We start from the raw sequence: 288,358 nt of genomic DNA on the forward strand, positions 1-288,358 counted from the left end.
AGACTTCATAATGCCATGCACACGGTCAAGCAGTCCAGTGCCATAGGCAGCAAAGCAACCCGAAAACATAAGGGAACCTCCACCATGTTTGACTGTAGGGACCGTGTTCTTTTCTTTGAATGCCTCTTTTTTTTTTTCCGGTCAATTCTATGTTGATGGCTTTTCCCAAAAGCTCTACTTTTGTCTCATCTGAGCAGAGAACATTCTTCCAAAACGTTTTATGCTTTCTCAGGTAAGTTTTGGCAAACTCCAGCCTGGATTTTTTATGTCTTGGGGTAAGAAGTGGGGTCTTCCTAAGTATCCTACCATACAGTCCCTTTTCATTCAGACGTCGACGGATAGTACGGGTTGACACTGTTGTACCCTCAAACTGCAGGGCAGCTTGAACTTGTTTGGATGTTAGTCAAGGTTCTTTATCCACCATCCGCATAATCTTGCGTTGAAATCTCTTGTCAATTTTTCTTTTCCTTCCACATCTAGGGAAGTTTGCCACAGTGCCATGGGCTTTAAACTTCTTGATGACACTACGCTCCGTAGACACAGGAACTTTCCAGTCTTTGGACATGGACTTGTAGCCTTGAGATTGCTCATGCTTCCTCACAAATTGGATTCTCAAGTCCTCAGACAGTTCTTTGGTCTTCTTTCTTTTCTCCATGCTCAATGTGGTACACACAAGGACACAGGACAGAGGTTGAGTCAACTTTAATCCATGTCAACTGGCTGGAAGTGTGATTTACTTATTGGCAACACCTGTTAGGTGCCACTGGTAAGTGCTGTTAATCACACAAATTAGAGAAGCATCACATGATTTTTCAAACAGTGCCAATACTTTTGTCCACCCCCTTTTTTATGTTTGGTGTGGAATTATATCCAATTTGGCTTTATGACATTTTTTTTCATTGAAGACAAATTAAATGAAGATAATAATACCAAAGAATTTGTGATTGCAATCATTTTCAAGAAGAAACTGAGTATTATCTGACAAAATTGCAGGGGTGCAAATACTTTTGGCCAGCACTGTATATACACCTCAATAGCATCATACCCAAATCATGGAGGCAAAAATCCAATAAGAGGGGGTCAAATGATATTCAATGGTGCCACATAATCTAATGCAGAGGAATAGGGGTATAAAAGTTTACAGTTGCAGAGGCAGCATAGTATTGTCCATGTGAAAAAGACAGAGCAAAGGTGTGATGGTGGAATATGGTGGGTTGTTTATCATTTTGTGTAGGTTTGTATTTTAAGCGTGGTGCTCTTTCCATTCTATGTATTATTTGTCCTGTCTGCAGGGTTATAATCCCCTGCAGTGCTTCTGTCCCTAGGTCTGGGTGAGGGGCCCTGGAATCCACCCAAACTCTCTGTTTACCAGGGAGATTGTTCAGTCTGTCTGAGAACTTCAAGAGAGAAGTAGGAAGATTTATCCTCTGTGGGAGAAGCTGAGGCTCCCCAGAGAGATCTGGACATTTATTGCTTACTGGACTATATCCGTGTTTCTAGACTATTTTACCTTCTGTATGGTGGATTATTTTATGGACCATCTGACTTTGTTTGGAATAGATATTCTTTGGATTGTTCATCCATCTCTCGATCTGTTGATTGTGTGATATGGCAGAAGGACCCCGTGATAACTGGTGGCAGCGGTGGGCGCAACAGAGCAAAGCCCAATGGAGATCCACCCACAGAGTGAGTACAGAAACTGGACCGTATCCAGTCTACAGGAGAGAGACAGAGATCTGGGCCTCAACTACCAGGGACTGACTAAAGAGGCCTTAATTGATCTACTGGTGAGTACAAGCCAGTCCACCTCCTCCCAGATGTCTGACAGACAAGCACTGGGGATAGGGATCCCTGCCCCAAAAAGCCAGTGGTTAGTGTGGTACAAAGAAGAGATGGCGGTTCTGGGCCCAGGTGTATATCTATGGAGTATAAGGAGTAGGCTTCTCAATGATCATAGAGGAGACAAGAAGCAATGGAGTCCGGCAGAGGGAGTAATATGAGTTGAAGTGTAAACCCAGCGATTCGGGAGCCTGTACGGATTACCCGGATGGACTTCAAGCCATTTGATGAGGCTTCCGGAGATGTGGAGGTGTTCTTCAAGGACTTTGAGCAGCAGTGTGCTGTGATGGAGGTGCCCCACTCTGGCTGGATGCGTTTGTTAGTGGGACTCCTGAACGGAAGCCTGGCAGATGCTTATCGCACCAGCAGAACAGGGATTACAACATTGTAAAATGGACTAACTTAGAATACCAGACTCCCATAGTGCACAGTTCCAAAACCTCCCATGCACCACAGGGGGATCCTTTAGGATGTATGCCCATAAGATGTCCCAGGCATGTCGGAGATGTCTGGAAGTGGAAAATGCCTTCACTGTGGAAGGTATTTCTTATAGAGCAAATTCTTTCCAAGTGCCCCTCAGAAATATGGGAATGGGTCAGAGAGTGCACTCCATGCACCTTGGATAGAGCTGCAGTCTGGGCTGATGAGGCTCTTACTATCTGACCACAATGGAGGAGGCTTCTGGCTAATAAGCCACAGCCTGCTCCTGCGCCCCAGCCCTCTCCATTTATATCTGACCCTCCATGCAGCTGCATGTCGATGACAACCACAGCTCGCAATCCTGGGCCACAACAGTTCCGACCACAGCCTGTGGGAATCACAGAGAGGAGATGTTATGGGTGCAGGCAACTTGGGCACCTGCAATCCAGTTGTCCCGCAAGGACTCGGAGGAACCCCCACGCACCTCTACATCGTCAGGTTCATTTTGTGCATTATCCTGCCTGAGGAAGAGCTACAACAACCTCCAATGGAGTGTACCACTGACCCCTGCACTATAGATGCCCCTGTTGGAGTATATGGGCTCCGGCTTTTGTCACCAGGTTCTCCTCCTGCCTTCTCCAGAATGCACATTGGAAGGAGAACGACACAGAGGAGATGTTATCGATGTGGGCAGCCTAGGCATTTGCAAAACACTTGCCCTGCTGGTTGACTGAGGAATGACCTTGCACCAAATCAACCTGTTCATTCTCTACAGCCAAATACAATGGGGGAAGAGTTCTCACCCCTTCAAGTTGACTTGCCTAATGGCTCAGACACTCATGGTTGACCACTAGGGGTTTATGGGGTGCACAGCCCCGAGTTCCTCTTACCATCAAAGTAAGCACTTACAGGAGGTTGTGCTGAATGGACAGAGTCATTGGATTTTGTGACTCTGGGGCATTTCTTACAATAGCTGATCCCTGGGTAGTTCGGCCAGAGGCGATACATCATGGACCAAGGATTGGTATTGAATTGGCAGGAGGACAGTAGGTCTGGACTTTGGCTTTGGGGTCAAGCAATGTGTGGTTGGGGTGATGAGCGGCCTGCCTGCAAATATTCTCCTAGGAAATGATGTGGGAGATCTACAATGCCGATTTATGGGTGCAGGAAACACAGTTTGAGTGAAGGAGGACACAAAGGGAAACTTGTCATTCCAACCCTACCGCTGTATAAGGGACTATCCACAGCTGAGCAACATGGACTTAAATGAGGTGGCTAGAGGTCTGTGTAGACCTCATGGCATACTCAATTATTAAGAAAGCGGGAGAAGTTGTGATGGTGGAATATGGTGGTTTGTGTATCATTTTGTGTAGGTTTGTATTTTAGGCATGGTGCTCTGTCCATTCTATGTATTATTTTTCCTGTCTGCAGGGTTATAACCCCCTGCATTGCTTCTGTCCCTAGGTCTGGGGGAGTGGGCCTGAAATCCACCCAAACTCTCTTTTTACCTGGGAAATTATTCAGTCTGTCTGAGAACTTCAAGAGAGAAGCAGGAAGATTCATGCTCTGTGGGAGAAGCTGAGGCTCCCCAGAGAGACCTGGACATTTATTGCTTACTGGATTATATCCGTGTTTCTGGACAATTTTACCCTCTGCATGGTGGATTATTTTATGGGCAGTCTGATTTTGTTTGGAATAAATGTTCTTTGCATTGTTCATCCATCTCTCGCTCTGTTGATTGTGGGCTATGGGAGAATGACCCTTACAGACAATGTGCAAATATAGTCACCTGGGCAAACAAGCAGGAGAGAGAAGGGTAACAGCTAACAGCCCGACGGCCGTTTTGGTATGAAGACATCCAACTTTAGCATTTCAGAGTGAAAACTGTCTTTTTTTTTGTATTTTATGTCCTGTTCAGTTATGCAACTATTCACACTTCAGTTTGGTGAGTGCCGTAAGTCTTTTTGTCTATATTCAAGAGGGTTATACCTTCTGACCATGCACCCCTCCCCCACTTGCCACAACTGATTTTATCCTATATAGCAGGTTCCTACTTGCCCATACACAGGAGGTTTTTTAACCCAGATAGAGGCTTCAACATAGATTAGGTACCAGTTACGAGATATACCGTGACGTGGCAACTGGGCAGATATACAAATGGCCCTTTCTATATGCTAAATATCTCATTTTTCTTAGATTTCCCTTAGCACTGATGCAGGTCTATATTCACATATCCATAGTTTTCAAACTTTAGCATTTCAGAGTGCAAACTGTCCTTTATTTATATATTTGCACATTGTCTCTGAGACCTTTGGTCTGTCTCTTTCACATGGACAATACTATGCTGCCTTTGCAACTGTAAACTTTTATACCCCTTTTTCTCTGCATCAGTTTGTGGCCCCATTGAATATCACTTGATCCCCCTTTTATGGACTTTTGCTTCATGATTTGGGTATGGTGCTGTTGATGTGTGTGTGTAATATATATATATATATATATATATATATATATATATATATATACCGTATATACTGGCGTATAAGACGACTTTTTACCCCCTTAAAATAATGGCTACAGTGGGGGGTCATTTTATACGCCGGGTATACGGTAAACTGCATATTAGGCCCATTGTTTCAGTACCAGTATGTACCCACAATCCTGCAGTGAGAGGTACACTATAGCGAGGGAAAATGATGTACGGTATAAATATAACAATCACCCTCCTGGGTGCTGTAGTGCGCCGCTCCACTCCGTTCCACGCTTGGATTCTGCCTCCATAGCGACGAGGGAGGAACTTCCTGTCACCGCTGCTGAATGGCAGAGCGCTGGCCAATTAGAGGCAAGCAGCTCTGCCTTGACGTCAGCGCTCTAGCAGGGAAGTTCCTGCCTCGTCGTTATGGAAACGCGATACACAGCCCGGCCCCGTACTGGTATATCATACAGCATATACAGCGGATATATAGCGGATATATAGCAGGGGGCCGCACTGTGTGAGGAGGTGTTTTTTTTTTCACTGTCCAGTATAACCAATAGGATTAGTGCAGTAACGCCAGATTCCCCTCGCATCCATGCAGGGACATCCCCTGCACTAATCCTATTGGTTATACTGGACAGTAAAAAAAACACCTCCTCACACAGTGCGGCCCCCTGCTCTTAGCATACTTAAGCATACTGAAGGGGGGTAGTCTTATACAGTGAGTATATCCCAAATTCTATATTTTTAGGGCAGAAGTTGGGGGTCGTCTTATACGCCCAGTCGTCTTATACGCCGGCATATACGGTATATATATATATATATATTGTCAGGGCCAGGTGGACGGGCAGACCCAGGAGGTGGATCCACTGGGCCGAACTCCTAGATGGTGGTAAGGGGTCCGGTAGCTGGAGCACTATAGGCAGCAGAACAGTCCGTGCACAGGAGTATAACAGAGAAGTCCCTGGGACTACGGAGTCACTGGTGGTAGTCCGGGTGACGCAGCTCAGGTTCGGAAGCCGAGAAGATGTCAGGCGGGGTCCGGAACCTTTGGAGCGAGATGACAGGTCACCGCAGGGATCCGAGATGGTACGGACTGTCAGGATGGCAGATGGACTGCGTTCGGGGTTCGGGATTCGGTCTGGACCGGATGGCGAGGCAGGCACGGCTCTACAAGAGAGATAGGTGAGTATATACACATATACACCAGGAGACCTGACTCCTAGCTTAAGAAACACGAAGATCAGGCCCCGCCCCCTTGGACATAAACCCCCTTTATACCCTGTACCTGTTTTGCATCATTTCCTGTTAATGGACGCTGGCCCTTTAAGAAAGGGTCAATGACCGCGCGCGCCCTAATGCGCATGCGCGCGGCCCGAGTGCCAGAAGCCAGAGCAGGAAGCTGCGAGGAGGAAGCAGCAGGGCCAGGATGGGGCTGTGAAGCCGACGGACGCCGGGTGCGGGGACCAGGACGCTGGGGACGCGCTGGCAAGGGGTGCTGGAGAGCGGGGAGCGGCGGTGACCGGACCAAGGAACCGGGAAGCGAGACGGGGGACCCGGGGAGCGTGACAGGTGAGCCGGAGGGCAGCACAGGGGACCCGGGGAGCGTGACAGTACCCCCCCCCCCACGCCCCCCTCCCCGCAACCGGGACAGGAAGGCACGGATCAGCGGAGTACCCACATTCTCCCGGGGCTCCCAGGACCTATCCTCAGGACCATACCCTGCCCAGTCCACCAGGAAGAACTGTCGACCCCGTACGGTCTTCACGGCCACGATATCCCTTACCGCATAGATGTGTCAGGTTTCCAGGTTTTCCAGTTCTCTTTTGACTGCCCTTGCCCTCGGTTAACATGGAGGTTACCGTTCTGTTGCCCTACTTCCTGTCCAGCAGCTTAAAAGGCCGCCTCCCAGCCCAGTCCAGTGCCTGAGTATACTGCCTGCTGTGTGCTCCTGCTGTGTGCTCCTGCTGTGTGCTCCTGCTGTGTGCTCCTGCTGTGTTTGCTGCTTATTCCGGATTGCCTCGGGATTCCCCTAAAGGACTACCTACCGATTGTCTCAGGACTGTACCCGGCTCTTAAGGCTGTGCCCGGATTCCGTTTACCATCTTCGGTCAGCACTCCGCCTGGTTCTCTTTTGGTTCGTAACCATCCTGGATAAACATTTCCGTACGGACACTCATTGACTTTACCGCTTGCTCCTTATCCCGGCCGCTGCGCATTTAGGCCTTCCGGGGTAGATTGCCGGACAGTCCCTGTATAGGGGTTCGCTCCGGTGGTCTCCCTGGGGGAGTCCGGTGCGTGGTCCCGGGAATCCCCTGCGCGTCTATTCCGGAAAGTATTGTATGTGTTATTGTATTGTTGTGTTTGTTCTGTTTCTACCGTGGTGACATACTATAAAACATCTTGTACCCGGAACTCGTCTCTGATTGTCATTGCCCTACGCTATCGAAATCCTCAGAATATAGAATAAGTATTACATTATACTCAGGCCATTAGAGGATTTCGCTGGGGCAATGACTGAGACACGAGTAGATCAGCTGTTCTCCATGATTAACTCCCTGCAGCAGGAGATGGAGGTGGTGCAGACTAAGCTTAGAGATGTGGAAACGCAGCTGGGCCATGATCACCAGGTACTGGGTCCGGCTATACAGGATTTGCAAGTCAGAGTGGAGGCTCAGGAAGCCGTCCCCACTACGTCCGTACCAGCTGCCGGTATGCCTAGGTTACCCCCATTCCGTTTTAATGGTGATCGTAGTCAGTTCCGTGGATTTATTAACCAATGTATACTGTTTTTCGATGTACATGCTGAATATTACCGTTCTGACCGGTCAAAGGTGTTATGTATAATCATGTTATTAACCTCACGAGCACTGGCTTGGGCTAATCCGATGATAGAAAACTGGGACATCCGTTTAAATCACCTAGATGACTTTCTGAACGCAATGGCGCAGATGTTTGATGATCCGAATCGCCGTGCTACCGCTGAATCTGCTCTCCTTTCCTTACGTCAGGGAAAGCGCTCTGTCATTGAATACGCCACTGAGTTCAGGAGGTTAGTGGTAGACACCGACTGGGGAAACAATGCATTATTGTCCGTTTTCAGAAAGGGTTTGTCCGGTACCATCAAGGACGAGTTAGCCCGTTCCGAATCCCCAGGGGATTTTGACCTGTTTCTCCAGCACTGTGTGCGCATAGATACCCGTTTAACGGAACGTAGACAGGAAAAATGGGCAGCTATAAACCGTATAAATAATAATACATTTCCTTCCAGAGAACCGGCTTTCAGGACGCCACGGGAGGCTGAGGACGTTCCTATGCAAGTGGACTCTCTACAAAAGCGAGAGACCAACGAACGTCGTGAACACCGGCTCCGTGAGCGTTTGTGTTTCTACTGCGGTCAATCGGACCATTTTTTAATCGACTGCCCGAAACGTCCGAATCGCCCAAATAAGGTATTGGCAGCCATGGCAGAGTGTGATAACACGGACGCAGAGTCTGATATCTCTGAGGCAAGTGGACACTTGGATGCGGTATTTCCCTTGACGGTAATGTCTACCTCACCGAAGGACTCAGAAGGGAAATATACCCATTGTTCACTCCCCATTCAGATCCGGTGGGAGGGACAGCTAATTCCTACCTCTGCAATGATAGACTCTGGGGCAGGGGGAAATTTCATGGACTTTTCTTTTGCTAGTAAACACGGTATCCGGACTCAGCAAAGATCCTTACCGGTTACCATGGAGACGGTAGACGGATCTCCGTTAACATCTGGACCAGTGGATCGGGAAACAGTACCGCTAGAATGCGTGATGAAACCAGGTCAGCAGGAGACTCTTGTTTTCATGATGATCTCTTCTCCACATTTTCCGATTATTCTAGGTATTCCGTGGCTACGGTCTACAAATCCGGTCATCAATTGGGAAACTAAGGAGATATCCTTCCCACCGCAGAGTGATCCGGCCATTTGTCCAACTGTTCCGGTTCCGGTAACACCACATGCAGAAGGCACGGTACAGGTACCCGTTTTACCCTCGGTTTATCGTGACTTCGCTGACATATGCGACAAAAGAAAGGCCGATCGGCTTCCTCCGCATAGACCGTATGATTGCCCCATAGACTTACTCCCAGGGGCAGAAATCCCGTTTGGTCATGTTTACCCGTTGGCGGCACCTGAGCTAGAAGCCCTAAAGGAGTATATTGATGAAAGCCTGGCCAAGGGATTTATTCGCCCGTCTACCTCGCCCGCAGGGGCACCCATCTTTTTTGTGAAAAAGAAGGAGGGCACTCTGAGACCCTGTATTGACTACCGGGAACTGAATAAAATAACCATCCGGAACCGGTATCCGTTACCGTTGATTCCGGAGCTATTGGAGAGAGTCCAACAGGCAAAGATATTCACCAAATTGGACCTCCGTGGGGCATATAATCTGCTTCGTATACGTCCCGGAGACGAGTGGAAGACCGCGTTCCGATGTCGGTACGGACATTTTGAGTATTTAGTGATGCCTTTTGGACTTTGTAACGCTCCTGCGGCATTTCAACATCTAGTTAATGATATTTTCAGGGATATCATGGACCAATTCATGGTGATCTATCTGGATGATATTCTAATCTTTTCTGATTCTCTCCAGGAACACCAGGAGCACGTCAAGACCGTACTTACCCGGCTGAGGGACAACCACCTGTACATTAAACTGGAGAAATGTGAGTTCCACTGCTCACAAATACAATTCTTAGGTTATGTCATCTCTCCTCAGGGACTGAACATGGAATCTAGCAAGATACAAGCCATTCTCGACTGGCCGGAACCGGGAAACATCAAAGAGGTACAACGCTTTGTCGGTTTTGCCAACTTTTACCGACGCTTTATCCGTAACTTTTCAGAGATTGTTCGTCCCATCACCCTGTTGACTAAGAAAGGACAGAAGTTTGTATGGTCCGCCCAGGCTCAGGAAGCGTTCCATCGTCTCAAGGGATGTTTTACCTCAGCACCCATACTAGTGCATCCGAATCCCGCACTTCCCTTCATCGTGGAGGTCGACGCTTCCGACTACGCATTAGGGGCCATTCTTTCTCAAAGGACCGGGGACAAGAGTCTCCTGCATCCGTGTGCCTTCTTCTCCCGCAGGTTGTCCCCTGCGGAAAGGAACTACGACATTGCGGATAAGGAATTATTGGCGATTATTGCCGCCTTCAAGGAATGGAGACACCACTTACAGGGAGCCGCGCAGCAAGTGATAGTACTCACAGATCACCGTAATCTGGAATTTCTCAAGTCTGCCAGGTGCCTGTCTCCACGACAAGCCCGTTGGAGCCTATTTCTTAACCAATTCAATTTTGTTGTTACATACCGTCCAGGTTCACGTAATGGGAAAGCCGATGCCTTGTCCCGAATCCCTGCCGTGGACTCCGTGCCTGGAACCCCGTCGCAGACCGTGTTAACAGATGCCAATTTCGTTGGAGTAATCCAGGACCAGGACTTGTGGAAGGACATCAAGCTGGCCTATGATGGTGATGTATTTCTTGCTGCCCCCCCGAATGATGTAACTCTTGTTCTTCGGAATGGTGTGTGGTTAAGAGAACGACGCATTTATGTCCCGGAGGCCGTAAGACTTCGGGTTCTCAAGTTGGTTCATGACTCCGTGTTGGCCGGTCATAGGGGGGTACAGAAGACGCAGGAATTTCTGAGCCGGTTTTTCTGGTGGCCTACCTGTTTAAAGGACGTGAAGGACTATGTCCACTCTTGTGTGGTTTGTGCCCGGTGCAAGGTCCCTCGTGTGGCTCCTACGGGACTCCTCCAACCGTTACCCGTGCCATCTCGCCCTTGGGGGTCTATCTCCATGGATTTTATTGTGGAGTTGCCGGTCTCAGGCGGGCATAATACCATTTTAGTGGTGGTGGATCGATTGACTAAAGCTGCTCACTTCATTCCGTGTACCGGTCTTCCCTCAGCCGCAGAGACAGTGGATTTGGTTGTCCAGAACGTATTCCGATTGCATGGGGTACCGGATGAGATCATCTCCGATCGGGGCGTGCAGTTCACGTCGAGATTCTGGAAGGGGTTTTGTACGGCACTCCAGATTGATGTCTGTTTGTCTTCTGCATACCATCCTCAGACAAATGGACAAACCGAACGGACGAATCAAACCCTGGAACAATATCTTCGCTGTTATGTCAGCCATCTCCAAGACGATTGGTTGAAGATGCTTCCGTTGGCGGAGTTCTCCTACAACAACACTCAGAGCAGCTCCACTAAGGTAACGCCCTTTTTCGCTAACCTGGGTTACCATCCGACTATTTTGCCTAGGTCACCGGTTGCGGTTTCGGTACCAGCGGTGGAGGACAGAGTGACAGAACTACGACAAAATCTGGAGGTTCTAAGGAACACCGTAGCTGCGGCCCAGGAGCGTTACAAGAGGTCGGCGGACACTCACCGGAAACCGGCACCCATGTACAAGGTAGGGGACTCTGTATGGTTATCCACCAAAAACCTGAGATTGGGTGTTCCTTCGCAGAAACTGGGACAAAAATTCATCGGTCCGTTCAAAATCACCGGGATCGTGAGCCCTGTGGCCTGTCGGCTACGGTTACCGCACCATCTAAAGGTACACCCGGTCTTTCATGTGTCTCTCCTCAAACCCGTTTCCCCTAATACTTTTCATGGTCGTATTGTGCCTCCTCCTCCGCCTGTGATGGTCGACGGCGAGGAGCAGTTCGTGGTTGAGGACATTATTGACTCCCGGCTCCATCGTCGTCGGCTTCAGTATCTGGTACGTTGGCAGGGGTACGCCCCCGAGGACGATTCCTGGGAACCGGTGGGTAACATTCGGGCACCCCGGAAGATTGCTCAGTTTCATCGCCGGTACCCGGACAAACCTGGCCCTGATCCGTCCTGAGGCCGTCTCTGGGGGGGGGAGTAATGTCAGGTTTCCAGGTTTTCCAGTTCTCTTTTGACTGCCCTTGCCCTCGGTTAACATGGAGGTTACCGTTCTGTTGCCCTACTTCCTGTCCAGCAGCTTAAAAGGCCGCCTCCCAGCCCAGTCCAGTGCCTGAGTATACTGCCTGCTGTGTGCTCCTGCTGTGTGCTCCTGCTGTGTGCTCCTGCTGTGTTTGCTGCTTATTCCGGATTGCCTCGGGATTCCCCTAAAGGACTACCTACCGATTGTCTCAGGACTGTACCCGGCTCTTAAGGCTGTGCCCGGATTCCGTTTACCATCTTCGGTCAGCACTCCGCCTGGTTCTCTTTTGGTTCGTAACCATCCTGGATAAACATTTCCGTACGGACACTCATTGACTTTACCGCTTGCTCCTTATCCCGGCCGCTGCGCATTTAGGCCTTCCGGGGTAGATTGCCGGACAGTCCCTGTATAGGGGTTCGCTCCGGTGGTCTCCCTGGGGGAGTCCGGTGCGTGGTCCCGGGAATCCCCTGCGCGTCTATTCCGGAAAGTATTGTATGTGTTATTGTATTGTTGTGTTTGTTCTGTTTCTACCGTGGTGACATACTATAAAACATCTTGTACCCGGAACTCGTCTCTGATTGTCATTGCCCTACGCTATCGAAATCCTCAGAATATAGAATAAGTATTACAAGATGTCGTCATCGGCTATAGGAGGAGGAGCCGAACTGGCAGCAGCGGAGAAGGGACCCAGGACAACCGGCTTGAGCAGGGAGACGTGGAATGAGTTGGGTATCCTCATCGTGGCCGGGAGCTGTAGCTTGTAGGAGACCTCATTGATCTTGTTGAGGACTTTAAACGGCCCGATGTAGCGAGGACCCAGCTTGTAGGATGGTATCTTCAATCGGACGTACTTCGATGCAAGCCAGACTAGATCTCCAGGAGAGAAACACGGAGGATCCAGACGTCTCTTGTCTGCGTGTCTTTTCATCCGCAGGGAAGCACGCCCAAGGGACGCCTTGACAGAGTCCCAAATGGTTGCAAAGTCACGGGCTACAGTATCAGCAGCAGGGACATCCGAAGAAGGGGATACAGGCAATGGGACGGAGGGCTGAAATCTGTAAACGACATGGAAGGGAGAGCTGGAGGAGGACTCACTGACGTGGTGGTTATGGGAGAATTCAGCCCAAGGAAGAAGCGTGGACCAGTCGTCGTGATGGGCGTTGACATAGTGACGTAAGAAAGAGGTCAATATTTGATTGACCCTCTCCACTTGGCCATTAGACTGAGGATGGTATGCAGATGAAAAGTCCAGAGTCACTCCCAGATGGTTGCAGAGAGCCCTCCAGAAGCGGGAGGTGAACTGAGTTCCTCTATCGGATACGATGTGAGATGGAAAGCCATGCAAGCGGAAGATGTGATGTATGTAGGCGTCCGCGAGTTCCTGAGCAGAGGGCAATCCAGCCATAGGGACGAAATGAGCCATTTTAGAGAATCGATCCACCACGACCCATATGACTGTGTGTCCGGAGGACAATGGCAAGTCTGTAATAAAGTCCATCGCTATGTGTTGCCACGGAACTGAAGGTATCGGCAGAGGCAGAAGACGGCCATATGGCAGGTGTTTGGGCGTCTTGTTCCTGGCACAAGAGGAGCAGGCAGAGACAAAAGCAGCGACGTCCGTGCGAAGGGATGGCCACCAGTAATGGCGTACAATCGCACCCCATGTTCTCTTCTGACCAGCATGACCGGCTGTTTTCGAGGCATGACCCCAGTGTAACACTTTTTGCCTGTCTGTCTCAGAGACATAGGTCTTCCCGGGCGGTATCTGGGCCAGGGTGACAGGGGCCACCGGAATGATTTTGCTAGGACAGATGATGGGTTGGATAGTCTCCTCCTCCTGCTCCATGGGCATGAAAGACCTGGACAAGGCATCAGCGCGTACATTCTTGTCCGCGGGTCGGAAATGGAGCTGGAAATCAAACCTGGCAAAGAATAAGGACCACCTGGCTTGCCGTGGGTTCAGTCGCTGAGCAGACCGCAGGTATTCCAGGTTCTTGTGGTCCGTGTAAATGATAACGGGGTACACTGCTCCTTCCAGAAAGTAGCGCCATTCCTCCAGAGCCAGTTTGACTGCCAAGAGCTCTCGGTCACCGATGGTGTAGTTGCGTTCAGGCGCTGAGAAGCTCTTGGAGAAGAATCCGCAAGTCACCATCTTCCCGGAGGAGGATTTCTGCATGAGCACTGCTCCGGCTCCTGAGGAGGAGGCATCCACCTCCAAGGTGAACTGGCGGTTTAACTCCGGACGGTGAAGTACAGGAGAGGAGGCAAATGCCCGCTTCAGCGAGCCAAACGCGGCGTCGGCCGCAGGTGACCAGTCCTTTGGATTAGCCTCCTTCTTGGTCAAAGCGGAGAGAGGAGCAGTCAGAGCAGAGAAGTGAGGGATGAACTGGCGGTAGTAGTTGGCGAATCCCAGGAAGCGTTGGATTGCCTTCAGTCCAGAAGGAGGAGGCCAGTTGAGAATGGAGGAGACCTTCTTTGGATCCATCTGCAGTCCGGTATCAGAGATGATGTACCCCAGGAAGGGGAGAGAAGACTGCTCAAAGACACACTTCTCATACTTCGCGTACAGACGATTCTCTCTCAGTCTTTGTAGAACCAGCTGCACGTTCTCTCTGTGGGTCTGGAGGTCCGGAGAGAAGACAAGGATGTCATCCAGATATACTACCACACAGAGGTAAAGAAGGTCCCGGAAGACGTCGTTCACCAGTTCTTGAAAGACGGCTGGGGCGTTACACAGGCCGAAGGGCATCACGCAGTATTCATAGTGCCCATCGCGAGTGTTGAACGCGGTCTTCCATTCGTCCCCAGAGCGGATGCGGACCAGATTGTAAGCACCCCGAAGATCCAGCTTGGTGAACACACGAGCTCCTCTAAGCCGGTCAAACAATTCAGGGATGAGCGGCAGAGGGTACTTGTTTTTTACGGTGATTTGATTCAAACCCCGGTAGTCTATGCATGGGCGTAAGTCGCCCTCTTTCTTCTTGACAAAGAAGAAACCTGCTCCAGCAGGAGAGGAGGATCTCCGGATGAATCCCCTTGCCAGGCTCTCTGTGATGTAAGTAGACATGGCCCTTGTTTCGGCTGGAGACAATGGATATATCCGTCCTCGAGGTGGTGTAGTTCCAGGGAGCAGGTCGATGGCACAATCGTAGGGACGATGTGGCGGAAGTACCTCGGATTCCTTTTTATCAAAGACGTCTGCAAAGGACCAATAGGCCGAGGGCAGCCCCGGTAGGTTCTCTGGAACCGGAGGTCGGCGGATGGGTTGTATGGTCTTCAGGCACTTCTCATGGCACGAAGAGCCCCATCGGGTGATTTCGCCAGTGCCTCAGCTGACTGATGGTTCGTGTGTCCGCAACCAGGGAAGTCCCAGCAGGATTTGATGGGACATGTGTGGGAGGACGTAGAGAGCGATGTTCTCGGTGTGCAGGGCACCGATACGCAGTTCCACCGGCTTGGTGATCCAGGAGATGGTGTCAGAGAGGGGTCTCCCATCCACAGAGGCAATCACGAGGGGCTTGTCAAGTGGAGTAACAGGCACCTGGTACTTGTCCACCGTGGCCTGCTGGATGAAATTGCCTGCTGCCCCGGAATCGAGGTATGCCTCAGCCGTGAACCGCGTCTCTCCCGTTGTCACTTGCACAGTCCATGTAACCGGGTCTGAGAGAGTCCCAGCACCTAGGGTGGCCTCTCCTACCAACCCTAGGCTTTGGAGTTTCCCGGCCTCTCAGGACAGGAGCGTAGCAGGTGTGTGTCCTCTCCGCAGTAAAAGCAGAGGCCCTTGGCGAGCCGCTCAGCTCTACGTTGTTCAGACTGCCGCACTCTGTCGATCTGCATGGGCTCGTGGACGGGGACCCCAGCTGTCGAAGACTGAAGTACGGCGGGCTTCTGCGGAGGAGAGGAATGCCGTACCGGTCATCTCTCACGGGACACTTCCTTGGATCGCTCCTGAAAGCGGATGTCCACTCGAGTCGCTAGGGTAATCAGGGCATCCAGGGTGGTCGGTACGTCACGACCCGCCAGCTCATCTTTAATTCGCCCCGAGAGTCCTTCCCAGAAGGCGGCGGTTAGGGCCTCGTTGTTCCACCCGAGTTCCGAAGCCAAGGTACGAAACCGGATTGCGTATTGGCCCACCGTCAGAGTCCCCTGACGCAGCCGGAGAAGAGACGAAGCAGACGCGGAGGCGCGTCCGGGCTCATCAAAGGTGCCACGGAATGCCTGCAGGAAGTCCTGGATGTTCGTGGTCACAGGATCCCCCTTCTCCCACAAGGGGTTCATCCACGCCAGTGCCTCACCCTCTAGATGGGACATGATGAAGGCGACCTTGGCTTGATCAGAGGCAAACAAATGCGGCAGCTGCGTGAAATGGAGGGAGCATTGGTTTAAGAATCCCCTGCAGGTCTTGGGGTCTCCGGCGTACCGGGGTGGTGAGGCCAAACGAAGTCTAGAAGTATCTGAAGAAGTCGCCACGGGAGCTGGAGCCGTGGCTTGACTAGTGGAGGCCCGGGATGCTGAAGACGTGACTGCCGCTTGTAGCGTGTTCAGGCGGGCGTCCACAGAAGACATAAATTGCAGCATGCGGGTCTGAGTCTCACGCTGGCGTTGGAGTTCCTCCTGTACGGCTGCTAGTGCTGCAGCGGGATCCATGGCCTGATCTTACTGTCAGGGCCAGGTGGACGGGCAGACCCAGGAGGTGGATCCACTGGGCCGAACTCCTAGATGGTGGTAAGGGGTCCGGTAGCTGGAGCACTATAGGCAGCAGAACAGTCCGTGCACAGGAGTATAACGGAGAAGTCCCTGGGACTACGGAGTCACTGGTGGTAGTCCGGGTGACGCAGCTCAGGTTCGGAAGCCGAGAAGATGTCAGGCGGGGTCCGGAACCTTTGGAGCGAGATGACAGGTCACCGCAGGGATCCGAGATGGTACGGACTGTCAGGATGGCAGATGGACTGCGTTCGGGGTTCGGGATTCGGTCTGGACCGGATGGCGAGGCAGGCACGGCTCTACAAGAGAGATAGGTGAGTATATACACCAGGAGACCTGACTCCTAGCTTAAGAAACACGAAGATCAGGCCCCGCCCCCTTGGACATAAACCCCCTTTATACCCTGTACCTGTTTTGCATCATTTCCTGTTAATGGACGCTGGCCCTTTAAGAAAGGGTCAATGACCGCGCGCGCGCCCTAATGCGCATGCGCGCGGCCCGAGTGCCAGAAGCCAGAGCAGGAAGCTGCGAGGAGGAAGCAGCAGGGCCAGGATGGGGCTGTGAAGCCGACGGACGCCGGGTGCGGGGACCAGGACGCTGGGGACGCGCTGGCAAGGGGTGCTGGAGAGCGGGGAGCGGCGGTGACCGGACCAAGGAACCGGGAAGCGAGACGGGGGACCCGGGGAGCGTGACAGGTGAGCCGGAGGGCAGCACAGGGGACCCGGGGAGCGTGACATATATATATATACATACAGTTTGGGCATATGTGCAATATTTTGTTATACTTTTTGTCCCTGGTATTTTTTTTTTTTATGCCTTTATGTATTTTTCTCCATCATTAGTCCCTGTTAACAAGCAAGAGATATATATTATAAATGTCATGCTCTGTATACATAGTGCCTTGATGTCAAGATATTGTACAGTTATATATTTATAAATTATATATTTTTTTCTATTTACAAGTGTGTGTAACTGTATATACATAGATATAATATTTATATCTTTGCAGGTTAACAGCTATTTCTTTTCCACCACTGACTGTATTGTATTTCACCATTTTTCACTGGTTTCTTCTTAATAAATATTATATCTATATGGACGTTTAATCACATCTTCCTTTTGTTCTCCTTATCTATCACAACAGCATGACTTCACAGAAGAGTGCATGTAATGAGCTGGCCCCTTGCAGTCTAGAGCTTTCATCAGCCAAGAATGGGACAACATTCCTCTTCTCAAAGTCGAGCACCTAGTCTCCTCACTTCCCAGACATTTAGAAACGGTTGTAAAAAGAAGAGGGGATGCTACACAATGCTAGACATGGTCTTGTCTCAACTTTTTTGAGATGTCTTGCTGCCATCAATTTCTAAATGAGTTAATTATTTCAAATGAAATGAAAAAATATCAACTTCTAATATGTATTCTATATTCCATTGTAAATAAAATATGGCTATAAGAGATTTACTATAACATTCTTGTTTTCTTTACATTACACAGTGTCAAAACCTTTTGGAATTGTGGTTGTATCTCCATCCTCCTCTAGCTTTTGTAAAGCTGAAGTTGTCGATCAAGGAAGAGAGGAGTTGAGATACATGCAAATCAAGTGGATGGAAAAAGGATATTGAACTGTTTGGCCATACTTAAGGCCCCGTCACACTAAGCAACATCGCTAGCAACATCGCTGGTAACGAACAACTTTTGTGACGTTGCTAGCGATGTTGCTGTGTGTGACATCCAGCAACAACCTGGCCCCTGCTGTGAGGTCGTTGGTTGTTGCTGAATGTCCTGGGCCATTTTTTAGTTGTTGCTGTCCTGCTGTGAAGCACAGATCGCTGTGTGTGACAGCGAGACAGCAACAACTAATGTGCAGTGAGCAGGGAGCCGGCTTCTGCTGAGGCTGGTAACTAATGTAAACATCGGGTAACCAAGAAGCCCTGTCCTTGGTTACCCGATATTTACCTTTGATACCAGCCTCCTCCGCTCTCACTGCCTGTGCTGCCGGCTCCTGCTCTGTGCACAGATAGCTGCAGCACACATCAGGCAATTAACCCGATGTGTGCTGTAACTAGGAGAGCAAGGAGCCAGCGCTCAGTGTGCGCTGCTCCCTGCTCTGTGCACATTTAGCTGCAGCACACATCGGGTTAATTAACCTGATGTGTGCTGTAACTAGGAGACTGGGGGCTGGTCACTGGTTGCTGGTGAGCTCACCAGCAACTCCTGTAGCCACGCTCCAGCGATCCCTGCCAGGTCAGGTTGCTGGTGGGATCGCTGGAGCGTCGCAGTGTGACAGCTCACCAGCAACCTCCTAGCAACTTACCAGCGATCCCTATCGTTGTTGGGATCGCTGGTAAGTTGCTTAGTGTGACTGGACCTTTAGGGTTTAACTATACATCATTAGCATATTTAAATATAAACAGATATCTAGCTAACAGCCATGTATTTAGACACTAAAGGAATGATTTTTATTAGGACTATGTATCGATAAGGTTCTGTGCTTGATTTGACTAGTCATTTTGTCCTTTCCCCAAATTCAACCCCATAGATGCAGTTAGATACTGTTGCCTGATGTATAAGGCTGTGTTCCCACGATCAGTATTACCAGTGTTCTGGAGGTAGCGTATTGGTAATAAAAGGACAATATGTGCATTGGCTTTGATTTTTACCATACACACTAGGTGGTCTCCTTTTCTGCTGACCCAGTGGCGTACCGCCAATAGAGGCAGGCCACGCCACTGCCATGGGGCCCGTGAGCTGGGAGGGCCCGGCGGTGGCTGCCCATGGTGTTAGCTCCAGCACTGGGCCCCCCGCCCAGGAGTGCACTTTCAAATGTATCAGCATTACAAATGCTGATACAGTTGAAAGCAATGATGAGACAGAGCGCAACACTTCTTCTCATCATTGTTCCGCTGTGTATGTGCTCTCTGCTTTGGCAGCTCAGCACAGTGGTGACATCACTACTGTGAGCCACTGTATTGAGATATGTAGAGAAGACACAGCGGGCGAACAAGGAGCATCGGCGGGGGACTGAGGAGAGGTATGTATTTATTCAGTACACAGTGGGGGCGCATAAAGCTATGTGGGGGTGTATAGTGCTATGTGGGACCGCATAATGCTATGTGGGGGTGTACAATCCTATGTAGGAAAATATAATGCTATTGGAGGTGTATAACGCTATGTGGGGGCTGCATAATTCTATGTGGGCGTGTATAATACTATATGGGGTGTATAAATACTATGTGGGGCTGCATAATACTATGTGAAGTGCATAATGCTATCTGGAGGTGCATAATGCTATATGGAGGTGTAAATTGATATGTGGGGCTGCATAATGGTATGTAGGGATGTATAATACTATGTGGGGGTGTATAATCCTATATGGGGCAACATAATACTATGTGGGGGTGTATAATACTATGCGGGGTGTATAATACTATGTGGGGCTGCATAATACTATGTGATGGGTACATAATGCTATGTGGGGGTGTATAATACTATGTGGGGGTGTATAATGTTATGTGGGGCAGCATAATGCTATGTCGGGCAGCATAATGCTATCTGGGGGTGTATAATGCTACGTGGGGGTGTATAATAGTATGTGAGGACACATAATGCTATTTGGGGACGCATAATTCTATGTGGGAGTGCACAATACTATGTGGAGGTGTATAATGCTATGTGTGGCTGCATAATGCTATATGGGGCTGCATAATACTATGTGGGAGTGTATAATGCTATATGGGGGTGTATAATATTATGTGGGGCAGCATAATGCTATGTAGGGTTGTATAATACTACGTGGTGGTGTATAATGCTACGTGGGGGTGTATAATACTATGTGGGGATGCATAATGCTATGTGGGGACCCATAATGCTATGTGGGGATGCATAATGCTATGTGGGAGTGCACAATACTATGTGGGGGTGTATAATACTATATGAGGCTGCATAATACTATGTGTGGGTGTATAATACTATGTGGGGGTGTATAATGCTATGTGGGGCAGCATAATGCTATGTGGGGGGTGTATTATATTATGTTGGGGTGTATAATGCTATGTGGGGGTGAATAACACTGTGGGGGTGTATAATACTGTTGGGATGTATAATTCTATGTGGGGCAGCATAATGCTATAGTCTGTGCTCTCTGCTTTGGCAGCTCAGCACAGTGGTGACATCACTACTGTGAGCCATTGTATTGAGATATGTAGAGCAGACACAGCGGGCGAACAAGGAGCATCAGTGGGGGACTGAGGAGAGGTATGTACTTATTCAGTACACAGTGGGGGGCGCATAAAGGTATGTGGGGGTGTATAGTGCTATGTGGGACCGCACAATGCTATGTGGGGGTGTACAATCCTATGTAGGGAAATATAATGCTATTGGAGGTGTATAACGCTATGTGGGGGCTGCATAATTCTATGTGGGCGTGTATAATACTATATGTGGTGTATAAATACTATGTGGGGTTGCATAATACTATGTGAAGTGCATAATGCTATCTGGAGGTGCATAATGCTATGTGGAGGTGTAAATTGATATGTGGGGCTACATAATGCTATGTAGGGATGTATAATACCATGTGGGCGTGTATAATGCTATATGGGACAGCATAATTCTATGTGGGGGTGTATAATACTATGTGGTGTATAATGCTATGTGGGGGTGTATAATACTATGTGGGGGCGAATAATACTATGTGGAGGTGTATAATACTATGTGGGTGCGCATAATACTATGTGGGGACCCATAATGCTATGTGGGGACGCATAATACTATGTGGGTGTGCACAATACTATGTGGTGGTGTATAATACTATATGGGGCTGCATAATACTATCTGGGGGTGTATAATGCAATGTAGGGCTGCATAATGCTATGTGGGGGTTGTATAATATTATGTTGAGGTGTATAATGCTATGTAGGTGTGAATAATGCTGTGGGGGTGTATAATACTGCGGTGGTGTATAATTCTATGTGGGGCTGCATAATACTATGCGATGGTGTATAATGCTATGTAGGGCAGCATAATACTATGTTGGGGTGTATAATGTTATATGGGAGTGTATAATACTATGTGGGGGTGTATAATGCTATGTTGGGGTGAATAATACTATGTGGGGCTGTATATTGCTATGTGGGGCTGCATAATACTATGTGGGGGTGCATAATGGTATCTAGGGGTGTATAATACTATGTGGGGGTGTATAATACTATGTGTGGGTGTATAACGCAAACCAAAACTCGCACAACCAACAGGCAACCTTGGCACATGAGCCAGACTAAAGATATGAGGCGGGCTTCCAGAATTGCAGAGCGCAGATGGAAGAGGTCTATAAAGAGTGCCTCACCACTTTCAAGGCCACACTCACTGCTGCAAAAAAACTCCTACTTTTCATCACTCATATCGTCTCTATCTCACAACCCTAAACAGCTATTCAACACTTTCAACTCTCTCCTCCGTCCCCCAGCACCTCTCATCTCAGCTGAAAACTTTGCCTCTTTCTTCAAGCAGTAGATTGGTAAAATCAGAGCAAGCTTTGGCCCACAATGCCCACAGCCCCTCATCATAGCTACTCAGCCCTCTTCCACCAAATCCAGCTTCTACACCATGGCAGAAGATCATCTTTCCACTCTACTCTCAAGATCACATCTCACCACCTGTCCGCTTGACCCACTCCCATCCCACCTCATCCCCAATCTCACCACAGTCTTCACCCCAGCCCTAACCCATCTCTTCAACTTATCATTAGCTGGTGTATTCCCTTCATGCTTTAAACATGCTTTGATCGCACCCATCCTCAAAAAAAGCCCTCCCTTGACCCATCTCTGTGTCAAACTATCGCCCCATATCACTTATCCCCTATGCCTGAAAGCTACTGGAACAGCATATCCATCTTGAACTGTCCTCATACCTCTCCTGCTGCTCCCTCTTTGAACAGCTACAATGTGGCTTCCGACCGCATCACTCTACTGAAACTGCCCTAATAAAAAGTCACCAATGACTTACTAACTGCCAAAGCCAAGTGACACTACTCTGTCCTCCTCCTCCTGGACCTGACCTCTGCCTTCGCTACAGCAGACCATTCCCTCGTACTACAGATTCTCTCATCTCTGGGCATCACAGATTTGGCCCTATCTTGGATCTCTTCATACCTAACCAACCGAACGTACAGTGTCTCCCATTCTCACAAGAAGGTAGAAAGAAAAAAAAGATGTAAAGCAAGTTACCAGTCTCCGGTAGATGCTAGAGTGTATGGGCTCCTTCCAGGTATGACGTCATTCAACAGGTCCCTATCACATGGGTGGCAGGGGGGCGAAGCATGATTGCAGTGGAAGGGAGAAAATATTGCCAAGATCACTAACCCAGTATGGTCACGCCCACTAACCCAGTTGGTCACGCCCACTAACCTGGAAGGAGCCCATACATTCGAGGATCATCCATACCTGCTCTTGCGGCCCCTCCTACTTCCGGTGCCGCTCATTAGCCTCATGCATATTCACTGCTTCCCCCCCCCACCACTGGAGTCTGTGGGTCTATAGTACAGTAAAAAATAAATAAATAAATAAAAAAAGACGTAAGGTCCCTCCATATTTTGATACCCAGCACAGATAAAGCCTACAACCACAGGCTGCAGCCCCCAGCTGTGGGCTTCGTCTTGGCTGAGTATCAAAATAAAAGGGACCCCATGCTGTTTTTTGTTTTTTTTTTAATTATTTAAATAAATAAATAATTAAAAAAAAAAACAAAACAGCATGCGGTCCCCCCAATATTGATACCCAGCCAAGATAAAGCTCACAGCCGGGGGCTAGTATTCTCAGCCTAAAAATATCAGCCTGCAGCCGCCCAGGATTGTTGCATCCATTAGATGCGAAAATCCCAGCACTTTACTCGGCTCTTCCCGAATAGCCCTGGTGCGGTGGCAATTGGGGTAATAAGACGTTAATCGCAGCACATAGCTGCTACTAAGCCCTAGATTGGTAATGACAGGCGTCTATGAGACACCCCCATTACCAATCTGTAAGTGACAAGAAATAAACCCAAACACCGAAAAAATCCTTCATTAGAAATAAAATATAAAAACCCCCTTCTTGCACCACTTTATTAACCCCATAATCACCCCTGCAGGTCCAATGTAATCTACACAAGGTCCCACAGCGATTCAGCTCTGCTACACCTGAAGATCACAGTGAGCGGCCATAGAACATGACTGCCTGCTGTGGGCTCCAGAGAATGAATCAGCCGCACGATCAACGGTGACTTCACTCAGATGCTTTCCGGTCACAGTTGGTGATACCTGTGACCGTAAATAGCTTGAGTGATGTCACCACTGAATGAGCGACTCCCTCATTCTCTATGCTAGACCCGCAGACTGGGTCTGTGATTGGTTGCAGTCAGATGCTGGGGACTCGTCTGACTGCAACCAATCACAGATGAAAGCAGTGAATATGGAATGAATGGGTAAGTGGAGGAGCCGTGGGAGTGTACAGCCGCGCCAGGGATTCGGTAAATATACCCTGCCTTCTCCAATCCCCCTATCCTCACCACCATTTAAGTGCCAGCCAGATACCCTGGATCAATTCTGGGCCTAACCAATTTTTTTATTAACCCGGTTAGACCCGTCGCTCCAGGGTTTCTGCGAGTCAACCTGTCACCATGGTGAAAACCGTAGCAAAAGTGCTGAAAAGAATTGACATGTACATTCTTTTCAGAACGCAGCAAAACCGGAGGTATTTCACAAAACCGTCAGGAAAAATCCTGACGTGTTTGTGTGTGTGTGCATGAGATTTCAGAAATCTCATAGACTTTGCAGGGACTGTAAAAAGCAGCGTTTTATTAGCATGGATTTGCATAAAACAAAGGCAAAGCTGCAGCTGAAAAACGCTACAAAAATGCCCAGTGTGAACATAGCTTTATACTTACCCTGACCTCTAGCTAATTTTTGCTAATGTTGTACAGTACAAACACAGTAGATAGGATTAGTAGAAATTAGTGATGGGCGATCCTGATCTGTAAAGATTCGGGATCGTACCAATCACATAGTGATCATGTACACGATCCTGATCACAAGCTTTCCTGGGAAACTCGTGTTAGGCCTCTTTCATAATCTGTTTTGTGACTGATGTCGACGGATCCATGGCGGACTAAGGATTGTTTTTATAATAAAGATGGAGTCTCTAATTTTTTTTTTGTTTTATTTCTAATAAAAAATTTTTTTTCTCTGTGTTTTTTTTTTTATGTTCACTACAAATTCATAGTGGCTATGTCTAATTTGGCGTGACACCTTGAATTTCGGGCTTAATACCATTTGAGAATACAAAGCTGGTATTAACCCCTTTATTACCCAGCAAGCCAGCGCCACCAGGGCCACTGGATGAGGCGAGTAAAGCACATGGAAATGGCACTAAGAAACAATGCGCCATTTCAGGGGCAGCTGCGGAGAATCCCAGCCCCCAGCTGCCTGGCTTTACCTGACTGGTGATCAAAATATGGCGGGATCCCACCCATTTTTTTTTTATTGTTTTTTTAAATAATTAAAAAAAAATGAATGGGCCTCCCTGTATTTTGATCGCCAGACAGGTAAAGCCAGGCAGCTGGGGGTGGGAGCCCGTAGCCGTCCACTTTATCTGCGCTGAAAATCAAAAATACCGCGGAGCGCTACATCATTATTTTAAATTATTTCTTTTTATACAACTCTATATTGTGTACATTATATATAATACAACATTTATTGCTTGGAAATTTGGAGACATGTTGTCAGTAGTTTATAGAATAAAAGAACAATTTACATTGTACTCAAAAATATACCTATAAAGAGAAAAATCTGAAAAACTGAAAATTTTGCAGTGGTCTTTCAATTTTTGACAGAATTGTATGTATGTATATATATACACACCATATAGTTGTATAAAAATAAAAAAATAATTAAAAAAAATGACGTAGCACTCTGTGGTATTTTTGATTCTCCCCCATCTGCCTGGCTTTATCTTGGATGGCAATCAAAATGCAGGGAAGCCCATTTTTTTTTAGTTATTTAAAAAAAATAATTAAAAAAAATTTGAGGGTGGCTGCTGCATTTTCTATTGCTAGCTAAGGGTAATCCAGCTACCCCCACTGCTTGCTGTTACCTTTACTGACAATGGAAAATCCACGGAAGCCCCTTTTTTTTTCTTTCATTTTTTTGCCAAAAAAACTAAAAAAAAAAAAAAAAAAAGACTTGGGCTTCACCATATTTTTGTATGCTAGCCAAGTACAGCAGACAGGTACGGACTGCCCCCAACCCCCAGCTGCCTATTTGTACCCAGCTGGGGCCCAATTTTTGTCTCCAGCCAGGTACAACTAGGCAGCTGGGGATTGGAATCCGCAGTGCATGGTGGCCCAATCTTTCTGGGACCCCCCCACCCGCTGCGAATTGCAATTTGCAGCCGTCTCAGAAAATGGCACTTTCATAAAAGCGCCATCTTCTGGCTCTGTATCCAACTCTTCCAGCGGCCCTGGTGCCGGGTGGCACATTGGGTAATAAGGGGTTCATACCAGTTTTGTTTTACCAGCTGGTATTAAGCCCGAGATTCTTAATGTCAGGCCAAGTTTGACATGGCCATTAAAAATCTCCAATAAAGGGTTAAAAAAAAGACACCATACAGAGAAAAATACTTTATTAGAAATAAATATAGACACACTTAGGGATTCCATCTTTATTACTCCCTCTCATCCCACGATCCTGGTCTTCTGTCACTGATCTAGGTCTACTATATTAGAAAGAACAGGGGGAGGAAGAACGTTTTTTTTCTCCATGCTGTCTAATCACTCAATGTGTGAGCAGAGACTGCGAGTTGGTAAGAGGTGATGTCACCGCTGCCATAGTATCCTAACAAACAGGTTACTATAGCAACGGCGATTTCTGATCACCTGATTCCTGGCGCCGCTATTCACCAGCTGTGGCATTAGTGTGTGGCAGCCAATCCTTGCATGTGGGCTGATTCTGTAAAGAGAGCCAACATGCAGGGAGGGGGAGCTGAGCATGTGCTCGAGCATCTCACCAGTAGTCGGCGCTCGCCGAGTATCTCGAGTACTGAGATGCTCAGGCGAACACCGAGTACTGACGAGCATGCTCGCCCATCCCTATCCACTGACACAACAGGGCCTCGCATGACGTCATAGCCATGTGACCAGTCTGTAAACAACGAGGTAATACAAATTTCACACCTGACTGGTCAAATGGCTATGACGTCATGGAAGGTCCTTTAGTCCGTGGTGGTTACCGGGAGGGCACAGCGATGATCGGACTCAGAAGCAGAAATGGCGGGAGACAGAGTCTGCAGGACATGACAATGTTTATTATTAACTATATTCTTTATTTTACATCCCTCACCCTCCCCATCCCATAACTGTAAAGTCCAAGATCGGTGATCGGACGCAAGATCGTGTTATCTCGATCTAGATCTTTAGAAAACGATCGGGCAAGTCTCCACGATCCTGCCCATCGGGGGGGATTGGCCATCACTAGTAGAAATCCCATACCCACTGTGTTTCTTGTTTACGCTGTGTAAACTTACATATCAATTTCTCTTGCAGAGAGGTTGAGTCTTCTGTGTGCATTTTCCCCATAGATTTGCTAGATGTGGTAAATATGTATTTTAGAAAAAACACATGCGTTATAAATGTGTTTACGCTGCATAAACGCACCTAAAAAATGCATCTACACAAACATTTGTGGTATCAATAAAGTTGGTTGACAAACAAGATGTAGAACAAATAGGAAGCAATGTCCCACCCCACTACTTGTTATACACTTACACCCTTTAGTGTCTTTCATGTGGCACTAAAGGGTGTTTTTATCCTTGTTTACTCTAATAATTTAAAAAACCGAACTATTTTTGATAACTAGTAAACATAAAGCAGACAACTCCAGGGTGATATTATCAGGCTGGGAAGATCTATGGTTATTGGGCCCTGCTCAGTCAAAAAAAAATACCTGCCCGCAGCCACCTCATAAGTGGCGCATCACAGATGCGCCAATTCTGGTGCTTTGTCTCAGTTCTTCCCGATTGCCCTGGTGCATTGGCAGTTGGGGTAATAGTAATTGGTGTTGATGTCAGCTGTTTAGTGTCAGCTGGTATCAAGCCCTGGTGTAAGTAATGGAGAGGTGTCTATCAGACACCCCCATTACTAACACAGTACGTGCAAAGAAAAAAAAGCACACAAATATTTTATTTGAAAAAAATACTTTCCAACTCTTGCCTCCTGGTTCACCAATTTAAAAAAAAAAAAAACAACAAAAAACAAAAGAAAAGCCATGCATATCCAAAGTAGTACACCAAATCCGATGTAGTCCACAAAGACATAAAAAAAGAGTTATAAAGAAATAAAAACAAGATACAGTCCTTTGTTCACCAATTTATTATGAAAAAACCCTGCAGCTTCGATGTAGTCCGTGTCATTCCCACGACGTCCCCCAAATCTGTGACCAGCGATGATGACTTCAGTAATCAATGTCAATGGCTGCTAACTTTCCCCAGTGCCACGTGCTCACTGCCTGGGAGTAATCTCTCTGATCTCTTTTTCAAGCCACACATCCAAGCCCTCTTTACCTCCTGCCACCTCCAACCGTACATTCCTTTCCCAAGAAGCTGCAAAAACCCTAGTACATGCCCTTATTATCTCCTGCCTGGATTATTGCAACCTCCTGCTCTGTGGCCTCCCTTCTAACAGTCTTGCATCCCTACAATCTATTCTAAACTATGCTGCCCGGCTAATCCACCTGTCCCTCCGTACTCCCTGACCTCTCCTCTCTGCCAATCCCTTCACTGGCTTCCCATTGCCCAACGACTCCAGTTCAAAACCCTAACCATGACCTACAAAGCCATCCACAACCTATCTCCTCCCTACATCTCTGACCTACTCTCTCGGTACTTACCTGCACGTAACTTTCGACCCTCATAAGATCTCCTTCTCTACTCCCCTCTCATCTCCTCTTCCCACCATCGCATCCAAGATTTCTCCCATTGCCTGCCCCATACTCTGGAATGCTCTGCCTCAACACATCAGACTCTCGCCTACCTCTACACAAGCTTCAAAAGGAACCTGAAGACCCACCTCTTCCGACAAGCCTACAACCTGTCGTAACCCTCAGTTTGATACAGCGCCGCACAATCAGCTCCACCCTAACCTACTGTATCCTCACCTATCCCTTGTAGACTGTGAACCTTCGTGGGTAGGGACCTCTATCCTCCTGTACCTGTCTGTGTCTTGTATTGTTTATGATTATTGTACTTGTCCCTATTATGTATACCCCTTTCGCCATGGAATTGATGGCGCTATAATAATAAATAATAATAATGTTACTGCTGATCACTGCTCCTGCAGGGTGACAGAGGGCAGCGCAAGACTTGGAATGTCTCACGAGCGGTGCCATCAGTAATGTCACTGAATAACTATGTAGGAGTTGAGAGGTTTTTTTTCCCTTAATAATTTAGTGAATGAGGGACTGTCTCATTTTTATGTCTAATGTGATGAGCCATTTCTCGGGGCGACTGCAGGCTGGTATTTTAGGCTGGGAAGGGACCAATAACTATGGACCGTCTCAGCCTGATAATACCAGCCTGCAGCTGTCTGCTTTAACTTGGCTGTCAAAAATAGGGGGGACCTCACATTGTTTTTTTTTTCCTTCAAATTATTTATTAGGTTAAACAAAACTAAACACCCTTTAGAGCCACATAAAAGGCAAGTGAAAGGCATGTACCATATTTTTCGGACTATAAGACGCACCGGACCATAAGACGCACCATGGTTTTAGAGAAGACAAGTAAGAAAATAAAATTTTAAGCAAAAAATGTGGTCATGACACACTGTTATGAGGCGAGGATCTGCTGCTGACACTGTTATGGGGGTAATGTCCCCAAATTCTCTACTAAGGTACCCATGATCCTCCTGCCTTGTATATGATCCTCATCCTTGTATACATATGTCCTTCATCCTGGTATAGCCCCCATCCTGCAATATACTGCCATCCTGGTATGTGCTCCCATCCTGCTATATATCCCTTCCTGGCATATGGCCGCATCCTGCTATATACCCCCATCCTGGTATATGGCCGCATCCTACTATATACCTTCATCCTGGCATATGGCCGCATCCTGCTATTTACCCCATCCTGGCATATGGCCGCATCCTGCTATATACCCCATCCTGCTATATGCCCTCATCCTGCTCATAATATACCCCATCCTGGTGTATGGCTGCATCCTGCTATATACCCCAATCCTGCTATATACCCCATCCTGCTATATACCCCTATCCTGCTATATACCCCCATCCTGCTATATACCCTCATCCTGATATATACCCCCATCCTGATAAATACCCCCATCCTGCTATATGGCCGCATCCTGTGGCACACAAAAAAATAAACGTTTATACTCACCTTTCCTCACTCCCTGCAGCATCGCTCCTCCTCTCGTCTGTAGCAGCAGCAGCGCCGCTGAGTGGAGCTTGCCACGATCCCTGCAGCATCGCGATGTCCTCCTGTCTGTGCCGGCCGCGGCTGTGTGTGGACACGTGAGCACAGCAATGACGTCATCGCTGTGCGCACCGCTAGTCTCCACACACAGCCGCGGCTGACAGACAGGACAGGGCGATGCTTCAGGGATCGTGGCTGGTGAGTATACTGATTCACTGCACCCCACGCTGATAATGATGCGAGGGGGACAGTGAATATAGCCGCACATGATCACTCCAAGCTTTAGTTGCCAGGGGTGATCATGCGGGCAGGCTGTTTAATATGCGCACATTCCCCGCCCATCACCCCGCCCACCTGTCAGTGCCGGCTTCAGCGCTGAGAGATGATGGGCGGGATGATGGGCGTGCATATGAAATGAGCGGTCTGCAGCCTGCTCGTGCTCCCGATGACCCGCTCAACCGCAGCACCCTCAATCCCCGCAGCCACATTCAGACTATAAGATGCACCCCCCACATTTGGGGGAAAAGAAGTGCGTCTTATTGTCCGAAAAATACGGTAAGTTTATAATATGTAGGGGGATAGGACATTACTTTGATTTGGTCAACTTCCTGTTTTTCCTGCTTTTTGTCTTTCAATCAACTTTGAGAAAAACTCACATGCGGCAAAAACGCATACAAAAACACTGATCATGGGAACGTACACTAAGACAGTCAGTACTTGTAGTCTGTGGAGGGTGGGTTATCTTCCGAACCCACTACAGATTGAGCAAAAGGAACAGTTTGATTTACAGTACTGTTAATAAGTTTTAGACATGTAGAAAAACTGCAGATGTACCTAGAAGAATTGATGCTGATTTAATAGCAAAAGGGTGGTTACACCAAATATGATTTGACTTAGATTTCTCTTTTGTTGAAGGGATGCCAAATACTCTGACAACCCCTTCTCAATCCGAATATTTCCTTTTTTTTTTTAAATAAAAAATTTATACTCACCTGCCAAGGTTAGTCCAGCATTATCAGCACTTGATCTTACTCGCTTACGGAGGTAGGGAGAGAGATGCAACTCCGATTTCCTCCAAATGTAACCATTTTGTCCGAAAGCAGGGATAGTGAAGCGGTCGCTGATTAGACGCCGAAATCGCGTGACATCACATTGGTATGCTACTCGCTACACGGTGTTTCGGGGTGCTTGCCCCTCGTCAGTGCAAAGTATGGGGTGTCTCCATAAGGAGAATAGTGTTCCCCCGTGATCCCCACATAGCTTTCTCATGAGCCAGATCAGAAATCCCCTACTTTGCACTGATGAGGGGCAAGCACCCCGAAACACCGTGTCTGCAAATTGGGATTCTGATCTGGCATATATATCCTAAGTTATATGTAAAGGGTTGTTAAAAATCCACATTTAACGTTTAGGATCGCTACTTCCAATAGGTGGCGCTGCGCTAGAGTTTGTCTCTAGTCCTGGAGAGACAATTTGAATATTTTGCAGAGGGGCGTGGCAGCTATAAGTCCCCTTACTTGAAAGCAGCCAAACTGGCTTGCAAAGTCTCCATAAGGAGAATAGTGTTCCCCCGTGATCCCCACATAGCTTTCTCATGAGGCAGATCAGACACCCCATACTTTGCACTGACGAGGGGCAAGCACCCCGAAACACCATGTTTGCAAATTGGGATTCTGATCTGGCATATATATCCTAAGTTATATGTAAAGGGTTGTTAAAAATCCACATTTAACTTTTAGGATCGCTACTTCCAATAGGTGGCGCTGCGCTAGAGTTTATCTCCAGTCCTGGAGAGACAATTTGAATATTTTGCAGAGGGGCGTGGCAGCTATAAGTCCCCTTACTTGAAAGCAGCCAGACTGGCTTGCAAAGTCTCCATAAGGAGAATAGTGTTCCCCCCGTGATCCCCACATAGCTTTCTCATGAGGCAGATCAGACACCCCATACTTTGCACTGACGAGGGGCAAGTACCCCAAAAAACTGTGTCTGCAAATTGGGATTCTGATCTGGCATATATATCCTAAGTTATATGTAAAGGGTTGTTAAAAATCCACATTTAATAGGATCGCTACTTCCAATAGGTGGCGCTGCGCTAGAGTTTGTCTCCAGTCCTGGAGAGACAATTTGAATATTTTGCAGAGGGGCGTGGCAGCTATAAGTCCCCTTAGTTGAAAGCAGCCAGACTGGCTTGCAAAGTCTCCATAAGGAGAATAGTTTTCCACAGATTTTGTAATGGGCCATAAATCGTTCTGACAGGTTGAATCCTGTGTCCACAGAGTTAAACATTTTAATGAATGTCTTCCCAGACCCTTCGATGGCTCTGTGATCTGAAGTTGCCTTTTAATATGACAAGTTTCATGTGGTTTATGTTGTGTCTTGGAGCACAGAACTGTTTGGCCACAGGTAAATGGATTTTTTTTGTCTGTAATTGTGTGGCGGTGAGATCTCATCCTTGCTCTCAGTCTCTGTCCTGTTTCTCCAACATAGAGGCCCCCAATAGGACATATAGAGCACAGGATTAAGTACACCACGTTGGAAGAGGAACATGTGAATGTCCCAGGAATTGTATAGTCCTTCTGTGTATTAAAATCAAAGCTAATTAAAGATTCACTTTCTAAGCTCAGTGTTTATTTAAATGTCTTTTATTATGCCATCCCTCTGTTCTGTTTGTGCATATATTTGTTTCTTCAGATAATTTGTCATACCATGCCTGATGAAGGGACCTGAGATGTCTCGAAAGCTTGCTTTGTAACATCCCTTTATTTTATTTTAGTTAGCCATTAAAAGGTATCACAAGATTATAATTTTGTTCCTCTCACTGAGAACATTCAATAATTACCCAACAATGAGCGCTGTAAAAATGTAAAAAGGAAACCTAACTAACAATGAAAGAACTGTGGTATTTTCTTCATTTTCAGTACAAAAAAATTGAAATACAAAAAATGTGTGTGGCAGAAAAGGTTTAAAGCCTGGAATTAGGGGGGCGTGGCTTGAGCTTGATGGCAGGCGGACGCTTTCTCTAAGAGCTCCGCAGGCTGAGGCGGCAGATTACAAATTACAACTCATCAGGCACCTCCAAACATGCCTGGAAAGAAAGGCACAGACACACCAAGCAGACCACCAGCGCTGAGGATCGGCAGCACAGCGGTGGATCACTTTTTCAGAAGTGGGAAGCTGTCCCCGGGTCCCAGGCCTGCTCCTGTCATGGCACCCGCGACCACGAGGCAGACGCTGGCAGCAGGAGGAATTAGCAGAGGACACGGTGTGGAAGCGGCGGGGGAGACTCACATCACAGAGGTACAGAGCGGTGTCAGTGCAGCGCTGACAGGATCAAGGTCTCCACGTGTTTTCCAGACACCAGCGGTGCAGGGGAATACAGGAGGAGAGCCCGCTGTGAGACATATACAGGAGGAGGGAGGAGGGGGAATTCCAACCTCACAGCAAAGATCAGGAGGTCAGGCTGATGCAGAGAACAGGAGCGTGGGTGCTGAGGGAATTAACCCTGTAAGCACAGACAGCATGAACTCTCAAGGGATATCAGGTTCCCAGGAAAACTCATCCCCAAACAATCAGGGGAAGCAAACTGGAGGCCAAATCACACATATAGTTAACCCTGGCTGTCTCGCTGCAGAAACAGATCGCATATTGCAATTACTGTCAGCTCTCCCTACCAAAAATGATCTAGACATACTAGTGACCAAAATGGAGGCGGCACATGAAAGGGCCCTGTCTATTGTGAAAGGGGACATTGACGCTCTGGATACACGCACAACAGCAGTGGAAAAAGACGTATTTACATTATTTGAAAGAGTTAACACACTGGAGCAAGATCTCTCCAATTCCAGAACACACCTGCAAAATGTCGCCATTCTATTAGATGACCAAGAGAATAGAGGAAGGCGGAATAATATCCGATTGAAAGGAATTCCAGAAGTGATAACAGCCAATGCCCTGCTCAAGTCTGTAACTCTAATATTCAACAAGGTGATGGGGGCTGCTGAGGATACCACCTATGTGATTGATAGGGTCCACAGAGTGTTCCGCCAAGGCCCGGGGGATACTGCCTAACCAAGAGATGTTCTGTGCAGACTACATTACTACACCGATAAAGAAGCCATACTGAGAAATGCATGGACCTATGGAACTGTCTCATATGAAGGGTCTGAAGTCAAGCTCTTTCCTGACATATCATCCAGAACCCTGTACATGAGACGCCAACTTATGCCAATTTTGCAAAAGATCAAAGATAAAGGAGCATCCTACAGATGGGGACATCCATTTCACCTAATAGTTCGCCACAAAGGGGACCAATTCCTGCTGAAGCGTCCGGAGGAAGTGGAAAGTCTCTTCCAATTTCTTGATACGCCTGCGGTGGAAATTCCTAACTGGCTACTGATGGACAGACCTACCGGGTTACCCCAAAGAAAAAGAGGAAGTAGACGTCTGCCTGCGAGATATCAGAAAAGTTCCAGGGACTTCGTGCCGATCGGTTATTGTTCCCAGGAGGAGCCAGATTGATGACTCGGGTTTGATTATGGTTTTTTGTCTCATGGTGGGAGGAGTGGGAGATAGGCCATATTTTTAGGCCTGGTGTGGTCATCATAATATTGTATTAAGGTCTTGCGAAATGTCCTGAAGTATTCATGCTTTTTGCTCTCTTTTTTTTTTCTCTTCCCCCCCCCCTTCTCTCTCCCCCCCTCCTCTCCATGTGGGATATAAGGACCCTTGAATTGTTAAGTTTTGAGGATAGTCTGGAAATTTTGGTAGTCATCTAAGTTCTGTGCCTCTCACCGCCCTGTCCCAGTATGGGGGGGTGAGATGTGGGTTTGTAGTTTAAAATAGCAATGTCATTTTTGCCTAGAGCCTGTTCAGCTTCTGCCCTTGGTCTTCCACGCACCCCAAGGGTGGTTCTCCCGTTAGGAGGGCACCAGGTCTCCGAAAGTTTCAGTGAGACTGTATAGTTTTAGAGTGTATAATTGTACTGGTCGTTCTTTTAGGCCAGCTGGTACGGTCTATAATTATATTTTGTCTAACTCTTAACGTACTCTTTCTCTAACTCATTATCCTTTTCTCCTTCTTGGTTTCTTTCTTTCTTCTGCGTTTTTTTCTCTCTGTAGGGTCTGAACCCTTCTCTCTCCTTCCTGACTTTTCTGACCCCCTCTTCCCTTCCATCCCCTATCCCACTCTCTCATATCCCGTCCTCTCCTGTAGGGGGTACACCACAGTTCTTGACATAACTATGCACAGATCAGGGGTCTCGGAAGTGAAATATGGGACACTAAATGTAAAAGGACTACATAGCCCGGGTAAGAGGTCTATCCTGGCAAACTCGTTAAAAAAAAATGGGGTCCAAGTTGCCTTTCTGCAGGAAACGCATTTATGCAAACATAAACCATTCAAACTAACATCACGCTGGTTCCCTGAGGCATACCATAGCTTCTCACCAGACCCGAAGTCCCGAGGAACTAGCATCCTCATCGCTCGCGCAATTCCCTGGGAGTTCATGGACTCTCGCAGTGATGACATGGGCAGACTATTAATGGTGAAGGGCAGGATCGCCAGGCATATTTACACTCTGGTATCCATATACCTTCCCAATATAGGGCAGATTGACACCCTGGCGGGATTTCTGGAGTCGATGGAGGACTTCGTGGAGGGGACACTCATACTAGGGGGGGATCTCAATATTGCTCTAAACCCAGCGCAGGACACTTCGACAGGCACTTCGGCACATCCTACATCAGCTCTCCGCAGGCTGCGGTGCATGTTACATGAACAGCAGCTTGTGGATACATGGAGACTTCTGCACCCGTCCGATAAAGACTACTCTTTCTATTCAAATGCACATGGAGTGTACTCCAGACTGGATTACTTTTTTGTGAAACACAAAGACCTTGAAAGGATCTCTAAAGCCCAGATAGACAACATAACCTTCTCTGACCACGCACTCTGCACAGTGTCGGTCTTGTTGCAGTCCCCGATTCCACAGCAGTGGCAGTGGAAGCTGAACACTTCCTTGCTGGAGGACCCGAGAAGCCTGCAGATGGTACAGAATTCTTTGACAGAATACTTTACAATGAATGCGGGTGGGGACACTTCACCAACAACGGTTTGGGAGGCTCACAAGTGCGTCATTAGGGGGGTGCTCATACAGCAAGGGGCAAGGAGAAAGAGGGAAAGGGAATTGGAGGTTAACAGGTTGCTCACACAGCTGAGAGATCTGGAGACACAACATAAGCAGATGCCCTCAGCAGAGTTGGGGGGATCCTTATTTAAAGTTCGGGATGAATTGCGGAAATTACTTAACAACAAGGCAAAGGGGGTCCTTAATAGATGCCGTAGACACTTCTATGAATACGGGAACAAGTGCAGCAGGACTTTAGCGAGAGCACTCAGACAACAACAGGCGACAACCTTTATATCAAAAATATCCCCATCACATCCCCAGGGTTCAATATTACACTCTTCGGTAGAAATAGCGGAGGCGTTCCAAAAATTCTATGAGTCCTTATATAATCTAGAGACAAATGACCCTGCGAAGTCAAAATCATCTTTTGAAAGAAAAATTTCAGAGTACCTCAGAGAAGCAAAAATGCCGAGGTTGGAAGATTCTGACATAGCTATGTTGGAAACTCCAATCTCAAAGCAAGAACTGGTGGACGCAATTACGTCATCAAAACCGGGAAAAGCCCCAGGGCCGGATGGCCTTCCCCTGATTTACTATAAAAAATTTACAGAGATGATATCTCCACACCTCCTGTCAGCATTTAATTCCAGGGCCTCGGAGGGCTCAACCCCTAATGCAGATTCGTTGAGAGCACATATTACGGTATTACCAAAAATAGGGAAAGATCCAACACAATGCGCCAGTTATCGCCCGATATCCCTGCTGAATGTGGACACAAAATTATTTGCCAAGATCTTAGCGAACAGGTTGGCTCCTTTTCTTTCTTCAATAATTCATCCAGATCAGGCGGGCTTCATGGCGGGCCGTGAGGCACGGGATAATACTGTTAAGGCCATTAATCTGATACATAAAGCTAAAATGGGGGGTCTACCGTCTATGCTTCTGTCAACAGATGCCGAAAAGGCTTTCGACAGAGTAGACTGGACCTTTATGGAAGCCACGCTCGGTTGTCTTGGGTTGGGACGCGGCATGATGAATTGGATCATGTCTTTATACTCGGTACCCTCGGCAAGAGTCCGGGTAAATGGGATTCTGTCCGACCCATTTAAAATATCTAACGGCACCCGGCAAGGATGCCCATTGTCTCCGCTAATCTTCATCCTGACGCTAGAACCCTTCCTCAGACATGTACGAGCCAATTCTGATATTACAGGGATTGGGGTTGGCCAGGCAACACATAAAGTAGCTGCATATGCGGATGATCTTCTGTTTTTCGTTTCGGCACCAAGGATTTCGCTCCCAAACTTAATGAGGGAGTTTCTGAAATTCTCCAGCCTATCAAACTTTAAGATAAATTTCACAAAATCTGAGGCGCTCAACATAAATCTTACTTTTAAAGAAGTGGAAGAGTTGAAAACATCGTTTAGTTTTCGATGGGCAGCCCAATCCCTAAATTACCTGGGGGTACGTCTGACCAGTGACTTGGGTCTACTTTACTCACAGAACTTCCCATCTCTGTTATCTAGTATCAGGAAAGACTGTGACAGATGGGGGAAATTATTATTCTCCTGGTTTGGCAGATGCCAGATATATAAAATGAATGTCCTACCCAGAATTCTTTACCTGTTACAGGCGCTCCCAATCAAAATACCGTCTGGATTCTTCAAATCTCTGGAATCCATTCAGTCTTCGTTCATTTGGTCAGGTAAATCGGCACGCATAAAAAGAGCTATCTTACACGGGACCAAGGGGGGTGGGGGGATTGGGTTGCCAGATATAAGAAGATATCACTTAGCTGGGCATCTTACTAGAATGATTGACTGGTGCAGGAACGGGTCTCAGAAGGCGTGGATACAGATAGAGCAGTCCTTTTCACCAATACCCCTCAACAAATTACCGTGGGTACTCTCTGAGGTCCCTGCAAGATTGAAATCACATCCAACTATCGGACCAACCGTGACATACTGCAATACTGGGAAGGTGCAATCGGAGTTGATACCCAGACACTCGAGCCTGACACCGATCTTGAGCCATCCTGCTTTTGAACCAGGTAGAACAGACCCGGTATTTCAGGCATGGGTTCGGGGCGGGGTGGACCGGGTGGAAGACTTTGGGATTCGGGACAACTGGCCGCAGGTGGAGGGTTTGGGGGTTAGACAGGATCCCATCCCACTGGGTCTATGGAGATGCTTACAATTGACGCATTTTTTCAGTAGTCTCCCAGCTAGGACCCACTTTCAACGTCCTAAGACACAGTTTGAAAAATTGTGTATGGGTTCAGGCACAATACGACATTCGCTTTCAGTGGTTTATTCACTTTTGTCTTCGTCCCCTGACCAGCAACTTCCCCCGTTTGCTTCACAATGGGAATGTGATTTGGGTATCCAGCTGACACCAATACAGTGGGAACGGATCTTCAGATTGGCACACACATCTTCCATCAGCTCCAGGTTCCAGGAGGCTAGCTATAAACTGTTATCCAGATGGTACAGAGTACCCTCCAGGTTACATGTCATGTTTCCAACAGTAGACCCCACATGTTGGAGATGTGGCACAGCAGAGGGTAACATTTTACATGTGTTTTGGGGGTGTGAGGCGATCCGGCCCTTCTGGAAGGGAGTGTCCGACACCATTCGCCAGGTTACTGGCAATGACGAGGAGCTGGGACCTGCTGCTGCCCTATTGCATCACTGTGGGGTCCCTGAAAAAACCTACAAGAATTCTTTGAGGAAATTCCTTATTATGGCTGCAAGAGTATGCATACCTGAAAGATGGAGGAGCACGACCCCTCCCACGTTGGTCCAATGGATCAATAAGGTCAATGACCTCATGTACATGGAGGATTTAACCTCCTCGCTGCATGATACATATGAGAAATTCTGGTCCACTTGGCGAGAATGGTTGGACTTCCAACATTCAGAGGAATATAGCGTCCTGGTGGGGGGCGATGTGGCTGCCGATGGAACCGCAGTCCGCAACACTTAGCTGAACTCCCCTCCCTACCCCCCCCCCCCCGCTTCCCTCCCTCTCTTCCCCCCCTCTCTTCCCCTCCCCCTCCCATCTTTCTTCCTACTTTTCTATTCTTCTCACACTGATTGCCTAATAACTTTTCTTTCTTCTCTAGCCTTTCTATCTTTCTTGTTTCACATGTATTTGTGAGTCACCTTCGTTATCTGTTTTAATGTGAATCTGTATTAAAGCAAAAATGTGGTGGAACCTAGACTTATCAGGAACCCGGGAGGAGATATATGAAGGAACGTGATTCAGCAAGATACAAATATATATTTCCCGTTTGGCATCTTGTTAATGATATATGTATTGTAGTGCAAATTGGCCTGATTGGTCATAAGAACTGTATTATGTTATGTTGAAGGTTTTCACTTAAAAATAAAGAATTTAAAAAAAAAAAAGCCTGGAATTAATTTATAAAAAAAAAGGTGAAATTTCTATCAAAACAAGGGTCATTTTTTGTTTCAATGATCTGTATAGTTTGTGTTGTGTCTTACCTAAAGAATTTTCTTTGAAAGGTGTTCATTTATTTCTTTGGTGAGAAAATGAACACATACAGACCATGGTGCTATTCTGTGGTATCCATGTATTATGTTGTCTTAATATAGATGAGTTTCTTTTATGAGTGAAAAAGAAAAAGTAATACTAAAAGGGGTTGTTTGGCCTTAGGTACAAGCTTGCAGTTACTTTAAGTGACTGAAGACTTGTAAAGCTTCACAGGGCGCAGTGCATATACTGTCAGGATTCTCCGACGTCGGTGATCATGAGTATGTGATCTGCATTCTTACAGCCACATTCTGACTTTGGCATATTCGCCTCACTCATTTCACTTGTTTATTAAAGGGGTTATCCAGCTTATTTTGACTTTTTTTTATTATTACCCTATTGGGCTACATTGGGGCAGGTAAGTAGATAGTGAGCACTTACCTGCCCTGCTGTCAGCCCCTCTCCCCCGGCTCAGAGCAGTCATATGACCGCTCCTGCTGCGATTTTGCTGCTTCCGGTCATTTCATGTCAACATGGGCAGGACCATGTTGACATGCAAAACTGTAACAGCTTGTTGCCGCCCTGCTGGGCGGGTACAGTGCGTGAGTCCCGGCCCCTTCCCTGCACCCTCCCACACATTCCCCCGCACCCCGTACTCTCCCCGCCCGCGGTGTCACCGCCAGCACCATGCCCCCCCCTCCTCAGGATAGCAGGAGTGCCCGTGCAGTCTGTGTCCCGCTCCAGCCCCACGGCTGCCTTCATTGCAGGCTCAGCAGCTTCTCACCCTGCAGTGCTGGCAGCCGCGGGGATGCCGAGCGCTGCCATCAGGATGTTAACTGAAATCATTACCTGCGGTGACGATCTTTGCTTCACTCCTGTCAGCGCTGTCACTGCCTTCTATGCCCGCCACATTCTCACGTCACTAGCGGTGACGTCACGGGCGATACTGCTGAGAACGTGGCGGGCATAGAAGGCAGTGACAGCGCTGACAGGAGTGAAGAGAAGATCGTCACAGCAGGTAATGATCTCATCTAACCTCCTGAAGCAGCGCTCGTCATCCCCTGCAGTGACCTGGGCTATTGATGTTAGCTTAGGTCACTGCATTACTCTCCCAGCCAATGGGGAACATTCTGTTCTTCATTGACTGGGACATTGACTATGGTATGGATTGTCATGGGACCCCTACATTGGATTACGCCGGACCTGGATTTGTTTTTCTTTTCAATAAATTGGTGAAAGAGGGAATGTTTTGGGGAGTGGTTTTTCACATAAAAAAGTATCTGATAGACACGTGACATCACTAACCCCAGGGCTTGATGCCAGATGACATTACACATCTGGCATCAACCCCATATATTACCCCGTTTGCCACTGCACCAGAGCACGTGATGAGTTGGGGCGAAGCACCAGGATTGGCACATCTAATGGATGCGCCACTTCTGGGGCGGCTGTGGCCTGCTATTTTTAGGCTGGGGAGTGTCCAATAACAGTCGACCTCCCTAGTCTGAGAATACCAGACCACAGCTGTCCACTTTACCTTGGCTGGTGAACCAATTTCGGAGGGAACCCCATGTTTTTTGTTTTAAATTATTTTTTTTTATTTAAATATTTATTCTTTGGATAAATACAAGGCTAAGCACCCTTTAGTGCCACATGAAAGTCACTAAAGAGTGCCAGCTTAGAATATGCAGGGGGTAGGACATTATATGTCTTTCTCATCTATCTATGATTCTATCTGTCTATCTATCTATCTATCTATCTATCCCTCTATTCATTCATTCATGCCTCTATCTCTCTGTCTCTATATCTATCTATTCATCTCTATATCTACTCATCTATTTATCTTTCTTGCTGCTTCCGTTTTTCGCGGTCCGCAAAAAAAGGAAGGCACACGGATGACACACGGATGTATCCGTGAAAAAATGGACCGTTTTTTGCGGACTGCAAAAACGGAATGGTCAAAGGAATGTAGCCTACATGTGTTCCCTATGGGGGTAGGGGTCCGTACAGAACGATGGTGAGGTGGGGGTCGGTACAGAGCGCCGTGTGTGTGTTTGTGTGTGTGTGGGGGTGAGGGTTGCAGAGCCTGATGTGGTGTGGGGTGCAGAGCCCAATGTGTGTGTGTGGCGCAGAGCCCGATGTGTGCGTTCGTGTGTTGTGTGTGTGGAGGGTTGCAGAGCCTGATGTGGTGTGGGGTGCAGAGCCCGATGTGTGTGTGTGTGTGTGTGGCGCAGAGCCCGATGTGTGCGTGCGTGTGTTGTGTGTGTGGCGCAGAGCCTGATGTGTGCGTGCGTGTGTTGTGTGTGTGGTGCACAGCCCGATGTGTGTGTGAGTGTGTTGTGTGTGTGTGTGTGGCGCAGAGCCCATTATGTGTGTGTGTGTGTGTGTGTGTGTATGGCGCAGAGCCCGATGTGGGGCTGTTATTTCCATTGCTAGAGTGATAACAGGTCGGGTGCTGGGGAAGAATACTGACAGGGAATGTGTGTGCAGGGGGCGGGCAGAGGGCGGGGCTGGCAGGGGGCGGGGCTGGACAGTGAGGCCGGGCAGTGCGAGCTCTGACTGAGGTTTTGCACAGGAAGTGGTCAGTTTGCTGGAGCAAAATGTAAACAAAAAACTGCAGAGAATAAAGGGATAATTCAAGAGGAACAAAAGTTAGAAAGCAAAAGATAACAATGTAGGGGTGTTTTATATGACAATACAGCACAGATTAGCTTACCAAAAAATTTTGAGTTTATGTCAGACAACTCCTTTAAGCGAGGCCACTGACGTCTACTTGGCAGATGACTGCATGTATAGTGGCAGCAGCAAAAAAATCCTAACAGCATGATTACTACGTGCCATGAGGATTCACAAGTCTGCAGTCACTCTATGTGACTGCAGACTTGTACACCAATGCTTAACAACCCCTTTAAGAATATAAAAGTAACTGGACAAAATCAGGATTTCAAGATGTTTTCTCGCAGCTAAATTTATACCGGTTGCTATTTGTAATTGCCTATTTTTATACAGCTTTTGTATAGATTTACTTTAGTTTTCCTCTACTGTTACGTTCCAAATAACACATCAAGATTTAAAAGGGTTGTCCACCTTTGGAGTCCTTTCTTTTACTTGAATGCATGTATAGAAGCTAAAAAAAATAATTTTTTCAATTAGGTGTAATTGCAAATGTAAATACTAGTTGGCTTCTACAGGCTATTTGTTCCTCTGCACATTCAGCTATGATGTCATTTGGGGTCATAAATTCATTAAGAGGAGGTCAGAAAGATGGATAAAACAATTACAAACTCTCTGACAACAGACTGTCATATTGACTGACTGATTCACGATGGTTAATTGATTCTGCGGCGAGGCATAGACTATGCAACACAAAGGCTACAGAAGACAAATGGTGCAAAAACTTTAATGAAATCCAATTGCAATAAATGATTTATAGCCCCAATTACATGCACTTACGTAAAAAAACATCTTAAAAGAACATTTTTTTTTAAATGTCCCCATATGTGGACAACCCCTTCAAAAATAACTAGGTAATGACACAATGTATCTAAGTATACCTAATGTATACTAATGTATTTTGTGGTTGTTTTTTTTCATAAACCAAAATTGCAAGTGCGTAGGAACCCAAAATATGAAGGATACACAAAATATTTCTATCTGCACTTATTCTACTGCACAGAAGTGAAACCTATTTATTCTTTATAAAAAGCTGTATCAGTATTTACATGTTTGATTTCAATTAAATAATGTTTTGACCGCAATAGAAATGAAGAGTCTTGGAGACAAAATTATTTTTATTTAAAAGAAAATTTTATTGAAAGCAACCTTAATTTTATTATCAAGATGACATTTTTTTTGGTATATACACTAATTCAAAAGACCTACCAAACATTAATTGGCACACTTTCTTTTTATACATATGAATTTGTTCCTTCTTTTTATTTCTCCGAACCTAATATGTATAAGTCATTAAAAATGCAGTATCTTTATGATTTACAAAAAAAAAAGTTAAGACTGCCGTGGTAAACATATTAGAGACACCCGCACCCCTGCAAGGTTGGTTTAGCCATAACATTTTGTTAGGACCATAAATGAACTAGAACATAGACAACTGTTATTTTCTTTCTCAAATGTCAAATTTCTACCGTATAATATGGTCAAATTATAAGCATTACAAGAAATATTCTAAAGTTTTTAGTTACAAAAATAGAAATCTTTTATTTGCGTGGCCTTTCTATAGGACTTACTGTGAAAATGTATCTAATCAATTTTCATTATTCATTATTGGCAAAAAGAAATATACCGTATACTTTTAAATTACCATCATGTGCTGTCTTTTCATGATAGTAGCAAATCAGATTGATTTATTTCCTGTAGAGAATAATAGTACTGGCATGCAAAAGAGATTTTAGTACATGTTGCATGCGAATTTAAGTTGCAGTGTACCGCTGCTTAGCTGTTCCGCTAAAATTCTCAGTCCTGCATACTAATATTTAAGATAGTTAACCCCTGCTTTATTTGATAAAACAAGAACAAAATCTAAATACTAGTTAAATGTGCCAGTCATCAACTCCATAGTGATATAAAATATCCATTATATATTGAGGGGATGGTAAAATACAAGATATATCATTAACCTCTGTTTGTGATAGCATCACTATTCAACGAGTATGACAATATAATTTACAGGCTATTGAAACAGTACAAACTTTACCTCTTTGTTATAAACTATTTACATTACTACCTTAAGTATCTAAGAACACAGAACGTCACCATATACAATCAAGGCTCCTTAAGTAAGAGTTCAACAAATGTTAGATTTTGGATAATTAAATGAGCCATTTCTCTTAGTGTCTGTAAAGTGTCTAAAAATTATAATTGCTGTTACACAATATATATCATTTCAAAAATGTTTATTTCAATGATACAGTTACAAAAGGAAGATGTGTGGATATATAGCACTGTGCAACATTTTTTAGGCAGGTGTGCACATGTATCATATATATATATATATACAGATATACTGTGTGTATATATACTGTGTGTGTGTATATGTATATATATATATATATATATATATATATATACACACATATATATATATAATATATATATATACACACATATATATATATATATATATATATATATATATATATATATATATATAGCCATAACCAAAAGTGTTGGCAGCCTTAAAATTGTTCCAAAAAATGAAGTATTTCTCCTAGAATTATTAAAATTACATCTTTTGTTATACATGTTTATTGTCTTTTATCTCCCTGGACATGGATGGAAGAGAACAATTGATGAAAGGTTGCAACGCAGGATAGTCCAGTTGGTGAATAAAGAGCCCCAATCAAGTTCCAAATAAATTCATTCAAGCTGTCCTGCAGACTCAAGGTGCATCAGCGTCAGTGTGAATTATTCGTCAATATTTGAATGAAATGAAACACTGTGGCTGGACATACAAGGAGGACCTTGCTGCTGACACAGAGACTTAAAAAAAGCTAGACTGAAGATTGCCAAAAAGTGTGTAAGCCAAAATCCTTCTTGGAAAGCGTCTACTGGACAGATTAGACCAAGAAAGCTTTTTGGTAAAGTTTACCAAAAAGTGAATGAAGACTACAAATAAAAGAACACAGTACCTACAGTCAAATATGGTGGAGGTTCAAAGATGTTTTGGGGTTGTTTTGCTTTCTCTGGCACTGGCTGCTTTGACTGTGCGCAAGGCATCATGAAATCTGAAGATTACTCAACGATTCTGGGTCAGAATGTAGTGCAGAATGTCAGAAAGTTGGGTTTACATCCTAGGTCATGGGTCTTCCAGCAGGACAATGACCCCAAAGAGACTTCAAGAAGCACCCAGAAATGGATGGAAAAGTGCTGGAGTGTTCTGAAGTGGCCAACAATGAGTCTGGACCTAAATCACATTGAACACCTGTGCAGAGATCTTAAAATTGCTGTTGGGAGAAGGCAGTCTTTAAATATGAGATACCCAGAGCAATTTTCAAAAGAAGAATGGTCCACAATTTCAGTTGACAGGTGTAAGAAGCTTGATGATGGGTATAGGAAGCAATCAATTGCATTTATTTATTTCAAAAGGTGTGCAACTAAATATTAAGTTAATATTAAGTTGAGAGAGCCAACTATTTTGTCCCACCTATTTTTGGAGTTTTGTGTGAAATTTGTCCAATTTGCCATTTTTCTCTGTGTTTTTTTCCCCTCTTGTTTCAATACACTCAAAGGAAATAAATATGTATAACAAAACATTTGTAATTGCAATAATTTTCTGGGAGAAATACTTCATTTTCTGGAACAATTTCAAGGACGCCAACACTTTTGGCCATGACTGTATATATTCTTTATTTTTGGACTCCTAAACAGTAAACCAGTCAAAATTTAAAAAGGGGGAATTTAGAAAAATGGAAATATGTAGACGAGATGGAAAGTGAAAGGTTAAAGCGAGGAAGTCCTGACGATAAAATGCAAAGTGAAATTTGTTGTGACCACCCTTAGCCTTTAAAACAGCATTGATTCTTCTAGGTACACTTTAACAACGTTAGGGAATTTGTAGTATTATCGTTAGGTGTAAAAGTAACCAATTATACCAAATTAAGTTATAATGATCATCATTTTCATATGTAGGTTGAAACACAGTCAACTAAGACAGAAACAGCTGTGAAGAAGGCTTAAAACTGGGTGAGGAAAAGCCAAACTCTCATACAAAGGTTAGGTTGTTTAACCCCTTCACCCCCGGCCACTAAAACACCCTAATGACCGGGCCATTTTTTGCAATTCTGACCAGTGTCACTTTGACAGGTTATAACTCTGGAGCGCTTCAACGGATCCTGGTGATTCTGAGAAAGTTTTTTCGTAACATATTGTACTTCATGTCAGTGGTAAATTTAAACCGATAATTTTTGCGTTTATTTGTGAAAATTTAGGAAATTTTGAAAAAATTTTGAAAATTTCGCAATTTTCAAACTTTGAAAATGTATGCCCATAAATCTGAGAGATATGTCACACAAAATAGTTACTAAATAAACTTTCCCACTTGTCTACTTTACATCAGCGCAATTTTCGAAACAAATTTTTTTTCGTTAGGAAGTTAGAAGGGGTCAAAGGTCATCAGCGATTTCTCATTTTTCCAACAAAATTTAGAAAATAATTTTTTTTAGGGACCACATCACATTTGAAGTGCCTTTGAGAGGCCGAGGTGACAGAAAATACCCAAAAGTGACCCCATTCTAAAAACTGCACCCCTCACTCTGCTCAAAACCACATCCAAAAAGGTTATTAACCCTTTAGGTGCTTCACAAGAACCAAAGCAATGTGGAAGGAAAAAATTAAAATTTTACTTTTTAACACAAAAATGTTACTTTAGCCATAAAATTTTCATTTTCACAAGGGAGAAAAGAGAAAGGGCACCCTACAATTTATTGTGCATTTTCTCCTGAGTACGCTGATACCCCATATGTGGTAAAAATCAATTGTTTGGGCGCACAGCGGAGCTCGGAAGGGAAGGCGCGCCATTTGAATTTTTGAACGCAAAATTAGCTGCACTCATTAGCGGACGCCATGTCGGGTTTGAAGACCCCCTGAGGTGCCTAAACAATGGAGCTCCCCCACAAGTGACCCCATTTTGGAAACTAGAGCTCTCAAATATTTTTTCTAGATGTTTGGTGAGCACTTTGAACACCTGGGGGCTTCACAGAAGTTTAGAACGTTGAGCTGTGAAAAGAAAAAAAATTTTTTTTACCACAAAACTGTTGCTTCAACTAGGTAGCTTTTTTTTCACAAGAGTATCAGCAAAAAATTCACCATAAAATTTATAGTGCATTTTTTCCTGAGTACGCAGATACCTCATATGTGGTGGAAAGTAATTGTTTGGGCGCATGGCAGGGCTCAGAAGAGAAGGAGCGCCATTTCACAGCAAAATTGGTTGGAATCATTAGCGGACGCCATGTCACGTTTTGGAGACCCCCTATGGTGCCTAAACAGTGGAGCTCCCCCACAAGTGACCCCATTTTGGAAACTAGACCCCTAAAGGAGTTTATCTAGATGTTTAGCGAGCCCCAAGGGGCACCACAGAAGTTGATAATGTTGAGCCATGAATACAATTTTTTTTTTTTTCATTACAAAACTGTTACTTGAACCAGGTAGCTTTTTTTTCACAAGGGTATCAGGAAAAAATGCACCATAAAACGTATTGTGCAATTTCTCCTGAGTATGCAGATACCTCATATGTGGTGGAAAGTAATTGTTTGGGCGCATGGCGGGGCTCAGAAGAGAAGGAGCGCCATTTGACAGCAAAATTGGTTGGAATCATTAGCGGACGCCATGTCACGTTTGGAGACCCCCTATGGTGCCTAAACAGTGGAGCTCCCCCACAAATTACCCCATTTCAGAACTAGACCCCTCAAGGAATTTATCTAGATGTTTGGTGAGCCCCTTGTACCCTCAGGGGCTCCACAGAAGTTGATAACGTTGAACCGTGACAATTATTTTTTTTTAACCACAAAATTTTTGTATCAACCAGGTAGCTTTTTTTTTTTACAACGGTACCAGGAAAAAATGTACCATAAAACATATTGTGCAATTTTTCCTGAGTACGCAGATACCTCATATGTGGTGGAAAGTAATTGTTTGGGCGCACGGCGGGGCTCAGAAGAGAAGGAACGCCATTTAACTTTTCAAACGCACAGACGCGGTGCACTGATCGGCCGCTGCAGGACGCACGGTCGGATGAGATACAAAAAGCGTTGGGGATACGGAAAAAAAAGGTCACGCCAAAAATTGAGCAGGGATGCAGATCCGTTATGTGCATCCCTGATCAGCGCTTGGCGGGACGCATGGACGGATGCGATACAAAAAGCGTCAGGGATATGGAAAAAAAGTCACGCCAAAAATTGAGCAGGGATGCAGATCCGTTATGTGCATCCCTGATCAGCGCTCGGCGGGACGCACGGACGGATGCGATACAAAAAGCGTCGCAAATACGGAAAAAAGTCACGCCAAAAATTGAGCAGGGATGCCGATCCGTTATCTGCATCCCTGATCAGCGCTCGGCGGGAGGCACGGACGGACGCGATACAAAAAGCGTCGCGAATACGGAAAAAAGTCACGCCAAAAATTGAGCAGGGATGCCGATCCGTTATGTGCATCCCTGATCAGCGCTCGGCGGGACGCACAGACGGATGCCATACAAAAAGCGTTGCGAATACGGAAAAAAGTCACGCCAAAAATTGAGCAGGGATGCCGATCCGTTATGTGCATCCCTGATCAGCGCTTGGCGGGACGCACGGATGGATGCGATACAAAAAGCGTCGCGAATACGGAAAAAAGTCACGCCAAAAACTGACCACGGATGGAGATCCGTTATCTGTATCCTTGATCAGCGCTTGGCGGGACGCAAGAACGGATGAGGTGTAAAAATGGACAGGATACAAGAAAAAAAAAAAAAAAAAAAAAAGTTATACTCACAGTACCAAGAGGATCACTGACCAGAAGAGCTGCAGAGGAACAAGAAGGCAGTGAGATAGACAGCTTTACACCAGCAGCAGGCAGGACGTTGGACAGATCAGCAGAAGGACCCAGCGATGGAGGCAGATGTGATCGGGCCAGTGAAGACCTCGGACGACCCGTGAAGGCAGGTAAGAGGACGTCGGGGGGGGCAGAGGGGGATGGGGGGGATGGGGAGAGGGGGGGGCAGATGGGGGGGCAGAGGGAGAGCAGAGGTGGCGGAGAAGCAAAGGCAGAAGGAAGGAACCTTGGAAGCAGAATAGAGATGACAGAGGAGGCAGGCAGATCGCGTGGGGAGCAGATTGGGATGCCGGGGGGCAGATCGGGGCGTAGGGGGGCAGATCGGGAGGGCACGGGCAGGGGCCTTCACGGGAGCGCGCAGGGGCCTTCACGGGAGCGCGCAGGGGCCATCGCCGGAGCGCAATACTTACCATTGGAGCAGGCGCGGTGACAGCAGAGGCGGCGTCTGCGGCGGCAGCAGCAGTGGCGTGGTACCAAAAGTACCAGCCACTCCACGCTGCAGACATGTTGGGGGAGGGTCCGCAGACCAGGACAGGCCTGGGGAGGGCGGCCACCCGCAGATCAGACCGCCCCTCTGCACACTGATTGGAGCGATTGCGCGTCATAGCACGATCGCTCCAATCAGTGCTGCAGGGGCTGGGGGTGACATGTTTGAGATCCACCTATGATCTGCTGTAGCTGCTACGGCATCTCATAGCTGGATCTCACAGTCTCGCACTAATTCGGGCATTATTTTTGCCGAAATTAGTGCGAACGATGTGGTTGGCGGTTCAGATTTGAACAGCCAATCACATCGATCGCCTATGGGGGGTGGCGATGCCAACCCCCCCTGGGGTCAAGCAAAGGTCCCCTGCTGTAAGAAACAGCAGGGGACATCATTTGAAAGCCGTTGCTATGGCCACGGCAATCAAATGAAGTTTAGGCCGTAAAATTACGTCCCTGGTCGTTAAGTCACGTTAAAATAGGACGTAATTTTACTGCCCGCGGTCGTGAAGGGGTTAAGACAACTTTTTGTCACAAGTCATACACCACTGCAAGACTGAGCACAGCAACAAGACACAAATACAGCATCATCAAGATCCCTCCCAGGAATAGATCTGAAAGCAGACTGGGGTTTCAAGATGTGCTGATCATCTTTTGAGGAAGCACTGAGAAATGGGCAATGTAGAGCACTGTAAGGCTATGTGCACACAGTGCGTTTTTCGAGGCGTTTTTGTGCGTTTTTCGGCTGCGTTTTTGGCCTCAAAACTGCATGACTTTGCTTCCCCAGCAAAGTATATGAGTTTTCATTTTTGCTGTCCGCACACAACTTTTTTTTTAAGCTGCGTTTTTTAGCTTAAAAAAAAAATGGACATGTCAATTCTTTCCTGTGTTTTCCCCCTATGCAATGCATTGGAAAAACGCAGCAAAACGCAGAGATCAAAAATGCAGCAAAACGCAGCAAATCGCGGCAAAAACGCATGCGTTTTTTGCCGCTGTTGCTTTTTTCTGCGTTTTTAGCGGCCAAAAACGCACAAAAACGCAGCGTCATAAAAACGCAGCATGTGCACATAGCCTAATAGCAGTTTTAGACCAAGCAAACAGTGCAGCAGATGAAAGACAAATCATGCTTACTACCCTACTTTGTCAGAAGATGTCCAGCAGTGCCATCAGAACAGAACTGGCAGCAACCTGTGGGATTCAGATATACCCATCTACTATTTAGAAAAGTCCAGCCAGAAGTGGTCTGCTTAAATGATTTGTGGCCATAAGCCATAACTCAGACACAGAAAATAGGCCAAGCGACTCAACTATGCACATAGCTATAGGAACTGTGATGGATAAATATGGCAGCAGGTGCTCTGGGCTGATGAGTCAAAATTTTAAATATTTGTCTACTCATATAACATAAAGCAGTTTTTTTTTTGCCAAAGGCCTGGAGAGCAGTGCAATAATGTCTAAAGGAAGCAATTAGGCATGGTGGCGGCTTCTTGCAAATTTGGCACTGCATTTCAGCAAATTGAGTTGGGAATTTGGTCAGGATTAATGGTGACCTCAATGGTGAGAAATACAGGAAGATAATTTTGTATCATACACTACCATCAGGAAGGTGTCTCATTGGCTAAAAATGTAGTCTGGATGTGATGACATAGCCCCCACTGAGCTCTCATCTCAACATCATCAAGTTTGAGTGGAATTACATAACGAGGCAGAAGGATTTGCACAAGCCTACTTCCACATAAGATCTATAGTTAGTTCTGCAAGATGTTTGGAAAAAAATGCCTACTGAGTTCCCCTAAAAATTGTGTGCAAGTGTATCTTGAATAATTGATTATGTATTTAAGGCAAAGAGTGGTAACACCAAATATTGATTTAATTTAGATTTCTTTTGTTCAGTTATGTTCATTTTGTGGATTGAAAAACCCCCCCCCAAACTATTAACACTTTTATTTTTTAAAGCATCCTTGCTTTGAAGTCTTCTTACCACACCCGCCTAAAGCTTTAGCACATTGCTTTATATATCATATTACATATGCAAACACACGCATGAGAAAATAATGACCACAACCAAGAAACTTTTCAGAGTTTGATGGTTAATACTTACATGTAACAATTGTAGAGGCTGTGATTTAATATATGTTCCTCTTAGTTAATCTTGTAAATCCATGTCTTCACATTTAGACTAGAGTTACATTCAAATAACCCAACAACTAATGCTCTAACACATATACTGCAAGTTGTTCATTGGTTGAGAACAAGGCAAGTTTCCTTATGAACAGAAACATTCAGTCAATTGCCAATGACAAGGTAACAATTAAGGATGCAGGATTCATAAGTGAAGAGCTACTCACTTGGTCAAATACATTTTCTACATGTTCCACTTCTGTTGGATAACCAAAATGATTTTTGGCTCAAGCACTAAATTTCCTTTATGTTCACATGGCTCAAACGCTCAGGTACAAATTAAATTCATATGTGCAGAGGGATACAGTGCGTCCCTGGATATGACACTTGTTGTATGATATGATAAATGATCTTTTAAGAATGTAGAACATTTGGGGAGCTACATTGTTCTATACAGTAATATTTGGCAGTAGAAAGTGATACTTATATGTCCTTTATGTCCACAGTTCGTACATCAGTAATGAGGCTAACTGGTTGCAGCTAATATAATCCTTTTTAAAATTCTGGCACATAACTCATGTATTTTTGCAGATGATGTGATATATTGAGTGCAAACATGTTTTAATTGGCACATAATGTATTTTACCTAATGAGTCATAAAATATCTGCCAACAACTACTTGTGTTTCAGTCACGACATCCTTAACAGTTTTTACCTGTATATAAAATATTCACTACTATTAGATGTAGTAATTGATAGTTTCTGGCCAAGATGTGCCTCAGATGTTTTTAGTAGGAAGGCTATAATCTGGGGCCTAAAAATGTATGCTTTTTGAGCAAAGTTTTATAGGGCTCACTACCTATGTATGTTGCACACTGCCTACGCACTGTCATGTAGTCACAGGTATAGATCAGTAATTTTAGGAGAGTTATTCGAAAACGGAGAGATGACAATGATATATAGAGAAGAATATTCTTCAACTGCTGTTATGGAAAAGTAACTTCTGAAACATCCTTGTACACTGAACGTTCTTCTTAAACAATGATGGCATACAGAATCATTTTCTCTGGTTTTCACTTGTGCTTGTCAGTGAACATATTAACTCAGGAGACCTGCAGAAAAAAAAAGAAATGTAAACATAAATGAATACTCAGATATTAGCCATGGAGGTAAAATATGTTAAAAATTAATGGATAATATAGAAGGAAAGAATGCATGTTTTGTTTATGTCTTATGTTAGTCATTCAATTCGGGACTATGATTCATATTTGAGGTCTAAAGGGAATCTGTCACTAGGTTTTTTCTAACTAATCTGAGAGCAGCATACTGTAGGAGCATACTATGATACCCAGCACAGATAAAGCATACGGTAACAAGCTGCAGCCCCAAGCCAAGCGTTTATCTTGGCTGTGTATCAAAATAAGAGGGACTGCATGCAGCTTTTTAAAAAAAAATAAAAAAATTACTATTTAACAAAATAATTAAAAAAATACTGGTGTGCGATCCCACCAAATTTTGATATGGCATTCTATGGCTTGGAGGACCCATGCTTATTGGGCTCCCCCAGCTGCCACTAAGCCCTGGATTATTAATGGCAGACATCTATGAGACCCCTATTACTAATCTGTAAATAAAAAGAAATAAACACAAACACCGAAAAAATACTTCTATTTGAAATAAAATACAAAAAAATACATCCTCTTTCACCATTTATTAACCCCAAACACTCAAGTGATCACAGGTGGAGGGTTGTGGGGACCTTCAGCTGTGACCGCAAATAAACTGAGTGACATCGCTCATCGCGCGGCTCAGTATCTGCCTGAAGCTCACAGCGGGCTGTGATATTCTATGCATGCGCACTGTCATTTCAGATGTAGCAGAGCCGGTATTGTCATGGGACCTCGTGTGGATTACGTCAGACCTGGGTGTTTGGGGTTAATAAAGGGGTGAAAGAGGATGTGTTCTTTTTGTATTTTATTTCAAATAAAATATTTTTTTCCGTGTTTGTGTTTCCTTGTTTTTACTTACAGATTAGTAATGGGAATCTAAGGCTTAGTGGCAGCTATGAGCTTTTATTAACCCTATTATTCCGATTGCCACCGCATCAGGGCAATTGGGATGAGCCGGATAAAGTTTAGGGATTTTCGTATCTAATGGATGCGACAATCCTGGGCAGCTATAGGCTGCTATTTTTAGGCTGGGGGGCGCAATAACCATGGGCCTCCCCAGCCTGAGAATACCAGCTACCAGCTGTCGGCTTCATCATGGCTGGGTATCAAAATTGGGGGGACTGCACAGCGTTTTTTAAAAAATTATTTATTTAAATAATTTTTAAAAAAGCTGCATGTGTTTTTTTAAAATTTGATACCCAGCCAAGATAACGTGCACGGCTGGGGACTGAAGTCTGTAACCGTATGCTTTATTGTGGCTGGGTATCACAATATGGGGGACCTTATGCCAATTTATTTATTTATTTTTACACCAATCTAGATGCAGACAGTGCCTCTGATTGAAAGCGGACAGACATGCTGTCACACAGGGTGGTGGCGTTGTCTGACTGCAACCAATCAGAGACATGGGGATTGCCAGTGGGCAGGGGAAGAAGTGCATATGCATGAACATAATGAGCAGCTCCAGAAGCAGTGTACAGCTGCACGGAGATCAGTAAGTATGAAGCGCTTGCTTCTTTATTTTCTTTTTTTATTACCCAGGTGGCTGGATACGGATTGCCACCTGGAGTTCCCGAAGAACTCCAGGGACGGGGTCGACATTCACGGTCTTCTGAACCCGCATGGATCTAAATTTTTACAGTTTGGGTCCACCCATCATTATACGTGATACATTGCTGGAATCAAGGTCTCTGCTCCTACATTATGTTGCTCTCAGATGCAGGAGCAGAAATCTGGTGAAGGATTCCTTTAACATTGAAATTAGCCTTAGTATATCATTAGAGTTTATTGCATCCTTGACTTAAAAACAAAATACTTTCACTATGGGTAGCATGATTCAGTTCAGTTCAGATGGTCATAGAGATTTTTGCTTCTATGGAGAGGAATCAGGATAAAAATGAGAAGACTGAAGAAAACTGAAAGGTTGCAATTCTCTGTTATAGTCATATCAAAAAGGTCAGTGGAGCCTCTGTTAGGAGTCTCAACACAGAAACCAGCCAGATATCCCTCCCAGGGGGCAATGTACCTAGGATTTCACTGTCTTGAGCGCCCTCGCTGGCTGCTGGCAGTGTTTTCTCTGGCTGGTCTCCCCGAGATCAGTGATTGTTTTGTTTTGTTGGTCTACTAGGCATTGCTCCCACCCGGCCAGAATCCTACTCCACACTGATGAGGGGCAATACCCCGAAACGGCTGTCTGTGGATGGATACCTGGCCTTGGTATTTCCCTTGTCATATCTTTAAACTTGTCAAAAAGTTGGATATTGACTAAAAGGGCTACTTAATATGGTGGTCTCCTAAAAAGAGTCACCCCTTGGCTGGGCCCTTCCCGGAGGGATATCTGGCTGGTTTCTGTGTTGAGACTCCTAACAGAGGCTCCACGGACCTTTTTGATTTGCATATTTCCCAGGGGGCAATGTACCTAGGATTTCACTGTCTTGAGCGCCCTCACTGGCTGCTGGCAGTGTTTTCTCTGGCTGGTCTCCCCGAGATCAGTGATTTGTTTTGTTTTGTTGGTCTACTAGGCATTGCTCCCACCCGGCCAGAATCCTACTCCACACTGATGAGGGGCAATACCCCAAAACGGCTGTCTGTGGATGGATACCTGGCCTTGGTATTTCCCTTGTCATATCTTTAAACTTGTCAAAAAGTTGGATATTGACTGAAAGGGCTACTTAATATGGTGGTTATGGTGGTCTCCTAAAAAGAGTCACCCCTTGGCTGGGCCCTTCCCGGAGGGATATCTGGCTGGTTTCTGTGTTGAGACTCCTAACAGAGGCTCCACAGACCTTTTTGATTTGCATATTTCCCAGGGGGCAATGTACCTAGGATTTCACTGTCTTGAGTGCCCTCGCTGGCTGCTGGCAGTGTTTTCTCTGGCTGGTCTCCCCGAGATCAGTGATTGTTTTGTTTTGTTATAGTCATATGACATACTATTACAACATGTATTGGATCCCTGTCTTTGAAGCAAGCTCAGTAACTGGGCTTGCATGTTATGATCCAGAACCATGGAAGACCACCACAAATCATTGGTAAAAGGTGACAAGAGCATTGGCAACTAATCTGGCCACCATCCCTTTACTAATAACCATCAACACTAGAAGTAGCCGAGGGGTGAACTAACATCCTGTGCACCTTGGACCCAGCCGGAGAACTAACTATCCTAAAGGAAGGAAAGATGAATAACTCTCTGCCTCAGAAAATAGACAAGAATAGCAAGCCCCCCACATTCAAAGACTGCGGTGATATAGGAAAAACACAATACACAGATAGATGACAGGATTAGCAAAAGGTGAGGCCCCCACTGATTAAAATAGGAAAGGACAGGAAAGGGGCTGATGGTAGCCAGAGAAAAACCCTACAAAATTCCAAATTCCTGATAGTACAAAAAGGTCCTCAGATCACACGATCTGAACTCCGTCCTATACCAGGTGCTCTTGTCATACCAATGAACAGAAAACAAGAATCATAACAAATTCAACAAGCCACAAACACATGGATTTAAAGGAGCTATACTCCAAACAGAACTGCAGGGAGTTCTCCAGCCAAGCAACTGAGGGGGAAAATCCCTGCATGCAAAGAAACTGAAAACAACCACAGCAAAAGACAAACCCAGATAAGAACAAAAGAACCAAACAATAAATAAAGAGCAAGCACTTATCTGGGGTAGATGTGGTGTGGAGCAGAATGAAGCAGGCTGGTGATACAAAGAACAACTGACATCCGGCATAGCCTGCTATCAGACCAGGATTTAAATAAGCAGAGAGTTAGAAAAGGAAACGCCCATTGCACAACACACCTGGTCCAAGTCCAAACCATTCCTGGCCACCAGAGGGAGCCTCCCGGCAGCCAAAACATAACTAACATTCACAAAACTTGCAACTTTCCCAGCAGATAATGGCTGTTACACCAACATCATCTGAATCTAACTGAGCTCTGCTCACTGATGTTAATCATTTAAATAGGGATCAATCTCTGACAACAGCATTTAAGGCTGTGTGCACATAGTGAGTCTTTATCATGTTTTTAGTGCAGTTTTGTCACAAAACTGCAAGCAAATGCTTATGTTGGTGCAGAAAATTATCTGCAGCATATCAATTCTTTCAGCGTTTTTCACTATTGAAAGCAATGAAAAACGCATTAAAAAACCCATGCAAAAAAGGGCACTTTTGCACTGTGCTTTTCCTGCCAAGAGATTGCAGAAATGGTTCAGAAATTTCTGCAACCAAATACTCAAAGTGTGCACATACTCTAAGGCAGGGGTGGGGAACCTCGAGCCCATGGGCCGTATGCGGCCTGTGATGACTTTTTCTGCGGCCCCTGGGCTGATTTCCGGGGACCACAGTGCAAGGGCGGCAGCTGCATCTTGCTGGCTGCTGGCCCTTTAAAACCCCACACGGTGCGTTCAATGCTGAACGCTGCAATTCCTATACCTGAAGGACTACATCCCCACACTGGCACTGGCTAACGTGATGACGTACTTTGTAGGCGGGGTAGGCGGTGGGCGCGAGGTGTGCTACAATCCAGCAGAAGAGGAGCAACTGCCCCATCATCCCCCAGGTCCTAGTGTGCCAGGCGGGCAGCGCTTTCTGTACCCGGCGGCGGCAGTTCTCGCTGTGCCCGGCGGTAGCGCTCTCCGTGCTCGCAGCCTCCCCACAATGCACTCTGTGTTTCCAGCCTCCCCCAGCGCTCTGTGATCCCAACCTCCTCCAGTTCTCTAACTGCCTCCAAGCTCCCCCAGGTCTGCCCGTGCCTCCAGCCTCCCCAATATCTGTCTGTTCCCCCAGCGCTCTCTGTGCCCCTCTTTCTCCCCAGTGATCTGTGCCCCCCCAGTGATCTCTGTGCCCCGAGCTTCCCCCAGGTCTGTCTTTGCCTCCAGCCTCTCCTATCGCTCTCTGTGGCTCCAGCGTTCCCCAGGTTTGTCTGTGCCTCCAGCCTCTCTCTCGTGCCCTCAGGGCTGTCTGTGCCCCTCCGGCATCCCCCAGGGCTGTCTGAGCCCCCAGCTATGTATATACCCCCAGCAATGTTTGTGCGCCCAGCTATGTCAGTGCAACCCAGTGATGTATATACCCCCAGTGATGTCTGTGCTGCCCAGTGATGTATGTACCCCCAGTGATGTCTATACCCCACTGCTTCCCTAGTGATGTATATTCCTCCCAGCCCTCTCCAGCAATGTTTATGCCCCCCAGCTATGTCTGTGCTCCCCATCAATTATGCACCCCTACTGATGTCTATGCCCACAGCCATGTCTATGTCACGCAGCTTTTCTACTGATATATACTCCTCCCAAGTGATGTATTTGCCCTCAGCATCTTCTTTGATTTCTATGCCCGTAGCCTCCCTAGTCATGTCTATGCCCCCCAGCCTCCCCAGTGATCTATATATCTCCCAACCCTCCCCTGTGATGTATATACAGCAGTCCCAGCCAACTCAAACCTGGAAAAGCAGTTGTGAAAAGCCACAAGATCAATATCGCCTAATATTACAGCTGCACCAAACAGTAGAAGCTCCAGCCGCCACAGTGAGTTAATTGTTTGACCAAATATAGCAGGGTCATTTTCATGTTGATAGTTTTGTGTGCTCCTCAAGGTTGGTAGAAATTTCCAAATGGCACCCAGCAGAAAAAAGGTTCCCCACACCTGCTCTAAGGTATGTGAACTGGGAAGCGCATGGTTACATGTGGCCATACCCACCTCCCATAATGAGATAGCTGAGTGTCAATGAGTTGCTATGACAGTTGGGGGTCTGATGAAGGCTCAGGGACCTGCCATGATGGTGCTTCAATGATGACAAGCCTGTGACTGGCGCTCATAGGAAACTAATTTTTACTATACACATCCATACTGTCATATTGTAATGAATAGTACAATCGTAGGTTCAAGTGCCCTAATGGGATTTCAAAATAAATTAAAAAGTAGAGAAAAAGTTTTAAATATAGAAAAAGTAAAAAAAAAAAAAAAAAAAAAAATATATATATATATATATATATATATATATATATATATATATATATATATATATATATATACACACAGTACAGACCAAAAGTTTGGACACACCTTCTCATCTCTAGAACAACTGATAAGAGGAGACTTTGTGCAGCAGGCCTTCATGGTAAAATAGCTGCTAGGAAACCACTGCTAAGGACAGGCAACAAGCAGAAGTGACTTGTTTGGGCTAAAGAACACAAGGAATGGACATTAGACCAGTGGAAAACCGTGCTTTGGTCTGATGAGTCCAAATTTGAGATCTTTGGATGCAACCACCGTGTCTTTGTAGAAAAGGTGAACGGATGGACTCTACATGGCTGGTTCCCACCGTGAAGCATGGAGGAGGAGGTGTGATGGTGTGGGGGTGTTTGCTGGTGACACTGTTGGGGATTTATTCAAAATTGAAGGCATACTGAACCAGCATGCCTACTACAGCATCTTGCAGCAGCGTGCTATCCCATCCGGTTTGGACCATCATTTATTTTTCAACAGGACAATGACCCCAAACACACCTCCAGGCTGTGTAAGGGCTATTTGACTAAGAAGGAGAGTGATGGGGTACTAAACCAAATGACCTGGTCTCCACAGTCACCAGACCTGAACCCAATCGAGATGGTTTGGGGTGAGCTGGACCGCAGAGTGAAGGCAAAAGGGCCAACAAGTGCTAAGCATCTCTGGGAACTCCTTCAAGACTGTTGGAAAACCATTTCCGGTGACTACCTCTTGAAACTCATCAAGAGAATGCCAAGAGTGTGCAAAGTAGTAATCAAAGCAAAAGGTGGCTACTTTGAAGAACCTAGACTATAAGACATATTTTCATTTGTTCCACACTTTTTTAAGTATTTCATTCCACATGCTTTAATTCATAGTTTTCATGCCTTCAATGTGAATCTACAATTTTCAGAGTCCTGAAAATAAAGAAACCTCTTTGAATGAGAAGGTGTGTCCAAACTTTTGGTCTGTACTGTATACAGTATATATGTATATACAGTACATTATATATATATATATATATATATATATATATATATATATGTGTCACTATGTATATCACTGCGTCCGTAGAAGGCCAATCAAAATATAAAATTTAACTAGATTGAAAATTGCTGTGAGTAACAAAAAAGAACTGTGTATTTTTGGTCGCCAGAAGCCTGCATAAAAATGCAATGAAAAAAAACCAAAATTCCATATTTCCCCCAAAATATGAATAAAAACGTTAGCATGCCACATAGAAAAACAAACCTCACATTTTTATTATAAAATTAACACTAAAGACAAATCTACCCCCCCAGTTGCGGAATTGTGGGGGGTTTGTGTTTTGCATTTTCACATCATTTGTAATTTTATTCCAGTTTTCTAGTTCACTGAATAATAAAAATGAAAGGTGGATCATACAGGTCTGGGGGCCCATACTGCTCTTGGGATAGCTCATACAGGTCTGGGGCCCATACTACTCTGGGGTAGCTCATACAGGTCTGGGGGCCCATACTGCTCTGGGGGCCCACACTGCTCTGGGGATAGCTCATAGAGGTCTGGGGCCCATACTGCTCTGGGGGAAACCTCATACAGGTCTGGGGTCCATACTGCCCTGAGGGGTGGCTCATACAGGTCTGGGGCTCATACTGCTCTGGGGGCCCACACTGCTCTGGGGATAGCTCATACAGGTCTGGGGCCCATACTGTTCTGGGGGAAACCTCATACAGGTCTGGGGTCCATACTGCCCTGAGGGGTGGCTCATACAGGTCTGGGACCCATACTGCTCTGGGGGCCCATAATGCTCTGAGAGGTGACGCATACAGGTCTGGGGCTCATACTGCTCTGGGGGGTGACTCATATAGGTATAGGGGCCTCTTAAAGATCTAGGGGATTATACAGCTAGGGGAAGCTGGAGGAAGGAGGGAGTCACATACAGCTCTGGTCCTGCATCCTCTCTCTTCATCTGTGGGACATGAGTACGCTGTGTGCTAGCTCTACCCACAGATGAATTTCTATGCACAGGGACACAACGCTGTGGGAGCAACTGCAGGGCTGACAGGCAGGATCGTGCGGCTGTGCAGCCTGAGAACTGCGGTCCCCGGAACTCGGCCCCGGGACCTCAGAACTGATCAGCGAGTGGGCCCCTGCGATGGTTGGGGGCCCCTACATTTGCCTGTGAGCTGACACCCACAAATTTTCAGGCCCTCAGGGCCCTCTCCTGCTTGGAGACCTCTACCGCTCGGCGTCCCTGTGCAGTTGCACCGGCTGAACCGGCGGTATGTCTGCCAGTTCATTGGCCAGGTCAGTAACCTGTGACCGCTGGACAGGAGACTTGAGAATCTCCTTACCTCCCGGCATTCACGGCTCTTCTTTTGATTACCTGAGCTGGTACAACATTTTGTAATGATTATGTCCCATCAGCCCAGGAAATCAAATAAAGAGGCAGCTGCCATCCAGTGGTCATACATTACGAACCTGGCCGATGGATCTGAGTCCTGTGAATCTTTTCTCCCATCTCTAAAAGCAAATATAACTATGCTGATACTGATCCAACTGATGAGTATGTGTGTTGTATTATACTACTATCAAACATTTTCAGCTATAGATTTTACTGCAAATCTGCATTCAATTTTGCATGTGTTCTATGAAAATTTTGTTGTAGAAGTTTAAAACATAAGTAAATGCACTTATAAGTCATGGTATAAATGTTGTAAAACCCTCACATGCAATGTACTGTAATGTTTCTTTAATAAAAAAATTGCAACAGATCTTTCTATACAGTGCCTTGCGAAAGTATTCGGCCCCTTTGCATTTTTCAACCTTTTCCCACATTTCAGGCTTCAAACATAAAGATAAAAAAAAATTAATTTTATGGTGAAGAATCAACAACAAGTGGGACACAATTGTGAAGTTGAATGAAATGTATTGCTTAATTTAAACTTTTTAAAAAAATGAATAACTGAAAAGTGGGGTGTGCAATATTATTCGGCCCCTTTAAGTTAATACTTTGTAGCGCCACCTTTTGCTGCGATTACAACTGCAAGTCTCTTGGGGTACGTCTCTATCAGTTTTGCACATCAAGAGACTGAAATTCTTGCCCATTCTTCCTTTATAAACAGCTGGAGCTGAGTGAGGTTGTATGGAGAGCGTTTGTGAACAGCAGTTTTTAGCTCTTTCCACAGATTCTCGATTGGATTCAGGTCTGAACTTTGACTTGGCCATTCTAACACTTGGATACGTTTATTTGTGAACCATTCCATTGTAGATTTTGCTCTATGTTTGGGATCATTGTCTTGTTGAAAGACAAATCTCCATCCCAGTCTCAGGTCTTTTCCAGACTCCAACAGGTTTTCTTCAAGAATGGTCCTGTATTTGGCTTCCATCCATCTTCTCATCATCTTCTAACCAGCTTCCCTGTTCCTGCTGAAGCAAAGCAGGTCCAAATCATGATGCTGCCACCACCATGTTTGACAGTGGGGATGGTGTGTTCAGGCTGATGAGCTGTGTTGCTTTTACGCCAAACATATCTTTTGGGATTGTGCCCAATAAGTTCGATTTTGGTTTCATCTGACCAGAGCATCTTCTTCCACATGTTTGGTGTGTCTCTCAGGTGGCTTGTGGCAAACTTTAAACAACACTTTTTATGGATATCTTTGAGAAATGGTTTCTTCTTGCCACTCTTCCATAAAGGCCAGATTTGTGCAGTGTACGACTGATTGTTGTCCTATGGACAGACTCTCCCACCTCAACTGTAGATCTCTGCAGTTCATCCAGAGTGATCATGGGCCTCTGGGCTGCATCTCTGATCAGTATTCTACTTGTTTAACCTGAAATTTTTAAGGGACGCCGAGTCTTGGTAGATTTGCAGTGGTATGATGCTCCTTCCATTTCAATATGATCACTTGCACAGTGCTTCTTGGGATGTTTAAAGTTTTGGAAATCTTTTTGGAACCAAATCCGGCTTTAAACGTCTCCACAACAGTATCACGGACCTGCCTGTTGTGTTACTTGGTCTTCATGATGCTCTCTGGGCTTTAAACAGAACACTGAGACTATCACAGAGCAGGGGCATTTATACGGAGACTAGATTACACACAGGTGGATTAAATTTATCATCATCAGTCATTTAGGACAACATTGGATCATTCAGAGATCCTCAATGAACGTCTGGAGTGGGTTAGCTGCACTGAAAGTAAAGGGGCCGAATAATACTGCATGCCCCAATTTTCAGTTTTTTATTTTTTACAAAAATTTTAAATAAGCAATAAATTTCATTCACCTTCTCAATTGTGTCCCACTTGTTGTTGATTCTTCACCATAAAATTTACATTTTTTATCTTTAAGTTTGAAGCCTGAAATGTGGGAAAAGGTTGAAACATTCAAGGGGCCGAATACTTTCGCAAGGCACTGTATGTGGCCTTAAATTTAATACTCTGAGTCCATAATTTAATAATAAAAACAAGCTTGCATTTGATTCTGAGTCACGTAAATTTGGCACTTACTGCCTAATTGTTTACAGAATAGGGTACATCTTGTTCTTAATTTCCTGCTTTTGATTTTCAATGGTGTTCTCATATTTAATAAATGTAAACCTAAATGAATATGTCTGATGAATACTGACATGAAGTTAGCCATCAAGGCACAATATACTAAAAATCAATACGCAGTACAACATAATGGAAAGAATCCATACTTTGTGAAGTTTTCTATTAAGCATCCAAATGAGGTCTATGATGTATAATTGATATTTAAGAAACAATTTAATACCGGTAAACTGACAGATGAACATTAATACAATAGTCTCCTGACTTACACTAAACAGTCACCACCATAGGCATTGAGACACTCCTATAGCATGACTTCTTGTGTTCTGTAGCTCAATTAGGGAAAAATATGCAACTTGAGTTGAACATCAAATGTTTTTATTTGCTCTGGCCTAGAGGAGAAAACATCTTTGTAGTGTATGCAACTTTGCAAATTATCAGAAGATTTCTGTGTGGATTCTATACAAACCTGTCTTCATGGTTACAAACAATCCCTGTACAGTCATGGCCAAAAGTTTTGAGAATGCTACAAATAATTTTTACAAAGTCTACTGCTTACGTTTTTCTAATGGCAATTTGCATATACTCCAGAATGTCATAAAGAGTGATCAGCTTAACAGCAATTACTTGCAAAGTTAATATTGGCTAAGAAAATGAACTTTAACCCCCAAAACACATTTCAACATCATTGCATTCCTACCTTAAAAGGAGCAGCTAACATTGTTTTAGTGATTGTTCCATTAACACAGGTATGGGTGTTGAAGAGGACAGGGCTGGCGATCAATCAGTCATGATTAAGTAAGAATGACACCACTGGACACTTTAAAAGGAGGCTGGTGCTTGGTATCATTGTTTCTCTTCAGTTAACCATGGTTATCTCTAAAGAAACATGTGCAGCCATCATTGCTCTGCACAAAAATGGCCTAACAGGGAAGAGTATCGCAGCTACAAAGATTACACCTCAGTCAACAATCTATCGCATCATCAAGAACTTCAAAGAGAGAGCTTCCATTGTTGCCAAAAAGACTCCAGGGAATCCAAGAAGGACCAGCAAACGCCAGGACCATATCTTAAAACTGTTTCAGCTGCGGGATCGGACTACCAGCAGTGCCGAGCTAGCTCAGCAATAGCAGCAGGCTGGTGTGAGTGCTTCTGCACGCACTGTGAGGCGGAGACTGCTTGAGCAAGGCCTGGTTTCGAGGAGAGCAGCAAAGAAGCCACTTCTCTCCAGAAAAAAAATCAGGGACCGACTGATATTCTGCAAAAGGTACAGGGAATGGACTGCTGAGGACTGGGGTAAAGTCATTTTCTCAGATGAATCCCCTTTTTGATTGTTTTGGACATTTGGAAAACAGCTTATTAGGAGAAGAAGAGGTGAGCGCTACCACCAGTCTTGTCTCATGCCAACTGTTAAGCATCCTGAAACGATTCATGTGTGGGGTTGCTTCTCAGCCAAGGAAATCGGCTCACTCACAGTCTTGCCTAAAAACACAGCCATGAATAAAGAATGGTACCAGAATGACCGCAACTTCTCCCAACTGTCCAAGAACAGTTTGGCGCCCAACAATTCCTTTTCCAGCATGATGGAGCAGCTTGCCATAAAGCAAAGGTGATCACTAAATGGCTCATGGAACAAAACATAGAGATTTTGGGTCCATGGCCTGGAAACTCCCCAGATCTTAATCCCATTGAGAACTTGTGGGCAATCATCAAGAGACAGGTGGACAAACAAAAACCAACAAATTCTGGCAAAATGCAAGCATTGCTTATGCAAGAATGGACAGCTATCAGTCAGGATTTGGTCCAGAAGTTGATTGAGAGCATGCCAGGGAGAATTGCAGAGGTCCTGAAGAAGAAGGGTCAACACTGCAAAGATTGACTTGCTGCATTAACTCATTCTAACTGTCAATATAACCTTTTGGTACTCATAATATGATTGCAATTATATTTCTGTATGTGATGTAAACATCAGACAAACACAATTAAAAACCAGAGGGCAACAGATCATGTGAAAATATAATTTTGGTGTCATTCTCAAAACTTTTGGCCATGACTATATATAGACTGATCCTGCTTTTATGCTCAATTCCATCTGTCTACTACCAAATGTATGATCTGATAGTTAGGGTAGCTATATGTTGTGCAAATTTTGTCCTAACCCAGCCAACATCTACTGTGTACCGATGTGTCCTGACTTTCCCCTGGATAGCAGATGTCTGGGAAAAACAGGATAGAGTATGTTGGATTTCAATAAGAGTAATCCTTTGTTATCTAGGGAGATAAGCCGCTGCAGCTACCATGTACAATACATATAACTTTCCTCTTTATTAATCAGCATAAATGTTCACACAAAATGAAAAAGACAACATCTGCATAAACGATGTTGATATAAGCTGGGCATGGTTTTCAACTTGAAATTTACTAGCAACTTTTGACAACCAGTCATAAGAGGGAAATGCCGTACTTAAAAGTTATTGCATTTATACAGAGCTGCTTGTTGGGCTCTTTCCATAACTCATAAGCATTAACATTGATATCCATGCCAAAATGTTAGAATTTCTCCAGTGGTTGATCTAAATTGAAGTACCCATCATTAACTCTGATGACAGCTTTGCACTGCATGCTCTCAAGCAGATTCTTCAGGTTTTCACCTGAAATGTCTGCCACGGAATAGATCTGCATGTCAATTTGTTTGCAGAGGCAGTGTTGGTGTACAGTTTGATACAGTGCTGAGCCCTATTCCATAATTGTTGTAAGCCAGAATATGGAAAGAATTATTCAACGATTAACGAAAAACAACAGTAAATCATTACTTGAAGGTCAGTCAATCAGGAAAATTGCTAGAATCTTAAAGGTATCCCCAAGTCCAGTAATAAAAACCATCAATTGCTATGAAGGAAGACCAAGAATCAATGTGTCATGGCCTCCATAATCATCCGAACTCAACCCAATTGAGATAATTTGAGATGTGTTGGAAATAGAGGGATGGTAAAGCAGCCAAAAAAGTGCTCAGTACTTCTAAGAACTTCTTTAAGACAATTAGTTTGAAATTCCTGAAACTACCTGATCAAGTTGGTTGAGAGAATGCCAAGGGTGTGCAGATTTTTCATCATAATATGAAGGGCGGACTTTGAGGAAACTAAGTTTTAACACAAGATATCAGCTAAGTTATTTAAGGAGAACTGAATTCTACTTGAACATACAAAACAAATCTGCATTTTTGAGAATAAGCATATTTGCATATATGCTTAGTAGAGATTCAGCAAAATGGCAAAAAAACCTTATACTCCCCTTACTACTAATCTTTCCCCTGACCCTCACCACCGGCCATCCAGTCCTCAGAGCCACCTCTTCTTTCCCTTGGCGTGAGCTGCATAGTCCGGCCTGTTCACTATCAGGCAGGCTTCCAGATGTGACTAAGCCTAGTAGGTTGCTGTACGTCACACACTACGAAGACATGGACGTGCAACCCGTAGAGACTTCTGAGGCCTGATTGTGGCTGTAAGTTTTTGGCTAAAGTGAAACAATCAAAAACTCAACAACAGAAAAAAAAGAAGAGGGTAGGACAGAAGGCCTCTTCTTTTTGCCATCATAGTTTTGACCCATTATAGCTAGACCAGGATTTGTTTCATGATCAGGCATTACATTCCCTGCACGTCCGTGATGTCACTACATGCACCACACAGGGACTAGTAAGGCTTGTTCACAGTATGAAGCCCTGGCCTAGAAAGAAATAGGCCTGGAGCTGCTGCTCGCATCGTCAGAAGGACTGGATGGTGCACAGCGAGAAGCGTAAAGGCTGGAGAGGTGAGTTGAGTTAAAGTTGTTGATTTTTTTTTTACATCTTTCATTAAGACCCCAGCATGCAATAAGGGATATTCAATTTTGTGGAGAATAACTTCACTGCAAATTGAGTTTCATTAAGAATTTGGTTTAGCAAATCCAACTTTTAGCAGATTCGTTCTTCTCTATTTAACTGATATTATGGTTTATTCCACACGTTTTTCTTTACGTCTTATTTCCACATGTGTTCCTTTGTGGTTTGGATACCTTCAGTTTGAATCTACAATAAGCAAATTTTAATAAGAACAAGGAAAACTACTGCATGAACAGGTGTGTGCAAAATTTTGAATGGTACTGTAGCTATCCAGCATTTATGGCATATCTTGTGGATTTGCAATAATTGTGATGAGAATAGCCCTTTATGTTGTCTATCTACATTAATAGATCATCCCTCATTAATATGTAAATAAGGCCAGGCTAATCATACCTGTTATTTTAATGAAAAACTAAACACTAGAACAATTAAAGAAAAATACAATTTCTCAATTAAAATTGTGCTCTGCGACCAGCAGATCTCCTGACTTTATTTGATTGTGTGATTGGACACAACATCATGCATCACAGATAGGGTCAGCAAAAACTGATCTCTATGTTCTTTTTACCTCTTAGATCATGTGCACATATTGAATATTTGGCTTTCAACTCCTAGGGTAAAAGAAATTTCACCAGAACCAGGAGTGGAACAATCAGAGGAAAAGTATAATAGAAACATGGGCACCACTTCTGCATTTTTTACCCACTCCTGATTTTGGCCTACAAATACTGAGGTAAAAAACTCACTAAATACTCAACGTGTGCACATAGCCTTAAAAACCACAAAAGCCCTCAAACACATTAGATAGTTGTCAGCTGATTTATGGTTTAGGTGACAGCTATCTTTTGTGAAACCGGAACGTTTGGTTTGCAGAGTGCTGATGGGTTGCCATGGCAGCTGGAGGCTTGCTGAATGCACGCTCCTCCCCCACGTCACTGCCATCTTGGTTCTCCTTTGAAGCTCAGCCACAGGCGAGGCTTCACAGGATACAGTGACTTTTACTATGTACTGAAATACTGATCGCAGGTTCAAGTCCCCTATGGAGAATAAAAAATAAAACCTAAATAAAAAATGTTTGAAAAACATTTCTAAAATAAAAAAAATTAAAAAATCACCTCACTTTACACCAGTTACAAATAAAGAAATTACAGTAAGAGGAAAAAAAAGAAGCACATTAGGTACTGCTGTGCCCTTCTTAGTTAGATCTATGAAATATAAACATTTAAACTACATGATAAATATAAGGATAAGAAAATGGAAATGCAAAAATTGCTGATATTTGGTCACTGCACCTCCTCCAAAAATGCAATAAAAAATAGAAATAAATCAAAACTGCGTATGTACGCCAATATGGTATCATTAACAACTACAGCTTGGCACGCAAAAAACAAGTTTTCATACAGTAAACAGTCAATACTCAAAGTTAATACTGGTGTGTCAATGGAAAAATGAGAAAGTTATGGAAAATACTAACAAACAATTTTTTGTTTTTGCAAATGTCAGACATTTTCTAAACCACAAAAATAGCAAAAGATAAAAACAAAATAACATACATATTTGGTATTGCTGTAATTATACTTACATTAAGAAATATGTTGCTAGGTTATTTTTAAGGCAACATGAAAGTTGTGAAAATAAAATCCTAAAACAATGGCAGAATTGCTGTGTTCTTTCTCTTCACCATTTCACCTTAATTAGAATTGTTCTCCCAATGTTCAGAGCATTATATGATAATATGAATGGTGTAATTCAAAAGTACAACTAGTTGTGCAAAAAACAAACCCTCATATGACTAAGTTGATGGAAAAAGTTCTGACTCTTGGAAGATAAGTGTCATGGATATGTCATGGTTGACAGGCAGTCATGTATTGTCCAGCAAAAGAAGGTCACAGTGTTTGGCTGTGCAAACTGCTCCCTGACCTTCTATCATTCCTGCTTGATGTATTTGGTATCCTTTGTATCTCTTCTGCTTTGTTTTCATCTCTTTACCTTTAGGAGCCTCTTGAGTTCCTCACCCTTTCAGCTGCTTTCCATCAGCACTTCCTCTGTGTCCTTATATACCCTCCTTTCCTCATACTCTGTGTTGGTGATAAGTCCACTCCCCTTAACACTAGAAGTCCCAGAGAGGGGTCATTTAACATTTCTACCTTTGGAACCCAGAGACGGGTCGAATGACATGAAGGAATTTAGCTAACATCCTATAATCACCGTCTTTTGTTCTGTAATTAAGGCCATTACTGTCGCACCACAGGAGGTTGTTGTTTTCCATTGAGTTTAGACATTTAGTTTCTAGTTAGTTCTATTCAGTTAAGACTAAGGGTCATTTGACCCTCTTTCGGGACTTCAGGGGGGAGCTTGAAATTTCTGGGACTTCTAGTGTTAACAAGTCTTCAGTGCAAGGAGTCGGCTTGAATTCTTCTGGTATAACCTGGTTGATTGCAGTTCCTCTTCCTGAGACATCTGGAGATAAGTTGTTGTTTCCTTCCCTTGTTTGTTATCCCTGTGTCTTTTAGCGCTCAGTGGGGTTGACGAAATGATCATCCTATCCGCTCCCTACGTAGGGTCCAGAAACAGGGTCAGACCAGGGTCAGGTATCCTGCTTGCTGCATAGGTGCAGAACCTATCTAGGGCGTAGAGGGAACCCACTGCCCAGCGGCAGGTTTAGTCAGGGGGCACCATCTCCCCCTTCCCTAGACACAGGGTTTCGCTTCCCTTTCGCTGTATGCTGGGTACTTCCCTGTACCTTGCATGACATTATCACCAGCCATACGAAAACGCCCCCAACAAACTGCAGATTTTTTTTCTTTTGGATGTTGTGGTTTTTTTTAATTGGGTGTTGTTTGTTTTCCCATGGATCCTGTCACTGTTGTGGCTCAGAGGTTTCAGGGAGGTAGCAGCCCATAAATTATCTGATCATCAGCAGCGCTCGCAGACTCCCACTTTTAAAGATTCTGCAGGTAGGCATGCCCTCCCATAACCCATGATTGCTCTGCTCGACAGGTTTGCAGGGGGTAGAGAAAATTTTTTGTGTTTAAAGAGGCCTGTAAATTGTACTAGTAGGCTTTGGCCTTATTTCTCTGGATAAGGAGCAGCGGGTAAGGATTGTGATCTCAATGTTACAAGGTTATCCACAATCCTGGGTTTTCTCTTTGCCACATGGCTCTGATTGCCTCCGGTTGGTGGATGGATTTTTGGAGGCCTTGGGTCTCATTTATGATGATCCTGACCGACTCTCTTTGGTGGAGTCCAAACTGCATTGCCTCCAGCAGGGGAGTCGGCAGCGGAGACTTATTGCTCCGAGTTTCATAGGTGGGCAACTGACACAAAGTGGAATGACCCGGTGCTTAGAAGCCAGTTTTGCCAGAGATTTTCAGAAAGGTTGAAGGATACTCTGGTGATTTATGAAACCCCTGAGACCTTGGAGGCCGCCATTTCCTTGGCTATACGTGTAAATAGGCACCCCTGAGATAGAATGGTTAGACCACCTTCCCCAGAGATCCTACCTCAGGGCAGCACTCAATTGTCGGGGGGTCAATCTGTGTGAGAACCATCACTCATGGGTATGGAGGAGCCCATGTAGTTAAGGGGAGCCACAACTTTCCATGTTTCCACTGAGATTCGCCATAAAAAAGGGGTTTGTTTCTATAGTGGTAAAAAGGGTCATATTATTGGAGCCTGCCCCATGATTCTTAAGCAAAAAGGAACATCTGAGACTCGGCTAACCCTTGGTGGTGTGGGGATGGACAATCAGAGTATGTGTTTGTCTTCTACATGTACAGTTAGGTCCAGAAATATTTGGACAGTGACACAATTTTCGCGAGTTGGGCTCTGCATGCCACCACATTGGATTTGAAATGAAACCTCTACAACAGAATTCAAGTGCAGATTGTAACGTTTAATTTGAAGGTTTGAACAAAAATATCTGATAGAAATTGTAGGAATTGTACACATTTCTTTACAAACACTCCACATTTTAGGAGGTCAAAAGTAATTGGACAAATAAACCAAACCCAAACAAAATATTTTTATTTTCAATATTTTGTTGCGAATCCTTTGGAGGCAATCACTGCCTTAAGTCTAGAACCCATGGACATCACCAAACGCTGGGTTTCCTCCTTCTTAATGCTTTGCCAGGCCTTTACAGCCGCAGCCTTCAGGTCTTGCTTGTTTGTGGGTCTTTCCGTCTTAAGTCTGGATTTGAGCAAGTGAAATGCATGCTCAATTGGGTTAAGATCAGGTGATTGACTTGGCCATTGCAGAATGTTCCACTTTTTTGCACTCATGAACTCCTGGGTAGCTTTGGCTGTATGCTTGGGGTCATTGTCCATCTGTACTATGAAGCGCCGTCCGATCAACTTTGCGGCATTTGGCTGAATCTGGGCTGAAAGTATATCCCGGTACACTTCAGAATTCATCCGGCTACTCTTGTCTGCTGTTATGTCATCAATAAACACAAGTGACCCAGTGCCATTGAAAGCCATGCATGCCCATGCCATCACGTTGCCTCCACCATGTTTTACAGAGGATGTGGTGTGCCTTGGATCATGTGCCGTTCCCTTTCTTCTCCAAACTTTTTTCTTCCCATCATTCTGGTACAGGTTGATCTTTGTCTCATCTGTCCATAGAATACTTTTCCAGAACTGAGCTGGCTTCATGAGGTGTTTTTCAGCAAATTTAACTCTGGCCTGTCTATTTTTGGAATTGATGAATGGTTTGCATCTAGATGTGAACCCTTTGTATTTACTTTCATGGAGTCTTCTCTTTACTGTTGACTTAGAGACAGATACACCTACTTCACTGAGAGTGTTCTGGACTTCAGTTGATGTTGTGAACGGGTTCTTCTTCACCAAAGAAAGTATGCGGCGATCATCCACCACTGTTGTCATCCGTGGACGCCCAGGCCTTTTTGAGTTCCCAAGCTCACCAGTCAATTTCTTTTTTCTCAGAATGTACCCGACTGTTGATTTTGCTACTCCAAGCATGTCTGCTATCTCTCTGATGGATTTTTTCTTTTTTTTCAGCCTCAGGATGTTCTGCTTCACCTCAATTGAGAGTTCCTTAGACCGCATGTTGTCTGGTCACAGCAACAGCTTCCAAATGCAAAACCACACACCTGTAATCAACCCCAGACCTTTTAACTACTTCATTGATTACAGGTTAACGAAGGAGACACCTTCAGAGTTAATTGCAGCCCTTAGAGTCCCTTGTCCAATTACTTTTGGTCCCTTGAAAAAGAGGAGGTTATGCATTACAGAGCTATGATTCCTAAACCCTTTCTCCGATTTGGATGTGAAAACTCTCATATTGCAGCTGGGAGTGTGCACTTTCAGCCCATATTATATATATAATTGTATTTCTGAACATGTTTTTGTAAACAGCTAAAATAACAAAACTTGTGTCACTGTCCAAATATTTCTGAACCTAACTGTATCTCTGTTTGTCCTGACAACAGAGATGGCGCTAGAGAGCAGGACTGAGAAAATGTTCATGTATGTGGACAATGGAGCAGGAGTCAGCATGGTAGATGCTCTGTTTGCAAAAACTCATGGGCTTACCTGACGTATGCTGGCCAACCCCATCTCCATCTATGCCATCGACTCAGTGCCACATGCTCAGGGATACCTGACACAGATTGCACATGATATAAGCCTGAGGGTTGGACACCTACATTACGAAGTAATTTCCTGTTATATCCTGGAAGGCTTTCCCACTCCTATTATATTCGGTCTACCCTGGTTGGTCAAACATAATCCTGTAATGGATTGACAATCCAGTCATATTGTAAACTGGGGAGAATACTGTCTTGATAATTGCCTGAAGACTTCTCTCTCTACGGAGACCTTACCTGGATTTTTGTCGGGTTTTACGGATGTTTATTTGGAGAGGGGGTGTCAGCATTTGCCTCCACATTGTGTATATGACTGCCCCATTAATCTGCTTCCTGGAGCAAAACTACCCAAATCCAGACAGTATAATATTTCTGGTCCAGAGAGACGAGCTGTAAAAGATTACATTGCTGATAGTCTGGAAAATTGACATATCAGACCCTCCTCTTCACTTGTAGTGGCAGGGTTTTTTTTGTTAAGAAGAAAGACAGGATCTCTGCCCTTGCTTGGATTTTTGGGAATTGAATCAGATTAGTGTCCGAGACCCAAATCCTCTATCTCTGATTCCAGACTTATTCAACCTCATTGTGGGAGCTAAATGGTTCTCCAAGTTGGACTTAAGGGGGGCTTACAATATGGAATATGGTAAATCAGAGAAAGGTATGAATGGAAAACTGCTTTCAATACATCTGAGGGGCATTTTGAAAATCTGGTCATGCTGTTTGGTTTCACTAATGCCCCTGTCTTTTTCCAACATTTTGTTAATGATATTTTTCACCACTTGGTGGGCAGGTTTGTGGTGGTTTATTTGGATGATATCTTGATCTACTAACCTGATATGGCGACACATCAGATACATGGAAAACAGGTATTAAAGATCTTGAGAGAAAAACTGTATGCCAACCCGGAGAAGTGTGTTTTTGCTGTTCAAGAGGTGCAATTTTGGGGGTACCTGTTGTTATCTTCAGGGTTTGAGCTGGATTCTGATAAGGTCTGAGCGGTTCTTGACTGGGATTATCCAGAAAACCTAAAAGCATTGCAGCGCTTTCTAGGGTTTACCAACTTTTACCTGAGATTTATTCAGAATTATTCGGTAATTGTGAAACCTCTCACAGACATGACTAAAAAGGGGTAGGATTTCTCTAAATAGTCGGACTCCGTCCAGCAGGATTTTTTCTCTTTAAAGAGATGTTTTTCCAAAGCACATATACTTATCCAGTCTGATGTTTCACACCCTTTATCATACAGGTGGATGATTCATAGGTGGGGGTTGGGCCTGTGTTGTGTCACGCTCCCCGGGTCCTCGGCTCCCCTCCCCGGGTCCTCAGCTCCGCTCCCCGGCTCACCTGCCACGCTCCCCTCGTCCCAGCCTCCGGTGCCCGTCCTCCATAGGTCCTCTGGTCGCCGATCCCGGCGTCCGACATCTTCCCAGGCCCTGGCCGGCTCTCCTGCGTCCTCCTCGCAGCCTCCTTCCCTGGCTTCTGGCACCCGGGCCGCGCGCATGCGCATTAGGGCACGCGCGCGGTCACTGACCCTTTCTTAAAGGGCCAGCGTCCAGTAACAGGAAATGAGGTTAGTCAGGTTCAGGGTATAAAGGGGGTTCTTGTCCAAGGGGGCGGGGCCTGATCTTCGTGTTCCCTGAGCTAGGAGTCAGGTCTCCTGGTGTTTATGTGCCTGTACTCACCTATCTCTCTTTGTAGAGCCGTACCTGCCTCGCCATCCAGTCTGCCGTATCCCGAACCCCGCACGCTGTCCGTCTGCCATCCGACAGCACCTGCCATCTCGGATCCCTGCGGTGACCCGTCATCTTGCTCCAGAGGTTCCGGACTCCGCCTGATATCATCTCGGCCTCCGAACCTGAGCTACGTCACCAAGACTACCTTCTGTGACTCCGTGGTCCCAGGGACTCCTCCGCTGTCTTCACTTGCACGGACTATCCTGCTGCCCTTCAGTGCTTCAGCTGCCGGACTCCCTACCTCCATCTTAGAGTTCGGTCCAGTGGATCCACCTCCTGGGTCTGCCCGACCGCCCGGCCGTGACAGTAAGATCAGGCCATGGATCCCGCTGCTGCACTAATGGCCCTGCAAGAGGAACTCCAACGCCAGCGTGAAGTCCAGACCCGCATGCTGCAATTCATGACCTCCGTGGACACCCGCCTGTACACATTACAAGCATCAATGACGCCTGCGGCACCCAGGTCCCCCGCCAGGCAAGCCATGGCTCCCGTACCAGTGGCAGCCTCTTCAGATGCTTCCCGACTCCGTTTGGCGTCACCTCCTCGGTATGCTGGAGATCCCAAGACCTGCAGGGGCTTCATTAACCAATGTTCCCTTCACTTCACGCAGCTGCCACATCTGTTCGCCTCCGACCAAGCCAAGGTCGCCTTTATAATGTCCCACCTAGAGGGCGAGGCGCTGGCGTGGATGAACCCCTTGTGGGAGAAGGAGGACCCCATGACCAAGGATCTTCAACAGTTCCTACAGGCCTTCCGCACTACCTTTGACGAGCCAGGACGCGCCTCTGCCTCTGCTTCATCACTCCTCCGCCTACGTCAAGGGACACTGACGGTGGGTCAATACGCCATCCGTTTCCGCACTTTGGCTTCAGAACTCGGGTGGAATAATGAGGCCCTAACAGCCGCCTTCTGGGAAGGACTCTCGAGTCGCATCAAGGATGAGTTGGCGGGTCGGGACGTGCCCTCCACCCTAGATGCACTGATCGCCCTAGCAACTCGTGTGGACATACGTTTTCAGGAGCGCTCCAAAGAGCTATCTCGGGAGAGACGCCCGGTACGGCATTCTCCTCCTCCGCAGAAGTCCTCCGTTCCTCAGTCATCAACAGCTGGGATTCCCGTCCACGAGCCCATGCAGATCGACCGAGTGCGGCAGTCTGAACGACGTCGAGCAGAGCGGCTCGCCCAGGGCCTCTGCTTTTACTGTGGTGAGGACACCCACCTGCTACGCTCCTGTCCAGAGAGGCCGGGAAACTCCAAAGCCTAGGGTTGGTAGGAGAGGCCACCCTAGGTGCTGGGACCCTCTCTGACCCAGTTACATGGACAGTGCAAGTGACCACGGGAGAGACGCGGTTCACGGCTGATGCCTACCTCGATTCCGGGGCAGCAGGCAATTTCATCCAGCAGGCCACGGTGGACAAGTACCGGGTGCCTGTCATGCCACTCGACAAACCCCTAGTGATTGCCTCGGTGGATGGGAGGCCTCTCTCTGATACCATCTCCTTGATCACCAGGCCTGTCGAACTACGCATCGGTGCTCTTCACACCGAGAACATCGCTCTCTATGTTCTTCCACACATGTCCCACCAGATCCTGTTGGGACTCCCATGGTTGCGGACACATGAACCATCGGTTAGCTGGGGTACTGGTGAAGTCACCCGTTGGGGCTCCTCGTGTCATGAGAGGTGCCTAAAGTCCATACCACCCCTCCGACGACCTCCGGTTCCTGAGACCCTAACGGGGCTGCCTTCGGCCTATTGGTCCTTTGCCGATGTCTTTGACAAAAAGGAATCCGAGGTACTGCCGCCACATCGTCCATACGATTGTGCCATTGACCTGCTTCCAGGGACAACCCCACCTAGAGGACGGATATATCCTTTATCTCCAGCCGAAACCAGGGCCATGTCAGATTACATCTCAGAGAGCCTAGCAAGAGGGTTCATTCGGAGATCCTCCTCTCCTGCTGGAGCAGGTTTCTTCTTTGTCAAGAAGAAAGAGGGAGACTTACGCCCATGCATAGACTACCGGGGTCTCAATCAAATCACCGTGAAAAACAAATACCCCCTGCCGCTCATTCCCGAATTATTTGACCGGCTTAGAGGAGCTCGTGTGTTCACCAAGCTGGATCTTCGGGGTGCTTACAATCTGGTACGCATCCGCTCTGGTGACGAATGGAAAACCGCGTTTAATACGCGCGATGGACATTATGAGTACTGCGTGATGCCCTTCGGTCTGTGTAACGCTCCTGCCGTCTTCCAAGAACTGGTGAACGACGTGTTTCGGGACCTTCTCTACATCTGTGTGGTTGTTTATCTAGATGACATCCTTGTCTTCTCTCCGGACCTCCAAACCCACAGAGAAAACGTACAGCTGGTCTTACAAAGACTGAGAGAGAATCGCCTGTACGCAAAGTATGAGAAGTGTGTCTTTGAGCAGTCTTCCCTCCCCTTTCTGGGGTACATCATCTCTGATACTGGACTGCAGATGGACCCCAAGAAGGTCTCCGCCATCATCAACTGGCCTCCGCCTTCTGGACTGAAGGCAATCCAACGCTTCCTGGGATTCGCCAACTACTACCGCCAGTTTATCCCGCACTTCTCTGCCTTGACCGCTCCTCTCTCCGCTTTGACCAAAAAGGAGGCTAATCCTAAGGACTGGTCACCTGCGGCAGACGCCGCATTTTGTTCTTTGAAGCGAGCATTCGCCTCCGCCCCTGTACTCCACCGACCGGAGTTAAACCGCCAGTTCACCTTGGAGGTGGATGCCTCCTCCTCAGGAGCCGGAGCAGTGCTCATGCAAAAATCCTCCTCCGGGAAGATGGTGACCTGCGGTTTCTTCTCTAAGAGCTTCTCAGCACCCGAACGTAATTACACCATCGGTGACCGAGAACTACTGGCGGTCAAACTGGCTCTGGAGGAGTGGCGCTACCTCCTGGAAGGAGCAGTGTACCCCGTGATTATCTACACGGACCACAAAAACCTGGAATACCTGCGGTCCGCTCAGCGACTGAACCCACGGCAAGCCAGGTGGTCCTTATTCTTTGCCAGGTTTGACTTCCAGCTCCACTTCCGACCAGCGGACAAGAATGTACGCGCTGATGCCTTGTCTAGGTCTCTCATGCCCATGGAACAGGAGGAAGAGACTATCCAGCCTATCATCTCTCCTAGCAAGATTGTTCCGGTGGCTCCTGTCACTCTGGCCCAGATACCACCGGGGAAGACCTATGTCTCGGAGACCGACAGGCTAACGGTCTTACACTGGGGTCATACCTCAAAAACAGCCGGCCATGCAGGCCAGAAGAGAACATGGGGTGCGATTGTACGCCATTACTGGTGGCCATCTCTTCGCACGGACGTCGCCGCCTTTGTCTCTGCCTGCTCCTCTTGTGCCAGAAACAAGACGCCCAAACACCTCCCACATGGCCGCCTTCTGCCTCTGCCGATACCTTCGATTCCGTGGCAACACATAGCAATGGACTTTATTACGGACTTGCCATTGTCATCCGGGCACACAGTCATATGGGTCGTGGTGGACCGGTTCTCAAAAATGGCCCATTTCGTTCCTATGGCTGGACTGCCCTCTGCTCAGGAACTCGCGGACGCTTTTATACAACACATCTTCCGCTTGCATGGCTTTCCATTACACATCGTATCAGACAGAGGAACTCAGTTCACCTCCCGCTTCTGGAGGGCTCTCTGTAACCATCTGGGAGTGACTCTGGACTTTTCATCTGCATACCATCCTCAGTCTAATGGCCAAGTAGAGAGGGTCAATCAAATCTTGACCTCATTTCTACGTCACTATGTTAACGCCCATCACGACGACTGGTCCGCTCTTCTACCTTGGGCTGAATTCTCCCACAACCACCACATCAGTGAGTCGTCCTCCAGCTCTCCCTTCCATGTTGTTTACGGACTTCAGCCTTCCATCCCATTGCCTGTATCCCCCTCTTCGGATGTCCCTGCTGCAGATACAGTAGCCCGTGACTTTGCCACCATTTGGGACTCCGTCAAGGTGTCTCTAGGACGTGCTTCCCTGCGGATGAAGAGACACGCAGACAAGAAACGCCTGGATCCTCCGTGTTTCTCTCCTGGAGACCTCGTCTGGCTTTCTTCCCAGTACGTCCGCCTGAAGATACCTTCATACAAGCTGGGTCCTCGCTACATTGGGCCGTTTAAAGTCCTCACCAGGATCAATGAGGTCTCCTACAAGCTGCAGCTCCCGGCCACGATGAGGATACCCAACTCGTTCCACGTCTCCCTGCTCAAGCCGGTGGTCCTTGGTCCCTTCTCCGCTGCTGCCAGTCCAGCTCCTCCACCTATTGCCGATGATGACATCTATGCGGTAAGGGATATCGTGGCCATGAAGACCGTACGAGGTCGGCAGTTCTTCCTGGTGGACTGGGCAGGGTATGGTCCTGAGGATAGGTCCTGGGAGCCCAGGGAGAACGTAGGCACTCCTCTTATCCGTGCCTTCATGTCCCGGTTGCGGGGAGGGGGGCGTGGGGGGGGGGGGTACTGTCACGCTCCCCGGGTCCTCGGCTCCCCTCCCCGGGTCCTCAGCTCCGCTCCCCGGCTCACCTGCCACGCTCCCCTCGTCCCAGCCTCCGGTGCCCGTCCTCCATAGGTCCTCTGGTCGCCGATCCCGGCGTCCGACATCTTCCCAGGCCCTGGCCGGCTCTCCTGCGTCCTCCTCGCAGCCTCCTTCCCTGGCTTCTGGCACCCGGGCCGCGCGCATGCGCATTAGGGCACGCGCGCGGTCACTGACCCTTTCTTAAAGGGCCAGCGTCCAGTAACAGGAAATGAGGTTAGTCAGGTTCAGGGTATAAAGGGGGTTCTTGTCCAAGGGGGCGGGGCCTGATCTTCGTGTTCCCTGAGCTAGGAGTCAGGTCTCCTGGTGTTTATGTGCCTGTACTCACCTATCTCTCTTTGTAGAGCCGTACCTGCCTCGCCATCCAGTCTGCCGTATCCCGAACCCCGCACGCTGTCCGTCTGCCATCCGACAGCACCTGCCATCTCGGATCCCTGCGGTGACCCGTCATCTTGCTCCAGAGGTTCCGGACTCCGCCTGATATCATCTCGGCCTCCGAACCTGAGCTACGTCACCAAGACTACCTTCTGTGACTCCGTGGTCCCAGGGACTCCTCCGCTGTCTTCACTTGCACGGACTATCCTGCTGCCCTTCAGTGCTTCAGCTGCCGGACTCCCTACCTCCATCTTAGAGTTCGGTCCAGTGGATCCACCTCCTGGGTCTGCCCGACCGCCCGGCCGTGACATGTTGTCACAGGGTCTGTCTCCTAGTAAGTGGCATCCATGTGCGTTTTTTCCAAGAAATTGTCTTCGGCCAACAGAAAGTATGATGTTGGCAATAGAGAACTCTTTGTGATAAAATTGTCTTTCGAGGAATGGCGTTATTGGTTGGAGGGGGCAGTCTATCCCATTATCGTAATCACAGACCATAAAAACCTGTCATCCCTCGAGTCTGCCAAACGTCTCAATCTTAGGCAGGCTAGATGGTCTTTGTTTTTTACTAGGTTCAATTTTACTGTCCCTTACCGTCCAGGGGTTAAAAACGTCAAGGCAGATGCTTTATCCCGAAGCTTCCCTGGTGGTAGTGATCATGTGAACCCTATCCCCATTTTGAAGGAGGGGGTGGTTGTCTCGGCTTTGTGCCGAGACGTGGAAGGTGAGGTGTTGGAGACTCAGGGGGATGCCCTGGCCTCTTTCCCACCAAGGATGTTGTTTGTAGCACCTAATTTGCGCAGAAAAATAATTGGAGAACATCACAATAATATACTTGCGGGTCATCCGGGTAGTAAAGCAACCTTGGACCTCCTTTCCCATTGCTTTTGGTGGCTGGAGATGTATCAGGATGTGGATAACTATGAGTGGTTATCTACCATGAATATTAAGTTGAAGATTACTTCTTGGAAGCTAGGACCTAGGTTTACTGGTCTCTGTAAGGAAATCACCATCATCAAACCAGTAGCATTTTGTCTGTAGTTACCTCAGGCTCTTAGGATCTACAATTTGTTCCACAGGTCTCTGCTCAAGAAGTATGTGGTACCCTTGGAGCCATCTCCCTTGCTGCTGGTCCCAATCATGGTTGATGGCAATTTAGTGTTTCAAATGGCTAAGATTGTCGATATTTGTTTTGTACGTCGTTCCTTTCAATACTTGGTGCACTGGAGTGGTAACGGACTGAAGGAGATGATGTGGGTCCCAGTATCGGATGTGAATGTCACAAGATTGGTTTGTTCATTTCATGCTGCCCATCTGGAAAAGCCTGGTCCTGAGTGTCCAGAGACCACTCGTGGAAGGAGGGGGTACTATCACAGGTGGGATACAGGTGACAGACAGACATGTGGTGTCCGGCAAAAAAAGGTCACAGCATTTAGCTGCGCAAACTGCTCCCTGAACTTCTATCATTCCTGCTTGATGTATTTGGTATCCTATGTATCTCCTCTGCTTTCTTTTCATCTGTTTTCCTTTAGAACCCTGCGGAGTTCCTCATCCTTTCAGCTGCTTTTCATCAGCACTTCCTTGGTGTCTATATATACCTTCATGTCCCCATACTCGGTGCAGGTGATAAGTCTTCTCACCTTAACAAGTCTTCAATGCATGCAGTCGCCTTGCGTTCTTCTGGTGTAACCTGGTTGTTGTTTGCAGTTCTTCTTCCTGAGGCATCTGGAGATAAGTTGTTGTTTCCTTCCCTTGTTTGTTATTCCTGTGTGTTATTTAGCGCTCATTGGGGTTGACAAAGAGCTCATCCCATCCCTGCCTAGGGTCAGGTATCCTGCTTGGCGCATAGGTGCGGAGCCTATCTAGGGCGTTAAGGGAACCCAGGACCTAGCAGTAGGTTTAGTCAGGGGTCAACATCTCCCCCTTCCTTAGACAAAGGGTTTCTCTTCTCTTCTGCCGTATGCTGGGTACTTACCTGTACCTACAGTGACAATAAGGAGGCAAAAATGAAAATTGTCTGCGATCTTCAGGGGTTAGCTTTACATGTCACTAATAAATGAAAATAAATAGCATGTAGCATCATTTAAGAGTTATGTACATACCAAATATATGTCATTTCATGTTTTGTGATGTTCACTAGTTGAAGTATATTTTAATAAAGTATAATTTTGGCAGTGCAATTTATTTTAACAAAATTTAAAGGGGTATTTACATCTTAAAGATCAGTTTTCAATCGCTAATACACTATTTAGGCAAAAGTACATAGACCCCAAAGTTGAGCAGAAAGATTCACAGGAACCTAGTGAAGTTCTCAAATCAATAGTTTATGACTGCATGATCACCTGCACCGTGGACCACTTCCTATGTGCCAGCATCTCCACATTTCATCTGATTAATTGGGCCAGGATGCTATCATGCATGCATAATGTTACATTGATGACGTTATGACAGGCCTATTAATCAGAAGCATGAGAGATTCCAACAAGTAGGAGAAGGTTCAAAAGTTTTTGGTCCTGCAGCTAAAGACTACTGATGCAGCCCCTGGACCAGGGTCCTGAACATCTTGGACTTCTAAATAATAGAGATCTACTGCTGGACGGTCCCTTTGGAATGCCTATCAACTGATGGGAGCCAAGTGCAGAGACAATGATAGCCGGAGGTAACCTCCAGCTATCATTGCATCCAAGACAAAAGTGTGACTCATTGCTGAAGACTATAGCCCTCCATTCCAGCCTCCATTGAGGAGCTTTCCAGCATGATAGCCTTTTAGAAAGGTGGTGTAAAGTCAAAATAACACCTGTAGCTGGATATCTGGCTCATAGACCAATGTTGTGCAAACGCCTTCTGATAGTTTCTATATACATTGTTTGACATCTTATTTTGGATATGTGACGTTTAACTTTAATTGGATCACTATGTGACATTCATTGAACCTTATGAGACCATATGAGCAATTCTATGAAAAGGTCCTTATAAGGGAATGAAGTAACAGTGGTCTATCTTCCAGAATTATGGTGTAAGGTGGCATAATGCATAATAGCTGGACTAGTTGGACTTGCCTGTGCTACCCTCAGCAACCTGCATGGCCTAACTAAACTACCACGGCCTGCAGCATCTTCAGACTTGTTTCCCATTGAGCACATCTGGGACGTCATTGGTAGGCAATTGCAAAGGGAGCTGCCAGCAGCGGATCTTGAGGATTTGCGTGCCCACGTAATTGAATGTGGCAGAACATTCTTCAAACAACCATTAATAACTTCATTGATAGCAGCTAAGGCATTTCAATGTCTCTAATTCTACATGTGGCGCTCACACTAGATGCTTAAAAAACTGTGATTTTTTTGAAAATATTCTTTCCATTTTTTCATCATCTGATTATCATTAACATGTCTATCCATCCTGTAATTTCCATACATCCACAACTTTTCTTCTTGGTGTTGCAATTTCAATGTTGAGGAGTGTAGTTAAATCCTACGCTTTATATCAACTTTCTACTGTGGCTTATCGGAGAGGGATGGAGTTCCTAGCCTTCAACCTCATACTATTATAAAGCATATTGAAAGGGGTTGATCATTTGACTTTAAAGAAGTTTGTTTTACAACAGTTGACGAATACTTTCCTCTAGTCAGGAGTTTATAAAAGCTGCGACACGTAAAATGTACAAATTGCCTAACACTGTCAAACCACAGGATATCAACAATAAGCCATGCAAATATAAAAGCAGAAGCACATATAAACATTTTGCACCGATATGCCATGCTTGGACATTAAATATCCATATGAATACATACCTCAGAAATTTTAGGCATTTCCATCATCTGTGAAGAAGGGAAAATATGCTTGTTAGGGAGTAACTCTGTTTGCAAATCAAATGGTTGGAAATTTGTGTAAGTAGTGATTTTTTACATATAGTTGCAGTGGATTGATGTACTTGATTACACAGAACATGAATAAGTAACAAAGATATCTAGATATAAAAATGAGATATTATCTATTGTATAAAGAACACCTATCAACATTTTAAGATTCTCATGGTTAAGAAACTGAATTTCCCAAGTGAATTCACAGCTAAAATTATTTTTCAACAGCTCTATTGTATTGCTGGAAGCCTAGATAAAGCAGAATGTCAACCTTCTACATAGATAAGGCCCTGCATGCATCTCCCCTGTCACTTCCTAGGATCTAGTGGAGATGGCTATGCTGTTACTTCTTGGAGATTGAAATAATATATTACAGTTATTTGACTTCTATACATTTGAGCTGCCATTAAATGTACTGTCTACACACACAAAAAGTGTTTATCTCCAATATGACTGTCCTCAGAAAAGTATAAAATAGTTACAGCATAAAATATACTTAAAATATTATTTGTATTCTACAATTTTACTTCTAATTACTAAAATTAAAAATTAAATTACACATTCCCTTTAAATTGCAACTGCAGTTACAAACAGGATACATGCTACTTATCCTGCAGTTTGTTTCACTTAATGGGACAATGATAACCTTTTATATAGCGGAACATACTCTATAACACTTAATAATTCAAAGGCTACATGTACAGATAAAACACGAGAGTTAATAGCTTTTGATATGTACAAAACACAGATAAGCACATAAAGGGTATGAGAGATATTGCTGGATTAAAGGATCACATCTGAAGAATAATGTATATATTGGTTTTAAAGAATAGTTGGGCAGTAGTAATTGAAGTTAAATTAAAGGAAATCTGTCACCCTCTTGGACCGTTTTAAACTATTACTATGGTCATACAGGTAATAGGATGATGAAAGTAGTCTTACATGAAGGATAATGAAGCAGAGAGGTGGGGATTTCTGCCGGACAGCAAACGCCCAAGGAGCCTGGAAGGACTAATTTGAATATAGCGATCTAAGGTAATATTTCTGGAACAAGGCATCTACTATGAGGCATACAGGTAAGACTACTTTCACCATCCAATCACCTGTATGCCCATAGAAATAGTTTAAAATGGTCAAAGGGGTGCAAGAATCCCTTTAAGGAGTGTGATAGGCCTCCCTAAAAAGATCGCAAGTACCAGAATGTGCGAAACGGGAAATCACTATGCATGAGAAAAGGAGAGAGTAGTTTTCCTTGCATAATGACATAAGATGCCTTGCAAAAGTATTTGGCCCCCTTGAATTTTTCAACCTTTTCCCACATTTCAGGCTTTAAACATAAAGATAAAAAATTTTAATGTCATGGTGAAGAATCAATAACAAGTGGGACACAATTGTGAAATTGAACGAAATTTATTGCTTATTTTAAACTTTTATAAAAAATAATAAACTGAAAAGTGAGGCGTGCAATATTATTCGGCCTTATTTAAGTTAATACTTTGTAGCGCCACCTTTTGCTGCGATTACAGCTGCAAGTCGCTTGGGGTATGTCTGTATCAGTTTTGCACATCGAGAGACTGAAATTCTTGCCCATTCTTCCTTTTCAAAAAGCTCCAGCTGAGTGAGGTTGGATGGAGATCGTTTGTGAACAGCAGTTTTCAGCTCTTCCACAGATTCTCGATTGGATTCAGGTCTGGACTTTGACTTGGCCATTCTAACACGTGGATACGTTTATTTGTGAACCATTCCATTGTAGATTTTGTTTTATATTTGGAATCATTGTCTTGTTGAAAGACAAATCTCCATCCCAGTCTCAGGTCTTTTGCAGACTCCAACAGGTTTTCTTCAAGAATGGTCCTGTATTTGGCTTCCATCCATCTTCTCATCAATTTTAACCAGCTTCCCTGCCCCTGCTGAAAAAAAGCAGGCCCAAACCATGATTCTGCCACACCATGTTTGATAGTGGGGATGGTGTGTTCAGGGTGATGAGCTGTGTTGCTTTTACGGCAAACATATAATTTGGGATTGTGCCCAAAAAGTTCGATTTTGGTTTCATCTGATTAGAGCACCTTCTTCCACATGTTTGGTGTGTCTCCCAGGTGGCTTGTGGCAAACTTTAAACAACACTTTTTATGGATATCTTTGAGAAATGGTTTCTTCTTGCCACTCTTTCATAAATGCCAGATTTGTGCAGTGTACGACTGATTGTTGTGCTATGGACAGACTCTCCCACCTCAACTGTAGATCTCTGCAGTTCATCTAGAGTGATCATGGGCCTCTTGGCTGCATCTCTGATCAGTATTCTCCTTGTTTGAGATGACATTTTTGAGGGACAGCCGGGTCTTGGTAGATTTACAGTGGTTTGATACTCCTTCCATTTCAATATGATCACTTGCACAGTGCTTCTTGGGATGGTTAAAGTTTTGGAAATCTTTTTGTAACCAAATCCGGCTTTAAACTTCTCCACAACAGTATCACGGGCTTGGCTGTTGTGTTCCTTGGTCTTCATGATGCTTTCTGTGCTTTAAACAGAACACTGAGACTATCACAGAGCAGGTGCATTTATACGGAGACTAGATTACACACAGGTGGATTATATTTATCATAATCAGTCATTTAGGACAACATTGGATCATTCACAGATCTTCAATAAACTTCTGGAGTGAGTTTGCTGCACTGAAAGTAAAAGGGGCCGAATAATATTGCACGCCCCAATTTTCAGTTTATTACAGCATTCTATGCTGTATTGTTCACGGAGAATAAAAAAAAAACACCATCCACCCACCTCCGGAATTGTTTTCCTTTTAGCCCATAGCAAAACACTTCCAGAGGTGGGTGGACGGTGTTTGTTTTTTCTTATTCTCTGTAAACAATACAGCTTAGAAAGCTGACTGTAAGTAAAATTTATGATGAACAAACACATGCCGCAGCATGGACAAAACGGGGCATCAGACAGACAGAAGCACAGTGCAATACTCAGCACAAGACTTTTCACATCAGTTTCCGAGCCCGAACCCCGAGCCTAAGGGTCACTCATCTCTAATTAAAATCAACAGTTCTGACCTGTTGATTGGAAGAAAAGAGCAGCATAAAAGCACCACTCTAGCTTTTTTTCAGCACTGGATCGGTGCTTTTTACTTGGACTTATTCTCACAATTGGACGGCTTAACCTTTTTCAGTGTTGCTTCAGTCCCATGGCGCCATCTTGGCCTGAAGTTAAATGTTTTGTCACCAGCAGCCAATTGAAGTCTATGAATGCGAGAACAAGGCTCTCATACTGTAGAGTTCTATTGCTTTGTGACCTGAAACTTGTTCTATGAAACACTGGAGCTGTCGGCAGGTCACAAATCAGCTGAGACAAACAGGAGCATCGATGATAGAAAGAGGGCGATTATGAGACAGGGAGCAAGGGATCTTGATTTAAAGTACCACTCCAGTGGTTAAAAAAACCTGCTGCAATTGTGCTTTAAAAGGAATCTGTCACCAGGGTTCTGCTATGTAATCTCAAAGCCCCATAATATAGGAACAAAAAACCTGATGCCAGTGATGTGTAATTTACTAGGATGTTTATCTGTTTCAATACAAACAGTATTTTATCAAATGGAGATTGTCACCACAGGACAATTGGCCTCCTGCATCCTTGTCCTTCCATGCACCCAGCACTGAATATCAGCTCACTGCTACTATACAATGTACACAGAAATATGTGATGGCGGCGGACTAATACACAGTTCAACAACTGAGATCTGCAGCACAGAAAACTGTGAGGGTGAGTGCACAGAATCAGTGTTATCAGTGTTTTGGACACAGCAAATTGTTTCTGCGTCCAAAACGCTGCATTGTAAAGTACAAGCACAGTGGATGAGATTAATAGAAATCCAATACCCACTCTGTTTATTTTAGAAGCTCTGTAAACTGATGTGTGGCATGGTTTTCCGAGCCGTAGCATGTCAATTTATTCTTGCAGAGACGCTAGTGTTCTCAGCGGGAGAACACACCGAACATACGCTGTGCTAATAATCCTGATCATGGGCTGTTACGAGGGGGACGGGGAAGCGTGCCAAGATGGTGAAGAGGCAGCTTCCGCCGGTCAAGGTCTACTGTGCGGTGTAGGGGACTGCTGCTATGGTCGTTAGAGAGTGAGCGGGTTGTTGTAGACGATCGTCTGTTACGTAACAGATGATCTGCGTACACCGGCTCGCCCTAACCCGTGAGGGTTGTATGGGATGGGGCTTGCAGCTCGGTGCACTTGTTGCACGAAGAAGCACAGTGGCGCCCACGCACGTGTGCCCAAACGGAAGTCACGGAAACGTGGCACGAGGGTAGCACAGCAGTGAACGCGCACTTGTGCTTCAATAACAAGGTGAGTCCGAGGAGGTCCCGAGGAGCTCACCGAAGGCAGGGACACGACCTGCAAAACAAGGCGCTGCCGGAGCAGCAAGGGCAAAGCCCACAAAAAGACAATAATGCCTGTACAGAGGCGTAGCAGCACCCTGCCAGTCATCCAACAAAAGAGGACGGTCGCGCGCCGCCATATTGGAAAGCGGAGCTTTTAACCCCTTCAGCCCCCGGGCACTTTCAGTTTTTGTTTTTTGCTCCCCTTCTTCCGAGAGGCGTAACTTTTTTATTTTTCCATCAATCTTGCCATATGAGGGCTTGTTTTTTGCGGGACGAGTTGTACTTTTAAATGAAACCATAAGTTTATCATATAGTGTACTGGAAAACGGCAAAAAAATTCCAAGTGCGGAAAAATTGCAAAAAAAGTGTGATCGTACAATAGTTTTTGGGATATTTTATTCACTGTGTTCACTATATGGTAAAACTGAGATATCTATGTGATGCCTCAGGTAAGTGCGAGTTTGTAGACACCAAACATGTATAGGTTTACTTGTATCTAAGGGGTTAAAATAAAAAAAATTCACAAGCTTGTCCAAAAAACGTGGCACACGTTTTGCGCCATTTTCCAAAACCCGTAGCGTTCTCATTTTTCAGGATCTGAGGCTCAGTGATGGCTTATTTTTTGCGTCTCGACCTGACGTTTTTAACGGTACCATTTTTGCGCAGATGCTACGTTTTAATCGCCTGTTATTGCATTTTGCGCAAAATTTACGGCGACCAAAAAACGTAATTTTGGCGTTTGGAATTTTTTTGCCGCTACGCTGTTTACTGATCAGATTCATTGATTTTATATTTTGATAGATCGTTCATTTCTGAACGTGGCGATACCAAATATGTGTGTATTTTTTTAACCCTTTAATTTTCAATGGGGTGAAAGGGGGATGATTTGAACTTAGGGTTTTTTTTATTTTTTAAAACTTTTTTTTTAACTTTTTTTTTTACTTTACTAGTCCCCCTAGGGGGCTATAGCGATCAGCAATCCGTTCGCTCTGCACTATCTGCAGATCTCAGCTACAGAGCTGAGAACTGCAGATTTGCTGCTTTACTTTCAATGCCGGCTGTATTCCGGCATTGAGAGGAAGTGAGTCATGTTAGGTACAGGCGTCATCACATGACCCTGTGCTACCATGGCAACCACCGAAAGTCACGTGATAATGTCACGTGACTTCTGGTGGGGGTGGGGTAAGTGACTGTCATGGCGGCGCCCATATACATATCGCTGCCAGATTTTGGCAGCGAAATGTAAGGGGTTAATGGCCGCGGGTGAAAGCGATTCCACCCGCGGCTAGCAGGCACACATGTCAGCTGTTGATAACAGCTGATATGTGCGCGGATCGCGGCCGCCTGCCGGCGGCAGGAGGCGGGGCTTACCGGCACACGATCCATGACGTACCCAGTACGTCATGGGTCGTTAAGGGGTTAAGGAGGCGCAGCTCCACCCAAAGGCGGGCGCGAGGCGGAGTCGACGGATTTGACCCAATCGGGATCCACGACGTCCCAGCCCGGCCAATCAGGGTTCACCACATCACCAGCCTCGTCATCAAGCTGTGTGATGTCAGTGGGCAAATCAAAACCTGCCACGTGGTGCACATGCTCATTCTCCTGCCTCTGAGACATAGAGGCGGGATCTGTAGCTTCACAAGATGCAGGGATAACGAGAATCTTGCTGCCTCCTTGAGTAGCTATCCTCTGCACATTGTGTAATCTCCTGGACCTTTGGTGCTGCTGAGCAGGAGGGCTTGTGGCAGGCAAGGAATGGGAGACCACATCATTCCTTTTAACAGGGGAGCCACGAGGTGTAAAAATGGGCAGTGAGTTCTCCTGCACAGGACACTAGCATCTTTGGAAGAGAAAACACGCTATGTCTAGAATGCTGGCACATGTGCATGTACTCTTACTCTATCACAAATTCTGCACCCAGTAAACTAACTGATGCATTGCTGAAATCAGGTCTCTGATTCTACATCATGCGACTATCAGATTATAAAGAAAACCTGCTCATGTACCTATACATTTTTTAGAAGTAGATACCTGGCACATTGTCAAAATGCCATTAACCCCTTCACTGTCCAACCTTTCACCTCCATGACCAGACCAATTTTTGCAATCATGACCTATGTCACTTTATGAGTTCCTATGTCACTTTATGAGTTCCTATGTCACTTTATGAGTTAATAACTCTGTAGCGCTTAACCGGATCCTACTGATTCTGAGATTTTTGTTTGAGACATTTTGGACTGCATCTTAGTGGTAAATTTATGATGATTTTTTTTGCATTTATTTGTGAAAATATTGGAAACTTGGTAAAAATTAGAAATTTTCAAAATTTGAATTTTTATCACTTTAAACTAGAGATACCATATTTTTCACTTTATAAGATACACCAGATTATAAGGTGCACCCCAAATTTAGAGAAAAAAAAGGGTCTGTCTTATACTCCGGTAGTGTCTTACCAGAAGGGGGCGCCTGTGGTGGTGGAGCGGGGTCACCGGAGGCAGGGACGATGCTGGAGTAGGGTGATGCTGCAGTGGGGGCCAAGCTGGCTGCTGGGGATCTTCCTGCTGTGGGGTCTGTCCTGGCTGCGGTGTCTGTCCTGGCTGCGCGGTCTATTTTGGATGCAGGGTCTGTTCTGGCTGTGGGGTCTGTGGTGGCTGTGGGGTCTGTGCGGAACAGGACGGTGTGGTGGGTCCCACTCTCAGATGCTCTGTCGGTGGTGCGGGCTTCAAAGAAATGGCGCTGTAGGTGGCGCGTGCGCAGATTGATGTCTTGGCTCAATGACAAGCCGAGATGTCCTCTGCGGACGCGCCACCTCTGGGAGCCAATTTCCTTACGTCACTGCTGGGAGATCAATTGGCCGGAGGCGGGGAGTGCACCGATGAGATCTTGAGCAGAGAGCTCCATCTGTGCCGACTCTGGGCGCCATTTCTTTGAAGCCCGCACCGCCTACAGAGCATCTGGAACACCCGCCGCACTGCTATGCTCCACACAGCCAGCAGGGCCCCGCCGCCGGCAAGTGCCCCAGCTGACAGCACAGGCACCAGTTGCTAGTACACTGCCAATTCTCCACCTCCCGGTAAGCTACATTTAGATTGTAAGGCACACCCCTTATTTTCCTCCCAAATTTTTGTGTCTTACAATCTGTAAAATATGGTATGTCATACAAAATAGTTAATCATTTACAAAATCATTTATTTTAGGGACCACATTACATTTGAAATAACTTTGACAAGTCTATATGATAGAAAATACCCATTCTAAAAACTGCACCCCTCAAACTGCTTAAAACTACATTCAAGAAGTTTATTAACCCTTCAGTTGCTTCACAAGAAATAAAGCAATATGGAAGGATAAAATGAAAATTTTACTTTTTCCCCACATAAATGTTACATTAGCCCTAAATTTTGTATTTTCACTAGGATATCAGGATAAAATGCACCATACAATTTGTTGTGCTATTTCTCCTAATTACGCTGATACTGCATATTTAGTGGAAAACTACTTTTTAGGAGCACAGAAGGGGTCAAAAGGGAAGGAGCGCCATTTGAATTTTTACAGCCGAAAAATGGCTGGAATCTATAGCGGACGCCATATTGCGTTTGCACAGTCTAAACAGTAGAAACACTTTGGAACCTAGACCACTCAAGGAATTTATCAAGATGTGTCGTGAGCACCTTGAACCACCAGGTGCTTCATAGATATCTATAACGCTGAGCTGTGAAAATGAAAAAAAAAATATTTTTAAAACACAAAGATGTTGCTTTAACCTCAAATATTTCATTTTCACAAGGGCAACAGGAGAAAATGCACTGTACAATTTGTTGTGCAATTTATACTGAGTATGTTTGGATGCATGGCAGGGCTCGGAAGGGAGGGAGCACCCTTTGACATTTCGGTTGCAAAATTGTATGGAATCAGTAGAGGATGACATGTTTGGAGAGCCCCTGATGTGACTACACAGTGGAAACCCCCAAAAAGTAACCCCATTTTGGAAACTAGACCCCTCGCGGAATTTATCTACATGTATGATTAGGACTTTGAAGCCCCCGGTGATTCCCAGACTTTTATAACAGTGAGCGATGAAAATATAAAAATACATTTTAACCACAAAAATGTTGCTTTAACTCCCAAATCTTTAATGTTCACAGAGGCAACAAAAGAAAAAGCACCATACAATTTGTTGTGCAATTTTTTCTGCATACGCCCATACCCAATGTGTGGTTTAAAACAACTGTTTGGATGCACGGCAGAGGTCGGAAGGGGAAAAGCACCATTTGAAATTTAGGGACCAAAATTGTCTGGAGTCGATAGCGGACACCATATTGCGTTTGCACCGCCTAATCAGTAGAAATGTGATACCATTTTTGAAACTAGACCCCTCAAGGAATTTATCTAGATGTGGCATGAGCACCTTGAACCCTCAGGTGCTTCATAGAAATCTATAGTGTTGAGCTATGAAAGTGAAAAATATATTTTTACCACAACAATGTTGCTTTAACCTTAAATGGTTCATTTTCACAAGGGTAACAGGAGAAAATGCACTGTACAATTTGTTGTGCAATTTCTCCTGAGTATGCCAATACGCCATTACTGGTAGAAAAGTACTGTGTGGGCGCACGGTAGGGCTTGGAAGAGAGGGAGCGCCATTTAAAATTTTGAATGCAAAATTGACTGGAATCGGTAAAGGATACCATGTCACATCTGGATCGCACCTGACGTGCCGAAAAAGTGGAAACGTCCCACAACGGACGCCATTTTGAAAACTAGACTCCTTAAGGAATGTATGTAAATGTGTGGTGATTACCTTGAGCCCCTAGGTAATTCACAGACTTTTATAACTTTAAGCCATGAAAATGAACAAATACATTTTAACCATAAAAATGTTTCTTTAACCCCAAATCTTTCATTTTCACAGACAACAGGAGAAAAAGCACAAAACAATTTGTTGTACAATTTCTCCTGCATACGTTTATACCTCATGTGTGGTGGAAAACTAATGTTTTGGCGCACAGCAGGTGTCGGAAGGGAAGGAGCGCCATTTGAAGTTTAGAGCCCAAAATTGTCTGGAGTAAGATTGTGTCATTATCACTGTGGATAATGACACGATCTTACCAGCTTCCGCTAGCATCTTCACAAGGTCTTTTTCTTTTCTTCTTGGGTTGATATGCACATGTCTGACAAAAGCACGTTCATCTCTGGAACACAGAACCCCTCTCCTTCCTGAGTGGTATGATGGATGGACATTCCCATCTTGTTTGTACTTGAGTATAATTGTTTGTACAGATGAACGAGGTAACTTCACGTATCTGGAAATTGCACCCAAGAATGAATCAGACTTGTGCAAGTCCACAATTTTCTTCCTGAGATCTTGGCTGATTTCTTCTGACTTTCCCATGATGCTACACAAAGAAGCAGCGTGTTTCAGGTGTGCATTAAAATACATCCATAGGTGTGTCTCTAACTCAGATGTTGCCAATAAACCTATCAGAAGCTTCCAAAGGCATGACATCATCAGATGGGCTGTCCATATTGTTTAAAGGCATAGTAGCTTTAGTGTATGTAAACTTTTGTCTTTGCAGAAAGTAATAAAAATGCCTTAAAACATTATCTCTCTCATTATTCTGGCATTTGGCAAATTACATAATTTTGGTAATCTTAATTGACCTAAAAGGGGAAAGGTTTATTCTGATTTCATGCCAGATAGTGAGAAAAATATGCATATGTGTCTTCTTAGTTTATGTAAACTTCTGGTTTCAACTGTAGGTCTTTTTACAAACTAAGTAACTACCATAAGTAACTATGAAATAATCATGTGCTCTCGGCCTCAATGGGAAAAATCCAGGCACCATTATTTCTTGAAAAAAGTTGTTCCAGGTATGGGTGCAAAATGTGAACATTTAAAAAAAACAAACAAGAAAAAAACCATAAATGAGTGTGTTCCGTGTATGAAATCTTCACTATGTCTCAGCTACTTTATAATTTTTTGTGGAAAAATTTTTTTTTTTTGGGACTCCATCTGGGGTGACTTTCCCTGGTAGCACCCAGTGCAGGACTGGGCGTCTGTACAGGTTGGGCCTTAAAATGCAAAAATGTTTTCAAAACAAAATTTATTCTATTCCAGTTATCAAATTTCCTGAACATCTCAGTTTCTTTATAACTTTATGTAAAATTTAATTTTTCGCATGTGTATTTGTGGTTAATTTCAAAGGGGATGACCATGCACAGAATTGGGATCCTGTGCAGGTCTGTACCGAAAGGGCAAAGGTGACTTCCTCCAGTAGGACTATGTACAGGATTGAGTCCTTGTGCAGGGCAGGGCACAAAGCTCAAAATGGTTGTTACTTAGCAAACAAAAAGTTAATTTCTGTCTAAATTTTTATTGATTTTTGGTTCAGTTGAAGTTCCCCAGTAGAACACTGCCACAGGATTGGGCCCCTGCTCAATGAGAAAAGGTCCATTTTCCATGCAGCAGTATGCGGTGGAGGAGCAGCAGTAAGCAGATGTGAAAAGGTACATTGAGTTGTCACACGTAGAGGCATAATGACCAATCTTTGAAGCGTTGTGTAGGAACTGAACCGCCTGTACCCAAGGTAATGCTGGCAAGCTGTATGCTGGAATGCTTGTGGGATGACATGCGTTTTGTTACCATCAAGCAAAGGGTATACTATTAGATAGCCATGCTTTTATACCCTCCCTATAAAAGAAACATTGGGGGATTTTTTTTCCTGCTTCCAAAAGGAAAACCAAATTGGTATATTTCCAGGATAAGCTGTGTTCCCTGCTCATTGAAACTTTTTGCAAAGCGGACCCTTTCCGACTGCAAGTCTGACCGGGAGACCTCTTTCCACTTCCTGCAGAATCAATGTTCCTTACGAGAACTACAGCTACAACAAATAGCCAAGCCAGCAGCAGAGAATAGAGTACACCGTGTGCAGAATTATTAGGCAAGTTGTATTTTAGAGGATTTTTTTATTATTGATCAACAACTATGTTCTCAATCAACCCAAAAGACCCATAACTATCAAAGCTTAATATTTTTGGAAGTTGTAGTGGGTTTTTTTTTAGATTTTAGGTAAATATTACTGTGCAGAATTATTAGGCAACTTAATAAAAAACAAATATATTCCCACCTCACTTGTTTATTTTCACTAGGTAAACCAATATAACTGCACAAAATTTAGAAACCAATATTTCTGGTATGCAAAAACAAAACCTCAAAAAATTAGTGACCAATATAGCCACCTTTCTTTATGATGACACGCAACAGCCTACCATCCATAGGTTCTGTCAGTTGCTTGATCTGTTTATGATGAACATTGCATGCAGCAGGCACCACAGCCTCCCAGACACTGTTCCGAGAGGTGTACTGTTTCTCCTCCCTGTAAATTTTACATTTTATGAGGAACCACAGGCTCTCTATGGGGTTCCGATCAGGTAAACAAGGGGGCCATGTCATTATTTTTTCATCTTTTAGACCTTTACTGGCCAGCCATGCTGTGGAGTAGTTGGATGCATGTGATGGAGCATTGTCCTGCATGAAAATCATGTTTTTCTTGAACGATACCGACTTCTTCCTGTACCACTGCTTGAAGAAGTTGTCTTCCAGAAACTGATAGTAGGTCTGTGAGTTGAGCTTCACTCCATCCTCAACCCAAAAAGGTCCCAAAAGTTCATCTTTGATGATACCAGCACATACCAGTACCCCACCTCCACCTTGCTGGCGTCTGAGTCGGAGTGGAGCTCTCTGCCCATTACTGATCCATCCTCTGGTCCATCCATCTAGCCCATCAAGAGTCACTCTCATTTCATCAGTCCATAAAACCTTTGAAAATTCAGTCTTAAGATATTTCTTGGCCCAGTCTTGACGTTTTATCTTATGTTTCTTGTTCAAAGGTGGTCGTTTTTCAGCCTTCCTTACGTTGCAGCTCTGAAATATGGCCAAACTATTGGCAAATGGCATCTTGGCAGCTTCACGCTTGATTTTCCTCAATTTATGGGCAGTTATTTGGCGCCTTTTTTGCCCAACACGCTTCTTGCGACCCTGTTGGCTATTTTCCATGGAACGCTTGATTCTTCGGTGATCACGCTTCAAATGTTTGGCAGTTTCAAGACTGATGCATCCCTCTGCAATACATCTCACAATTTTGGACTTTTCAGAGCCCGTCAAATCTCTCTTCTGACCCATTTTGCCAAATATAATAATAATATCATAATATTTATTCATTTATATAGCGCTATTAATTCCACAGCGCTTTACATACATTGTCAACACTGACCCGATTGGGGCTCACAATCTAGAGTCCCTATCTGTATGTCTTTGGAGTGTGGGAGGAAGCCAGAGTACCAGGAGGAAACCCACGCAAACACGGGGAGAACATACAAACTCCTTGCAGATAGTGTCCTTGGTGGGATTTGAACCCAGGATCCGAGCGCTGCAAGACTTCAGTGCTAACCACTGAGCCAACGTGCCGCCCATAGCCAAAGGAAAGGAAGTTGCCTAATAATTAAGCACACCTTATATAAAGTGTTGATGTCATTACAGCACACCCCTCCTCATTACAGAGATGCACATCACCTGATTTACTTACTTGGCAGTTGGCTCTCAAGCCTATACAGCATGGAGTAGGACAACATGTATAAAAAGTATCATGTGATCAAAATACTCATTTGCCTAATAATTCTGCACACAGTGTATATATGATATGATGAACCAAATGTTTTGGGTTTTTTTAACATCTTTTTACTAATTTTAAAAGAATTACTATTACAATCTGCTCTTATACAAAGAGCATTACATTTATAACATTATAATCAAAACAGTCTCAACCATTCCGCTTCCACCCCCTCCCCGCTCTGCATGCGATCAGAAGCAAATTAAAATAGCTAACTTATGCAATTGGAATCTGCCATTGAGCAGTTCGATGAACCAAATGTTTTATCTGCTGCTGCATCAACCAGATGTACATCAGTACACAGGGTTACACTTGGTGAACAGTCAGGTTCAGTCATACCTGCATTGTTTTCCTTTCTCCAGTAGATACCCTCAGCCTCATTCCCATGGTCTTCTGGCTGTCATGTGTTGGGGTTCGAAACCTTGAGTCCATGCTTTGTGGCCAATTTATCTGTCCACTGAGCCACAGCAGATATACCTTTTCTCTCGGTGTTTATCATCTGTTATCCTTGCTTTTGTCTTCTAGGTTAACAATTGTTTTCATTTACTCCTTTCTCTGTTCAGTCACCTTTCGGGTGCGGCTATAAATACCTTTTCCCTGCTGGTATTTCTTGCTGGTGATATTCTCATTCGGATGTCCAGCCATACTGGCGTTGCTTTGCAGATAGTGAAATTCCAGCTAGTGTTTTATCTCTCTGCTATTTATGTATTTCACCCTGCTGCTATCTTCAGTTTCCAGTTAGCAGGTGGCATACTCTCTCGCAGTACATACTTTATCCTTTCATTTTGTGGTTTGTTTTTACTCATTCTGGGAATCCTTTCAATCTCAGCACTACTTCCTTTCTGTAGGTATATTGCACTCTGCTCTGCTATCTGGTTCCTTAGAAAGAATGTGAAGCGCACAAAGGCAATTCAGGCAGCATAGGTCTGAGCTGCCATTGTTTAGTCTGGGGTTAGGGCTATTACATCCCGCACTGGGACCACTAGGGACTGCAGGGTCCAAATCTCTACTTTGTACAGGAAACACCTGGATCAGATGCAGTATTTTTAGTGTTTTAGCTATTCTTCCCATGTGAGTTGATTATACAATAATAACACTGGCTCAGCACATTTGACAAGTAGCAAGAAATGGCACAGTTTCCTATCAGTTTATTGTCATGTCATCCCTTCAGTGTACTGTTATAAAGGGTATCTGGCACAATTGGTGGCTTTGTCACACCCAAACAGATCAGGTTATCCTCTGCAAGTGTGGAAATTGTTTTCCCCCCCCCCCCAATCTCAAGCCATGGGGACTTGATGTATAAACACTCAGTAGGAAGATCGATCTTGTGCAAGCCTAGATAGCTCCACTAGTGTCTTCACAATTTTCTTGATAGCATCAAGCCATTGATTTTCTGGTCTTCCTCTTCTCCTTGTTCCTTCCAACCATGATGTCTTTCTCCAGTGATTGCTCTCTTTGTATGATGTGTCAAAAGTAGAGAAGTGGTAGCTTGGTGATCCTTGCTTTGGCTGACCTGTCTGGCTAAATTTGTTACAAAATTAATTTGTTTGTTCTTTAGCTATCTATGGTATTGATAACATCCTTCCCCAGCACCACATTTCAAAGGCGTTGAGTCTTTCTCTGTCTTGTTCCTTTATCATCCAGGTTTCGTATTAATGTAATGCAGAAAAGACCAGACTATGTATGAGCCATGTCTTCATCACCAGTGAAGAGTTCCTCTATTTGAAGACCAGTGAATTCATTGTTGGTTTGCCCATAGCTATTTTTCTATTGACTTGTGGTTTTGGTGTTGCATCTTGAAAAATCATTGATCCGAGTAGGTTTAATTCCAGTTCATTGCCATGCATCTCAAATGTGTACCAGTCGTACATGGCAGTAGTCAATATATTTGTCTTCTTTGTATTGAGTAGGATTCCCATGTCTGAGCTTTCCATCTTGACACTCCGTAATAAGTCCTTCACTTTATCTATGCTGGTTCCTATTAAGGTTGTATAGCTGCATATTTAAGATTGATGAAACGTCTAGTAATTTTGAATCCTTCTTTTTTGGCAAGTCAAGTCTTCCTGAAAATTGCTTCTGCTTAAAAATTGAAGAGAAATGTTGACAAAATGCAGCCTTGTCTGAAACTTTGCTCTACTTTGAACCACACCATGTCACCGTGTTCTGTTTAGGCTGTTGCTTCTTGGTTGATGTAAAGGTTCCAAATGAAGCTGATCAGAAGCTTTGGCAGACCCATATTCTTCATGCCTTCATGGTATTCCAAATTTTTTGCTGATCAAAACAGTCAAAGGTTTTGCTGTAGTTGATGAAGCAAAAATAGAGCTCCTTGTTATATTATTTGGCTTTTTCCATTATTCATCTAATGTTTGCAATTACATTTCTTGTTCCTCAGTCTTTTGTGAATCATGCTTGTTCCTCTGGCAGCTCTTTGTCAATATAAGGTTGTAGCCATCTTTGTAGAACCTTCAGTAGTATTTTACTGGTATAATTTATGAGCGCAATAGTTCAATAGTTTCCACAGTCAGTCCCATCTCTCTTTTTCATAATAGGAATAAACGCTGATCTTGTCCATTCCTTGGGTCATTTACCAGTTGTCCATACCTGTTGACACAGGAATGTGATTACATCGACTGCTGCTTCAAAAGAATATTAGCTCTATTGGAATATTGTTACATTCAGGTGCTTTGTTTTTTGACAGAAGCTTTATCACAGAAATGACTTTGTTTTTCAAAATGTTCTGTTCGTTATCATTTCGAGTCTCCGTTTCTTCCCGTATTACTGAGTCATTCTTTCCATCCTTCCTTGATCTCTTAGAGCTCAGTTACTTTGTTTACGTTGGCGTCTTTCAACTTTCCCACTCTTGGTTGAAACATTCGTTGTCTTTGTTCTTTTGCTATGCCTTCCTGGTCTTTCCCATCAGATGTTCATTTTCTATCTCTGTATATATCTTTTTGTTATTGTGGCTCTCTTTAGTCTTTTACTCATGTTGTCTGCATCATGATTTTTACCTTGATCTTTAGGGTCTCTTCTGTTATCCACTGTGGGGGGCTCTTCTACCTCTTGTTTATTGTCTTTCTGGCTTTTTCAGTAATAATATTCTTGATGTGTCCATAATTGCTCAGGCTTTCTTTTATCTGTGTCCAGCGATATAAATCAGTTGTGCAGATCTTTCCAAAAAAATTAAAATCTATGTTGGAAATGACCTGTTGTTGTCATGCTAGGTACAGGGAAGTACCAAATGCATGGCAAAAGGTAAGGGAAACCCTGTGTCTAGGGAGAGTGACCGAACCTACTGCTGATCCCTGGGGTCCCTCACCACCCTAGATAGGTTTCACAACTATGCGCCGAGTGGAACGGATGCGATGAGCTCTTTGTCAACCCCACTAAACAACTATAGAAGACATAAGGGAGACACACAGGGGGAAAAGCATGAACTACTTATCATAAGATGACTCGGGTAAGAGTTCAGCAGAGCTTTCAGCAACGGTACCACAGAGGAGTACAAACCACTTGCTTACAACATCGGCTTGAAGGAACTGAAAATATCATCAGCACAGTCTAAAGGAAGGAAGGGGTTTTTAAACACCATGGGAATACTGACAATCAACAGCTGGGTGGAAGTTGAGCTGCTGCTGGGTCCAAAAGGGAGAGAAATTAAAATCAGCAGGAAAGCTACCTACCCCAATGAATACTGACAGCAAGAGCAATGGAAAGTCAGGGAACATTTTTAACAAGGTAACCAAGGGCAAGGTGCTTTCCAAACACAACCTTATTAGAATTGTCTATTTGTTAAAAAACAAAGCTAAAGTCATTAGAGCAGTGTTTTAGAATGGAAGAGGCATGGAGTCATGGCTATTACCACTGCCCTTATACTTTGAGGGAAACCTCCTACGCTTTTGCTCCAAAATCCTGCACATGCTCTGATTTAATTGCCTACACAGTGAATCGAGATGATACTAGTGGAAGAAAAAGAAAAGAATATTCATAGGATTTTGGCAAAGCAAGTCTCGGGGCAAGTCAATTAAACAGAAAGGATGATATTAAAGATTAAAAGATATGACCTTAGAAATGTAATATATAGGCAGCATGTATCAATATAAGGCCCGTTTCACACGTCAGTGAAAAACAGTGACGTTTTTCACTGGTGTGTAAAACACGTACATGTCCCTGCGTGTGCCGTGAATCACGGCACACGTGGGTTGTCTAAGTGCAATCCGGGCTCCGTTATCCGTGGCACTTAGAAATCAACTCACCTGCGCCCGCTCCCGCTGTCCATGGTGCTGATCGCTCCCGTGACGCAGCATCCGGCTGGCGGTGACCCCCGCAGCAGCTGCTTCCAGGTCGGCTGTGTCGCGCATAATGAATATGCGCGACAGTAATCAGCCGGCTTAGAAGGAGCAGGATGCATGGGCTGCAGAGGACATCGCTGGACGCCGGGTGAGTTAAAATGTTTATTATTTTAAATGCACGTTTTTTTTCTGGGACGTGTTTCACGGACCACACCACTGCGTGGTCCGTGGAACATCAGTGATGCCAGAAAAAAATGGACATGTCTCCGTGCAGCAATCACGCACACGCGGGTACGCCGCACGGAGACACGTGCAGTGAAAAATCACTGACGTGTGAGCAGACCCATTGATTATAATGGGTCTGCGTATGTCAGTGATTCTGGTACGTTTAAAAAAAAGCACAAACGTACCAGAATCACTGACGTGTGAAAGGGGCCTAAGAGATATTTTTTTCTGACTGACAAATGAAAAACTAATGAGGGCTTTCAAAATTCCCCAGTCATCTAGCAGGCCTCTCCTGAAGCCTAGACCACCTGCTCCGGAGTGTCAGTGTGCCAAGGAACCTTCACAGATGATAATGAACAGAGAGTAATGTAATAGCGCTAGTTATGGAGCTAACAAAGTATAACTGGGGGTGGGCATGCCGCATGACTCATAAGCTACATTTTTCTGTGCTCAACTGTAGCTTCACTATAAAAAGATAAAAAAATAAAACTTGACTTCTTGTCACCAAATACACCCCCCACTCCAGGTATTTTTGGTCTAGTGAAGCGTCTTTTCTGACAACGGAGCGCATAGAATGGTCACACCAGTGTGTTATCAACAATCAAAGTGAGCCAAACAAAATTTCTACCCACCGAGTCTGACTATGGACTATCAGCCATTGGCCCCGTGCAGAACCAAGGTCTGTAATTCAGTAAATCACAGCAGGTTATGCTTCTTTATACAGTAATAGACATTTTAGACCGACATACAAGATAGCAGTCTGCTTATACATAACCATTACTCTCTCGCCCAGTCATGGCACAGATTAAACTTTGCGAAGGACATATGAATCAAGCCCAACAAGATCATCCTGGAAAAACAGTTGCTTCCTTCTGCTCAGGCAATGTTCCCCAACTCTGAAGACTGTTTTTTCCCAGCAGGACAATGCGCTTGCCACACAGCTAGGTCAATCAATGTGTGGATGAAGGACCACCACATCAAAACCCTGTCATGGCCAGCCCAATCTCCAGACCTGAACCCCACTGAAAACCTCTGGAATGTAATCAAGAGGAAGATGTATAGACAAAAGCCATCAAACAAAGAAGAACTGCTTACATTTTTGCACTAGGAGTGGCATAAGGTCACCCAAAACCAGTGTGAAAGACTGGTGGAAAGTATGTCAAGACGCATGAAAGCTGTGATTTTAAATCATGGTTATTCCACAAAATATTGATTTCTGAACTCTTCCTGAGGTAAAACATTATTAGTATTGTTGTTTCTAAATGATTATGAACTTGTTTTCTTTGCATTATTTGAGGTCTGAAAGCAATGCATTGTTTTGTTATTTTGACTATTTCTCATTTTCAGAAATTAAATACAAAATTTATTGCTTGGAAATTCGGAGACATGTTGTCAGTCATTTATAGGATAAAATAACAATTTACATTTTACTCAAAAATATACCTATAAAGAGAAAAATCAGAAAAACTGTCAATTTTGCAGTGGTCTCTTCATTTTTGCCGCAGCTATATGTATGTATGTATGCATGTATATATTATATATATATATATATATATATATATATATATATATATATATATACACATACACACACACATACATATACATTATATATATATACACAGTACAGACCAAAAACACACCTCATCTCTAGAACAACTATTAAGAGGAGAGTTTGTGCAGCAGGCCTTCATGGTAAAATAGCTGCTAGGAAACCACTGCTAAGGACAGGCAACAAGCAGAAGAGACTTGATTGGGCTAAAGAACACAAGGAATGGACATTAGACCAGTGGAAATCTGTGCTTTGGTCTGATGAGTCCAAATTTGAGATCTTTGGATCTAACCACCGTGTCTTTGTAGAAAAGGTGAACGGATGGACTCTACATGGCTGACTCCCACCGTGAAGCATGGAGGAGGAGGTGTGATGGTGTGGGTGTGCATTGCTGGTGACACTGTTGGGGATTTATTCAAAATTGAAAGCATATTAATCCAGCATGGCTGCCACAGCATCTTCCAGCGGCGTGCTATTCCATCCGGTTTGCGTTTAGTTGGACCATCATTTATTTTTCAACAGGACAATGACCCCAAACACACCTCCAGGCTGTGTAAGGGCTATTTGACTAAGAAGGAGAGTGATGGGGTGCTACGCCAGGTGACCTGGCCTCCACAGTCACCAGACCTGAACCCAATCGAGATGGTTTGGATGAGTTGGACCACAGAGTGAAGGCAAAAGGGCCAACAAGTGCTAAGCATCTCTGGGAACTCCTTCAAGACTGTTGGAAAACCATTTCCGGTGACTACCTCTTGAAGCTCATCAAGAGAATGCCAGGAGTGTGCAAAGCAGTAATCAAAGCTAAAGGTGGCTACTTTGAAGAACCTAAGACATATTTTCAGTTGTTTCACACTTTTCTAAGTATTTCATTCCACATGTTTTCATTCATAGTTATGAGGTCTTCAATGTGAATCTACAATTTTTCATGAAAATAAAGAAAACTCTTTCAATGAGAATGTGTGTCCAAACTTTTGGCAAGGTCCTCCTCTACCTCATCACTCAGAAGAAGGATCCCGCCAAAAATGTATTGAACTGTTAGTCTTAGGAGCAGTGGATGCACTGAGCATAAGCCTGGGTCATTATAATATTCGGATCTCCACAGGAATAAAGATTTCTATACAAATGTGACCCATGCTCATAACTAGTGATGAGCGAGCACTATCATGCTCGGTACTTGTTAGTAGCAGTTGGATCCTCGGATGGGCGCTTCTCGAGCATCCGAGTATAATGGAAATCAATTGGGGAATCGAGCATTCCATGACTTCCATTATGTTTGGGTACTCGAGTTGTGTACATCCGAGCATCCAACTGCTACTAACAAGTACCGAGCACCCGGGCATGCATCACTACTTATAACTAGTTGGCACTACTTATGTTTTTGTCTTGATATCTTATAAATCATTGCGACCTTTCTATTACTTATGCACTTGTATCTTTTGATACTCATTCATGTTTTTTTGTGTGTTTTACACTACACTAAATTGTGGTCAGCACGAAGGTCAATATCTGGAAAGCCAAAGAATACATCAAAATAGTATTTTAGAGGGATTGTTTTAAGCTTTCCCTTAAAACGAAACCTACATCACCTCTAAAGCCTGCTTTACACGTTGCAATTTCACATACAATATCGTATGTGATTTGCAACGCCCCCATCGTATGTGTGGCACGTTCAATTTGTTGAACGTGCCGCACAAACGATTAACCCCCGTCACATGTTCTTACCTTCCATACGACCTCGATGTGGGCGGCGAACGTCCACTTCCTGGAGTGGGAGGGATGTTCGGCGTCACATCGACGTCCCACGGCAGCCGGCCAATAGAAGCGGAGGGGCGGAGCTGAGCGGGACGTAAACATCCCGCCCACCTCCTTCCTTCTGCATTGTGGGCCGGGAGCCGCAGGACGTAGGTAAGATCTGTTCATCGTTCCCAGGGAGTCACACACTGCAATGTGTGCTACCCCGGGTACGATGAACAATCTGACGTGCAATTCTAGAGAAAGGTACATTGTGTATGCGATGAACATTTTAACGTTCAATCGCACGTACCTGTCACACACTGCAATGTAACTTACAATATGTCGGCGGGGTCACGTCGTAAGTGACGCACATCCGGCATTGTAAGTTACATTGCAGCGTGTAAAGCAGGCTTAAAGGGGTGGTTCACCCATTTTTTTTATTTTCTGTAGGAGTTATACTTACCTTTCTAGGCGTCTTCTGCATTGGCTTCTGTTTCCATTTCTGGCACTGAGCGGCGCTATCCTGCACGCTCAGTGCCTGTCACATGACCCCCTGGAGCTGTGGCCGCCGGCATCCTCTGACGTACCGGCATTTCCGGGCTCTCAAACAAGACGGGTACGTCACAGGATGCCGGCGCCACTCAGATTGAGTGACAGGGCTGTGGGCGGTGACTACCGCACGTCACAGCTCAGCATCGAGGGGAGGATCCGGAGGAAGTCAGTGTGGAGCCGGAAGCGTCCTGCAGATGGAGAGGAACGGGGCGCCAGTGTGCAGTACAGGAAGGGGTTCTTCAGCTGAATCCCCCCCTGCACGTAAGTATGTGATCACACTGTCCACCCGCCCGCTCTGCTGCGATGTCAGGAGAGCGGCCGGTGTCGGGCAGTGTGATCTTCTGCTCCTCCCAGCAGCAAAACACTGGCAGGCCTGTCACCGCTGTGCTCTGCCATCTGTCCTGCTGCATGGGACCAACTGTCTGCACTCTGTCACCTGCACCACAAGTCACAGAGTGGAGACAGTTGGTGACAGAGCACCTCTGCCCCCCCCCTCTTCTTTCCCCACTCTTTCTCCCCCCTCTCTCTCTTCTCTCCCCCCTCTCTCTCTTCTCCCCCCCTCTCTCTTCTCCCCCCTCTCTCTTCTCCCCCCTCTCTCTCTTCTCCCCCCTCTCTCTCTCCTCCCCCCTCTCTCTCTCTTCTCCCCCCTCTCTCTCTTCTCCCCCCCTCTCTCTCTTCTCCCCCCCTCGCTCTCTTCTCCCCCCTCTCTCTCTTCTCCCCCCCTCGCTCTCTTCTCCCCCCCTCGCTCTCTTCTCCCCCCTCGCTCTCTTCTCCCCCCTCTCTCTATCTTCTCCCCCCTCTCTCTCTCTTCTCCCCCCTCTCTCTCTCTTCTCCCCCCTCTCTCTCTTCTCCCCCTCTCTCTCTTCTCCCCCCCGCTCTCTTCCCCCTTCCTCGCTCTCTTCTCCCCCCCCTCGCTCTCTTCTCCTCCCCCCTCTCTCCTCCCCCCTCTCTCTCCTCCCCCCTCTCTCTCTTCCCCCCTCTCTCTCTTCTCCCCCCTCTCTCTCTTCTCCCCCCTCACTCTCTTCTCCCCCCCCTCGCTCTCTTCTCCCCCCCTCGCTCTCTTCTCCCCCCCTCTCTCTCTTCTCCCCCCCTCTCTCTCTTCTCCCCCCCCTCTCTCTCTTCTCCCCCCCCTCGCTCTCTTCTCCCCCCTCGCTCTCTTCTCCCCCCCTCGCTCTCTTCTCCCCCCCTCGCTCTCTTCTCACACCCCTCGCTCTCTTCTCCCCCCCCTCGCTCTCTTCTCCCCCCCTCGCTCTCTTCTCCCCCCCTCGCTCTCTTCTCCCCCCCCTCGCTCTCTTCTCCCCCCCTCGCTCTCTTCTGCCCCCTCTCTCTCTCTTCTCCCCCCTCTCTCTCTCTTCTCCCCCCTCTCTCTCTTCTCCCCCCTCTCTCTCTTCTCCCCCCTCTCTCTCTCTTCTCCCCCTCTCTCTCTCTTCTCCCCCTCTCTCTCTCTTCTCCCCCTCTCTCTCTTCTCCCCCTCTCTCTCTCTTCTCCCCCCTCTCTCTCTTCTCCCCCCTCTCTCTCTTCTCCCCCTCTCTCTCTCTTCTCCCCCCCGCTCGCTCTCTTCTCCCCCCCGCCTCGCTCTCTTCTCCCCCCCCTCGCTCTCTTCTCCCCCCCGCTCGCTCTCTTCTCCCCCCCCGCTCGCTCTCTTCTCCCCCCGCTCGCTCTCTTCTCCCCCCCCGCTCGCTCTCTTTTCCTCGCTCTCTCCTGGCATGGTCAGTACAGAAATCTCTCCATCGTGGAGGGGTGAGAGGGAGTAATAAACATGGAGTCCCTACTGTGTCTGTGTATTTATTTCTAATAAAGTATTTTTCTCTGTGTGATGTCTTTTTTTTTTTTTTAAAACTCTTTGTTGGAGATTCTTAATGGCCAGGTTAAACTTGGCCTGACATTAAGAATCTCGGGCTTTATACCAGCTGGTAAAACATAGCTGGTATTAACCCCTTATTACCCAGCGTGCCACCTGCCACCAGGGCCACTGGAAGAGTTGGATACAGCGCCTGAAGATGGCGCTTCTATGAAAGCGCCATTTTCTGGGGTGGCTGCGGACTGCAATTCGCAGTGGGGGTGCCCAGAAAGCTTGGGCACCCTTCACTGTGGATTCCAATCCCCAGCTGCCTAGTTGTACCCGGCTGGACACTAAAATTAGGCGAAGCTCACGTCATTTTTTTTTTAAATTATTTCATGAAATAATTAAAAAAAAGGGCTTCTCTATATTTTTGTTTCCCAGCCGGGTACAACTAGGCAGCTGGGGGTTGGGGGCAGCCCGTAGCTGCCTGCTGTACCTGGCTAGCATGCAAAAATATGGCGTTTTTTTCTTAAAAACGTTTTCAGGGAAAAACCTTTATAAAAAAAAATGCTTCCCTGCATTTCTATTGCCAGTGAAAGTAACACCAAGCAGCGGGGGCTAGCAGCCAGTAGCTCCTTTGGTTACCCTTAGCAATAGAAAATGCAGCGGGAGCCCACAAACAATGTGATTTTTTTGTTTTTTTATTTTTAATGAATTTTTTTTTAAAAAAATCGTCATGGGCTTCGCCCATCGAGCACCAGAGCATTTTACTTCTCATTCATCCCAAGTAATCAGATGACTCCAGTGTCGGCCGATTACTTGTTCTGTGTCCCCCTGCATCCATCGCAGCGTGTACGGGCTGTGAGGTCAGCGGAGTGGAGACAGTGACATGCTCTGCTCTGACACGTAGTGTGCTGCATGTCACTATCTTTCTCCACTCTGGTACTTGTTGTGCAGGTGACCGGATGCTACATGTCACTAACTGTTTCCACTATGGGACTTGTTGTGCAGGTGAGAGTGTATACAGTTGGTACTATGCAGCAGAAATCACAGAGTGGGGCAGTTAGTGACATGTATCATCCGGTCACCTGCACAACAAGTCCCAGAGTGGATACAGTGACATGCAGCACACTATGTGTCAGAGCAGCGCATGTCACCAACTTGCTCTGCTCTGTCACCTGCGGTGCTGCATGTCACGTTTTTGCCGCGATTTGGTGCCTTTTTTGCTGCGTTTTTGCTCACTGCGTTTTTAATCAGTGCACAATGCCATTAAAGATTGTTGATGAAAAAAAAAAAAGTTCTGATGTCATTTCCTTATTCAAAATGTTCATTGTATGCAGGAGAGCAGACAGCAGCTGCAGAACTACAAGGCTCAGCATCCTGCATCCAGGACTGTATGCAGTTTTTTACCCAAAAAGAAAAAAAAAATGACATGGGCTTCGCCATATTTTTGTATGCTAGCCGGGTACAGCAGGCAGGTACGGGCTGCCCCCAACCCCCAGCTGCCTATTTGTACCCGGCTGGGAACCAAAAATATAGAGAAGCCCTTTTTTTTAATTATTTCATGAATTTCATGAAATAATTTTAAAAAAAAATGACGTGAGCTTCGCCTAATTTTAGTGTCCAGCCGGGTACAACTAGGCAGCTGGGGATTGGAATCCACAGTGAAGAGTGCCCAAGCTTTCTGGGCACCCCCACTGCGAATTGCAGTCCGCAGCCACCCCAGAAAATGGCGCTTTCATAGAAGCGCCATCTTCTGGAGCTGTATCCAACTCTTCCAGCTGCCCTGATGCCGGGTGGCTAGCTAGGTAATAATGGAGTTAGGGCTAGCTGTATATTATCAGCTAGCCCTAAGCCCGAAGTTCATGGTGTCACGCCAATATTAGACATGGCCACCATGAATTTCTAGTAATGATAAAAAAAAACAACACACAGAAAAATATTTTTATTAGAAATAAAACACAACAGAATTAGTGACTCCATCTTTATTGAAATAAACCCCCCTCCGCAGTAATCCTGGGTCAGGGTCCCGCGCCGTCCAATCAGGATCCAATATCATCTGATCGGTTTGCTGGAAGGCAAAGCGATCAGATGATGTGTCAGGTTAAACTACGTGAATCACATGACACATCAGCTGATTGTATAAAAGCCGATTATACAATCAGCTGATGCATCAGTGCAAAAAAAAAATAATAAATAAATACTCACGTCTGTGCTGATTACCGGTAGCTCCTGCAGCGGAGTCTGATCCTGGCCCATCGCTGCAGGAGCTGCCGGTAATCAGCTGATGAAGTCCCCTGACGGCAGGATCAGCTGATAGCCGGCCGAGCGCGAAGAAGCCGGCGACACTACGATCAGCTGATGCGTCAGGTGACTGCATCAGGTGATCCACGGCCAGGTCCTGCAAGCTTCGTGCGTGCCCCGGGGAGACTGCACACAGCCAGAGCGACGGGACCGGGAAAGGGGCTGGAAGCAGGCATGGCACCCGGACCCTGCAGACAGGTGAGTATGACATACACACACACATACACACTCACACACACACTGTATATATACACACATACACTGTATATACGCACACACACTGTATATACACATACACTGTATATACGCGCACACACACACTTTCTTCCCCTGGCTGTGTAGAGATGCTGCTGTCTGTATGATTGATCTCAGTGCATCCACAGGGAAGAGGCAGGGAGGAGGGTTTGGGTGGGAGCAGAGTGGGTGTATTAGACACAATGGGTGTGTTAGATAAGCCAGACACCGCCCTAGAGCCACAAAGAATTCTGGGACTTGTAGGAACTGAACACAGGAAGTCAGAGGAGAGATTAACCCCATCAGAGCTGGAGCCAGCAATGACCGTGTGCTGCTAGTGCACAATAAAAGCTAATTTTGCTGAAAAAACATAATAGATGTGTTGAGGGGCACATATTAGCAAGATTTATCAGAAAAAAAAAAAATCGGTTTTGGTAACTGGACAACTTCTTTAAGGTCATCAAGTTTCATGTTAACCTGTGACACTGTGAGCTGGTTCTCGACAACAGCTGGTATTTTCAGGGCACAATCCCACGGCGGTATAACTTGTCTGATGATGGCATTGCAATGCTCTGACTGGCCGTTGGCTCTCCTGAACCAAGTGTGACAACTGCACAGAAATACATTATGTGACACAGGTCAGGAGAGCAGCCAGTCAGAGCATTGTGATGCTATCATCGGATGAGTTATACAGCCATGTGACTGCGCCCTTAAGCTGAGAATCTCTTATTTTAAAACTATACGCACATAAAGAAAAATCCATCAGTCAACTTGAGTGGAATAGGAAGAAGTCGACCAGAGAACGCCTTAGATAAGTCAGCTGAGAAACATAGGGCCTGATTTATCATTTCTGATTTATTGAAGCCTTATCTTTTTTTTTGTCTTTTCTTTACATTGGTGTACAAGGTACATGAATTTGGCACAAAATAAAAAATGTTTTTTCTATTTTACTAGTTTTTTCAAATTTTTAGCATGATTTACTAAGGAAAAGTAAACAACCACAATGACAAATCGGAGACATAGCCCCTGGGCATCTTTTGAAGTTTGGGCAGCATGAATCTGATGATAGGTATCCTTCAAGTCCTTTATTATTGAAAGAAAAAAAAGAAAAAAATGCACAAAGCTGTTATCTATAAAGACCAGAACTATAAAACTAGCTCAATATTTAACTTTACAGTGCATGCCATTAAAAAAAAGCCAAAATTGCTAATTATCTGGACACGTCACCTTGAAAAAATTAAAAACTATTAAAACATCCTAAAATTATACCAAAAGAAATTACAGTTTGTCCCAGAAAAAAAAGCCACATACACCCCCATAGTCAAAATAATAAAGTTATTTAATAAACTATAAATCTTCAATACATATTTGGTATCACCGTGTTTATAACATCCAATTTTTAAAGTGAGCACGTGACTTATCCGACCCAGTGAGCACTATAAAAAACAGATTTCTGTTTTATGATGATGTATTTTGTAAGTTTTATGACTAAATTGCGGGGGGGGGGGGGAATGGCGTTAACATTTTTTCTTTTTTAAATGTTTAAAAAGTCTCAAAAGCCCCAAAATGTAAACAATAAAAACTACAGTTCATCATGCAAAAAATAAGCTGTTGAACTAAAAACAGGAAAGTCAAGACTCTTTCAATAACACAACACACCGAGATATTGGATTTTATTGTAAAAAGTGATATAATTTGAATAGACTATACATGTTCTATATAATCTTGTCCATATTAACCCACATTGTAACTTGATAATCTTATTTACCACTTTCCTCCAATAAACCACAGAAGAAAAAAAGTCAAACTGATGTTTTTATTTCACGTTGTTTCTGAAAAGGATAAAGTAATCAAAAACTATATCCCAAAACGCAACTATTAAAAACTGCAACTCAACTTTCAAAAATCAGCCCTCATACAGCTCCAACAGAAAAATAAAAATGTTTGTCTTCGGAATCTAGGAACGTAAAAATCAATTTGTTTTTTTATAAATTATTTTTATTGAGCAGGGTAAAATATAAATAAAACATTATAAATTTTGACTCACGGAAATAGGTAATGTTTCCCTTATGCTGCACAGGAAATGTAAAAATAAAATGAATCATACATGGGGGCAAAAAAAATCTAAAAATTGTAATTTTCACTTTTTGTGATCTGCTGCACAATTATATTTTGAAGACACCTTTTGGGTCAAATTGGAAATTTGATAAATGCCTTGAGGTGTATAATTTCCAGAATGGGGTTCCTTTGGGGCGAGTTTCTGCTGCACAAATACTAATGGGACTTTGCAAAAGCAATATGGCCACAGGAAACTATTCCAGCAAAATGTATTCTCCAGATGGTTTTCCTCCCCTTCACAGCCTCACAGTGTGCCCAAACAGGAGTGTACAACCAGATATAGGGTAGTTGCCATACTCCGGAGAAATTCAACAATAAATTCTAAAAGGTATTTTATTTTTATTTCTTTTTGTAGAAATGAAACATTTTGAGCTAAATCACCATAATATTGTAATAAACATCATTTTTAATTTTCACATGAGAATGGCAAAAAAAAAATAAATTGTAAAACGACTGTGGGGTAACAATATTCTAATTTTTGCTTTGGGTCACGCTTTTAGCTATTAATATACATTTTTATGATTTTTTTTTTACTTTCATAAAAAAAATCTCATTTTGCTGCCAAATGAAAATGCCTGGTTCCAAAAAGTGCTGAGGAGCATTTTGACAATGTGCCAGGTGTTTACTTTCAGAAAAGATATGGTCATTGTACCTATTATTTTTACTTTGTAATTTTAGATTTTATTTTTACATGTCAAAAGTGTGAAAATTGTCTTTGCTACCAGAAACACAAAGGCGCTGATTGATCAAAGCAATTTTCCCCATTTTTTGCCATAAATCATTCTGAAAAATGTTGTGACTTTTAAAGGGGGCTTTACACGCTACGATATCGTTAATGTTTTATCGTCGGGGTCACGTTGTTAGTGATGCAAATCCGGCGTCATTAACGATATCGCAGCGTGTGATACTTACCAGCGACCTTAAGCGACCTCAAAAATGGTGAAAATCATTCACCATGGAGAGGTCGTCCCAAAACCAAAAATCGGTAATGGTTGATTATCGATGTGGTCCGTTGCCCCTGCGGTAGCACACATCGCTGTGTGTGACACTGCAGGAGCGAGGAACGTCTCCTACCTGCCGCCGGCCGCAATGCGAAAGGAAAGAGGTAGGCGGGATGTTACGTCCCGGTCATCTCCGCCCCTCTGCTTTGATTTGCCGGCCGCTTAGTGACGTCGCGGTGACTTCGCTGTGATGCCGAACGTCCCTCCCCCTTGAGGGAGGGATTGTTCGGCAGTGACAGCAACGCCGCCGACCAGGTAAGTGCGTGTGACGCTGCCATAGCAATAATGTTCGCTGCGGCAGAGATCACACGAAATCGCATGCACAACGGGGGCGGGTGCTTACACGCTCGATATCGCTAGCAATTGCGCTCGATATCGCTAGCAATTGCTAGCGATGTCGTAGCGTGTAAAGCCCGCTTTAGAGTTTGTACACCAGCTCTGCAAAAATAGGCGAAGCTGGGGTGGGATGGGGGCATGTCTGACACCACAGCTCATCTAATTCATGATGAGCTGTGGAATTAGTTTTACCAGAAATCTGTCACAAAGAAGGTTTTGCAGGCATTGCCAACTGTCATGGCGTCAACAGAATCTGGGGAAGTTTCCCTGATGTCTGATCAGCACAGGGTGACTCGGGCTTCAATGTACAGACCTGTGGTTCATGGGCAGGCTAGCAAGAGTTAATCTACTGAGTTGCTTGTTAGTCTCCTTGATCACATGCTATGAGTGAGCCAGTCATGTTCGCTCTCCTCCTATATATGCTGGCAGCACTGTTCTTATGATGCCAGCTATAGCTTGACTATACCTGGACTGGAGAGGTAGATTTATCCAGGCTTACTGGTGGATGTGATATTATTGTTGTGTGCGGTTGTTGTTTATTATTGTTGTCCTTTTGTTGCTGCATTACTTCTCTTGTTTCTCCCTTTAGTTTCTTAATGTTTATTCCTGAAAGTGTGAATTGTGACTGAGTTACTGTTCCCCCTGTCGATCTCATCTGTGTTTCCATCACACTCCTGCCCCTTCCTTCTCTGGGGAATGGGGTAACAGATCGGCTTTACTCAGGGGTATAGTAAGGCACTGGTCTCCAGCATCTGCACTATTAGGGGTAATCTTGAGACTAGGGATAGCCGAGGGTCCCCAAGCATGAGGTACAGCATAAAAGTCTCTTGTCCTTCGCTATTCCATAGTCACATAACGACAAAATCTTACTCCAATCTGGAACTGGTGTAAGATTTGTGGCAAGGTGTACGCCACTTGTGTAGCTCTTAATAAATCAGGAGCGTCTGACTCCACCACATTCCCTTATCAACACAGGCATGAAAATCAACGGTCTTGATGAATCAGGGACAAAATATAAAAAACACCCTAGCAACACTTTAGAATCCATTATTAAGGACAGATATAGTCTTGGTTAATAATAATCACATAACCGCAAAGTATCATATGAACTTGGGAGAGTCTTTTGCCCAGAGAGGAACCATTTGCCTATATTAATAATTAACCAAACTGTTATAGAGGTGCAAATTGGATTCATGGTTTTGGAGATTTGTTAATGTTTACACATTCTTTTTTTAAATCAGATACATTTTTATTGCATTCTAAAACTTTCATAAAAATAACAACAAATTGTGAGGGTAGTCCTCACACATACTCCCCCATCCCCCCTCTTCCGGTCGACAGTCTCACCCCGCCACTCTCTACATCCCTCTTTATTCACCTAATGACCTGCCCTCCTTATTTCTCAGCCACTGCGATCTTTCCTTTCCTACCTATGGTCTAAATATCCTATCTTTCAGTAGATCAAATGACGCTAATCCTGGAAAGTCCGGCCACTTGCTCCAGATCTTCTCATATTGAGTTCTCCTTCCCCTTTTAATATAAACATTTTTCTCCATATAAATAATATAATTCACTTTTTCAACAAATTCCTTACGTGTCGGTGCTTTTTCAGATAGCCAATACAAGGCAATGAGTTTCCTTGCTGCATACAACAATCGTGCCACTGCAAGTTTCTCTCGTTCATCCACCCCCACATAGCCCAGCACACACACCAGCGGGTTTCTGGGTAGGTCCACTTGCATCACTGATTGAATTAAATTTAACACTGTGATCCAGAACCCTTGTAAACACGGGCATTCCCACAACATGTGAATGATCCCTGCTTCTTCCACAGTACATTTTGGGCACTTGGAATCTGTTCCCCCTCCCACTTTCTTCATCCACACGGGGGTCCTATATACTCTGTATATAACATATAATTGCCGTTTCGCTTCGCTCAGAGATATTTTGATGACATATTGCAAAATAGATTCCCATTTCTCCTCCCCAATTTCTCCCAAATCTTCCACCCACCTTGCATATGCCCCAATTTGTTGCCTCCCAACAGACATGGACAGAAGTCCCCCATAGACCATCGATATACATCCTGCTGTCCCTCTCTGCGTCCCTAATATATTAATTACACTATCTGATTGTATAACAATTGGTGTTATTCTGTTCTGCGATTCAAATGCGTGACGTAGCTGCAGGTATTTATAAAACACTAGAAGGTGGCCCGATTCTACGCATCGGGTATTCTAGAATTTACGTATTGTGTAGTTCATGTATGATTTTTGTTATATATATAGATGTTGTTGTGTGTACTTACCAAGTGTTTGTGTAGGGCGCTGTACATGTTCTGGGTGTTGTCTGGGTGTGGCGGGGGGTGAAAGCGGTGTTGTATGTGTGTTGCGTGTGTTGCGTTGTTTGTGGAGCGCTGTGTGTTTGTAGCGTTGTGTGTGTGTGTGTGTTGCGCAGTTTGTGTGTGTGTGGTGTGTTTTGGGGGGAGGTATATTTTGTGCAATGTGTGTGTTGTGCGGTATCTGCATATATTTGTGTGTGCCGCGTTGTTTGTGTGTTGGGTGTTGTGTGTGTGCAGCGTTGTCTGTGTGTGTGGGTGTCTGTGTAGGGCAGTTGTTTGTGGTTCCCAGTGTGTGTGTGTAGTGTGTTGTGCAGTGCGCGCGCGTGTGTGTGTGTTGGGGGGAGGTGTGCACTTCCCATCGTGTTCCATCCCCCATGCAGCGCACTCCCCATCGTACTCCATCCACCATGCAGCGCACTCCCCATCGTGCTCCATCCCCTATGCTACGCACCCCCCATCGTGCTCCATCTCCCATGCTGCGCACTCCCAAACGTGCTCCATCCGCCATGCTGAGGACTCCCAAACGTGCTCCATCCACCATGCTGCGCACTCCCAAACGTACTCCATCCGCCATGCTGCGCACTCCCAAACGTGCTCCATCCGTCATACTCCGCACTCCCCATCGTGCTCCATCCGCCATGCTGCGCACTCCCCATCGTGCTCCATCCGCCATGCTGCGCACTCCCAAACGTGCTCCACCCGCCATGCTGCGCACTCCCAAACGTGCTCCATCCGCCATGTTGCGCACTCCCAAACGTGCTCCATCCGCCATGCTGCGCACTCCCAAACGTGGTCCATCCGCCATGCTGCGCACTCCCAAATGTGCTCCATCCGCCATACTCCGCACTCCCAAACGTGCTCCATCCGCCATGCTGCGCACTCCCAAACGTGCTCCATCCGCCATGCTGCGCACTCCCAAACGTGCTCCATCCGCCATGCTGCACACTCCCAAACGTGGTCCATCCGCCATGCTGCGCACTCCCAAACGTGCTCCATCCGCCATGCTGCGCACTCCCAAACGTGCTCCATCCGCCATGCTGCGCACTCCCAAACGTGCTCCATCCGCCATGCTGCGTACTCCCAAACGTGCTCCATCCCCCATGCTGCGCACCCCCATCGTGCTCCATCCCCCATGCTGCACCAGCATCAGCCTCTCTACCCGCAGCATCAGCTTCCCTGCCCGCAGCATCAGCCTCTCTCCTCCCAGCATCAGCCTCTCTACCCGCAGCATCAGCCTCTCTCCTCCCAGCATCAGCCTCTCTGTCCCCAGCATCAGCCTCTCTGTCCCCAGCATCAGCCTCTCTCCTCCCAGCATCAGCCTCTCTCCTCCCAGCATCAGCCTTTTCTGTCCCCAGCATCAGCCTCTCTCCTCCCAGCATCAGCCTTTTCTGTCCCTAGCATCAGCCTCTCTCCTCCCAGCATCACCCTCTCTCCTCCCAGCCTACCCCAGCCTCAGCCTCCCCCAGCATCAGCCTCTCTCCTCCCAGCATCAGTCTCTCTCCTCCCAGCATCAGCCTCTCTCCTCACAGCATCAGCCTTTTCGGTGCCCAGCATCAGCCTCTCTCCTCCCAGCCTACCCCAGCCTCAGCCTCCCCCAGCATCAGCCTCTCTTCTCTCAGCCTCCCCATCCCAGCCTTCCCCAGGATCAGCCTCTCTCCTCCCAGCCTCCTCCAGCACGCCGTGCTCCTCTGCCGATACTCACAGATCCGATCGCATACACTCACACACACCCGATCGCATACACTCACGCACACACACATTGACGATATTGCACATAAGCGCTCACACTCACAACATCCGGAGATACCACATGCTTCTGGCCATGTGATCATCCGGCAGGTCCTGGAAGCTCACAGCACAGTATCGCCGCCGAGAAGCAAGCGATATCCCAGGATGTTGTGAGTGTGTGGATGCGATGTGATGTGTGTGTGAGGTGTGTGTGAGAGTGAGTGTGATCTGATGTGTGTGTGTGTATGTGTGTGCTGTTATGTGTGTGCGTGTGTGTGTGTATGTTCCGCCGCTGCAGGACCTTGATGCGCTGGTAACTATGCTACCATGGTTACCAGCGTATCTCGTCCCCCGCTCGCATGGGAGCCCACACCAGCATACGCCGGCCAGCCCCAGCAATGCGAGGGTATGTGTCGGCTGGTTTGGCGGCGTACGCTGATGTGGGCTCCCGGGGGTACAGTACTCACCTGGGAGTCGTGGCTCCGTGACCGTGTCGGTTCGGGGAATGCGTGGGGGGGGGCGGGGCCAGAGCTAGCGTGCATTGCGTGAGGGGGGCGGGGCGTGGCCCAGTTGCCAATGCCTGCAGGGTGCCGGGGCGAGAGGCCAATCTGTGGGGGGGCGGAGCCTGGGCGAGCGGCTGGCCAATCCGTGTGGGGGCGCAGCCTGGGCGAGCGGCCAATCCGTGCGGGGGGGCGGGGCCATGGCGAGCCCAGCGGCCAATCAGCTTTGTGTCACCGTAAGGACACAATTTTGGAGCAAGACAGACAGACAGACAGACAGACAGAATAAGGCAATTATATATATAGATACTATTTCCCAGTGGGAAGTCTTTTAGCAGTACTTCAAAAGTCTTAAATATGTTTCCATCCATTACTTGGGAGAGGTACCAGATACCAATTCTCTTCCATTACCCAAATTCTTTAAGGGATAAAAATTCCGGAATGTTGGGGTTGTCCCACATGGGGGTATATCTAGTGAACCCGGTTACCTGGGTTCACTAGATAGGATATGATGCAGAGTGTGGACGAAACTTTCCCGCCTCCAGACTTGCCAGCAGAGGACCTTTTCCGGTCACATACTGTAGTATTTTCCCCGCCGACGTCTCCAAACCTGTCACACCCCATCCCACCATGTGTTGACTCTGGGCAGCTAAGTAATAGCACCAAGGATTAGGTAGAGCCAGTCCCCCTTCGTCTTTCGGTCTCTGTAAATCTTCTAACCTCATCCGTGGGCGCTTCCTTCCCCAGATTAAGTCTCGGAAAATAGAATTTATTTTATAAAACCTATTTTGTGGTAGCCACACCGGGGCGTTATGGACCACATAGAGCAGTTGGGGCATTAGTATCATTTTAGCTAAGTTGACTCTCCCCACCACTGTAAGGTACAGTTTGGACCAGGCCAGAATCCTTTGTTTGAACTTAAGTAAAAGGAGGGCGAGATTAAGACGTTCATACTCAGTCAGTTTATTGGATATCATAATTCCCAGATACTTAAACTCTGACACCACTTGAACCGGAGGACAAGTCACCACCAGTTTGGAGGGCATTTCATCTAAAGGCATCAAAACAGATTTGTCCCAATTGATCGTGAGCCCTGATATTCTTCCAAAGTTAGATATGACCCTCATTACCGCCTCCAAGGAACTCCCTGCATCTCCCAGAAACAATAATAAATCGTCCGCATATAAGGCCACTTTCTCCTCCACACTCCCATATCTGTAACCCACTACACCAGGATCCCGGTGCATCACCGCCGCCAGTGGTTCGATAGCGATAGCAAACAACAGGGGTGACAGTGGGAACTCCTGCTTGTGCCCCTATAGAGAGAAAAATCTATCTGACATGCTGCCATTCGAGCTAATTCTTACCGTAGGAGCAGAGTACTACAGCTGCACCCACCTAACATATACCTCCCCAAACCCCATTGATCGCATCGTAGCCCATAGGTACCCCCACTCTACGCTGTCAAAAGCTTTGGCCACATCTAAGGAGAGAATAACCCACCGCCCCTTATTTTACACCAGTATCTGCATATTCAGGTACAGTCTCCTAAGGTTAGTTGCCGTGGATTAATTAGCTTAATGCGTCCCGCCATATGATTAGCTGAAAAATTCTCGCTCTCCCAGAGCTCCTTAGTAGGCCAAATGAGACTGTCAACCGGCCCACCCTCCCCCTACCCCCCCAATATAAACACCCCCCCAACAATAAATATAGTAACACATCGTTGCCACCAGTCCCCTTTGTATCAGGGACGGAGGGCATATGTTTGCCTTGGAAAGTCTGCCAGATACCGTGTCCATCTTTTGTCGCGTTTCCTCATTTACGACGGACAGAGCCCAATCAACTATCAATAACACCAGAACCAGGACCTCCAGAAGGAGGGGCGGTACCCGCCTGTTTGTCGTGCACAGTATCCTGCTGTCCATCTGATCAGTATTGCAGTCCTGCCATATTCTCGCAATGCCCCCTTTTTTGTCTTTTAATATTAAGGGGGGAAGAACAAAAGCAAGTTATGGGAAAGAAGAAAAAAAAAAAAAAGGGGGGGGGAGGGGAAGTGGGTAAACAAAGAAGAGAAGAAGAGAAAAGTAGTATAAGAAGAAGAAATAGGGTAGAATAAGAGGAGAGAGGGGAGAAAAATGAAAACAACAAAAAAAAAAAAAAGGGGGGGGGGGGAAATAATAATTAATTCAGTATTTATGCATTGCAAGTCCAGTATGAGTTGGAAAGTCCCTCTCCATAGCCAGGATGACATTTCATCCCATCCTCAGTGGTGTTTGCAGACCCCTTTCCTCTAGAGTCCATTAAATGTAGATTTAAATTTAAATTGCCAGGGAAAACAAAAAAAAAATATTTTCTTTTTCCTTTTTTTTTATAAATTTTCAAACAGGAACTCCTCCCCGGCAACAAAAACATATTATTCTTCCTCTACACCACTGCATGCGATGAGAGGTAGGGTGTCCCCAAAAGTCAGTCTCCAGCTTCCCCTTCACGACCTTCCCGCCGCAAGCGTTGTTCATTGCCATCCAGCCATCTTAGCACTTCCTTAGGATCCAGGAAAAACTGTTCCTCCCGCTACCACTCTGAGTTTCGCCGGGTACATCATGGAGTATACCAGATTTAGTTGTCTCAGCCTTCTCTTGATGTCAATGAACTTGGCTCTTTGCTTTTGCACTTCTATGGAGTAGACTGGAAAAATGGATATCTTGGAGCCATTGATGATCAAGTCCGGGTGTCCTTTGGCATGCTTCAGGATATTATCCCTGGGTCTGTAGTGCAGTATTTTGGCCAGGACAGGTCGCGGTGGGTGTCCAGGAGGCAGGGGGCGGGTGGGAACCCTATGGGCTCTTTCCACCGCATATATAGGGGTGAGATGCTCAGATCCAATTTTACTTTTCAGCCATTCCTCAAAAAATTCAGTTGGGGATGTACCTTCCACTTTCTCTGGGACGCCAATTAATCTCAGGTTGTTACGCCTTGATCTATTTTCAAGGTCATCTGTTTTTGCTAGGAGTGCTGCTATTTGCTGTGCTGCACGCTGCCCGTATCTGTCAGATCCTGCCATGCGGTCCTCCATGATACTGACTCTCTGCTCAACTTCTCCTGTTCTCTCTTTCACTTCATGAAGCTTGTGCCGCATGGATGCCATGACTTCCTTGAGGCTCCCCAGCTGTTGGGTCACCTCAGTAATAGATGCTCTGCATAGCATTACTGCTGTGAGGATGTCTCTCAGTGTGGGCTCTTCAGGGATATTCTCTGTGCCTGTCAACTCCCCTAGCTGTGCTGCCTGAGATCTGGGATCTGTCTCTCCCATGCAGCAGGCCTGAACTCCATCAACTCCCTCGCTTTTCTCCCCCCTCCCCCTTCCTTCACTCAGCACCATGCTGTCTGCAAAATCCCGGATTAATCTGCAGCTCACCTCTCACTGTCTCTCTGTGATGGCCACTGTTCTCCTGCCTGGCAAAACGCTCCAGCCGTGTTGCAGCCTGTCTTCTGATCTCCTCAGCGCCTGCACCATTATCTTTTCTCTGCTCGATGCTGCCCACGGCACCATCTTGATTCTGCTTCTCCACTTCTCCCACCGGCATTTTCGGCCCCCTCCTTGTCATATCTGTGCCAGTAAGCACTGCAATCAAGTCAGGGGGGTCAGAGGGTCGTTCAGCTGCAGCCTGTGTCTTCTGAGAGAGTGTTTTCGGGCTTCTTCCCTAGGTATTTCCTAGATGCTTGGCAGGAGCTACATGATCTGGTTCCACTCACATACTGAGCTAGGCCACGCCCCCAATGTTTACACATTCTTAATGTACTGTATAATATTGGCTATACATCTATGACAGTGATCTGAGATACCCTTAAAGGCCTTAATAGAGGATGGATAGAGGCCTACAGTTGAAGGCAGAAACAAGCACAAAAGAAAGTATTTAGTCAGGATAAATCTCTGGTAAAGAGAATTGGTTGAGTCTTGAAGACTGGATGACAAGTGGGGAATATTATAATAAGGAATGTTTCTCTCCTCCAATGTAAAACACTAAATTAACTCAGCATCTATAAATTAGAAACTGTCCTAGTTGCACAGATATATATATATTATATCAATTTAGAATTTATAACATTCAATAATACAAAATATAGACCATACAGTATGAGGAGCAATGTGACTTGGATAATAAATAATAATCTTTTTTCATTTTGTGCCAACATATTATATAAAAAAAATGCAGCCACTGGTATGGTATATATAATTAGAAGGACCAGAAATTACAGCAATAATACCTAAAATGTAACTTTTATTAATAATTCCTCTAAAAATAGGGAAGGGTTCACCTTGCCTATGCATAAAATTCAGAATATTGCGAAAACCTCTACAGAACCTGAGGAACTGGCAAATCCTATAACCACACAAATACACCTACAGTATGATTGGTGCTGGCAAAAATAAGCAGATTTAACCGAAATGGTCAAAATAGTTGTTCAACTAGATCCCATTGAAATTAGGATAATGGCGCTATTTCACTATAGTGACTACACACCCACAGGTATGTGACTAGGATGCTGCACATTCGGTTAAACAATACAACATAAACCAGGGATTCAAAAAAGCCAAGTTGTTGACATCATTCATCAGGGGAGTCAAATGAGGAGATAACCTCTACTGGGTAAATCAAGCGGTGACAGCAACAATTCTTATAAGCTGTGACAGCTTATAAGAATTGTTGCTGTCACCGCTTGATTTACCCAGTAGAGGTTATCTCCTCATTTGACTCCCCTGATGAATGATGTATAGGAAACGCGTCGGGAGAAGGAGATTCTGGGAGAGGACAGCTAGTCCGTTCATAAGGGGTCCAGGACCTGTTTGATGAGGGTCTGCTGTGGATGCGCCGAATATGAGGACTTACTGACCATTTATGGGAGACAAGACACCAGCAATTGGGTGAGATTGTTCCCTATCAGATACAACCAGGTCAACAACTTGGCTTTTTTGAATCCCTAGTTTATGTTGTATTGTTTAACCGAATGTGCAGCATCCTAGTCACATACCTGTGGGTGTGTAGTCACTATAGTGAAATAGCGCCATTATCCTAATTTCAATGGGATCTAGTTGAACAACTATTTTGACCATTTCGGTTAAATCTGCTTATTTTTGCCAGCACCAATCATACTGTAGGTGTATTTGTGTGGTTATAGGATTTGCCAGTTCCTCAGGTTCTGTAGAGGTTCTCGCAATATTCTGAATTTTATGCATAGGCAAGGTGAACCCTTCCCTATTTTTAGAGGAATTATTAATAAAAGTTACATTTTAGGTATTATTGCTGTAATTTCTGGTCCAACATATTATATAGCAGTTTACAAATCAGAGGATACATGTACAAATAATATTAAACATTACAGATAACCAGAAAGAATATTATTAGATTGGTTTGAGTTTTATATTATACCCCACAGCCCTACTTAATATGAATGACATATAGCTAACTCCTTTATACGGTACCTCTAGCAAGTAATAGAAATAAGAGGAAAAATATATTTTTTTCTTCAAGAAATATGGAATTAAAGGATGACTACTGAGGCTAGAGATTGGCTGGAGCGATCACGAGTTGTGGAAACCACCATCAGCGGGAAGACAGGGCTGAGGAGAGGAATCGCTTACCTCTCCGTGGCGATCGGGTCCCTGTAATGCGATCACAGGGACCTGATCACTGCCATGGCAACCCTGGGTCGTCACCATGATGACCCCGGGTTACTGAGCTACCGATTGCCTCATAGACCATGTCGGATGCATGGTGTGTGAGGCGAAGTGTCAGAGCTGCGAGTGCAGACCCGACAGATATAATCCACTGCCGTGATCGAACACTGCAGTGGATTATATCAGTAATCAGATGCAGAAAGAAATGCAGAAAGAATTGACATGCTGCCACTTTTTTTTGCACCAAAATCTGCAAGGAAAAAATCTGCAACATGCGCACAGCACATCAGGATTCTCCTATACTTTGCTGGGATGTGTTTTTCCTTGCAGTATTGATCAATCTGCAAGAAAATCAAAGCAAAAACACAGCGTGGGCACACAGCCTAACAATTTCTAATTTATTTATCAGACTTTAATTTGTTTCTGCAGTATGTGCACAAAATGGAATTTTGTGAACAATTATGTAAATAAATAGCTATATAAAACACACGTGCTGGAATAGTCAACAGACTGCAATTAATAAGAAAAACAAGTTTGCACTTTGCCATTCACATTCTTCCAAATAAATCAAAATGTTAATAATAATGGTAAATGGTCAGAAAAAAATAAATAAATGTAAATATATAATAATTGATGAAATGAAGATGTGGGAGATATCACTGAGGATATTTGGACAAGTGTTTCAGAATTAATAACACATCTCTTCACTGATCCTTCACAAATAGTACTACTTGCCAGTAATGACAGAAGATATATTTTGCTTTTTCTCCCTTTTGCACCGAAATGCTGCAGATTACAGCAAAGAAAATGAGATTTCTGAAATCCGTAGCAGATTTGAAGCAGTTTCAAGTCTGCAGTATGTCAATTACCATTTTTTACCCCTTGAAATGAAGATGTTAAGAAAAAAACCCAAAACATTAAAACCCATGCAAAGAATTATCAAAAATGGGCATATTTTTTGCGGTCTTTTCTGCCAAGAGATGCATTTTTGGTGCAGAAATTTTTGCTGCAAATACTTAATGTGTGCATATACCCACAAGCAGGATTTAGGAGTCTAATAGTTAATTTATCATAATGTAACAATACAATTCCACGTGATATAATGTAAAATAAAATATTGTATATATATATATATATATATATACACACAGTATATCAAAACAACATCTTTATTTTAAGAAACGTCCACTGTAAGTTTTATAGAATAAATCTACCGTATTTTTCGGATTATAAGACGCACTTTTCCTCCTACAAATTTGGGAGGAAAATGAGGGGTGCGTCTTATAAGCCAAATGTAGCTTACTGGTAGGTGGTGGAGAGGGGTCGTAGGAAGCAGGGGCTATGTGCTGGGGAGGCTGCTGCTGGAGATGTAAGTGGTGAGACAGGGGCCATCCTTAGGTCGGCGGTGAGGGCTTCAAATAATGGCGCACGGAGTCGGCACGTGTGCAAATGGATCAATCTGCGCACACGCCAACTCCTGGCGCCATTTCATTGAAGCCCGCACCGCCGCCCTAAGGATGGCCACTGCCTTACCGCTCACAGCACAGCGGCCCCCAGCACAGCGCCAGCAGCGGCACCCCAGCACAGTAGCAGCAGCCCCAGCACATCAGCTAGCAGCAGTTTCTGGATCTTCCCTGCCTCAAACCGCCCACAGCGAGCATCTGACACACCTGCAGCACTCTCCTGCTCCATCACCCTGCTCCTACACTCTGCCTACTGTGACCTCGCTCCACCACCTCTGCCGCCCATCCTCCAGTAAGACACCACCGGATTATAAGAAGGACGCAATTTTTTTTTCCCCTCTAAATTTGGGGTGCGTCTTATAATCCAGTGAGTCTTATAAACCGCAAAATATGGTATTTCTTTTTGTTTCCTAGAGCATAAAATCACTCTAGGGAGCAACTCTGAATTTTAATGGGTAGCGCCAATGCCCATCTTACTCTTCTTACTAATAATGAGTTATGACTAGAGATGAGTGAACCTGAGGTTCGGTGTTCGTACCAAACACAGACTTTACAAATAAATTAAAGTTTGTGTTCAGGTGCACGTGCTTTACGTAGGAAAACCACTTGTGAGAGCATCGCTGTGCTCGGGTACGCTCGGTGCTGAGCCCAGTGCGAGCTGCTTGCATTGTTTGAATGGTTCGCACTGGGGGTAACAACAGCATGATCAGATGTAGTGTGCACCAAACAAAAAAATAAAGGAAATGCCCCGTCCGGCTGCTCCTGGAAGTGATCTGTATTTAATGGCTGGCTGCATGTGGGCGGAGACCCAATCTGCCAATCAGTGATTCCAATTGGAGTTCAGGTTAAGTACGAATCCCAAAACGAACTTTATATGAACCCACCGAACCGAACTTCCACAGGTTCGCTCATCTATACTTATGATTAAGAAACTAGGAGATAGGGTTGGAAACAGCCTCCAAACATTTCTTGTTCTTTTTGTTTTTAATACCATGGATTAAATGTTATCACACTAAGTGTTCCTTTTTTTTTTTTATAACTTTTACATCTGTGCTAATCATCCTCTTTATAAATACCATAACATTAGAGCAAAATAAAAAGGCCCATATCTCTGAAGCCATGTGATGGATTTAAAACAAACAAATAAAATAAACCAAACAAAACATGGTATACATGAATAACACCAATATAACACCGGCCCACGTCGTTTGTGCGTCACGGACAAATCGCTGCCCGTGGCGGACAAAATTGCTAGTACCCGTCACACATACTTACCTTCCTAACAACGTCGCTGTGGCCGGCGAACAGCCTCTTTTCTAAGGGGGCGGTTCGTGCGGCGTCACAGCGACGTCACACAGCATGCATCCAATAGAAGTGGAAGGGCGGAGAGCAGCCGCATGAAAGTCACGCCCAACTCGTTACAGGAGGACGCAGGTACGGTGTTGTTCGTCGTTCCTGGGGTGTCACACGTAGCGATGTGTGCTGCCTCAGGAACAACGAACAACCTGCGTCCAAAATCAGCAGCGATATTTGGGAAATGGACGACGTGTCAACAATCAACGATTTGGTGAGTATTTTGCATCGTTAGCGGTCACTCGTACGTGTCGCACGCAACGACATCGCTAACGAGGCCGGATGTGCGTCACGAATTCCGTGACCCCAACGACATCTCGTTAGCGATGTCATTGCGTGTAAAGCGGCCTTTAGGAGTGGAATAAATTAAGAGCTAAAACTGGCCATTTTTTACCTGGAGACAGGCCTTATTTAAGATTTTTACATTTTATTTAAAGCAAACAAGCCTATTTATTATAGCAGAAATCCTTTTCTTGCCCTTTTACATTATACTCTATTGCATTATAAATGCATTATTGCTGTAAAAATACATCACTTATGCAATTCAGTTCAACTCAGCTGTACTTGGTGAAATAACTGCAGGGCTAATATATAACTTCAACTAATAAATAAACAGGGGCACTCTGAAATGCTATGGAATGCAAACAATGAATATAGGAATAAAGGGATATGAACATGCATTACTGCTAAGGTAAAGCTGTAAAAACATAAAAAAAATTGAGATATTTGGCATAGAAAAAAAAACAGTTTTATTTGAGCCCAGTAGCCACGTCACGGCGTATCTCTTTACTAGGTTCCTACCTAAGTAAATGTCTCTCTAGTATACACGTTATGTTTAGTATGCATCTGTTCAGACTTGCAGGTTAGGAAGTGCCATCAGTTTTGTTATTTAGATTATAGGGCCATGGCTTCTGACATGTTTTTTCTTAGCAGTAATGCATGTTTATATTCCTATATTCATTGTTTGCATCCATTAGCATTTCAGAGTGCCATTGCTATTAGTATACTGTATGTTATGTTCAGTATGCATCTGTTCAGACTTGCAGGTTAAGGCTGCAGCCACATGGGCATTAATGCAAGTCAATCGCATGACACTCGGCTCCCGCTCTGCTTGAGCGTAAGCCGAGTGTCATGCGACTGTCATGCCACTGTGCTACGATCATGCGATCACAGCACATCATCCGCGGAGGAGGGGGTATGCGCTGCGGAGGAGAGGGAGTAAGCAATCTCCCCATTGTTAGCTGATTACACTGGTGTGATGTGAGTGCAATGCGATATTTCTCTTGCACCCATGGACTTGTATGGGTGAGAGTGAAAACGAATTGGATTCCACCCGCAGTATACTGCAATTGTTATCTTGCTCTGATTAGGGCTGAGAAAATAATCGCTCATGGGAGCGGCCCCATAGAGTAACATGGGTGTGGGTGTTTTCCTCGCAGTGTGTGCCTACCCTAAGAAGTGCCATAATTTCTGTTATTTAACTTTTAACTTCATTAATGATTAAAAAAAAAAGATATTCTGGTGTGGAAAATAACAGTGCCCTTTGTTAGATTGTCCCTTAGTACATGTTGAATACTCCTATTTTATAATGAAATGACACTTACCTTTTGTTTCAAGTTTGAGCTGCTCAGCCATTAAGGTGTCCAATCTGTTACCTAGCACAAAGGCCAGAAAAGATAAGATGAGAGCGTCCAAAATTCCAATGATTGCCAAAATGTATGCCCAACGCACTGAACAGGCACCAAGGGAATACTTGTCGGTCTTTTCACCACACATACGCTTGACTTCATCTGCATCCCAACCATCAGGAAATATCATACAACCAAGTACAAGGCAGGCAGCTAGGGAAAAAGAAATAATCACGTTACTAAGGCATGTAACAAGTGAAAAACACACAAATTATTATAATACTACAATTTTGACATTTAAAGGGTTATTGCCAGCCTTCTATTATTGGATCATAAAAACAAGCACATTTGTAATTTACTGTTTAGTAAAATTTGTATCCATCTTTAAGATAATAATACTACTTTTCTTTTTAACTTGTTGCCTTGGAAACCGAGTGAGACTGAACATGCAAAGTGCTTACAAGCTCTTTTCTAGTGAGCTTTGAAGCTGGCAAGAATAGTGGAAGCTCCTGAAACACCACTCCAGTGTTTTGTTTTTTCATCACTGAATGGTGCTTTAAAGCTAAGTCCCCTGTCGCTGGTCTTAAGGGCACTTTACACGCTGCGATATCGCTATCGATATTGCTATCGAAAATACCCGCCCCCGTCGGTTGTGCGTCACGGGCAAATCGCTGCCCGTGGCGCACAACATCGCTTACACCCGTCACACGGATTTACCTTCCCTGCGACATCACTGTGACCAGCGAACTGCCTCATTTCTAAGGGGGCGGTTCGTGCGGTGTCACAGCGACGTCACATGGCAATCGTCCAATAGAAGCGGAGGGGCGGAGATGAGCGGGTGGAATATCCCGCCCATCTTCTTCCTTCCTTATTGCCGGTGGAGCAGGTAAGGAGATGTTCGTCGTTCCTGCGGTGTCACACATAGCGATATGTGCTGCCGCAGGAACGTCGAACAACCAGCGGCATGCATCATCAACGATATTATGAAAAGGAGCGACGTGTCAACGATCAACGATTTTAGCCGTTTTTGCGATCGTTGATCGTCGCTCCTAGCTGTCATACGCTGCGATGTCGCTAATGACGCTGGATGTGCGTCACAAACACCGTGACCCCGACGATATATCGTTAGCGATGTAAAGCACCCTTTAGGCTATGTGCACACGTTGCTTTTTTCATGCATTCAAGCAATGTCTATGAGAATCCTGACTTGCTGTGCACATGTTGTTTCTTCTTTCCTTGCAGATTTTCTTGCAGAAAAATGAAGCGGCATGTCAATTGTTTCTCCTTTTTTACCTACGTTTATATAACACTGTGCTTGATCACTACAATGGATTATATCAGTCTGTGCTGCACTCACAGCACTGATTCTTCGTCTAACTCACCATGCATATGGCATGGTGTATGAAGCTCTCTGTAGCTCAGTAACCCAGGGTCGTCATGGTGATGGAACAGGGTTGCCATGGCAGCAATCAGGTCCCTGTGATCGCATTACAGGGACCCGATTTCCAGGGAGAGGTAAGCGATTCCTTTTCCTGCCTCCTGAAAGCTGCGATTGCATTTATCGCAGCATTCAGGGGGTTAAACTGCTGGGAGCAGCGCAGGAACCGTTCTGGCAGTGAGAGCCGGCAAGTGACAAAATTCATGGGAACTACTGGAGTGATGCTGAAAACAGGTGAGAGTGAGTATAAGGCTGGACTCACTAGAACGTATGAAAAAACGGTCCCATTCTCATGCAGGAGAGTGGGACAGTTTTGTCTCACTTGTCATCCGTGTGCACTCAGCGTGCACTCTGTTTTTTCTCAGCAGCTATTAGTCATTTACAGTCATTTATAGGACCATTTACAATGTTCTGTGCTACATGATAGAAATGTATGCATAAAAACGGATGTCACTAGGATGGTCCGTGTGCTGGCCGTTTTTTTCTCGCACCCATTGACTTGTATTGGCGAGTTTCGGACAATTTCGTCAGCAAATCGCAGCATGTTGTAACTTTTCTCTCATCCAGAATCTGGATTAGCCTCATTGACTAACATTGGTCCAAGTGCAATGAGAGATTTTCTCACATTGCACTTGTCCGATTCATACGCTCGTATGAGCATACCCTTAAAGCACCACTCCAGCGGTGTAATAAAATAAACGCTGGTACTTTAATCTTGGCCAGGTTCAGTGCAGCGTTTACAAGAGACAGAGCAGTAACGGTAGAGCTTTAACGCAACCAGCTTGAAAGGGGTTGTCCAGGCTTGGGGTTTACATCTGCAGTCATTATATGTCTCAAATTGTGCACTGTCAGGCTTTTCTGGTGCTGGCACGTGACTGCAAGTAAGTAATTTGCATACATTTGGTCACGTGCCAACAAGACCGGTGTGGCCACTCTAAAGCGGGCTTTACACGCTACGAGATCGCTACAGCGATCTCGTTGGGGTCACGGATTTTGTGACGCACATCCGGCCGCTGTAGCGATGCCGTTGCGTGTGACACCTATGAGCGATTTTGCATAATTGCAAAAATGTGCAAAATCGCTCATCGGTGACATGGGGGTCCATTCTCAAATATTGTTACTGCAGCAGTAACGAAGTTGTTCCTCGTTCCTACTGCAGCACACATCGTTCCATGTCACACCGCAGGAACGAGGAAGCTCTCCTTACCTGCCTCCCGGCCACAATGCGGAAGGAAGGAGGTGGGTGGGATGTTCGTCCCGCTCATCTACGCCCCTCCGCTTCTATTGGGCGGCGGTTCAGTGACGCTGCTGTGACGTCGCTGTGACGCTGAACGAACTGCCCCCTTAGAAAGGAGGCGGTTCGCCGGTCACAGCGACGTCGCAGGGAAGGTAAGTCCGTGTGATGGGGCCGGGCGATGTTGTGCGACACGGGCAGAGATTTGCCCGTGTCGCACAACCGATGGGGGCGGGTACGCACGCTGGCGATATCGGTACCGATATCGCAGTGTGTAAAGCGGCCTTAAATACAAGTGAATTCACAGTCACACACTTGGTCAGAATGAGACTGAAAGTATGCAAATCGCATACCATGCCTGGTGATGCAGAATCCTGACAGTGTGCAGTAACTGGATGTTTTCAGCTATCTATGTAGCTGCAGAGCATAGTTGACAGTCAGAGTGTCGGGGCGTGCTTACAGCTGTCATTGACAGTGCTGTGAGCGGTGACTGTAGATGCACTGGCACACATGTATGACTTGGAGCCAGCTGTAGCAGGGAGAAATAAAAGTTCATTTTTTTCCTGGGAGCTGCACTTTCAGTATGGCAACCGAGTGTCACCTTTTTATTGCTATTAACCTGATGATTAACCCTATATCTGCAAGTTGTCTTTAAAAGACATCAAAAAAACCCAAAGAATTAGAGGTCGGTAGAAAATGTTAAAATACTGAGCAGTTTAAGGATATGTGCGCACACTGCAGAAATTATTTGCACCAAAAAAATGCACATTATGGCAGAAAAACACACTAAAAACTCATGCGTTTTTGAAGCATTTTTTGTTAAATTAATGCTTGGAAAGGCTAAAAAAACGCAGGAAAAAAGGCACCAACAATCGACATACTACAGATTTTTTCTGCTACTGAAACTGCAAGGAAAAAAAAAAAAAAAGAAGCAACGTGTGCACAGCACTTCAGGATTCTCATAGACGTTGCTGTCATAAGGATAAACATGCAGACTTTGGCAACAAACTGCACCAGATCTGCAACAAAAAACTCAGCGTGCCCACAAGGCCTAAGGGCTCATGCGCACGTTACGTAATTGCATGCATTTATGCTGCGTATTGCACTGCAGCGTAAATGCATGCATCCTGCGTCCCCTGCACAATCTATGTAGATTGTGCATGACACGTGCGCACGTTGCTTTTATGAATGCAGCGATTTGGGTGCTAAAATGTGACCCAAATCCGTGCGTTCATAAAATGAGCATGTCAATTATTCCGTGCGCTATAGATGCAGCTCCCACTCTGTCTATGGTGGGGGCAGCAGCCATAGTGCATGAAATCGGCTTTTTTGTACAGAAAAACTGCATCCATTATGCAGTGTTTGGGCTCATGCGACGTTACGCACTGACATGCATTTACGCTGAGTCCTGCATCCCCTGCACAATCTATGTAGATTGTGCATGAGACGTGTGCACGTTGCTTTTTTGAATGCAGCAATTTTGACCCAAATCCATGCGTTCATAAAAGCAGCATGTCAATTATTTGTGCGTTCTGGATGCTGCTCCCACTCTGTCTATGGTGGGGGCAGCATCCCGAGTGCATGAAATCGGCTTTTTTTTTAACAAAAATACTGCATCCGTTACGCAGTGTTTCTGCAGCAATTTGAAGCGCACATGTGCTGTCAAATCGCTGCAGAAATTTCAGCAGGTACGTGAGAACATAGCCTAAAAGGCTACTTTTAATCATTCCCTATTTTCAGGAAAACGTCTATTATAGACAAACCCTTAACACCAGGGTATTTAAACAAAACATGAAAAATTGGTTTACAATAATAATATAAAACTGGTTTACAATAATAAAAGAGCCTAGTATACTAAATGCACTTTATACATTTCGATCACTAAATGTTGTTTTGGTTTTTTTGCGCAGAGTTTCACTCAAGGGCTCATGCGCACGTAACTGCTGAATATTCTGCAGCGATTTGACAGCACATGTGCGCTTCAAATCGCTGCAGAAACAGTCCGTAATGAATGCAGTATTTTTGTTAAAAAAAGGCCGATTTCATGCGCTCTGGATGTTGCCCCCACCATAGACAGAGTGGGAGCTGCATCCATAGCGCACGGAATAAATGACATGCTGCTTTTATGAACGCACGGATTTGGGTCAAAATTTTAGCACCCAAATCGATGCGTTCAAAAAAGCAACGTGCGCACGTCTCATACACAATCTACATAGATTGTGTAGGGGACGCAGGACGCATGCATTTACGCTGCAGTGCAATACGCAGCGTAAATGTATGACAGTACGCAACGTGCACACGAGCCCTAAGGCCTCATTCAGACGGTTGTTATTCATGTTTTTCACATTACAAGTACTAATTATAATTATTAGTTCTGGCTAGGGTTGAGTGAGTACCTAACTATTTGTACTCGCTATACTCATAACGAGTTCTGTCTAATACTCACGTATTCATTCCAAATAGTGTGTGCAATGCAAGTCAATAGGGAAAAACTCGCAATGTAACGAGTAACCTGAATGCCGTACTATTTGCTACTCGCACGAAAAGTAAGGCATTCGGGTTACTCGTTACTTTGCAAGCTTTCCCCCATTGACTTGCATTGCACATGCTATTCGGAACGAATACGCGAGTATTAGGCCGAGGTCACACGGGGATGTGCGATCCTCGCATGACACTCGACTCACGCTGGCAGCACAGCGGGAGCAGAGTGTCATGCGACTGTGGTCCGATCATGCGATCAGACCACAGTTGAGGAGGGGCGGGCCGGCACTGAGGAGGAGAGGGAGGGATTTATCTCCCTATCTCCTCCGTTGCCGGCTGATGCGAGAATCACACTGCTCTCACAATACACCGGTGTAATGCGAGAGCAGTGTGATGTTTCTCTCGCCCCATACACTTGCATGGGTGCGAGTCAAACATAATCGCGTTCCACTCGCAGCATGCTGCGACAGTTTTCTCGGTCCGATTAGGGCTGAGAAAATAATCGCTCACGGGAGCGGGCCCATAGAGTAATATTGGTCTGAGTGGAATGCGATTTTTTTTATCGCATTCCACTCGCACCAATTTTCTTGCTGTGTATCCTAGGCCTTAGACAGTACTCGTTATGAGTATAGCGAGTACGAATGGTTAGGTACTCGCTCAACACTAGTTCTGGCATTTTCACTGGTAGAAAAAAACCCACAATTTTTTCTGTAAATTATACAGACCCCATTATAGTCAATGAAGTCCTTGCAGAGCCACTTTTTTACGTTATGGCACAGATATGTTTTTGTTCAATAGATCTGTTTTTTCTGTTCTAATAATAGAACAGAAATATGGAACTCCAAACGCTAGTGTGAATTTAGCCTTACTTGTGTAGTAAGAGTTAAGCGGGCTTTACTCGCTACTACATCGCTAGCAATTGCTAGCGATATCGAGAATGTAAGCACCCGCCCCCGTCGTGTGTGCGATATCGTGTGATCGCTGCCGCAGCAAACATTATCGCTACGGCAGCGTCACACGCACTTACCTGGTCGGCGGCGGCGCTGTGACTGCCGAACAATCTCTCCCTAAAGGAGGAGGGACGTTCGGCATCACAGCGACGTCACCGCGACGTCACAAAGTGGCCGGCCAATCAAAGCGGAGGGGCGGAGATGAGCGAGACGTAACATCCCGCCCACCTTCTTCCTTCTGCATTGCGGCCGGCGGCAGGTAAAGAGATGTTCCTCGCTCCTGCGGTGTCACACACAGCGATGTGTGCTGTCGCAGGAACGAGGAACAACATCGATAATCAACCATTACCGATTTTTGTTTTGGGACGACCTCTCCATGGTGAACGATTTTCACCATTTTTGAGGTCACTTAAGGTCGCTGGTAAGTGTTACACGCTGCGATATCGTTAATGACGCCGGATGTGCGTCACTAACAATGTGACCCTGACGATAAAATATTAACGATATCGTAGCGTGTAAAGCCCCCTTTACCCTGTTCTGGATTGGAAAGTAATATGATCATGAAGGCCTATGATCTAGATGCGGTTAAAAATTTATTGGACTATTTTTCAACAGCCCTCATCTAACAAAGTCCTTGCTCTCAAATTATCATTCATGGTTTGGATTTGATTGCATTTTCAACCAACAGCTTAACTTTAAAAAGGTAATTGGATTCATTCTGCAAGCCAGTGAAAGATTGAGATTTACCGCCTCATGGAATGTGTGTATTATCAGCATTTTACAGCAAACTCGATTGGAATGATAAACAGGAGAAATGAGGACCGAGCAAAAGGGACAAATCTGCCGTTTGTGAAAATGCCTCAGAATAAGCTCATGAGTGCTGATTAAACCTCCCGTTATACTGCATTAATGTACAAATAGAAGACATTTAGAATTTCTTTCATCAGCTCAAAGACACAGAACAAACAGCGTAACAAAAAAAGTCTACATCCAGAGAGGGAAATAAATAAATCTGTTCAAGGTATACGTATGAGGATGTATAAACAGCTACATTTGATGGCCTCTTTTCCCACAGTTAAAACCCAGCCCAACAGCATTTCTATGTATAACCAAGGAGGATGTACTTACTTCCACAGATCTATCAACAATGTCTTGTGTCTAATGTCTGTCCAATAGGCTATGTGCCCACGAGAGATTAAACCTGCGGATTTATCTGCGGAAAATCCGCAGATTTTCTGGATTTCCCAGATAAATCTGCAGGTTTCAGCATGCACAGACACTCCCCATGTTACCCTATGAGACATGAGGAGTGCTGTGCCCATGCTGCGGATACATGCGGCTACGGAACATGCTGCGGATGTCCCGCAACCGCACGTAATTGCATGTCAATTCTTTCTGTGAAATTACCTGCGGAAATCCTAGCCCTCCACTATGGCGATAGGGCGGGGACCTCCGCAGGTAATCCGCAGGTTTTCCACAGCTATTTTGCTGTACTACCGTAGCTAAAAATAGCTGCAGATTCCGGCGAGCAGCTGCGGGAAACCTGCGGACGTAACAGTGGAGGTTATGGAAAACAGATCGTTTAATAAGCTTTTATTTCTTTCATTTGTAAATGATCCGTTTTTTGCATACTGGATCAGTTTCAACTGGAATATCAATAGCAATCCATTAATTAATGGATCTGTTTTCCATAGACACCAATGAAAAAAAAACAAAAACCAGATTAAGCTGATATCAGTTATTTAAAATCAGGAAAAAAAGTTGTGCCTCCCAACGTATTACTGCGATCTGTTCTAACGGATGATTACTGGACATGTGAACTTAGCCTAAAGGCCGCTTTACACACTGCGATATCGGTACCGATATCGCCAGCGTGCGTACCCGCCCCCATCTGTTGTGCGACACTGGCAAATGGCTGCCCGTGCCGCACAACATCGCCCAGACCCGTCACACATACTTACCTGCCCGGCGACGTCGCTGTGACCGGCAAACCGCCTCCTTTCTAAGGGGGCAGTTCGTTCAGCGTCACAGCGACGTCACAGCAGCGTCACTGAACCGCCGCCCAATAGAAGCGGAGGGGCGGAGATGAGCGGGACAAACATCCTGCCCACCTCCTTCATTCCGCATTGTGGCCAGGAGGCAAGTAACGAGAGCTTCCTCGTTCCTGCGGCGTCACACGGAGCGATGTGTGCTGCCGCAGGAACGAGGAACAACTTCGTTACTGCTGCAGTAACGATATTTGAGAATGGACCCCCATGTCACCGATGAGCGATTTTGCACGTTTTTGCGACAATGCAAAATCGCTCATAGGAGTCACACGCAACGGCTTCGCTAATGCGGCCGCATGTGCGTCACAAATTCCGTGACCCCAACGACTTTGCATTAGCGATATCGTAGCGTGTAAAGCCCTTTTAACTTATCTGCATCCTCTCATCCCTTATCTCTACTAATACATACATTAGGATGGAAAAGTAAGCATGACTGACAATGGTAAAAGGCACCACTGTCAATGAGCTTGCACTCGCAGGTACTATACAGCTGGATTCCTGCTCCATTCCAGCCAATTTAGCCTTTTAGATGCTGGGCCACTAAGATATTTTACACAGGAAGAGGGCTGCCTGTCAGTGCAATGGGGCATCATAACAATTTGTGGCTTGGCCTTAGAAAAGCCCCTAGACCTGTCACCAGTATCTGTCTGTTAAGCCTCCTTCACACGTCCGTGTCTCCGGTACGTGTTTGGTCCATTTCCTCATGTGCCGGAGACACGGGCACGCGTACACCCATTAAAATCAATGGGTCTCCGTTCACGTGCGTGTTTTGCCATGGACCGTGTTTCCGTGTGGAGCATACGTGTGTCCGTGTGCTCCACACGTAGACATGTCCGTTTTTCTCCGGCATCTTGGGTGTCACACGGACCGCACGTATGTGATTCGTGTGACATGCAGCGGAGGAAACACACGTGTCTGTGAATTAAAGGAATTTCTATACTCCACTTCTCCAGCACTGCTGTCTCTGCCGCTGCTGTCACTTGCTTCAGACCCCCGCTCATTATGCTCATTGCATATTCACTCCACTGCAGCCGGAAGCAGCAGCAGCGGGAAGTCGGCAGGACCGGAGACCTTAGATCACTACCACGGACAGCAACGCCAGGGACAGGCAAGCAGCAAGTTCGGCTCTAGTTCTCCGTGTGTTATTACGTATATGTATTGCAAATATAAAAATGGCTATTTTTGAGCACATACATTATGTTATACTATAACATATTGTTTAATCAGACAGACAAAGGGTACATGGTTACAAAATCTTGTGTATCCTTAAAGGGGTTATCCGGCTTCTTTTGACTTTTTTTTTTATTACCCTATTGGGCTACATTGGGGCAGGTAAGTAGATAGTGAGCACTTACCTGCCCTGCTGTCAGCCCCTCTCCCCCGGCTCAGAGTTGTCATGTGACCGCTCCTGCCGCGATTTTGCTGCTTCCGGTCATTTCATGTCAACATGGGCAGGACCATGTTGACATGCAAATCTGGAACAGCATGTCGCCTCCCTGCTGGGCGGCTTCAGTGAGATGAGCCCCGCCCCCCTCCCCTGCACCCTCCCACACATTCCCCCGCACCCCTTACTCTCCCCGCAACCTCCCCCTGCACTGCTGTTGGGTCCGTGACCTGGCGGCGGCTGCCGTGGTGTCAGCGCCAGCATCGGGCCCCTGCTCAGGATCGCACATTCAAATATACCGGCATCACAGATCACAAATGCCGGTACATTTGAAAGCGCTGATGAGAGGGAGCTAAGTGCTGCTGCTCATCACTGCTCCCGCTGTCTGTGTCTGACAGATCAGGACAGCGGTGAGGTCACTACTGTGCTGATATGTCAAGACCAGACAGCGGACGAACGTGCAGGAGTGGCGGGGACCGAGGACGGGTGAGTATGTATTCCCTACATGTGTTCCCTATGGGGGTAGGGGGTCGGTACAGAGCGCTGTGTGTGTGTGTATGTGCGTGTGTGTGGTGCAGAGCCCGATGTGCATGTGTGCGGTGCAGAGCCATATGTGTGCGGTGCAGAGCCATATGTGCGCGTGTGCGGTGCAGAGCCATATGTGTGTGTGTGTGGTGCAGAGCCATATGTGTGCGTGTGCGGTGCAGAGCCATATGTGTGCGTGTGCGGTGCAGAGCCATATGTGCACGTGTGCGGTCAGAGCCATATGTGCGCGTGTGTGGTGCAGAGCCATATGTGTGCGGTGCAGAGCCATATGTGTGCGTGTGCGGTGCAGAGTCCGATGTGCGTGTGCCGTGCAGAGTCCGATGTGCGTGTGCGGTGCAGAGCCACATGTGCGTGTGCGGTGCAGAGTCCGATGTGCGTGTGCGGTGCAGAGTCCGATGTGCGTGTGCAGTGCAGAGTCTGATGTGCGTGTGTGGTGCAGAGTCCGATGTGCGTGTGCGGTGCAGAGTCCGATGTGTGTGTGTGTGGTGCAGAACCATATGTGCGTGTGTGTGGTGCAGAGCCATATGTGCGTGTGTGTGGTGCAGAGCCATATGTGCGTGTGCGGTGCAGAGTCCAATGTGCGGTGCAGAGTCCAATGTGCGTGTGCGGTGCAGAGCCATATGTGCATGTGTGGTGCAGAGCCATATGTGCGTGTGCGGTGCAGAGCCATATGTGCGTGTGCGGTGCAGAGTCCAATGTGGTGTGGGGTGCAGAGCCCGATGTGGTGTGGGGTGCAGAGCCCGATGTGGTGTGGGGTGCAGAGCCCGATGTGGTGTGGGGTGCAGAGCCCGATGTGGTGTGGGGTGCAGAGCCCGATGTGGTGTGGGGTGCAGAGCCCGATGTTGTGTGGGGCTGTTATTTGCAATGCTGTAGTGATACCAGGTCAGGTGCTGGGGAAGAATACTGACAGGGAATGGGTGTGCAGGGGGCGAGGCTGGACACTGGGGAGGGGCTGGACAGTGAGACCGAGCAGTGCCAGCTCTGACTGAGGTTTTGCACAGGAAGTGGTCAGTTTGCTAGAGCTGAATGTAAACAGAGTGCTGCAGAGAATAAAGGGTGAATTCAAGAGGAACAAAAGTTAGAAAACAAAAAATAACAATGTAGGGGTGTTTTATATGACAATACAGCACAGATTAGCTTACCAAAAATTTTTGCGTTTATGTCGGACAACCCCTTTAAGGATTTTTTGTGTTTGTCTTGAATATACAGGCAGACAATATACCATTGTAAGAGAATCCTTATGATTTACCTTAGTTCAACAATCTGATGTTTTATGTGTTTGCTATATACACAGACAGACAATATATCCATTTACCTAGCTCAAATACCTAATGTGTATTCTTGGGAGATTTGAATGCTGTGGGTTTATTACCCCATTATCTGATGTGTGGTGTATCTCTGATTCATCTATGCCCAATGACTGGCCATCAAAGGGCATGGATCAGTGAGAAATACAACACATGACGTTAAGGCTTGTAATATTGTTCAAGCCTCTATAAGATCAGCTGAAGTATAGCACAGACAGAAGCTCGTGTTTGCTGCTCCGTGAGACGTCCGGGCAGTGATGTCCAGGAGTTCTCTGTCTATGTCATGCTTCTCTGACATTAGTTCCAGACAGATGATGTTCCAAAACTCCTTGGTGATGTAAGTATTTAACAGTACTTAACCTTTGTATGTTCAATATACAAAAGTGTACGCAATATTATACTTTTCCTTTAAGTTTGTATTTCATATTAACCTTTATAATAAAATTACTTAATTGCCTTCTTTAAAGCCGTATCTGAACCTTAGTTATAAAAATATAGCAAAACATTTGGCGTAGTCGGCAGGATACGCAGAAGGCTCTGATGTTATTTTTGTTAGTGTGATATTGCGTAAAATATGCCTCTTTTTAAGAAAAAAGTGGATGTGAGTGAATGCATTGAGATTCCAGGTTGGGAACAGAGTCCCTATGATATTTTAGCAACCAAGTGGTCGCATAGTGTTGGTTTGAGTGAATCATGGGACAAATGTTTGAAAAATGCTGAACCTGTTGATGTGGTTGAATGCTTGCAGAAAGTGAAAGTGGAAAAAGGTAAAGAATTGGGTGCTGTTGGTAGGCGTGGATGGATCCTGTTGTCTGCATATAGAAAACAGCATGAGGAAAAGATACGTATGGTAACAAAAGTTCAGGAATTAGAGAGACAGTTGTGTGATGCCCAGACTGCATTGGTCACAGCACAGTGTCAGAATAAGTTGTCAGTGGACAAATATGATGGATATCAGCATGATGCAGACAAGTCTGCTGTATGTATAGAGCAGTATAAATACAGAAAGAAGAGAGGAAAGGAGAATAGAAAGGAAGTAGCTTTGGCCATAGCCAGAGCAGGGACAGAAGGGGAACTCAGATAAGTGGAGTGGTGAGGTACAGAACTCATCTGATTCTGAAAACCTCACCGATCCAGAACAGGAGGATGAACATTTCAGTGGGGAGAAGGAAATTGAACCTCCTCTTAACCAAATAAGAGTTCATTCTATATACCATAGACAAGTCTTAGAAACAGCTACAGGTAAATAGAACAGGAATATGGTACAGGATTGCAGTCAGCTTCTTGATCGTTTTTCACAAAGGCCAAATGAACCTTTGATAACTTGGATAGTCAGATTATGGGAGAAGGGAGCTCATGGAGTACAGCTGGATGCTGTGGAAGGCCCAAAGTTTGTTCAACTCAGCCATGAGCCTGTAGTGAAGGAGGCATTTTGTTCCTTGATGGTTCAGCGACCACATGTGGTGTGTAGTATGTTGGATTTTGTGGCGTGTAGTATGTTGGATGTTGTGGCTATGGCATTGAAGCATAAATACCCATCTGAGGCGGACTGGCCGTCCAATGAAAAACCATGGTTTACATTGAAAGATTGTACACGGAGATTGAAGGAGGAGGCTATGAAAAATGCTATTTCAGCAAGTACATATGATGATTACATGCAAGTTGTTGTAAGTGTTTCTATTAGAAATTGTATCATTAGAAATGCCCCTCCAGCTTATAAACATGTCATGATGGCATTAATGGTAAATCAGACAGGGAAACCCATCTCCAATATATTGGAGGCGATCCGACAATTGGGGGATCTGGGAGAATGGGGTCCCAAGAGAGGTCAGCTTAATTTTGAAGAACAGTGTAACAACGTCAAAAGTAGTAAAAATCATAGATCCCGTGTTACCAGGAGAGATATGTTTATGGCCCTGATAAAGGATGGTGTTCCCTGGGATAAAATAGACGGGATTAGTACTGACGAGATGTGGAAATTGTATCAAAAGAGAAAATTGTATCAAACGAGAAGACTCCATAAAAAGTCAGGGGTTTCACATAATAAAAAGGTTGCAGCAAAAGATGCTGAATCTCCACAGCAGGGGCACAGCAGGACACGGGGAGAAAGAGGGCCCACTTTCTCATCGTCACCAGCACAGCCCACAGCACCGGGGTTTGAGGATCATTATGCTGAAGTCAGATGTTTGGTGCAGGAAATCAAAGCCCAGCAGAACAGGTTATCATCATCTTCCACCAAGATGTCTTCATCTGAATGGAAGATAGATGGGGGGGGGGGGAGGATAAGGGTAATATTGAGACTACAGAGGAGATTGCCACCAATACAGAACGTACAGAGATATGTAAAGAGATAAGTTATATAAAAGCCATTCCTGCTCATAAACAATACAGAGCCATCCAAATGTTCACAAATGAGAGACTGGAAACCAGCAGGATCCCTGTGTTCAGTCTATTGGAAGGGCAATTATTTTTGCTATTGTTTGGTTGGTCATATATTTACATACCCATGGTGATAATTAATACAGCACAATATACCAATATGGTTGGGTAAATAGTGAGCTTTTTTGGCTGCCATGTTAGGGGTGCTTCACACACAGCGAGCTCACTGCCGAGATCGCTGCTGAGTCACGCTTTTTGTGACGCAGCAGTGACCTCATTAGCGATCTCGCTGTGTGTGACAATGAGCAGCGATCTGGCCCCTGCTGCGAGATGGCTGCTCGTTACACACAGCCCTGGTTCGTTTTCTTCAAAGCCGCTCTCCCGCTGTGACACACAGATCGCTGTGTGTGACAGCGAGAGAGCGACAAATGAAGCGAGCAGGGAGCAGGAGCCGGCGTCTGACAGCTGAGGTAAGCTTGTAACCAAGACAAACATCGGGTAACCAAGGTGGTTACCCGATATTTACCTTAGTTACCAGCCTCTGCAGCTCTCACGCTGCCTGTGCTGCCGGCTCCGGCTCTCTGCACATGTAGCTGCTGTACACATCGGGTTAATTAACCCGATGTGTACAGCAGCTAGGAGAGCAAGGAGCCAGCGCTAAGCAGTGTGCACGGCTCCCTGCTCTCTGCACATATAGCTGCATTACACATCGGGTTAATTAACCCGATGTGTACTGTAGCTAGGAGAGCAAGGAGCCAGCGCTCAGTGTGCGCGGCTCCCTGCTCCCTGCTCACACAGCTAAGCGGTGTGCGCTGGTAACTAATGTAAACATCGGGTAACCATACCCGATGTTTACCTTAGTTACCAGTCTCCGCAGCTTCCAGACGGCGGCTCCGTGCAAGCGCAGCATCGCTTGCACGTCGCTGCTGGCTGGGGGCTGTTCACTGGTCGCTGGTGAGATCTGCCTGTTTGACAGCTCACCAGCGACCATGTAGCGATGCAGCAGCGATCCTGACCAGGTCAGATCGCTGGTCGGATCGCTGCTGCATCGCTAAGTGTGAAGGTACCCTTAGATGTGAATCTTTTAGCATATGGATAATGGACTGGATAAAATTGTGTTTTGTGTATTATTTGAGCTCGTATTCTAATCATGTTTGTGCTTTCTTTTTAGACTGGAGACCAGAGTTTTACATGTTATTAGAGCAATCAGGCTAAAACAATGAAACAAGTAATCATCCCATTGTGATGAATGGGTATTGTATTTACCTAATGGTTGTTTGTTTTATGTGTATGTTCAATCAGGACCACAATAGGTTTGTAAATGCCATCTCAGTATGATGGTCTCATAGTCCAAAGGTCAGATTTGGCCTTAAACTGAACTCAGGTAATGAGAGAAGGGATAGATCAGGATTATTAATTAAGGTAATTCTAATGAATAGTGGAGACAGTGACATGTTAATACAGAAGTGAGATAGAATAGCTCAGTTGATGGTACTGTCTATTTCTAAAATGTAGATAGTCAGAGGGAGGGCTCTTTTAGTTCTGCAGAGAAGATAAATGATTTGGATCTTCACATCCTATCAATGATTGTGCAAACATTTGGGTGAAACAATTGAGTGACAAAGGTATTCCAGAACCTGCTGAAGTCATCGCTCAAGGAGTAGGCAATGTGCTGACAGTTATGAAACAAGAAAAGTGGGAATACATCCCAACTGACAGATGAGTAATATGTGTATTTTTGTCCCTTTAGATCAAAATCTGGAAATGTTGCATCATTGGCGCCACCATGTGCATGGTTCTACTTCTGTCAGAAGCCAAGCAATCTTCAGACCGAAAACAGAGACCAACCATGGAAAATGTGGCCTTATTGAAAACCAAATAGAATAAGACCTAGAAGAAGAAGATGTGACCCAAAACTTCACCTCCAATCTGTATTGTGCCTATATGAACTGCACTGGGGAACATTCTCTAACAGAAGAGATGATTGCCCTAAGGACTCAAAGTGTTACACCAGCTGATTTATCAGAGGACTTATCAAAGCAAAATAGGCAGATGTCAACAATTAAAAATACAGAATCAGACAGGGCATTGGAAGATTGCTATTATTTGTGGCTCTCATACAAATAAAAAATGCTAACGTATGAGGGCAGGAAATAATATGAGATTAACAATATAATGACCTTTTCATCATATACACAAGATGTAAAATTGTTAACAAAATCATAGATACAAGGATTATCTATAATAATTGTAGGAACACTCACTGTAGCGGCATATGCTGCTAAAGCAATAGGCTGATTCTCTTGTTTGGTGGTTGCATTTATAAATACCACAAGTAGAGATAGATATACTAGATTAATTACATTACACAAGATAATGGTAGATGGTGGGAATGGGTATTTTCTTAGTTACCTGATTTTTAGATATATGCATTATATATTAGGAGTAATTTTTGCTATTGTGCATGCATTGCTTTGTGTTGTTGTATCATCCGCTAAAACTATGCCGTTAGGGTATGGTACCTGGTATAAATAATGTTTGGCTCAAAATAGCCAAGGGTGGAATGTATTGCAAATATAAAAATGGCTATTTTTGAGCAAATACATTGTTATACTATAACATATTGTTTAATCAGACAGACAAAGGGTACATGGTTACAAAATCTTCTGTTTCCTTAAGGATTTCTGTGTGTTTGTCTTGAATATACAGGCAGACAATATACCATTGTAGGAGAATCCTTATGATTTACCTTAGTTCAACAATCTGATGTTTTATGTGTTTGCTATATACACAGACAGACAATATATCCATTTACCTAGCTCAAATACCTGATGTGTATTCTTGGGAGATTTGAATGCTGTGGGTTTATTACCCCATTGTCTGATGTGTGGTGTATCTCTGATTCATCTATGCCCAATGACTGGCCATCAAAGGGCATGGATCAGTGAGAAATACAACACATTGACGTTAAGGCTTGTAATATTGTTCAAGCCTCTATAAGATTAGCTGAAGTATAGCACAGACAGAAGCTCGTGTTTGCTGCTCCGTGAGACGTCCGGGCAGAGATGTCCAGGAGTTCTCTGTCTATGTCATGCTTCTCTAACATTAGTTCCAGACAGATGATGTTCCAAAACTCCTTGGTGATGTAAGTATTTAACAGTACTTAACCTTTGTATGTTCAATATACAAAAGTGTACGCAATATTATACTTTTCCTTTAAGTTTGTATTTCATACTAACCTTTATAATAAAATTACTTAATTGCCTTCTTTAAAGCCGTATCTGAACCTTAGTTATAAAAATATAGCAAAACAGTATAGCATACAAAGAACACACGTGTGCCATAAACACGGCACACGTAGGTCAATACGCAGCTTTAACACGTCCGTGAAAAACGTGCGTGATTTTGAAAGAGGCCTTAGGGTGCGCTCACACGAGCTGTATGTCTCGCACGTGTATTAGATCGCATGACCTGGCACGGCCGCACACTCTCCAACAGAAGCGGGTCGGCTGCATGTATTTTTATGCAGCTGAGACGCTCCTCTCTGGAGAGTGTGCGGCCGTGCCGGGTGATGCGATCCTATACTTGTGCGAGTCATATGGATCGTGTGAGTGCACTCTTAGGCGGGCTTTGCACGTTGCGACATCGCAAGCCGATGCTGCGATGTCGCACGCGATAGTCCCCGCCCCTGTCGCAGCAGCGATATCTTGTGAATCCTGGCGTAGCGAACATTATTGCTTCGCCAGCTTCACATGCACTCACCTGTCCTGCGACTTTGCTCTGGCCGGCGTCCCGCCTCCTTCCTAAGGGGGCGGGTCGTACAACGTCAGAGCGACGTCACACGGCAGGCAGCCAATCAAAGCGGAGGGGCGGAGATGAGCAGGATGTAAACATCCCGCCCACCTTCTTCCTTCCGTATAGCCGCCGGCGGCAGGTAAGGTGATGTTCCTCGCTCCTGCGGCGGCTTCATACACAGCGATGTGTGCTGCCGCAGGAACGAGGAACAACATTGTACGTGTCGCGGCAGCGTAATTTTGAAAAAGTTGGAACCTACACCGATGATACGATAACGACGCTTTTGCGCTCGTTAATCGTATCATCTAGGATTTACACACTACGATGTCGAAAGTGACGCCGGATGTGCGTCAGTTTCGATTTGACCCCACCGACATCGCACGTGCAATGTTGCAACGTGCAAAGCCGCCCTTAGGGGTACTTTGCACGCTGCGACATTGCAAGCCGATGCTGCGATGCCGAGCGCGATAGTCCCCGCCCCCGTTGCAGCTGTGATATCCTTGTGATAGCTGCCGTAGCGAACATTATCGCTACGGCAGCTTCACATGGACTCACCTGTCCTGGGACATCACTCTGGCCGGCCACCCACCTCCTAATTAAGGGGGCGGGTCGTACGGCATCACTGCGACGTCACACGGCAGGCGGCCAATAGGTGCGGAGGGGCGGAGATGAGCGGGATGTAAACATCCCGCCCACCTCCTTCCTTCCGCATATCCTACGGAAGCCACGGTGACGCCGGTAGGAGATGTTCCTCGCTCCTGCGGCTTCACACACAGCGATGTGTGCTGCCGCAGTAGCGAGGAACAACATCGGACCGTCGCGTCAGTGTAATTATGGATTACGCCGACGCTGCACCGATGATACGATTACGACGCTTTTGCACTCGTTAATCGTATCATCGAACCTTTACACACTACAATGTCGCATGCGATGCCGGAAGTACGTCATTTTCAATTTGACCCCACCGACATCGCACCTGCGATGTCGTAGTGTGCAAAGCCCGCCTTAGGCTCTAAGCCCCTTAGAGAGGCAATGATGGGTAAAATTTGCTTGGTCCAGTTTTATTAAGAGGTTTTTTTGAGATGAGAAAATGGATGACCTATCACCACTTTTTTTCTGACACACCATGCCACAACTGTTCAGTAAAAATGTGGGGTAAGCCTAGTCTAATTGTTAAATTGGCATAATCACCCATGGCAATCAATCAGAGTTCATCGTTAATTTCCTATACTTTACCATTTTACATTTGCTTTCTGTGTACTTGAAATTTCTTCTTTATCATAAAGGGGATCAGGAGAAAAGCGTATGTGTGCAGTTGAAGAAAAAGGGTTTTGAATGGTTTCTGTTACCATAAACATACTGTATGTTAAAGTTGATGGTGTAATTCAAAATTTCAATTTGAACAGCAAAAATAAGGCATCCATGTGGCTATATTGACAAAAAAAAAAAAAGAAACAACTCCTGGATGAAGGGGAGTACAAGATGAAAAATCACTTGGTCCTGAAGGGGTTAAAATATACCTATGATTTAAGTTAGAATATGAAATACTAATAAAAAAAAAATCTGCTTGTAGGTTTCATGATATCAATTCTGGTCACATTCTTTTGGGCCGCACATACATTTGTTTCCACTTTAGAGTGTCCAGAACTTGTTGCTCTACTTAGAGCAATCTACTTGCCTTTTGCGGTCATGAACACAGCCTGTAACGTGTGCCAGTACAATATGTGTTTCCAATTCCATGGAGTATGCCCTCTCATTCTTACGTCCCCTGCACCATCTCCTTGCTTACATTAACCCATCCTGTTGTCTAAAAAGTATTGTTCCCCATTCCTGCTGGTCTTATGTTGCCCATGGGAAACACTGTCCATGCACAAGCTAGGTATAAGTATGCTATTTGTAGCATAGCGTCAGTCAGTTACTGCTACTGTCGGCTCTCCAAATTACTGTGCACGGTTATTATGGAAGATACTCAGACATGTTACTACATAAAGGAATTGGGACAACTATAGTGATCAGTAAATGCTGCCAAGAGCTTGACAAAAAACATATGTTGGCGAGGATCTGCTGAGCATAGCTAGATGCCGGACAGTTCACAGCTGTATACCAGTGGAGAAATATTTAGGGGAAGTCCACACGTATGGGTAGAAGAGGGAATAATTACTTAACTACTAGGAGCTCTGCGAGGGCATTACATAAAAGAGAAGCACAAGATCTATATGCTCACTTAAGTACAGGGGTCCCCGACTTGTGGCTTGGGAGATGTGTGGCTGGCAGCTGTCTTCCAGCTTGGTGCATTAGTACCAGGTCTAGCAAGCAGCTATCGTGAGCAGGTCTCCAGATGGTTAGAGGGATGCTTGAATCTGGATGCCATACTATAGTGGAACTGCTTGATTTGAGAATATCAAATGCGAATAAGGTGGGAAAAACCACATATCTGTATGCGGTCTATAAAGGCCGCTTTACACGCTGCGATATCGGTACCGATATTGCTAGCGTGCGTTCCCGCCCCCATCGGTTGTGCAACACGGGCAAATCGCTGCCCATGTCGCACAGCATCGGCCGGACCCGTCACACATACTTACCTTCCCTGCGACGTCGCTGTGACCGGCGAACCGCCTCCTTTCTAAGGGGGCGGTCCGTGCGGCGTCACAGCGACGTCACTGAGCGGCCGCCCAATAGAAGCGGAGGGGCGGAGATGAGCAGGACGTAACATCCCGCCCACCTCCTTCCTTCCTCATTGGGGCCGGCGGCAGGTAAGGAGAGCTTCCTCGTTCCTGTGGCGTCACACGGAGCGATGTGTGCTGCCACAGGAGCAACGAACTACTTTGTACCTGCAGCTCCAACGATATTCGAGAATGGCCCCCCATGTCACCGATGAGCGTTTTTGCGACGATGCAAAATCGCTCATAGGTGTCACACGCAAAGGCATCGCTAATGCGGCCGGATGTGCGTCACAAATTCCATGACCCCAACGGCTTCGCATTAGCGATGTCGTAGCGTGTAAAGCCTGCTTAAGGAAAAATGGCACAAAATATCGGTGTGATTTTTTTGGGGGAAACTTTCATTATCATTATCCCGATAATGTGGGTGCAACTAATGGGGATCGTGGGGGAACTTAGCGTAGGGACCACTGCTCTTATACATGGGAACATAGGTTACCAGAGACCAGTCACCGATTCCTGTAATCTGCTCAGGCTTTTTTTGCTGACAGAGAAGGATTTAACCTAACAACAGGCAAGTAAGTAAACAGCGAGGCACAGATTGGTAGGTAGTTCTGAGGATTTTTATTTTTAAGATAGAAAAACAGTGTTTTAACAAATTTACAATTTACTACCTTATATCTTACACAGAGAAACATTTATTGGAACGACAGTGGCCACTTAACAGCATATTCACAGTGGCAGGATTGGACAATGTACAAAATAGTTATGCATACTGTGCTATTTTGTGCTGTAAAGTTATGGACACGCTGATAGGAAGCCAAAAGACAATATTATTGTCAATGGACCGAGTCATCAATAATTTTACACCCCAAGAATGGCACAAGAGATTTGAAAAGTCGCAACATTTTTGCACAATGTGGAGTTGAGCAAGAGTTTAGGGACTTTTGGCATGTTCACCCCATTTGGATTAGATGTGCTGAAATCGATGGGGTTAGGGCAGGACAGGACGTGGCTACAATCTACCCTCCAATTAATCAAATCTGCCTTCTCTTACGCCAGTCTATGCTCACTATGTCAAGGTCTGTGGTGCAGTGAACTCTGCAGCTCATCATGAATTCAAGGAGTGGCGGTTGCTGGACCCCATCCCGCTCCAGCTATGCCCACTTTGGTGGCATTGGGCAAAAATGGTGTGAGAACGACAAAATTTGCATACTTTAAGCGCAGCTTCCAGTTGTGTCAAAAAGTTTGCAACTTTTCAAAGTTTTACATGCGTAATTCTGTTGTAAAAACTTTGATGAATCCGCCAGCACTTTGGCTCTCTGCTCATGTTCTCCTGCCTACTATCAAACTGTGCAGCAATTGCAGAATGAAATAAAATTCATAAAAAAGACTGAATGATACGTTACAAAGCATGTGAACTGAAGCCTTCCTGCCCGTCATTGCACCCATTTAATAAGCTTCTAAGACACTGATGATAAATTACTGTTTCGTAATCACAAACAATTAAAAACACAGTGGAAATTTTTACATTTGATGTATGGGTCTTCCCCTTGTTTTCTAGATTATATACATTTAGACATACTTTTTGGGGGAGAATAATACTTTCCGTATTATCTCAGTCAAAACCTCTTGTGTAAAGCACAGCCCACTAATAAAGGCTAGCATCCATGAATCTGGGAAAAACATTCCGAATGATGACAATCTGTTCACAAAGATGATGGCCAAGAGAAAACATAAAACTATTAAAAATGAATAGATCTCAAATGTTCAGGCTTGTAAAGTAGGCTGCTAGCTCCCTTGTAACAGATGTCGTGCTTCTTTAACATGTTGATCAATTTCAGAATAACTAATTTAAAGGTTAACCCCTCCCAATGAAATCAATAACTTATAAATACAATATAAAACAATAAATAAAACAGATATTGCAAATTTGAAACATTCCATATCTCAGTATGTTCGTTATTAGAGTGGATCCCATTTTAAGACACATTGAATCACAAGCAAATGGTACTTCATCGTTAATGCTACTTTTATACCTTATAGGCTACCTCTAGTTAGGAGTACTCAAGCTCATAGAGTAGGTAACAACACAATATACAATTGCTAATATACTTACACTGGCTAAATGTACAGAATCCAATTCCCAGTGGCTTCACTGAAGCCTATCAGTAAGCTACAAAGTTATCCGTGACATGCCATAGGCTTCACTACATAGAAACATTATAGGCCTGTGTAAATATGCAAATAGTCAATGCCGGCATAATAGGAAATTGCAATAAATGTTAAGTTTTGCACCTTCAAACCAGATGTACACGTAGTACACTGCATTAGAGTTTCCACCTCCAGTAGATGTATACACCCGAAAATGGTGTAAGAGATATGTTGACTCCGTCTGCACCATTATAGTCAATAGCCCCATTGGCGCATACGTCAGAATCCCATTTTGAGGGGGGTTTGGATGTAAGCCCCGAAGGAGCTACTGAGCATGGAGAAGAATGCAGTGTGAAAGGGTATTTGGAGCACTTTAATAAGCAAAGACCAAGAGAAAGAAAGTGATCAACTTACCCTCTCCATGTAATAAACAAAAGCGGTTCCGCATTGAACCATGCAATATCATACACCGAATATCTTGGAACAGCCTCAGTCCTCCTTTTAGAAGAAATGGTAATGGGTACACGTGGACGAAGAGAAGAGATATCCAGAGCAAGAGTCCATGAAGTAAAAAACCACGGCATACACCATCCAAGATCCAAAAAGGGTTTTTATTCCATACAATGTGCAGGTAAAATAGCGGGGAAGAGAGAGTCGGGTGCAGGCCCCCCAAGGACGACGGCCGTTTGGACCCGTAGAAGCATACAAGGTGCGAAACGGCCGTCGTCCTTGGGGGGCCTACACCCGGCTCTCTCCTCCCCGCTATTTTACCTGCACATTATATGGAATAAAAGCCCTTTTTGGATCTTGGATGGTGTATGCCGTGGTTTTCTACTTCATGGACTCTTACCCTCTCCATGTGTCCAGCATGAGTCCTGCTGTATGGCAAACTCCAGAGTATATGAACGCATAGAAACAAAACCAGCGCTGTATTTGTTTTTATACATTCACTTTAAGGAGCCTCCTAAAACTCTTTTTATCCCCTTGCTGACTGGGCAATTTTCAGTTTTGCGTTTTCATGTTTTCCTCCACTTCTTCCTAGAGCCATAACTTTTTTATCATTCTGTCCATAGAGCTTATGTGGGCTGTTTTCTTGCAGGATAAATTGAAGTTTTGAATGACTCAATTCATTGTATTTGAAAACGGGAAAAAAATTCCAAGTGCGGTGAAACTGCACAAAAAAATCCAAAATGTAATTCCGCTATTGTTTTTACATTGTTCATTGTGCACTAAAAACTACTTAGCGCTGGCAATATGATTCTCCAGGTCAGTACGATTATTTAGTGACAAAAAAAATTCTAATATAAAATATAAATAAAATAAAAATGTTGCTTATGTCATTATTTTCCAAGGCCATAATGTTTTTGTTTTCATGAAGTTTGTGAGGGCTTGTTTCTCGTGGTGTGAGCTAATTATAGATAATATTTTACAATAGATGCATTTTGATAGCTTCTTGCATTTTTTACGGTGTTATGGTGACCCCCCAAAAAATGCAATTCTGATGTTTCCACCTCTTTGTCCCGTTAAACGGTTTACCTATTAGGTTAACACTTACCGACATTTGACATACCGGTATGTCCTATTTTGCAGTGTATTCCCGCATATGGAATTACAGGTACGTCATGGCGATCGTGCAGACACAGCTTTTGTGCCCAAATGATCACTGCCAGCGTCTTGGCTTAAGTGATAACTGAGCTCGGCCCCTGGCTGTTTACTCCCCTACATGCCGCGATCAAGTATTCACCCCTTTCGCTTTTTAACTATTTTGTTACATCACATGCAGTGTTTAAATATATTGTAATGTGACTTGTGTGTGATGCATCAGCACTAAATCGTCTAAGTTGGGGAAGTGAAGTGAGAAAAATAGAGGCAAAACGTTTTGGCCGCAAAGGTAAATTCTATATATGGCGCCAAACCAACACAGCTTATCACCCCAAGAACACCATACCCTTAGTGAAACAAGCTGGCAGCAGCATCATGGTGTGTGGATGTTTCTTGAGAAGATGGATGGTGCAAAATACAAGGATATTCTTGAGCAAAATCTGTTTCACTTTGTCAGTGATTTGAGACTGGGACGGAGGTTCGCTTCAACAAGAAAATGTCCCAAAGCATACTGCTAAAGCAACACTCGAGTTATATAAGGGGAAACATGTAAATGTACTGTTGTGAAGTAGCAAAACACGAAAAAATGCCAAGGTGATGAATACTTTTGCTAGGGATTGTAGGTTGCTTGAAGAGGGAGTGAATTCCCTCTCCCACCCGATTGAGACCCCCGCGATGTGATGACGCGGCTTGATTCATACGTCCTTCGCAAAGTTTAATCTGCCCAATCCCAGCCTTACTGAAGCATCCCCAGATCATCACCGATCCTTCACCACATTTCACAGTGGGTGCAAGACACTGTTGCTTGCACGCCTCTCCAGGTCTCAGTCTAACCATTAGACGACCAGGTGTTGGGCAAAGCTGAAAATTAGACTCATCAGAGAAGATTACCTTACTCTAGAAATTGGGCAGATTGCTTTGAGAAGGACATATGAATCAAGCTGCATACAAGTTTACCCTGGAAAAACAGTTGCTTCCTTCTGCTCAGGCAATGTTCCCCAACTCTGAGGACTGTTTTTTTTTTCAGCAGGACAATGCGCCATGCCACACAGCTAGGTCAAATCAATGTGTGGATGATGGACCACCACATCAAAACTCTGTCATGGCCAGCCCAATCTCCAGACCTGAACTCAATTGAAAACCTCTGGAATGTAATCAAGAGGATGATCGATAGTCACAAGCCATCAAACAAAGAAGAACTGCTTACATTTTTGCATTAGAAGTGGCATAAGGTCAACCAAAAGCAGTGTGAAAGACTGGTGAAAAGCATGCCAAGACGCATGAAAGCTGTGATTAAAAATCATGGTTATTCCACAAAATATTGATTTCTGAACTCTTCCTGAGTTAAAACATTATTAGTATTGTTGTTTCTAAATGATTATGATCTTGTTTTCTTTACATTATTTGAGGTCTGAAAGCAATGCATTTTTTGTTATTTTGACGATTTTTTATTTTCAGAAAATAAATACAACATTTTTTGCTTGGAAATTAACAGACATGTTGTCAGTAGTTTATAGAATAAAAGAACAATTTACATTTCCCTCAAAAATATACCTATAAAGAGAAAAATCAGAAAAACTGACAATTTGGAAGTGGTCTCTTAATTTTTGCCAGAGCTATATATATACCGTATATAAATTCAATAGTAGAAAATATACCAATAAAATAATTTATGTAAAAGCAAAAATAAACAAAACAGTGCACTTATTTGGTATAGCTGTGTCATGATCTATAAATCTTTCACACTAGTTAACCCCTTCAGTGATCACAGTAGAAAAAAAAATAACATAAAAAACATGTCAAACTTTAGTTATTTTCATCAAACCACACTGTATGCTGAGCTCTTACACAGGGGTATACATGTAAATCTCTGAAATATGTAATTCAGATGGAAGCCCCAAAGTAAGATTCCTTAGAATGGGGCAGAGGGAGTCACTGTGGACTCTCTCTGGCCTATAATCCAGTGGTATCCAGCTTTTTAAGGCCTTGTGCGCACGCTGCGTTTTTCCCATGTTTTTTAGGGTGCAGTTTTGGTCCCAAAATTGCATGCATTTCCTTCTCTAGCAAAGTCTCTGAGATTTCATTCTTGCTATGCGCACATTGCAGTTTTTTTGGCTGCATCTATGTGGTGACCACAAAGATGCAGCATGTCAATTATTTTTGCATTTTGTTCCTGTGTTTCAGAAGACTGGCAGATCAATCCCCCGTTGACTCGGAGTCGGTGGGGGATTGATCCCTGATATCTGCCCAGATGCCGGGGACCAGAATCCGGCGCAAAGGGGTAGGAGCAAGCGCTTCATACTCACCGATCACCGGGGCAGCTGTCACATTGCTCTCGCTGCCTCTCATTTTTCTTCCCGGGCTACTCATTAGGCTCATACATATTCACTGCCTCTCCCACCCACGGGCAGCTGAGTGACGGCGTGTCTAAGGCTTACAATCACAGACGCCAGTGGGCGGGTCTATATCGTACAGTAAAATAAATAAATAAATAAATAGGCGTAGGATCCACCCATATTATGATACCAGCACAGGTAAGGCCCGACATCTGGGGGCTGGTATTCTCAGGCTGGGGATACTTATGGTTATTGGATGCCCCTCAGCCAGCAGCCGCCCGGAATTGCTGCATCCATTAGATGCGACATTCCCGGCACTTTACGCTCTTTCCGAATGCCCTGGTGCGGTGGCAATCAGGGCAATGAGGGAGTTAATGGCAGCCCACAGCAGCCACTAAGCCGTAGATTAGTGATGGCAGGAGTCTATGAGACACCCCTCCATCAGTAATCTGTAAGTGAAAGTAAATAAACACAAACTTTCAAAAAAAAACCTTTATTTGAAATAAAAGACAAAAAAGCACCCTTTTTCACCACTTTATTAAACCCCCCAAACACCCCTGCAGGTCCAACATAATCCGCGCGAGGTCCCACAATGCTTACACCTATGCTACATCTGAAGCTCACAGTGAGCACCACAGAACATGATTGCCCGCTGTGAGCTCCACATCTTAAATGAGCTGTTCGGTCAGCGGTGACGTCACTTTGGGTTACCCGCAGCCACAACTGGAGTCCTCCACCTGTGACAGCAAATCACCCAAGTGACTGAAGTGAGCTTCGCGATCAGCGGTGACATCACTCGGGTATATGCGGTCACAGCTGCAGTCCTCCACCTGTGACAGCAAAGCACCCGGGTGACATCACCGCTGTTTGCTCCAGCTGTGGGTGCGGGTAACCTGAGTGACGAAACCACTGACTGCGCGGCTCACTTCAGTTGTTTTGTGGCACGTTCTACGGTGCTCGCTGTGAGTTTCAGATGTAGTATTTTTGCCGCGGGTGCAGTTTTTTGGGGGCAAAAAATGTGCATTTTTGTGGTCACCATGCGCACACAGCCTAAGAGTTCACAAAAGCCCACTCGGTCAAAGTTTTGTGCATTTCTGAAAAGATGGACGCCACTGAACATAGGTCAGACAGAATCAATATAGTGAGTGTATCCATCGGGGTGTCATATGAATTACATAATTCAGAGATATAGATGTAAACCCTAAAGTAAGTGCTCAGCGTAGAGCACAAGATGTGATCCAAAATGTCATGTAAAATGTTCCCAATAAAAGCTTCACCTCATTCCACACAAAAAAATAAGCCTCCACTCAGGTCAGTCATCTGTCAATGGAAATATAGGGGCCTTCCATGCTACTGGTCTGGTAACACAAAATTTCTGGAAAAACACGATGGTTTCCCTCAACAAAAAAAAAAAAATCCAACAATATCTGCACACCCAAATCCAAATACCCTCCTCCCTTCTGAGCACTATAATGTGCCTAAACCATATCTAGTTTCCACATTTAGCATTATCTGTAGTGAAGAAGCCTGCTTAATTTACCAGGTGTGTGTTTCCAGAAGCACAAGCTGGGCAAATCTATGGTCACTAAAATCTATGGGCACTACAATGGCAGATTTACAACTTTCACTCAGAAAGATCCATTTCTACTTGTTTCTGGAAAACACTCATGGAGTAAAAATAGTCACTACACTGGGGAAAAATTTACAAAATAGGGACACTTGGGGGGGAGGTATTTGGCTCTACTGGCAGTTAGAGGCTGTGTATATGGAGTCCACAAAGTATTCTAGGAAAATCTGTGCTGTAAGGGTCAAATTGCATTACTTCCCTCCCTCGCAAGACTTGGCTTATGGCTAAGAAGTAGTGTACATTAACATATGGTATATTGCAATGCTCTGCAGAAATTGTGTGACACATTTTGATGCCATTGTTACCCATTTTCCCAAGTGAAAATGTAAATTTGTAGCTTAAACAACATTTTTGTGGTATAAAATTCGATGACACACTTCTGGTGTCAATATTATCAATGCACCACTAAATTAATTCATTGAAAGGTGTATTTTGTAATATGAGGTCACTAATGGGGTGTGAAGTTCTGCTGTTCTGGCACAACAGGGGCTCTGCTCATGTGATATGGCACCCGCAAACCATAACAGCAAAATCTGCACTATAATATGGCGCTCCTTCCCTTCTGAGCGCTTTGCACTTTGCCTCAAAAGTAGTTTTCATCCACACATGGTGTATTGTCAAATTTAAGAGATATTGTTTAACAAACTGTACTATTCATTTTCTTCTATACCCTTTTGAAATTAAAAAGCTGTGGATAAAGCAACATTGTATTGGAAAAAATGGGAAATCTTGTGAAATCTTCATTTACTCAACTCAATGTTATACAATTCTGTGAATCGCCTAAGGGTGAAAAATGCTCACTACACCCCTAGATGAATTCCTCAAGGGGTCTAGTGTCTGAAATAGGGTCACTTGTGGGGGTTTCTGTTGTTTTGCCATGTCAGTGGCTCTTCAAATGTGACATAGCACCTGCATCTATTCCAGCCAAAATGGAACCCCAAAATTCAAATAGTGCTTCTTCCCTTCTGAACATTGCTGTGCACCTAAACAGTAGTTTTCTACCACATATGGGGTATCGTTTTACGCAGGAGAAATTGTACAACAAATTGTATGGTCCAGTTTCTACTGTTATCCTTGTGAAAATTAAAAACTTGGGGCAAAATAAAAATGTTTTTGAAAAAAATGCATTTTTTCATTTTCATAGCTTGCCATTATAAAATTCTGTGAAGCACCTGTGGGTTCAAGGTGCTCACCACTCCTCTAAATACATTTCTTGAGGGGTGTAGTTTCCAAAATGTGGTTACTTATGATGAGTTTCTACTGTTTAGGAACATCAGGGGCTCTTCAAACAAACATAGTGTCTGCTCTCTATTTCAGCCAATTTTTGCGCAACAACAGTCAAATGGTGCTTCTTCCATTTGAGCTCTGCTGTGTGCCCGAACAGTAGTTTTCCACCACATATGGGGTATTGGCATACTCAAGAGAAGTTGCATAACAAATGCTATGGTCCATTTTTTTCCTGTTACTCTTATGAAAATGCACAATTTGAGGCTAAAGCAGTATTTTTGTGAGAAAATGTATCATTTTCATTTTTTTCTTCCACATTGCTTTAAATCCTGCGACGCACATTAAGGGTTAATAAATGTCATAATTGTGGTTCTGAGCAGTGTGAGGGATGCAAATTTTAAAATTGTGTCACTTTTGGGTGTTTTCTGTCACCTAGGCCTCTCACTTCAAATGTGATGTGGTCCCTTAAAAAATAGTTTTGTAAATTTTGATTGAAAAATGAGAAATTGCTGATAATCTTTTAACCCTTCTAACGTCCTAACAAAAAAAAGTTTAAAAAATGGCACTGATGTAAAGTAAACATATGGGAAATGTTATTTATTACCTACTTTGAGTGACAAAACTATTTGGTTTAAGGGCATACAAATTAAAATTTAAAAATTGCTAATTTTTCACCAAACATAAAAAAATTTCAACCTAAATTTACCACTAACATGAAGTACAATGTGTCCTGAAAAAAAAACAATCTCAGAATCACTGGGATCCGTTACAGCGTTCCAGAGTTATTACATCATAAAGTGACACTGGTCAGAATTATAAAATTTGGCTTGGTCATGAAGGTGAGAACAGGCTTCGGCAGCAAGGGGTTAAGTTGATATATTGATAGATTAGACTTTTATGGATGAAGCAATTCCAAATATTTAATTTTTTTACTTCGTAATGTGGAAAAAATGAGGTGGATCAAACATTTAAATATATATATTTTATTTTTAAAAACCTTTCTTTGTTTTAGTTTTTATTGTCCCCTTTGGGAACTTGAACTCGTCTGATCACTTATACTATACACTGAAATAACATAGAATTGCAATAAACAGCAAAATTCACATTCTCACATATATCAGCCACAGGCAGCTTTTCATAGGGGCATCAAAAAGAAAGACCTGGAGTCTTCGGCAGACGCCAGGCTGTCATACCAACTTGAAACAATGTGATGCCACACAATGGAGTTATTTTATGCTTACTTTATTGAAAAGGATATAAAACAATCACCAACACAAACAGTGTGGACATACTGATAATACAAAGGCTAAAAGAAGTAATCCTGCTGTGTAATGATCCGGATACAACAATAGTACAACCCGCATTTAATTTGGTTAGGGATGGTATACTTATAATCACACTATCAGTTTTAATGATTAAAGGCTATATCCATGTAATGCAGGGGATCTAAGGTAAACCCCCCCCCAGGGGTCTGAACGTAAGGTACAGCGTAACAGATAGCGCAGTGAAAATAAACATAAACCGCTATCAATGATTAATCATATAATCAAGGTAAAGAGCAGCCTTACAGCAGACAAATGTGTCAAAACATACCAGGTTAGTCAGACGAATGGGGGTGTATCCAGGATCACAAGCCCGAAGCGCTTTTCGGCAACCTTTCTCAAGGGCCGTTACACATCATACGTCATACCAACCCATCGACACTGCATCACGTTGCAGGGGGGGGCGCTATGGGTGCGGGCTGTTAATGTCCGGTCAGAGACTGACAGTGGCACTTAACAGGTTAACAGCAATGGTGTAATGCAGTATTCTGCTCCTCACTCAATAGGTGTCATGGCGCCTTCAGACTCTGGCTGAGCAACTAAGAAGAATCAGGTTGCCTGCCAGAGTCGGGCGTCAACTGTTTAGTGCTCACTGGTCATCAGAGTTAATTTCTGCTGGCTGGTGAATTGCTGCTGGGGTCACAGGTTGCTGATGTTCTATTATAGCCAACTCAGCCAAATAAAAGATGGGGTTTTGCTCCAGCAATAAAGGTCCTTCAGTGTGGTGATCCAGTTTGGTGAACAGTGGTATGCTATTGATTGGGCGGTGGAAATATCCTTGTCATTTGTTTATTTCCTCCCTGTAGTTTGTTTCTTCCTGAAAATTATTGTCTTCTCCTCTGTGTGTGCATTCAGTGAGTTTGAGGTTTGGTTTTCTCTTGTCTTTTGGTTTTTGGGTTTTTTTTTTCTCCTGTCCAAGCCCTCCCCTGGGGGGTGGAGAGGCGGATATTAGACCAAGACTACATAGGAGTCAGGGCTACGTTGGCAGTCCAGACCTCGCCACCATCAGGTGTACCTCTAGGTTGATGGACAGCGTAGTATCCCTAGTCTGAGGGCCAGTCTAGACACCCCAACTCCTGGTTTTTGTGTCATACATCAGCTCCAACCAAGCTTTGATGCTATAGGCATATGATCGCTGAATAACACAACCATTACCTGTTAGCAATAGAGCAGGCTCAATTCCTGAGCCTGTTTCAAACAATGGGACCTGAAATAGGAAGCAAATGTATGTAAGTTGGAAAGGGGTTAATGCAGGGCTGTGGAGTCAGTAAGCCAAACCTTCGACTCCGACTCCACAATTTCCCTTGCACCAACTCCGACTCCACGACTCCGACTCCTACATATATTGCTTATAGTTAAGTGAAAAATTTATTGTAGTACATGAACATGTGTATGTGAACATCAGACATTAATAATTTTTATGATACAATAATCAAGATATTTAGATAGAACATAAATATATTTATTGGAATACAACTTTAGAACACAAAAAACTGTAATAAATTGTAAATATGTAATACACTATGTAATATACAGTAGATTACATATATATCTTGTGTATATCTATATATATATATATATATATATATATATATTACATATTGTATTACATATCTACAATTTATTAGTTTTTTGTGTTCTAAAGTTGTATTCCAATAAATATATTTATGTTCTATCTAAATATCTTGATTATTGTATCATAAAAATGATTAAATGTCTGATATTCACATTGTACTCATAGGCGGATTATAATGAGGGCAATCTGGGCTACTGCCTGGGGCCCAAGGCTCCAGGGGGCCCATTCAGGGCAGTTAGTAATGATGGCAATCTCGCCAGTTGGTCAGAGCCTCAGGCTCCGGGGGGGCCCATGCCCAGATTGCCCTCATCTGTTATCAGCGGTGCGCCGCGCAGGGAGCAATCCTTCTGCAGAGTAGAAGCAGCGGAGCCGGAGGAATCCCCTTGTTGCTAGAATGTATTTGCTCCTGTGAGGTGATGATGTAAGCGGAGGGGGCGGGGCTTCCTCCTCCAGCGCGGGAGCTATGATCACTGTGTGCACTGTGGCTGCTGGAGACTGGAGAGGCTGCACCATGGAGCAAGGGTCTTCATACACAGGAGTAAGGGTGAGTAATGTGAGGAGGTGTTTGTTTTTTGGGGGGGTCACAGTATAGCTGGATTTTCCAACATGGGTCTGCATATAAAAGGGAACCTGTCAGGGCAAAAAAGCGTTCTGACCTACAAGCAGCAGCCTGTGTGAGTTATTAACCCCTTCCTACCCATCCCTGTGTTATATTGTGTAATATGAATATAATAAAATAACGTTTTATTACTTACATTCTCCCTATGTAAATGAACAGGGTCTCTAGCCCCATGAGTCTCACATCGTCCTGTGGGCGTGATACCATGGATTTACATGAGCGACGTCACGTCAGCTCCTTCAGAATCTCGTGCGTGCGCGTGCTTACCATTCTCGCCACCTCATCCTGGTGTTTGCATGTCGGCTTCTGACGTGCACTGCACATGCTCAGGAGACTCCTGCGGTTCCTGTCATGCGCAATGCGCGTCAGAAACCGATCAGCAAACACCCGGCTGAGGCGGCAGTGAGAATGGTAAGCTCGCGCACGCGAGATTCTGAAAGTGCAGACATGACGTCGCTCATGTAAATCCATGATATCACGCCCACAGGAGCGTGATATGGAAAGCATGTAGACGCCCACAGGGTGATGCAACGCCCATGGGGCTAGAGACCTATGCTATTTACATAGGGAGTATGTAAGTAATAAAACATATTTTATTACTTTCATAATGTACAATATTAAAAGAAAGGGATGGGTAGGAAGGGGTTAATAGCTCACTCAGGCTCCTGCTTGTAGGTTATAACGCTTTTGTGACCTAAGAGGTTTCCTTTAAGGCTTGTACAGTATGGGCCTGCATAATGGGGGGATTGTACAGTATGAGCCTGCATATTGGGAATTGTACAATATGAGCCTGCATATTGAGGGATTGCACAGTATGGGTCTGCACAATGGGGGATTGTACAGTGAAAGTGCTGCATATTGGGAATTGTGCATGGAAAGGGTGATTTTATTTATATATATATATATATATATATATATATATATATATATATATATATATATATATATATACACACACACACACACACACACACACACACACACACACACACACACACACACATATATATATATATATATATATGGGACTGGATGGGAAAAGGGGTGATCTTGTATGTGTGGGGCTGCATACTGGGATGCTGTGCAGGAAAGGGGGTGATGTTACACTCTTGGGGAAGGAGGGGGTGATGTTACAGTTGTTAGGGGGCTGCGTACTCTGGGGCTTCACGCTGGGGTACTACCTGCTAACGGACTGAGTGGGGAAGGGTTAGGCGGCCTCTCACTTGCGAGTTTCTCGCAGTAGTGCAATGCGAGAAATTCTCGCATTGCACTCGGACACATGTTATTCAATGAATCAGCTCTCATCTGCGATTTTTTTCTCACTCCAAATCGGACTGAGAAAAAAATTGCTGCAAGCTGCTTTTTGGCGAGTTTCACGCACAAGTCTCTCCAATGCAACTCTATAGGAGCGTTAAAAATAAGCATGTCACACACACCTAGTGACATTCGTTTTTCTAAATACATTAATCGCATGTTTCTCAAAACACTGGAAATGAGTGAGGTCTCACAATGTCGGTCAATTATAGAGATTGACCGACATTGTGAGACTTCACTCATTTCCAGTGTTTTGAGAAACATGCGATTAATGTCAGTCGGTGTCTCCCTCTCGGTCTCTATTCTCTCTCTGTCGGTCGGTCTCTCTCTCTCTGTCCATGTCGGTCTATCCCTCTCCCCCCCTCTCTCATACTCACCTATCCCCGATCACCGGCGCGGCGCTGCACGGCGTTCACACTGCTCCGGCGGCTTCTCCTCTTTTGAAAAAGCCAGCCGCTCATTATTCAATCTCGTATTCCCTGCTTTCCCCGCCCACCGGCGCCTATGATTGGTTGCAGTCAGACACGCCCCCACGATGAGTGACAGCTGCCTCACTGCAACCAATCACAGCTGCCGGTGGGCAGGTCTATATCATGCAGTTAAAAAAATAAATAAATAATTAAAAATAAACGGCGTGCGGTTCCCCCCAATTTTAATACCAGCCAGGGTAAAGCCACACGGCTGCTGGCTGGTATTCTCAGGATGGGGAGCCCCACGTTATGGGGAGCCCCCCACCCTAACAATGTCAGCCAGCAGCCGCCCGGAATAGCTGCATTCATTAGATGCAACTGTCCCGGGACTGTACCCGGCCATCCCGAATTGCCCTGGTGCGGTGGCAATTGAGGTAATACTTAGTACCACTAAGTCCTAGATTAATCATGGCAGGCGTCTTCCCGAGATACCTTCCATGATTAACCTGTAAGATAAAGAAAATAAAGACATACACCAAAAAATCCTTTATTTGAAATAAATGACAAAAAAAACAACCTCTTTCACCACTTTATTAAACCCCCAAATACCCCTCCAGGTCCGACGTAATCCACAGAGGTCCCTAGACGCTGTCAGCTCTGCTACATCGGAAGCTGACAGAGAGCAGTCACAGACCACGACCGCTCTCTGTGAGCTCCCCACAGCGACTGAAGTGAGTCGCGCTATCAGCGATGACGTCACTCAGGTTACCCGCGGCCACAGATCTCAGCGGGAGGACTTCTGCTGTGGCCGCGGGTAACCTCAGTGACGGCACCGCTGATAGCGCAGATCACTGCGGTCACTCAGGGGATTTGCGGCCACCGGTAAGACCTTCACCGGTGACCGAAAATCAGGCCATGCCACACAGACAGAGCCGCAGGATGAAAATGAAGTCGAGTGACGTTCATCCGACTTCATTTTGATTGTGCGGCTCTGTATGTGTCTGCTGTCAGCGGCCATTCAGCTCTGCTACATGGCTCTGTCTATGGCTGCTGTCAGCGGCCATGTAGCAGAGCTGAATGGCAGATGACAGCTGCTGAGAAAAAAAGATCACACACAGATCACACACGCATTCATTACACACGCTCTGCTACCCTGGAAACAATTAAATAAAAGCATCGCACTTGCATTGCACACTGACCTAACGTGAACTAAAATCGGCCGAGTTTTTTTCAGGCAAGTCGTACCGATTTTACACGCATGAGTGTGTTTCAAGCCTTAGGGTTAGATTTACTTGCTTGGGGCTGCAAGCTAGGGGGGCTGCATGGAGAAGAGGGTGATGCTGCTTGCTGGGGGCTGTGTGGTGAAGGGAGTAATGTTATATGCATGGGGCTGTATAGGGAAGGGGATTATATTATACGTGGGGGACTCCGTGCTGGTGGGGCTGAATGGTGAAGGATTATGGTTACCTATGTGGGGAAGTGGGTAGTGTTTCATATGTGGAGAAGGGGGTGATGTTACGTATGTGGGGAAGTCCTCCCTACCCCACAATTCATTATATAGTTCTCAGTGTCCTCCCCATCCCACAATTCATAATATGGCCCTGATCCTGTTCTCCCCACCCCACAATTCATTATGGGGTCTCAAGTGTCCTCCCTAACCCACAATTCATTATATAGTCCTCAGTGTCCTCCCCACTCCACAACTCATTATATGTAATGTATGCTAATGTACATAAGAGAGGGAACTATGTAATATATTGTATCTATATCTGTATTTGTAGCTTTGTCGCCATAAACTGAGGGGAGGAGGCAGGCACAATTTCTTACACAGGAGCCCCAAACTGTCAGTGTCCGCCCCTGTGAAGATGGAGCATTGAGTGGTGACTTGTTCTGTGGTGGTGCCTGCCGACCTGTTCACTAGGGGCAACCAACGGCGGCACACTATGTGAAAGGGGGGGAATGTAATTTTCTGTAAGGTGGGGGGGCGAGGGTGCCTTCTATCAAAGTGTTCTGGGGCATCTGATCTATGTAGTTTCAATCCTCCATTCCCTATATATATATATATATATATAGGGAATGGAGGATTGAAACTGCATGGGTGACTCACCCCAGCACACTGTGCCCCACTGGCCCTCCCTCCATGTTGGATATTTCCAATGTCTGCCTCCACACACTGTGTGCCCCTCCATCAGGATATTCTGCATGTATCATGATGTATGTAGTGGATATAATGGAGGGGCACACACAGTGTACAGGCCGGGGACATCTGTCCACACCAATCCCATACCCCATATATATTTTCACTACTACAATAAGGACATTTGCACACATTGAGTATTTCAGTTTTTTTACCCCAGTATTTTTTACAAATACAGAGGTAGAAAACTCACTGAACATGTGCACGTGACCTTACAAATAATGATGTAAATAACTCACCAAATACTCAATGTGTGCATATGCCCCAAGGCCTTGTGCACACGTTCAGTATTAGAGGTTTTGTTACCTTAGTATTTGTTAAGCTATCTTCACATAGGGCGATTTTGCAGTTTTTTTCTTTTTTTTTTTTCATTGGATTAGTGTAAATACATGCTAATAACAAGCTGCAGCTTTTGCTCAAATTTTGCTGCAGAAAAATACACCCAGTGTGAACATAGCCTAGGGTCATGTGCCCTGTTCAGTATTGGTGAGGTTTTTTTTACCTCAGTATGTGTAAGGCCTCGTGCACACACTGAGAATTTGATGAGTGTTTTACTTCAGTATTTGTTAAACTATGTTCACACAGGGAGTTTTTGCTCAGTTTTTCATTTTTTTTTTTTTTGCAATAGTCTTGTTTACAGATTAAAGTTGGACTGTTCAATACTAGGCCTGAAGGCCGTTTTACACACTGCGACTGCACCTGCCCCCGTCGTACGTGCGACATGTGGTGATCGCTGCCGTAGTGAACATTATCGCTATGGTAGCTTCACACGCACATACCTGTTCATCGACGTCGCTGTGACTGCCAAACAATCCCTCCTTCAAGGAGGAGGTGCGTTCGGCATCACAGCGACATCACAAAGCGGCTGCCCAATAGCAGAGGAGGGGCGGAGATGAGCGGGACGTAACATCCCGCCCACCTCCTTCCTTCCTCATTGCCGGTGGACGCAGGTAAGGAGATGTTCGTCGTTCCTGCGGTGTCACACACAGCGATGTGTGATGCCGCAGGAGCGACGAACAATCAGCGGCATGCACCACCACCGATATTTCGTAAAGGAGCGATGTGTCAACGATCAACAATTTGACGTTTCTGCGATCATTGAACGTCGATCCTTGGTGTCACACGCTGCGATGCAAATGGTGCCGGATGCGCGTCACAACCACCGTGACCCCGACGATATATCGTTAGCGATGTGCAGCGTGTAAAGCCCCCTTTAGTGTTTGTGTTTTTTTTAAACTGAAGGGAATATTTATTAGCTAAGTCGATGTTTTTTAGGTTATAATTTCGCCAACTATTTTGTAGACATTATCTGTTTCAGGTGTAAGATGATGGACCCGTCACATGACCTGTCACATGACCCGTGTATAGGGATGGGGGGGGCCCATAGATCCAGAACAGCCCGGGGCCCTGGTTACCCTTAATCCGCCCCTGATTGTACTACAATACATTTTTCACTTAAATATAAGCATTATACTAAATGTTATTATTTAGTATGTTTTTGTTGAAAACTGTTTTTTTGCCACTTACATAGTGTTATATATAACACTATATAATAAACTATGTAATACACTATGTAAGTGGCAAAAAACAGTTTTCAACAAAAACATACTAAATAACATTTGTGCAGCCTATGAATTTGTTCTAAGAAATAGAATTGCTTCCATCAGATCCTCCGCAGATGACCTCAAATCTGACCTAATAATTATAAGGCTAGAGAACAACCTCTCTACAGTAACGTGGGTTGGAGGCAAAGCCGTAACCACATGGGCAACATCTCTAACAATCTCCGGGTATAAAGGAATTGCCTCATGCACAGTCAGTTTTGATGAACGGTTGAATTTTTCTATTTCTTTAAGAGCAAGTGAAAACATTTGCTGAAATCTGGTCAATCTGATTGCTATAGGAGATGGAGTGAAATATTTTTCCTTGCAGCAACGCTTTGCCTGCTCCATGTCATCCAAATACTTGTCAATGTTAAACTCCTCATCTGATGAGGATGAAGATATGGCAGCAGTAGCACTGTCAGGCCCCAAGTCCTGTTCCGCCTGGCAGTCCTGTAGCCGCTCATCCTAACTGCTACCTCACTCAAAGCTTCTTTTCCTTTAGTAAGCTGTTGATCATCAAGCAGTATACGATGACTTGGGTCCACATAAACAGCTGCCAGAAGAATTTTATTTTCCAATAGCTGTGTCTCTCTCCGTTTCATTGAAGCAGAAATGCCATCTGCGATTAAACCTCCTCTTTGGGACAGACAAAATAGCAAGTTCTTCCACTCCCTTATGAAAATGCCAGGAGTTAAATCCTCAGCTTGTAATTTTTTAGTCACGGTAAATGGGTGATTAAGCAATTCCTTCAATTCAGCCACCTGTGTCCATTGACCTTCATTTAACGTTATTTGAGGGTTCACCATATCTATAAGAAACGATTTTAGTTCAAGCAATCGCTCAGTAATTAAATAAGTGCTGCCTCACCGAGTGGCTTGATCAACAATTGCCCCTTTCCCAGCACATCTCTTCAAGATGGAATCAATTTTAGGGGTTCTGGCAGCAATAACCAACTGCCTCACTTTTCCAATTAGATTTCCAGCATGTTCGCTCAGTTTCACACATCCGGCTTTTCGATGGTTTGGCGGATGCGGCGCACGCCAGTACAGTAAGATATAGTTCAGTGGCAGCGCCTCAACTTCTGGGTCACATGCTCCGGTCACATGACAGCATGTGACTGGCGTTTGTCGCGCTCCCACTGTACTGTATACACTGTACTGGAGTGCGCCGCATCCGCCAAACCGGCGAAAAGCCGGATGTGTGAAACCAGGGTCCCTCTTTGCAGACTCTCTCTTATTGCCAGCTGCAGCGTGTGCACAACACAGCGTATGAGATGAATATGAAAGTGTTTTGAAGCAGCTTCAGCAAGATCATCTAATCCTAAAGTATCATTTTGCTGTTCTTCTGTTGTAATATCTGTTTGTTCCTCAGTTACATGAACAGCACTGTGGCTCCATCTCAAACATACTAAATCCTAAATTTTCTTCTAGCTGTTGTTCATTACTCTCATTCATCAGTTTAAGGCTAGAGCCCCACTTTGCGTTTCCACCTGCGTTTTTGGTGCTTTTTAGGTCCGTTTTGAGAAGCATCTTTTTCATGCCAAAAGGCATGCGTTTTGATTTCACAGCAAAGTCTATGGAAAATGGGGATTTCTAGACCCCACTTTGCGTTTTAAAACGCTGCTTTTAATTTGCATATTTTGTGGCAAAAACCATACGTTCAAAGAAGCAACATGTCAATTGTTTTTGCCATTTTGGGTGCGTTTTGCTAACATTGAAGTCTATGAGAAATGGCAAAAACCAAGATTCCTTCAAATTCCTGCGTTTTACCTGCTTTTCCAGTGCAGAAAACATGTGTTTTGGACTTCAAAATAATGATTTCATATGTCCCTTTATACACACACATAGTCCGACAATTAATAAGAATTTTAATAAATTATTGCTATTTTTCCATTAAATATCATAATACCGCTATAATTTCATTAATCTATTTTCATTATTTTTCACAAAAATATAGATTTGTTTCTTTTTTTCCATTATTTTCTTTGAGTTTGACTATTTAAACTTTATTTTGCAGTGTCATGATGTTCAAAACGCATCTATCAAAACACAGGTGGAAAAGCATATAAAAAGCGCTGAAAACGCATCTAAAATGCGGTAAATACGCATGCGTTTTCAGAGCTAAATTTCTGAAAAAGGCAACTTTGGTCAAATCAATTAAGCCCAAAACGTGCGTTTAGAACTGCAAGTAGATGAACGCAAAGTGGGGCCCTAGCCTAATTGTACTTATGTTTGAAGCATTGTTCGTTACACCTGTTCTTTTTTGCGTTCCTAATATTGCAGAACTTTTTCCACTAAGGCCTGGAGAAACTGGCTGATGTGATGAGCTTTACTATCTTTTACTGACAGTGTCTTGCTAACAATTTCTTTCTTGTTACAAACATGTCGAACATTGATGGCAAAATAATTCAGTGAAATGCAGTGACTCTGGCATCCAGCAAAGGGAATGGGTTTCAAGACATGACATTCAGACACATCGTTTTGTGAGGATCCTCACAAAGAATGAGGATCCTGGAGGATCCTCACAAAGAATGAGCAGTCAGTTTGTGTGGCCTTTTTCTAATCTGCTTTTGCTATTGAAAGCATTATTTATGAGCTCAAAAACCTTTCAGGTGATGCGGTTTTTTGAAAAGCTGATCTGCTTTTGCAGCTGACAAACGTATCCTCAAAAAACGAAGCAAAAACGCTGTGTGTGAATGTAGCCTTAGATCAGGAATAGAACAGACATTTATAGGACATTTCATGACTCCCAAATTCCTATGAAACAATTTTCAGCACATTCTGCATTGTGCTACTGTCCCCAATTTATTATAGATTTTAGGAGTCGGAGTCGGTGCATTTTATACCGACTCCGACTCCAGCAAAATGAGCTCCTACTCCGACTCCACAGCCCTGGTTTGATGTTTAGAACTACTGTATATGAATTCTCCTGCAAGTGGTGAATTGATCCAAGAGCGCTGTCAATCAGTGTCAGTGTGCTGGGATCACACCCACAGCAATATAACTCATTGTAACCAGTAATTACCATTGTAATGTAACCAGTGTGTGCAGGGAGGAGATCATCTGCTTCTATTTGTACATGCTGGGATGTAAGGCTACTTTCACACTTGTGTTGAACGGCATCCGTAGCATTGCATTGTGTGACGCATGCAACGGATGCGGTGCATATAGTGGCACAACGGATGCTACGGATCGTACATAATAACGCAATCCGTTATACGTTTTTTTTCTTGACTTTACACATCTGGGCATGCGCAGTTGTGTAAAGACGGATGCGTTAACGCAATCCGTCAAATGATGCATTCTAACGGAATCCGCCACCATAGGCGTCCATTATAAAAACATCGGACGCCAACGGATTCCTGCAGGTTGCCTTTTTTTGACACTTCGCCAAGTGCAGAAAAACGCTACATGCAGCGTTCCATCCGCCCAACGGTCACTGACGGTCAACGTCAAAAGAACTGATGCGCCGCGGGGAGGACGCAATGCAAGGCCATCCGTTGCTATCCGTAGCTAATAGAAGTCTATGAGGAATCAAACGGTTTCCTGCAATGGTTACCGTAATTCCTCAAGGCTGCGGATAGCAATGGAAGCCATCCAACGCAAGTGTGAAAGTAGCCTAAGTCACACTGCAGACAGTGTTCCTGGACGAGCTTGCTACTTGCAGGCATGGAGAGCAGGGAAGATTTACATCATTTTAATACACACACGTGTAGCATTTAGATATAACACAGCGATCATTAAAAACAGTATTGGAGGTTGATATTCTGCTGCATATTTGTCAGCATATTGCATGAGATATAACCAACCAGGGGTGGACACAGACTGCAGGGGGCACCTGTGCAAGAAGGGCCCTCCCTTCCTCCTTCATACCACAACAAAACGATGTAAACATATAGGTTCTACTGTTTTTTCCTAGTTTACGACACAACTATCAAATCTAAACAATAAATAAGCTCCATATTTACCATCTGAATATAACACAGCACAGTCCTGCCGTCCTATCTGCTGAAGCTTCAGCGCTGTCTCAAATGCTTCTATTTACATTGGAGATGGCACAAACTGGATACCCTGCGTGTTTTGCAGCTTGTCAGTGGTATACGGCACAAGAGTCTGAAACCAGTGATTGTCTGCAGCGGTCACATGAGGCACCTGGGCTGTGATGTTTGCAGCCACTGTAAACAGAAGCATCAGGGAATGCACCACTAGAGCGGTCAGGTGCAAGAAATATGAGGATTATGGTTTATTAAAGGGATTGTCCAGACAAAAGGTCATTACCTGGAGGCCAGATTCTGTAAAAATAACAAAATAAATTGTACTCACCTGCCGTCGCCTCATGGATCCAGCGCCTGTCGCCCTGTGCTCTGTGCAAGCATTAATTATGTCACCGTTCTATGGGACACAGGACCGCTGCAGCTTGTGATACCGGCAGTTTAAAGGGGGCTTAACACGGTAGTGATATCGCTAGCAATTTCTAGCGATAGCGACCGTGTAAGTACCCGCCCCGTCGCGCATGCGATTGTTTGTGATCGCTGCCGTAGCGAACATTATCACTACGCAGCGTCACATATACTTACCTGGTCAGCGGCGTCACTGTGACTGCCGACCAATCCCTCCTTCAAGGGGGAGGGACGTTCGGCATCACAGCGACGTCACCGCAACGTCACTAAGCGGCCGGCCAATCAAAGCAGAGGGGCGGAGATGAGCAGGACATAACATCCCGCCCACCTCCTTCCTTCCTCATTGCGGCCGGCGACAGGTAAGGAGATGTTCCTCGCTCATGCGATGTCACACATAGCGATGTGTGCTGCCGCATGAGCGATGAACCACAACGCTAAACAACCCTTACCGATTTTTGACTTTGGGACAACCTCTCCATGGTGAACGATTTTCACCATTTTTGAGGTCGCCGGTAAGTATTACACGCTGCGATATCGTTAATGACGCCGGATGTGCGTCATTAACAACTTGACCCCGGCGACCAAACATTAACGATATCGTAGCGTGTAAAGCTTCCTTTAGTCTCCTGACTGCTGAAGCTGATCACAAACTGCAGCGGTCCTGTGTCTGGTAGAACGGTGACATAATTAATGCTGCACAGACCACAGCACAGCCGATGCAGGATCCAGGAGGTGACAGCAGGAGTGAATAATTTATTTTGTAAGTTTTACAAAATGTGACCCCCATTAAATCTTTTTGCCAGACAGTTTCTTTACAGTGCATGTATTATTTCACACAACTCCTTTAAAGGGAACCTGACAGCTCATACCCATGAGCCGAGGACAGCGTATGCCAGGGAGTGGCTGTATGATCATAGCCAGGCATGTGTGATCCTGACAGCTAATACCCATGAGCCGTGGGCAACCTGTACCAGGCAGTGGCTGTAAGTAGTGGCAGACAAACACTGGTTTCAGACTCTTGTGCCATATACAAACTGCAAAACACAAAGGGTATCCAGTTTGTGCCATCTCCAATGTAAATAGAAGCATTGGAGACAGCGCTGAAGCTGCAGCAGATAGAAGGTGGCAGGACTGTGCTGTGTTATAGTCAGATGGTAAATATGGATATTATTTATTGTTTAGATTTGATAGTTGTGTCGTAAACTAGGAAAAAAACAGTAGAACCTATATGTTTACATCATTTTGTTGTGGTATGAAGGAGGAAGGGGGGGGAGGGGGGCAAAAAGATTTCTTGCACAGGTGCTCCCTGCAGTCTGTGTCCGCCCCTGGATAGATAGATTGATAAATAGATGTTCGCACATTACAAATGGACTCACCCTTTCTGTACTTGGGGCCCAGTTCTTCTTTGGAGCCGACTCTTCCATCTTCTCTGTGGTGCAGGCTCTTCTCCTCCTCCTGAGGCCCGACTGCTGTTATTGAAATATTTCCAGTGCAGGAGGGGGAAAGCAGCTCAGGGATGAGGGGGGCAGGGAGCCATGTTTGTATAAAGAGGCCCCTGCTGTGCTGGAGACGGAGCTGGTGGGCGGAGCCTCCTCTCTGTCTCTGAGAAATTACGTCATCCTCTGCGCGGCTGGCAGCTTCTGCAGAGGTGATGAATCATCGCTCCTCCAGGCCCTAACAGGTGAGTGGAGGGCCCGTGTCAGCTCAGCATAACGATATGCGTTCAGCTGATTGGGCCCCTGCTTCTCCTGTTAGGACTGAAGTTGCTGCCGGCAAAGTAAAGCAACACGTTGTTCAGACCTGGAGGCCCCCTACCACTCGGGGCCCCTGTGCGACTGCACGTGCTGCACATGCGGCATGTCCGCCAGTGTATAGATGAGAGGAGCCATGTACTGCAGGGTGAGGCTGTATATTGATGAGAGGAGCCATGTACTGCAGGAAGGGGCTGTATATAGATGAGAGGAGCCATGTACTGCAGGATGAGGCTGTATATAGATGAGAGGAGCCATATACTGCAGGATGAGGCTGTATATTGATGAGAGGAGCCATGTACTGCAGGAAGGGGCTATATATAGATGAGAGGAGCCATGTACTGCAGGATGAGGCTGTATATAGATGAGAGGAGCCATGTATTGCAGGATGGGGCTGTATATATATATATATATGAGAGGAGCCATGTACTGCAGGATGGAGCTGTATATAGATGAGAGAAGCCATGTACTGCAGGATAAGGGGTATATAGATGAGAGGAGCCATTTACTGCAGGATGGGGCTGTGAATAGATGAGATGAGCCATGTACTGCAGGATAAGGCTGTATATAGATGAGAGGAGCCATGTACTGCAGGATGAGGCTGTATATAGATGAGAGGAGCCATGTACTGTAGGATGGGGCTGTATGAGAGGGGCCATGTACTGCAGGATGAGGGTATATATAGATGAGAGGAGCCATGTACTGCAGGATGAGGCTGTATATTAATGAGAGGAGCCATGTACTGCAGGATGGGGCTGTATATAGATGAGAGGAGCCATGAACTGCAGATGAGGCTGTATATAGATGATAAGAGCCATGTACTGCAGGAGGCTGTATATAGATGAGAGGAGCCATGAACTGCAGATGAGGCTGTATATAGATGATAAGAGCCATGTACTGCAGGATAAGGCTGTATATAGATGAGAGGAGCCATGTACTGTAGGATGGGGCTGTGTATAGATGAGATGAGCCATGTATTGCAGGATGGGGCTGTATATAGATGAGAGGAGCCATGTACTGCAGGATGGAGCTGTATATAGATGAGAGGAGCCATGTACTGCAGGATGAGGCTGTATATAAATGAGAGGAGCCATGTACTGCAGGATGAGGGTGTAGGATGAGGGTGTATATAGATGAGAGGAGCCATGTACTGCAGGATGAGGTTGTTTATAGATGAGAGGAGCCATGTACTGCAGGATGGAGCTGTATATAGATGAGAGGAGTCATGTACCGCAGGATGGGGCTGTATATGGATAAGAGGAGCCATGTACTGCAGGATGGGGCTGTATTTAGATGAGAGGAGCCATGTACTGCAGGATGGGGCTGTATTTAGATGAGAGGAGCCATGAACTGCAGGATGAGGCTGTATATAGATGATAAGAGCCATGTACTGCAGGATGAGGCTGTATATAGATGAGAGGAGCCATGTACTGTAGGATGGGGCTGTGTATAGATGAGATGAGCCATGTATTGCAGGATGGGGCTGTATATAGATGAGAGGAGCCATGTACTGCAGGATGTTGCTGTATATAGATGAGAGGAGCCATGTACTGCAGGATGAGGCTGTATATAAATAAGAGGAGCCATGTACTTCAGGATGAGGGTGTAGGATGAGGGTGTATATAGATGAGAGGAGCCATGTACTGCAGGATGAGGTTGTTTATAGATGAGAGGAGCCATGTACTGCAGGATGGAGCTGTATATAGATGAGAGGAGTCATGTACCGCAGGATAGGGCTGTATATGGATAAGAGGAGCCATGCACTGCAGGATGGGGCTGTATATAGATGAGAGGAGTCATGTACCGCAGGATAGGGCTGTATATGGATAAGAGGAGCCATGTACTGCAGGATGGGGCTGTATTTAGATGAGAGGAGCCATGTACTGCAGGATGGGGCTGTATATAGATGAGAGGAGCCATATACTGCAGGATGGGGCTGTATATAGATGAGAGGAGCCATGTATTGCAGGATGGGGCTGTATATAGATGAGAGGAGCCATGTATTGCAGGATGAGGCTGTATATAGATGAGAGTAGCCATGTACTGCAGGATGGGGCTGTATATAGATGAGAGGAGCCATATACTGCAGGATGGGGCTGTATATAGATGAGAGGAGCCATGTATTGCAGGATGGGGCTGTATATAGATGAGAGGAGCCATATATTGCAGGATGAGGTTGTATATAGATGAGAGGAGCCATGTATTGCAGGATGGGGCTGTACATAGATGAGAGGAGCCATGTACTGCAGGATGATGCTGTATATAGATGAGAGGAGCCATGTACTGCAGGATGAGGGTATATATAGATGAGAGGAGCCATATACTGCAGGATGAGGCTGTATATAGATGAGAGGAGCCATGTATTGCAGGATGAGGCTGTATATAGATGAGAAGAGCCATGTATTGCAGGATAAGGCTATATATAGATGAGAGGAGCCATGTACTGCAGGATGAGGCTGTGTATAGATGAGAGGAGCCATGTACTAGAGTAAGAGGCTGTATATAGATGAGAGGAGTGATGTACTGTACTAAGTGGCTGTAAAAATCACCAAAAGGAGACTTGTTGTGAGACACGACACCCATAATATAGTTTATTGGTGTGTGCCATTTATAGATATATATATATATATGTTTATTGTACAAGGCTGTATAACACAAGACACTGCCTCCATTACATCTCCAGGGGTCTCTCTCGGATTTCTAAAAATTTTTATTTAGTTCAACATCTGTCACTGAATTTTCCCAGAATCCTTAGTGGCTGATCCTCCGCCTCTAGAGCTGTGAATTCAGGGGAACCGTTGATCGAACATTTACTTTTTATAGCACTAAGTCCTCTGCTTTGTAACTAGACAAGAAAACTGAGCACTGACATCTGTGCGCCGCAGTCATGAATGGTTCAGATGATGACGGCCCCGAATGGAATGTTCATGTCTGTTCTCATTGTGGTGACATCAGAGGTTTATGGCATCATGAAATATGCAGATTCCATCCAACTTTATAGAATATGCAAATTGCATCTGTCCACACTCGATAAGTAAATATAGGTGACCCCCCTGCCTATGTCATCACGACCACACCCGATAAGTAAATACGCTTAACTATGTCATCACTTTGTGATGTCACAGTGATCAAAGGCTCTAAACAAACCGCTCCTGGGAGCTTTACAGCCATTTCTCACTTTTTTCTATAGAGACAGGACGATAGAGCTGAACTATGGCAGCCAGATAGACGTAAGTGAAGCTCTGGGAATATAAACCTGGAGCCCTGCAACAATATTACTTTCTTATATAGGTCAAAGGAAAAGAACGAACCTTTGGATTATAAACTGTGAAGCCCTGCAGCCTTACTGCCTTTTTGGAGAGAAACGGGATAAGAACGCTACATTTTCATCAGAATGGAAAAAGAGCCGATGGAGGACGACCTAGGACCACGAGCATCAGGTGACCCTGGTTACGTATACCACCCACCTCCTCTGTATCTGCTCATGTCATGTAGCCCTTTAGTGGTGTTTAATCAAGGCTGGTGTTTTTCTATACCAACCTTCATGAAGCGCCCATTGGAGTAAGATGTACCAAATTCATTTCCTCTTAATGAATTTGACTCATCTTTTAAAGTGAATCTGTCAGGAGGTTTTTGCCACCTAATCTAATATACTGATTTCAATGATGTGTCACTTACTGTGCTGCTTAGTGTAGGTTTGATAAAATCACTGTGTAATCAGCAGGAGATTATCACTACAGGACTACTTGGCATGATGAAGGTAGTCCAGCATATTCATGAGCTTTGTATAACCGCTACATCTGCACCAGAGAAAACATTGACAGCAAACAGGCTCAGTAAGTGACACATCGCTGGAACCAGGGTCTCTTGTGACTTCTCCCTGTATATTCAGCTCCTTGGGAGACTCATATACAGGGTGCAGTCTAAAATATGCAAAACAATTAGCGATTTTTTTATGAGATTTCTGGTCATAAGTCCTGTGAAAAACTGTATGTGTAAATATTTTTTTTCAGAATTTTAATTCAGGTTTGTTTGTTAAAGGAGTTTTCCAGGCTTGAGGTAACAGTCTGCAGTTGCCCTAGGTGTCAGCACCTGAACGCATGTATGCAAGTCACATACATGTGGTCACGACTGCCCGATGCTGGCACAGGCGAATCCTCACAGCGCACAGTGAGTTCCTGTTAGGATTCAAAAGTCTGTTGTTAACATCAAGCCTTGACATCCCCTTTAAGACAAAAGTTACATTTTATTATATATTAAATATATTAAAATGATTGTTCCCTACTGGAAATCCATTTTATTTTATTAAAGTTTATTAAATAGTTACCCTTGTAAAATTTTCTGGTGCAAACTGCTTGAGGAGTGAACTCCTTAGGCTGCGTGCCCACGATCAGTGTTGGCAGCGTTTTGGATGCAGCATGCTTCAGCTTTGTCCAAAACGCTGCATTGTACAGTACAAGCACAGTGGATAGGATTTGTAGAAATCCCATGCCTACTGTGCGTGTGCAGCAAAAACTGACCTGTGGTGCGGCTTTCTTGAGCCGCAGCATGTTGATTGTTTGCTGCGGAGTCGCAAATGTCCTCCATTGGGAGAACAGAAGCGAGAGACCGCAGCACCCTGAACCCTGATTGTGAGCACGGGCCGCTGCGATCTCCTGCATTCTCTTACAGAGGACACTCTCTGGTCCACAAGTCCGCAGGTCCTGACCCGCTTACTCCAGTTCCTCATCGTGGGTATATACTCTTATGTTATTACAGTACAACAGATGTATATATTATATAATCTGCAGACTAAAAATGGGTGATGTCACCTATGTAACCCAAGAAAACATAATACTAATTGAGGAGCCCAAAATAAGATGAATTTTTATATATTTTATTCTGGTACCTTGTTGGATTTTGTCTCCTGGTAATAGTATATTATATACCTAAATAGGTATTGTTATATGTGAATTTCTATTAGTAACACTGAGTGACTGAAATCTCCACGTTTAAAAAGTGGACGCGGGGTCACAACTGCGGTGGTCGAGTGGGACCTGCACGCACTGTCACACCTGCGGCGGTCGAGTGGGACCTTGTCACGATCACTGTGGAGTTAGTAGAGTCCGCGCCGGTGGCGCTCTGAATAGCTGATTTTAGGAACAGGTATTGTTGTATGTGAATTTCTATTAGTAACACTGAGTGACTGAAACCTCCGTGTTTCAAAAGTGGACGCGGGGTCACAACTGCGGTGGTCGAGTGGGACCTGGATGCACTGTCACACCTTCGGTGGTCGAGTGGGACCTTGTCACGATCACTGTGGAGTTAGTAGAGTCCGCGCCGGTGGTGCCTGAATAGCTGATTTTAGGAACTAGGACGTCTCTGGATATAAAGAGGCGGTGTCGTTGGACTTTATCTCAGCACTTCAGGTCTAGGAGTGCGAGGGAACTTTTAGTTCATCTTGTCTTGTATATTGTCCTTGTCTGTTACTGGAGACATTGTCTTAAGTACTGAAGGGAATTAGTGTTATTATCAACAGATATGGTATACCTTATACTAAATTGCAAGGTACCAGATTAAAATATTTCACAAGTTCTAATATTATATTGGCTAAGTGTCTGCATGTCAGTTATAACATATTGTGTTATGATTGAAGATGAGCGAACCTGAACTGTAAAGTTCGGGGATCATACCAGACACTGGGTATTCAGAGCTCGAACTCCAACACAGACTTTTAAAAAAAAGTCTCTGTCCGAATTTGAATGCTGTTCCTTTGCTAATAAAGTTTGTTGAAAGGCTGCAGTGCAACCAATTAAACTTTATTGCATGGAAGATTGCTGTGAACAAAATTAATATATTTAAAAAAAAATGAAGAGGGCTCCCCCTATGTTTATAACTAGCCAAGGCAAAGCAGACAGCTTGGTATTATCAGGCTGGGAAGGCCCATGGTTATTTGGCTCTTCCCAGCCTAAAATAGCAGCCCCCAGCCACCTCAAAAGTGGCACATGTATTAGATGCAGCCATTCTGGTGATTTGCCCGGCTTTTCCTGATTGCCCTTGTGTGGTGGCAATTGGTTTAATACTTTTGCAAATGATGTCAGCTGTGAATTGACAGCTAGCATCAACCCAGGGGGTTAGTAATGAAGAGGTGTCTATCAGACATCTCCATTACAACCCCGGCTGAAAGAAAAAAGTTCATGGATAGCATATGTGCTTTTTATGAATAATAGAATATTGCAGGATATTGTTACTAGATTTTGTTATATGGGACGTTGATCCAGGGAACTAGTCTGATTGCCGTATGTGGAGTTGGGAAGGAATTTTTCCCCTAATATGGGGCAATTAGCATCTGCCTCATGGGGTTTTTGCCTTCCTCTGGATCAACACATTAGCTTTTAGGCTGAACTTGATGAACTTAAGTCTTTCAACCTTAAGGCTATGAAACTGTCTTTGTATTGAGGCTCAAGGGTGTAGGTCGGGGTTTCTTTGGGACCAGCATTAATGGAGTGTTTTGCTCCAAGTCTTTCCCAGGAAGCCTTTTTGAGCTGACGTCCTTAGACAGATCCCAACATTTATGGGGGAAAAAAAGCTTTAGTTAGTTAAACGTGTTTTCCCATGAGCAAACTTAATTTTAACATAAATTTTAATCAAATCTTGGAATAATAATTTCCAGAATTGGATATAATAAAAAAAAAATGTTCCTGTGCGGAGATAATCTTATATATGCGCCCCTGCTACTGTAATGCCCGTGTCTGACCGTACAGGGACATGGCCTGATCATACTCCTAGGCAGGGGAGGACTTGATCGCAAATTATTCTTTCTTTGAGGTAAAACATTTTTTAAAAGCAAGTAGGGAAATGTTTTACCTCACAAAAAGAATCAGCTGGGATCTTGTTCAATTGATTAAGTTTAACTTTATTCTTGGGGAAACCCCTTTAAGGGTGCATTAAAAGCAAAGCCACAGAAAGATTTAGGTTTTTTTCTTGCTATATTGAACTTATGAGCTTTCAGGGAATTTTAATTCCTTTTTCTGTGGCTTTGCATTTAATTTTAGGTAGGGACTCGCAAGATAATGAGGACCCTTGATGTGGGTTGCGAGCTTGTATATTTTGGCCAAAATATTGACCCATGCCACATAAATGTATTACGATATATATTTTTGCACGTTATATCTCTTTATGCAGGATGCAGCCAAGCCCATCTATGTTGGCCTTGTAAACTAGGGTGTCTGTGATGGTGGGGTGCACTGATAGAGTGCTGGGCAGCCCGCCTAATCCAATACTATGGGCGTCCCTAATAGGTTGTAAGCCAGGCACTGTGCACTTCATCTGTGTGACCAGCACCCTATACAGGCCTTATCTGTGTGCAATGTTAATACTGAGCAACCACCCCTCCATTATTTGGCAGGTTGTGAGTGGTTGTCGCATCAGCATTAGATTCTGTAACCTGGGCAGATGAATACCGTTGCCCATTTTTGCTATATTGAACTTATGAAATTTTGGGAAATTTTAATTTTTCTGTGGCTTTGCTCATAATTTTAGTATAGGGACTCAAAAAATAATGAGGATCCTTGACGTTGGGTTGTGAGCTTGCGTATTTTGGCCAAAATATTAACCAATACCTCATTTATTTATCATATTTTAATGTACATGATTCTTGATTTCAGCCAATCCCATCTATGTTGGTCTTGTAAACTAGGGTGTCTGTCCCGGTGGAGTGCAAAGATAGAGCATACCTCCCAACTTTTGAAGAAAGGAAAGAGGGACAAAGTGAGATGCGCGTTACATGCGCCGTGGTAAATTCTGGCCACACCCATTTGGCAGTAAGGGTCATTCAGCAGATACCCTGGACTGTTCATTCATAGTCATAGCAGCCAAAATTTTCTTACAGTATATTTATATGTGTCACTATATGACATATTGCTTATTTCTGTCTATAAGGCCGTGTTCACACGTTGCATAAATTCTGTTTTTCTTTCTGCCGCTGTCCGCACCAAACTACACAATCCATTTTTGATGCATTTTGTATGCCTTTTCTCCATTATATAATAATAATAATAATAATAATAATAACACCTGCAGAAAAAACACAGCATTTATGCTACATGTGAACACGGCCTCAACAATACATTTTTATTACATTTTTTTATGGGTTTTAATAAAGGAAAATAATAAATTGCGCCATTTGTTTTACGCCATTTACCGATCCCAATAAATAATCTGATCGCTGTCTTGTTCAGGTCATTACAATTGCAGAGACACCAAATATGTCCATGTTATTTACTGATTTGTGATGTTTATTATTTTACTAGAAGGTGGCCCGATTCTACGCATCGGGTATTCTAGAATTTACGTATTGTGTAGTTCATGTATGATTTTTGTTATATATATATATATATATATATATATATATATATAGATGTTGTTGTCTGTAGTTACCAAGTGTTTGTGTAGGCGCTGTACATGTTCTGGGTGTTGTCTGGGTGTGACGGGGGGTGAGAGCGGTGTTGTATGTGTGTTGCGTGTGTTGTGTTGTTTGTGGAGCGCTGTGTGTCTGTAGCGTTGTGTGTGTGTTGCGCGGTTTGTGTGTGTGTGGTGTGTTTTGGGGGGAGGTATGTTTTGTGCAATGTGTGTGTTGTGCGGTATGTGCGTATATTTGTGTGTGCCGCGGTGTTTGTGTGTTGGGTGTTGTGTGTGTGCAGCGTTGTCTGTGTGTGTGGGTGTCTGTGTAGGGCAGTTGTTTGTGGTTCCCAGTGTGTGTGTGTGTGTGTGTGTGGTGTGTTGTGCAGTGCGCGCGCGTGTGTGTGTGTGTGTGTGTGTGCGCATCAGCCTCTCTTCTCTCAGCCTACCTCTCCCAGCCTCCCTCCTCCCAGCCTCCCTCAGCATCAGCCTCCCTCTCCCAGCCTGCCCAGCATCAGCCTCCGCCAGCATCAGCCTCTCTCCTTCCAGCCTCCTCCAGCATCAGCCTCCCTCTCCCAGCCTTCCCCAGGATCAGCCTCTCTCCTCCCAGCCTCCGTCCTCCCAGCCTTCCCCAGCATCAGCTTTCCCCTCCCAGCCTCCCTCAGCATCAGCCTTCCCCAGCATCAGCCTCTCTCCTCCCAGCCTCAGCCTCTCTCCTTCCAGCCTCCCCCAGCATCAGCCTCTCTCCTTCCAGCTTCCCTCAGCATCAGCCTCCCCTTCCCAGCCTTCCCCAGGATCAGCCTCTCTCCTCCCAGCCTCCTTCCTCCCAGCCTCCTTCCTCCCAGCCTCCCTCAGCATCAGCCTTCTGCTCCCAGTCTCCCCCAGCATCAGCCTCCCCATGCATCAGCCTCCACCAGCATCAGCCTCTCTCCTTCCAGCCTCTCTCCTTCCAGCCTCCCCCAGCATCAGCCTCCCCTTCCCAGCCTTCCCCAGGATCAGCCTCTCTCCTCCCAGCCTCCTTCCTCCCAGCCTCCCTCTCCCAGCCTCCCTCAGCATCAGCCTTCCGCTCCCAGTCTCCCCCAGCATCAGCCTCCCCAAGCATCAGCCTCCACCAGCATCAGCCTCTCTCCTTCCAGCCTCCCCCAGCATCAGCCTCTCTCCTTCCAGCCTCCCTCAGCATCAGCCTCCCGTTCCCAGCCTTCCCCAGGATCAGCCTCTCTCCTCCCAGCCTCCTTCCTCCCAGCCTCCCTCAGCATCAGCCTTCCCCTCCCAGTCTCCCCCAGCATCAGCCTCCCCAAGCATCAGCCTCCACCAGCATTAGCCTCTCTCCTTCCAGCCTCCCCCAGCATCAGCCTCCCCAAGCATCAGCCTCCACCAGCATCAGCCTCTCTCCTTCCAGCCACCCCCAGCATCAGCCTCCCCAAGCATCAGCCTCCCTCGTCCCAGCCTCCCCCTCCCAGCCTCCCCCAGCATCAGCCTCTCTCCTCCCAGCCTTCCCCATGATCAGCCTCTCTGCTCCCAGCCTCCTCCAGCACGCCGTGCTCCTCTGCCGACACTCACACACCCGATCGCATCCACTCACACACACCCGATCGCATCCACTCACACACACCCGATCGCATCCACTCACACACACCCGATCGCATCCACTCACACACACCCGATCGCATCCACTCACACACACCCGATCGCATCCACTCACACACACAGACACTGACGATATCGCACATACGCGCTTATACTCACAACATCCGGGGATATCACATGCTTCTGGCCATGTGATCCTCCGGCAGGTCCTGGAAGATCACAACAGCACAGTATCGAGGCCGAGAAGCAAGCGATATCCCAGGATGTTGTGAGTATGTGGATGCGATGTGATGTGTGTGTGTGAGTGAGTGTGATCTGATATGTGTGTGTATGTGTGTGCTGTTATGTGTCTGTATTTTCCGCCGCTGCAGGACCTTGATGTGTGGATGCGATGTGATGTGTGTGTGAGGTGTGTGTGAGAGTGAGTGTGAGCCGGTGTACACTGGTAACTATGATACACATCGGGTAACTAAGGGACCTTAGTTACCCGATGTGTATAATGGTTACCAGCTTTCACGGCCTCCGTGAAGATCCCAGCATCGCAAGGTTATGTGTGGCGCTGCTGGGATCCTGACGGAGCCGGTGTAGAAGCAAGAGATATCCCAGCATGTTGTGATGTGTGAGGTGTGTGTGAGAGTGAGTGTGAGAGTGAGTGTGATCTGATGTGTGTGTGTACTCACCTGGGAATCGGGGCTCCGTGTCAGTTGGGCCAGAGCGAGCGTGCATTGCGTGAGGGGGGCGGGGCCTGCAGAGAGCCGGGGCGAGAGGCCAATCCGTGTGGGGGGGGCGGGGCCATGGCGAGCCCAGCGGCCAATCAGCTTTGTGTCACCGTAAGGACACAATTTCGGAGCATGACAGACAGACAGATAGACAGACAGACAGACAGACAGACAGACAGACAGAATAAGGCAATTATATATATAGATAAAAAAGTGTAATAAAATGATATTATTCTATTTTTTTTAATTATTTTAGTAATTTTATTAGAAGAAAAGAAAAATGTATTTTCTAATCCCTCTAGAATACAGAACACAGAGATGCTGTTCTGTACAATGGAGCTCTGTATACTGTGTGATCAGCTGTGTAATCAGAGGCTGCACTGTAAGTTCATCTATATAAAATCCTCCCTCTTACATCATTGTTCCTTGTGGTTCACCAGCTAAGGGCTGCTGGACACATGTTTGAAAGTTACTAGTTTGAGTCCAAGGTGGTGAAAATAAATTCTTTATAGTAGTTTTATGGGAACAAATGAATCTGACTCTTTCCTTCACCTACAAAAAGATGCAATATCTATGTATCCATCTATCTATTATCCATGTATCCATCTATCTATCTATCCATGTATTCATCTATCTCTCTCTCTATCACATGGATCCATGTATCCATCTATCTCTCTATCCATGTATCCATGTAGCCATCTATCCATCCATCCATCCATCCATCTATCCCTCTATCTCTCTATCTATCTATCCATCCATCTATCCATGTAGCTATCTATCCATGTTTCCATCTATCTATCTATCTATCCATGTATCCATCTATCTATCTATCTATCTATCTATCTATCCATGTATCCATCTATCTATCCATGTATCCATCTATCTATCCATCCATGTATTCATCTATCTATCTATCTATCTATTCATGTATCCATCTATCTATCTATCTATCTATCTATCTATCTTTCCATCTATCTATCCATCTATCTTTCCATCTATTTATCCATCTATCTTTCCATCTATCTTTCAATCTATTTTTCCATCTATCATCTCTCCATGAATCTATCTACCCATGTATCCATCTATCTATCTATGTATCTATCCATCCATGTATCTATCTATCAAATCAAATAGGCTTTATTGGCAGGACCAAAATACAATCAGTATTGCCAAAGCAAGAAAAGAAGTGTGACAGGGGACTGGGTTAGGGTTGTGGGGATGGGGTGTTGGGGCCACAATTTGGGGAATGATGGTCCATTTGGAGGTCTTTAGTACCCCTCAGATTATGACAAGTGGTGACATATTGGGCTGCGATCTCCACCATTGATTCCTCTTCCCCCAGTAGGATGCAGAGTTTCCTCTCCTCGTCCATGGATGGAAAGTCAGGGGTATGAGTGGTAAAGGTGGTGTCACACACAGCGACAACGACGTCGCTGCTATGTCACCATTTTCTGTGACGTTGCAGCGACATCCCGTCGCTGTCGCTGTGTGTGACATCCAGCAACGAGCTGGCCCCTGCTGTGAGGTCGCCGCTCGTTGCTGAATGTCCAGCTTCATTTTTTAGTCGTCGCTCTCCCGCTGTGACGCACAGATCGCTGTGTGTGACAGCGAGAGAGCGACGAAATGAAGCGAGCAGGGAGCAGGAGCCGGCATCTGGCAGCTGTGGTAAGCTGTAACCAAGGTAAACATCGGGTAACCAAGGTGGTTACCCGATATTTACCTTCGTTACCAGCCTCCGCCGCTCTCACGCTGCCAGCACCGGCTCCTGCTCTCTGCACATGTAGCTGCAGTACACATCGTGTAATTAACCCAATGTGTACTGTAGCTAGGAGTGCAGGAAGCCAGCGCTAAGCAGTGTGCGCTGCTCTCTGCACATGTAGCTGCAGTACACATCGTGTAATTAACCCGATGTGTACTGTAGCTAGGAGAGCAGGGAGCCAGCGCTAAGCAGTGTGCGCGGCTCCCTGCTCTCTGCACATGTAGCTGCAGTACACATCGTGTAATTAACCCGATGTGTACTGTAGCTAGGAGAGCAGGGAGCCAGCGCTCAGTGTGCGCGGCTCCCTGCTCTCTGCACATGTTGCAGCACAGCGACGCGTGTCATTATGATCGCTGCTTCGGATGCTGTGTTTGACAGCTAAGCAGCGATCATAACAGCGACTTACAAGGTCGCTGCTACGTCACAGAAAATGGTGGCGTAAGAGCGACGTCGTTGTCGCTGTCGTTTAGTGTGACCCCAGCTTAAGTTTCTGGAAGTGGGAGGCCCTCACTGCTGAGTATTTGTTACAGTGCAGCAGGAAATGCGCCTTGTCTTCCAGAGCCCCCTGTTGGCAGTGCTGGCACAGTCTGTTCTCCCGCGGCTTGTATGTCTGTCGGTGCCGCCCTGTTTCCACCTCTAGACTGTGGGCACTCAGTCTGTACAGGCTCAGGGTCTGCCTGTCTTTGGCTTTGGGGTGGCGTACCCTTTCCAGATATGGGGCCAGAGTGTAGTCCCTGCGCAGAGACCGGTAGATGATGAGTTTCTGGGAGTTCTCTAATTCACTCTTTTAGTTCTCTCTGTATTGCATCTTGCAGCTCTCTGAGATCTCTTTTATTTGGGCTTTTGTCAGGGTGTGTTGCTGCCTTTGGCTGTACTGGCTGCCGGGGTTCCTGGCTTCCTTCCATCCATCCATCCTTCCTTCCATCCTTCCTTCCTTCCTTCCATCCATCCATCCATCCATCCATCCATCCATCCATCCATCCATCCTTGTAGCTGAATAATCTGCTTCTGTTCCTCTACTGCACTACAGAGGTCAAGATTACCAAAACTTCCTATGTATTTCAATTGAGGCAGTAGCTCAGTGGTAGAGCTGCTGCCTATGGACAATGAGTTCACGAGTTTGAGTCCCAGTTGTCCTGAAAACCCAGAGCAGATACAAATTTAATTTAATTTATTCACTGCCCTGAGGGGAGGAGCAGGGACATCATCTGTGAGCCTTGGGACTGCGGGAAAGAGCCCTCAAATTGGGACAGTCCTGCAGAATACGGGACGGTTAGGAGGTATGATAGAGTGCTGGATATGGTGTTTGTCCCGGTGGAGTGCAATGATAGAGTGCTGGCTGGCGTGTCTGTCCCGGTGGAGTGCAATGATAGAGTGCTGGGTAGTCTGTTTGATGTAATAGTAGGGGCTTCAGTAATAGGTTGTAAGCCAGGTGCACTGTGCACTAAATTACCAGCCCCGTATACAAGCATAATGCCTGTGCAATTTTAATACTGAGCAATCACCCCCTCCATGTATTGGTAGGTTGTGAGTGGTTGTCTAATCAGTATTTTGCCCCTGTGCTGCCTTCATCTATATCAAGGAGAGCTACTGTATCCTGTTAGTGCATCAGTTTCTGTGAACTGGGCAGATAAATACTGTTGCTTTTTCGTTTGCTATATTTAACTTATTGTTGAATCAACTACTAGCCTCAAGCTCGCTCCTCCGGCCAGCAGCTACTCTGTAGATGCAACCCATTGCCTGTGTTAAGTCTCTATCTATGTACAGGGGTGTTAAAGTAAAGGCCAGGGTTCCTTTGGAACCTCTAGGATAGAGTGGATAGTGTCAAGTCTGTTCTAGGAAGCTTTTTTGAGCCGATGGCCTCAGACAGGTCCTAACAAAAGAGTTGCAATAGACAGTTTTTTCATTTAGGCCCTGTGCGCACTAGAAAATGGAATTTTCTTGAGAAACTTACGCAGGCTCTGAAAGATTTCCGCACCTGCGGAAAAAAAACGCAAAAAAATGCACCGAAATTCGCATGCGTTTAGTTGCATTTTGGTGTGGATTTGGTGCATTTTTTCTGCGGGTTGGTACATGTGCTTTAATGCATTCAATGCAATAAAGCACATTGAAAAAAAAAAAAAAAGAAAAAAAAAAAAGGTAATTTTCCTTCTGATATAGATAGAGAGATAGACAGATAGTTAGATAAATAAATAAATAAATAGATAGATAGAGGGATAGATAAATAAATAGATAGATAGATAGATAGATAGAGGGATAGACAGTTAGATAAATAAATAAATAGAGGGATAGATAGAGGGATAGATAAATAAATAGATAGATAGATAGATAGATAGATAGATAGATAGAGGGATAGACAGTTAGATAAATAAATAAATAGAGGGATAGATAGAGGGATAGATAGAAGGATAGATAGATAGAAGGATAGATAGATAGATAGATAGATAGAGGGATATATAGATAATGGATAGATAGATAATTGATAGATAGATAATAGATAGAAGAATAGATAGATAATAGATAGAAGAATAGATAGATAATAGATAGAAAGATAGATAATAGATAGAAGGATAGATAGATAGAGGGATAGATAGATAGATAGAGGGATAGATAGATAGATAGAAGGATAGATAGATAGATAGATAATCAATAGATAGAGGACAGATCAATCAATAGATAGAGTCCCTGTGAGGACACACTGCAGTTCTCGCGAGCAGTAATGTGTTCACATTACCGACCGTGAGAAATGACCTGTAAATACCTCTGCAGTCTCGTTACGAGGCTGCATTGAGTATGTGTTAGACGCGGCTGGATGCAAGCATCATGGGACCTGTGTGGATTACGCCGGAGCTGTGTGTTTGGAGGGGTTAATAAAGTGGTGAAAGAGGGGGCTTTTTTGTGTTTTATTTAAAATAAAGGATTTTGCGGTGTGTGTGTTTATTCACTTGACTTCCGGGTTAATCATGTAAGCTGTCTCTAACGCTGCCATGATTAAGCTTGGACTTAGTGGCAGCGATGCGCTGCTATTAACTCATTATCACCTTGATTGCCACCGCATCATGGCAATCTGGAAGAGTCGGGAACACTCCGGGACTGTCGCATAATGGATGTGACAGTCCCGGGGCAGCTGCGGGCTGATATTCTTGGCTGCAGGAGTGGGGGGGCATTAACTCTGGCCCTTGCCCTCCCCAGTCTGAGAATATTGGCCACCGCTGTGTGTTTACCTCGGCTGGATGGTAAAAATACAGCGAGGCCCACAGGTTTTTTTTTTGTTTTTATATATATATATATATATATATATATATATAAAATTGCCTTATTCTGTCTGTCTGTCTTGCTCCAAAATGACGTCATTACAGTGACAACCGTCGTCACACCGCGCGCGCTAAAAAGCCCGCGACCAACGGCTCAGCTAACTGAACAGCCAGAACTACGGGCCAACAGGACGACGTCCGACACTTTTCCCCGCACCCACACGGAGCCCTGACTCCCCGGTGAGTGCTGCACCCCCGGGAGCCCACACCGGCAACCCAGCCGACACATACCCACCGCTCGCCTCCGCCCCCAGCACACATTACCCCACTCGGCTCCACCCCCCGCCCTCCGCATTTATACACTGAACACACACACACACGAATAGTCACCTGTCCCCAGCCATGCAGTCCCTAGCACTGACGTCCTCAGTGCCATGGCCCTGCTCGGCTCCGCCCCCCCGCACTCTGTCCCCCGCACAAATTACCCTGTACGGCTCCGCCCCCCCGCACTCCGCATGTATACACTGAACACACACACACACACCTGGATAGTCACCTGTCCCCAGCCATGCAGTCCCCAGCACTGACGTCCTCAGCGCCATGGCCACGCTTGGCTCCACACCCCCCCACTCCGCCCCCATTACCCCGCAGGATGGGGACACATGTCAGGATGGTGGCTGCACCACGATGGGGGCACATACCAGCATTGGGCCACATCACAGCATCAGCATATTTTTACTTAACTTTACACTGTTCATGGCCTTCTTTCATTACAAGCCATGGACATCATTAAAAATTAGACTCATCTATTAAAACTGTTCCTTCTGTTATTTGTCATTTTAAAACCAATAAACAATTATAAGAATACTAAATTAAACCTAACCCATCCAGTCCATTCATTACCTTATTATTCAATCTGCTAACCTACATACACATTCTAGACTACCCAATACGTTAGAACCGGGCCACCTTCTAGTTTTTAATATGTACGTTTGATTTCTAGGTGTATTCTATATGTCTGTGTGTGAGTGTGATATGTGTGTGTTTACGCTCTACTAAGTTTCCTCTTCCTGTCATAATGACATCACGTCCCTGCAAACCGCAGGCAGTGATGAACATTATGTCCCGAAACTGCGAAATACCGGAGGGAATAACGCAGGAAAACGCAATGAAACGTACATTATTTGCTACCTGCGTTATTCCCTGTGGGATTTCATGATTACATTACAGTCAATGGAGTGAAATGCCGCAGCTACCTGCGGAAAAGAAGTGTCATGCAATTCTTTTTGCTGCGGGAATCCCACAGCAAAACCTGTAGCTGACAAAATCCGCCTAGTGTGCACATCATTTTTTTCCCCATAGGTTTTGCTGGTGAATCACTGCAGAAAGGTTATGAACATTTTCTGCAGCGAAACATGCAGGAAATCTGCGGCAAAATCCGCCTAGTGCGCACAGAGCCTTAGGGTTTATTCAGCCACTCTAGTCTCAAGCTCGCTCGGGCGGCTTTGCACGTTGCGACATTGCACGTGCGATGTCGATGGGGTCAAATCGAAAGTGACGCACATCCGGCGTCGCAGTCGATATCGCAACGTGCAAATCCTTTTTGATACGATGAACGAGCGCAAAAAGTCGTTATCGTATCATCGCTGCAGCCTCCGACATTTCCATAATGCCGGTGCAGCGACAGGTGCGATGTTGTTCCTCGTTCCTGCGGCAGCACACATCGCTGTGTGTAAAGTCGCAGGAGCGAGGAACTTCACCTTACCTGCCGCCGGCTGCAATGAGAAGGACGGAGGTGGGCGGGATGTTTACATCCTGCTCATCTCCGCCCCTCCACTTCAATTGGCCGCCTGCCGTGTGACGTCGCTGTGACGCCGCACGACCCGCCCCCTTAGGAAGGAGGCGGGTCGCCGGCCAGAGGGACGTCGCACGGCAGGTATGTGCGTGTGAAACTGCCGTAGCGATAATAATCGCTACGGCAGCTTTCACTAGTTATTGCACGTGCGACGGGGGCGGGACTATTGCTGCAGCATCGGTAACACATTGTTACCGATGTCGCAGCGTGCAAAGCCCGCCTTACAGTCAGTCTGTAGATGCAGCTCTGGACGTGTGGTATGTCGCAGTAGCAGAGGGGTGTGGGCAGGGGCGGACACAGACTGCAGGGAGCCCCTGTGCAAGAATTCCCTCCCCCTCTTCCTCCTTCATACCACAACAAAATGATGTAAACATATAGGTTCTACTGTTTTTTCCTAGTTTACGACACAACTATCAAATCTAAACAATAAATAAGCTCCATATTTACCATCTGAATATAACACAGCACAGTCCTGCCACCTTCTATCTGCTGCAGCTTCAGCGCTGTCTCAAATGCTTCAATTTACATTGGAGATGGCACAAACTGGATACCCTGTGTGTTTTGCAGCTTGTCAGTGGTATACGGCACAAGAGTCTGAAACCAGTAATTGTCTGCAGCGGTCACATGAGGCACCTGGACTGTGATGTCTGTAGCCACTGTAAACAGAAGCATCAGGGAATGCACCACTAGAGCGGTCAGGTGCAAGAAAGATGAGGATTATGGTTTATTAAAGGGATTGTCCAGACAAAAGGTCATTGCCTGGAGGCCAATTAAAAATAACAAAATAAATTGTACTCACCTGCTGTCACCTCCTGGATCCAGCGCAGGCCACCCTGTGCCAGCATTAATGTCACCGTTCTATGGGACACAGGACCGCTGCAGCTTGTGATACCTGCAGTTTAAGGGCGGCTTTGCACACTACGACATCGCAGGTGCGATGTCGGTGGCGTCAAATCGAAAGTGACGCACATCTGGCGTCACTTGCGATGTCGTAGTGTGTAAATCCTAGATGATACGATGAACAAGCGCAAAAGTGTCGTTATCGTATCATCAGTGCAGGCTCCGACATTTCCATAATGCCAGTGCCGCGACAGGTACGATGTAGTTCCTCGTTCCTGCAGCAGCACACATCGCTGTGTGTGAAGCCGCAGAAACGAGGAACATCTCCATACCTGCCGCCAGCGGCTATGCGGAAGGAAGGAGGTGGGCGGGATGTTTACATCCTGCTCATCTCCGCCCCTCCGCCGCCATTGGCCGCCTGCCGTGTGACGCCGCTGTGACGCCGCACGACCCGCCCCCTTAGGAAGGAGGCGGGTCGACGGCCAGAGCCACGGTCGCAGGGCAGGTGAGTGCATGTGAAGCTAGCGTAGCGATAATTATCGCTACACCAGCTATCACAAGATATCGTACCTGCGACAGGGGCGGGGACTATCGCGTGCGACATCACAGCATCGGCTTGCGATGTCGCAACGTGCAAAGCCCGCCTAAGTCTCCTGACCGCTGAAGCTGATCACAAACTGCAGCGGTCCTGTGTCTGGTAGAGCGGGGACATAATTAATGCTGCACAGACCACAGCACAGATCTTTTTGCAAGACATTTTCTTTACAGTTCATGTATTATTTCACACAACTCCTTTAAAGGGAACCTGACAGCTGACATCCATGAGCCGTGGGTAGCCTGTACCAGGCAGTGGCTGTGTGATCATAGCCAGGCATGTGTGATCATGACAGCTGACACCCATGAGCCGTGGGTAGCCTCTACTAGGCAGTGGCTGTATGATCACAGCCAGGCATGTGTGATCCTGACAGCTGATACCCATGAGCCGTGGGCAACCTGTGCCAGGCAGTGGCTGTATGATCACAGCCAGGCATGTGTGATCCTGAAAGCTGACACCCATGAGCCGTGGGTAGCCTCTACTAGGCAGTGGCTGTATGATCACAGCCAGGCATGTGTGATCCTGACAGCTGATACCCATGAGCCGTGGGCAACCTGTGCCAGGCAGTGGCTGTATGATCACAGCCAGGCATGTGTGATCCTGAAAGCTGATACCCATGAGCCGTGGGCAGCCTGTACCAGGCAGTGGCTGTATGATCACAGCCAGGCATGTGTGATCCTGAAAGCTGATACCCATGAGCCGTGGGCAGCCTGTACCAGGCAGTGGCTGTATGATCACAGCCAGGCATGTGTGATCCTGACAGCTGATACTCATGAGCCGTGGGCAACCTGTGCCAGGCAGTGGCTGTATGATCACAGCCAGGCATGTGTGATCCTGAAAGCTGATACCCATGAGCCGTGGGCAGCCTGTACCAGGCAGTGGCTGTATGATCACAGCCAGGCATGTGTGATCCTGACAGCTGATACCCATGAGCCGTGGGCAACCTGTGCCAGGCAGTGGCTGTATGATCACAGCCAGGCATGTGTGATCCTGACAGCTGATACCCATGAGCCGTGGGCAACCTGTACCAGGCAGTGGCTGTATGATCACAGCCAGGCATGTGTGATCCTGACAGCTGATACCCATGAGCCTTAGGCAACCTGTACCAGGCAGTGGCTGTATGATCATAGCCAGGTCTGTGTGACCCTAAAACGCTGCGGAGATTCAGAGAAAAACATTAATAGTTGTCAGGGACTGAGCCACATGAAATACTAGTCGCACAGATGTGATGTCTGATACAGGCTGCTGGATCAATGGGTGACATGCATCTGCTGTCAGGTTCTTTGTAAGCAGCGCTCTATACCACAGGAGGGTACAGAAGAGAAACAGAGGAAATACAACAAAAAACAGATGCACCATAAACACCATTAAAGATGGTCTCACTAATTTGTTTACTGATGGAATATGTGTATATGCATGTAGTGTCATAATATACTCACCTACCGCCGCTCTCTCTGGTGTCCAGCGCTGTTCTGCTCCTTTTCTCAGTGATGTCACAGCTCTCCAGTATCTCCAGTGTCCAGAGCTGTTCTGCTTCTCTTCTCACTGATGTTACCGCTCTCCTGTATTTCCAGTATCCAGCGCTGTTCTGCTCCTCTTCTCAGTGATGTCACCGCTCTCCAGTGTCCAGCGCTGTTCTGCTCATCTTCTCACTGATGTTACCGCTCTCCAGTATTTCCAGTATCCAGCACTGTTCTGCTCCTCTTCTCAGTGACGTCCCCGCCCTCCAGTATCTGGGGGTTAAACTGCTCTGCAGGACCTGAAATACAATGTAAGTCTATGGAGCATCAGAAAGAGGCTCTATAGGCTTTAATTGTAAAAGACTTCCGGCTCAGAGTGTTGTGTGACCCGAGATACCGGAGAGTGGTGACTACACTCAGGAAAGTAGAAGAGCGGCATTAGGTGAGTATATAAATACTGACACACTACATTACATGCACATACACACTCCATCAATAAAAAAAGTGAGTAGGAGACTTCTATATATGAATGTATTCACCTATATTGTCACATGCGACTTCACCACATCCGGCCTTTCTTACACTTGTAATGGAGCTGAAATAATACGAGCATATAGGTGAATACAAGGATGTATACAGATAAATACACGTACAACATATACACATATGTGCAGAAATACATAGACATGACACATATACAAACATATTAGACAGATAGATGAATTTATAGATAGATGATAGATAGATAGATACAGTGCTGGCCAAAAGTATTGGCACCCCTGTAATTCTGTCAGATAATACTCAGTTTATTCTTGAAAATGATTGCAATCACAAATTCTTTGGTATTATTATCTTCATTTAATTTGTCTTCAATGAAAAAAAAAATGTTTGTCATAAAGCCAAATTGGATATAATTCCACACCAAACATAAAAAAGTGACTGGACAAAAGTATTGGCACTGTTTGAAAAATCATGTGATGCTTCTCTAATCTGTGTAATTAACAGCACCTGTAACTTACCTGTGGCACCTAACAGGTGTTGGCAATAACTAAATCACACTTGCAGCCAGTTGACATGGATTAAAGTTGACTCAACCTCTGTCCTGTGTCCTTGTGTGTACCACATTGAGCATGGAGAAAAGAAAGAAGACCAAAGAACTTTCTGAGGACTTGAGAATCCAAATTGTGAGGAAGCATGAACAATCTCAAGGCTACAAGTCCATCTCCAAAGACCTGAAAGTTCCTGTGTCAATGGTGCGCAGTGTCATCAAGAAGTTTAAAGCCCATGGCACTGTGGCTAACCTCCATAGATGTGGAAGGAATAGAAAAATTGACGAGGGATTTCAACGCAAGATTGTGCGGATGGTGGATAAAGAACCTCGACTAACATCCAAACAAGTTCAAGCTGCCCTGCAGTCCGAGGGTACAACAGTGTCAACCCGTACTATCCGTCGGTGTCTGAATGAAAAGGGACTGTATGGTAGGATACCCAGGAAGACCCCACTTCTTATCCCGAGACATAAAAAAGCCAGGCTGGAGTTTGCCAAAACTTACCTGAGAAAGCCTAAAACGTTTTGGAAGAATGTTCTCTGGTCAGATGAGAAAAGTAGAGCTTTTTGGGAAAAGCCATCAACATAAAGTTTACAGGAAAAAAAAAAGAGGCATTCAAAGAAAAGAACACGGTCCCTACAGTCAAACATGGTGGAGGTTCCCTGATGTTTTGGGGTTGCTTTGCTGCCTCTGGCACTGGACTGCTTGACCGTGTGCATGGCATTATGAAGTCTGAAGACTACCAACAAATTTTGCAGCATAATGTAGGGCCCAGTGTGAGAAAGATGGGTCTTCCTCAGAGGTCATGGGTCTTCCAGCAGGACAATGACCCAAAACACACTTCAAAAAGCACTAGAAAATGGTTTGATAGAAAGCACTGGAGACTACTAAAGTGGCCAACAATGAGTCCAGACCTGAATCCCATAGAACACCTGTGGAGAGATCTCAAAATGGAAGTTTGGAGAAGGCGCCCTTCAAATCTCAGGGACCTGGAGCAGTTTGCCAAAGAAGAATGGTCTAAAATTCCAGCAGGGCATTGTAAGAAACTCATTGATGGTTATCAGAAGCGGTTGTTCGCAGTTATATTGGCTAAAGGTTGTGCAACCAAGTATTAGGCTAAGGGTGCCAATATTTTTGTCTGGCCCATTTTTGGAGTTTTGTGTGAAATGATCAATGACTTGATTTTTGTTTCATTCTCTTTTGTGTTTTTTCATTGCAAGCAAAACAAATGAAGATAATACCAAAGAATTTGTGATTGCAATCATTTTCAAGAAGAAACTGAGTATTATCTGACAGAATTGCAGGGGTGCCAATACTTTTGGCCAGCACTGTAGATAGATAGATATTAGATAGATAGAGGGATAATCAACATCATGATGTTCCAGAAGAGAAAAAGGAGATTTGACCAGCATCCTTCATTTGTCCTAAACAGCTGCACTCTAACAGGAACAGACAAATACACCTACTTGTGCCTGGAAATTCACCAGTCAGGGAGGTTCAAACAAGCCATAGAGACCCTGAAAAACAAGGCCTGCAAAACCTTTTATGCCATCTGAAGGAAACTGTATCATCTGAAGTTACCAGTGAGGGTCTGGCTAAAAATCTTCGATTCCATCATCGCTCCAAAACTCCTGTACCTGTACAGCAGTGAAGTCGGGGGCCCTCACACTTACCCAGATTGGTCAAAGTGGGATTCCAGTCCAACAGAAATATTTCACCTGGAATTTTAAAAGCACCTTCTCCAGGTCCATCGAAGCACTACCAACAGTGCCTGTCGGGCCAAGGTGGGCAGATTCCCTCTACACCTAGCAGCTCTGAACAGGTCACTATCATTTCGGGCTCACCTACAGAGTAGCAATCAAAGCCATCACCACAAAGCTCTGATATACAGTATATATGTGGTCCAGATGAACCAGGACCCCTGGCACAGCTCTCCCAAACCCAACTGGACAAAATGACCAATCACAGCAGCCTGACAAAAAACAGAATCAGGAAGATGGTAGACGAGGGCCAGGAGAGGTATGTCAGTGACTGGAGGACCGACATCAACACCTCATAGAAACTGACCACGTACCAGAGACTACAGAGAGACTTCAGACTGGCCCCATATCTGGAAAAATCTCCCAGACCCCAGAGACCGCAGAACCCTGAGCCGATATGGACTCAGTGCCAACAGTCTAGCCATCAAATCCGGCCGACACAAGCAGAGCTACAAGCCCAGGGAGGACAGACTGTGCCAACACTGTCAAATAGGAATAACGTTTGGAACACCATTCTAAGTCCGAACTGGGTGCAAAAACCTAAAAAAAACATCACTATGGGGAGATAAGGTATGCACACCAGTGACTATGTAAGGGGAATACATGAAATAGCAGAAACTGCTGTGTGAATACTGACTTGAAAAATCCAATAGCTTCTGCTATTCCATGTATTCCCCTTACATAGTCACTGGTGTGCATACCTTATCTCCCCATAGTGATGTTTTTTTAGGTTTTTGCACCCAGTTCGGACTTAGAATGGTGTTCCAAACGTTATTCCTATTTGTTAGTATTTTTTCGTTTGTGAACCCTCCCCAACCACACCTATTGCCAATACATATCATTCGCATAAATAGCCTGGGTCTCAGCTTCCCATACACGGTAAGTTTTTTAACTGCATGAGAGGACACACACAAGCTAGGGACCCCAACGTAGAGAAATACTTTGGCGTAGTGTTGGGGCTCTATTGCATTGATCAATTCAGTAGCTAAATTTCTCTTGATTCATATGTTCATGGCAGTAATGCAGATTCCATTTTTCACATTTTCACTCTTACATATAGCTATTGGATTTTTCAAGTCAGTATTCACACAGCAGTTTCTGCTATTTCATGTATTCCCCTTACATAGTCACTGGTGTGCATACCTTATCTCCCCATTGTGCCAACACTGTGACCTGGAGGATGAAACCCACTTCCTGCTACACTGCACCAAGTACTCAGCAGTGAGGGACACTCACTTCAGGAGACTCTCTGATCTCTTCCTGGATTTCAGCTCCATGAAGGAGGAAGAGAAAACATATATCCTGCTGGGGGAAGAAGAGAGCGCAGTGGAGAAAGCAGCGCGGTATGTGACCGAATGTCATAGACTTCGAGAAAGCGAACTATGATAAGCCATGTACTTCCATAGCCCCCATCCCATATGTGGCCCCACAGTCCCCACCCTGGATGTGCCCCATCCATCCTTACTACAGCCCCACCCTGGATATGCCCCATCATAAGCCATGGACCTCCATAGCCCCATAAAGCTTAAATAAATAAAGCTTATTTGATTTTAGATAAATAAATAGGGGGATAGAAAGATAGACAGACAAAGATGGATAGATGGACAGATAGATAGATAGATAGAGATACATAGATAGAGGATGGATAGATAGATAGATAGCTAGATAGAGGGATAGATAGATAGATAAAGGGATAGATAGAGGATGGATAGATGTATAGATGGATAGATACATGGATAGAGGGATAGATAGATATTTAGATAGATAGATAGATAGATAGATAGAAAGACCCCCATGGAAAGACCCCCCAACAATGAAAATGCAGGAAACCCCAATTTCATCACATGAAGACAGAAACAAAGCCCTTCACTCAAAATTGGGCCATCAGAGGAGGAGACCACCATGGAGGGGACCATCAGCCCCTCACAGAGACATGCAGAGCAGAGACATGGAAGAGATTAGAACTCAGCTCAGCACATTGTGCAGGAAACTAATGTGACTGGATCAAACTAAACACATCTATAACCAGTCATAAATCCAGTGTGTCTTTCACAGCCGCACTCATTACAAGGTACCGTATATAGAAAAAAATGACCTCACTCACAATCAGCAGCTGGAACGTCCAAGGCCTGACAACCTCGGCCTTTGGATGTAAAACAAATGACCCCGACTTTATTCAAAGACTGAAAAATATAGACATTCAGATCCTCCTGGAAACATGGACCAGAGCTGAAAACAAATCTCTGGTGCCAATCGGATACAGGGAAATCTCTGTCCCTGCTATGAAAAATAAAAACATCAAACAGGGGCGCTGCTCAGGAGGAATATTGATCTGGTATAAAGAAGAGCTCCACCAGTACATCAAACCAGTGAAGAGAGGAGGCAGCCACATATGGATTAGAATCAGCAGCTCCATCCTCACCTCTCAGTCCGATGTCTACCTCTGCGCCACCTATTTACCACCACCAGAGTCCCCCTACTTCAATCCAGACAGCTTTGAGATCTTACAAGAAGAAACCACCCATTATCAGGTCCTGGGCAAAGTTCTCATCTTTGGAGACCTCAATGCAAGAACAGGGAGAGAAAAAGACTTTCTGACCATAGATGGAAACATCTACATATTTGGGGCAGAGAATGACAGTCATGACTCAGAACACAGAGTGAAACAGCTATGACAGTACAGTCAACAAAAGTGGCAAAAAGCTCCTGAACTGATGCAGAAGTTTAGGAACTCATATTCTTAATGGACGTACTAAGGGAGACTCTCTGGGAAGATATACACTAAACTCCCATATAGGAAGGAGTGTAGTAGACTACGCCATTACAGATATGGACCCGGCAAATATTAGCGCCTTCATAGTCACGGTGGGCGGAGCCTCCTCTATGTCTCTGAGAAATCACGTCATCCTCTGCGCGGCTGGCAGCTTCTGCAGAGGTGATGAATCATCGATCCTAAAGGCCCTAACAGGTGAGGGGAGGGCCCGTGTCAGCTCAGCATAATGATATGCATTCAGCTGATTGGGCCCCTGCTTCTCCTGTTAGGACTGAAGCTGCCGCCGGCAAAGTAAAGCAACACGTGTTTTCAGGCCTGGCCTACTGCTCGGGGCCCCTGTGCGACTGCACATGCATTATGTCCGCCAGTGGATATAACACATTTCATGTACAAGTCTAAAACTATCCACAATATAAAATAACAAGAGTGCGACTTTCATATCCAAGGCATGTCAATTTATGATGGGAATGACAGTGCGAATTTCACCTGTTTTATCCACTGCATATTCCACCCATACACTGGCAGTTAGCCAGAAGCTTCTAATTTGGATTTTCTTAAAGGGATTGTTTAACATCATAACAGAAGTTTGCAGTCACTCAATGTGACTGCCGACAGCCAAATTGTGACAGTATGGTATAAGCAGACTGTCATGATTCTGCTGTATCGGTGGGTGTTTTAGTAGTACTTTGCACGTTGCGACATCGCTACTGCGATATCATCGGAGTCAAATCGAAAGTGACGCACATCCGGCGCCGGTAACGACGTCGCAACATGTAAAGCCTAGATGCGCCGATAAATGATCGCAAAAGCATCGTAAATCGGTGATCTGTGTAGCGTCGGACATTTTCATAATGTCGCACCAATAGGAGATACGATGTTGTTCCTCGTTCCTGCGGCAGCACACATCGCTGTGTGTGAAGCCGCAGGAGCGAGGTACATCTCCTTACCTGCCTCCACTGGCAATGTGGAAGGAAGGAGGTGGGCGGGATGTTTACGTCCCGCTCATCTCCGCCCCTCCGCTTCTATTGGCCGCCTGCCGTGTGACGTCGATGTGACGCCGCATGACCCGCCCCCTTAGGAAGGAGGCGGGTCGCCGGCCAGAGCGACGTCACAGAGCAGGTAAGTGCGTGTGAAGCTGCCGTACATTTACATAAAAGGGTAACTAAAGTTTGGTGGAATATCAGAACCCTGGAAGAGTATAAAAAACTTAAGATCACACCCAGAGGTCTAAGAGTCCAGATATTCCCAGCATGGGAGACCGATGCGCAGTTTAAAATTACTTGGGAGCAAGGGTTACAAACATGCTCATACATCCTTGTGGATATGTTAATTGAGCATGATCGCTCATTACTTACTCAGTTAAAGGAGGAAATTAATAACAAGGAGCACATACTACGCCAACTCGATACACCGACAATAGTTACACCTTTTCAAAATAAATTAAAGGGTATTCTTGATACTTTTGAAAAAGAAATCATTAAAGGGAAACAACGTAAGTTCCAGCGGGATAAGGGCGACTACGCTGAGAATAGGGCTTATAGGTGGACACATAAGGGCAACAGACGTAGACAAGCCAATCAGGAATCTGAGATCGCCCCAGCAGTGTCCGCACCCTCCTCAAGCGATTTTTTATCCACCGATACAAGCGACCAAGAAGGCGTACCAGGAGGGGTCGTCGGAAAACAAAACACCAGGAGAAAGGCCAGGCGAGCTCATCCATGGCAGTCGCCCCCCCCAGAGGGAAACGAGGAGCAGGAGACGGAACTGGTGACAGGTAACGGGAGTGATCTACAAATAGTGAATCTTTCTAATTATCAACTGTCTGAAGCTGAATCCAATCTACTTGCCAGGGGTCTGTCCTTTGCACCCATGAATAGGATGGACAAATTCACTGTTACCAAAGATTTATATCTTTTTTGCAGACAACTCACGTTTAAGTATCTTTACAGCCGACCAGAACTCATTAATACGCTACCGCCCGAAGATCGGCAGGTGTTTGGCGACCTCCTTGATCTCTTGGAGGAGAACGAGAGGGATACGGGTAAGAAAATCCCCTTTACGGGACGGCTCTTGTCACAAGCCTTGGGTCTTTGCCCCGCCGTGGGTATTTTCTTTAACAAAGTCTGTAAGGATATCGAAAAGCTAAAACCAGACAATAATAGAGCCAACAATCTAACTGTAGGCGAGAGACAGATTCTATCTAGACTCAGTAATAACAAAGAGTTTCTCATAAAAGAGGCAGATAAAGGGGGGAATGTGGTCCTGTGGCCGACGGAAATGTATGTGAGGGAGGCCAAGAGACAACTCTCTAATAAAGATTGTTATACGGTGTTACCATCAGACCCTACTGGCACGTTCAAGCAGAATCTGGATAGATTCTTGTCCGCGGCCCATGAACAAGATATCATCACCCTGAAGGAAAAGAACTTTCTTACAACTAGATTTCCGGTCACACCAACATTCTATATGTTACCGAAAATTCATAAGGGTCGCATGGAACCCCCAGGTAGGCCAATCGTCTCAGGGATCGGTGGCCTTTTCGAGAGGCCGTGCATCTATCTGGATTTCTATCTCCAGCCCCTGGCACAGTCCTTACCCTCATATGTGAGGGATTCCACCCATTTAATCAAACAACTAGCCAAAATTGAAATCCCGCCAGATGCCCTTCTGGTGACTCTTGATGTAGAGTCACTGTATACTTCAATCAACCACGAGTTGGGATCACGGGCAGTCTCGTTCTTTTTAGATCATAGAACGACTGGCAACAGAAGGCATGATTCCTTCATTTTGGACCTCCTTTATCTGGTATTAGATAAAAACTATTTCCTTTTTGACAGAACTTAGACGTCTGGGACCGCTATGGGGGCGTGTTGCGCACCACCCTATGCCAACATCTTTCTGGGGTGGTGGGAAGAGACACATGTCTATGAAATGCAGTATTACAAAACCTTTGTGGTCCGTTGGTTAAGGTATATTGACGATATTCTGCTCTTCTGGTCCGGTACCATGAACGATTGCGAGGATTTCATTAACATCTTGAATGACAACACACTCAATATTAGGCTGACCTCCAATATAGCTACAGAAACAGTGGAGTTCTTAGATCTCCAAATCTCCAAGGTTGGCTCCACAATCTGTACCTCCCTATATCGGAAACCAACGGCCACAAACAGCTTACTGCACTATAGCAGCTTCCACCCCGCGCATGTTAGAAATGGGATTCCAAAAGGACAGTTCATGAGAGTAAAAAGGAACTGTAGCGATAACGACAGCTTTGAATTCCATGCTTCCGATTTAACCAACAGATTTCGGAAGAGAGGGTATCCGAAGAAAGTGGTCGCCGGGGCTCTGCAGGCTTGCAGAACGACAACACGGCAAACTCTACTCCAACCGAAAACTCGACAAAAACAAACACTAGTGAGTATTATCACTCCTTTTAATAACCAGTGGCAAGATCTGTATGGGCTCCTACAGGATAACTGGGATATCCTGTTGAGCGACAAAAAACTGACACCTTTTCTTGGGGACAAGCCTAAATTGGTGGCAAGACGTGCCCAGAACTTGAGGGGGATTCTATCAAAAAGCCACTTTAAAAGACCTACACAGAGTCTGAGAACAGGGGTCAGATTGAAAGGAACTTTTCCCTGTGGGGCATGCACAGTCTGTCCCTACATGGTGGCTAACGATCACATCTCCCTACCTATCTTCCCTAGGCGAATCACCTGTGGGGCTTACTATAACTGCCGTACGAGAAATGCCATCTACGTTCTCATCTGTGACTGTCCCAAAGTCTATGTTGGCGAAACCACTCAAGAGGTAAGGAGGAGGATACAGCAGCATTTTTTGAACATCAACACTGCTGGAATTGAAGAAGGGCAAAGTACTTACATCAGTGGCTTCCCACTTCCTCACACATCATGGGGGACGCTACATTACAATTAAGGTGCTGATCGTTGATTCGGTTAGCCAAAGCATTAGAGGTGGGAATGTCACCAAGGAGCTATTACGGAAGGAGTCTAGGTGGATTTATACACTTAAGAGTTTGGCGCCACATGGTCTGAACGAAGAATTACTCTACACCGGGTTTTACAACATCATTTGATATTTCTTTTCTTATGTCGCTTCGCTCTCCAGGTCTCCTCTCCTCAACTGGAATATGTACAGGAAGCTAAGCGGAAGGATGACTGGAGACATGAGGAAGGGAGAGAGGAAAAAATCTAACCGTACTTCCCTCTTGATGGAAAGGAAGAGTCACCGGTCAAGAATATCCCTGATGTTATTAAGGGACCCTCCCGAGCAATATAAACAAGAACATCTCAAATGGTGTCGATAGGAGGAGGGAAGGGTCTGGATTATGCCCTATCACATGGGACATGAATGGGCAAAGAATGAGGACACTTTCTTTGGCTTTTGGCTTCTTCATTGAATATTATGTACAGTGTCTATCGACACTGTTCCTAGTTTTGGAAGCACTTAACCTACAGTTCGGCTTGTGCCCATATATTCGTGATTAAGTACGGGTCTTTCCCATTAATATGCGAATTATCCTTTTCCGCTATCATACCACCTGTTATGATTCTGGAGTGGTAATCAATCACTGTTTATTCCGTCCAAATAGACCTTCGTGTTTGCCATGTGTACAGCCGTTGTTTTGTCTATTCTGTCAAGATTCTCGACATATACGCCTCGATCATGGCGATTATCTCTGCCACGCAACATAGTAGTGCTCCTAGAATGGTACGATGCTAACATCTACTTATGCATGATCATGCTCCGCTTGACTTTTTGGCTCATGATCCTGTATAATTTTCTGTTTCACTAGGTGTGAGCCAGTTGGAACTTGCAATTTTTTATTTAATTTTTTTTTTTTTTTTTTTTTTTTCTCTCATCGGCGATTTTGCCTAACATATTAGGGGCTTCCCCTATGGGATACGTTTACTCTATACTTACTGTGTTAAGACTATGGTTACGGGTTGGTTTTTGATTCGTGCCCCTTTATAGGATACCCACGGTCCTGGGAAGGTAGGCCGTGCTACGTACCCTTGTCTTGTTGCCCGAGGATACAGATGTGGTGACTTCCTTGGGTGAAACAGTCGCCATGTAAAGAGTGCTCACTTGTCCTTGATATATGCTTTACTAGGCTATTGGCATACTTCACGGGACCGTGTATGTTTTCCTGTGATGGGGGAGGGATATGTGTGTTTATTTAATGCTGCATCCTTTTTCAATCAAGTATAACGTTAACCTAAATAACCTAGTCCAGTGATTGAATTAAATGTGAGCCCATGGCATTTTTGAATGATGACATCCCTATGCCCCTTTCTGTATGAGTGTCAATACAGATTTCTTCCTTCTTTGTGGGATGTTCCCCTGGTATTAGGTGACGGGGAGTGGTATTTTCAATCTCCCCTCCCCCACCGCACCTTTTTTCCAGATATTTTGAGGTCATCAATACATTAAACAGCCTGCTATTGTATTTCATGGGTGGTTTCTACCCCTCTTACAGCCCTTAATCCTTTTGGATCAACTAGATTCGGAGGATCCCTCTATAAATAAACCTGTGGGATCCTTGAGATCAGTAGATCTTTGGAAAAGGCTTAAAACACTGCGTTACTAGCCTTATTTAGGACAATAGGAAAGAGGGGCGTGCACACTAATTTGAGGGCGAGGTGCTAGTGAATGGGTAAAACCCTTCAATATACAAGTAGAGGTACACTGCACACTCAATGTGATAAATAATGTATTAATTTTATTGAAAATTCAAAAAAACCTTGCAAAGGAATTGAACTAAAGACAGAAAATAGCTCTGACGTTGCGGCCACAGGCCTTGTTCACAGAGTCTGTTGTGAAAAATAGAGCATAAACACATACAATTAGTACAAAACAAATAATATTATGCTACTTTGCGATTTTGTAAGAAAGTGAACATGAATCTCGTCGGTGATATATGAAAGATGTACGTACATACAGACATGTACATATATATATACATATACATACATACATATACATATACATACACGCATAATGCACACACATAGACATAAACAAGTAGATCAAGTCTAGATTATAGTAAGTCAAGAATGCAGAATACATCCGTCATATGTATATACGCAGGTACATAACAATGGGAGCAAAGGCAAAGGAAGATGGAGCAAGGGGAGGTTTTTCAAGAGACTGGTAGCAGCATGAGGTAGTGAAAGAACAGATTAAGGTGGTGAAAAAAACAGGTGATACTACCTGTCACTAATAGTTCTGTATTCCAGGGAGAATGCTAAAATATAAAATAGATATCTGTATGTATAAAGCTAGGAATATATACGTATAGAGGAAGTGGTGTAAGCAGATAGGTTACCTGAATCAATATAGACGTGGTAGTTACATATAGGGTATGGATGGGATACCAGGAACGCCTGGGATGTATTTTCTATGTATGAGAAGGAATAGGAAAGTCAGCCCAGTATAAACATAGAGTGAGGAAATCTGGAAAATGTAATCTTACCTGAGCCTGTGTGGACGCCAGCACTCACGTGCCTTGGCTGTATAGGACGGCTAGTGTCAGCTGTATTGTGGCACTTTAAATACATAGTAAGTGGGAGGGGTATTGGCGTCATGGAGCTCACGTGGTAAGCTCCCAGCTGATCAGGTCATTAGTATGCAGTGCCTGTGTGATGACTGGGAATCGAAGGAAAGGGTATGACCTAATGCGCGTGCGCGGTACACGGCCTCATGTGTAGGGATGTAACATAACAATGGCAAGGAGATGACGTCGTGCGCTGGGCGCCGATATCATCTCATCAGAGCCCAGAGACTGTATATATAGACAGGGGGGATGGCGCCGTGACGTCACCGCACACGGCACCAGCGCCCGCCCCTGAAATAACAGCATGTTGCCACGTTACAGAGCTGACGCTGCGCGTCTGCGCATGCGTGATGACCGAGAATCAGGAGAATCAGGAGAAGGGATGATCTAGCGCGCCTGCGTGGTCAGGGCAAATCATATCTCTGCCGAGGAGATGACGCTGCGCGCAGGCGCAGATATCATCTCCTCAGAACTCGAGTAGGAGAATATATATGTTGACAGGAGGATCACGTTGTAGCGTCACCACGTGTGTTATAAACGCCCACCTTTGTGTGGGACTGACAACAGGTAGCCATGTTATGAAACTAACGCCGCGCAACTGCGCATGCGTGGTGGCCAAAAGGAGAAGTGACCTAGCGCGCCAACGCGGTCAATGACCCCTTGTGTAACGGTGTATGGTATCACAGGCGAGGAGATGATGCTGTGCTGAGCCGCAGGCATCATCTTCTCGAAGCCCAAACAGGAGAATGTATGTGTGTGTACTAACGCCAGCCCCTATGTAGAAAATACAGCAAGATGCCATGTTATAAAACTGACACTCAAAATAGGAAAGGGGAATGGGGGTCTTTTGGGGGGGGGGGGGGAGGAAGGGAGAGGGGGAACAGGGGGGGGGGGGGGGAAGAAAAAGGGAGGAAACCCAATGGGAGCTTACCACGTGAGCTCCATGACGCCAATACCCCTCCCACTTACTATGTATTTAAAGTGCCACAATACAGCTGACACTAGCCGTCCTATACAGCCAAGGCACGTGAGTGCTGGCGTCCACACAGGCTCAGGTAAGATTACATTTTCCAGATTTCCTCACTCTATGTTTATACTGGGCTGACTTTCCTATTCCTTCTCATACATAGAAAATACATCCCAGGCGTTCCTGGTATCCCATCCATACCCTATATGTAACTACCACGTCTATATTGATTCAGGTAACCTATCTGCTTACACCACTTCCTCTATACGTATATATTCCTAGCTTTATACATACAGATATCTATTTTATATTTTAGCATTCTCCCTGGAATACAGAACTATTAGTGACAGGTAGTATCACCTGTTTTTTTCACCACCTTAATCTGTTCTTTCACTACCTCATGCTGCTACCAGTCTCTTGAAAAACCTCCCCTTGCTCCATCTTCCTTTGCCTTTGCTCCCATTGTTATGTACCTGCGTATATACATATGACGGATGTATTCTGCATTCTTGACTTACTATAATCTAGACTTGATCTACTTGTTTATGTCTATGTGTGTGCATTATGCGTGTATGTATATGTATATGTATGTATGTATATGTATATATATATGTACATGTCTGTATGTACGTACATCTTTCATATATCACCGACGAGATTCATGTTCACTTTCTTACAAAATCGCAAAGTAGCATAATATTATTTGTTTTGTACTAATTGTATGTGTTTATGCTCTATTTTTCACAACAGACTCTGTGAACAAGGCCTGTGGCCGCAACGTCAGAGCTATTTTCTGTCTTTAGTTCAATTCCTTTGCAAGGTTTTTTTGAATTTTCAATAAAATTAATACATTATTTATCACATTGAGTGTGCAGTGTACCTCTACTTGTATATTGAAGTGTTTTACCCATTCACTAGCACCTCGCCCTCAAATTAGTGTGCACGCCCCTCTTTCCTATTGTCCTAAATTGTGTTGGCTGTTGCACCTGTGAACACTAATGTCGTCTGACATTTTTGCATATGATGATCAGACAAGTAGTCACATCATCTCTAGAGTAACAAACTCTTCTGAGTTTCTTAAAATCCCTGCAAAGGAACTTAGAACACGAGATTTGGAGAAGGAGAAGAGGAAACTTATATCATATGATCTGCACTGCACTACTCTGGCAGAGTATTTTCGCCAGAACAAGATTCCAAGGGGCCTGAGATGCTATCAAAAACCTACACTTTTCTCTGAGAACGAAGATTATTGTAAGAAATTCCAGGGCATTTTGAACAAGTGTTCCCTTGATATTATCACTTTGACTGTAGAACATCTTCAGACTGCCATTGAAGACTCTAAGAATAAAATTTCAGCAATTGAAACCCAGCTGGCCACAACTCTCTCTACGTCTGAACTACAGAATCTGAAAACTCAACTTGATACAACCCTTGAGGAGTTCAAGAAGTCCCTACAGGAGAGAAAACGACAGAAATTTCAACGAGATAACGCTGATTATCTTTCCAATAGGGTCTACCGTTGGAACGAACCCACTGACAATAGGCCATGGCGACGTGGCCCTGGTACACGAAGACAAGACTCAGCCAGCTCTGGAAGCGATTCAAGCAGCAGTATACGTACAGCCCCCCTTTTTTTAGAGAAAGGACTGAGAAAAAAACGCGGACCAGGAGGTCCTACCGTCGCACCAACAGACAGGATCACACGCTCCCAAGTAAGATACCTAACCTGATTATTAATATCTCTGATTATACTTTGTCCCATGCTGAAATGTCATTATTAAACAAGGGTTTAACTTTTTGTCCAACATCATCCTGGGACACTTTTGAATTAGAATGTGACCTACAGAGGTTTTACAGGAATATTAGATTGAAAGCTCATTTTGGTACACAAATTGATACAATACCTCAGCTCAACATCACTCCTGAGGCTCCCCAAACATCATTATGTATTAACCAATTGGGCCTGAGGAATAAAAGTAATTTCATGCCACCCCACAATAATCACGCAGTTGAGGCATATATTAACCTCATTCAAAAAGATATTGACCATCTTATTCATGAATATAAGGCAGGGAAATACCCCACACATAGTAATCTAAGTGAGGTTGAGAAACAGGCACTCCAGTCTATTCGTAATAATTCGAATATAATTATTAAACCAGCGGATAAAGGGGGAGGTATAGTGGTTATGAATAAATCTACTTATTTAAATGAAATTAAAAGACAATTGTCCGATACAAATACCTATACTAAGATACCACAAGACCCCACGTTCAGAATTCAACAACTTATTCATAATGTTCTCTCTCACTTTGCTGCCAGTAAGGTCATTGACAACAAAACCGTTACATTTCTTACCAATTCCCATCCAATCACTCCAGTCCTTTATATTTTACCGAAAATTCATAAATCTCTACAGAATCCTCCGGGACGCCCGATTGTGGCCTCCACGGACTCTGTGTTAGCTCCTTTATCGATTTTCCTTGAAAAATTTCTCACGCCATTTGCTAAACAAACAAAATCCTTCATATTAGATACAGGGGATTTCCTAACCAAAATCAAAAATCTAAATCATATATCTCCTGACAGTATTCTAGTGACTATGGACGTGAATAGTCTGTACACTTCCATTACTCATGACCTCGGGATAGATGCAGTAAAATCCACATTAGAAGGATCCGATATAGCTGAGGACATTAAGGATTTCGTTTTACAACTACTTAATATCGTTTTGAGGGAAAATTTCTTCCTTTTCGGGGATGAATATTTCCTTCAAATTCGTGGAACCGCGATGGGGTCCAATATGGCCCCCGCGTATGCTAACCTTTATATGAATGCTTTTGAGATATCACATGTATACCTCCACTCCTTCTTTGACAACATTATCTGTTGGTATCGTTACATTGACGATGTTTTTTTCATCTGGAACAACGACACAACTACCCTTGAGACCTTCATCAGTGACCTTAATTCCATTAGAGAGGAACTATCCTTTACTCACACCTTTAGCTATACAGAGGTAGTCTTCCTTGACACTAGAATTTCAAAAAATCAATTAGGCAAACTAAGCTCAGACATCTACACCAAACCAACTGACTGTAATGGTTTACTCTCTTTCAATAGCTGCCACCCGAAGGCCATAAAAACTAGTCTACCAAGATCGCAATTCACAAGAGTACGTCGAATTGTCATGGATAAGGAGGTTCTACCTCTACGCCTAAACGCTATGTCAGAAAAATTTCAGGAACGTAATTATCCTCTGACGCTCCTAAAACAAGAAACAGAACGTGCTCTTTACCAGAGCGATTCTGCTACAGAACCCAAATCACACTCTTCACGTATTCCGTTTGTACACAAATATCACCCGATAGTACCCAAAGTACAACACATTATCAAAAAACATTGGCCTCTCTTGCAAAAAGCGCATCCAGAGATTGATCCCTTTGTTCCACCACCTCTTATGTTTATGAAAAGATCTCCTAACTTACGTGATCGCTTAATTAGAGCGGATATAGGCCCGATTCACCGCAATCCAGTCCAAACTTTTCTAGGTCCAAAACGGAAAGGGACTTTTCCCTGCCTGAGTTGTGCGGCCTGCTCTAATGTCATCAAAGGCAGTTCTGTGACCCACCCCAGAACTGGTAGATCCTACCCAATTAAAGACTTTTATACCTGTGATTCTAATTTCGTTGTATATGTAGTTAAATGCCCATGCGGTTTGTTGTACGTAGGCGAAACCACACAGCACATACGGGATAGGATTGCAAGTCACAAATCGACAATACGTTGTAATAAAACTTGGCTCCCAATTCCACATCACTTTAAAGAGGCCCGTCATTTAGTCTCTCAATTGAGATTCCAAGTTCTGGAAAAAATAGAACGCCCAAGACGGGGTGGTAATCATATACAACTGCTTAAACACAGAGAGAGTTATTGGATCTATACTCTGCATACACTAACTCCGTTTGGTTTGAATAGGGAAATTGAATGGTCTATGTAATTGAAATCTAACATATTGTTTATTTTTTCTAACAGATATGAATATCTGATCTGCAATAAAATGGATCCTTACTCCTCTGCTCCTCTCCCCCTTCCCAAATCCCGTCCCGATGGGTAAGACTGGTACGGCACTTTGCACCTCCCTCCTTTTTTTCCCCTTCTCTATTTTTTTTCCCCTTCTCTATTCTTTCCTCTCTCTACCCTTTATCCTTTTTGGTTCTTCTATATATCTAAATTACATTGACATTGGGTTTCCTCCCTTTTTCTTCCCCCCCCCCCCCTGTTCCCCCTCTCCCTTCCCACCCCCCCCCCCCAAAAGACCCCCATTCCCCTTTCCTATTTTGAGTGTCAGTTTTATAACATGGCATCTTGCTGTATTTTCTACATAGGGGCTGGCGTTAGTACACACACATACATTCTCCTGTTTGGGCTTCGAGAAGATGATGCCTGCGGCTCAGCACAGCATCATCTCCTCGCCTGTGATACCATACACCGTTACACAAGGGGTCATTGACCGCTTTGGCGCGCTAGGTCACTTCTCCTTTTGGCCACCACGCATGCGCAGTTGCGCGGCGTTAGTTTCATAACATGGCTACCTGTTGTCAGTCCCACACAAAGGTGGGCGTTTATAACACACGTGGTGACGCTACAACGTGATCCTCCTGTCAACATATATATTCTCCTACTCGAGTTCTGAGGAGATGATATCTGCGCCTGCGCGCAGCGTCATCTCCTCGGCAGAGATATGATTTGCCCTGACCACGCAGGCGCGCTAGATCATCCCTTCTCCTGATTCTCCTGATTCTCGGTCATCACGCATGCGCAGACGCGCAGCGTCAGCTCTGTAACGTGGCAACATGCTGTTATTTCAGGGGCGGGCGCTGGTGCCGTGTGCGGTGACGTCACGGCGCCATCCCCCCTGTCTATATATACAGTCTCTGGGCTCTGATGAGATGATATCGGCGCCCAGCGCACGACGTCATCTCCTTGCCATTGTTATGTTACATCCCTACACATGAGGCCGTGTACCGCGCACGCGCATTAGGTCATACCCTTTCCTTCGATTCCCAGTCATCACACAGGCACTGCATACTAATGACCTGATCAGCTGGGAGCTTACCACGTGAGCTCCATGACGCCAATACCCCTCCCACTTACTATGTATTTAAAGTGCCACAATACAGCTGACACTAGCCGTCCTATACAGCCAAGGCACGTGAGTGCTGGCGTCCACACAGGCTCAGGTAAGATTACATTTTCCAGATTTCCTCACTCTATGTTTATACTGGGCTGACTTTCCTATTCCTTCTCATACATAGAAAATACATCCCAGGCGTTCCTGGTATCCCATCCATACCCTATATGTAACTACCACGTCTATATTGATTCAGGTAACCTATCTGCTTACACCACTTCCTCTATACGTATATATTCCTAGCTTTATACATACAGATATCTATTTTATATTTTAGCATTCTCCCTGGAATACAGAACTATTAGTGACAGGTAGTATCACCTGTTTTTTTCACCACCTTAATCTGTTCTTTCACTATCTCATGCTGCTACCAGTCTCTTGAAAAACCTCCCCTTGCTCCATCTTCCTTTGCCTTTGCTCCCATTGTTATGTACCTGCGTATATACATATGACGGATGTATTCTGCATTCTTGACTTACTATAATCTAGACTTGATCTACTTGTTTATGTCTATGTGTGTGCATTATGCGTGTATGTATATGTATATGTATGTATGTATATGTATATATATATGTACATGTCTGTATGTACGTACATCTTTCATATATCACCGACGAGATTCATGTTCACTTTCTTACAAAATCGCAAAGTAGCATAATATTATTTGTTTTGTACTAATTGTATGTGTTTATGCTCTATTTTTCACAACAGACTCTGTGAACAAGGCCTGTGGCCGCAACGTCAGAGCTATTTTCTGTCTTTAGTTCAATTCCTTTGCAAGGTTTTTTTGAATTTTCAATAAAATTAATACATTATTTATCACATTGAGTGTGCAGTGTACCTCTACTTGTTTACTAGCCTTATTGACAATTTTTTGCTTGTATATGGCCATCACGGATCTATTTGTATCCAAGGATTCCTTTTGATATCTGGAATCCTTGTGATCAATGGGTACCCTGTAAAGGTTAAAGATATTGCGTTACCTGCCTTACCGGCGATACTCTGCTTGTCCATATACACACTCTGCCCTGAGTGGGCAGAGTAACAGTAACGTGTCTGTGTTGTTTGAGCCTAGATGATTCAAGTGGTTACCAGTATACTATTTCAGAACGCCGCCCTCATATGTACCAAAATGCTATGTGAATAACATTATGCGCCGAGTTCTCTTGCACTTTGACAAGTGCTTAATACATCTTTATTTAGCGCATGCGCAGTAGCGAATGTTGGGTGGTGATTTATAAAACAGTTTACTCAATAGCATTCCATAACGCCGCTCACGTATATACTGAACCGCCATATGGATAACGCTATGCGCTTTGCTTTTCTGCACTTTGACAAGTGCTTAATACACTTTTGTCTAACGCATGCGCAGTAGCGAATGATGGGTGGTGAGTTACGTCATGTGACCAAACCAAGATGGCGGCCGCCATCGGAGCGGTGCAAACGCACACCGTTTCTCAGCTGCTGCACGGGTGAGTGGTAATTTATGTCCTTTATATGTGCTACACAGGAGACTGGTGCACTGCCTTCACTCTTTTTCCCCTGAGGAAGCCACCATCATAGGTGGCGATACGCGTGGGGTTACCACGCCAGGAACTCTCTCACTCTCCTCATCACCTTTGCCCACATGGTTGTTAGACACCCTTGGTAGTAAGTACGGGACTGTGACTGTCATGCTGTAGGCAGCTTTCCTTCACCAGCCTGCTGTATTAGGGTTGTAATACCCTTACCATTCAGTGATAGGGCTGTTGTGTATCCACCTAAGTGTCCAGGATCTTGCTTATGTGATATTTCCCAAGGTTGTTCACCGTTACCATCTATCACTGGCTTATAGTGCACAGTCTTGGGGGCATAACTGAGCGTGACTTTTTTTGATCTATCCAATTGTGGTTTATATGTGATCGTGGACCAGCTATATTACATATATACCTTTTGCCTGTCTATTGTTAAGTGCAAATTCCAACTTTTGCCACTGGCTCACACATTGTGTAATTATATCTAGTTTTTGACTAGTACAATCTGTGTTATACATGTAATCATAGACAAACTGGAATATAACTATGTTCCTTTAACATTAAGTACCAGCTTGAATCCGGTTACTGGTCCTTAAGCCACGTGGCTTACTGCCTTCCTTTTTAAGCACTGTTTATTGGCATTTTGCGTGTATGACTGGACATTAATTCTGTCCATAGGAGAGTCTTATATCATAATTTCATTTCATATTGTAATTTCATTATATTGTTCCTGGCGGGTTGGTTTATTATGCCATCGGCTTTTTAAGTGTTTTTAATTATGTTCTCTTGTGTGCCTCACTCCCAAGTGTGGTAATATGTGATTTATGTATTCATGTTGCAATAAAGTCTTTTTCTATTTATTCTTGGTGCTGTGATCCCTTTTTGGTATACCTTTCCCTTTGTTATTTGAAGCTGCCGTAGTGATAATGTTCGCTACGGCAGCTATCACAAGACATCGCATGTGCGATGGGGGCGGGTACTATCGCGCTCGGCATCGCTAGCATCGGCTAGTGATGTCGTAGCGTGCAAAGTACACCTTAGGGGTACTTTGCACACTGGCGACATCGCTACTGCGATCTCGTCGGGGTCAAATCGAAAGTACCGCACATCCAGCGCCGGTAACGGCGTCGCAACGTGTAAAGCCTAGATGCGCCGATAAACGATCGCAAAAGCGTTGTAAATCGGTGATCTGTGTAGTGTCGGTCATTTTGATATGCAGATTCCATTTTTCACTCTTACATATAGCTATTGGATTTTTCAAGTCAGTATTCACACAGCAGTTTCTGCTATTTCATGTATTCCCCTTACATAGTCACTGGTGTGCATACCTTATCTCCCCATAGTGATGTTTTTTTAGGTTTTTGCACCCAGTTCAGACTTAGAATGGTGTTCCAAACGTTATTCCTTATTTGTTAGTAGTTTTTCGTTTGTGAACCCTCCCCAACACACCTATTGCCAATCCATATCATACGCATAAATAGCCTGGGTCTCAGCTTCCCATACACGGTAAGTTTTTTAACTGCATGAGAGGACACACACAAGCTAGGGACCCCAACGTAGAGAAATACTTTGGCGTAGTGTTGGGGCTCTATTGCATTGATCAATTCAGTAGCTAAATTTCTCTTGATTCATATGTTCATGGCAGTAATGCAGATTCCATTTTTCACATTTTCACTCTTACATATAGCTATTGGATTTTTCAAGTCAGTATTCACACAGCAGTTTCTGCTATTTCATGTATTCCCCTTACATAGTCACTGGTGTGCATACCTTATCTCCCCATAGTGATGTTTTTTTAGTTTTTTTTTTAGGTTTTTGCACCCAGTTCAGACTTAGAATGGTCTTCCAAACGTTATTCCTTATTGGTCATTTTGATAATGTCGCACCAATAGGAGATACGATGTTGTTCCTCGTTCCTGCGGGGAATAAGCTGCCAACGTACAAAAGGCAGTTTGTTCTCCTAAGAGCTGCAGAGCATTACAATAATGGATCTGCAGGCAACAATGAAGCATGGTGGAGATTCCTTGCAATTTGGGGGCTGCATTTCAACAAAGGTTTAGGGATTTTATCAAGATTAATAGTGTCCTTATCGGCAAATAAGACAGAGATACTTATCCATTATGCAGTGTCAGGGGAGACATCTGACTGGCTCCAAATGTATTCTTCCGCAGGACAAAAACCCTAAACATCCAGCCAATGTCATTAAGAACTATCTACAACGTAAAGTAGAATATGAGTGCTTGCTGGACGTGATAATATGTCCCCACACAGCCCTGATCTCAAACATCATCGAGACTGTCTGGATTACCTGTAGAGACAGAAGGACTTGTGCAAGCCTAAATGCACAGAAGATCTGTGGTTACTTCTCCAAGATGTTTGGCACAATCTCCTTGCCACGTTCCTTCAAAAACTATGTGCAAGTGTACCTAGAAGAACTGATGATGTTTTGAATGGATCTGGTGCTTACCCCAAATATTGATTGAATTTAGATTTTTTTTTCATTCACTTTTTGTTGATTGACAAAAATAAACTATCACCGCTTCTATTTTTGAAAGAATTGTTACTTTGCTGCATATATTTGCACATACCTGAAACGTGCATGAAACGGAATATTTCAGTCCTGGAGTGTGTAGTGGCATGTGGAGCAGACTCAGGTAGCTCTGGTAGCATACATTTAACCCCTTCAATGTCATGTCAATGACTGACAGCTCGATTAAAATCACTTCATCCAAGTGTAATCTGTTTGTGCGCCCATCACCACCCCCTCCATAATGTGCCGATTGGTTATCATGGAAGCTGATAGCCCCTGTCGTTACCATCTTGGTACTCCTTTGAAGCCCTGCCACAGACTTGGATTTATAAAAGACTGAGATATGTCCCCCTATTGGACAAACCATCAGCAGATTCGGTTTCCAATACCATTTCTATGCTGATGACACCCAATTATATACATCATCTCCAATCATCACCCCTGCTTTGTTACAAAATACCAGAGATTGTCTGTCTGCTGTCTTTCAAAGCATGTCCTCCCTGTATCTGAAACTGAATCTCTCCCAAAGCTGAGTTTCTTGTGTTTCCTCCCTCTAAAAACCAACCTACACCCGACATCTCAATTATCTTCGATGATTTAATCATTATTCCCAAGCAGCATGCTCGCTGTCTTGGGGTCATATTTGACTCAGAACTCTCCTTCATTCCCCATATACAATCTCTCACTCGCACATGTCACCTACATCTCAAAAACATCTCCAGAATCCGACCATTTCTTACTTTCGAAACTGCAAAAACCCTTACTGTCGCTCTTATTCACTCCCGCCTGGATTACTGCAACTCTTTATTGATTGGTCTCCCTCGGACCAATCTCTCCCCGCTCCAATCCATCTTGAATGCAGCAGCCAGGGTCATATTCCTGTCCAGCTGCTTCACCGATGCCTCTACCTTGTGCCAGTCAGTACACTGGCTACCTATCAGCTACAGAATACAATACAAACTCATATCCCTCACCCACAAAGCTCTCCACAGCTCTGCATCATCATATATCTTATCCCTCATCTCTGTCTATCCTCCTACCCACCCCCTTCGTTCCGCAAATGATCTTAGACTAACATCCTCCATAATAAGAACCTCACATCTCCGTCTCCAAGACTTTTCTCGTGCCGCGCCAGTTTTCTGGAATGCACTACCCCAAAGAATGCGACTAACATCCAGCCTTCAAGTTTTTAAGCGTACATTAAAAACTCATCTCTTCAGACAAGCTTATCATAATAACTTACTAACCTAACTCTCCCCTGTCCCACCTTCTAAATGCTACTCGTAACCTTCTCTCTCCTATGTCTGTCATCACATCCTACATACAACCAAAAGCACGTAAGGGCACCCAAAAGGTTAGTGTCTAATGACCAGATCATTCATCTTTATATGTAACCAATTAACTAGCATAACGATGGCCGGCTAGATCTACAAGTGTGCTTCACCTCTTGTGTCCCCCTTTTTCCCCATAGATTGTAAGCTTTCGAGCAGGGCCCTCATTCCTACTGTAGCTGTTGAATTATGCACTATTTTGTTTTGTATTTGTCTATACAACCCCCCACCGGATTGTAAAGTGCTGCGGAATATGTTGGCGCTATATAAACTTTATTATTATTATTATTATTATTATTACGTGGTATAATTCCAGAGCATTGCAGTACATAGAAAAAGTGATATAACGAAATCACTTCAAGTTCCCTATAGAGACTAAAAAAATTAAAGGGAACCTGGCAGGTGCATATTGCACCTAACAGGTTCCCTTTAATTGTTTTAAAACCACAAGCAGTTCTGGGTGCATATCGCTAATCCCTGCCTAACCGTTCTTGTATATTGTAGCATAGATAAAGAGATCTTTAGAAAAAGTATTTCTAAGGATCTTTTATCGTATGCTAAAGAGCGAGGGGACTAGTCCCAAGGGTGTTATATCCCCGACTAGTCAGTCCTCCTAGCATATTAGCATGCCCACAGGGGTGTACTAACATGCTATTCAATGCAGCATCACCAGCGGTGCAGCACATACCTGCGTTCGATCTTCTGAATGCTCCGACACCTCTGGTCATGCGCACTATGAAGCCGGGTGTATGCGTCCCAACTTCAGAAAGGTCTAGTGCACATGACTGGAAGTGCCCGGCATTCAGAAGCGTGGTCACCGCAGACACAGGTACGCACGTCACCGCTGGAGCTATTCTATGTCATCTCAGTACACCCCTGTGGGTGTGCGAACATGCTAAGAGGGCGGACTGGTCGGGGGATATAACGCCCATGGGACTAGTGTCCTCGCTCATTAGCATACGATATAAGATCTTTAGAAATAGTTTTTCTAAAGATCTCTTTATCTATGTTAGTGTATATAGGGACGGTTAGACAGGAAATAGCAATATGTACCCAGAAGTGCTTGTAGTTCTGGCTGCATACTGCATCTGACAGGTTCCTTTTAAGTGCAATACAAAAAATAAAAACAAAACTTTCTACTCTCGCAGCTTCTCCAAAAGGTAAAAATAAAGATCCAAAAAAATAACCATAATCAATACCGATGCATTAGGTAAAGTCTGATCTATGAAAATAAACATTACTTGACCCATAACGTATAAGTCTTTAAGAAAATAAAATTAAAAAATTGCAGGGTTTTTTTTGCTTCCGCCTTCCACCCCCCCAAAAAAAATCAATAACACAATCAAAGTTTTGTATACACCCCAAAATGGTCCTATTGAAAATGACCACTTGGTACTCAGACAAAAGAACATAGAAGTTTGGTATCACTAAAATCATACTGACCTGAAGAATGGTGTTGCCAGATCAGTTTTACCTCACAATAAAATCTGTAAAAACAAACCCCCAAAAAAACAATGGCAAATTTTTTTATTTTTACAATGATTTTAGCTTACTGAGTTTTATTCATGAATTTCTTTCATTATTTGGTGAAGAAAATGGTGTCATTCAAAACAAACTCTTTCCACAAAAAAGGCCTCTGTCATGCCGGAGTGTACAGATGCTCAGCGTGCGGTACAAGATAGGGGTAGACCCTAGCGATAGGGAGAGGGGAGACCTCCTTCCACTCACCTGAGTCTGTACCCAATGCTCACAAACGTCCCTATGCAGGTCCTTCCCCCTGTCGCCGTCACATGCTTCGATCCTCATTTTCCCTAAACTTGCCCTGACTAGTGAGAAGGCTGGCGAGAGTATTGCCACTGCAATAATACAACACAAGGGAACGGAGACAGACAGAGGGAAATTAGACTCAAAAAGGAAAACACTCCAAGCTCCTCCAATGCAGATAAGACGTCTAAACACCACAGCTGCAACTGTCACAACTCCTCAGCATGTTCCAGAGATTTGCTTCTTCCAAAGTGGACAGCATAAGAATGAGATTCTATATCTAGCATCAGATGGTAACACATGTGACTTTTTATAGTGATGTGGAGTGGTCCTTCTATATCCTGCATCAGATGATAGGACAGTGACTCTTTATCGTGAAGGGCAGTGGTCCTTCTATATCCTGCATCAGATGATAGGACAGTGACTCTTTATCGTGAAGGGCAGTGGTCCTTCTATATCCAGCATCAGATGGTAAGACAGTGACTCTTTATAGTGAAGGGTGGGGGTGGTCATAAAGAGCTACACCTGAGATTTAGGGGCATTTTGCACACTACGACATCGCAGGTGCGATGTCGGTGGGGTCAAATTGAAAGTGACGCACATCCGGCGTCGCAGGCGATATCGTAGTGTGTAAAGCCTTTTTGATACGATTAACGAGCGCAAAATCGTCATAATCGTATCATCGGTGTAGCGTCGGTCATTTCCATAATTTGGAAATGACCAATGTTACGATGTTGTTTTTCGTTCCTGTGGCAGCACACATCTCTGTGTGTGAAGCCGCAGGAGCGAGGAACATCTCCTACCTGCGTCCTGCGGCTCACGCCGGCTATGCGGAAGGAAGGAGGTGGGCAGGATGTTTACGTCCCGCTCATCTCCGCCCCTCCGCTTCTATTGGCCGCCTGCCGTGTGACGTCGCTGTGACGCCGCACGACCCCGCCCCCTTAGGAAGGAGGTGGGTCGCCGGCCAGAGCGACGTCGCAGGGCAGGTGAGTGCATGTGAAGCTGCCGTAGCGATAATGTTCGCTACGGCAGCTATCACCATGATATCACAGCTGCGACGGGGGCGGGGACTATCGCGCTCGGCATCGCAAGCATTGGCTTGCGATGTCGTAGTGTGCAAAGTGCCCCTAAGGCTACAAAGGAGAACCAGATAGGAAAGAGTCCTTAACCCCTACAGCACCAAAAGAATGTAGATTCAGTCCAACACAAGCAGCAAACCTGGGCATAATAAAGCATTGTGACCTTCTGGCCCCAGACTTTCCAGAGGTCTCACCAGAGAGGGGCACACCCACGACATACTCACATGGCTAAGGCAAATAAAAAAAGTTATGGCTCTTGGAAGAAGAAGAGAAAAAAAACCAAAATGCAAAAACAAAAAGCGCTGCATCCTTATATTTATGGACTGCATGAATTAAAGGGGTTTTGTCAAGATCAAAAGGGTGTTTCCTAGTGTCTAGATATTGGCTTTGCTGGAATCAGTTCGGACTGGCACACGGTCGCACCACGGGCCCATACAGTACTCTCTCCCAGGGGACTTCGCGAGGCCACATCTGTGATCCAGCCAGCTTCACATTCCCATAAGTGGGCTCTAAGGCACGGAGTCTGCTCACTAGGCGCGCTCTTGCCTCGGTAACCAACCACTCTGAGAATGCAGGGTGGCCGGTAACCTAGGTAACGAGCTGTATCCTATACAAGTACAAATATTTTGGTCCTCTAGAACAGAAAGGATTTTAATAAGGTGTACATTACAAAGTTGCTTGTTTTTACAATTTTACAAGCACTTTTCAATGTTACTCACTCATGAACCTCAGACTACACCGAAGTCCAAGTGACTCTTGAGGTCGCAGAGAACAAATGACATCTGAGCACTGGCAGTGCCCTTCGTGTTGGCCCCGGGGCTGGCACTCACCTGATGACAGCTGCATCCAGGCGCAGATCTTATACACCGTGGCTGTGCTACAGAAGAAGAACAGGACGAAGGACACGATGCAGCCGATGATGAGCGTCATGGACAGGCCGATGAAGAAGGAGGCGGCTTTGAAGGCTCCGGAGGGAATGGTGGAGAAATCGGTGAAGCTGCCCGTGCATGTGAGCTCCTTGGAGAAGCCGCTACCGATACAATAGTGGAATAGTCCGAAGTAGCCGGCCTGAGGGGTGTCCACTCCGTCCCCTATCCAGTAGGGCTGGATGAAGCACACAATGTTGACGATGGCGAAGCAGATGGTGAAGATCGCCCACAGCACCCCGATGGCCCGCGAGTTGCGGATGTAATTGGCGTGGTAGATCTTGGCCGCCTCCTGCGGGGACAGCATCGCTAAGCTCGCGTCTGGCATCCTCGCCGCCCGGAGAAGGGGACACTGCTGACCGAGGAGACAAATCACAGCAGCAGCAGCGGCGGCATGGAGAGACACTGGGGCTGCTCCGAGGCTCGGCGCGTCATGGAGGCTCCGTCTGTGCACACACCTGAGCCCTGTCTGCAGACCGAGAGCGGTCACTGCGACCTGCTGCTGCAGATCTGCATCCCAATGTGTCAGGAGCAGACGCTACCACAGAGCTGGGAGGGGAGCGGCCAACGCAGCAACGTATGCTGGATGTCTCAGCAGAGATGACAGGAGGGTACCAATCACGGTGTGCACATGACATCCCTCCTCATCGCCCCCCCATCGGTGCTGCGCGTGAGCGAGTCCAAGGCACGTGCTGGTGACGAGGGGGCGCGGGAAGTGTGAGGTGAGGCGAGGGGCTGCCGCTAAATATAGCCGGGCTCCTCCGGTATTGGCAGTCCGCAGACCTGCCGCCACTCACTGAGACCAGGCATGGGGTTCCCATAGCAAGGGAGCCATATTTATGGCTACTGACCACTGTGTGTGAAAGTGGCCAGTCAGGGTGAGCCAAGGGTCCACCATAGGGGACCACCTCATGGTATAGCAAAGCGCCTGCACAGGTAGAGACTAGAGATGAGCGAACCGGTCCCGGTTCGGCTCGAGGCGGTTCGCCGAACGGGGGGTCTGGCTCGAGTTCGGCTCGTCGAACGTTCGACGAACCGAACTCGAGCCCATAGGAAACAATGGCAGGCAATCACAAACACAGTAAAACACCTAGAAAACACCCTCAAAGGTGTCCAAAAGGTGACAAACAACTCACAACACAACACAAACACATGGGAAAGTGACAAGGACATGTACTCATGCGAAAACAAAACAGCTGGACAAGGAAAAAGAGGAGGACACACAGATATAGGCATGGCACGCCCTTCTAAAGTCATGTAAAACACCGCAAGGTGACTCCAAGCGGAGTCTCCCTTTTTTCCAAAAATTGGGCCCCACACACCCACCCCTTCAGTGGCAGCAGTTGTGCCCCAGTTGTACACTTCACAGCTAGATTTGCATCAAGCACATTCAAAAATACGCCATTCTTATCCGTCCCCAGGATGACACCGGGGTAGGTAGCAAAGTCTTTCCTGATCCCAGCTCTGTTCATCTTGGCTTCTTTTAAAAACACAGCAAGCAAGGGTTACTCCAAGCGGAGTCTCCCTTTTTTCCAAAAATTGGGCCCCACACACACCCACCCCTTCAGTGGCAGCAGTTGTGCCCCAGTTGTACACTTCACAGCTAGATTTGCATCAAGCACATTCAAAAATACGCTATTCTTAACCGTCCCCAGGATGACACCGGGGTAGGTAGCAAAGTCTTTCCTGATCCCAGCTCTGTTCATCTTGGCTTCTTTTAAAAACACAGCAAGCAAGGGTTACTCCAAGCGGAGTCTCCCTTTTTTCCAAAAATTGGGCCACACAGACACCCACCCCATCAGTGGCAGCACTTGGGCCCTAGTTGCAAACAGGATGTTTTGATTTGCATCAAGCACATTCAAAAATACGCTATTCTTAGCCGTCCCCAGGATGACACCGGGGTAGGTAGCAAAGTCTTTGCTGACCCATGACTTGTTCATCTTGGCTTCTTTTAAAAACAATGTAAGCAAGGGTTACTCCAAGCGGAGTCTCCCCTTTTTTCCAAAAATTGGGCCCCACACACACCCACCCATTCAGTGGCAGCAGTTGTGCCCCAGTTGTACACTTCACAGCTAGATTTGCATCAAGCACATTCAAAAATACGCTATTCTTAACCGTCCCCAGGATGACACCGGGGTAGGTAGCAAAGTCTTTCCTGATCCCAGCTCTGTTCATCTTGGCTTCTTTTAAAAACACAGCAAGCAAGGGTTACTCCAAGCGGAGTCTCCCTTTTTTCCAAAAATTGGGCCACACAGACACCCACCCCATCAGTGGCAGCACTTGGGCCCTAGTTGCAAACAGGATGTTTTGATTTGCATCAAGCACATTCAAAAATACGCTATTCTTAGCCGTCCCCAGGATGACACCGGGGTAGGTAGCAAAGTCTTTGCTGACCCATGACTTGTTCATCTTGGCTTCTTTTAAAAACAATGTAAGCAAGGGTTACTCCAAGCGGAGTCTCCCCTTTTTTCCAAAAATTGGGCCCCACACACACCCACCCATTCAGTGGCAGCAGTTGTGCCCCAGTTGTACACTTCACAGCTAGATTTGCATCAAGCACATTCAAAAATACGCCATTCTTATCCGTCCCCAGGATGACACCGGGGTAGGTAGCAAAGTCTTTCCTGATCCCAGCTCTGTTCATCTTGGCTTCTTTTAAAAACACAGCAAGCAAGGGTTACTCCAAGCGGAGTCTCCCTTTTTTCCAAAAATTGGGCCACACAGACACCCACCACATCAGTGGCAGCACTTGGGCCCTAGTTGCAAACAGGATGTTTTGATTTGCATCAAGCACATTCAAAAATACGCTATTCTTAGCCGTCCCCAGGATGACACCGGGGTAGGTAGCAAAGTCTTTGCTGACCCATGACTTGTTCATCTTGGCTTCTTTTAAAAACAATGTAAGCAAGGGTTACTCCAAGCGGAGTCTCCCTTTTTTCCAAAAATTGGGCCACACAGACACCCACCCCATCAGTGGCAGCACTTGGGCCCTAGTTGCAAACAGGATGTTTTGATTTGCATCAAGCACATTCAAAAATACGCTATTCTTAGCCGTCCACAGGATGACACCGGGGTAGGTAGCAAAGTCTTTCCTGATCCCAGCTCTGTTCATCTTGGCTTCTTTTAAAAACACAGCAAGCAAGGGTTACTCCAAGCGGAGTCTCCCTTTTTTCCAAAAATTGGGCCACACAGACACCCACCCCATCAGTGGCAGCACTTGGGCCCTAGTTGCAAACAGGATGTTTTGATTTGCATCAAGCACATTCAAAAATACGCTATTCTTAGCCGTCCCCAGGATGACACCGGGGTAGGTAGCAAAGTCTTTCCTGATCCCAGCTCTGTTCATCTTGGCTTCTTTTAAAAACACAGCAAGCAAGGGTTACTCCAAGCGGAGTCTCCCTTTTTTCCAAAAATTGGGCCACACAGACACCCACCCCATCAGTGGCAGCACTTGGGCCCTAGTTGCAAACAGGATGTTTTGATTTGCATCAAGCACATTCAAAAATACGCTATTCTTAGCCGTCCCCAGGATGACACCGGGGTAGGTAGCAAAGTCTTTGCTGACCCATGACTTGTTCATCTTGGCTTCTTTTAAAAACACAGCAAGCAAGGGTTACTCCAAGCGGAGTCTCCCTTTTTTCCAAAAATTGGGCCACACAGACACCCACCCCATCAGTGGCAGCACTTGGGCCCTAGTTGCAAACAGGATGTTTTGATTTGCATCAAGCACATTCAAAAATACGCTATTCTTAGCCGTCCCCAGGATGACACCGGGGTAGGTAGCAAAGTCTTTCCTGATCCCAGCTCTGTTCATCTTGGCTTCTTTTAAAAACACAGCAAGCAAGGGTTACTCCAAGCGGAGTCTCCCTTTTTTCCAAAAATTGGGCCACACAGACACCCACCCCATCAGTGGCAGCACTTGGGCCCTAGTTGCAAACAGGATGTTTTGATTTGCATCAAGCACATTCAAAAATACGCTATTCTTAGCCGTCCCCAGGATGACACTGGGGTAGGTAGCAAAGTCTTTGCTGACCCATGACTTGTTCATCTTGGCTTCTTTTAAAAACAATGTAAGCAAGGGTTACTCCAAGCGGAGTCTCCCCTTTTTTCCAAAAATTGGGCCCCACACACACCCACCCATTCAGTGGCAGCAGTTGTGCCCCAGTTGTACACTTCACAGCTAGATTTGCATCAAGCACATTCAAAAATACGCCATTCTTATCCGTCCCCAGGATGACACCGGGGTAGGTAGCAAAGTCTTTCCTGATCCCAGCTCTGTTCATCTTGGCTTCTTTTAAAAACACAGCAAGCAAGGGTTACTCCAAGCGGAGTCTCCCTTTTTTCCAAAAATTGGGCCACACAGACACCCACCACATCAGTGGCAGCACTTGGGCCCTAGTTGCAAACAGGATGTTTTGATTTGCATCAAGCACATTCAAAAATACGCTATTCTTAGCCGTCCCCAGGATGACACCGGGGTAGGTAGCAAAGTCTTTGCTGACCCATGACTTGTTCATCTTGGCTTCTTTTAAAAACAATGTAAGCAAGGGTTACTCCAAGCGGAGTCTCCCTTTTTTCCAAAAATTGGGCCACACAGACACCCACCCCATCAGTGGCAGCACTTGGGCCCTAGTTGCAAACAGGATGTTTTGATTTGCATCAAGCACATTCAAAAATACGCTATTCTTAGCCGTCCACAGGATGACACCGGGGTAGGTAGCAAAGTCTTTCCTGATCCCAGCTCTGTTCATCTTGGCTTCTTTTAAAAACACAGCAAGCAAGGGTTACTCCAAGCGGAGTCTCCCTTTTTTCCAAAAATTGGGCCACACAGACACCCACCCCATCAGTGGCAGCACTTGGGCCCTAGTTGCAAACAGGATGTTTTGATTTGCATCAAGCACATTCAAAAATACGCCATTCTTATCCGTCCCCAGGATGACACCGGGGTAGGTAGCAAAGTCTTTCCTGATCCCAGCTCTGTTCATCTTGGCTTCTTTTAAAAACACAGCAAGCAAGGGTTACTCCAAGCGGAGTCTCCCTTTTTTCCAAAAATTGGGCCACACAGACACCCACCCCATCAGTGGCAGCACTTGGGCCCTAGTTGCAAACAGGATGTTTTGATTTGCATCAAGCACATTCAAAAATACGCTATTCTTAGCCGTCCCCAGGATGACACTGGGGTAGGTAGCAAAGTCTTTGCTGACCCATGACTTGTTCATCTTGGCTTCTTTTAAAAACAATGTAAGCAAGGGTTACTCCAAGCGGAGTCTCCCCTTTTTTCCAAAAATTGGGCCCCACACACACCCACCCATTCAGTGGCAGCAGTTGTGCCCCAGTTGTACACTTCACAGCTAGATTTGCATCAAGCACATTCAAAAATACGCCATTCTTATCCGTCCCCAGGATGACACCGGGGTAGGTAGCAAAGTCTTTCCTGATCCCAGCTCTGTTCATCTTGGCTTCTTTTAAAAACACAGCAAGCAAGGGTTACTCCAAGCGGAGTCTCCCTTTTTTCCAAAAATTGGGCCACACAGACACCCACCACATCAGTGGCAGCACTTGGGCCCTAGTTGCAAACAGGATGTTTTGATTTGCATCAAGCACATTCAAAAATACGCTATTCTTAGCCGTCCCCAGGATGACACCGGGGTAGGTAGCAAAGTCTTTGCTGACCCATGACTTGTTCATCTTGGCTTCTTTTAAAAACAATGTAAGCAAGGGTTACTCCAAGCGGAGTCTCCCTTTTTTCCAAAAATTGGGCCACACAGACACCCACCCCATCAGTGGCAGCACTTGGGCCCTAGTTGCAAACAGGATGTTTTGATTTGCATCAAGCACATTCAAAAATACGCTATTCTTAGCCGTCCACAGGATGACACCGGGGTAGGTAGCAAAGTCTTTCCTGATCCCAGCTCTGTTCATCTTGGCTTCTTTTAAAAACACAGCAAGCAAGGGTTACTCCAAGCGGAGTCTCCCTTTTTTCCAAAAATTGGGCCACACAGACACCCACCCCATCAGTGGCAGCACTTGGGCCCTAGTTGCAAACAGGATGTTTTGATTTGCATCAAGCACATTCAAAAATACGCTATTCTTAGCCGTCCCCAGGATGACACCGGGGTAGGTAGCAAAGTCTTTCCTGATCCCAGCTCTGTTCATCTTGGCTTCTTTTAAAAACACAGCAAGCAAGGGTTACTCCAAGCGGAGTCTCCCTTTTTTCCAAAAATTGGGCCACACAGACACCCACCCCATCAGTGGCAGCACTTGGGCCCTAGTTGCAAACAGGATGTTTTGATTTGCATCAAGCACATTCAAAAATACGCTATTCTTAGCCGTCCCCAGGATGACACTGGGGTAGGTAGCAAAGTCTTTGCTGACCCATGACTTGTTCATCTTGGCTTCTTTTAAAAACAATGTAAGCAAGGGTTACTCCAAGCGGAGTCTCCCCTTTTTTCCAAAAATTGGGCCCCACACACACCCACCCATTCAGTGGCAGCAGTTGTGCCCCAGTTGTACACTTCACAGCTAGATTTGCATCAAGCACATTCAAAAATACGCCATTCTTATCCGTCCCCAGGATGACACCGGGGTAGGTAGCAAAGTCTTTCCTGATCCCAGCTCTGTTCATCTTGGCTTCTTTTAAAAACACAGCAAGCAAGGGTTACTCCAAGCGGAGTCTCCCTTTTTTCCAAAAATTGGGCCACACAGACACCCACCACATCAGTGGCAGCACTTGGGCCCTAGTTGCAAACAGGATGTTTTGATTTGCATCAAGCACATTCAAAAATACGCTATTCTTAGCCGTCCCCAGGATGACACCGGGGTAGGTAGCAAAGTCTTTGCTGACCCATGACTTGTTCATCTTGGCTTCTTTTAAAAACAATGTAAGCAAGGGTTACTCCAAGCGGAGTCTCCCTTTTTTCCAAAAATTGGGCCACACAGACACCCACCCCATCAGTGGCAGCACTTGGGCCCTAGTTGCAAACAGGATGTTTTGATTTGCATCAAGCACATTCAAAAATACGCTATTCTTAGCCGTCCCCAGGATGACACCGGGGTAGGTAGCAAAGTCTTTCCTGATCCCAGCTCTGTTCATCTTGGCTTCTTTTAAAAACACAGCAAGCAAGGGTTACTCCAAGCGGAGTCTCCCTTTTTTCCAAAAATTGGGCCACACAGACACCCACCCCATCAGTGGCAGCACTTGGGCCCTAGTTGCAAACAGGATGTTTTGATTTGCATCAAGCACATTCAAAAATACGCCATTCTTATCCGTCCCCAGGATGACACCGGGGTAGGTAGCAAAGTCTTTCCTGATCCCAGCTCTGTTCATCTTGGCTTCTTTTAAAAACACAGCAAGCAAGGGTTACTCCAAGCGGAGTCTCCCTTTTTTCCAAAAATTGGGCCACACAGACACCCACCCCATCAGTGGCAGCACTTGGGCCCTAGTTGCAAACAGGATGTTTTGATTTGCATCAAGCACATTCAAAAATACGCTATTCTTAGCCGTCCCCAGGATGACACCGGGGTAGGTAGCAAAGTCTTTCCTGATCCCAGCTCTGTTCATCTTGGCTTCTTTTAAAAACACAGCAAGCAAGGGTTACTCCAAGCGGAGTCTCCCTTTTTTCCAAAAATTGGGCCACACAGACACCCACCCCATCAGTGGCAGCACTTGGGCCCTAGTTGCAAACAGGATGTTTTGATTTGCATCAAGCACATTCAAAAATACGCTATTCTTAGCCGTCCCCAGGATGACACCGGGGTAGGTAGCAAAGTCTTTCCTGATCCCAGCTCTGTTCATCTTGGCTTCTTTTAAAAACACAGCAAGCAAGGGTTACTCCAAGCGGAGTCTCCCTTTTTTCCAAAAATTGGGCCACACAGACACCCACCCCATCAGTGGCAGCACTTGGGCCCTAGTTGCAAACAGGATGTTTTGATTTGCATCAAGCACATTCAAAAATACGCTATTCTTAGCCGTCCCCAGGATGACACCGGGGTAGGTAGCAAAGTCTTTCCTGATCCCAGCTCTGTTCATCTTGGCTTCTTTTAAAAACACAGCAAGCAAGGGTTACTCCAAGCGGAGTCTCCCTTTTTTCCAAAAATTGGGCCACACAGACACCCACCCCATCAGTGGCAGCACTTGGGCCCTAGTTGCAAACAGGATGTTTTGATTTGCATCAAGCACATTCAAAAATACGCTATTCTTAGCCGTCCCCAGGATGACACCGGGGTAGGTAGCAAAGTCTTTCCTGATCCCAGCTCTGTTCATCTTGGCTTCTTTTAAAAACACAGCAAGCAAGGGTTACTCCAAGCGGAGTCTCCCTTTTTTCCAAAAATTGGGCCACACAGACACCCACCCCATCAGTGGCAGCACTTGGGCCCTAGTTGCAAACAGGATGTTTTGATTTGCATCAAGCACATTCCAAATCCACAAGCATTTACTCTCCCCAGGATGACACAGGGGTAGTAAATTCCTTCTGGATCCATGACTTGTTCATTTTGATGAACGTCAGTCTGTCCACATTGTCACTGGACAGACGCGTGCGCTTATCTGTCAGCACACACCCAGCAGCACTGAATACACGTTCAGAGACAACGCTGGCAGCTGGACACGACAAAATCTCCAAGGCGTAAGTTGCGAGCTCTGGCCATTTTTGTAGGTTTGAAGCCCAAAAGGAGCAAGGCTCCAGTTGCACAGTCATGGCATCGATGTTCATTTGGAGATACTCCTGTATCATCCTCTCCAGCCGTTGACTATGTGTCAGACTTGTTGTCTCTGGTGGCCTTGCAAAAGAGGGTCTAAAAAAATTATGAAAAGATTCCATAAAATTGCTGTTACCGGCACCAGAAAAGGTCCTACTGGTACGGGTAGACTGTTGAAGATGACGAGACCGTCCCATGTTTGTCAAGTTACAACTGGGAGATTCACTCCCTGCACCTGCACGGTTGTTTGGTGGAAAAGCCGAGCTAAGATCTAGTAACAGCTTCTGCTGATACTCCTGCATACGTGCGTCCCTTTCTATGGCTGGAATTATGTCACAAAATTTGGACTTGTACCGGGGATCTAATAGTGTGGCAATCCAGTAGTCATCATCACTTCTAATTTTGACAATACGACTGTCATGTTGGAGGTAGTGCAACAAAAAGGCACTCATGTGTCTTGCGCAGCCATGCGGACCAAGTCCATGCTGTGTTTGTGGCATAGAGGTGCTACCCGTTCTTTCTTCCTCTGACATCTGACCCCAACCTCTTTCAACTGAAATTTGACCAAGGTCTCCCTCATCCGCTGAGTCTTCCATGTCCATGGACAGTTCGTCCTCCATTTCTTCATGTTCTCCTGCACCTTGCTCAACATTTCGCCTGCTACTATGCGCCCTTGTCGATCCCTGTCCCCCATGGTCCCATGCCTGCTGCGTTGGTGATGATGAACGTCTGGACCTTCGTGATGTTGTTGTCCCTTGCGCATATGAATCCTCCTGTAGTTCCTCCCCTTCATGTTGTCCCACCCCCTGACTCCGAATAGTGTTTAGCGTGTGCTCCAGCATGTAAATGACTGGAATCGTCATGCTGATAATGGCATTGTCAGAGCTAAACATATTCGTCGCCATGTCGAAACTGTGCAGAAGGGTGCATAGGTCCTTGATCTGAGACCACTCCATCAGGGTGATCTGCCCCACCTCTGCATCTCGTTGGCCCAGGCTATACGTCATGACGTATTGCACCAGGGCTCTGCGGTGCTGCCACAGTCGCTGTAACATGTGGAGAGTTGAATTCCAGCGTGTCGCCACATCGCATTTCAGGCGATGAACCGGCAGGCCGAAAGACTTCTGGAGCGATGCAAGTCGCTCTGCTGCGGCGCTTGAACGGCGGAAGTGAGCTGACAGTTTTCGTGCCCTGTTCAGAAGGCCATCTAGGCCGGGATAGTGTGTTAAAAATTGCTGCACGACAAGGTTCAACACGTGAGCCATACAAGGTACGTGTGTCACCTTGCCCAGGCGAAGTGCCGCACCCAGGTTTGCAGCATTGTCGCACACGGCCTTACCAGGCTGCAGTTTGAGTGGAGACAACCATTTATTAAACTCGGACCGCAAAGCTGACCACAACTCCTCAGCTGTGTGACTCTTATTACCAAGACATGTCAAGCTAAAGACCGCCTGATGCCGTTGCGCTCTGCTGCCAGCATAGTAATGAGGGGTGCGTGATTCCTTCTGCGCAGTGAGAACGCTGGTGGCCTGACCAGGCAGGCTTGGGGCGGAGGTGGAGGACCCAGATGAGGTGGAGGATGCAGAAGCAGTGGCGGAACTTGGACAGACAGAGGATTGACACACAAGTCGTGGGGACGGCAAGACTTGTGCAGCAGACCCTTCACCATCTATCACCATAGTTACCCAGTGCCCAGTCAGCGACATGTAACGTCCCTGTCCATGCTTACTGGTCCAAGTATCGGTGGTGAAATGCACCCGTTCACACACAGAGTTTCTCAAGGAAGCGGTGATGTTGTGTGCGACATGCTGGTGTAGCGCGGGCACACCTTTCTTAGAGAAGTAGTGGCGACTAGGCATCTGGTACTGGGGCACAGCGACAGACATAAGGTCTCTAAAATCCTGTGTGTCCACTAGGCGGAAAGGCAGCATTTCGGTAGCCAACAGCTTACAGAGGGATAGAGTCAACCTCTTAGCTTTGTCATGGGTCGGAGGAAGTGGCCTTTTATTTGACCACATCTGAGGGACAGAGATCTGGCTGCTGTGTGTAGACGGTGTTGAGTAGGGTGTCCCTTGAAAAATGCAGGTTTGTGAGGAAAGTGCAGGCGGAGACATGATGTTGCCTTCATCCAACGTTGGTGCTATCGATGTCTGAGAGAGCTGTACACACTCACTTGTTTCCCCTTCCAAACCAACTGACGACCTTACAAGCAAACTGCCTGTTGCGGTTACAGTGGTGGAAGTTTTGCGTGGAAAAACAGGTGTGGCAGCTGTCCCCACAGTCCTAGAAGATGAAGAGCGCGCGGATGCAGTGGAAGGGGCGGGCGGTGGATGGTTCGCTCCACTAGGCCGCATTGCAGCACGGTGAGCTTCCCACCGGGACTTATGATATTTAGTCATGTGACGATTCATGGAAGAAGTTGTCAAACTGCTGAGGTTTTGACCTCTACTAACAGAATCATGACAAATGTTACATATCACATGAGTTGGGCGATCTTTTTCGATGTGAAAAAAGGACCAGGCTAGGCAAGGCTTAGAGGCCATGCGACCTGTTGATCCACCCCGAATAATGCTCATAGGCAGAGTGGTGGCTGAGGATGCAGTTGTAGACGTGCTACCAGTGCTCCGACTCTGTCCAGGAAGGCGCAAGGTAACTTCGTCGTCGGTTGCATCCTCCTCCACCGCCTCTGTTGACCTCCTCGAGTGCCTGACTGGGGGTTGACAGTAGGTGGGATCTAGAACGTCATCATCAATTGTTGTGTTTGCACTCCCCTCCCCCTCAGACCGAGCCTCTTCTTGCCCTGACGGAATATTTAAGTTGTCATCCCAATCGGGTATCTGCGTCTCATCTTCATCAGTATGTTCCTCATTGTCTATAACCACAGGTGTTACAGTTTGTGACAAAGGGTCAACATTATGCTCAGAAACTTGGTCCTCACGGCCTGAATCTGAGTCACAAAGGTTCTGGGCATCACTGCAGACCATTTCCTGTTCTGTACTCACTGTAGCTTGGGAGCAGACCTCTGATTCCCAGGCTATAGTGTGACTGAACAGCTCTGCAGACTCAGCCATCTCAGTTCCACCATACTGTGCAGGGCTGATGGAGACTTCAGAGCTGGGAGAAAGCAAGTTTGATTGGGATGACAACTCAGAGGACTGGTGTTTTTTGGATGCGGTACTTGAAGTGGCAGAGAGGGCACTTGTTGGACCACTTGAGATCCATTCAAGCATTTTCCTTTTTTGCCCATCATCTACCTTTGTTCCTGTTGTTCGTGTCCGTAACAAAGGGAGCACATCGGATTGTCCACGGTAAGTAGTAGACATCTTACTTTTGCTGGTAGATGGTCTATCTGCAGCAGATGATAATGGAGCTTTGCCACCTTCCCCACGGACAAAACCTTTTTTGCCTTTTCCACCACGCCTCTTCCCCTTTCCACCAGCATCTGTCATTTTGCCACTCATGTTGATTGCGACAAGATTGTGGACTGAAAATGTGGTAGTAAAAATTGAGAGGTGGTGAAGATTGCAGTGGTGGTCTAGCTTTATTAACAGCAGAATAATAAAGAATAAATATCCCTGACAATGCAACTTAGTTATAATTAGTTGGAGTGTGCAACGCAGGCAGACGTGCTGCAAATGTCTTTGCACTAGTGGGACTATAGCAAAGTCCAATAGCCACGTATAGGATGCCACTAGGTACACTGAGTGTTTGCTAGTATAATGGCTTGGTTAGAATGAGTTGTAGTGTGCAACGCAGGCAGACGCGCTCTGCAAATGTCTTTGCACTAGTGGGACTATAGCAAAGTCCAATAGCCACGTATAGGATGCCACTAGGTACACTGAGTGTTTGCTAGTATAATGGCTTGGTTAGAATGAGTTGTAGTGTGCAACGCAGGCAGACGCGCTCTGCAAATGTCTTTGCACTAGTGGGACTATAGCAAAGTCCAATAGCCACGTATAGGATGCCACTAGGTACACTGAGTGTTTGCTAGTATAATGGCTTGGTTAGAATGAGTTGTAGTGTGCAACGCAGGCAGACGCGCTCTGCAAATGTCTTTGCACTAGTGGGACTATAGCAAAGTCCAATAGCCACGTATAGGATGCCACTAGGTACACTGAGTGTTTGCTAGTATAATGGCTTGGTTAGAATGAGTTGTAGTGTGCAACGCAGGCAGACGCGCTCTGCAAATGTCTTTGCACTAGTGGGACTATAGCAAAGTCCAATAGCCACGTATAGGATGCCACTAGGTACACTGAGTGTTTGCTAGTATAATGGCTTGGTTAGAATGAGTTGTAGTGTGCAACGCAGGCAGACGCGCTCTGCAAATGTCTTTGCACTAGTGGGACTATAGCAAAGTCCAATAGCCACGTATAGGATGCCACTAGGTACACTGAGTGTTTGCTAGTATAATGGCTTGGTTAGAATGAGTTGTAGTGTGCAACGCAGGCAGACGCGCTCTGCAAATGTCTTTGCACTAGTGGGACTATAGCAAAGTCCAATAGCCACGTATAGGATGCCACTAGGTACACTGAGTGTTTGCTAGTATAATGGCTTGGTTAGAATGAGTTGTAGTGTGCAACGCAGGCAGACGCGCTCTGCAAATGTCTTTGCACTAGTGGGACTATAGCAAAGTCCAATAGCCACGTATAGGATGCCACTAGGTACACTGAGTGTTTGCTAGTATAATGGCTTGGTTAGAATGAGTTGTAGTGTGCAACGCAGGCAGACGCGCTCTGCAAATGTCTTTGCACTAGTGGGACTATAGCAAAGTCCAATAGCCACGTATAGGATGCCACTAGGTACACTGAGTGTTTGCTAGTATAATGGCTTGGTTAGAATGAGTTGTAGTGTGCAACGCAGGCAGACGCGCTCTGCAAATGTCTTTGCACTAGTGGGACTATAGCAAAGTCCAATAGCCACGTATAGGATGCCACTAGGTACACTGAGTGTTTGCTAGTATAATGGCTTGGTTAGAATGAGTTGTAGTGTGCAACGCAGGCAGACGCGCTCTGCAAATGTCTTTGCACTAGTGGGACTATAGCAAAGTCCAATAGCCACGTATAGGATGCCACTAGGTACACTGAGTGTTTGCTAGTATAATGGCTTGGTTAGAATGAGTTGTAGTGTGCAACGCAGGCAGACGCGCTCTGCAAATGTCTTTGCACTAGTGGGACTATAGCAAAGTCCAATAGCCACGTATAGGATGCCACTAGGTACACTGAGTGTTTGCTAGTATAATGGCTTGGTTAGAATGAGTTGTAGTGTGCAACGCAGGCAGACGCGCTCTGCAAATGTCTTTGCACTAGTGGGACTATAGCAAAGTCCAATAGCCACGTATAGGATGCCACTAGGTACACTGAGTGTTTGCTAGTATAATGGCTTGGTTAGAATGAGTTGTAGTGTGCAACGCAGGCAGACGCGCTCTGCAAATGTCTTTGCACTAGTGGGACTATAGCAAAGTCCAATAGCCACGTATAGGATGCCACTAGGTACACTGAGTGTTTGCTAGTATAATGGCTTGGTTAGAATGAGTTGTAGTGTGCAACGCAGGCAGACGCGCTCTGCAAATGTCTTTGCACTAGTGGGACTATAGCAAAGTCCAATAGCCACGTATAGGATGCCACTAGGTACACTGAGTGTTTGCTAGTATAATGGCTTGGTTAGAATGAGTTGTAGTGTGCAACGCAGGCAGACACGCTCTGCAAATGTCTTTGCACTAGTGGGACTATAGCAAAGTCCAATAGCCACGTATAGGATGCCACTAGGTACACTGAGTGTTTGCTAGTATAATGGCTTGGTTAGAATGAGTTGTAGTGTGCAACGCAGGCAGACGCGCTCTGCAAATGTCTTTGCACTAGTGGGACTATAGCAAAGTCCAATAGCCACGTATAGGATGCCACTAGGTACACTGAGTGTTTGCTAGTATAATGGCTTGGTTAGAATGAGTTGTAGTGTGCAACGCAGGCAGACGCGCTCTGCAAATGTCTTTGCACTAGTGGGACTATAGCAAAGTCCAATAGCCACGTATAGGATGCCACTAGGTACACTGAGTGTTTGCTAGTATAATGGCTTGGTTAGAATGAGTTGTAGTGTGCAACGCAGGCAGACGCGCTCTGCAAATGTCTTTGCACTAGTGGGACTATAGCAAAGTCCAATAGCCACGTATAGGATGCCACTAGGTACACTGAGTGTTTGCTAGTATAATGGCTTGGTTAGAATGAGTTGTAGTGTGCAACGCAGGCAGACGCGCTCTGCAAATGTCTTTGCACTAGTGGGACTATAGCAAAGTCCAATAGCCACGTATAGGATGCCACTAGGTACACTGAGTGTTTGCTAGTATAATGGCTTGGTTAGAATGAGTTGTAGTGTGCAACGCAGGCAGACGCGCTCTGCAAATGTCTTTGCACTAGTGGGACTATAGCAAAGTCCAATAGCCACGTATAGGATGCCACTAGGTACACTGAGTGTTTGCTAGTATAATGGCTTGGTTAGAATGAGTTGTAGTGTGCAACGCAGGCAGACGCGCTCTGCAAATGTCTTTGCACTAGTGGGACTATAGCAAAGTCCAATAGCCACGTATAGGATGCCACTAGGTACACTGAGTGTTTGCTAGTATAATGGCTTGGTTAGAATGAGTTGTAGTGTGCAACGCAGGCAGACGCGCTCTGCAAATGTCTTTGCACTAGTGGGACTATAGCAAAGTCCAATAGCCACGTATAGGATGCCACTAGGTACACTGAGTGTTTGCTAGTATAATGGCTTGGTTAGAATGAGTTGTAGTGTGCAACGCAGGCAGACGCGCTCTGCAAATGTCTTTGCACTAGTGGGACTATAGCAAAGTCCAATAGCCACGTATAGGATGCCACTAGGTACACTGAGTGTTTGCTAGTATAATGGCTTGGTTAGAATGAGTTGTAGTGTGCAACGCAGGCAGACGCGCTCTGCAAATGTCTTTGCACTAGTGGGACTATAGCAAAGTCCAATAGCCACGTATAGGATGCCACTAGGTACACTGAGTGTTTGCTAGTATAATGGCTTGGTTAGAATGAGTTGTAGTGTGCAACGCAGGCAGACGCGCTCTGCAAATGTCTTTGCACTAGTGGGACTATAGCAAAGTCCAATAGCCACGTATAGGATGCCACTAGGTACACTGAGTGTTTGCTAGTATAATGGCTTGGTTAGAATGAGTTGTAGTGTGCAACGCAGGCAGACGCGCTCTGCAAATGTCTTTGCACTAGTGGGACTATAGCAAAGTCCAATAGCCACGTATAGGATGCCACTAGGTACACTGAGTGTTTGCTAGTATAATGGCTTGGTTAGAATGAGTTGTAGTGTGCAACGCAGGCAGACGCGCTCTGCAAATGTCTTTGCACTAGTGGGACTATAGCAAAGTCCAATAGCCACGTATAGGATGCCACTAGGTACACTGAGTGTTTGCTAGTATAATGGCTTGGTTAGAATGAGTTGTAGTGTGCAACGCAGGCAGACGCGCTCTGCAAATGTCTTTGCACTAGTGGGACTATAGCAAAGTCCAATAGCCACGTATAGGATGCCACTAGGTACACTGAGTGTTTGCTAGTATAATGGCTTGGTTAGAATGAGTTGTAGTGTGCAATGCAGGCAGACGCGCTCTGCAAATGTCTTTGCACTAGTGGGACTATAGCAAAGTCCAATAGCCACGTATAGGATGCCACTAGGTACACTGAGTGTTTGCTAGTATAATGGCTTAGTTATCAGTTGGAGTGTGCAGAGGACAAGAGGGTACAGTGGCAGGATTGTGGTGCTCTGGGTAGAGGAATGGAAGACTGCCTTTCTATTCCCTCCTAATGGTGAAATGCAGGTAGGAAATCCCTGACCTGGGCTACACAGACGCTGTTGCTGTTTGCAGGACCTGTCACCTATGGCTCTCTGACCCTGCCGGTTGGAGCCCTTAAAAGGACTGCTATAAAGTGCTCTCCCTAAGCTGTCTAACGCTGTGTATGCAGCGCATACAGCTGTATCGGCTATAGGACTCAGGAAGACGGAGCTGCGACAGTGATGTCTGACACCAAAGACGCAGAAGGCAGATAATGGCGTCCGTGAAGAAAATGTCCGGTTTTATAATGCAGGGACATGTGACATGCAGATCCTATCACACATGCCGTTGCTTCTCTGGCTCAAAGTCCACTTAGCTGTGTGTGTGTCTGGGATTGGCTGACATGCTGGCCCGCCCCACAAGACGCGCGCGCTTAGGGAAGGAAGACAAGAAAAAAAAAAAAAAAAAATGGCGATCGCCATTATAGAAACAGCAGTGATCTGAAGGCGCTGTTCACGCACACTATACACTGAAATGTGATAATAGTTTGATTCACAGAGTGACTTACACTATTACAGCAGAAACCAAGCTATGATTTAGCTGTTTTTTGGCTGCTAGAACCGTTCTCGAACGTTTCTAGAACTACCGAGCTTTTGCAAAAAGCTCGAGTTCTAGTTCGATCTAGAACATGCCCCAAAATCACTCGAGCCGCGAACTGGAGAACCACGAACCGCGCTCAACTCTAGTAGAGACATCACATCTTTGGCCTCCCCAAGGTGAATGTTCGGCTATGGCAATGTTATAGTATACGTCTGCTAAAGCTCACAACCAGGGCTGTATTTTGCCTTCGTGCTGCCCTAGGCACTTTAAGTGGTCGCGCCCCTTATTGACAACGTAAAACTGAGTTTTCGCACACGACATCTGTTTAAGGCAGATCTACTCTGTAAAACACTTTAAGGCTATGTGCGCACGTTGCGTACAGTTCACTGCAGAAATTTCTGCAGCGATCTGAAGAGCACATGTGCGCTTCTAATCGCTGCAGAAAATGTCCGTAGTGAGCGCCGATTCCATGCGCTCTGCCTGCAGCTCCTGCCATAGACAGAGCAGGAGCTGCTGGAAAAGCGCAGGAAAGAAGTGACATGTCACTTCTTTTTACGCAGCGCTTCGGCAGTAGCCGAAGCGCTGCGCTCTAAAGCGCCATGTGCGCACGGCCCCTGCACAATCTCCATAGACTGTGCAGGGGACGCAGGACGCATGCAGTTACACTGCGCTACAAAGCGCAGCGTAACTGCATGTATTTGCGCAACGTGCGCACATAGCCTAAAAAGTATCAATGAGAAACGAAGGGCACTAACCCCCCCCCCCCCATGGGGATCACCACGGGCACATCAAAACATAGCATGGGTATAAAATATTCCCACCACACCATCCCCACTTATATACTGTGACTGTCACACTGCCCCTAATAAACTACACACTGCCCTCCCTTATAAATTATACCCACCACACCTTCCTCAATTATGAAATATGATCTGCACATTGTCCTCACATCATGCTGCCCCCTCCTCACAATGTCCCATGCATGCTGCCCCCTCCTCACAATGTCCCATGCATGCTGCCCCCTCCTCACAGTGTCCCATGCATGCTGCCCTCTCCTCACAGTGTCCCATGCATGCTGCCCCCTCCTCACAATGTCCCATGCATGCTGCCCCCTCCTCACAATGTCCCATGCATGCTGCCCCCTCCTCACAGTGTCCCATGCATGCTGCCCTCTCCTCACAGTGTCCCATGCATGCTGCCCCTCCTCACAATGTCCCATGCATGCTGCCCCCTCCTCACAGTGTCCCATGCATGCTGCCCCCTCCTCACAGTGTCCCATGCATGCTGCCCCCTCCTCACAGTGTCCCATGCATGCTGCCCCCTCCTCACAGTGTCCCATGCATGCTGCCCCCTCCTCACAGTGTCCCATGCATGCTGCCCCCTCCTCACAGTGTCCCATGCATGCTGCCCCCTCCTCACAGTGTCTCATGCATGCTGCCCCCTCCTCACAGTGTCCCATGCATGCTGCCCCCTCCTCACAGTGTCTCATGCATGCTGCCCCCTTCTCACAGTGTCCCATGCATGCTGCCCCCTCCTCACAGTGTCCCATGCATGCTGCCCCCTCCTCAGTGTCCCATGCATGCTGCCCCCTCCTCACAGTGTCCCATGCATGCTGCCCCCTCCTCAGTGTCCCATGCATGCTGCCCCCTCCTCACAGTGTCCCATGCATGCTTCCCCCTCCTCACAGTGTCCCATGCATGCTGCCCCCTCCTCACAGTGTCCCATGCATGCTGCCCCCTCCTCACAATGTCCCGTGCATGCTGCCCCCTCCTCACAATGTCCCGTGCATGCTGCCCCCTCCTCACAGTGTCCCGTGCATGCTGCCCCCTCCTCACAGTGTCCCGTGCATGCTGCCCCTCTCCATGAGCTCCTAATGCTGCCTTCCTCTTTTCCATAATGACACCTCCATGCTGCCCCATTCATCATACTAAGACCACCACACTAACGCTTATGCTGAGACCCACACACACACACACTACCCCACTCTTGATATTGACTCCCCCTACATTGTTCCACTCCATACTGAGCCCACACATGCTGCCCCTTCTCCATAATGAGCTCCCAATGCTGCCCCCCTCTTATTCTGAGTCCTTACACTCCCCCCCCCATCGATATTGTCATTGCTCTATCCCTCAACCCTTGTCCTCTGTCTCTAGCATTGGCGCCTCTCTCCCATTCCCCCAGCAGCAGCCTCTCTCCCCCCGCCTCCAGCAGCAGCCTCTCCCCCAGCATCAGCCTCCCTCCTCCCCCAGCATCAGCCTCTCTCCTCCCAGCCTCCCCCAGCATCAGCCTCTCTCCTCCCAGCCTCCCACAGCATCAGCCTCTCTCCTCCCAGCCTCCCACAGCATCAGCCTCTCTCCTCCCAGCCTCCCACAGCATCAGCCTCTCTCCTCCCAGCCTCCCACAGCATCAGCCTCCCTCCTCCCAGCCTCCCCCAGCATCAGCCTCCCTCCTCCCAGCCTCCCCCAGCATCAGCCTCCCTCCTCCCAGCCTCCCCCAGCATCAGCCTCCCTCCTCCCAGCCTCCCCCAGCATCAGCCTCCCTTCTCTCAGCCTCCCTCAGCATCAGCCTCCCTCAGCATCAGCCTCCCTCCTCATCAGCCTCCCTCCTCATCAGCCTCCCTCCTCCAAGCCTCCCCCTCCCCCTCCCAGCCTCCCCAAGCATCAGCCTCCCTCCTCCCAGCCTCCCTCAGCATCAGCCTCCCTCCTCCAAGCCTCACCTTCCCCCTCCCAGCCTCCCCCAGCATCAGCCTCTCTCCTCCCAGCCTCAGCCTCCCTCCTCCCAGCCTCCCCCAGCCTCAGCCTCCCTCCTCCCAGCCTCCCCCAGCATCAGCCTCCCTCCTCCCAGCCTCAGCCTCCCTCAGCATCAGCCTCCCTCCTCCAAGCCTCCCTCAGCATCAGCTTCCCTCCTCCAAGCCTCACCCTCCCAGCTTCCCCCAGCATCAGCCTCTCTCCTCCCAGCCTCCCCCAGCATCAGCCTCCCTCCTCCCAGCCTCCCCCAGCATCAGCCTCCCTCCTCCCAGCCTCCCCCAGCATCAGCCTCCCTCCTCCCAGCCTCCCCCAGCATCAGCCTTCCTCCTCCCAGCCTCCCCCAGCATCAGCCTCCCTCCTCCCAGCCTCCCCCAGCATCAGCCTCCCTCCTCCCAGCATCAGCCTCCCTCCTCCCAGCCTCCCCCAGCATCAGCCTCCCTCCTCCCAGCCTCCCCCAGCATCAGCCTCCCTCCTCCCAGCCTCCCCCAGCATCAGCCTCCCTCCTCCCAGCCTCCCCCAGCATCAGCCTCCCTTCTCCCAGCCTCCCCCAGCATCAGCCTCCCTTCTCCCAGCCTCCCCCAGCATCAGCCTCCCTCAGCATCAGCCTCCCTCAGCATCAGCCTCCCTCAGCATCAGCCTCCCTCCTCCAAGCCTCCCCCTCCCCCTCCCAGCCTCCCCAAGCATCAGCCTCCCTCCTCATAGCCTCCCTCAGCATCAGCCTCCCTCCTCCAAGCCTCACCTTCCCCCTCCCAGCCTCCCCCAGCATCATCCTCTCTCCTCCCAGCCTCCCCCAGCCTCAGCCTCCCTCCTCCCAGCCTCCCCCATCCTCAGCCTCCCTCCTCCCAGCCTCCCCCAGCATCAGCCTCCCTCCTCCCAGCCTCCCCCAGCATCAGCCTTCCTGCTCCCAGCCTCCCCCAGCATCAGCCTCCCTGCTCCCTCAGCATCAGCCTCCCTCCTCCAAGCCTCCCTCAGCATCAGCTTCCCTCCTCCAAGCCTCACCCTCCCAGCTTCCCCCAGCATCAGCCTCTCTCCTCCCAGCCTCCCCCAGCATCAGCCTCCCTCAGCATCAGCCTCCCTCCTCCAAGCCTCCCTCAGCATCAGCTTCCCTCCTCCAAGCCTCACCCTCCCAGCCTCCCCCAGCATCAGCCTCTCTCCTCCCAGCCTCCCCCAGCATCAGCCTCCCCAAGCCTCAGCCTCCCTCCTCCCCCAGCCTCAGCCTCCCTCCTCCCTCAGCCTCCCTCCTCCAAGTCTCCCTCAGCATCAGCTTCCCTCCTCCAAGCCTCCCCCTCCCCCTCCCAGCATCAGCCTCCCTCAGCATCAGCCTCCCCCTCCCAGCCTCCCCCAGAATCAGCCTCTCTTCTCCCAGCCTCCCCCCCAGCTTCAGCCTCTCTCTCCCCCCAGCCTCAGCCTCTCTCTCCCCCCAGCCTTAGCCTCTCTCTCCCCCCAGCCTTAGCCTCTCTCTCCCCCCAGCCTCCCCCCCAGCCTCAGCCTCTCTCCCCCCAGCCTCAGCCTCCCTCTCTTCCCAGACTCCCCCCAGCCTCAGCCTCTTTCTCTTCCCAGCCTCTCTCTCTTCCCAGCCTCCCTCCAGCCTCAGCCTCTCTCTCTTCCCAGCCTCAGCCTCTCTCTCCCCCCAGCCTTAGCCTCTCTCTCCCCCCAGCCTTAGCCTCTCTCTCCCCCCAGCCTCCCCCCCAGCCTCAGCCTCTCTCCCCCCAGCCTCAGCCTCCCTCTCTTCCCAGACTCCCCCCAGCCTCAGCCTCTTTCTCTTCCCAGCCTCCCTCCAGCCTCAGCCTCTTTCTCTTCCCAGCCTCTCTCTCTTCCCAGCCTCCCTCCAGCCTCAGCCTCTCTCTCTTCCCAGCCTCCCCCCAGCCTCAGCCTCTCTCTTCCCAGCCTCCCCCCAGTCTCAGTCTCTCTCTCTTCCCAGCCTCAGCCTCTCTCTCTTCCCAGCCTCCCCTCAGCCTCTCTCTTCCCAGCCTCAGCCTCTCTCTTCCCAGCCTCCCTCTCTTCCCAGCCTCCCCCCAGCCTCTCTCTCTCTCTTCCCAGCCTCCGCCAGCCTCAGCCTCTCTCCCCCCAGCCTCCCCTTGCATGATTACAGTGGACAAAAAGAGGCATCGCAATTTGCAACGATCAGCAACTAACCTGTAAGGAGCCCATACATTCTAGGCTCTGCCTCTGCCTTACCTACTCCGGTGCCCGCTGTCCTGCTCTGGCTGCCTCCTCTTCTGGCTTGCTCCAGCTGCAGACGCGTCCTCCTCCGCGGCGTGTGTCATCTGCAGGATTGGACGCTGCAGCATGGGGCAGTGAGCTGACTGTCGCGCCCGCGCGCCTCTGACCCCGGAAGTGCAGGCCATGGAACTTCCGGGGTTAGTCAGCTCACTATGCCTGGCGCCCGCCATGTATTTAAATAGACAGCAGAAGTGCGCCTGTCCTCCCCCCCCCCCGGAACACAGCCGAGTGTAACGGGGGGCGGGGATGTTAAAAAAAAAAATTATATTTTTTTTTTTTTGCTGCCAGAAAGTGCCGCCCCCCGCAACGTGCCGCCCTAGGCACGGGACCACGGGTGCCTAGTGGTAAATACGGCCCTGCTCACAACGTACACTGTGGGCTAAATGCACAGACACAGTCTGTGGCCTCAGCCGCCAGCCAAGCAATGGCTCAGCAGTTTATCTTGCCCGATTGTCCCATACACAGGAGCACTTGCTTTGCCAATCATCCCACATTCCCTGCAGATGTCTAATGGCGGCTTTTCTCCTAGAGGACAAAAGGATCTGAAGTCCAAATTCAGACATGCCGAGTCCTTATCCACCCTGACATCATATGATTAGACTGTTGGTCAAACCCAACGATATCGGCATTAAGGCCACTTTACACGCTGCGACATCGCTCAAGCGATCTCGTTGGGGTCACGGAATTTGTGACGCACATCCGGCCGCATTAGCGATGTTGCTGCGTGTGACACCTTTGAGCGATTTTGCATCGTTGCAAAAATGTGCAAAATCGCTCATCGGTGACATAGGGGTCCATTCTCAAATATCGTTACTGCAGCAGTAACGAGGTTGTTCCTCGTTCCTGCGGCAGCACACATCAGTACGTGTGACACCACAGGAACGAGGAACCTCTCCTTACCTGCGTCCCGGCCGCTATGAGGAAGGAAGGAGGTGGGCGGGATGTTACGTCCCGCTCATCTCCGCCCCTCCGCTTCTATTGGGCAGCGGTTCAGTGACGCTGCTGTGACGTCGATGTGACGCTGAACAAACCACCCCCTTAGAAAGGAGGCGGTTCACCGGTCACAGCGACGTCGCAGGGCAGGTAAGTAGTGTGATAGGTCTGGGCGATGTTGTGCGCCACAGGCAGCGATTTGCCCATGTCGCACAACCGATGGGGGCGGGTACCCACGCTAGCGATATCGGTCACGATATCGTAGCGTGTAAAGAGGCCTTTAGTCTAATGTATTTCAGCCCCCTGGTGTTTTTCAGTTTCTCATGTTTTATTTTTTTCCTCCCCTTCTCCGAGAGCCATAACTTTTTTATTTTTCTGTGAATATTGCCATATGACAGCTTGTTTTTTGCGGGACGAGTTGTTCTTTTGAATGGCACCTTTCATTTTACCATATAGTGTACCGGAAAACAGGATAAAAATTGCACATGTGGAGAAATTGTGAAAAAAGTGAAATTTCACAATGATTTTTATTTTTTTTAGGTCACCATGTTCACTATGTAGTAAAACTGATGTGACAGTATGATTCCCCAGGTCAGTACAAGTATGCAGATACCAAACATGTATAGTTTTACTTTTATCTAAGTGGTGAAAAAAAATCAGAAGTTTGTTCCCCCCAAAAATTGTGCTTTTGTCGCCATTTTCAGAGACCCGTAGCGTTCTTATTTTTCCAGGTCTGTGACTCAGTGATGTCTTATTTTTTGTGTCTTGAACTGACGTTTTTAAATATACCATTTTTGTGTAGATGTGATGTTTTGATCGCCTTTTATCGCATTTTAATACAATGTTGTGGCAACAAAAAAAACATAATTTTGGTGTTTATGTGTATTTTTTTATTTTTTTTATTGTTTTATTTTCAATGGGGTAAACAAAAAGGGTGATTAGAACTTTTTGGGGTTTTTTATGTTTTCATATTTTTTTCTTCAACTTTTTTTTACATTTTTTATTGATTTCACTAGAATCTGATTAGGAGAAATGCTGTATTCCTGGGAGTGCCAGCGCTATGTTGGTGTTCACAGGAAGTAACTATTGACAGCGTCAGAGGTCATCATCCAACCCTGTGCTGTTATGGTAACACATCAGCGCCCTGTGATTACGATCCCCGCCATGGCACTTTAAATTGTGCCGTCAGAGTTTGGGGGTTAATAGGTGTGGCCATGCCTGTTAGCCATACATGCCTTTTGATCAGATAAGCAGACATCTGTGGGGATTACTGCGAGCTTGCTACCGGAGCTTGTCGTAACTGCAGCGACACAACTAATGTCATACTAGTACGTCATTGGTCATTGAGGGTTTAACCAGAAGGAAAGCAAATGAATATTCAGCCACCTGGCAAATGACAAATATATATATTATATGCAGCTCAACAGTCCACAAATTACATAGGTATATAGGTTGAAAAAGACCAAGGTTCATCAAGTTCAAACTTTTCCCACTAGTTATACATGTTCTATCGCTAGATTATTTATAACCCACTATGTCATTTGTTGTGAGAAAAGCATTTAGCCCTGTTTAACACCTTAATGATCGCTGATACGTAGTGGCGTAACTAGAGTTCAATGATCCCCCGGGCCAAAATTTGGACCTGGTTCCCTGTCTCCCCACCTTGGGTTACATGATACCGCATTTTTCGGACTATAAGACGTTCTTTTTTTCCCCCCAAATGTTGGGGGAAAGTGGGGGGTGCGTCTTATAGTCTGAATGTGGCTGCGGGGAATGAGGGTGCTGTGGTGGAGCGGGTCATCGGTGGCATGAACAGGCTGTAGCAGCCTGCCGTGAGCACGTGGGCCCGCTCATTTGATATGCACGCCCATCCTCCCTCAGCGCTGAAGCCGGCGCTGACAGGTGGGCGGGATGATGGGCGAGGGTGCGCGCATAATTAACAGCCGGCCCGCATGATCACCCCAGGCAACTACAGCCTGGAGTGATCATGTGGGGCTATATTCATTGCTCCCCACGCATCATCATCAGCGCGGGGTGCAGTGAATCAGTATACTCACCCGTCACCATTGTCTGCTGCATCACAATCTCCTGTCTGCCGACCAGCTGATCTGTGTAGAAAGCGGTGTGCACAGCGATGACGTCCTCGCTGTGCGCAGCGCTAGTCTCCACACAGGTCAGCTGACAGGCAGACAGGAGGACGAGCGATGCTGCAGACAACGGTGACGGCTCCACACTCCAGTGGCGCTGCTGCCGGAATAAACAGGAGGAGGAGCGATGTTGCATGGAGCGAGGAAAGGTGAGTATAAACGTTTATTTTTTTTGTGTGCCACAAGATACAGGCCTGTTATGATCCGGAACCATGGAAGACCACCATAAATCATTGGTAAAAGGTGACAAGAGCATTGGCAACTAATCTGGCCGCCATCCCCTTACTAACCATCAACACTAGAAGTAGCCGAGGGGTGAACTAACATCCTGTGCACCGCGAACCCAGCCGGAGAACTAGCTATCCTAAAGGAAGTAAAGATGAATAACTCTCTGCCTCAGAAAATAGATGAAGAATAGCAAGCCCCCCACATTCAAAGACTGCGGTGATATAGGAAAACACAATACACAGATAGATGATAGGATTAGCAAAAGGTGAGGCCCTACTGACTAAATAGGACAGGATAGGAAAGGGACTGATGGTGGCCAGAAAAAAACCCTGCAAAAATCCAAAAACCTGATAGTACAAAAAGCACTCAGATCGCTAGATCTGAACTCCGTCCTATACCAGGCGCTCTTGTCATACCAATGAACAGAAAGCAGGAATCATTACAAATTCAAGAAGCAACAAACACATGGACTAATAGGAGCAATACTCCAAACATAGCTGCAGGGAGCTTCCCTGCTAAGCAACTGAGAGGGAAGATCCCTGCATGCAAATAAACTGAAAACAACCACAGCAAATTACAAACTCAGATAAGAGCAAAAAGAACTAAACAACAAATAAAGAGCCAAGCACTTAGATGGTAGATGTGGTCTGGAGCAGAATGAAGCAGGCTGGTGTACAAAGAACAACTGACATCCAGCATAGCCTGCTATCAGACCAGGGTTTAAATAAGCAGAGAGTTAGCAATGGAAACGCCCATTGCTCAACACACCTGGTCTCTGACCAAACCATTCCTGGCCACAAGAGGGAGCCTCACAGCAGCAAAAGCATAACTGACATTCACAACATAGGCCATTTACCAGGATGGGGGTATATAGCAGGATGGGAGTATATACCAGGATGGATGGGGGTATATAACAGGATGGGGGTATACAGCAGGATGGGAGCTATACCAGGATGTATGGGGGTATATATCAGAATGGATGGGGGTATATAGCAGGATGTATGGGGGTATATAGCAGGATGGATGGGGGTATATAGCAGGATGGCAATATATAGCAGGTTGGCAGTATATAGCAGGATACGGGCATGTACCAGGATGGCGCTATATAGCAGGATGGCAATGTATACCATGATGGCGGTATATAGCAGGATGGGAATGTCAAGGAAGGAATTTTGGGTCAAGACTGCTAATGGAGTCTTTGTTTGGGATAACCAGAGACGGTGCCACATTAACTGTATATTAGTGCCGATATATATCAATGTATATAAGACAAAGAACACACAGACAACATGCTCTCTCCTTGAGTCAGCAATACCCACTGAGCTCATTATTATATTGAAAGAAACTTAACTATTACAGAAGGCACCTTCGGCCTTGAAAATGATACACAGAGTATATGGGAGTGTCACTCCCCTATTTCTCCCAGCAGATGTTCATTAAAACATTTTTTCTATGTGAACATTACTGATAAGACTTTGCAGCTTCACATTCTGGCTTCATCTTTGGTTAACTCCTTCATGATTATACAACTTTGAATTATACTATAGGTCTGTGCAATTGCTACATAGACAGACAGATAATTTTGCATCTACATTTTGATTATTTATATACACAGATATTCTTATTACGTTTAAACAAACATACTACAGCTCAGGTGACCTCCACAGTCCCCCCTTAATAAAATATCTGAATATTATCAACCTTAAATTTAAAATTTTTCCCCATTTAGATATATTTTATTATTTGGGACTTATTTGTGACCTACTGCCCTTGGGACTTTAATTATATCCATATCTATATATGTGGGCTTTCTATGGGATTGTTGTTTAATTTAACACTACAGGCTTTAGCTCCCCCCTTAAGTACTTATTTTTATTTATTAAACATAACTCTATGATTTATAGGGGCTATTAGAATTGGCGTTATTACTCTCATTAGGGCACATTATCCTGATTAAGAAAAATTGAATCTAAACCTTATTTAAAAATTAGCACATAATTAAAAAAAACAAAAGGACATTTGGAAATTGGAAATTGTCCATTGTTCTTCTTTCCGGATATGAAACAAAAAGGAGGATGCTTAGTCAGTGCTAGTCCACTTAGGGCCACTTTGTGAACCTGGATAATCTGCTCTTGATAAAAAAAAAATACAAAACATGATGAGGCTTCATGTGAACAGTTTGTGGTGCAGACTTGGAAAAACCTTCTGGGATAACGGGTAGAATAGCGGCCGCTTTCTGCTTCGGTTGTGTCGGGTCCATTGGTTTCTGAAATATAACGTTAACTCGCGTGTCACTGCCAGTGCTCAGCAGACTAGGCCGGAGAGACATCAGCCTGATGGGATAGACTCTTCCAAAACTTTTCCTGAAATGAGAAAATCCATATCTAGCATTTTGTATTAAGGAAAATCACTGAAATTAGTAGGAAACAAAAACATTTGTAAATGGTTAGATTACATTAACCAAACCACATTTTTGGGTCTATGAAATGGCTGAATTAAGTATTTTCGACTACTCAATTCGTACCTTCAACAGTCCCCCCTTAACTCACTTCTGCCATCTCCAAATACTAAGGGTACTGTGTTCCCTTAGGAAAAGAGGAAGAAAGATCTGTTGGGAAATCCTGCCTGACTGAACGTTGAGGCATGGGTGGATTGGGGAATGGGATTTCTTCACCGGTTTGAGACCAAGGACCCCTAGGCGAGTCCTCACCCTTTGTAGTTGGACTTTCCCATGTCTCAAGGTTCTCTAAGTCCTCTCTTCTAACTGTTTCGGCAATGATGGTTTGGGACTGTACAGGTTTTTTGTAAAGGATAAATATGAGCAGGACGCTTAGTGAAGCTTCGGTGGATCGATCCTTCTGCAATGCGGGGCGTGAATCTATGTTGTCCTGCCATTGAGCTTTATCGAATTTTCTGTGTCCTTTTAAGATTAATCAGTCTCCTGACCGAAAACCGTATACTACTAACTCTGATTTAGGATCTGGAATTAGAAAATACACTTGTTTATTTCTCTAATTAGTCAATCATATGAAAATTATACGTGGTTTGCGCTAGACCAAAGAAAAACATTTTACATTGGAACCTGTTTATTACTAAAGAGAAACACAACACACACTAAAGAGAAATATAACATGCATTGATTTACAACTTATCAGTTTTATTTGTTTTTTACATACCACTTGCATTATGTGGATTTTCAGCAATGACGTCGTTTTCTGCACTGGAAAGCCTCTGACCAAACCTGGAAAGAAATCTACACAACACGCACAGACTTGCATACAACGTGCTCATGATAAACATCTATAATCAGTTTGCAGTCTCTAAGAATGGGTAGAGCAGGTGCAGGGTGTTTCTATGGACTCTTTACAGTTTTTCCTCATTGTTTTAAGAACGTGTTTCACAAGACCGGGTGAGTTTGCCTACCTGGGTACTGAACCCTGCCGCCACCAAAGCGCACACTGATATCCAACTTTCACAGATGTTAGTCCATGTTACTTGGGCCATCATTAAGAAGAGATCTCATGGCAGAGAAAGCTTACCGCCCTTCATCCACAGACCTTCCTCAGTCAGCCGGCTCCCTGCGTCTCGCACTCCACTCCTTGTTGGTTCACTTGATCCTGTAGGGATTTAAGAACACAAGGAGTGACAGAAGTCACTGACGTGACTGGTGTCACCGAGGCATGGTCTTTATGCATGGTAAAGGACTCCTCAACTCTAGGCCCGTTCACTGCTTCTTGGTCAGCTGCACCTGTACGGGGATCTCCATCCGATTCCATCAGCTCAGATCTAGACTTTCTTTTCGGCGTACCTAGCTTATTTGACAACAGGAAAGATCTACATCCTACATACATTTTGAATATCTTACCTACCTCTGCTCCACCCATCTAGAGAGGCACTTACGTCACTTCCTGCTGTACCGATAGGAGGGGAGGGAGTGGCCTAAATTTAGATTACCTCATGTTGTGTAAACTGTGGCATATCCAGTGCAGAATCGACCACCATCTGGTTTCATCTATAAAAACAAAAACTAAAAGAAATATAGATTAGATCATTCCTATAACAGACATATATTCCTACATTCATAATAATCCAATAAACATGACATAACTGTTGCAAAAGAAAGGCCAGCTTTAAAACCTGCTTTAAGGACTATCCAATATGTCTGCTGCTAGAAAAATATAATAGATATCTACTTCCTCCCTTTTTATTTTTTTGTTTTATATACTACTTTGACAAAATATATAGGTCTATAACAGTAAACAATATGATTAACCAACCGATAAAGATAACTTATATTCTACTGGGAAATTTTAAAACCTTACAACAGGGTTCATAGATATTTTGTATCTACAAAAGAAAAGGAAAGTAATCAATATTGTCAGTTTGTATGCAAAAATAATACAAAACAAAAACATAACGATAAAAACAAAAACTAATTTGTATATTTTAAAAAATATACTTTTCCCTGCAAAACTAATTTAATTATTTAAATAGCAGCAGAATACTATTGATAATCTCCTATGAAATTTTGAACTCTAAGGATTAAACAAAATCCACTCCACCAGCCGGAAAAAGCACTTGTTAGTACATAAGACAGAAACAGCTTTGTAAATCTGCTGAAACTATTGTTATACGGAGTGGCAAGAGCCCTCTATTCAGTGATTTTGTGGGTGAAGCGCTTGATTTCGTTTTGTCAAAACACGCCTTCATGTTTCTAGAAAAGTGGTATGTACAATGCGGGGGTACTGCGATGGGTACCCCCGTCTCGTGCGCCATGGCTAACATTTTTTTGGGGCATTTTGAAGGCAAATATGTGTACACGGCCAACAACCCGTATTTGAAGCATATTAAGTATTATTTAACCCCTTCACCCCCGGCCACTAAAACACCCTAATGACCGGGCCATTTTTTGCAATTCTGACCAGTGTCACTTTGACAGGTTATAACTCTGGAACGCTTCAACGGATCCTGGCGATTCTGAGATTGTTTTTTTGTGACATATTGTACTTCATGTCAGTGGTAAATTTAGGCTGATATTTTTTGCGTTTATTTTTGAAAATTTAGGAAATTTTGCGAAAATTTTGAAAATTTCGCAATTTTCAAACTTTGAAAATGTATGCCCATAAATCTGAGAGATATGTCACACAAAATAGTTACTAAATAACATTTCCCACTTGTCTACTTTACATCAGCGCAATTTTCGAAACAAATTTTTTTTTCGTTAGGAAGTTAGAACGGGTCAAAGGTCATCAGCAATTTCTCATTTTTCCAACAAAATTTACAAAATATTTTTTTTTAGGGACCACATTACATTTGAGGTGACTTTGAGAGGCCTAGGTGACAGAAAATACCCAAAAGTGACCCCATTCTAAAAACTGCACCCCTCACACTGCTCAAAACCACATCCAATAAGTTTATTAACCCTTTAGCTGCTTCACAGGAACCAAAGCAATGTGGAAGGAAATAATGAAAATTTTACTTTTTAACACAAAAATGTTACTTTAGCCATAAAATTTTCATTTTTACAAGGGAGAAAAGAGAAAGTGCACAATACAATTTATTGTGCATGTTCTCCTGAGTACGCTGATACCCCATATGTGGTAAAAATCAATTGTTTGGGCGCACGGCAGAGCTCGGAAGGGAAGGAGCGCCATTTGAATTGTTGAACGCAAAATTAGCTGCACTCATTAGCGGATGCCATGTCGGGTTTGAAGACCCCCTGAGGTGCCTAACCAATGGAGCTCCCCCACAAGTGACCCCATTTTGGAAACTAGAGCCCTCAAATAATTTTTCTAGATGTTTGGTGAGCAGTTTGAACACAGACGTTTATAGCGTTGAGCCGTGAAAAGAAAAAATTTTTTTTTACCACAAAACGGTTGCTTCAACTAGGTAGCTTTTTTTTTCACAAGGGTAACAGAAAAAAATGCACCATAAAATGTATTGTGCATTTTCTCCTGAGTACGCAAATACCTCATATGTGGTGGAAATCAAATGTTTGGACACACGGCAGGGCTCGGAAGGCAAGGAGCGCCATTTGAATTTTTGAGTGCAAAATTAACTGCACCTGTTAGCGGACGCCATGTCGGGTTTGAAGACCCCCTGAGGTGCCTAAACAATGGAGCTCCCCCACAAGTGACCCCATTTTGGAAACTAGAGCCCTCAAATAATTTTTCTAGATGTTTGGTGAGCACTTTGAACACCTGGGGGCTTCACAGAAGTTTATAGCGTTGAGCCGTGAAAAGAAAAAATTTTTTTTTACCACAAAACGGTTGCTTCAACTAGGTAGCTTTTTTTTCACAAGGTTATCAGGAAAAAATGCACCATAAAATGTATTGTGCATTTTCTCCTGAGTACGCAGATACCTCATATGTGGTGGAAAGTAATTGTTTGGGCAAATGGCGGGGCTCAGAAGAGAAGGAGCGCCATTTGACTTTTCAAACGCACAGACGCAGTGCACTGATCGGCCGCTGCAGGACGCACGGTCGGATGCGATAAAAAAAGCGTCAGGGATACGTAAAAAAAAAGTCACGCCAAAAATTGACCATGGATGCAGATACGTTATGTGCATCCCTGATCAGCGCTTGGCGGGACGCACGGACGGATGCCATACAAAAAGCGTCGCAGATACGGAAAAAAGTCACGCCAAAAATTGAGCAGGGATGCAGATCCGTTATCTGCATCCCTGATTAGCGCTTGGCGGGACGCACGGACGGATGCGATACAAAAAGCGTCGGGGATACGGAAAAAAAAGTCACGCCAAAAATTGAGCAGGGATGCAGATATGTTATCTGCATCCCTGATCAGCGCTCAGCGGGACGCACGGACGGATGAGGTGTAAAAATGGACAGCGAATACAGAAAAAAAAAAAAAGTTATACTCACAGTACCCAGAGGATTACTGACCAGAGGAGCTGCAGAGGAACAGATGGCAGAGAGATGGACAGCTTTACAGGAGCAGCAGGCAGATCAGCAGAATGCCCAGGAAGGACCCAGCGATGGAGGCAGATGTGATCAGGCCGGTGAAGACAGGTAAGAGGACGTCGGGGGAGAGCAGAGGGGGAGAGGGGGGGTGAGAGCAGAGGGGGGGTGGAGAGCAGAGGGGGGGAAGAGCAGAGGGAGATCGGGGAGAGCAGAGGGGGAGACCGGAGAGGGAGCTGCAGAAGCAGAACAGAGATAATGGGGGAGGCAGTCAGATCGCGGGGGGGAGCAGATCGGGATGTCGGGGGGGAGCAGATCGGGATGTCGGGGGGGAAGATCGCAGGGGGGCACGGGCAGGGGCTATCACGGCAGCGCGCAGGGGCACCACGGGAGCGCGCACGGGCTGCAAAGTGAGCACAGTACTCACGTGCAGCAGCAGCGGTCACCTCAGCTACGGCGGCGGCGGCAGCAGCAGCGGTGGCGTGGTACCACAAGTACCAGCCACTGCACGCTGCAGACATGTTGGGGGAGGGCTCACAGGCCTGGGGAGGGCGGCCACCGGCAGATCAGACCGCCCCACTGCACACTGATTGGAGCGATTGTGCGTCATAGCACGATTGCTCCAATCAGTGCTGCAGGGGCTGGGGGCGGCATGTTTGAGGTCCACCTATGATATGCTGCAGCAGCTGCGGCATCTCATAGCTGGATCTCACAGTATCGCACTAATTCGGGCATTATTTTTACTGAAATTAGTGCGATCGATGTGGTTGGCGGTTCAGATTTGAACAGCCAATCACATCGATCGTCGATAGGGGGTGGCGATGCTGCCCCCCCTGGGGTCAAGCAAAGGTCCCCTGCTGTAAGAAACAGCAGGGGACATCATTTGAAAGCCGTTGCTATGGCCACGGCAATCAAATGAAGTTTAGGCAGTAAAATTACGTCCCTGGTCGTTAAGTCACATTAAAATAGGACGTAATTTTACTGCCCGCGGTCGTGAAGGGGTTAAGGTATGTCGACGACGTGTTCATGGTGTGGGATGGAACAGAGAAGGATTTTTCCGACTTTGTCTCCCACCTTAATACCATCAATACCATGAACATGTCGTTCACCTCTACCTTTGGAGGTAATTCCATAAATTTTTTGGACGTTGAGGTTGGAGTATGTGATGGGGTAATAACAACAAAAATTTATAGAAAACCGACAGCCTCAAATTCTGTCCTACATTACGAAAGCGCCCACCCCCAGCACACAAAAACCGCCTTACCTTACTCACAATTTTTGAGGGTGAAAAGAACTAACAGTACCAGTGTGGTCTTTGCCGAACAGGCGGTTGAATTGAAACATAGGTTACAGGAACGGGGTTATCCCGATACCATTATTGATGCAGCGTATAAAAAAACTGTAAATGAGGATTTTCATCTCTGTCCAGTAGACGATTTGAGGGGTATAAGAAAGAAAAAGAATAACATCTGTGATAGATTTGCCTTTAGTTTCAAATTCGGACCCATGTTTGATACTATAAGAAAAACTCTAAATAATAATTGGCACATTCTGGAGAGAGATCCGGAATTGAAAAATATGACTATTTCCAAACCATTAATTTCCTACAGGAGATGCCATAATTTGAGGGACTTGCTGGTCAAGAATAGATTGACTAGTAAGAATACATGGTTGGATAGACAATCCCCAACTGGCAACTTTAAATGTGGCCAATGTAGGTTTTGTAATCTGCATATGACCGGAAAGTCCATAAAAATTGGCTCTCATACACATCAAATTAAACATTTTATATCATGTAAGACAAAATTTGTAGTCTACGTAATAATTTGTCCCTGTGGGAGATTTTATATAGGAAAGACTATTAGATGCCTATATATTCGGTTTAGGGAGCATTATAACTCAATAGTGACAGGCAAGGGATCCCCTAGATTGATAGAACACATACGAGAATCGCACAATAGCTGCCCTGATACCCTTAATTTTGCCGGTTTAGAAAGGGTCTCACTTCCATCACAAGGAGGGGACCATCAAAAATTATTGTTGCAGATGGAGGCAAAATTAATTATAAAATATGGAGCACAAGGGGCATTGGGAATGAATGACCCCAATGATTTATCAGTTTTCTTGTAATAGAGAGGTTTTTTGCCGCAGGAATATTATCATGGTTAAATGAGTACATATGTTTGAAGATTAATGGGACTATTAGTAACATATAAAAGATATCCCAAAAAATTAACATATATAAAAGATCAATACATAGATGGGTTTGAGTAATCCTTATCATGTATATTAATTAATTATGTATGAATTTATTCTGTGAGTATCATTGCAATTTATATTTCTGTAGATTGTCCTATTCTGGTTTGCTCACAATTTTTTTTTAATTAATGGTACGTTATGTGTTGATACAAAGTACCTTTTATTGTATTATACACTTCACTTGCATTTTTTATGTGCGGGGAGGTCACCTGGATGCGCTATCCTATTTAAGGAGAGCTGATCTTACCCCACATGTGGACCCGTGGAAGCCTAATTACAGGCGAAACGGCCATCGTCCACAGCGAGGGGCCGCATCCAGGTCTCCTTCACCCGCTGACTGCTATACACCTTTTAACCTTGTATATGGAATAAAGAATTACCGGAAAAAAAGTATCAGCATTGGTGCGGTCTTATTCTTCTTCTATGTGGATCGTTGGAACTGGCTGCTCCTATTTGACCTGCACGCTGATCCGGAATCCGTTTTGACAACCGGTGCTGTGTTTTCCCTACCTACCAGTGAGCCCAAGTGTGACAGGTACGCACGTGTAGTGCAGGACTGCGCTTTCCTTTGGATCCAAATCTGCTGAAACTACCCTTTTTTTTTTTTTTCACTTTTCTCTACTTCCTTATTTTTATTTTTTTTTCACTGCTCTCTACAACTTGTGACTAGCAGCAGCTTACTGGAAACACTCCCACACATCCCTGCGCTGACTTATGCCCCCCTGTCTCCTTCAGGATGCGCGATGTTAGAACAGCTGGTGGGAAAAACAGATACAAGAAAAAAAAACGATGGGCAGAACTTTCACTATAGAAATATATAAAATATATTTCTGTACCCTGTTAGCCAGCAGAAACAAAAGTAGTACAGAAACATATATTATAGAAACCTTAAGATTGATGGAGTGGAATGGAGAGCATCATTAGAGCGGGTAGCTTGGGACTGGAAATCTCTGCAACAAAAACAAGCAGTCCGGGGCTCCCCCCTATGTCATTAGGGAAGGTTGGGGAAGACTCGTGGGTGCAGCCGGACTGTGGGCAGTATCTTGGGAAATCTCCTGGGACTGATTTAAAGGGATACTGGGACACTCTGGGAAAAGGCACACCTGGCTTCAGGTAGATCATTACTGGATCTACAGGGAACACCTTTATTGTAAATTTATGTGTTGCAAGTTTTGGTTACGGTTTTGAGGGTACCTGGCCAAACACTGAGATTTGGGGCGTGACACTTTCTTTGATAGTGACCAAACTGACCACAACGCCAACAATTCCGTTGCTGGCTCTGCTGGTTTTGTTGATTGGGAGCTACGTATACGGGGTTTGGGCCCTGCTGGGGCATGGGCTGTGGCGGGGGTTGCACCGGCACGGTTGTATACACAAATTGATCTTGAGCCCATCTTTTTAAAGCGGCACAATACTGTTCTCCACTTCGGAAAATGGTGTCATCAGTGCCTGGGGGCATTGGGAGATGGGGTTCCATTAAGGGCCAAAAACTGTCTCCTGCTTTTATCCAGGTGAGATTAACTAGGTCCATCCACGCAGCTGAATATAACTGATGGACCTGTAGCATCTTCCTATAAAATCGCATAGGGTTAATTTTGGGATCTGGCAGGCAGGGGATTAATGTCGCTGACTGGATGGAGTTGAAAGGGACATATTTAAATGAGGACTGTTCCTCGTTAGGTTCGGGGTAAGGCTCACTATGTGTCCTAGGGGAAGGTGGGGGGTCCAAGGGGAGGGGATTGGTAACTGGGGAGCGTGATGTCAGACTGGCCGGTGAGGCATTGCAGGTATGGGAGGAACCAGGGGTATGGGTGTGGAAAGGGTTAAGGGATGCTGTCTAATGACTGCAGCATCTGTGAATATCTCCGGGACAGGGGAATAGAATGGGGATCAGGTTGTGGGGCAGCAACAAAACAACCTGCCGGAGGACCTTCAGATCTGTCCTCAGACTCGGGTAACATATAGAAAAACACAACATCTCCTCGCTCATCCTCTTCTTTAATCTCAATATATCTTTCTGATAGCAATATCTGCAATACTCTGTTAAACAATTCAGCATCAATCAACAAATAATACTCTGGAAATCTCCGGGGCATGTCACAGAGCTGAGGTGTCTCCAGCACGTGCCCCTCCCTAAGGAATGCTTACTAAATCCATTCTATGAATCCTCAGCTTTCTTAACCTTGTCTTCTCCGTTCTAAACATTTTTACTATCTTGGTGGTGTTTGGATTACACTAATATATGACTATGCGGTGTAAGCGTTAAAGCCCGGCCGGAACTTAAGGCTACACCTCTATACTAGCTGGCAACTCCTCAGCTATATAGTAATAAGGGTATCCCGCGCTTGGAGGAGGGGTATAAAATGTATTCCCTCCGGACTTGATCAGCTGCACCAATATTTTTTATTGTCCTAATCCCTATCTTCTTTCATTGAGGATCTGTCTCATGAAAGGAGGAGGACGTACAAAAATGTACATGCATATACAAGAATGTCCCGACCTCCGGGCTTGGTCAACTGTATCAAACTTAATGTCCTAACTGGTCTGTCCCGGTGGTCTGTACCAATTCTCAAGTATGGTCTGTCCCAGTGGTCTGTGCCAACTCTTCCCAGTTGGCCTGTCCCACCGGTCTGTACCAGTTCTCAAGTATGGTCTGTCCCACCGGTCTGTACCAGTCCTAATCCCTATCTTCAGTCACGGGAACCCCCCCGCGTCTTTAATTACAGACCGGGTCAGTCTAGCTAGCTATATCCAGCCACCACCGTCTTTCTTGCCCTAACAACCGTCCTCTGGATCCCGTGTGACACTCTCGATCCACACCTCAGGGCTGGGATCGTGCTTTGAGCTCCAGCGGGCACTACCCCTGAGTCACAATCAGGTACCTTTTAACACCAATATGGACACACAGCCCATCACTCCCTCCTTTCCAAAACCAACCACAACGGCAGTGAATACACAGTATGTAACACTTACCGTGGGGTCGGAGGTGATCAGCCTGTTTGGAGGAGAGGGAGATCTCAGTCCGCGACGTCCAAACCATCGGTATCTCCAGGTCAGCAGTGCGTCCGTGGAGCCCCACGCTGCTGCGCCAAACTGTCAAGGAAGGAATTTTGGGTCAAGACTGCTAATGGAGTCTTTGTTTGGGATAACCAGAGACGGTGCCACATTAACTGTATATTAGTGCCGATATATATCAATGTATATAAGACAAAGAACACACAGACAACATTCTCTCTCCTTGAGTCAGCAATACCCACTGAGCTCATTATTATATTGAAAGAAACTTAACTATTACAGAAGGCACCTTCGGCCTTGAAAATGATACACAGAGTATATGGGAGTGTCACTCCCCTATTTCTCCCAGCAGATGTTCATTAAAACATTCTTTCTATGTGAACATTACTGATAAGACTTTGCAGCTTCACATTCTGGCTTCATCTTTGGTTAACTCCTTCATGATTATACAACTTTGAATTATACTATAGGTCAGTGCAATTGCTACATAGACAGACAGATAATTTTGCATCTACATTTTGATTATTTATATACACAGATATTCTTATTACGTTTAAACAAACATACTACAGCTCAGGTGACCTCCACAGGAATATATACCAGGATGGGGTACATATATACAAGGATGGGGATCATATACAATGCAGGAGGATCATTACCAGGATGGGGTACCATAAGGGGGCTTTACACGCAACGACATCGCTAGCGAGATGTCGTTGGGGTTACGGAATTTGTGACGCACATCTGGCCTCGTTAGCGACGTCGTTGCGTGTGAAACGTACGGACGACCACTAACAATCAAAAATATTCACCTAATTGTTTATCGTTGACACGTTCAAATCCCAAATATCGTTGATGGTGCTGGACGCAGGTTGTTCGTCGTTCCTGAGACAGCACACATCGCTACGTGTGACACCCCAGGAACGACGAACAACACCGTACCTGCGTCCTCCGGCAACGAGGTGGGCGTGACTTTCCTGCGGCTGCTCTCCGCCCCTACGCTTCAGTTGGACGCCTGCCGTGTGACGTTGCTGTGACGCCACGCGAACTGCCCCCTTAGAAAAAAGGCAGTTCGCCGGCCAGAGCGTCGTCGTTAGGCAGGTAAGTACGTGTGACGGGTAGCAGCGATATTGTGCGCCACGGGCAGTGATTTTCACGTGACGCACAAACGACGGGGGCGGGTACGCTCGTTAGCGATATCGCTAACGATATCGTAGCGTGTACAGCCCCCTTAAGTTAGAGAATTTGGGGACATTACCCCCATAACAGTGTCAGCAGCAGATCCTCGCCCCATAATAGTGTGTCATGACCACATTTTTTGCTTAAAATTTTATTTTCCTATTTTCTTCTCTAAAACCAAGGTGCGTCTTATGGTCCGGTGCGTCTTATAGTCCGAAAAATACAGTAATTACACTCACACTTAGCTCGTAACCTCAACACCCAGCTTTCCCATACTCCCATATCCCAATATAATATCCAATATTATAACGTACCCCCATGGTCCTTCATATATTATTATAATGCACCCCCTCAGTTATCCGTATATTATAATACACTCCCCATAGTTCTCCAAATATTATACTACACTCCCCATAGTTCTATATATATTATAATACACTCCCCATAGTTCTCCATATATTATAATACACTTCCCATATTCCACCATATATTATAATACACTCCCCATAGTCCTCCATATATTATAATACACTCCCCATAGTCCTCCATATAGTATAATACACTCCCCATAGTCCTCCATATAGTATAATGCGGCCCCCATAGACCTCCATGTATTATAATACATTCCCCATAGTCTTCCACATATTATAATGCACTCCCCAAAGTCCTCCATATATTATAATACTCTCCCCATAGTCCTCCAAGTATTATAATGCACCCCTCATAGTCCTGCATAGAATTTAATGCACCCCCATAGTCCTCCATATAGTATTATGTAGCCCCCATACAGTATTATGCAGCCCCTATATAGTATTATGCAGCCCCTATATACCATTATGCAGCCCCCATGTTCTTCAATGTAGTAGTATACAGCTCCCATATCGTTTAATGCACTCCCATAGTCCTGTGGCCACTGTGATTAAATGCATACTCACTTCTTTTTCCCCTGCTGCTCCAGTCTCCTCAGCGCATGCACTGTTCTGCTGCTCTGCACATCTCAGCACAGGAGGCGCACAGTAGTGACGTTATCGTGCTCGGCTTTTCTGACACGTCAGAGCACAGACACAGTGGGAGAATGATGAAAAACATGTCAGATGAGACTGAAAAGTCCTCCCTGGTACCTTGGTAGCAGCAATGGCACCCCGACCTCCCTCCTTCTCCTCTTGTAAAATGGCAGGCGCATGCGCTGTGTGCTCGTCAAAGTCTGACTCCTCCACCTAGCAATGTTCAATTTCATTGGTTCCTGACATTTGTTCACTGCGATAGACCCAATCACAGTAATCAAATACCTCAATATTTATAAAATATGACAGCTCTTGAGTCTGCCTCTCTCCCTTCTAGTTGATCTGGGAGAGAAGAGAGACAGACTACAAGTGCTGCTAGTGAAATAAAAATCTAATTTATTTTCAATCACCCTAAATCCTTCCCCAATATTCTGATCGCCCTCTTGATCACCCCCTCAGTTTCATCTCCCTAGTTTAAATTTTGTAGAATTTTTATTTTTCTTTCTTAGGCCAGGGTTAGGGCTAAAATAAACAGCAAATAAATAAAAAATATTAGTGTTAGCTTGGGTTTAGGTTTTTTTTAGTTAGGCAGGGGCATAGAAATAATGGATCATAGAATGTTCACCGCGGAGCAGGCATACACGCTGTTTGTATCCGGCAGTTCTGGGTCAGATACGGAATCTGCCTCTTTGGTAGAAGCGTGTTCAGACAGTGATGACTCGGCTTCCTCCATGGGATCTCAAAGCACGATGGTAGTGGAGTCAGTCATCAATGCTGAAACATCAGTGGCAGGGCCAAGTACTTCTCTTCCCCCTGCACTGTGGTATCCTGACCAGTCCTTTTCCCCTCAAATGTCCCCATTTTTAGCAACCCCCTATATAAATGTAGAAGTCAACAATTTTACCCCTTTTGACTTTTTTGAAATATTTGTTACAACAGAAATCCTCCAATTAATTGGCCAACAAACCAATTTTTACCCTTTATATCCCAAAATCCCATATCCGTCCATTCAAGTTCCTGAATCCCCACAAATGTCCCTGAAGTAAGAAAATTTGGGGGCATTACCCTAAACATGGGATTAATCAAACAACCAACTGTCCACAGCACTTCTATATTTGCAGTTCTCATAACCTGAACCCGATATGAGACCCTTTTACGATTCCTCCATTTTACCAACAATTCCGAAGTTCCCCGGTCCGAAAAAAAGAAGACCCTGCTAAATGATTTCTTTATAAATTTCTAAACCACTGAACAAAATGTTTCTGTAGATGAGTCCTTGATGAGTTTCAAGGGCCATCTGTCTTTCAGCCAATTCATTCCCACCCAGCAATTATATAAAGTGTGCGAAAGCACAAGCGGGAACATGTGCACCTTTCTCATTTATTCAAGACCAGGGCCACGTACAAAAGGGTAGTAATCTACCTACTACAGATTGCTGCCTATAACAGCTTTGTCCTGTATAAAAAATCCTAAGGAGTACTCACATTTCTCCTTTTCCAGGAGAAAATTATTGAGTGTCTCTTTTTTTGACTTGACAGCACAGGAGGCAACTTTCAAGTCAGAGGCTGTCCAGAGACTGTCCGAGACGCCATTTCATTCATCCCATCCCTCTCAAAAAAGATGCTGTGTTTTTAAGGAAGCATGGCAGAAGGAGCAATTCCTGTTATTATTGCCTCATGTCCCCATCCCAACCAGGCCTTTGTATCATTCCCTGTTTTGAAACCTACCACACAATTATTAATTGGCATAAATTCCGCTAAGTCGTGTGGTAGAGTCTTTTTGTTTTTCCAAGTAATTTATTTTTTTTTGTTTTGTTTAGTGCGCCATAGTGGAGACTAATTTGTATTGGACAAGTAATAAAGATAATATTTTCATCAGTAAAATACATTTTACCCCATTTCACAATTACAGAACTTGATCATTCACATACCAAACCATTATTCAGACAAATTATGGTCCACGTGCCCATGTCTGCATTCTCCAAAATGTGGATCCCACAAATGTTCTTGAAAAGTCTGATCATTTGACAACTTTCCAGTGCTTGATCACTCACAAAGTTGTTTTTTTTATCATTTTTCTTAGTCTTACTGTTATTATGACTATGTCTTGCTACACAAAACTTTACTTTGCATTTATATTATTTATACAAGTGCATCTCAATAAATTAGAATATCATCAAAAAGTTAATTTATTTCAGTAATTCAATACAAAAAGGTAAACATGTTATATAGAGTCATTACAAACAATGATCTATTTCAAGTGTTTATTTCTGTTAATGTTGATGATTATGTCTTATAGCCAATGAAAACTCAAAAGCCATTATCTAAGAAAATTAGAATATTATATAAGACCAACTGAAAAAAATATTTTAAACTCAGAAATGTTGGCGCCTACTGACAAGTGTGTACAGTAAATGCACTCAATACTTATTCAGGGCTCCTTTTGCATGAATTCCTGCATCAATGCGGCCTGGTGGCATGGAGGCGATCAGTCTGTGGCACTGCTGAGGTGTTATGGAAGCCCAGGTTGTTTTGATAGCAGCCTTCAGCTCGTCTGCATTGTTGAGTCTGGTGTCTATCATCTTCCTCTTGACAATACCCCATAGATTCTCTATGAGGTTTAAGGTGGCTTTACACACTGCAACATCGCAAACGACATCGCTGTAACGTCACCGGTTTTGTGACGTAATAGCGACCTCCCCAGCGACATTGCAGTGTGTGAAACACATCAGCGACCTGGCCCCTGCTGTGAAGTTGCTGATCGCTACTAATCGTTCAGGACCATTCTTTGGTCCTTTGTTTCCCGCTGTGCAGCATGATCGCTAGAAAGTCTCAGTGTGTAAAGGGGACTTAAATGTGCAGGCAGCAGGAGCCGGCTTCTGCGGACACTGGTAACCACGGTAAACATCGGGTAACCAAGAAGCCCTGTCCTTGGTTACCCGATATTTACCTTCGTTACCAGCCTCCGCCGCTCTCACTGTCAGTGCCGGCTCCTGCTCCTTGCACGTGTAGCAGAGTACACATCGGGTACTTAACCCCATGTGTGCTGTAACTAGGAGAGCAGGGAGCCAGCGCTAAGCAGTGTGCGCTGCTCCCTGCTCTCTGCACGTGTAGCTACAGCACACATCGGGTAATTAACCCGATGTGTGCTGTAACTAGGAGAGCAAGGAGCCAGCGCTAAGCAGTGTGCGCTGCTCCCTGCTCTCTGCACGTGTAGCTACAGCACACATCGGGTAATTAACCCCATGTGTACTGTAGCTAGGAGAGCAGGGAGCAGCGCTAAGCAGTGTGCACGGCTCCTGCTCTGTGCACATGTAGCTGCAGCACACATCGGGTAATTAACCCGATGTGTACTGTAGCTAGGAGATCAGGGAGCTAGCGCTAAGCAGTGTGCGCTGCTTCCTGCTCTCTGCACGTGTAGCTGCGTGCGCTGGTAACCAAGGTAAATATTGGGTTGGTTACCCGATATTTACGTTAGTTACCAAGCGCAGCATCGCTTCAGTGCGTCGCTGCTGGCTGGGGGCTGGTCACTGGTTGCTGGTGACAGCTCACCAGCAACCCGTGTAGCGATGCTCCAGCGATCCCTGCCAGGTCAGGTTGCTGGTGGGATCGCTGGAGCGTCTGACTGTGTGACCTCTCACCAGCAACCTCCTAGCAACTTACCAGCGATCCCTATCAGGTTGGGATCGCTGGTGGGATAGCTGAAAGTCTCAGTGTGTAAAGGGGCCTTTAGATTAGGCGAGTTTGAGTTAATTAGAGACACACCTGTGGATGTATTTTAATGCACACCTGAAACACACTGGTTCTTTGTGTAGCATCATGGGAAAGTCAAAAGAAATCAGGCAAGATCTCAGGATGAGAATTGTGGACTTGCTTGGGTTCATCCTTGGGTGCAATTTCCAGATATCTGAAGGTGCCTTGTTCATTTGTACATACAATTATACGCAAGTACAAAAACAAGATGGGAATGTCCAGCCATCATACTGCTCAGGAAAGAGACGGTTCCTGTGTATCAGAGATAAATGTGCTTTGGTCAGACGTGCATATCAACCCAAGAACAAAAGCAAAAGACCTTGTGAAGATGCTGGCAAGATTATCTACAGTGAAACAAGTACTGTATCATCAAGAGCTGAAAGTCTACTCTGCCAGGGAGAAGCCATTACGTCAAAAGAAACATAAAAAGCCAGATTAATGTTTGCAAATGCACACAGGAACAAAGACTTTAATTTTTGGAGACACGTCCTGGGGTCTGACAAAACTAATATATACCACAAACAATTATTGTTTAGAGCAATTATGCCTAAAACCACAAGAAAGTCCTCTAAAAACAAATACTTTATTAGCTATTGGATTAAAAATGGTAAAAAACAAGAGAAATTAAATATAATAATACGAAACAAACAGTGTTGTGATATGTGACACACAACAAATACCTTATTGTGGTGGTATATTTAGGGGCGTGAGAGTAATGGAAGCCCAATTTCACAGACTTGGGTGCCAGACTAGTACTGGGAGGCATGGCTTTCCCTATTTCCACTTCTGCCTAACAGCGGAGATTTATACACCATACTGTTGATTGGTGCCCCCACTCCGTGGCAGCAATCCCTATCCTGCCCCTACTAACCACAGTTGTGGTGTCCAACACCAAAACCCATAAAATGCAGATGTGCAATACAAAAATCAGCAAGAAAAAAAATAATGTCACTGGTTACATAAATGACTATCTCAAGTTGTTATTATAAAAATACAAAAACAAATTAGTAGTATGCAACTGTATCTTAATTTATAATAGGTAAAAAATATATTTAAATTCTTTTGGCCAGAACCAGAAGGAGGTACTTAGCCAATTGCAAAGTTCCTGACACATTTCCCCCTCTCTTAAGTCAATGGAGTTCATCAGGGGATATATAAAATAGGGCTATAACAAGTCACATAGAAATATTGGACATCCATAAGATAATTACAGACAAAATGCTATTGTCCACCAAAACACATAACCACCACTTCAACATACCCTGTTTCCCCGAAAATAAGACACTGTCTTATATTTTTTTTTGCCCTGAAAAAAGCACTATGTCTTATTTTCAGGGGGTGTCTTATTCTCGAGGAGACATGGTTGGGGGTAAGTTTACCCCCCACAAAAAGCAGACCCCCCCCATCCCAGGATCCTCATACTTACCAGCCCAGGGCGTCTGTATGGCTCCCAGATCCTTCTGTGATCTCCCATCAGGTACGCTGCATGCCTCCCCTGCGTCTGGCTGACATCAGATCTCACACACACACACACATATCAGATCACACTCACAAACACACACCCACCCCACGATCCCAGCAGCTGTGCTGCACGCCGTGCTCCTCTGCCTCCTGCCGACACTCACAGATCCGATCGCTTACGTTCACACACAGTCACACATCAGACAGTATACACGCACACATCTGATCGCATACACTCACACACACACTCCACTTCTCCCTGTGCCCTCTGGTGGGCGGTCCCAGCAGCTGTGCTGCACACCGTGCTCCTCTGCCGACACTCACAGATCCGATCGCATACACTCACACACACACTCACACATCAGAACACACTCACACATCAGACAGCATACACGCACACATCCGATCGCATACACTCACACACACACTGACGATAATGTACATACGCGCTCACACACTCACAACATCCGGAGATACCACATGCTTCCGGCCATGTGATCCTCCGACAGGTCCTGGAAGGTCACTGCACGCACAGTATCGCCGCCGAGAAGCAAGCGATATCGCCGGAGGTTGTGAGTGTGTGGATGCGATCTGATGTGTGTGTGAGGTGTGTGTGATCTGATGTGTGTGTGTGTGTGTGTGTCTGGTCTTATGTGTATGTGTGTGTGTTCCGCCGCTGCAGGACCTTGATGCGCTCACCTGCTCCTGGTCGGCTTCTGGTGAGTATGATCGGGGGTCTTCTTTCTTCTGTCTTCTCTCTTCTGGGGGTGCCCGCTGCCTATAATGAAGTGTCCTGCAGTGTCTTTAACTCTTTCACCACTGCATGACACTTCATTATTGACCGCAGCTATGTCTTATTTTCAGGGGATGTCTTATATTAAAGCATCCCTGAAAACTCCTGCTATGTCTTATTTTCGGGGGACGTCTTATTTTCGGGGAAACACGGTAGTAGATAAATCACATACAGTGCTGGCCGAAAGTATTGGTACCCCTGCAATTTTGTCAGATAATACTCAGTTTTTTCTTCAAAATGATTGCAATCACAAATTCTTTGGTATTATTATCTTCATTTGAAAAAAAATAAAAAAAAGAAAAAGAATTGTCATAAAGCCAAATTGGATATAACTCCACACCAAACATAAAAAGGGGGTGGACAAAAGTATTGGCACTGTTTGAAAAATCATGTGATGCTTCTCTAATTTGTGTAATTAACAGCACTTTTAACTTACCTGTGGCACCTAACAGGTGTTGGCAATAACTAAATCACACTTGCAGCCAGTTGACATGGATTAAAGTTGACTCAACCTCTGTCCTGTGTCCTTGTGTGTACCACATTGAGCATGGAGAAAAGAAAGAAGACCAAAGAACTGTCTGAGGACTTGAGAATACAAATTGTGAGGAAGCATGAGCAATCTCAAGGCTACAAGTCCATCTCCAAAGACCTGAAAGTTCCTGTGTTTACGGTGCGCAGTGTCATCAAAAAGTTTAAAGCCCATGGCACTGTGGCTAACCTCCCTAGATGTGGAAGGAAAAGAAAAATTGACGAGAGATTTCAACGCAAGATTGTGCGGATGGTGGATAAAGAACCTTGAGTAACATCCCAACAAGTTCAAGCTGCCCTGCAGTCCGAGGGTACAACAGTGTCAACCCGTACTATCCGTCGGCGTTTGAATGAAAAGGGACTGTATGGTAGGATACCCAGGAAGACCCCACTTCTTACCCCGAGACATAAAAAAGCCAGGCTGGAATTTGCCAAAACTTACCTGAGAAAGCCTAAAACGTTTTGGTAAAATGTTCTCTGGTCAGATGAGACAAAAGTAGAGTTTTTTGGGAAAAGCCATCAACATAGAGTTTACAGGAAAAAAAAAAGAGGCATTCAAAGAAAAGAACACGGTCCCTACAGTCAAACATGGCGGAGGTTCCCTGATGTTTTGGGGTTGCTTTGCTGCCTTTGGCACTGGACTGCTTGACCGTGTTCATGGCATTATGAAGTCTGAAGACTACAAATAAATTTTGCAGCATAATGTAGGGCCCAGTGTGAGAAAGCTGGGTCTCCCTCAGAGGTCATGGGTCTTCCAGCAGGACAATGACCCAAAACACACTTCAAAAAGCACTAGAAAATTGTTTGAAAGAAAGCACTGGAGACTACTAAAGTGGCCAGCAATGAGTCCAGACCTGAATCCCATAGAACACCTGTGGAGAGATCTCAAAATGGCAGTTTGGAGAAGGCACCCTTCAAATCTCAGGGACCTGGAGCAGTTTGCCAAAGAAGAATGGTCTAAAATTCCAGGAGAGCATTGTAAGAAACTCATTGATGGTTACCGGAAGCGGTTGTTCGCAGTTATTTTGGCTAAAGGTTGTGCAACCAAGTATTAGGCTAAGGGTACCAATACTTTGTCTGGCCCATTTTTGGAGTTTTGTGTGAAATGATCAATGATTTAATTTTTGTTAAATTCTCTTTTGTGTTTTTTCATTGCAAGCAAAATAAATAAAGATAATAATAGCAAAGAATTTGTGATTGCAATCATTTTCAAGAAGAAACTGAGTATTATCTGACAGAACTGCAGTGGTGCCAATACTTTTGGCCAGCACTCGAGAATATAACAAACACAAAATCAGCTCACCCAGGTCTGTTGGAGACTCCAAATAGGGGACAGGTGCACGGGCAAAACGGCCGGACAAGCCAGGGAACTCCACAAAGAAAAAAAGTGTCCAGCATCCATGTCCAAGTAAATAAAAGGTCAATTTTTATTCAGATTCCATTAAAAAACATGGGGTGATGTACATTACATCCCAAGACATAAAAATCCTCTCGGACCCGTCATGTAGATGGAACGCGTTTCGAGCAAATTGCTCTTAGTCCAAGTCCATACTGGTTCAAGCACATAATGGGATTTTAAAGGCAAAAAGAGAGGGTGGAGAAACAAAAAAGGAAATTACATCACATAGAATAAAAAAACACACAAATCAGACTTATTAGCGACAATGTATATAAAACTCAATTCACATCATCTCAGTAGTATATATGTCACACATAGGAACCTGAACATGAGAAAAAACAAAAATAATGTCAGATATCATATAATACAATGTTTCAATTATATCAAAGCCGCATTCCTCCTAAGCAACCGTAACCACCAGAGCACACCGACACATATCCCCAACTTTTCAGTGTGGGACATGCATCAATGCGCACACAAAGGCGGCGGCACTCAAAGGAGAGAGGCGGTTCATCATAGAAGGCATGTTGTTTAAGTCAATTTGTAGTCGGTTCAGAAAGCCAATGGCAGGCAATTCACTGCTCCATGCTAACAGCTGCCATCCCTGACATGTGGTGAATAATATCCCAGTGGGGGAATTCATCCGTGCTAGGAGGTGCTGTTCATCGGAGGAATTGTATGAACAAGAATGTGCCATCATTAAAAAGAGATTTCTCGGGGCGTGGCCTGGACGCAGAGCGGGAAAGACGCATGGTGGCTTGGCTCTGGTGGAACACTCCGGTTCAGCGGTTACTGTGACCCTCCTGGACCTGAATTCAGCACCCAGTGACAGTTAACAGATCCCTGCAGACGTGAGACACCGACCGGGAACGTCAGCAGACCAGGAGAGAAAGGAAGAGCACCGACACCACTCACCCCGAGAAGGCCTGGATCTCAGGTGGGCACACACGGCAGAGGGAAGTCCCAGAGCATGGTCAAGGTGAGCGGAGCATCTGCAGAAGCCAGGCAGTGCTCTGGAGGAGGGGAGCGAGCGGGCGCCCTGTGATCAGCGGCGAGGAGCTACAGTCTGTGACCCTCAGAGAGCAGGAACGCCGACACCACTCACATTGAATAGATCCGGTCTCCTGGTGAACACACGCAGCGGAGGGGAAATTCCTGGAGCGGGGGTGGGGTGAGTGGAGCTACTGAGGCACTCGGTGCAGTGATCTGGAAGAGGGGAACGAGCAGGAGCCCTGGAAGCAGCAGTGAGGGGAAGCAGTGTAAGGTCCTGAGCAGGGTGAAGAAGAGCTGCGGTGCAGTAATCTGCCATCCTGGCCTGGGGGCCTGAGTGTGGTCTTGTGGCAGTGCAGGGAGAGGGGCACTCCGACCCCCCTCTTCCCTGATATAAGTGAGATAAGGAAGAAAACTCATAGCAGTCCCACAGAAGTGTTTTTCAGAGCCTTCCATTTCTATATATAAAAACTCACTCCCTGCATTATACTCTACTGCCATCCAGTGGTCATTGGAACAATAGCTTGCTGTAAAGAGATTGCTACAGGAGGGAGCCATGAAAGGGATATACACCCCTGTATAATGTCTGCATTAGGGGAGGCTCGCCTTACCGCCCATATAGAGGACATGAGTCGACAGCTACAATTTTAATGATGTTGCATTAATAAATAATATTGAAAGGAAATATAATACACGGCACAGACTAGGTGACGATCTGGCTGGGCTGAGGAGGAGAAGAGGTCCAGGCTGGTCATACAGATTAAGAAAGGGGCAGCCGTTTGTGACCCCTCTGGACAAGTTTCTTACTAAGAGAGATTGTGTTGCGAATGACCCCATGCCACCAAAGTCACAACGACAATCAACCCATAAAGGTACTCAAGCGAAAAATAAAACTGCGTGGTCGGATCCATCGGATATGGACCTAGACTCTACGCCCTCACTATCTGCTCTAGTGTCTCAGCAGGAGGACGGGGGAGGGTCACGTGACTCCCCATCAGAGGCTGAGTCGGGAGATATTGAACACCATTTTGACCATAGAAAATTAAAAAAGTATCTGGATCTCCTTCCTACCAAGGAAGACTTCAAATCCCTGATCTCAGAGGTGAAAGAAACCTGTAAGTCAGAAATTAATTCCATCCGCCAAGATGTTGGGCTATTAGCAGATAGAGTGGACTCAGTTGAAAGGGATCACGATGCCACTAGACAGTACATCATCAAATTACAGAAAAACGTGACTTCCTATGCTCAGGCCCTGAGTGAAACTAACAAACATCTGGAAGACCTAGATAACAGAGGACGCCGTAATAATATCCGAGTGAGAGGTATCCCTGAGGCCACGGGTAATGAGGATGTCCATGCCATTCTTGAAACCATATTTAACACTGTGCTGGAGCGCCCTACAACTCAAAGGATAAAATTGGACAGAGCGCATAGAGCATTACACCCCAGGGGGCCTCAAAACCAATCTTGTGACATTATTTGCTGTGTCCACGACTTCCAACTAAAAGAGTCCATTATGGCTAAAGCCCGTACCTCAGAGAGAATTGAATACCAAGGCACTCGGATCCAATTATTCCCTGATCTTTCTTGGATCACCTTACAGAAAAGAAGACACCTGCAACCACTTCTTGCATCCTTAAAAGATAAGGGCATCCGATACCGCTGGGGGTACCCGTTTGCCCTCATAGCCTCAAAAGATGGTCGTACGACTGTGCTATGCTCAACTCGGGACCTCCCAGCTTTCTGCACTGACCTGGGAATCCCTTCACCCTCCCTGGTGGACTGGAAATTGGAGATGCCATCCAGTCCACCCCGTCCAATCTGGCAGCAAGTGGACTCTAAAGGGGGATCTCCCTCATCACGGCCTAAGGCACGACCAGCTCCAACCTGAGATGACAATTTTTATTTATTTTGTTTTTCTTCTGGGAACTGGAGCCCCTTGTTTGCATCTATGGTGTCAAGCTGAAGCCCCCTTGGGGGTATTGGGGGGGGTTTCATGCCCTCCCTTCTTTATTACAGGGACTTTGGTTGGTCCTTTCTTTCATAAGTAGCTGTTCACTTTTTCCTTTCCTCTTCTGATATTAATATATCTGGTTATGACTCCTCATACTATTTGCATTGGTTTGCTACTAGGGCGGTGAGAATTGAATACTCCCCTCTTGTAGATGTTTTGAATTTAGCTGCCGATACTGACTGCGATAGCAGAGTGTCCGTAGCTACAAACCCCCTTTAAGGGTTAGAGTTACCCTGGTTCCTCTTACGGAAGAGTTGGTAAAGGAGGTTAGGGTTTATATACTGGTAAAATTATGCCAATTTTTTCTTCTTTGACCCTGGCCGGAGAGGACGGTGGCGGAGGTAAAGGATTTTGCCCATGGCTTCACTCCTCTCCGGTAACATTTGTGACATGTATATGTTATGATCTATGTGTTATGTGTTTTGTCATTATGCTTTCCCATCCCCTATGTGTCTACCCTAATTGTGGTGAGGGAATCCTCTGTACCCCATTGAGAACCACTCAGCATGGGCCTTTAGGCAATTTTGAGATGGGCAATACCCGGTTAGCCTTCGTATGTAATGCTAATTTTTCTTTATACTACTACAACTTAAAATATGGTTAAAATTTTAACGTTAAATGTTAAGGGTCTAAACTCAAACATTAAGAGGCGTATGGCACTTGGTGAGATGCGGACCCAGCGAGCTGATGTGGTTTTCTTGCAGGAAACGCACTTGAACCTCAATGGGAACTGCAATTTTGCTAAACATCTGTACCCCACAATTTTTCTAGCCTCCCATGAAAGGAAAAAAGCCGGTGTGGCGATTTTGATATCAAGAACCTGTCCCATTCAAGTTACTACCTCCCTGGCAGACCCACAGGGTAGATACCTTATCCTACAAGGGACATTGATATAGAAGGGTTAATAGTTTCTATATTTCTTCATTAAAGATATTTTATTGTTATTAGTAAGTATATCTGGTGGTAGTTCATAGTCATTATGGAGCCTTCGGAATAAGAGACATGCTCAAGGATTATTTTGTCTCTAAATGTTCTTCTTATCTTCTTCTTATCTCATATGCATGACTCTACATTTTTGCTTTGCTAAAACTTAAAGGTCATATGAGCAACTTGTAAAGTCCAGCTTAGAAGCCTTATTTGCAATATCACATTGATCTGTAAATGGTATAAATAAAGTGTACTTTGGTTAAATAAACAGAAAATTGATCATGCCCACATGGATGCTGGTCTTTTTCTCCGAGCGCTCGATCTTGATTAGGTCTGAAGAGGCCTAATTGAGAAGACCTCACTGGTGATCCCATAAGCTGACTTGTGACAAAACAGAACAGCTACAACAGTTTTTGGTGCCCAACGTGGAGCCGTGGCCAACCAGCCTATTCGGAAGAAGTTTTGGGGACTCTTGAGACAGTGAAATTTCAGCTGCAGCAAGGTGAGAAGCTTTATTCTTACACTTCATTTCACTCTCTCTGATTTCCCGAATATTCTGGGTAAGGCTGTACACACGGTTCAAGAACTCTGGCATCACCAGTGAGTATTGTTTTTTTCATGCATGTCTGAATGAGAGTTGAAATATAGAGTAATAAGATAATCTGTTGTCCGTCCATTAACTGATTGCATAGATTGCATAGCACGGAATTTGGGACAGTCTCTGTATAATTACATTTGCTGTGTTGCTGTGTTTTGTGTTTTGCTTTGGTCATCTTTGCATCTTTGATGGGCAATACACTGGTCTAGGGATATGTGTTCATAAGTGGTTTCATATTAATGCCTAGATAAAGTAGGCAGGCAATAGGTTGTTGTATATTGATGAGAAGCCTCTGAATAACAAAGTGACAAGTAATTGAGATAAGAGACTTGGTGAAATAATATGTATGTATAAGTCTAATGGTTATAGGTCATACTGTGGACTGTGAAAAGATGTTCCGGTTGTGAAATGTCACAGGGCATAGCCATATAGAGTATTTGAGTGGATACCTGACATATGTATGTTTTCCCATCAGTGTCAAGAGCGGTTTAGATAATTTTATTTGCATGTGAGGTTAACTGATCCTTGGAAGGTGTATTGTTACATATGCTTCTGGAATCAATGAATGAGTAGGACAAGTTGTCCTGGGATCTGTCCTTATAGTGAGATATTGTGTGTTTCTTCCCCTCAAAATGGGGATGAAGGTTTTATAGTAAAATAGAATATTAGTGCTGTGAAGGTATATAAGTAGTCTCAATTTTCTGCAGGGATTGTGTATTATACCAGTGGGTATTAGGATTGTGTTTTGGGAAGCTGAATCCGGACGAGATAACACTCTTGCTAAACAAACTGTGCGCTGGCTGACATTCTTTTGGGAGGGGTCAAGTGAACAGCTGCGCGATTTTCTGCCCTCTGTGAGAAGTCAGCTGTGTTAATTGTTTTGGTTTAACTCTTACGTTCGTTGCTGGAATACTCTGTAAAGGACCAGCATGAAGTACCCAACTGCACATCAGGTTTGAAGAAGTGGGTTAGAGAGCATTGTAGCCTTCCCACTTACATGGAGGTGGTCTAGCAGGTGAGAGGACTATCACACCTGGTCCTTCCTGCTTTAGTCATCTGGTCTATTGGGTGAGAGAGGTTTTTAACCCTTCCCAATACGCCCTACAAGTGTAGCAGGTGAGAGTGAATGCTGATTGAGCCTTCTTGCTACCACTTGAGAGCCCATTCTGACTTGCCAGGAGACGTGTGGCCTGTTAACAAGGTTCAGGGACACTGAGAGGGCATTTGCAGAAAGGTGGGCTGTGTGGGAATAAGTTGAAGCCATGGGCAACTTGTTCAGTGTGCAGTGTGGGGCTCCAGCAGGATCCAAAACAGCCAAACAGATAGTGCAAGAAAGAGAAGGCAAAGAAGCAGTGAAAAATGTCAGACTAATACTCAGAAAGGCAGACATGCCAGAGTGTGGGTATTTGTATGTTGAGAAATGGCACAGATTCAGGGAAGAGGTGCAGCATTGTGGATGTAAAGAAATAACAGTGGGATGTATTATTATATTATTGTTATGTAAAGTGTATTATAAATGTTTTAATGCACCAAGAGCAAAAACTGTGACTGCTACCGCCCCCCCCTTCACATGATCAGAAACCCAGACCAGATGAATGGACTTGTAAACATTGTAGTCAGAAAAACCCAGACTGGAGAAGTACTTGTGCTACGTGTAGTGTTACTCGCCCTAAGCAGATTGCACTAACTCCTGTTCGAACCAGGTCACATGTGCTGACAGAGGACGCTGACACTGAGACAGAGGTAGTGAAGGAATTGAGTTTTGGGGAGGAAGCTGGACATTACTCTGACGGTGAGGAAAGAAAACAGTTATCTGACCCTGAAGACCAACCTTTCCCTCTTTCCCTGACTGACGTAATACAGCAGGAAGGGGAGAGTATAGAGACGTACTTTTGGAGGTTACAGCTGAAGTGGGCAGACGTGGGGTACAAAGTCAGAACCTCCCTTAATGACAAAATACTGATGAGTATATTTGTTAACGGTATGAATAAGTTTTTACGAGAATGGACATTACGCCAGACAGTGCAAAAACCCCAAATAGGAGAGGGAGCAGACTGACTCTCCCCCTTCCTTCCCTCCTCCTTTGCCTCTGGCCTAGGAAACTGGTGACCACGAAGGGACTGGAGGGATTGGTGTTTGAAATTCCCTTGATAAAACAGTATCCCTTAAGCCCAGCCAAATCAATGGCCCTGACCAGAGAATATGTGCAAGCAGGGGCTCTAGTACAAAGGTCCCCCCCCCCTGTAACACTCCCTTGTATCCAATCAAGAAAAAAAAGGGCCCAAAGGTTCCCCTGACACGTACAGAATGGTGCATGATTTGAGAGCTGTCAATGCTGTCACTGAGAGTGTAACACCAATTGTTCCAAACCCACATACCTTACTGTCACAAATCCCAGGGACCTCCAAATGTTTTACAGTAATTGATTTGGCAAATGCCTTTTTCTCTGTGCCTCTACCCCCTGACTGTCAGTATCTTTTTGCCTTCACACATGAGGGGAAACAGTACATGTGGACAGTCCTCCCGCAAGGAGGAATGAATTCACCTACCATTTATTCTACAGCTATGGCAGGAATTCTGGAGCGGTGGCAACCGCCTCATCCACAGGTTACGCTATTGCAGTACGTGGATGACCTTTTGCTCTGCTGTCCAGACCAGACGTCCTGCAAGGAAGCCACAATTTCTTTGCTGTGTTTTCTGGCAGAGAATGGTTGCAAAGTTTCACGTGAAAAATTACAGTACTGTAAGCAAAAGGTAACATTTTTGGGTCACTGTATCTCTGAAGGTACGAGACACCTGACTGAGGAGAGAAAACAAGCAGTCCAAAATCTCTCCTTACCCAGGTCCCACCGGCAACTGCGCACCTTTTTGGGCTTAGTGTCATACTGCAGGCCTTGGATAAGGTCTGCCTCGCAAATGATGCAACCCCTCTATGATTGTCTGTCATCTGACCCCTTTGACCTCACTCAGGAAGCTATTGATTCCTTTCATTCCCTTAAACTACTCATTGTATCTGCCCCGGCCCTGGGTATTCCAAATTACGATCAACCATTTTTCTTGTTTTGCACAGAACAGGGAGGGCATGCGACAGCCGTCCTCACACAGCAACATGGTGACAAACAAAGACCAATAGCTTACTACTCAGCGCGATTGGACCCAGTTGTCAGAGGGTCTCCCACGTGTGTCCATGCTGTAGCGGCTGCTGCAGTACTGCTAGGGAAGGCTTGCGAGATCACATTGACATTTCCCTTAGCAATTTACTCCCCGCATGACATTCATGCTATACTTGTGCAAGTCCAACCGAAACACCTGTCTATAGCCAGACAGCTCAGACTTGAATGTGCCCTTCTGATTCCTGAGTATGTCACCCTCAAGAGGTGTAATGTTCTGAATCCAGCCACCCTTTTGCCAGTAGATTCAGAAAAGGGGGAATTGGTGACAATGGTAGCAAGTGAGGATGAATACTTTGACATGACGCACGAGCATGGCTGCATAGAGCTGATGAGTCAGGAGACAGCAGGTTTTCCACATGTCTATGATACACCTATTACTAATGCAGATTTTGAGTTTTTTTGTAGATGGCTCCAGATACCACCTGGATGGGAGATTCTACACTGGATATGCTGTAGTATCCTCACATGAGGTAATCCGAGCTGAACCACTCCCGCCGCACATGTCCGCGCAGGAGGCGGAGCTTACAGCGCTCATTGAGGCGTGTAGAGCGGGATCAGGTAGGAAAATTAATGTTTATTCAGACTCAAATTATGGATTTGGGATCTGTCATGATTTTGGCCCTATCTGGAGAAGTAGAGCTTTTCTTACGTCAGCTGGTAAGCCTATTAAAAAAAAAAAAATGCAGAATTGGTAAACCGGTTAATGGAGGCACTAATGTTACCAGTCCAGGTTGGCATCATTAAGGTGAAAGCACACACAAAAGGTGACTCACTGGAGGTAGCGGGCAATAGAAGGGCGGATGCAGCTGCGAAAGCAGCGGCAAAGAGGCCTAGGGATCAGAGGATAGTGGCAGGGAGCCAGCAAGTCCCAGCCACAGTGAGTCTGGATGTCCTGAAATCCCTCCAGCATCAGGCTGCCCAAACAGAGAAGGAACACTGGGAGAAAATGGGAGCTGGGCTGAACTCGAATGGAGTATGGGAAAGTAAGGATAGGTTGTGTTTACCAAGGTCCCTGTTCCCTATGATGGCACAAGCAACACATGGCCCCACTCACGCCTCAAAAAGTCACATGTGTAACCAGGTGAATGCCTTCTGGATCGCTCCTGGCTTCAGTTACGTAGCCTCCAAACACGTACAATCCTGCATTATCTGCGCACAACACAACCCAGGTAAAACAGTAAAAGTCCCTAAGAAAGCAACACCCAGACCGCTCTACCGTGTCAACGACTGCAAATAGACTACATACAACTACCCAAGGTAGGAGTGTATGAATACGTCCTGGTATGTGTAGATCTCTTCTCAGGATGGGTTGAGGCCTATCCAGTAAAATGTGCAAATGATAAAACAACTGCAGAAAAACTGATGGAGGAACTAGTCTGTCGGTATGGCATCCCAGAAGCCATAGAAAGTGACAGGGGTACACACTTCACTGGAGAAATAATGAGGGACATTATGCAGGCCCTGGGAATAGAGCAGGCGTCCATACCCCTTATCATCCACAGAGCAGTGGAAAAGTAGAGAGATTAAACGGGACACTTAAACTAAAAATTCAAAAGGCCATGGCAGAGACAGGAAAGAATTAGGTAGAGTGCTTATCCCTGGCACTCTTTTCAGTCAGACACACTCCATATAGAAAGACAGGCTTGTCTCCTTTTGAAGTCCTGTTTGGTAGTGCCCCAAAAACAGGTCTCTACTTTCCACAAGTGTTACAGATGCAGCACGGCACTATGACAGCCTACGTCCAGGCCTTACAGGAAAGACTTAATGTGGTGCATAAACATGTCTTTTCATCCATTCCAGATCCCAATGCAAGTGCAGATGTGCATCAGCTGAATCCAGGTGATTGGGTGGTCGTGCGCAGACACGTGAGAAAGAGCCTAGATCCACGCTTTGATGGCCCATTCCAAGTCCAGCTGACCACATCCACCTCAGTGAAACTTGAGGGAAAGGCCACCTGGATCCACGCCAGTCACTGTAAAGAGGTCACTCCACCGGCAGAATGACAGTCTTGCTAATTATCCTGCTAGGTGTAGCAGGGTTGCTGCACCAAACAAAGACACTGAGCGAACTTTTAACTACGGACTGGGATAATAAACTCATTCGCCACCATATTTCTCTTACTGAGGACATGGAAGGAGAAAAGCCAAAACACTGTTGGATCTGCACACACAGTCCTATTTCTTCAAAGACTATGCCATATTTAGCCTTACCTCTGGAACCACAGGAGGTGTTGATATCAGAGTGTATACACAATGAAACCTGGACTCTATCGATATTCTGGTGAAAAGATGTATTTGCCACCTTGACTATAGCTGGAAAGGTCACTAATCCCTGGTTCCAGCTAAATATCACACAGCCTAGGGGACAGTCGTGGTGGATGGAATACAATCCGGACATTGAGGGTGCAGTTACCAAAGTAAAGACTAAGATCCCTCATTCAGGCCCCATTACCTACGATGGATTATGGTTCAGTATTCAATATAATGATGTTGCTATCTGTGGAAAGGACAATGATTGTTTCCGTGTGTTTGTGTCTATGTGTGTATCTACATACATGGTCACCAGTTTTTGTCTGTTCTCCTATTATATGTATATATGTATATATATGGATGACTCCAGCGAAGACTCCTGGTGAGGAAATACATTTTCTTTTATGAATCCAGCTAATTGGTTTAAGGGCATAGCAGGTTGGGTTTCTGGCATTATACAGTCCTGTATGCAAATATTGTTATTCTGTCTATTGCTTTATATAGCTGTAAAAGCATTGATATATGCGTTAGCTAAACTACTGAATAATGTATGTTCTACGAGTTTCTAAGAGTTTCAGTATTGAACCCTCTGTAGTTTACTACGGACCCCAAATGGCCTCTACTGACGGGGAGTAGGTGTCCACACTGAGGGTGGATGGGTGAAGTGGTAGGAAGACCCCTCATGGGTACTAGGCCCATGAGCCAGCAGCTCCTGTTTGGACGCCTACTGACCCTGTAGTGAAGGTTATACCATTTACAAAAGGGGGAAATTGATATAGAAGGGTTAATAGTTTCTATATTTCTTCATTAAAGATATTTTATTGTTATTAGTAAGTATATCTGGTGGTAGTTCATAGTCATTATGGAGCCTTCGGAATAAGAGACATGCTCAAGGATTATTTTGTCTCTAAATGTTCTTCTTATCTTCTTCTTATCTCATATGCATGACTCTACATTTTTGCTTTGCTAAAACTTAAAGGTCATATGAGCAACTTGTAAAGTCCAGCTTAGAAGCCTTATTTGCAATATCACATTGATCTGTAAATGGTATAAATAAAGTGTACTTTGGTTAAATAAACAGAAAATTGATCATGCCCACATGGATGCTGGTCTTTTTCTCCGAGCGCTCGATCTTGATTAGGTCTGAAGAGGCCTAATTGAGAAGACCTCACTGGTGATCCCATAAGCTGACTTGTGACAAAACAGAACAGCTACAACAGACATATAAGGAAGTTCCAATCCTTTTGTGTAACATTTATGCCCCTAACACCTCCCAGATCCTCTTTTTGAACCGGGTATTCCTCAAACTCACACGCCTTCCCTCCTCAGCATGGATTGTGGGTGGAGATTTTAACACTATTTTCTCTGACTCTTTAGACAGGTTGGCCATTAACAATCACTTGTCGAGCCCGTCTCAGCGTAAATTGACAGCTGCCTTTCGAAGACTGATCCGCAGGTTTGCCTTATTTGATTTGTGGCGGGTTAAACATCCCTCAGAAAAAACCTTTACCTTCTACTCTCCCCCTCATGGTACACACACCAGGATCGATTTCTTCTTTGGCAACATTCAAGCCCTTAGATTGACGAGCAGTGTAGATATTGGTGCAATAACGTGGTCAGACCACGCGCCAATGACTCTCACCCTAGATCAGACAACTTCACGTACAAGAGTCTGCCACTGGAGGCTCAATGAGTCCCTCCTCAAGAGAACTCCCTACAGAGACAAACTGGAAGCAGGACTTATAGAATACTTCGAGAACAACGAGGGGTCAGTGCCTAATTTTTCCACTGTTTGGGAAGCCCATAAGACCGTCTTTAGAGGGCAATGCATAGCATTAAGCTCCCATATCAAAAGAGATAGACTATATCAGAGAAATCAGCTTCTCAGAAGTCTCAGAGACTTAGAAAATAGGATGGCCCTTAACCCATCAATATGTACCCTTAGAGCTATGGTAAAGACCCGTGCCCAACTGAAAGATCTAGCGGTCAATATAACAGAAAAATTACTACTTTATAGTAGGCATAAATACTATGACAAAGGAAATAAATCTCACTCCCTTTTGGCCCGCCAACTTAGAGAGGATAGGGGGAACTCATCTGTTTATGCCTTGAGAGATTCGGGGGGGAATATTTTCTATGACCCCACTAAAGTTGCAAAGATCTTTCAGGATTATCTGTCGAGACTGTACTCTTTGTCTAGCGCTCTTCCTGCAGACCCAGGAAGACAGAGGGAGCTAATCCACTCCTTTCTTGAGCAATGTAAGCTGCCTACTCTTACTAAGAATGCTGTAAACATACTGAATAAAGAAATCACGTGTGAAGAGGTAGAAGAGGTGCTTAAATTACTTCCTAATGGAAAATCACCGGGTCCAGATGGTCTGACATATTTTTACTACAAGGCATTTGCGGATCGACTTACCCCTTATTTAGTTAAATTATTTAATAGCTTCCTCACGGGCTCCCCTATACCCACAAGTATGTTACATTCTTATATTACGCTCATACCCAAACCGGGGAAGGATGCTCTGGAATGTGCCAATTATAGGCCCATAGCACTCCTTAATGCTGATTTGAAAATCTTTACTAAACTACTGGCTCTACGTCTTTCGGTCCTGCTCCCTCACCTAATACACAAAGACCAGGTGGGTTTTGTCCCATGTAGGCAAGGGGGGGACAACACCAGGAAGATCATTGACTTAGTAGAAGTTGTTAATAAGACAGAGAGTGAAGCACTTCTTCTTAGTTTGGATGCGGAGAAGGCATTTGACCATCTGGGGTGGCCATTCATGTTCGAAACATTGTATCATTTTGGAATTTCGGGTGCATTCATTACTGCCCTGAAAAGTCTATATTCATGCCCCTCAGCCTCGGTCAAGCTTCCTTATGCCACATCTCAACCCTTTCAAATACACAATGGCACTCGGCAGGGATGCCCTTTGTCCCCCCTTCTCTTTGTTATGTGTATTGAGCCATTGGCTGCTGCTATTCGCATTGACCCTAATATACGTGGAGTAATGGTGAGAGACAAGGAGTTTAAGCTATCCTTATATGCGGATGATGTCCTATTGATTTTGTCCCAACCACATACCACCCTCCCGAATTTGCATTCCTTATTACTACAATTTGGAAGGCTGTCAGGGTATAAGGTCAATCAGAACAAAACGGAAGCCCTGCCTATTAATATTCCACAGGGGCGAGTTTCTTCCTTACAGGAAAACTACAATTATAAATGGAAAAATATATCCTTGACATACCTGGGGATACAACTAACATCTAAGTATAAGCTATTATACCAGCAGAACTATCCTAGCTTATTTACTGAGATAAAAATTTCTTGATTTCTTGAAAAATTTAATATTACCAGTTATGTATATTAGATTTTATGACAGGGTATTTATCCAGGGAACTAGTTTGATTGCCGGATGTGGAGTCAGGAAGGAAATTTTTTCCCCATTGGAACTTGTTTGCCACATTGGGGTTTTTTTTTGCCTTCCTCTGGATCAACATGTTAGGCTACGGGTTGAACTAGATGGACTTAGAGTCTCCCTTCAACCTTAAAAAACTATGATACTATGAAAAAGGCTCCTGCTCAATTGGAACAAGCTCCCATTGTCTCTGTTTGGAAGAATCTCTGCAGTCAAAATGTCTGTCTTGCCGAAGCTACTTTACCTATTTGAGACCCTTCCGGTGTGTGTACCATACAAAGAGTTGCGCAACATTTAGTCTGTTATACTTCAATTAGTTTGGTCCCACAAGAGACATAGAATTAAGAAAGCGACTTTGTTTGACAGTAAACTGAGAGGAGGCCTAGGGGTCCCTGATATTACTAGGTACTATTGGGCAGTACACTTACGTCACATCCCTGCATGGTCTAATCGCAGTGCCTTCTCTAGATGGATGGAAATAGAGAAGTTGTGGCTCACCCCAATACACCCCAATTCCTACCTCTGGGGCACCTCATCAAACAAGCCTGACCCACATACTCTGGGCCCTATAGTCTTCACGAAGAGGATATGGGACTGTTGTGTCAAAAAGTTTCCACTTCAATCCGAACACTCTCCCTTGACCTCTTTTCTTTTTAATCCCAAAATGCCAGACGGTATGCAGGGTACAGCGACTAAAACGTGGTTTGACAGGAAACTCTTTTGCTTTGCTGACATAGTAGATACACGTTCCAGAGTCCTTCTCCCCTACGCCACCATAGCTGATAAATTTAATCTCCCTGGTAATTCCCAATATCGCTATTTACAAGTTAGACACCTGATGCACTCCCTTTTTACCTCCCTAGAAGTCTCCACCCCTACACTTTTTGAGAGATTATGCAGAGCTGGGGTCTCTACTAAAGGCCTCATCTCAGATATGTATTATATTTTAATTACCCCCTGCCCAAGAGACAAGCCAGATCATACATATATGAGGAAATGGGAAGATTTCCTTGGTGAGACCATTCCCTTGTGTATGTGGAAACGGATCTGGGATACTGCCTCTAAGACATCCTCATGCTATGTCTATAAGGAAAATCAGTATAAATTACTTATGTATTGGTATCACACCCCATCACTACTACATAAACTAAACCCAGCTATACCTGACAATTGTTGGAGGTGTGGAGCTACAGGGGGAGATATTCCGCACATATTCTGGGTATGCCCCAATATCCAGCGTTTCTGGAGGTTGATGCAATCCCTTATATATAAAGTAACTGACCTTCGGGTTTCCCTGGATCCTAAATTCTATCTATTAAATATACCACTTGTTCAGCTGGGGAAAAGAGTGAAGCGGTTATTGTTACATATAACTACAGCAGCTAGATGTCTGATTGCCCGCAACTGGAAGTTAGCTCATCCACCCTCACTTACCGATCTGCAATCTCGGATCCAAGATGTGAGAAGGATGGAGTATCTATCTGCCTTGTCAAATAATACAGTAGATCATTTTGAGAGTGTTTGGTCACTCTGGGACACTTATTAGGCCAATAAAGAATAATAGTGAGGTATGGTCTTGATGGAAGCCTGATATATTCACCCTCCCCACTCCACCCCCCCTTCCTTAAACTTCCCTGTTTAGTCTTGTATTGTTTGTCTTGTCACATCCCCTGTTTTTATTGTATCAGTGGATAATAAGATATGTATACTGATTTTTGGTTTACAGTTATTGCTCACATGCTTGTGAGACATACCTATGCATCCATGTACTTTTTCCATGTCTGTTAAAAAATGTAATAAAACATTCAGTTATAAAAAAAAAGAGATTTCTCTGCCGCAGTTTTTCTGAGGAAATTATTTCCAAAGCTAGAACACGTGCAGACTCAAAAAGTAGAGACCAGTATTTGCAGAAGAAAATATTTAATCCCGTGTGTGAACAGGTGCCAATTGTATTCTCTACCAAATTTAGCACTGACTTCTATTCCATTGTGAATATTCTGAAGAGATATCTTCCAATTTTGAATACAGATGATTCTATAAAAAACATTTTGGACAAGGGAGTGAGATTTGTTTCAAAACGAAATCATACCATTGCCTCGATTGTTTCCCCTAGTGATCACACTAAACGCAGGGCCCTTAATTCCCAGAACTGGCTATCTGTTGCAGGCTCGTATAGGTGTGGACAGAGGACATGTGGCCTTTGCAAGTACATGCCTAATGTAAAGAAGTTTTAATCTAGTACTACCAAAAAGGAATATGATATTAATTTTTTTATTAATTGTGCAACAACTCATGTGATTTACCTTATAACATGTACTGCATGTAATATTCAGTACATTGGCAGTACTTGCCGAAGTTTAAGGCGAAGAATATCTGAGCACCTATATGATTCATGCAACAGAAGCAGTAGAAGTCCTTCGGGAGCATCACAGCACTTTTTTTCAGCACATAATGGTAGTACAGATAGCTGTGTGGTCAATGCGATTGAAAAAATCACACTGCCACCTAGAGGTGGAGATATTGTGAAGATCATGCGCAAAAAGGAAGCAAAGTGGATATTTATAATGGAGACCAGGGCACCACGGGGCATGAACTTAAAGGATGAATTAAAAAATATCTATTAGAAAATAATTGTTAAAAATATTCTGGGTGTTTATATATAGAATGAATTGGGAATTGGAAAATATCCTTTAAGGGATATAGATTAAAAAATCTTCTTTGCCTATCTAGTCTATGAGCAATGATTGATATTGGAGCATTAAATCTATATATATATCTATCTAGTAAATTCACATCTTATGAATGCTTTCTTAATGTGACAGGATGGTTTTACCTGTGTGTTTTATGCATGATGGTGTTTTCTGGCTCCTTATACATACCATGAGGTACTTGTTATTCTGGATGAAAGTCTGTGGATCCTTGTGTTTGGTTTTTTTTTTTTTTTTTACGTAAACAACATGCCTTCTATGATGAACCGCCTCTCTCCTTTGAGTGCCGCCGCCTTTGTGTGCGCATTGACTCATGTCTCACACTGAAAAGTTGGGGATATGTGTCGGTGTGCTCTGGTGGTTACGGTTGCTTAGGAGGAATGCGGCTTTGATATAATTGCAACATTGTATTATATGATATCTGACAGTATTTTTGTTTTTTCTCATGTTCAGGTTCCTATGTGTGATCAAGAAACAAATGGGGACGGCACCACCTTGAATAAATAAATTATGGAAGTGTGCTCCAACCCATAAATAGAACATAGAAGCCATGTGTGGCTTCATCAGGGGGTGAAGCCACACATGGTGGCGTAACGCGTGGGGCAGGCGCACCCACACTTCCTCTCTCATTATTTACTCATCTGGTATTGTATTGGCTCTCTTTGATCTGTACCATATTCATGTTAGTCCTACATTTGGTGACTATGCATTGCTGTATACTGTTCTCTGGTACTGTTATTTTTGAGCCTATGTGATTTATTCCATCTGCATTATTCCATGAGGTTTCAGTGGTGATGTGCTAAACTGTTCATGGGTGGATCACCCCTTTGATCTTTCCCAGTTTTAAGTGTTCTTAATAATATTTCTCTGTGTTATTAATAAACTTTTTCACACTTTTTGCATGCAACAAGGGACTCCTCTTGCTTCATTCCATTATTCTGGATTTTCCAGTACATGTTTGGTGTAGTTGTGCCCACTCTTTCCCATGTGTTGTGTTCCAGGTTCCTATGTGTGACATATATACTGCTGAGATGATGTGAATTGAGTTTTATATACATTGTCTCTAATAAGTCTGATTTGTGTGTTTTTTTATTCTATGTGATGTAATTTCCTTTTTTGTTTCTCCACCCTCTCTTTTTGCCTTTATAATCCCATTATGTGCTTGAACCAGTATGGACTTGGACTAAGAGCAATTTGCTCGAAACGCGTTCCATCTACATGACGGGTCCGAGAGGATTTTTATGTCTTGGGATGTAATGTACATCACCCCATGTTTTAATGGATTCTGAATAAAAATTGACCTTTTATTTACTTGGACGTGGATGCTGGACACTTTTTTCTTTTTGGCCAGCACTGTATAAGCTGGATAGGAATGCCATATAAAAATAGGATCATACTCGATCCTACTCATGATCAACCCGCAAACATGCCGTAATAAATAACATGCCATTAAAAAACAGTTTATTGTTCTCAGTGAGAGAAACAAAATTATAATTTTGTAGTTATGATACCTTTTAATGGCTAACTAAAATAAAATGGTGTTACAAAGCAAGCTTTCGAGACATCTCAGGTCAGAGAAACAGGACAGAGACTGAGAGCAAGAATGAGATCTCACCGGCACACAATAACAGACAAAAAAACTCATTTACTTGAGGCCAAACATTTCTGTGCTCCAAGACACAACATAAACCACGTGAAAGTCATCATATTAAAAGACAACTTCAGATCACAAAATCATTAAAGGGTCTGGGAGTACAAATTCATTAAAGGGGTGGTTCACCCATACTTTTTATTGTCTAGTTCGATATTATATTGAGAAACAATGTTTCTCTCAAATACCTTGTGTTGGCAATAGTGCCTGTGAGAGGCGCTATTGCAGACCGCTGTTCCCGCTCCAGTGACGTCACCGTCAAGTGCTGCACACGTCACATACGTGCAGCCGGCTGCAGTCTTCCTGACTCACTGAGCTGTGGGCGGTGTTTCACCGCTGTCACAGCCCATCTGCTCCCTGCTTCCCCCTCCCTCCTCTCTCACAGCACAGCGCGTCTCCTGCTCCCCCCTCCCTCCTCCCTCACAGCACAGAGCGTCGCGTCTCCTGCTTGCAGTATTCTGCTGTGAGGGAGGGGGGAGCAGGGAGCAGATGGGCTGTGACAGCGGTGAAACACCGCCCACAACTCAGTGAGTCTGGAAGATTGCAGCCGGCTGCACGTATGTGACGTGTGCGGCAGTTGACGGTGACGTCACTGGAGCGGGAACAGCGGTCTGCAATAGCGCCTCTCACAGGCACTATTGCCCACACAAGGTATTTGAGAGAAACATTGTTTCTCAATATAATATCGAACTAGACAATAAAAAATATGGGTGAACCACCCTTTTAAAATGTTTAACTCTGTGGACACAGGACTCATCCTGTCAAGAGGATTTATGACTCATTACAAAATCTGAGGAGTCTGCTCCAGAGACTGCTAGGGTACCCTGCCTCTGATCCTACATGGATATTGGGACAATAAACTTTTCACACCGCTAACCACAGCTAAGTAAGGATTCACTCTCAAAGCTCAGTGTTTGTTTATTTAAATGTTCTTTTATTATGCCATCCCTCTGCTCTGTGTATATATTTGTGTTTCTTCAGATATTTTGTCATACCATGCTTGATGAAGGGACCTGAGAAGTCTTGAAAGCTTGCTAGTTTAGTTAGCCATTAAAAGGCATCCCATCTATAAAATTGTAATTTTGTTTCTCTCACTAAGAGCAATCAATCATTTTTCCACTGGCTTACACGATACCAAAATTTTTTTATCTTGTAAATATAAAAACAGGGCACATAGTAGCCACAAAACAATACCATACAAAAGTCTATAGATCAGGGGTGGGCAATTAATTTTCCCATGGGGCCGCATGAGAAATTGGGATGGTTTTAGAGGGCCGGACTAATATAATTAACTCAGTTCTACCCAATACTGTATATAGTATATACAGTATACTATTCCTTCCTAAACAAACAGTAAATTAAACAATACAAAGATCCAATAAATATATGGAGGACTTTACTACATCATTATTATTATCATTATTATCATTAATGATGAGATGATGAACTTTAATGAACTTGTGATTGTTCACTTTAGAAAATTTTCAACTTTTACAGTGTTTAAAAAACTAACATCACATCTTGACCTAAAGTAGTAAGTTTTTCAAAGACCGGCATCCCGGCATATGATCAGATCTAAAGGCCACGTCTCACTAAGCGACATCGCTAGCAACATCGCTGCTGAGTCACGGGTTTTGTGACGCAACAGCGATCTTGCTAGTGATGTCGCTGTGTGTGATATCCAGCAACGACCTGGCCCCTGCTGTGAGGTCGCCAGTCATTGCTGAATGTTCTGGACCATTTTCTTCAAAGGCGATGTCCTGCTGGGCAGGACGCATTGCTATGTTTGACACTGTGTGACAGGGTCCCAATGACAGTAGAGATCGTTATACAGGTCGCTACTGCGACCTGTATCGTTACTGTCGTTAGTAAGGTCTGACTGTGTGACATCTCACCAGCGACTTACCAGCGATCCTTATCAGGTCGCGTCGTTTTTGGGATTGCTGGTATGTCGCTAAATGTGACGGGGGCTTAAGTATGATTTGTATATAACCACCCTGTATCCACACTTACTGGATGCGCTCTAAATACTCATTTGCTCATTAAACCACTTCAAAAGGAGCTTTAGGAAAAGACATCTCTGAGGTCACAGATCCTGGCAGATACTGCTACACGGCAGGTATGTGGGGTCCAGCAGAAGCGCCTCCCTCGCGCCTGCTCTCAGCACAGCAGGGGCGGACACTGACAGCTTGGGGCCCCTGTGCAAGAAATTGTACCTGGGCCCCCCCCCCTTATATATATACTGTATATCACTAAATCCCCATATCCTACATAACTACACCCCCATATACTACGCCTGTAATATACTGTATCACTACATCCCCATATGCTACACCTGTAATATACTACATCCCCATATACTACATCACTGCACCCCCCATCTGCTACACCTGTAATATACTACATCACTATATCTCCATATACTACACCTGTAAAACTACATCACTATACCCCCATATGCTACACCCCTATATACTACACCTGTAATATACTACATCACTACACCCCCATATACTACACCTGTAACAAACTACACCATTACAACCAGATATACTACACCCCTATATATTACATATACTGCTTCACTACACCACTCATATACTACATCACTACACCCCCCATATACTACACCACTATATATTACACCTGTAATAAACTACATCACTACACCCCCATATACTACACCCCTATATACTACACCTGTAATAAACTACATTACTACACCCCTATATACTACACCACTATATACTACACCTATAATATACTACACCTGTAATAAACTGCATCACTATATACTACACCTGTAATGAACTACACCACTACACTCCTATATACTACGCCTGTTATATTATACACGTTCCCCAGATTCTAATACCCCCCTCTCTTATCTTTTTGGGACGGTTTCTTATCTAACACACCCCCTTTTTCCTCCCCCCTCTTTCTTATCTTAGGGTGAGGGTGAGGAAAAGGGCCAGTCGACGTGGAACGAGGGCGCCCTGTAACTTAAGGTGTCACACCCTCCGTTGTTAGGTAGGGACACTGGTATCATCGAGGGCCATTTGAGTTCTCCTCCCCCCCGCTTTCTCTAACCATCCCGTTGGTAATTATATCAATTAATTGTGGGGTTTCCTGACCCTGATAGTTGTTTGTTTGTGTGTATATGGGGTTCTCTTTTAATGATTGATTAATAAAAATTGTATTTTATAAGGGTTTGAGAATTTTGTGAGCTTACCCCTATATATTACACTTGTAATAAACTATATCACTACACCGATATATACTACACCTGTAATAAACTACATCACTACACCCCTATATACAACACCCCTATATGCTACACCTGTGATAAACTACATCACTACACCCCTATATACTACACCACTATATACTACACCTGTAATAAACTACATAACTACACCTGTAATAAACTGCATCACTATATACTACACCTGTA

At 45.2% G+C, this 288,358-nt stretch overlaps 1 protein-coding gene across 2 annotated transcripts; it reads right to left on the bottom strand.

Annotated features, from left to right (window-relative positions):
* Positions 1-43,243: 43,243 nt before the first annotated feature.
* LHFPL3 (LHFPL tetraspan subfamily member 3) lies at positions 43,244-220,133 on the bottom strand. 2 transcript variants are annotated; one of them, XM_075345178.1, is made up of 4 exons: positions 219,394-220,132; positions 127,188-127,424; positions 83,261-83,287; positions 43,244-52,729 (listed from the first exon to the last, which is right to left on the bottom strand). In XM_075345178.1, exons 1-3 carry the CDS (start codon positions 219,815-219,817, stop codon positions 83,271-83,273), a joined length of 678 nt encoding a protein of 225 aa, XP_075201293.1. In that variant the 5' UTR covers positions 219,818-220,132; the 3' UTR covers positions 43,244-52,729; positions 83,261-83,270. The 2 variants fall into 2 exon arrangements, with proteins under 2 accessions (XP_075201293.1, XP_075201294.1); XM_075345179.1 differs by lacking the exon at positions 83,261-83,287 and having other exon boundaries at positions 219,394-220,133.
* Positions 220,134-288,358: the final 68,225 nt, after the last annotated feature.

This window comes from Anomaloglossus baeobatrachus, chromosome 4, assembly GCF_048569485.1.
Source record: "Anomaloglossus baeobatrachus isolate aAnoBae1 chromosome 4, aAnoBae1.hap1, whole genome shotgun sequence".
NCBI classification, from domain to species: domain Eukaryota; kingdom Metazoa; phylum Chordata; class Amphibia; order Anura; family Aromobatidae; genus Anomaloglossus; species Anomaloglossus baeobatrachus.

What these genes read in the sequence shown, in the direction of transcription:
- LHFPL3 (XM_075345178.1), bottom strand. Translation starts at nt 219,817, where the DNA reads ATGCCAGACGCGAGCTTAGCGATGCTGTCCCCGCAGGAGGCGGCCAAG. An exon ending in CTGGATGCAGCTGTCATCAG is followed by an intron (nt 127,425 to 219,393) that starts GTGAGTGCCAGC and finishes CTTTTTCCCTAG; the next exon opens with CTGCCTGCCTTGTACTTGGT.